Source organism: Crotalus tigris, unplaced genomic scaffold, assembly GCF_016545835.1.
Source record: "Crotalus tigris isolate CLP2741 ecotype Arizona unplaced genomic scaffold, ASM1654583v1 scf7180000019496.3020429, whole genome shotgun sequence".
NCBI classification, from domain to species: Eukaryota; Metazoa; Chordata; class Lepidosauria; order Squamata; family Viperidae; genus Crotalus; species Crotalus tigris.
Window position 1 is genome coordinate 194692 of NW_024097566.1, and position 246256 is coordinate 440947.

At 39.9% G+C, this 246256-nt stretch overlaps 1 protein-coding gene and 1 long non-coding RNA gene across 4 annotated transcripts; one reads left to right on the plus strand and one right to left on the minus strand.

The window, feature by feature from the left end:
• Window positions 1-4161: 4161 nt before the first annotated feature.
• Window positions 4162-182947, minus strand: PPP1R12A (protein phosphatase 1 regulatory subunit 12A). 3 transcript variants are annotated; one of them, XM_039362940.1, is made up of 25 exons: window positions 182555-182947; window positions 115897-116027; window positions 80552-80670; window positions 70738-70897; window positions 69268-69412; window positions 65931-66005; window positions 64843-64931; window positions 64526-64683; window positions 61110-61228; window positions 56065-56277; window positions 55252-55469; window positions 53882-54049; window positions 52014-52184; window positions 36923-37013; window positions 34543-34740; window positions 34267-34417; window positions 33153-33271; window positions 31885-31950; window positions 25782-25798; window positions 20462-20588; window positions 19986-20090; window positions 15229-15276; window positions 13150-13180; window positions 12446-12496; window positions 4162-6264 (listed from the first exon to the last, which is right to left on the minus strand). In XM_039362940.1, exons 1-24 carry the CDS (start codon window positions 182789-182791, stop codon window positions 12465-12467), a joined length of 2988 nt encoding a protein of 995 aa, XP_039218874.1. In that variant the 5' UTR covers window positions 182792-182947; the 3' UTR covers window positions 4162-6264; window positions 12446-12464. The 3 variants fall into 3 exon arrangements, with proteins under 3 accessions (XP_039218874.1, XP_039218873.1, XP_039218872.1); XM_039362939.1 differs by lacking the exon at window positions 13150-13180 and having other exon boundaries at window positions 53882-54046; XM_039362938.1 differs by lacking the exon at window positions 13150-13180 and having other exon boundaries at window positions 182555-182946.
• A 65-nt stretch (window positions 182948-183012) lies between these two features.
• LOC120316847 lies at window positions 183013-192605 on the plus strand. Its single transcript, XR_005559072.1, has 3 exons — window positions 183013-183230; window positions 191314-191455; window positions 192154-192605. It is a non-coding gene; the product is annotated as an uncharacterized LOC120316847 (long non-coding RNA).
• The last annotated feature ends 53651 nt before the right edge of the window (window positions 192606-246256 follow it).

Below are 246256 nucleotides of genomic sequence, written 5' to 3' on the forward strand. Positions count from 1 at the left end.
CAAGAAAATGCCAATTAACTTGCCCAATATTGGTAGAAGGCAGGTATCAATTTCATAGGTGGAATTACTTTGGATAAATAGTGTCCACTGACCTTACTTTTGCCAGAATCAGTAAAGCAACATTGTGACATTGTGCTGCATGCATCACCCCCCTTTAGTTGTTCATGGATTGCAGGGCACATAGAAAAGGAGCAAAGTTAGTGTCACAGCACTGCTTCCATCAGTTTGTCCCCCCACCCCTTTGGTCCCATGCAGATGCCACTGCTTTGTAAATATTCACTACCAGTCAGGTAGTTATGGGGGGGGGGGAGGAACAAAATCACATAAACATCTTCACTGTTGTTGAAAACAGTAACACAAACACCCGCATCCAAATACTGTTGCTATAACAGTGGTTTGAATTGAAGCACGAAGTGAAATCATGGCCAAGACCAAGATTGTGCAGCACTAGGATTTTTGCTCTGTGCAGGCACGTGTGCAATGCAGCAAGATTATAAACTTAAACTTGCATGAATATTTGTTAAAATTAATAAACAATAATTAAATGCATAGCTGAATGAAAGGTGAAGGAGGTGAATGCAGAGTTGAAAGGAATATATTCTTTACTTTGCCAGTTTCTCTAAATTCTTGTTTCTTTATTCTAACTTTATCCAGTATTTCAAGCATTTGAAAGGAAATAGTTTGCAGATAATTTGGAATGGAGAAAGGAGGGCAGGGAAGGGCGTAGGTAGCTTCTTGTCTAACAGTTCCAACAATGATTTCTCCCCCCCAAAAAGCACAACCTCTGGCTTCCAGAAGACATATTTTCACATAATATAGAATTAGGCATAGGCTGAGGGTAAGAAAAGCGGTGTTATTCTGGAAAAAAACAAAAATGTTCTGATACTTCAAAATGGGGAGTTTACAGAGACCTAAACTCTCTAGCCAACAGGCCTGCGTCATTAAACGCAAAATGGACTGAATAGGAGAGTATAACATACACAAGCTAAATACTACCGGAGACAGCAAATAACTTTTTAGTGAAACACAAGCCATGCCAACTGGCAATTCTGAAAAATGTAGTCCTAACACCAAAGGAGAAGGGTTTTATTATGCATTACTAATTATTGCATCTACTCCGAGTCCAAACACATACTAAATTTCAGAACACCTTATTTTTACTTAAATGCTGTGAAAATGAAAGAAAATGAAAGCATTTAAGTAAAAATAAGGGAAAAAACTATTTTGATAACAGCGTACATTTTACTTAAACAGCATTTAAGTAAAAATAAGGAAAAAACTATTTTGATAACAGCATACATAAATATATTTGCTTTATGGTTACTTGGAAACATCCTTCTCTAGTGATTTGTAACTATTTTTTAAAAAAGAAAGTTCATGCATGCCATCTGCTGTCCCAATTTAGAATACCGTTCTCTGCTACGATTTAAAGTTACTGAAGGGAGTGTTTGTTAGGAACAGAAGTGCATTAAAGGCTAAAGTACTGTATGGAATGTTCAAACTGTTCCAGAAATATCCAGCTTTGATTCATTCATATACTTTTAATGATAAATAGTTCTGTCCTTTAAGAACCAATCATTTATTTAAATAAAGACAGATTGTTTCCCTATGTGATTTAGCATCTAAAGCAGAGGAAGAACTGTTTTGGCAAAATATGATCCATATTTTAGAATCATATGCTCATAAGAGATGGAGGGAAGGGTTTGTCACTCAAGGCCAGATTCATTTTAAAGAAATGCATATAATCATAGCAAATTGTTAAAAGACAGCCAGGATTACTCCATTTAGTCCATCAAGGTCTGACTATAGTTTTCTTCTTTGCTTGGTTAGAGGGCTTATAACACAACCATTTAGTTAAAGTAAGTAAAACTGCTTTTGATGTTATACCAATGACTCAGTGTAGATGGGACATTTATTTAAGAAGATTTAAAAAGTCTGGGTAGCTGAAGATGAAATTTATCTCTCATGAGTGTTGCATAAACCTTCAACATAGGGAAAATTCCAGTAAGATACCCATAATTTGTAAATGTCAACCATGCAGTGGAGAAGAAACATTATTCCACCAATCTCTTTCTTTGCTATGAGAAGAGTTGCAGTGCCAGGAGGATTGAAATTATATTCAATATATTATCATATAGTTGTTGTTCTATACAGTATTAATTCCTGATGGTCACAATATTAGCAAAACTGATCATGTTTTAACTAATGGCATTCATTCTTATCCTGTCAAGCTGATAATTTTGTAGTAAGACTGAGGCAAAAGGAATGTAGGAAAGCACTTGTTTTGTAGATTTTAAGTAGGCAGTATAGCATTTATAGTATTATTTTACCTAAACTTAGAGTCAGGAAATAAGGCTACAGATGGGAACTGCAGCCAAGAAATTAAAAGACGCTTGCTCCTGGGAAGGAAAGCTATGGCAAATCTAGACAGCATACTAAAAAGCAGAGACATCACCCTGCCAACAAAAGTATGTATAGTTAAGGCCATGGTTTTCCCAGTTGCAATGTGTGGCTGTAAAAGTTGGACCATAAGAAAGGCTGAGCGCAAAAGAATTGAGGCCTTTGAACTATGGTGCTGGAGAAGACTCCTGTGAGTCCCCTGGACTGCAAGGCGATCAAACCGGTCAGTCCTGGAGGAGATCAACCCTGATTGCTTTTTAGAAGGCCAGATCCTGAAGTTGAAACTCAAGTACTTTGGCCACCTAATGAGAAGGAAAGACTCACTGGAGAAGAGCCTAATGCTGGGAAAGATTGAGGGCAATAGAAGAAGAGGACGACAGAGAATGAGGTGGCTGGATGGAGTCACTGAAGCAGTAGGCATGAGCTTAAATGGACTCCAGAAGATGATAGAGGACAGGAAAGCCTGGAGGAACGTTGTCCATGGGGTCGCAATGGGTTGGACACGACTTCGCAACTAACAACAATTCAAAAATTTAGTGCTAGCTAGATAGTTCTTTACATACTTACAGCAGAAGCATGGATACATCAAGTAGGGTTCCAAATCATGATAAACTTAAATCTCTAAAACTATATCTGAACAGCAGGCATGCTAACATTTTCCTTGTATTAACTTACTTTGATGCTTTTCTATTCTCTCCAAGTTTGGTAATATACTAATGCACACAATTCACAGAAAAACAATTTAGTAGTAATAATAAAAAAAGAAGTTTGCTTATTATTGCTGATTTAACTTTTTGTTGCTAAAAAAAGATTTTTCTTGTTTTGCTTTTTCAAAACAAGAATGCTTCTTTTACTTAATTAAAAAAGGCCCTCTGTAGCTTTAGTGTTTTTAGAAGAACAATTTGTTTACTGCATACCACACATGTGCTGCCAGACTGGTTTTAAATTATACAGTACACACAACTATGTCTTTTCCCCCTACATAAGGGCAATTTTCCTCCAAAGCAAAGTTTCTGACCTTGTGTTCTGAGTATGGCATTTATCAGCAGGCGTATTGCCCAGCATAACATTCCCACAGCACAGGATTTCTTATCCACTACTGCTTCTTTGCAATACTCCTCTCCTTTTAGCTGATATATTAAGAAAATCGTTTTCCCCACTGAAATGATTATGAAATTCAATTCAACACACAAGCATTTTTTTCTATGCCATACAAGCTTTTTAATATTAATTGCATGAAAAAATTACTATTCATTATGGTTTGGGGAAAAATGCTATATAAATTTTGTTTTTTATTATTTAAGAAGTAGAGATAATAAAATATTATTTTCACTGAGAAATCCAATGCAATTATAGATTCAGCCTTTATTGATCTGTTGGAATAAAAAAGGTGCTTAGTGTAGATAATAATCTATATAAATAAAAGAATCTATATAAAACCTCTAATATATTCAACTACAGAAGAATTCAGTTACTTAACCAAGTAGGTCTGCACATTTTTACCATTATAAAACAAAGAAATTTGCTTGCATGTAGTTTCTGCCTGCAGGCAGAATTATATAAAATTCTGTACTGTAAACCTTTTCTCCAGTTGTAACAGATTGCATAAAAATGGCTCTACCTACATGTTTATGGATGTGCAAATACAATCTCAGAAAAGTGAAACAATGAAATAAATGGCTGCCAATAACTAATATTATAATAGTAAATATTAAATCACATCTTTCAAATGTATTTTCATTCAAATTCACACATTTGAAATTATTTTATTCATTTTATTTGTATATGTCAAAATACATTTTTTTTTTGCAAAATAGTGGGTTTTGCAAATAGTTTCATGCAGATGCAAGGTCTGCTCAATACTACCAATAAAATCAATGCAACACAGTAGCCAGTTTTGAAAGAATAAATAACCTATATATAAAAACACCAAAATATTAGAGACATATTTAATCATTCACAGGCATCCAAAACATTACCAAATATAATCCACAGTATGCTCAACCAATCCACAACAATTCTCAGTGGGTTGCAGTTGCTCAGGTAGAACAATTCTCTGCTTGGTTTGTATTAGCTTAAGAGCATGAAAGACCATGTCCATCTTTAAAGTTATAAAGACCTAACCTGTAACAAGATACCCCAGAACTATCCTCGTACTGTACCTTAGAATCAAGAATCCTGAGCTTGGTAGTAAGAGCAAAATGTTACAACATCTTCAAAAAAATCTTCCCATTCTCACCTCTGCCCAGCCCACAAAGGGGATTTGGGTCAACCTGATCCTTCTTCTTTCCACCCCAAAATGAAGTAGTTCCCCAAGAAGTAGGCAGTAGAACACAATGACCTTTTAAAATGAAGGGGTACAAATTCACATTTAATATAGTATATAATCAATAATACAATAGCTACTACAAGCTTTACAATGTACAATTTATTTTAACGGTAGAACTGTTCCGTGATTTTTAGGCATTGGTCTGTAGGCCAATAAGACAACTGTATTTAATAGGTTTAGAGAACATATAAAAGCTGTTTCTTTTCTAACAAAAGCTATCTTCGTTAGAGAACTTTTTAGAAGGCCACTGAAATGTATAAAATGATCTAACTTGATGATGGTATAAACCGAGGTCCTCTTCATATGGCAACAGCAGTGCATGTCTAAATGAAAGGCTGGGCTTTCAAATGCCTTTGAAGTTTACTTTGACTAGCATAGCAGGTTTGGATGTACTCAAATACAGATATGTGAAATGTAATGAATATGTTCTATTTATGTTTATTAAAGTGAACACTATTCAAATGAAAATTGGGAAGGAAAAAGCTTTTATAATTAGACATATTTTTGAAGAGTGGCTCCATAACTCATTTTCTAAACTTTAAAATATAAAAATGAATATATATTCACTTAATTTTGGGCAGTCTAATTTGCTGTATTTCCAAATAAGGATTTCTTTATTCAAGCATATCATGTGGGTCTTAAAAATCCAAACAATATACATTAATATATACAGCATCACTCAGTACCTACTAAAATTAATGTGAAGGTTATAGAATCTAATATTTTGCACTACAATCCGTTTTCTTTTCTTTTAAAAAAGTGACCAATTGAGGCTAGAGACAAAAAATTTCAAATAATCTATTTTCAGTTGACTTTTTAAAGCATCTTTCATAGAAATAAATGCATATTGCACAACTGTGAAAGCAAAGGTTCCTTGAAACTGCTCTGGTTTTGGGGTGGATGAATGAAAAATATAGGCTGTAGAATTTATAAAGGATGTGTGTCTCTGTAGATATAAAGCTGTGAGAATACTGTACAAAGAAAAAATCTGGTACATGAATAATTAGAAGGGAACACACAAATCCAAACTTAGATATTTTTTTTTTTAAAAAATCAAAATAAGGGGGGAGGGGAACCAGAAACTGTGACAACACAATAAAATAAAGTAACTGTGATAGCAGAAAGCTTTTTTTAAAACATGTTTATGTACAACTAAGGCTTACTGGTTAAATATCTGAGGCTTGTCAGGCCTTGAACACTTTCCTTAAATGCAGTAGCTGTAAACAAGATTTTTCAGTCATTTTGTCTTCTCAGCAGCTGCTTTAACACATGAAAATATGATCCTGGTTTAAAAAACACACACCCAGGTAAAAGGGCTTTTGGCAGAATATCTGAAAACAACAGTTTCCAAGAAATCTTCCCAGGCATCCAGTGACTTCCATGCTATGGTGCACTGGAGTTACTAATTATGTGCAATCCCATGATTTGCTGATGTGAGTAAACAAATTCTATTTGGAAAGCTTGCTGATCACTCTGATCAAGGCCCCATTTTCATCCTTTAACCTCTGGTTATCAGCCTTCAGATCTGGTAGCATCTATAAAAGAAAAAAAAATAGAACTATGATTTTTTTTAAAAGCATTTTTTCAGAAACAAGTATCTTTATAGATAAATATTACATCATATGATCATCTAATAAAAGTTCAGAGGAGTCCTTAGTGATCTCTGAGCTTGGCTGTTTTCTTACAGCCGTTTCATGAGCCAAACTAGGTAACATCATCAGTGTTAGTAAAATGTGGGGTTTGCTCTAAGTTTATATTCTAGTGCAGGACTTTTCAACTGGTAGTACACATACCACTTGTGGTACTTTGCCACATGACAGGTGGTACGCGATTGCTAACCAAGTGTAGCAGGGGAGGGGAATGAGCTGAAGCGAGCCAAGCCTGAGGGAGAGGCAGCTACAGGACTGTCTGGGCTCGGCAGAAGCCCCAGGAGCCGGCAGGGCTCCAGCTGATTGGCGCTTCCAGAAGCAGCTCAGAGCTGGAGGTGAACTGAAGAAAAAAAAAAGGGGGGGGAGGAAAGGAGAGGCTATAAAAGAATGTGGTTTGGGTGGGGGAAGGGAAAAAAACAACAGGAAATGTTTAATCCCTTTAAACAAATGTAATTAGTTTTACCCCCTTTAATTGAGTCTGTCTGCGGCTTTTAGAAAATTTTCTTTGAAGGTAAACAGGCTTAATTTAAAGCTAAAGCTTTTTGCAATTGACAGAGCCTTTCAGTCTAGAATTGCAACATTGCAACACGTGACACACCTGAGGCAGCTTAAAGAGAGAAAAAAAACAACGGAGTTTGTGTTTCTTTATTTTTGCTTTGCACTTGATTCCTGTGTCTTTAAGGGTACAGGGAAGGGATTGGGGGGTGCATTCTTACTACATTGTGGAAGAGCAAACCAGCTAGCTCCGGAGTCTACAAACTTAACCACTTTAAGACCTGTGGACTTCAACTCCCAGAATTCCTCAACCAGCCATGAGGGCAGAGGAATTCTGGGAGTTTAAGTCCACAAGTCTTAAAAGTGCCGAATTTGAAGACCCCTGAACTGGCTGGTAGTGGTGCCTATTAATAAACATGGATAAATTCATCATACATTTATCAGTGTAAAGGGAAAGTGATTCAGCAAAGGAACAGCCACCAAAGAAATTAAAACTGGCAATTTTTTTTCTACAGTTTGTAATATTTTATTAGATTATAGAATAAAATACAAAAATACAAAAGCAAATAATAGGACACAGTGGGAAGGAAAAAGGGGGAAAAAGAATAGACTTCCTCTGTTACAGTAGAAGGAAGCATTAACACTGAACCTCAACTTTTTACCTTTCCATAATATTATAAACTTGCTATTTCTATAAGAACAAATGAATCTAATCAATAAAACCCAAAATCCCCCCACTTTTTTTAGTCAAGTTTTTGACACCTTGCTAAGCACTGGTGGTACTCAAATACTATCATGTCCTAAAAGTGGTACAATCTGTGAAAAGGTTGAAAAGTCCTGTTCTAGTGGCTTGCCCTGCCAGTGTTGGTCTTCTTTGGTTGGACTGTTTACTAATAGCTTGTTTGGCAGTTCCTTGCCTGGGGTATTTGTTCACTTCTTGATTGTTGGTCTGATTATGGGCTCCAGGGACTGGTTCCATGGAGAAAGGTTTTTCCACAGACCAGAGGGGGTGTGGTTTTGCATGCTGCCTGCATACCGTGGATGGGATTTTGCTTGTTTGCGTGGTCCGGTTGCTGGCATGTCGCGGACAGGTGTCACTTCAAGGACTGGGGGTTGGGGACCCCTATGCTAAATAATCTATTTGGAACTTAAAAGGCCATTCATTTCTTAACAAATAGATTGTTGGCTGTACTGTGAAAAGATAAATTGTCCATTGGGAGAGTTAGTTTGCTCTTTTGTTGAGAAGGCAGGGCTAAGAAGACTCTGTTTTCCCAGAAATGAGTAGAGCAAGGAAGGGAGCAAGGAGGGAATTAAGTAGCCAACCTCCTTTATATACCGTATGCTGGATTTGCTGCGTAAATATGGAATGTTGTTTATTCTTAAATTCATTTAATACATTTCAAATTATTTTCTGATTTTTTCTTATTAATACTTACTTTCATCTATACTGAAAGCTCATTTGGAAGATTATGCCTCAAGAGGGCATTCAAATGCACAAGACAATAATTCAGATTCCGTGTGTGTGTGTGTGTTTGTTTGTGTGTGTTTTTCAGGATTTAAGGTTGTTTGAGATAAACTGAAAGGCAATACAATTACTGCTGAGTATTGAAAGATATGTATTCATACCTTGTTCTTTTAAATGAGCATTGCTATCTATAATTTTGAATTTAATGTTGGGGCAATTATAGGAAGGTAACTTTGCCAACTTTTCATATAGATTCTTTTCAATTTGTGGCCTTGGAGAATGTGAACAGGGAGAATGAAAAAATTAGAGTCCACCATGTGATTGTTTGATTCTTGCTCCTTCTGATTAAACTGCGAAAATGGATTGCCCTGTCGTTGAATGAAAGTGCTGAATGTATTCTATCTGTTTAAGAAGCCAATTATGACTTCTGGTTCAGGTATGCAGCAACACTGGTTGCGTCTGGGGACTTGTCTCCAGTCAGGCCGGGTTTTCTGCGTTAGTAGACCCCTTAGGGGGTCGAAAGTCGCCCTGGAGGGGCGACTACCGAGAAGGAGGCTTGCTGGTGACTGCAGGAGAGCGGCAGCTTCTCCCGTGGCTCCAGCTATTTCCTTAGGGCCGACGGAGCAACGATCGTCCTGCAAGATGGCCAATTATCCTGCTGCACCAGCCAAAGTCACAATTACAGCTAAGCGTAATTAGACCCACCGCGGAGGATCCTGGTGAGACCCCTTTTTCCCCTCTCTTTTCCCTATTTTGGCTTTTTTTACTGCCTGTAAAAACTTGGTTGGAATTATTTCCCTGTTTGGAAAAAGCAGGTTCTGTTTGTGTGGTAAGAAAGACGCTGAGAACAAAGAATCTTTAAAGACTACATTTTATTTTTATTCATTTTGGGATACAGCAAAAAACGCTTTTTTGAATTGTATTAGTAGTTAATATTGGAAGATTATTTCTTTCTCCACTCTTTCCTTTAAAAGATAGAAAAAAGGGGAAAAAATGAAAAAGTTTTTTTATTTACTGAGGACATCTAGTGGTGAAAAATTAATATTGCAACTCTGGATTAGTCTTTGGAGAGAAGGAGCTGACCTTCAAACTATTCCTGGAAAAGATAACTTGATGCAGCTGTGGGAACTGAGGGGGTGGACATTGTTTAATTACAGCTTTCATTAAATAAAAATAAAATAAAATAAAGAAAAGATTTTCTTTAACCACCTTTAAAATGGAAAAACTTTACTCTCACTTAAATTGCAAGTTTATACTGGAAAAGATTTACAAGGTTACTGAAGAAATATGTGCTATAAGGAAAGGGATTATTACAGAACAAAGAGTCAACTCTACCCCAAACTCTCAAACTGACTTTCAGATTACATCTGTTTATTCTACAAACCAAAACCTACCAGTAGAGGAATTAAGGGAGATTAAGGAGGAATTTGCTACAACAAAAGAGATTACTACAGAACTAAGAACCAGAAATTCCTCCTTAAATCCTAAAAGTGACTTTCTGACATCTGACTAACCAAAATACACTAAAAGATGACTTCATGGAGGATACAGAGGAACTTACTTCACCTTACAAGCATCTTATCTATATTTTTGAGGATCAGAAAAAGCAACCTTTGAACCTTTAAAGCACAAGGCTTCAAGAATAAGAGAAACAGAGGTCCAATGCAGAGGATAGGAGGCTTATTACTGCCTCTAATGGCATCATAAGCAACAAAGAGAGACCCATCGGTTGGAAGGGAAGCGTTGTTGTGGAAACCTGCTTGGCAGAAAAAGAAGCCTAGAATAAGACTGAAAATAGAAATTTAAAATTATATATACTGGATTTAAGGCATTTTAGAATTATGGATTGATCTAAGGATTAAGCTCTTGTGTTAAAAGTAAGAAAAATGGGTGATTATTAGAATATATATACTAAATGAAGTAAGAATGTATGTTTTGGAATAATAGGTTTATATGTATGAAAATTATTATATAATGGAATGAAGAAAACTGAAGAGGTGTTCTAGATCGGGATTGAACTAATAATGAATTGAATATTATTTTAATAAGATGATGTGTTTTATCTGATAATATGGATATTGTACTTAAATGATTTAAGGTTGATACTATTGTGTTAGCCTAAGAAACTGATTGATGGATGGATTAGATATGTATAGGATAGATTAATATTTTATTTTAACTGGGAGATAGTAGTGGAAGGAGGAATAAATAAGATTTATGATGAAATTAAAGAATTAGGATAGATTTGGAAGGGATACCTGAATTGATAATGTGCTTATTTAAAGTTAAATTTGATTATGATCTTGTAATTGCATTAAGCTGTAAAACAGATTTAGGATTAATAGAAATTTAAGTTAGAAATAGACTATTTTAAATATGTAAGCTATTTGAGGGAAATACAGAGGGAATATTTGATGTATTGATTAAGTTATTTACATATGTTTTGTTTTTGGATTTTTGATTACCCCAGCACCACGATGCATCTCGAGCACTTTGTCTAAAAATTAAAAAAATCAATATTTTTTAAAAAATAAAATAAATAATAAAATAAATAAATAAAAAAGAAGCCAATTACAAAATCTGTACTGAAAAAGCTTTGTATGGCTCACAGAATCTCTAACATTAAAGCTCAATCTTTATTTTAATCAGAACTTTTATCTGGAACATGGCACTGAGAATGCTATGACCACCTTGGCAGATGACTGCTGGTAACTAGATGGAAGGTGGGGATGGAATACAAATTCTCAGCAGCTTTCAATACCACTGACATGGTACCCTTCTTGCTGCTTAGTAGGACTGGGTATTAAGAGCACTGCTTTATAATGGTTCTTGTCCTTATCAGAGCGTGTCCAGAAAATAGAGCTGGAAGACTATTGCTTGATAGTGATCACTGATTTATGGTGTTTCGCAGATTTCTATCTTCTTAATGCTCTTTAATATTTATGTGAAACCACAGGGAAAGTGAAAAAACTGGGGAAAGTCACTGAGGACATCCAGCTTTACTGCTTCTTCCCTCTAACTTCGAGGAAACATTCAGCATCTTAAGCACTGCCTAAACTGCAGTAGTAGCTGGATGAGGGAGAATGAAATGCTCTCCCACAGGAGATGACTTTGTATTCACTCTCCCTAGTATTTAGGGAAATGATAAGAAAGCATCTCTTTGGTCAGGTTTTTAACTGTAATTGATAATAATGTTATTATAATTTCAACGTGTTATATTTTACATCCTGTTCTATTGTTCTAAATGAGCGCTCACATGAGTAGAAAAGTGGGGTATAAATTTAATAATAAATATAAAAATAACTGAAATATGGCTTTTTTGTCTCCATGGGGGCAAGAGTAAAAGAAAGAGCAATGCAGAATATTCTTTTGAGTTTTCTTGGGAATATCTTTTTCCCCACAAAATAAGAAATAAAAATGACTGATAACTGTCAACTAAACCTCCCTTTTTAGTAGCTTTGGCTTATATGGGCAATTTCAGTATAGTCTCAAGGCAATACTCTAAACCAGTGGTTCTCAACCTTTTTAATGCCGCGACCCCCAACCGGTCGTAAGTCGAGGACTAAACCAGTCGTAAGTCGAGGACTACCTAACTGGTCGTAACTCGAGGACTTTCCCTGCCTGGGAGCGCCACGCATGCGTGGTGCCGCCCCCTGCGCCAGCCGAGACGTAGCTGGCAAGTGGCAGAGACGGAACAGGCCGACCACCAGCTGGGCCACCAGCTGGCCCAGCCTAAGGGAGGTAAGGCACCCGCCGGAAAAGGGGAAAAAATGGCGGACTGCCTTGCTTGGCGACCCCCGTGAAATGGTCGATCGACCCCAAATGGGGTCGCGACCCACAGGTTGAGAACCGCTGCTCTAAACTTAATGGTCTGAATTTTTTATAATAGGAATAAAACAAATCATCAGTATTATTTTAAACTAAACTATAAGAATACTTTTAAGAATTGTAAGTCGCACTGCCATTAATTAATTGTGTGGTACAATATGACACTTTCTTTTACAAAAGCAGAATTATATTGGATCATAATATTAGTTATAATCATGGTATATGGCTAAATTTTAAAAAAAATATTAAAATTGGAGGAATTTAAGAATGTACATTTACCTTGAGTTCTTCTTCCATTTCAGATATTCGCCTTTCTAGAGCTCTTCGTTCCTATAGTGAAACATTTGAAATAATGAATGTATAATTTGGATAGATGGCTCTCATTTTATTGCACTACAGTCAAAGACATTCACATTTAACCAGAAGCATGGTGAGGGGAAATTTGCAAGGCCAGTGATGTGTAAAAAACTAATTCAACTTTAAAATTAAGAAAATGTAACAAAATGTTGATCATATTCTATGAATTCTATTCAATAAATTATTTGTATAAAGGTATACAGGCAATAATTTTATATTGTACATTTACTATTACTCCTTTAACTAGATTTTATTTTATAGTTTAAATACAATAGAGGTAAGAACTCAGTTAAAGGAAGCACACAGCATAAGCTATCACAGACAAGCGAGTGTTAGTTTACACACTTTAGTGTACCAGTAATATTGCACATGAATCCTTGACTTATTTTACTACAATTCATACCAAAAAGCAAAAGCTTTTATAGATCAAATTTTGGCTGACAGTCTGCCAGTGCTGTGAGCCCAGTTAAAAGCATATGCTAAATCCTGTGTTTATCATTCATATATTTTCAAATGTGAAAGAGAAAAGCAAGTTATTGCAAAGTGTACATTAATATCTGCATTCTACAGTGTTATGCAAAACAAGCAGCATCAGCTGAATGTGTAAAACTCTGGTTAGATCATACCGCCCCGTAGATACTGACTCTTGTCGGTCACCTTTCAGATACAAATCATTTGAATTTAGTTTAATCATAGTTAAGTGAATTTGCTGGCATATTTTCCCCAAGTTATTAAGAAAATAACTTAAATAATGTAATACAGTAATGATCTACTATTACTGGTTTCTAAACCAACTGGTTATGTAACCAGCTGGTAAAAAATTGAGTTACTAAAAATATGTTCATGTGTAGCAGTGATAAGTAACTGTGAGTTAATTGGCATAAGCCTGAAAAAAGGCTACATACTTATAAGGCTTATAATACCCACAGCTATCTTGGAAGGGAAATATAGGCAAACTCCATATGAAAACCAATACTGCTCCTGTGATATGGGTACCATAGAAATTACAGCTCATGTTCTTTTGTATTGAAATTATTTACATTTCTGGAACCCCCTGATAACTTTCATTTACACAAGTTAAACAATCAAGATAAATTTTTTTCTCTAAAAGTAGCAAAATTTTGCTGCATAGGATATAAGCTTTGCCCACAAATGGTTGCTAATAGTTCTTGTTGTTAGAGATAGTTTCTTGTTGTTTGTTTTATTGAATGTAGTTTTATTGGTCAATGACTGAAATAAAATTTCTGTCTGCTATTTTCTATATTAATACATATTTTGTATTGTATATTAATACATATCTTAGAAGTATAAATGGAGAACATTTTTCTAGGCTAAAAAGCTATCCTGTACTGTACTGTTACTGTACTGGAATTAATTTTTTAAAAGGTTCTATATTGCTATTATCTAATCTAGGATTTTCAAACTGGGTTCAAAGAGAACTCGGGTTTCACACAAGACTAAGGGAAAAATATGAAATATATGCATTTGTATAAATAAACCACCATAAGCATATGCTCTGCTTTATTGCCAGTTTCTTACCACTGGACTTTTGCCACTTGATCATGGGTTCAGTTTTATAACAACAGGTGCTATAGCCTGAAAAAGTTTTAAAATCCCTGGTCTAGCCCACTGTGCTTTTAAAAATCATGCTGGTGACTGTGACATCCCTATATGACCATAGCTGTGTTTCTATATCTGCTGATATTGCTTCATGAGACCTATTGGATGTATATGCTACTTTGGCAGCTTCTGAAGGGAGAGAGGAGATGATGCACCAGGATTCACCCTATCCAGATTTCATTTTGTCTGAAACCTCAAATAATCCCAAAAGTGCTTTTTCAAGAGGCAGTTGGATTTTCTTGGTTTGTTTTTTTTTTTTAAAAAAAAAAATTCGCATATACACAGGCCCACTAACTGCAGCCCTCTCTTCCTCTCAGATGTGGCTATTGATGTTCCAATGTAGCATACTTTACTAGCTTCTCTTATCATCTTCTTTTTGTCATCTTCTTTCCTTCCTTCCCTCCTCCATAAGCTTATGATGGTATGGCCCGTATCACAGAATGCACTCTATATTCATTTCAGCTAATAAGAAAAGTCAACAGACTTGGCCTGCACACATGTCCATAGTTGAGGCCATATGAATCTGGGAATTGATACCCAGGAACATTCTAGGTTGAGAAGTACTGTCATGGAAGAGCTTTTAGGAATGTAGTGCAATGGATAGGGATTGCCAGCAGGCTGGGGATGATGAAAAGAGCACTGGAACATCAGTGTTAGCTGAAGGGAGGAAAGGAAGGGGCAGGTAGACACTAGGAGAATATTTTATACTGGGGTATCAATGGTATTGACAGAAAAAGGGAAGCAAAAAGGAAATGAACTGAGAAGATGAGGGAATGGGAAGAAAAGAGAAAATGTGAGCAGCATGTAATTCGTCTTCTTTCCCCCTCAACCATTTCAGCACAGCTGCTTGGGTTTTTCCTCTCCTTTCATGAACTGCTTCTGCCTGGAACAGCCATGTTTTATTTCATGCATGGACCAAAACACCTAAAACTGCATGTTTCAGTTCGGTCACAGATCATTCAGTGTATAGTTCATGAATGGAGTATTTTGTACATCCTTATTCTTTTCCATTTCAAATTACTATTTTATAACATTTACACTATAGCAACAAAAAAAGATTAAAATGAAAATTTAAAAAAACTTACCCTTTTTTCCATTTCTAGCAGAGATCTATCAGCAAATCTTTCCTGTCTCTGAAATATATAAGCGATTGCATGCTTTCACAACAAACTGAAGTTGAAATCAGGAAAAATTAAATAGGTTGTTGCATTACTATTATTTTTAACATTTTTTTGTAACGGGTAGCATGGTCACCAGAATTTCAGGTGGACATTTCCTATTGATTATAAAAGTCCAGGAATGTAACCTTAATAGACAACATTATGCTTTTTTCAGGAAAAGTAAAAGATGAAAAACTTAAGTTGTAGGGGTCAAAAATTTGAATACAATAACTCAACAAAATGATCAAGACATATTTTCTAGGGTTACAATGGAAATTGAAAGAGATATTTTCTATGGCCAGCAGTAAAAGGTATAAGTTGAAGCTATCTAGATTTTGTTTAAATATAAGGAAAACTTCCTGACAGTAAGTTATAAGAGTGAAATATTTGACTTATGAAGCTTGTGGATTCTCCATCTTTGAAGGTTTTTAAGAAACTGGACAGTCACCTCTCATGAATAGTTTATTTGGTTTTCCTACACATCGAAAAGGTTGAACTAGACCAGTGCTTTTCAACCTGTGATACGCGTACCACTGGTGGTATTTCGGCACCTGGCAGGTGGTACATGTACGATGGGTTGAAAAGCACTGTAAAAGTGTAGCGGAGGGATGAGCTAAAGCGGTGGCAGCGCCAAACTGGTCTATGGGAGAGTTAGCTGGAGCTATGGTGTTGCTGAGGCTCTGTTGAGTGCCCAGGATTGGTGCGGGGCTCCAGCTAATTGGCACTTCCGGTAGCAGAGAGCAGCCTTGGGAAGGAGGAGTCAGCTGGAGCTGCACCGAAGACAAAAGAAGGAGGGGGGAAGAAAGGACAGGATATAAAAGGAGGAGGTTTTGGCAGGAGAGAAAAAAAAGACAACAGGGAAAGAGAAAGGGACAGAGAAAGAGAGACAGAGAAGAGAAGAGAGGTTTCTTTGAGACAAGCAGAGGGAGAGAAGGGGATAGAACAGTGCAAAGATTGTCAGAGAAATAAGCACAAATTTCCCATTGAAAGTGTGGTACATGGGTGTACAGATAGTCGTCAACCCATGACCACGATTGAGCCCAAAATGTATATTGCTAATTGAGAAATTTGTTAAATGAGTTTTGTCCCATTTTATGACTTTTCTTGCCACATTTGTTAAGTGAATCACTGCAGTTGTTAAATTAGTAACACGGTTCTTAAGTGAATCTGGTTTCCCATATTGACTTTGCTTTCAGAAGGTTGCAAATGGGGATCACATGACCCTGAGATTTTGCGACCATCATAAATATGAATCAGTTGCCAAGCATCCAAACGTAAATCACATGACTGCAACAGTCATAAGTATAAAAAATGTCATTTCTGAAGTGCCCTATTGGCAGTCATATGGAACTTCAAAACGCAGCAAATTCCTGCATTTTGAATTGCCCCATAGGCGCTGAAACAAAGCTGAACAGAGACCTGACAGAGATTGGAAGGTCCATATGTCTGCCAATGGGGCGTTTCAGAAATGGACTGTTCCTCTCTGTTTCTGAAGCACCCCACTGGCAGTCACACATGGAGCTTCAAATCTCTGTCTGATCTCCGTTCAGATAAAAAGTGTTTGAGTGGCAGCGGCTTAGCTTTCTAGGTTCTCAGTGGAAGAAAGCGGTGGCACATCAGTGGGGTTGCTCCCACTAAGGCCGGCGTACTGGAGCGAGCAGTGCACCCAGGTCTTACTGTTTGAGAGCAATCCTGCTCCTGCACCTCCACTTTCTTCCACTGCCAAGCCCCTGGCGGGGGCAGCTACCTGAGCAGCTATGATTCCCCCTCCCCAGTGTTCAGTTGAAGGCTTCCTTCCTGACCTCAATCTAAGGCTGATAGATGCAAGCGAGCAGTGCACCCAGGCTATGGATGGCATTGGTTCCTGCGCCTGGCCGACTCAGATTCCACGCTTTGTCCCGTAGGCATGCAAATGAAGCAAACACTTCCCCCCCTCCCAGAGAATGGAAGCTCCCAGGGGCCAGGATCTCTTTTGCAGAGAATGGGTGTTTGAACTTGCCCGATATTATGGCACCCAGGAACTTCCATTATCGGCAGGAAAAGCATTTCCAAGCCAACTCTCCTCTCCCTCAAAGAGAAAGAAATCACAGTAGAGAGGAGACAGATTTTTGCAAGGTGAGTCCCGCCAGGCAGGAAGGGAGAGGGAAGCAGTTGTGGAGAGTGGGGAGGGGAATAGGGTGAATGTTGCAGAGCCTCTACAGTCATTCGTAAGGGCGAACAACTGCCATGGTAGTGGTAATTTTGGGACTTGCTCATAAACCCCAGTAGGTGCTGATTGCATAACTTCGAACAAGCATTAAGTGAACATTCGTAATTCAGGATTACCTGTAGCATATCATGTGCTCTATGTAACCAATCAAATCAAAATTCTGGAATTGTACCTAAAATGTCAGGAAGTACCTTTACAGAGAGATAATGAAGATATATTCATGTTTAGATCCTCTTCACCTAAATTAGCAGTCAGTGCAAGTAGCAATGACAAAACTCTTGACACTAATCCTTTATAATCCTCTGAACTTGTTCTTTGGAATATGGTATCACTGACCATAGACCAGCATTAACCGCTGCTTTGGAACAAGCATAACTGCTTCTGCTAAACTGAATGAACAATGAACTTCTACCTCTCCTTCCAAGGGCCAATGTATGCTTATTTCTGAATGTAGAAACATTCTTATGTAGATGAGTATTGAGTACTATTCACTCCTATAAGTTTTACACTCTGAGATAAGAGTTATATGCACAGTTCTTATATTTTAACATCATACCACTTGGAATCCACAAAGATAAACTCTACATTTGCTTTGAGAATTACAAATGACTATTTTAATGTACCAGTACAACATATAAAATATATAAAACATTTTTTTTCATTCTCACATATAGAAAGAGGGTAATGCCACTCAAAACCCCTCCCCCATGGACTACTTAAAGAAAGATACTGAACAAACAAGGTGGACAAGCTCAACTTAGAGGAGACAGTTCTAGAAATACCTGGAAATTAAGCCACTTAGGCTTTTACATATAGAAGTTATACTTTTCTCTTTCTGAGCTGATGCACAGCCACTCTTTGTTTAGAGGTACTCATTTAGTGACTGTTTGCAAGTATGATAGTAATTATAATAATAAGCTGAAGAAACAGTGGACCATCTGGTTAGTTGCCATAAAAGACTGCACAGACCGACTACAAATAATGGTATTACAAAGTAGTAATAATGGTGCATTAGAAAATCTGCAAAAGATGCCATTTGCCTGCAAACAAGAAATGATGGGACCATAAAATAGAAAAAGTAATTGAAAATGAAGATGCTAAGTGCTTTGGGACTTTAGAATGCAAACAGATAGGCACCTGCCATATAACACTCCAGACTTAACAACTGTTCGATAAGATAGTAAAAAAAGTCTGGATAGTGGACGTGATAGTATCTGGAGACAGCAGATTAGTAGAGAAACAACTGGAGAAGATAACAAAATATGAAGATCTGCAAACGGAAACAGAATGACTGTGGCAAAAGAAAGCAAAGGTTGTATCAACAGTAATAGGTGTCTTGGTGCAATCTCAAAACAACTGGAGAACTCCATACACATTGATAAATTCACCCTCAGTCAATAGCAAAAGGCAGCTTTACTCAGAACAGCTTTCATCCTGCAACAATACCTATAACACTATCAAATATCCACATTAGGAAGGACTTGATAGGTAGATAAAAATGCCAAATCCAGGCTGAACATTTGACTAACTGTGCAACGAACTAAAATAATAATAGAAATCATTTCCCAAAAGACCAATGTGCGTATTAGGACCAAATTTTACACCTGACAAGAGCCTTCAGTGCAAAACTGAAGGTCTGGTCAGTTTCAGGCAGCAGTACAAGCCCACTGGAGGGTTCTAATCAATTAAGGTCACATAACTGAACTTATTAACTTGTAGTTAGTACCTTTTAGGGAAACACTGTGCTGTGGAAAAGAACTGCTCAGAAAGAAATAGTTTGTTTAAACAATCTCTCCACCCTGGGAAGGGTAAAAAATGGGTTAGGTACAGAATACCACATGAGAGAAGTTTATCTAAATGAAATGGCAACAACCAGTGATCTTGGCAGCATGTCTCTTTCTGAGTCATATATTCACTTAGCAACCAATATCTGATTTAAGGAACAAATTGCAGTCACTACATAAGGAGAGGATTATTTCTCATCTTGTCTTCCATTTCCCCCCCCCCAACTTCAGTTTCCCAACTGAGATTACCAAAAAATGGTCTGTCCCACGCATTCATCACCATGTATCCTTCATTAATTCCCTCAATCTTTAATCCGTAATAAACTCAATATGTTTTCAGATTTATATCCCTTCCTATGCCACCTGAACTTATAAACAGATTTATGATTAAATCACAAGTACAAAAATAAAGCCATTTATAAGATTGCCTAATCATAAAAGGTACTTGAAAATTTGTGTAATTTTTTCCAAACCAAATGTTAAAAAGTTACCGTGGATTCCAATTCCATGCAAATGGAGTAAAGCTCACTTTAGCTTTTCTGATATGTTATATGCAATATACTGAATTACCCCTCCCCACCAAGCAAGCTTAAAGCAATAAAAGATTTCATTAAAAATGCTATTCACTGTACTACTCTATACTTAATTCTCCCCAATATATTTACCAATGAAAGTTTAAATGTACAAACCTGAGTTGCCTTCTCCAATTGCAGCTTAAGGTCCGTTAATTCCATGTTTGTATCATGCAACTGTGCTTTCAGTTTTTCATTTTCAGCTATAATCTGTTCATAAAGCTAAACAGTATAGATTTTTTAAATAAAATATTATTTCAAACTTGCAAGCTAATTCTATATTACCTGAAAAGAAGACTAGAGTTTTTCCTGAAATAATTTATATTTATAATGGCAAGGACATTATGTTCCCAAAATGGGAACATATCATATTTTCTGCAATTCTCTTTATGGATAAACAGTATGTGCAGTTCTCTCTTGTATCAAGTCAAGTCAATGCCTCCCCCCAAATAACCAAATGTCCTTCCTTCAAATATTCTTATTTTGATACAGTAATTAATTTGGGGGCAGAATGTATGTATATATCAAACTATATAGAATTATTTCAGAACAATGGAAAAGATATAATATGCTACTCCATCATAATCATATACCTTTTTAAAGTCAGCTGTATCTTCTTTTTCTAGTTTACTGGTGTATAATTTACGATCTTCCAAGTAACTGTAACCTGTCCGTCCTAGTACTGAATCACAGCGATCTCCACATGACCCTGTGTCATATCTTTAAAATGAAAAGAGAAACAGTTTTAGTTTAATGGTTAAGGCACCAGGCTAGAACCAGAAAACTGGTTCTAGTCCAGATTTATGCATGAAAGACGGCTAGGTGACTTTGGATCAGTCATTCTTAATCCAACCTACCTCACAAGGTTATAGTTGTGAGGAAAACAGGAAGAGGAAGTACAGTGAGGAAAAAAATTATTTGATCCCCTGCTGATTTCGTACGTTTTCCCACTGACAAAGAAATGATCAGTCTATAATTGTAATTGTAGGTTTATTTTAACAGTGAGAGACAGAATAACAACAACAAAAATCCAGAAAAATGCATTTCAAAAAAGTTATAAATTGATATGCATTTTAATGAGTGAAATAAGTATTTGATCCCCTATCAATCAGCAAGATTTCTGGCTCCCAGGTATCTTTTATACAGGTAATGAGCTGAGAGTAGCAGTATTCTCTTAAAGGGAGTGCTCTTAATCTCAGCTTGTTACTTGTATAAAAGACACCTGTCCACAGAATCAATCAATCAATTAGATTCCAAAGTCTCCACCATGGTCAACACCAAAGAGCTGTTCAAGGATGTCAAGGTCAAGATTGTAGACCTACACAAGGCTGGAATAGGCTATAAGACCATCACCAAGCAGCTTGGTGAGAAGGTGACAACAGTTGGTGTAGTTATTCGCAAATGAAGAAAAACAAAATAACTGTCAATCTCCTTCAGTCTGGGGCTCCATGCAAGACCTCTCCTCGTGGAGTTTCAATGATCATGAGAATGGTGAATAATCACCCAGAACTACACAGGAGGGTCTTGTAAATGATCTCAAGGCAGCTGGGACTATAGTCACCAAGAAAACAATTGGTAACACGCTACACTGTGAAGGACTGAAATCCTGCAGTGCCCGCAAGGTCCCCCTGCTCAGGAAAGCACATGTACAGGCCTGTCTGAAGTTTACCAATGAACATCTGAATGATTCAGAGTGAACTGGCTGAAAGTTTTGTGGTCAGATGAGACCAAAATTGAGCTCTTTGGCATCAACTCAACTCACCGTGTTTGGAGGAGGAGGAGGAATGCTGCCTATGACCCCAAGAACACCATCCCCACTGTCAAACATGGAGGTGGAAACATTATGTTTTGGGGGTGTTTTTCTGCTAAGAGGACAGGACAACTTCACCGTATCAAAGGGATGATGGACGGGGCTCTGTACCGTCAAATCTTGGGTGAGAACCTCCTTCCCTCAGCCAGGGCATTGAAAATGAGTCGTGGATGGGTATTCCAGCATGACAATGACCCAAAACACACAGCCAAGGCAACAAAGGAGTGGCTCAAGAAGCACATTAAGGTCCTGGAGTGGCCTAGCCAGTCTCCAGATCTTAATCAGATAGAAAATCTGTAGAGGGAGCTGAAGGTTCAAGCTGCCAAATGTCAGCCTCGAAACCTTAATGACTTGGAGAGGATCTGCAAAGAGTGGGATGAAATCCCTCCTGAGATGTGTGCAAACCTGGTGGCCAACTACAAGAAACATCTGACCTCTGTGATTGCCAACAAGGGTTTTGCTACCAAGTATTAAGTCATGTTTTGCGAAGGGGTCAAATAGTTATTTCACTCATTACAATGCAAATGAATTAATAACTTTTTTGAAAATAGTTTTTCTGGATTTTTTTTATTCTGTCTCTCACTGTAAAATAAATCTACAATTATAGACTGGTCATTTCCTTGTCAGTGGGCAAATGTACAAAGTCAGCAGAGGATCAAATAATTTTTTCCCTCACTGTATGTTCTCTGCCTTGAGTTATTTATAAAATTAATAAGGGAGAGGTTAAAAAAAGTCTTTTAAAATATTGAAGTATTCACAGCTGAATTCAGGCATCACAAAGACCCATGGTTTACATTATATATGCAAAAGACAATGTGTTCAGTTTTTTGTGCTATCTAGCTACCTATTCCTACCTAGCATGCTGAAATGATAACCAGAAACAAGTTACCTTGTTTTATTGCAATTAATATAACAAAGTTGTGTTGCCTTTTGTTATCAGAAAAATAGCACAGATGCATTGCTACCTCTCTTTTTTGCCAGATGTAACTCTTTAGCATACAGGATTCACAACATACTTCTGCTGGTCCTGATGGGATGTGCAGATGTAATTGGGAAGAGATGGTCCCTCAAATAACCTGGCTCCTCATACCCTATGAAGGGCTTTAAAGGTTAAAACCAGCACCATGAACTGGACTTGACAACCAATGCAGCAGGCAGAGCAAAGGTGCAATGGGTACCACTCTAGTGGCAGATAACTGCCCATGCAGCTGAAGCTTCTGGATACTATTCAAGGACAGCCCCATTATAGTAGTCCACCTGGGAAGTGACCAGAGCATAAGTGATCATGTGCAGAACCTTGTGATCCTGGAACAGGTGCAACTGCTACACAACACAATGTTTTGCAATGGCTCATCTGCTCTAGAATGGCCATCTGCTCTAGAATGGCCATCTGCTCTTTGAGCAGGAGTTGTGAATCTAGAAGGACTATGACGTTATGCACAGGGTCCATTATGAGGTACTGCAACACCATGTAGTACTAAAGATGGCATAGTCCCAGAACTGGCAGACCCCAAATCCAGAGCCATTTAGGCTTGCCAGAGTTCAGTTAAAGCTGTTCCCCATTCAGCTCCTAGGCTCTGGGATAAGCATCAACAGCACTGATTAATTTATGAGGGACAGAGATGTATAAATAAATAGGGTATTATCAACATATTGATAATACCTTACCCATGACAATGGATGAGCTCATTCAGTAATCTTATGTAGATGTTAAATATGAAAGGAGAGAGCATCGACCCTTATGTGACACCTCATACAATAAAATGCAACATATAGTCAATTGGAAAACACAACTGAAACAGGAAAGTCTACAATTAGATTCTTTTACTTCATTCCACCCATTCTATTTATAATGAATTTCAAAAAAAACAAAGTTTGGGTTTGGACAATGTATTTTTTCAAAACCTCTAAGCTAAATGATGGCCAATATTTACTGAAAGCAAGAACAAAAAATGTGAGTGTCAAAGAAAAATAGTAAGAGAAAATCATACAATTGCTAATGTATGGAAGAAATTAAATCAAAGCAAGGCATAATGTGAAATCTTCAAACTTTTCTCAGTATAGGTAAAATTTCTGTTTTAGAAATAAGAAAAAAATAAAACTAGAAAAAAACAGAAATTGCTAATACTGTGCCTCAATTAAAAAAAAAGTTTACACAACAATTTTTTGAGACAAAGTATGTACTATCAACCTTGCTCTTTTGACAAAATGAAATGATGAAAATACAAAGTTCAAAACACATAAGTTTCCTTACAATGTTGATAGTTTTGTCTGTTTTCATTAATTTCTGCCTGCCTGCTTTCTCCTGAACAAGAACAATTAAGAGTTCATGTAGCTGCATTTGCGGAAAAATTAGAAATGTTTCTATAAAATAATGTTTATAACTATAATGTGACTAAAGTATATATTCAAGTCAAATTACCTGTCCTGCCTCCTCAACAACAACAGCAACAACTCCCCTGAAAAACAAGTTTTCCCCATTGCTTCTTTCTCTTTGCTTGGAAATTTTACAATGCAAAATACAATCTACTTATTTATCTAATTAATTCCTATATGAAAATAAGACTAATTGAAGATATACTTTCAGACTAAGCATGTGTTGTATCAGACAACTATTTGTTGTTGTTGTTAATTGCGAAGTCGTGTCCGACCCATCGCGACCCCATGGACAACGTTCCTCCAGGTCTTCCTGTCCTCTACCATCTTCTGGAGTCATTTAAGTTCACACCTACTGCTTCAATGCTCCATCCAGCCACCTCATTCTCTGCCGTCTCCTTCTTCTATTGCCCTCAATCTTTCCCAGCATTAAGCCCTTCTCCAGTAAATCCTTCCTTCTCATTAGGTGGCCAAAGTATTTGAGTTTCAACTTCAGGATCTGGCCTTCTAAAGAGCAGTCGGGGTTGATCTCTTCTAGGACTGACCGGTTTGAACGCCTTGCAGTCCAAGGGACTCGCAGGAGTCTTCTCCAGCACCATAGTTCAAAGGCCTCAATTCTTTGGCGCTCAGCCTTTCTTATGGTCCAACTTTCACAACCATACATTGCAACTGGGAAAACCATGGCCTGGACTATACGCACTTTTGTTGGCAGGGTGATGTCTCTGCTTTTTAGGATACTGTCTAGATTTGCCATAGCTTTCCTCCCCAGGAGCAAGCGTCTTTTAATTTCTTGGCTGCAGTCCCCATCTGAGGTGATCTTGGAGCCCAGAAAAATAAAATCTGTCACTACCTCCATTTCTTCCCCATCTATTTGCCAGGAATTGAGAGGGCCGGATGCCATGATTTTGGTTTTCTTAATGTTGAGTTTCAAGCCAACTTTTGCACTCTCCTTCTTCACCCGCATCAAGAGGCTCTTTAGTTCCTCTTCACTTTCTGCCATTAGAGTGGTATCATCTGCATATCTTAGGTTGTTGATATTTCTCCCGGCAATCTTAATTCCAACTTTTGATTCATCTAGCCCTGCCTTTCTCATGATGTGCTCTGCATATAAGTTAAATAGGCAGGGCGACAGTATACAGCCTTGCCGGACTCCTTTTCCAATTTTGAACCAATCAGTGGTTCCGTGTCCAGTTCTCACTGTTGCTTCTTGACCCGCATATAGGTTTCTCAAGAGACAAATGAGATGGTCTGGTACTCCCATCTCTTTAAGAACTTGCCACAATTTGTTGTGATCCACACAATCAAAGGCTTTTGCATAGTCAATGAAGCAGAAGTAGATGTTTTTCTGGAACTCCCTAGCTTTCTCCATGATCCAGCGTATGTTGGCAATTTGATCTCTAGTTCCTCCAGACAACTATAGGTCTGACAATATTCAATAACAATAATTAAAATCTTGATGATTTATGTATGATAAACTACTGTTATCAGATTTCACTAGACGTTTTGTTTGCCACTAATAGAACATTTTATAATCCCCTGAAGATTATGATCCTACAAGGCAAATGTCTGTATTAGAGCATAATAATATTGTCATGTTTAAATTATGTGGATTTATATATAATTTTTTTGATTGAGCATATTTGTTTCTTTAAAGCTTTTTATAGCATTACAATACATATATAATTTTATATTATGTAATAAAGAAATCCAAATATGAAAATACATACCTTGAATGACTATCACTCTGAAAAATGAAGAAATAAAGTAAGTTTAGTAAATTACATTTATATTTAATTAGAAAACATTCATAGAGTGAACATAACTCTAGAACCAGTTTGAAAAAAAATACTGAACATATACCATTTAAATAAGATTAATAGCAAGGACTGTCTGAGCAGTGGAAGAAAGTCTCCACGATGCCCAATGATATCTTTTTACTTAAAAAAATAATATAATGAAATACTTCTTGGCTCAAAGCAAAGCACTTTTTTCAGAGTTTTCCAATCCAAAGTTAGTTTGCCATATAGCTCTAAAAGTCATTATTTAAAGTACCTAGGCCCAAAGTATCCTTAAAATTTAGAACTCTAGTTAACTTGAATTTTTTTTCCATGATGGTGCATATTGTAGTACTGAATAGCAATAGACAGGTCACATGCCTGGCAGATCCCAGTGCAGACAGGGAAGATCTCTGACAGTTCACCTTTGATGTAAGTTACTGTTCTTTTTTTGAGCTACATGATTTTTTATGGCCAGTGCTTTCCAAAACTGGTTTGATACATACTGTCAAAGGAAGCCATAAAGTCAGTAAATACTATGATGAGTAATTTGCCACATCAATCATTCTTCCACAATTTGTAGTATCAAGTATCTGGTCATAGGAAGCCTGGTTTTGATAGAACTCCAGCCCATTTGTTGTTTTTTGTATTTGAAGATGAATTACTGGCATGAATAGCAATAGCACTTAAACTTATATACCGCTTCATAGCCCTCTCTAAGCGGTTTATAGAATCACCATATTGCCCCCAACAATCTGGGTCCTCATTTTACTGACCTCAGAAGGATGGAAGGCTGAGTCAACCCTGAGCTGGTGAAACTCGAACTGCCAAACTGCTGGCAGCTGTCAGTCAGCAGAAGTAACTTGCAGTACTGCATTCTAACCACTGCGCCATCAGGGCTCATTGCCATCAGGGCTCATATCTTACTATAGACTGAGGGTAGATTAATTCCATGGTAGGTTTTTCATTTATGGTGTCTCCTTTTTTTTAAAGTTGGGGAATATAATGGCTTGTTTCCATGTGTTGGCTCTAATGCCCAAATCAACTGAATTAGCAAGCACAGTTGCCATAGTCATCTCCTGAATTAGTATTATTATAATAAGATTTTTATCCTGCCTTTTAAAAATGCACATTTTGATCAATTCAAGACAACAAATATTTTTATTTATCAAATAAAAATTGATAAATTTTCCCTTATCACAAGAAATTATTCTGAGTAGCGTACATCATTAATTAAAAGAATAAATAGTAAATGTTCTATGTTACACACACATACAACAGATAGACAGACGGACAATATAAAAAAAGTAAAAACATAGAAGACAGGAATATTAAATGCAATAGTAGAGCCATACCCAAAACTCCTATCTTTTATTCAAGGTGGGCTGAGAGAGTATCTGGCCCAAAGTCACCAATCTCCTGGGTTCTAGGCCAGCATCTAAACCAAGCTGGCTCTCAATTCTGTATTTACACTTGTTTTTTATTTATATTCTTTGGCATCATACCTAATTACATAAGTTTGTGGTTTTAATTCAAATTTTATTTAAGATTTTTTGATGCTTCAGTATATTTCTTTCTAATATGTCCAGAAATACTGCATGCCATGATAACTATGAGAGTTATGATAATAAGCACTTCTACTATGATGATATAGATCCATTGACTGGAACGAAGAGACGTATGCAATAAGTTTTGAATTTGAACTATCCATATTTCAGGCCATCTCCATGTTAAAAGTGCTTTGAACATGAAATAATTACATTTTTAGTGCAACATAGTATGTTTTAAACTTAAAATATTCTTCCAAGGCTTAAATTATTATTTGGCATTCAAAATTGGGGAGTCTCAATTCTGAAATGGGACATTTTCAATTTCAAGTGATTCATTTCAGAACATTTTGTGCATCCCTAAAACCTCTTCACAATCTGTTCTAAGACACTATAATTCTGGTCCAGATGGTATGATAAGGATTGCCAACAAAAGGAAACAGGATAAAAGTATGTGATTTTTTTTTTTTTAAAGAACAGCACTCCTGGGCCTTATATGGGAAAAATGATATTTCCTGATTTAATTCTTATCCCAAGAAAGTTAATCAGATAAGCACATTTGACTATACTATTGACAAAATACTGTAGAGCTAGATATTTGGTTGTCTTATATATTTGTTTAATTATCTTTTCTAATTTATGGTATATAGAATAAAAATACTTGACTTAAGTTAACTCATTATCCATAATAAGGTTAGATTAAAAATTAATCCCCCTTTATGGATTACTGCCTTGTCGTGGCGAAGGGGCTTGCGTAACTCAATGAAGCTATAAGCTATGCCGTGCAGGGCCACCCAAGATGGACAGGTTATAGCAGAGAGTTCTGACAAAATGTGATCCACTGGAGAAGGAAATGGCAAACCACTCCAGTATCTTTGCCATGAAAACCCCATGGACAGTACTAAAAGGCAAAAAGATATGACGCTGGAAGATGAGCCCCTCAGGTCAGGAAGGTGTCCAATATGCTACTGGGGAAGAGCAGAGGGCTAGTACTAGTAGCGCCAGAAAGAATGAAGCGACTGGGCCAAAGCCGAAAGGACGCTCAGCTGTGGATATATCTGGTGGTGAAAGGAAAGTCCGATGCTGTAAAGATTTTTTCTCCATAGGAACCTGGAATGTAAGATCCATGAATCAAGGCAAGCTAGACGTAGTCAAAAAAGAGATGACAAGACTGAACATCGACATCTTAGGAATCAGCGAACTAAAATGGACAGGAATGGGTGAATTTAACTCAGATGACCATCAGGTATACTACTGTGGGCAAGAATCCCTCAGAAGAAATGGAGTAGCCTTCATAGTCAATAAAAGAATAGGAAAAGCAATACTGGGATACAATCCCCAAAATGACAGAATGATCTCAATTCGAATCCAAGGCAAACCATTCAATATCACAATAGTCCAAATCTATGCCCCAACCACTGGTGCTGAAGAGGATGAAATTGACCGGTTCTATGAAGCCCTACAGCACCTTATAGAATTAACACCAAAAAATGATGTCCTTATCATCATGGGGGATTGGAATGCTAAGGTAGGAAGCCAAAAGATAACCGGAATAACAGGCAAGTTTGGCCTTGGAGTACAAAATGAAGCAGGGCACAGGCTAATAGAATTTTGTCAAGAGAATACGATGGTCATAACAAACACTCTTTTCCAACAACCCAAGAGACGGCTCTACACATGGACATCACCAGACGGTCAACATAGAAATCAGATTGACTATGTGCTCTGCAGCCAAAGATGGAGAAGCTCTATACAGTCAGTAAAAACAAGACCAGGAGCTGACTGTGGCTCAGATCATGAGCTTCTCGTTGCAAAATTTAGGCTTAAATTGAAAAAAGTAGGGAAAAGCACTAGGCCACTCAGGTATGAACTAAATCATATTCCTGATGAATATACAGTAGAGGTGACAAATAGATTTAAGGAATTAGATCTGATAGACAGAGTGCCTGAAGAACTATGGATGGAAGTTCGCAACATTGTACAAGAGGTAGCAACTAAAACCATCCCAAAGAAAAAGAAATGCAAGAAAGCAAAATGGCTGTCTGAGGAAGCTTTGCAAATAGCTGAGGAAAGAAGGGAAGCGAAAGGCAAAGGAGAAAGAGAAAGATACACCCAATTGAATGCAGAATTCCAGAGAGTAGCTAGAAGAGATAAGAATGCCTTCTTAAATGAACAGTGCAAAGAAATAGAAGAAAACAACAGAATAGGGAGGACCAGAGATCTCTTCAAGAAAATTGGAGATATGAAGGGAACGTTTCATGCAAAGATGGGCATGATAAAGGACCAAAATGGCAGAGACCTAACAGAGGCAGAAGAGATTAAGAAGAGATGGCAAAACTACACAGAAGAACTATACAAGAATGAGCTTAACATCCCAGATAACCACAATGAGATGGTCATTGACCTCGAACCAGACATCCTAGAATGTGAAGTGAAATGGGCCTTAGAAAATCTGAGCAACAACAAAGCTAGTGGAGGTGACAGTATTCCAGCTGAGCTATTCAAAATCTTAAAAGACGATGCAGTAAAAGTGCTACACTCAATTTGCCAGCAAATTTGGAAAACTCAACAGTGGCCACAGGATTGGAAAAGGTCAGTTTACATTCCAATTCCAAAGAAAGGCAATGCCAAAGAATGTTCAAACTATCGCACCATTGCACTCATTTCACATGCTAGTAAAGTTATGCTTAAAATCCTACAAGCTAGACTCCAGCAGTATGTGGATCGAGAACTACCAGAAGTACAGGCAGGATTTCGAAGAGGCAGAGGAACTAGAGATCAAATTGCCAACATACGCTGGATCATGGAGAAAGCTAGGGAGTTCCAGAAAAACATCTACTTCTGCTTCATTGACTATGCAAAAGCCTTTGATTGTGTGGATCACAACAAATTGTGGCAAGTTCTTAAAGAGATGGGAATACCAGACCATCTTATTTGTCTCTTGAGAAACCTATATGCGGGTCAAGAAGCAACAGTGAGAACTGGACACGGAACCACTGATTGGTTCAAAATTGGAAAAGGAGTCTGGCAAGGCTGTATACTGTCGCCCTGCCTATTTAACTTGTATGCAGAGCACATCATGAGAGAGGCAGAGCTAGATGAATCAAAAGTTGGAATTAAGATTGCCGGGAGAAATATCAACAACCTAAGATATGCAGATGATACCACTCTAATGGCAGAAAGTGAAGAGGAACTAAAGAGCCTCTTGATGCGGGTGAAGAAGGAGAGTGCAAAAGTTGGCTTGAAACTCAACATTAAGAAAACCAAAATCATGGCATCCGGCCCTCTCAATTCCTGGCAAATAGATGGGGAAGAAATGGAGGTAGTGACAGATTTTATTTTTCTGGGCTCCAAGATCACCTCAGATGGGGACTGCAGCCAAGAAATTAAAAGACGCTTGCTCCTGGGGAGGAAAGCTATGGCAAATCTAGACAGCATACTAAAAAGCAGAGACATCACCCTGCCAACAAAAGTGCGTATAGTCCAGGCCATGGTTTTCCCAGTTGCAATGTATGGCTGTGAAAGTTGGACCATAAGAAAGGCTGAGCGCAAAAGAATTGAGGCCTTTGAACTATGGTGCTGGAGAAGACTCCTGCGAGTCCCTTGGACTGCAAGGCGTTCAAACCGGTCAGTCCTAGAAGAGATCAACCCCGACTGCTCTTTAGAAGGCCAGATCCTGAAGTTGAAACTCAAATACTTTGGCCACCTAATGAGAAGGAAGGACTCACTGGAAAAGGGCCTAATGCTGGGAAAGATTGAGGGCAATAGAAGAAGGGGACGACAGAGAATGAGATGGCTGGATGGAGTCACTGAAGCAGTAGGTGTGAACTTAAATGGTCTCCAGAAGATGGTAGAGGACAGGAAGACCTGGAGGAACGTTGTCCATGGGGTCGCGATGGGTCGGACACGACTTCGCAATTAACAACAACAAAAAATTAATCAATTAACCAATTATTCATAATAAAGTTAGAAATTTAAAAAAGAAACAGAATATACATAGTCCTCAACTTAAGATCACAATTGAGCTGAAAATTTCTTTTCCTAAGTGAGTTTTGCCCTATTTTACAACCTTTCTTGCCACAGTTATTAATAAATCATTGCAGTTTTTAAATTAGTAACATGGTTATTAAGTGAATCTGGATTGCACATTGACTTTGTCACAAGGTTGCAAAAGGTGATCACATGACCCCAGGACACTATAAATGTCATATACATGAGTCAGTTGCCAAGCGTGTGAATTTTGAACACATGACTGGGAATTGTGCAATGGCTGCAAATGTGAAAAACAGTCATAAGTCAGCTTTTTCAGTGTCTTTATAACTTTTAACGGTCACTAAGCAAACTGTTGTAAATCGAGGACCACCTTATTTGCAGCGCAACACAACACAGCTTTGTCTATTCTGTTCATATACTGGTTTGGTATGAATGCAGGAGGCACACTTTTATTTGATAAACACTTTAGGAAAAATACAGGATTTTATATTTTATGTAAGGAGAATAAAAATTACCTGTGCTTCTTTTTTATTTGTTCCTTCTTCTGAATCAGACAAGTGTTCTTGTTCATTTTCATCACTCTAACAGAGAAAATTCATTGAGATTAATTCACATTTTATCTGAAAAGTAGAGGATATTGAAGTGGCCTGTCCTAACCAATATTTGTAGCTTGAACACTTTTTCTAATACATTTTCTTTCTGCAAAAAGTTTAAAATTGGTCTCTTTTCTTGCTTGTAAGACAATTTACAGTACAATTTGCAACCTTTTTTAAAATCTACATTACATTTTATGTACAAATTGTGGTGTACTAGCAATATTCTATATTTGTCATCTCGCTTTCTTACAAGTTATATTAGTTAATTTAATTATTTATCCTCATTATTGTAACATTTGACATAATTTATTTTATCAGGCATATAATCCATAATTTAAACTCATTTTTAATAAAATATACAAATTCACTAGTCAGTGAATTATTATTCAGATTTCATTAACACTGGAATGTACTACGTTGATTGTTAGCAGAATGAACATTTCTGCATGAATAGATTTAATGTTCCATGCAGTTTTCAATGTGTCATTCAGATCTGGTTCAGACTGTTGGAAGACTCTCCAGAGCAGATATTTGAGGCATAAGGAAAACACAGCTGAGAAAATTATGTCATGTGAATGCAGGATTTAATAGAACTCATGATAAATGTATATAAATGTTAAGGTGATCCAAACTCATATTTAGAATGTTTGTTACTACATTAATATCTAAGCAGCTCAGTTTTGTCCAAAAAATCTTACTCAACTGAGCATTTTCTATTGCACATAAATTTACTATACTATATATAATTCATAATGAAAATAAATATATCTTCTGCCTCTCTAAGCTTCAGTCCTATAATTTGCAACAATTCACCCTTATCACATTACGTTACAACTAATACCACATCTTTTAGAATAACTTTTTTATATTGTTAAATAATGTTTTAAAGTCACACTTATATAAGGCAATGGCTACCAACCAAATTAAACATTACTTGAAAAATTGTATAATTTAAGGGTTGCTCATATAAGAACTATCACTTGCAAGTAGATGGATGATCAACAGTTAAACTACTTTACAGATGTGGAATTGATCACTGGATATAATCATATTACTCTGAATATGGACATCACAACATAATGCACATTACATACAATATCTCATGTTGTAACATTTACTAGAAAATATCCAAGTCTTCTAAATTGTTTCAAAATGCATATTTAGGGATAAGCTTAATGTAATCTCACATCTTGAGTCCAAAAAGAAACTCCTGTTGATCTTCGTTTTTCTCTTGGCCGCCGTCTTTCTCTTATCGATTTTGTTTGAGATTTATCTTCTTCCCTTTCTTCTTCCTTTTTGTCTGTTTCTACATAAGTAGTAATTGTTAATGATTTAAAGACGTACTGAAAGCATTCTAACACATAACTTCTATTGCAGTTCCTGAAACCAAGACAGCATCCTATTTTATGAAAGAATATTTAAATGTTTTTGATAAAAATATATAGTTTTTGACACCCCATTATTCTTATTATTTATAATTCTTCATTTTAGCTAATTCTATCTTCACCTCAGTGTAATAATGTATATTTTTAATCTTGGAAATCAAAGTCTAACGTATTTGCATACATCATAACATTTACAAACACAAATTCATTAAAGCATCCAGAGCACACTTATTTAGATAAGTATTTGTTTAGCCAGAAGCATCAAGATTTAGCGTGCAACAGACTCTTTGGAGAAAGATTTGCATTTAAGCTAGTTAGATCTGCTTTCTTTTCTATGCACTTTTCACAAAATAATAAAGATCCATTGGTAAAAATAAATTTAAGATAATAACAAAATCAAATCTTAACTTTCAAACTGATTGTTCAGCTTCAAAATGCTTTTATTAACTTGTACAGTAATTATTAAGCATGGCTGCACAAAGCACATTACATTCCTTTGCCATCATGCATTTTATAAGTGTCTTTACCCTTGAATTAATTTAAGAAATGATAAACATCCAGGTACTTGTTTATTTCAGTGTTCCAGTCTTCAGGGCTGAAAAATGAATCTATGTTAAGGTAACACAATACTTAGCTTCAGCCACAATCTAAAATGCTTTAAAAAAAAGTTCCCACTACTTGCCTGAATTAAAATTTGAAGTCTATGGCAACTGATGGAAACTAGGAATAAATTTATATTTGATCTATTGGATGCAATTAAAAATATTTTAATGAAAAAAGTATCCTAGCCCGTAACGCTGCAAGATTTCTATATGCTTTATTAGTTATTCATTAACCTCTCTGATAATATTTTGAAGGATAGTTGTTTTATTGATAATGAAAAGAAAGCAAGAAAAAGAAATTGGAGAAAATTTACCTCTTTCATTTTCTTTTGCTGCACTTCTTGAGTAAGCAGAAGTTATACCTATAATGCTATTTGGTCTATTCAATTGACTTGAAGAATTAGAAGTGGCTACTGAAGAAGCTGATGAAGCAACTGAAGATGTAGTTCTATAACGATGATATGGCTTGTCAATAAAAAAAATCAACATCAGTTTTGAAATATCAGAATAGGCACATTTATCAAAATCATTCTCATACTGTTTTAGAATCACCATAATATTTATTCACACATTTTAAAAATATAAAATACCTCTTCTAATGTTCGTGCATATCTTTGCCTGTAATCATCATCTTTAGTTTCAGATTCTTTCTTTTCTTCCTGTTTTTCTTTGTCTTGTTTTTCTTTTTCTTCTTTTTCTTTTTCTTCATTCTCTTGTTCTCTAGTTCGTGTAGTACGACTTCTACCAATTGTTTTTTCAGCTTCCTGGAGATCAGTTAATGTGACACCCTAGAAAAGAATCATCCCTAATGTTAACTTATTATCTTTATCCTATTTAATGTATTTTGATTTTCAAGCACTATTATGAAGGTTTTTTAAATTAATAATTAATGACATTCCAGGGATCTCTCTCTCTCTCTCTCTCTCTTTCTGATATAAATACTAGAAGCATCTATATTGTATAACAATTAAGGATACACATTTGTGAAAAATACTAGAATGCCATTAATGATTCAGGATATTCATATTTTAATACAATTCATAATTTTTTTCATTTATATTAATCCTGTATTTTGTGCACAGTATACGTAGCTAAATTCAAAGAAACACTGTAATGTGAATATGAATAATGTTATTTAATTAGAACATCATGATTGATTTTACATGGCTTTACATGGATTTGTGTTTTACTTCATAAATATCTATATTTTAATCCATTGTATTTACACAGCTCATAAAGTCCAGCAATCATAAAATACAAATCAGTTAAAAGAAAGATATATGTCCCTAACCTGATTTTATGAGGGAAAACCCAAGGGAAGACAAGAAAGTGGGTAGAAACTATACAAGGGATCCCAATGAAAGAAGGAAATAGGTTGTCCCCAGAAATTGGCTTATTAAAATTAATAATATTTAATGAAGAATAATGGAGAGCCAGTTTGGTCTAATAGCTATGGTATCGGGCTAAAACCCTGCTTTAGACATGAAAGCAAGTTGTGTGACTTTGGGCCAGCCACTTTCTCTCAGCCCTACTCACTTCACAGGGTTATTGTTGTGGGAAAAATAGAAGGAGGAGGGAGTATTAAATATGTTTGTCACCTTGAGTTATTTATAAAAAATAATGGATTAAAAACAAACAAATAAATAAATCTGAAATGAATGTAAGCCTTAAAAAGAAAAATATTCCTTGTCCCTATACTAAATCGTGTGTAACTTTTTTTCCTATTCCATAGCCAGCTTGCTGACTGGTAAGCAGAAAGAGCAGGTACATAAAACTTGGAGACTTGGGTCTTGGTAGTAAATAACTAATCTTTTTTATGTAGAACAGGAGGAAAGCTCCCATGCTCTGACAAGGGCTTCTAATGTGGCGACCAAACGGCAACTTTCCCTCCTCTGCCTCATCTTCTAACTGTGTCTTAAGGCTTTCAGTGGCTATGTAGCCAGGAAGCCAATTCAAAAGTCACCATACAAAGCAAGCAAGTTTAATGAAATTATGGAAAATAAGCACATTTTCCTGCTAGTTTTAAAGAAAAGGATAATCAAATGAAAATCAGAACCTCTTCTCAATGATACTCTTACGACAGGCTGCTGGAAAGAAAGGTAATTCTTTCTAAAAGAACATAATACAAAATATTGAAAAAAAGGAGCGCAGCTAGTATGCAAAATCAAGTGCTTTAAAATACAATTAGAACTATTTCTGCTAGCTATTCCCTCCTGCTCTAAATTTCATTATGGAGGGCTTTTTAAAAAAATCACAGCAGTACTAGCCAATTTCATCATCTTTCAACTCTTCTATTTTACAAAGGCATCCTTTTCTGTAATTGGGTAAAATCTCAGCAACTATTCCTTGAATGTGGCTACTGAAACTAAGGCAAAGTTTAGAAAAAAGATGATAAAATTTTGTCAAAATAAAAATATGATTAATATGGTAAGACCAATATACTAGGGGAGAATAAATGTAACTCAGACTTGAACTGTGGAGTCCTTGATGCTTTCTGAGCTTGTTTGTTTGCTTGCAGACTTTTTGTGATCAGTTTAGATCAGGGATCCCCAACCCCCGGTCCGTGGACCAGTACCGGGCCATGACATGCCAGCAACCCGTCTGCACAAATAAGCAAAGCCCCATTCGCGAGATGTAGGCAACACACAAAACCACGCATCCTCCGGTCTATGGAAAAACCTCTCTCCATGGAACCGGTCCCTGGTGTCCAAAAGGTTGGGGACCTCTGGTCTAGATAATATCTTCAGTGCTATGCAGTGCAATGAACATATCTATTCTGATAATGAAATGTCTGTGGGCAAACAACTAGCCCACAAAGCACCAAGGACTCGACAAACAGCACATTTCCAGTTCACTATAAAATGTCATCACTTCTTTATATACTGTATATTCTGGCAGAATCTAAAAAATACAAAACACCCAATACTACCATTTTGTGAGATGGTTATAAGATACCAAAGATTGATGTACCTGTGTGGATCTTCTGGATTGCCTCGCTTGTCTTGATCTAGCTTTTCTTTGGGATTCTGATTCTTCATCCCGAACTGGAGTGAGGTATGACCTGGAATGAAAGATCTGCTAAGTAATACTCAGTATAAAATAATTAAACTTTTGGATATCACTCTCTCTCACACACAGACAAAATTCCTTAAGTTTCTTGATTAAATAATCTAAGGCTGCAAATGCTTATGTTGCATTTCTAATTCTTGAACCTGAAAGGACATTTGCATGATAAGTAACCACACGTGCTTAGCTCAATACACTATTTTTATTCCTAAGTACTATAAAAATAATTTACAAGAAGTCCTCAACTTACAACCACAATTGAGACCAGCATTTCTGTTGTTAAGCAAGGCAATTGTTAAGTGAGTCACATCCAATTTTACAACCTTTTTTGCCATAGTTAAATGAATCACCTGCAGTTAATAATGGTTGTTAAGCAAATCTGATTCCCCATTGACTTTGCTTGCGGTAAACTGATTGGGAAGGTCACAAATGGTGATCATATGACCCTGAGATACTGCAACCATCATTAATACCTGCCAAATACTTGAATTTTGAACAAATGACCGGGGGGATGCTGCAAGGGTTGTAAGTATGTGTACTGGTTTTAAATCTCTTTTTCCAGTGCTGTTCTAACTTCAAACAGTTGTTAAATGAATGTTTGTAAATCAAGGCTACCCATTTATACCCAGACAACTTTAAACTGCTGCTATTTTGTATGAATGTGATATCGTATCCAGTCTTACAAGAAGATAAGACACCTGCAACACAACATAATTTATTAACAAATAAAAATACTTTGAAAATTAAAAACTTAGATTATTTGATTCTGTGAATTGTTCAAATACATTTTGACATGCTAGTGAGAGCGATGAACAAATCAAATGCCTAGATTTTGAACTTACTTGCTTTTTAAGTCTTTCTTTTACATTAAGTGACTTTTTACATATAAAAAGCTTGGAACAGAAAGTCATTATATGTATCATGCATTTAACCTTACGTATATATTACATAACAACTGAGTTTCCATTATCTTTTTTAAATGAAAGTTATTGCTTCGTAAGTTTTGTGTTGGGAAACCATGCTGGCTCAGGAATTCTGGAAGTTGAAGTCCACGAGTCATAAAAGAGCCAAGGTTGCCTACCCCTGAGCTAGAAGATGAGGCTACTATCTTCAAGATAGTTAACATAGAAAAAAGATTGCTTGTGGGCAGGTAACTTTTCAACCATCAGAAAATTTATGTAATAATTCTATCAGTTTCACACATGATTCTGGAAAGTTGTTTAAGTAACAACTATACAGTTTATTATGTTTTAAAATTAATGTTTATTAATTAACACTGCTTATTTAAAAATATACTATAAACTTAACTATTTTAAAAAAAATCTTCCTCAAACTTTACTAATTTTAATATTCTTATACAAACTACCAAGTTAACTCTATACAGCTACCATAACACTTTATGCCTTTTATTGGAAATCACACAGGATTTTCATTTTAAATGGATAGCAAACTAAGTAACCATCACTGTCAAAAATCATGTCATATTTTAAGAACCTGTGATACAATTTAATTCAACTTCTAAATAATAAAGGATTATGATAAAAATTATGCTTATAGTTTATTATGACTTATTCATAATTTACTGTCCACTAGAGTTAATTTTTGAACTTTGATTTGATATTAATAATAGTTTAAAAATCTCATTAATATTTAGGATTGATTTAATATTACCTTGAAATGTTCAATTTATTGAAGCTGGAGAATCTTTTATCTTCTTGTTGTTTTTCTATTTATTTATTTATTTATTTATTGCATTTCTATTTGATAGTGTTTTTAAACAGCTACTAAATAAATAAATCTTCTCTTATAAAGGATAAATAAATTCTTCTCAAAAATCTACAAATAATGAAGAGCCATGACAATGGAAACATTAAATGCCACTCATTATCTTAAATTCAAAATTTGCAATGAGTTATAGAAAGTACAAATAACCTGGACTTCCAGTTTTGCATGGTAGCAACCAATCGCGAGCTTGCGGTTTTCCACACACCCGTAGCGAATTTCGCCATGCCAGGGGACCCTAAATGTATCTAAGTTGCCCCGGGGAGGCGGCGAAGAAGAAGGGTGTCCCGGCAATTCTGGAATGGTGGTGGTCATTCTGTTCGACTTGGGAAAGCCTTCTAACCCGACAGGAGAAAGGCTGGCTATACTTCACTGACCAGCCCAAGCTACTTGCAACCGGAGTCCAAAAGTACTAATCAGCACAACAGTGAAACTGGGTGAGGACTTTGATCTTCTCTTCTCTTTTCTATTCTATATTTAATTTCCTGGAAAAGATCCCCAAGAAGCAAATACCTCTGAAAGGGAAGGAGGGGGATTTCCGCCACACCCTTATACTAACGGAAGCGGCGAATTAAACTTTTTATGGACGATCAAAATATATGGTAGTGAAATAAATATAAAACCTGAAATTTAAAACTTAAATTTGGATAAATCTAAAATTGTTGAATGGTTAAGACTCTCATTCTAAGACAATTGTTCATTTTGGAAACTGAAAAACAAATAGATGCTGACACCTAGTGGTGGATGAAGACTATGACAGCTATGACTTTCATTATAGGACTTGGCAAAACTGGGAAAAGCTAATCTGTGTTTGTGACCTTCAAAGCCTTAACAAAGAACAGCTGTGATAAAAAAAGATAATAATGTGGGCTGTAGACAAAGAGAGAATTATAAACTTCAGGAAAAAAAAATCTTTTTTGAACTCTTTGGATTACAAGTATCTATCTAACCGGGACTCTAAAGCTATTTGCAGAGAAAAGAAAAGAGAAAAACTTAAATTCTTGGCCATCATGGATCAGAGACATGTAGAAAGAACATATGAAGAAAACATAAATACTCCTCAGGAGGAGATATATAGTATACTGCAATTAATTCAAACAACAATGATTTTAAATCACAAAGAAATCCAAAGTAACTTTGAAAATATAAATCAATCTATTTCAAAGTTAACTCTACAACAAAAAAATTCTCAGAAAACAACAGAAAAGGAACAGATAAAAGAGATAAGTGGACACAAAATTGAGAAGAGAGACTTAAAGATGGAACTTAACAAAACAAGGAAACATGATTTAATCCTAGTGGAAAAAAATTCACAAGAATTGGAAAAAACAATTTATCCCTTAAGACTACAAAATTAATCCGAAGACAAGAAAACAGATTGGATACAATGGACTGTAGAGATGTCAGGAACATCGGAGAGAAAGGAAATGATAAGAAAAGTGGAGAGAAAGAAAAAGAAAAAGATTTTCAACAAACGTGGAAAGGCAAAAGCCCTGTAAAAAGACATTTCACCTGATTTACTTTTCATATCTACAGTAACATTTATGAACATATGGAAAGACCTTTCAACTCAGCAAAATACATTGATCAAGAAAGAAACTGGGCAAAGGAAAAAGACTAAAGTGGAAATCAAGAAAATAGATGATGGCACCTACCAGAGAGAATATTTAAAAAAGAAACATTTGTTGGAATATGGTTAAAGAAATAGAAAAGATTTGGGGTGTGTGTGTGTGTGTGTGTATGTATGTATGTATGTATATATATACACACACACACACACACATAAATAAGGTGAGCACCAGGGGGATAAAACTATAAAAGTTTAATTTAATTTAAAAACGTCAAGCTTTCGCCGTCACCTGCCGGCATCCTCAGGGCTTAAAACGCCAGGGAGTGAGAGAATCTCTTATAAGCAAGCCAAAGTCTGCGCCCGGCTCCTTGATCTCGTCATCGGACCTAATTGGTTGGATTGTGCTCCGGTGACTCGTTTCTTCCTGCACCCCTTTTTTTCGCGTGTGTCCTCGTTTGCCTTCTTTTCTTTGAGCCCTAAAGTAGGTGGAGCAACCTCCTTGTCTCTCTGATTGTCTCTGTTCTCTCCCTCGGGTTTATCTAGTGGTTTGCATTTCTCCTTCTCCTTCTCCCAATCCACATTTGCACGACTATTCTCTCTCTGAATGTTTTCCCTTTCATCCCTAGTACCTCCCCCTTGTGCCCAACTGCTGTCAAGATGGTCACATGTACCACTCTGGGTTAACTGAGGTGTGGTAGTAAGCTGGGATGATTCAATAAGTTGTTTGTCTATGCAGCCAGTCTCATAGATGCGGCCAAACCCAGTTAACATGCTCCCTCCCCTTTCTTTCGTCTCCTGCGCTCTTTTTCCCCGTGTTATAAACAAAGGTCTCGGTCTGGGGGGAGGTGGGGTTACGATCCTTCCGAACGTCACAGCATTCCTCTTCCATCCCCCTCCTCGCTCCGTTGCCTCTCATTCTTGCGTGCCTGTGACAAGGATCTTTGGAGTCGATGGGTGCTGTTGATGTGAGGCGCGGTAGGCTGATCCCGCAAGCTCCGCCCTCTCGCGCATTCCTCCATCCAGGTTCGCTCTTCTCTCCGCTCTCCAGAGTGTCCATCGACTCGCAGTCACTCCTAGAGCTATCCCACACCCCATACATCCCCAACTCGGTCGGCATTATAGAACGGAGGGGTCGTCCCATCTTCTTTGGATCGATCGTCCTATTCCTCTCGAGCCGTAGATGAGATGTTGGTTTTAACAATCCCCCCCCCATCTCCGTCTATATTGCCTTCTGCCGTATCAATTGGAAAGTCCCTGGTGTTCATAGTATGGGGATTCTGGGTTTTAGTTTTTATCGCCCTCCTGGTCTTTTGGGAGCGCGTCAACATTGTGGGGGTGGTGGGGGTTCTCAGACGTTGTTCTTCATCCTCTGGGTTGTCCACGACTAGTCGGGGGGTTGGCATGTTCTCCTTGGTTTTTCCACTAGGTCTGCCGTCGGGCCGTCGGTAACAGGATGGGTAACTGGCCGCACTCCATGATCTTAATGTCAAGTGTGCAGAGCAGAGGTCAATGTGTCGATTAATGGAGTTACTATTGGAAAGCCATGCCTCTTTAAGAAGGCGGCCTCCCTTTGTACTGTCACTTGCCAAGACGCATACCTCATTAAAATTAAAGTGGTGGCCCAATTCCGCCATGTGAACCCATATCTGGGAGTGCTGCTCGCCCCTTTTCACTGCTAGTCTGTGCTCATGGACCCTAGTCTTCACTCGTTTTGAAGTCTCCCCAACATAGTTACATGGGCAGTCCATACAATCGATCCTATATATGGCTGCCGATCTTTCCATGCTGGGGAGCGGGTCCTTGGGGCACATGATGGCGGCCCGTAGCGTTTGGTTGGGTCTATGTGCTACCTTTATGTTATACGGCGCCAAAATTCTCGCAGTAGCCTCTGAGACATTGCAGATATAGGGGAGGGTGACACGTGTTGTCTGTGGCACTAGTTCACGGGGTGGTGGGTTGCTCCGAGATTCCGATGGTATACTAAACCGATTAATGAATCTTACCGGGTACCCATTGCACCTACATACTTGGAAAAGGTGGTTTCTTTCTTCTTTCTTTGCTTTGGCAGTACTGCAATGTGACTCTACTCGTTTGAATAGAGTTCTGACGCAACTGACCTTATGGGCTGTCGGATGGTTACTCTCAAAATGGAGAATCCTGTCCGTACAAGTTGCTTTTCGGTATACCTTGGTGGTCAAAGATCCATCCAGTTGGTGTTGGACTAATACATCTAAGAATGCCAATACGCCCTGATTTTCCTCCTCCATGGTGAACTGGATGTCTGGGTATACCGAATTCAAAATACCCATAAAGTCAGTCTTGTGCTGCTTCTTGATGACTACAAACGTGTCGTCCACATAGCGGGCCCAAAATTTTGGTTGGTACTGGGCCATCGCTATGTGTTCCAAACGTTGGAGCACCACCTCTGCTATTACACTGGAGATCGGAGACCCCATTGGTGTTCCCTTAATTTGTTCAAATATAGTGCCCTGAAAGGTGAAGTAGGTCTTTAAGCAGACTCCCACCAGTTTAATAAGATCCTCCATCTGGAGGGAGTCCTGATGTTGTTCTTGGTCTCCTTGATTCAACCGGTCTTTAAGGACTGTAACCGCAAGGTCCTGCGGGATGGAAGTGAACAGGGAGACCACATCAAAAGAGACCATGAGTTCGTCTTCCTCCACCCTCAGGGCTCTAATTCTATTCAGAAATTCGTCTGCCGATCTCACAGTGGTGTTATTATTACTGGCCAAGTGGCAGATACGTACGCTCAGCCACTTGGCCAATTCCGAGGTAGGGGTGCCCCTGAATGCGACAATAGGGCGGAGGGGGACGCTGGGTTTGTGTATCTTGGGCAGCCCATAGAACCTGGCAAGAGCCGAGTCGCCAGGGCGTACCCTTCTCAGCACATCCTCCCCCATCCTCCTATTCCATTTTAAGTCATCAAGAAGCTTGTTGATACAGTTTCTAAGAGTAGTGGTGGGATCTTTATTCACTACTCTATATGCAGTACTGTCATTGAGCAATTCAAGTGCCTTGTTTATATATATCTCCTTGTCCATGACAACAGTTGCCCTCCCCTTATCCGCTGGAAGTATGACAATGGTGTCATCTTTTTTAAGTTGGCTCAGGGCTTCCCTTTCACTCCCAGATAGTGTTTGGTAGCGTCTGTGGTTCATTATAAGGCCTGTGACTTGTTCTCTAATAGAACTCCTGACCTCTTCCCCTGCTCCGATATGGTATAAGGCAGGCTCTAATGCTGCTATGAAGTCAAGGGTGTCCGCCTCTGCAAGATTATGGCCCACATCCCGTTGTAATAGGGAAAGTTGTGACTGGGTTAATGTTTTAGTAGACAAATTGCATACCACTCTTCTTGATGAGGTGCTGTTGTGGGAGTCACGTAGCAGGTACATTCTCCTTAGGAATGTCTATGTCATATAATGAGTTGTTTGTTCCGTAGCTTGTTGAATGTGCCGGTCCAGCATCCAAAAATGCTGGTTTGTCAACTCTAAACTGCAATAGTTCCGATCGTCTTGGATCCATGCTTTTAAGTTCCTTATACGTCTATGTTGGTCGTTGATCAAGGCGTGCAAAGTGCGCCGCTGGAATTGGCGGACTGCTTGTCGGCATTCCAAGGAATCAACTGTCGGTCTCCTCCTCAGCGATTTTGGGGCCAGGTTCTCCTTAATACAGCCGTGCAGAAATGCTAGCTTACAGTAGTTAGATGAAACGCGTTGTGCAAACTTCTCCCACTTCCTGGCTCTGAGCAGAACTGCTCTATCATATCCATGGTTAATAACACTAAAAATATGAACCCTGGGAATATTCACATTTAAAATAAGGTGAGCACCAGGGTGATAAAACTATAAAAGTTTAATTTAATTTAAAAACGCCAAGCTTTCGCTGAACGCGAAGCCAGAAAATAGCAAGGCAGCCCAAAATCTTAAACCCCTCTGCAACTCAGACTAACCTGAGCACAACCAAACAGAACACTCCCCCAGCGAATCAGAGCACAGCCAAGCCCCTAACCATTCAGAACACACCTCCACCCAATCAGAACACAGCCAAGCTCCCACCCAATCAGTTCATACCCCCACTGGCAGTTAAAAGGAAGAAACAGCTAAGACCACACATTGCTCCTCGAAGCACGAAGTATATATGTATGTCTTTGGTTGTTCGGGTTTTCTCCCGCGTAAAATTGGAAGTGTCTTGGCGACGTTTCGACGAAGTCCCATTCGTCATCTTCAGAATGGTGTTTTCAGCTTCGTGCTTCGAGCAGCAATGTGTGGTCTTAGCTGTTTCTTCCTTTTAACTGCCAGTGGGGGTATGAACTGATTGGGTGGGAACTTGGCTGTGTTCTGATTGGGTGGAGGTGTGTTCTGATTGGTTAGGGGCTTGGCTGTGCTCTGATTGGCTGGGGGGTTGGCTGTGCTCTGATTGGCTGGGGGAGTGTTCTGTTTGGTTGTGCTCAGGTTAGTCTGAGTTGCAGAGGGGTTTAAGATTTTGGGCTGCCTTGCTATTTTTTGGCTTCGCGTTCGTGGTCGTGCCTCCTCTTCATGGAGGGTGTCAGTTTGCTTCATGTATGGATTGGAGGGGTTTAAAGTGGCTAATGATGCAGCTGTGGTCTGGCTTCTGGTTTGTGGTCGTGCCTCATCATCGGTGTGGCTTTGGGTTTGTTTTTTGCGTGGATGTGTGGTGGTGACATCCTGTGTGGTTTTTGTGAGTGTGGGTCTGGTATCATTTTTTGTGTTAGGGAGTCGTTTGTCAATAAGGGCGGGTTTCCAAATGGCTGGTAGGCGGGAGGTATCATCTCGCTTGTTCATGCTGTGTGGGCGTTTTTCTATCTCGATGGCTTCTCTGATTATTCTGTTATTAAAATGTTCACTTTTGGCAATGGTTCTGGTATTTTTAAAGTCAATTTCATGTCCTGTGGCTTTAAGGTGTTGGACCAGGGAAGATGTTGGTTCCTCTTTTTTGACTGAGTTCTTATGTTCTTCAATGCGTGCACTTATTCTTCTGTTGGTTTGTCCGATGTATGTGGTGGGACAAGTGGTGCATGGGATTTCGTATACTCCTTGATTTTCTAATTCAATTTTATCTTTGGGGTTTCTAAGGATGGTGGATATTTTTCTGTTTGTGCAGAATGCTGTTTTGATGTTGTGTTTATGGAGGATCTTACTGATTCTGTCTGTGGTGCCTTTTATGTATGGGAGGAGGGCTTTGCCGTTTTCTTGTTCTTTGTCTTGGATTTTAGTGGGGGTTTCTTTTTGGATTAGGTTTGTAATCTTATTTCTATGGAATCCATTGGATGTTAGTACATTGGTGAGAGTGTGTAGTTCGGGTTTTAGGTGTTGTTCGTCAGCTAAGCGTTTTGTTCTGGAGATGAGTGTCTTGGCTACAGAGTTGATCTGTGCTGGGTGGTGGTGTGAGAGAGCGTGCAGATAGCGGTTTGTGTGTGTTTTCTTCTGGTAGATGGTGTGTCCTAGGGAGCCATTGGATTTCTTGTAGACTAAGACATCCAGGAAGGGAAGTTGGTTGTTAGCTTCTGTTTCCATGGTGAACTGTACTTTGGGATGTAGGCTGTTGAGGTGTGTGAGGAAGTTGTCCAGTTTTTCTTCCCATGTGGCCAGATTATGAAGGTGTCGTCTACGTATCTGAGCCAGAGTTTGGGTTTGTGGTCCGATTTTTCTAGAGCTTGGGTTTCAAAGTGTTCCATGTAGAGGTTGGCAATGACAGGTGAGAGGGGTGATCCCATGGGTGCTCCTTCTGTTTGTTTGTATTTTTGTCCATTATAGATGAAGTATGTGTTGGATAGGCAGTGGTTGGTCAGATCTAAGATGTGTTTGGGGGGGTTATATTTGTTTTGGATAGCTGTCAAGGCTTCTTTGATAGGCACTTGGGTGAAGAGGGATATGACATCGAAGCTCACGAGTAGGTCGCTGGGCTGTAAGTTTTGTTTCTTTATGATCTCTATAAACTGGAATGAGTTTTTTACGTGTGAGGTGATGGATTCTGCATAGGGCTGTAGTTGTTTGGCGAGAAATTTGGCTAGGTTTTGTAGAGGTGAGCCTATGGAGCTGACTATAGGTCTGAGTGGGGTTCCTTCTTTGTGTATCTTGGGGAGACCATAGAGTTTGGGGCATCTGGATGATTTCTCTCTGGGAATGATTCTTTGCTGGATCTCTTCGCTAATGGGGGAGGCTTTTATTTTGGATCTGGTGGTTTTTTCCAGGTAGGTGGTGGGATCTGTATTTAGGGGTTTGTATGTGGAGTCTTGGAGTAGGTTGGTTAATTTGGTTTGGTAGTCAGATGTGTTCATAACCACCGTGGCGTTGCCCTTGTCTGCTGGTAGGATTATTATGCTGGTGTCTTCTTTCAGGTTACGTAGTGCTGTCTGTTCCTCTTTGGGTAAGTTGCTTTTGGGTGGCTTGCTGGTGCAGAGGATGTTGGTGATTTCGAGTCTGATTCTGTTAGCGTCGTCGGGGTTGATTTTGGTCAGGCTGGTTTCAACTCCACATATAATGGTTTCAGTGGGGATGTGTTTGGGAGCGACTGCAAAGTTGAATCCTTTGGAAAGGACATTGGTTTCGGCTTTGGTGAGGATCCTATCTGAGATGTTATGCACTGTTTGTTTCATGTGTGGCTATGAGGGAGGAGGGGTTTGTTTCTGGCGTTCTTGTAGTCTTCGGAGTTTGTTGGTGTGTGTATCTGTCTTGAGGGTGGTCTGTGTTTCGGCTCTCCAGACGGCGAGTTGTTTGGATTTGTCCCAAAGTGCGGGGTGGATCTTGTTGCTGAGTTTGAGGTGGAGTGTGAGGAGATCTTTGTTAATTCGGTCTAGGAGGAATCTTTTTGTGTGAAGTTCATTTCTGATTAGGGCCAATTCTGTTCTTTTCAGGATCCGTTTGGTGGCTGCAGAGTTGGAGTGGAATTTCAGTTGGAAACATGTGGGGATTAGATTTTGATCTCGGCAGTTGCGTAGGAATGCGAGGTCGCATAAAATGGAAGCTCTTTGGACTTCAAGTTTTTCATAGGTCCTGGTCAGATGGTGGATTTCCTCCCCGTAGAGGTTCGATATTTGTTTTCTGAGGTTTTCGCGGGTGTTTGTATGTAGGTCTTTGGTTGTTCGGGTTTTCTCTAAAATTGGAAGTGTCTTGGCGACGTTTCGACGAAGTCCCATTCGTCATCTTCAGGCTGGTGTTTTCAGCTTCGTGCTTCGAGCAGCAATGTGTGGTCTTAGCTGTTTCTTCCTTTTAACTGCCAGTGGGGGTATGAACTGATTGGGTGGGAGCTTGGCTGTGTTCTGATTGGGTGGAGGTGTGTTCTGATTGGTTAGGGGCTTGGCTGTGCTCTGATTGGCTGGGGGGTTGGCTGTGCTCTGATTGGCTGGGGGAGTGTTCTGTTTGGTTGTGCTCAGGTTAGTCTGAGTTGCAGAGGGGTTTAAGATTTTGGGCTGCCTTGCTATTTTTGGGCTTCGCGTTCGTGGTCGTGCCTCCTCTTCATGGAGGGTGTCAGTTTGCTTCATGTATGGATTGGAGGGGTTTAAAGTGGCTAATGATGCAGCTGTGGTCTGGCTTCTGGTTTGTGGTCATGCCTCATCATCGGTGTGGCTTTGGGTTTGTTTTTTGCATGGATGTGTGGGATCTGTATTTAGGGGTTTGTATGTGGAGTCTTGGAGTAGGTTGGTTAATTTGGTTTGGTAGCCAGATGTGTTCATAACCACCGTGGCGTTGCCCTTGTCTGCTGGTCATCAAAAGGGAGCATAAAGCTAACTTTGTGGGCATACTCAACTCGGTATACCCTGACATTCAGTTCACAGAGGAGGAGGAGAACCAGGGGAGACTGGCGTTCTTGGACATAATGGTCCACCGCCAGCCAGATGGGACCCTGAGTACGAGGGTATACCGAAAACCTACACATACAGATAGAATTCTGCATTATGCTAGTAACCATCCTATGACCCACAAAGTTAGCTGCATAAGAACGCTATTTAGATGAATAGACTCCCATTGCAGCACAGCCAAAGCTAAAAGGGAAGAAAGAAACCATCTCTTCCAAATATGCAGACGCAATGGTTACCCTACCAGGTTCATCAGACGCTGTAGTATACCACCCAAACCCCGGATGAGCTCGGATATGGAGGAACTCCCATCACAGATAACCCGTGTCACCCTCCCTTACATCAGCAATGTTTCAGAAGCAACAGCCAGGTTGTTAGCCCCCCATAAAGTGAGGGTAGCTCACAGACCTGATCAAACCTTAAGATCCAAAGTGATGCGCCCAAAGGACCCGCTCCCCAACACTGAAAAATCGGCAATCATATATAAAATCAACTGCAAAGATTGCCCCGTTAATTATGTTGGAGAGACTTCAAAAAGAATGAAGACTAGGGTCCATGAGCATAAATTAGCGGTAAAAAGGGGGGAACAGCACTCCCAAGTATGGGCGCACATGGCGGATTCTGGACATTGCTTTGACTTTGATAATGTATGCATCCTGTCCGGTGACAATACGAAAGAGGGCCGGTTACTAAAAGAGGCATGGCTCTCTGACAGGGACTCTGTCAACCGGCACATTGATTTGTGCCCGGCACATCTAACTTTAAGAGCATGGAGCGGGCGAGATCGCCCACCCCTAAGGAGACACCCTGCGACAGTACCACGTAATCCCAGGGAAGAAGTTATGGAGGGGATGAATTTTCACCCCCCACAACAACAGCAACGGCTCATGGACATTCAGGAGAATAGTCAACGATTGAGGGACTTCTCCCCCCTTGCTCCAGGACCATGCACATGCTCCCAGACAGTGAGAGAACGCTTGCATGATGAGAAAGAGGCAATTAGCCAACGAACAATCATTCCCGACCCCCCGAAATCCAAAACAGCGATGATCCAGCAGCATCAAGAAAGAAGGAGGATGGGACCGGCTTGCCCTGTGACGACAGTCCATCAACGGAAACAACAGAGCACCAATCGGAACGCCCAAGAGAATATAGAGATCGAGAGCAGTGTGAATGGGGGAGAAATGCAAATAAGGGTAGAACGTGATAGAAACTGTAAAAAAGATCACTGTGTTGATGGAGGGAGGAATACAAAGGAACCAGGCATACGTATTCAAAAAAGGAGGGCACACAAGGGCTTGTATGAGGAGGAAGGAGATATTCAAGGGATTCAGTCTGACGTGGAGTCCGAGAACATTGATAATGGGGTGAAAGAGCAAGTAGATGTCAGACGGAATGGCAACGACAGAAACGGAGTTTATGCAGCCAAAGAGAGGGAAATGGAAAGCAAGGGATGGGGAGAAAGGCTGAGAGTGCGCCCCCATAGAATGAGGGATGACAATTGGGGAGCAAGTAAAGATCAGAAGAAGGAGGAAGGTAGGAGATACGGAGGTGTGAAGAGGGAACAACTTAGAGATACAAATGACCAAAAAAGGGGAGGAAAGAACCTCCCTTATTCAAGACAGTGGGAGGTAGAGGGGAATAACGACACACCCACAAGCAGTAAAAGCAAGAAAAGAGGAGTCATCGGTATGGAAGCCATAATTAAAAAGCAGTTAAATCAATTAGGACCTACGACAAGATCTAAGAGCCGTGTGCAAATGACAGCTCACCTATAAAGGCACTCTCCCACAGACCAGCATTAACCCTGACGATGTCAGAAGTATCTGACGAAAGCTTGGTGATCGGTGATGGTATTAAACTTTTATAGTTTATTATATTCCTGGTGTTCACGTTTTATTGGTAATTGACTATATATATATAGTAATATATGAGTAATAATATATATATGAGTAATAATATTAAAAATATGAACCCTGGGTATATTCATGTTTAAAATAAAATGAGCACCAAGGTAGTTAAAACTATAAAAGTTTAATTTAAAAATGCCAAGCTTTCGCCGTCACCTGCCGGCATCATCAGGACTGTGCATGACCATACTTACGAGGCTTATCACATGGATAAACAGCTTACCGAACTACCCCAATTTACTGCTGTAACCCAGGCAGCCCAGAATGTTACACATGACCATCTTAGTAACAACTGGGCACGAGGGGGAGGCGTTAGGGAAGAAAGGGAAAGCACTCGTAAAGAGAATAGCTGCATGGATGTGGATTGGAAAAAGAGGAAAGGGAAATGCAAACCACCACACAAACCTGAGGGAGAGAATAGATCAAAGGAGGGGGGCAACCAGGGAGATAGGGAGGTTGCCCCACCCACCCTAGAATCCAAGGAAAAGAAGGCAAATGAGGACATACATGTAGATAAGTGGTGCAGGAAGAAACGGATCACCGGAGTACAATCTATCCAATTAGGTCTGATAACGAGATCAATGAGCCGGGCGCAGACTCTGGCTTGCTTATAAGAGACTCTCCCACTCTCTGGCGTTTTAAGCCCTGATGATGCCGGCAGGTGACGGCGAAAGCTTGGCGTTTTTAAATTAAACTTTTATAGTTTTAACTACCTTGGTGCTCATTTTATTTTAAACATATATATATGTGTGTGTGTGTTTTCTGAGGTTTTCGCGGGTGTTGGTATGTAGGTCTTTGGTTATTCGGGTTTTCTCCCACGTAAAATTGGAAGTTTTACGTAGGAGAAAACCCGAATAACCAAAGACCTACATACATACATACATACATACATATACATACATACATACATACATACATATATATATATATAATATAGTATATAATATAGTATGCTTTCCCCCCCCCCTTTTTTTATTCTATTTCTTGATATGAGTAATATAAAAAAGTTGAAATGGCTTAGATAAAGGAAATATTTTAGATATTTAAATATGATTGAATTTAAGAAAATTATAATGGATAAAAAAAGAAAAAATGTTCTGAATAAGAGTTAAAAAACTAGATGACTAGATGTATTAAATGGAATATTTAAAGATTAAACATATTTTTAATTATGGTTAAAAAAATAAGAAATCTAGGAAACCAATATATATTAGCTTAGGAGGGACATATATTTTAAGTAGTATGTTACTTTTTGTTTCTTTACTCTTGCTCTCCTTTCTTTTTTACTGTTTTATCTATTCCTTAAGAAATGTAAAATTGCTGAGATGGTTCATATGGAAAAAATAGACTTAAATTTTTAAATGTAATTAATTTTTGAGAAAATCTTAACCAGTAAGAATACTTTGAATTTTGTGGGAGAAAGAAATTTAAATAAGAATTGTAACAGGATCTATAATGAGGCAACCAGAATGATTGGACAGAAAAGAAATATTGATGTGATTATTATTTTTAGGAATATTGGAAAAAAGATATATATTTAATTGATATCTATCAAAACAATAAGAATTGTATTAACTCAGTGTTTGCAAAAGAGGACATTTTGGGGAAAAGAGGAAATCAACTGAAATCATTATGTGGATTATGGATTATAGAAATCAATTATTAGTGATTGTTTTACAAATGTAAACCCAGACAACATACTGTTCACCAATTATTAAGTAATTTATGTTTAAAAAAATCAATAAAATATATTGCAAAAAAAGAAAGTACATACTGTATAACCTATACCTTATTTTAGAAAAGTATAGTATAACTTCACAGTGGTTTGAATGTACATTTAGCAAGAAGCATACTAATATCTATCTATACAATAAAAGTAATATTGTTATATTTACACACCTGCGTCTCTCCCTGACTTCTGAAGATGACACAGTACCAGTAGTAGTTGTAGTCAAGGTAGTAGTAACCCCAGTATTCAGAACTGAGGGTGCAACAGGAACAGTCAGTGCTGTGGAAACATTGTCTTTGTCTTTCTCAGAACTATCGTCAGCCCACAAACGATTCGAGGTACTACAGGATCCCAGCAAAAACAACAAAAGAAAAGGAAAAATGGCTGAGAAATAACAGCAGTTCACTAAAAGAGTGTGATACAAAGAATGCTTTTTAAAAAAATGCAAACATTCCAAGTGAATTTTATTGGACTATCTTTTCACTTTACTTCTCAAGTACTGTTTATTAGTATGCATAGCTATTCTTTTTATGTAAATGTTATTTGGATTTTGAGCCATGGCTCATATGTAAAATGACAAAATGATGCACTGAAATTTAAACATAATATGGCTAAAATAATACACTGAAAGAAATGTCAAATTATATTAACATACAGTAATATTTTGCCAGTTGGAGATGCCTTAGGCTGGAGGTGGTTGGTGTAATAACAGTACCCTTCACACTGCTTGAGTCTATAATTTTTAGTCTTAATCCTTGTAATCCTTGTAATTTTAATTGTTCTTAAATTTATAATTGTTTTATATTTTTATTGCACTGTAAGATGCCCAGAGTTGCTTTGGATAGCAAAATGGTATCATAAAAATTTAATAATTAAATAAATACTCCAGTTGAAGCTATGTTTATATTCTATCATCTTCAGTGCAAAGAACCCAGATAAACTACCTGGCATTTCCACTTCTTGATCAGTAAATAAATATTAGTTATTCTCAATCATATGTAAATATTATATCCTAATTGGATACACACACACACGTCCCAAATAACACTATGAAAGGGGCGTAACAGCAGTATATAACCCATGGTTTTGATTTCTCCCTAATCACATGCACATAGACACAAGGACCTCCTTCAAATTACATTTACTCATCCTATCACAGGCATGTCAAACTCACTTCACATCGTGCGACGTATCGCGACGTTTTCCCCATTGCTGGCAGTTTGACATGCCTGTCCTATCAGGTCCTGCAAGAAAGGCATGCTCTGAGTTCCACTGAACAAGGAATGCCATTTGAAAAAGCACCTTTTCTATCATGGCTCCTGCCCTTTGGAACACCATCACCCCTACCCCCACCCCAGAAATCAGAATGGCTATAACCCTGCTGACTTATCATAAAGCCCTGAAAAAGAGGTGAGGAGTTAGAAGTGGGGCAAAGCCTGTGCAGTAACCTTATTGACTGTTTTTGATGGGTATGAGAACACCCCTGCTATGGATTTTGTTGGATGGCCTTTTAAAAATATTTTATGGCTCTTAAATTATAGTTACTGTTGTTTTGGTGTGTGTGTGTGTGTGTTTTTTTTTAAATTGTAATCTACCCAGAGTCAGAGATATGAGATGGGAGGCAATATAAATGGATTAAATACATACACACAGTTTTTTAGGGAATGTTGCCCTCCCAAAAAACAGATACGGGAATTACAATGGGTCAATCTAAAAACTTTTTTCTGGTCTCTCTTGGATAGAGTAAGGTGGAAACTGTCAGAAATCATTCTGGAGATCAATATCTCCAGGAATGTTCAAAACCCACAGATATCAGTGTATTAAATCCATATCTTAAGGTACAAATATGTGAATTACAGCAAGAAAAAAGGAATTTATCTTAGAATCAGACCACTACTATAATTTGAGTTGAAAACTAATTTAAGTTCACATGTGGTATTACTCTGGTCTCAAATGCTTTTAATCCACCTGTAGGCACAAAATCAGCACAAAACTACAGGCCCAGTACCTTATGCACAAAAGCTCACATTAACCTCACCTGCTTTGCATGACTGATGTTGCTGAACCTGTTGTGGCCTTTGCAGCAGTGGTTGTACTAGAAAGCAGATTTTTCTGAAGACCAGTGAGAGAGGTAACAGTTGATATAGATGTAGTATTTGGAACACTAGTATTAATCAAGTCATCTTGTCTTCTACCAAAGGAACTGCTACCAAATAAAAGAAATTGAAATATTTTTATACTGATGATGTTTTAACCAAATTCCAATTAAATCCACTAAAAGATAAGGAAAAAAGGATAATTATAACACATGACTATTATTTCCCCCCTCTTCTAGATATGATTACATAGCCTTAACTCAGTAAAACAACATGCTTGCATATATCCATGTAATATTATGGCATATTTATCAAATGGCAATGTTGTAATTATTAATATTATTTTATATATTTAATAATAACTTTAATTACAACTCTGCTTGTAAAAGCAAGCAAATGAAAATACATATTTTACTAGTTATAAAATATAGTAAAATGCATATTTTACTAGTTATAAAATCATAAAAATTATAAAGCAAACTCACTAATGAGGAACTCATAGCTACCTAAAACATTCATATCAGTGAAAGGCAATCCTATTTCTATTGTTGCTTCCAGTAACAGGAAAGACAATATTTTTACACTTATTTAGTTCATTACATTATGGAAAATTATTTAAAAAAACCCAGTGAATTATATAAAGTGTGCCTTTTAGTTATTAATATCAAAAGAAAGAAAACTCTAAATTTAACATGATTACTGACAAAAGAAAAGCAGGTAGAAAAAAAATTACAAACCCAGAGAAACATCTTAGAGCAGAGATCCCCAACCTTTTGGGCACCAGGGACCGGTTCTGTGGAGAAAGATTTTTCCACGGACTGGAGAGTGTGTGGTTTTGTGTGCTGCCTGTATCCCACTGATGGGGCTTTGCTTGTTTGTGTGGCCTAGTTGCTGGCATGCCATGGCCCGGTATGGTCCACAGACCGGGGTTGGGGACCCATGTCTTAGAGAATAATATCCCCCCCTGCAACATCTCACATGTGAATATGCTCATACCAAAAGATGAGGGATGATCAAAATCAATTTTCCCATCAAACAAGTACAGAAATCACTGTAGTAATGAAGTAATTGTTATTTTTTGTTTATGGGAAACTATTTTTTATAAATTCAGTATATATTATATATACTAAATATATTATTCAACTGTGTACTGAAATATATTGAAACATTTAAATGATGCTGTCCTTTAAATTACTTTTTGAATAAATTATACTCAAAATCAAGCACTTAAAATGTTGATATTCTTTTACATGCTTGCTTTTTGCTAATAATTCTGGAAAATACCTCATATTGTAAAGTGTTATTTATTTACCTTTTCTGATAGCTTGAATTTAGTGATGTGGTTCCTTCATTTGAGATATTTTTCTTTGCATCTTCTTCCCATTTTCTTCTAGTATAAGAACCACTACCACGTATTATACTAGCTGAAGAATCCCTATTTTCTTTCTCTTCAATATCTGATGTACTGGCCAGCCGTCTTGGTATTGTAGGTGCTACATAAGCAAGCCTGGTTGTTTTTGTATCTTTCTCCTGAAATAATTATTTTAAAATAATATTTCAGTTTAGCACAATTTAAAGTTTCATTTTTTAAAGAACCAATTTCCTCAGAGCAATAAGTATATTCATTCATTCATGATATATTCCATATTAAATTTACAATTTCCTCCAATCAAATTTACAGAAGAGTAAGCTAAGGGCTTCATGAAATTAATCTAAGCACTATGTATCTCATGTTCTTCCCCTAAAGTATCATCATCAGCAAACCATGTTTCTAAACTGGATAATCAAGTCAGACTTTGCACAACAGAATTAATGTACCAAAATTTGACATCAGGTCCCAGAATAAGAACAAAATGATATCAAAGTATTTCAGCCTTCCAGGACACTTCATTACAGATCTTCAAAGAAGCTATTTTGGAAGAAAGAAACTTAATCAGCACAAGTGAGCGCGAAACTGCTAAACTCACATACTTCAAAAACTTCCAGACTGTGTGCGCGTGTGTGTCTGTCTTGTCTATCAAGTTTATATGACTAACTCAGACGATCTCAATAAACGCAATGAATTTTAAACAAATTACAACAATTGATAAGATACTTGTAATCTGGCACATTTTGGAGGAGTTACCTTGTCTTTGTTATCTAATGAAGATGATAATCTAGGGCTTGAAGCTGAACGCATAACACCTGTTGAATCTTTTTCTTTCTGAGTTTCTTTGCTAGCTGTAATTTCTGCCAGAGCCCCATAACTGCCAGTCTTTCGAAGACCCAATCTCCATGAAGCAGGTGACTCATCTTTTCGTTCTTCTTCTTTGGGAGAAATCTTAGCTGAAGCTGGAAACTGCAAAACATAGAGTTGCTTTGTTATAATCTTGCTTTCAAGCATCCACCATGCAAACATTTAAGAAAGGACCTGAATAGACCAGAATACAAGGAATTCTAGAATCTCAACAACAATAACAAGTTTTCTGCTATGTTCACTGACAAGTGTACATAAATCAGGGAAATAGCATCATTCTGCTGAATTACATTGCAACCATCTTCAATACCAAAACAAAGAATATTGGCTACAACATAAGTTTCTGTGTTACAGGATGAAGGTATCACACAATCACACAATGAACACTTAGAGAACAGAAGTTCAGGCAAGCAACTCTGCTTTTAGTTTTGTGGGGTTTGTGAAGGTTAGAACTCTTACCTTATTCAAAATGCATTTACACAACATACATGCTATATTTAAGGAATGTGGCAATTAATCTTTGCATTCTTCCACTTATCTTTATAAAATCTCAAAGGTGCAAAAATAAACATTACAGATGACTTCATCAGAGGGTTATATAGAGCAACTATGTGAAGCCTGGTTCAAAATTACATAAAATTTGTTTCCATATATATTATTTGGAAACTAATTCTAGCAAGCCTCCTTTAAAAAATCTCTTAAAAACATGCTGCTACCCAGGATGCTGACTCCCACCCAAGGAATACCTTCCAAAATAATGCAATAGTGAAAAATATATTATCTTCAAAAGTATTACTTTGTTAATAGACTTGTCCTCCCTCCAAAATGAAAGGCAGGATTCCTTCCTAGCCAATCAGCAGCAATGAAAAAGTTTAAAATATAACTATGAAGATGCTGGGTTTCTTATGCGCAATAATATTACAATATTGGCTGGATTCATACATTGCACTAAACTTTGATTATGTGGTATCATGGTTCGTCAGTAAGATACATTGGTCTGGATTGCAACAGTGCTAAACACTAAACCATGAATGTGGCTCTGTATAATGAGTGAATGCAATATTTCTGGTAGTCCATATTTGTTTTGTGCTTTATTTTATAACAGTAATATTTATTTAACATGAGAAAATAAGGTCAAATAATAAGAATGACTGCAGAAACACTAACTGTTTCTGTCAAACCTCAAGAATTTGAGCTTTTCTTTGGGTCTATAAACAGGTCACATAAGACATTCTAATTTTCAATCATTTTAATTCTAGAATTCTATGCTTTATGAGCTTTTTTCAATGGTAGCTTCTCTACATATGTCATATTTCTGGAGAAGAAAGAAAAGCTTATCGTTTCCTGAGCAAGTTAAAATTTTAAACTAATTATTTTTTCAAAGGTTAGCTTTCAATGTTGCACTATGAATACACACTTGCAATGATGCTAAAATAACACTGTTTAAAATCATGCAATTACAATGCCAACATTTAAATTAGCAATTGTTATTTGGTAATCTGGAAAAAGAAGCTAAACATACAATGCCCTCACCAGAGACTTTTCACCTTTACTTGGCACAAGAACAATGCCAGTTCTATGTAAGCCCTGCCTCCATGATGCAGGATCTACAGAGTCCATCATAGGCATGAGAGGAGAGGGAGAGTCATACTAAAGCCAATTGGGACAAGACACACACAAGAGATATAAAGATTGAAGAAAAAAATGGTCTTTGCTTTAAAAAGCTACGTGCATTTCTACCCTATTTATTTTTCACAAAAATGCACTAGATACTTTGCTTAAATTTATTTCATCAAAAATCCTTAATGATAATAGATTTTTTGAATTACAGAATTAAAATATATTAAAATGTTGATGTAAGGATTCACAAAAGTTTCTCCACATCTCTTGACTCCAGACATATTTTTGAATGAGGAATTCACTTTAGTACTTCCAGTGCTGGAAGACCCCCAACCATATAGGAAAAAAGAAGAGGAATAGGAATGGGAAGAGAAGAGAAGAGAGGGAAGGGTGAGAAAATCATTTAGAAATAAAGGAAAGCCAGAAGGAACAGAATTGTAGAAGAAAATTGATTCAGAGGTACTCTTTTTCTATTTTCTTCTTCACTAAGGATCACCATTACTTGTTCAAGTTTATCCAAGTACGGTTAAAGGTTTCCTTAGTATTGCAACTAGATGTGGAAATAGTTGAAACCTAATGCTATTTTATAAATTAGCTGACATAATTGATGCTTCTCCATATTCACATAAAATATAGGAAAGTACAGATATACAATGTTCTGAATCTAAACCTAAAAGATGCGTGTATCAGCACCTCATTAAGGAATACACAATAGCTGTGCTTCCCAAGAAAATTAAGTGTTTGATGTAAGAAAGTGACAAACAGCGTTAAGTAGTTTCAGAAAAGGTGTGAGCATGCTATTGGCCCTTCCTTAGCTTAAAAATATTTTTTCCTTGGACTGCAAAGTTATCATGCAAGTGCAGATAGACACATCTTCTTTATAGATGCATCAAGAGATGCGGTAAGCACACTAAGAAATGCTCTGATGCATATTTTCAGCTTCAAATCTGATGCACACCATATCCCTAGAAAGTTATTGAGATTTGCTGAGAGCATTGGTAAAGGCTACCAGGAATTCTTACTCTTTAGGGTTTTTCTTTTAGGGTGTTCTCAAACCTACTGGCAAATTGACAGATTAAACAAGTTGACAGATCTCTAAATTGAGCAGACTGAGAACTGACACAGCAATCTTTCACTCTTAGCATCTAACAAATCTTGAAAACTACCCAGTATTTGGATGAAAGACCATCAAGGAAACCAAGGATTGTATGTTGGACTGGGAAACTAAAAAAATATTCTAGAATATTTCTTTATTATTACCAAGGCAACTATACAGCACAGTAAACACCAGTTTCCAGCTCAATTTGTAGCATTTAAGATTTCATAGAGGTTTTTTTTTTACAGTTGGCAAGTAATAAAAATGCTTGCTCTTCAACATACAAACAATACAAAAGCTATATATTTGTTCAAAGCAAAAGTATGTGAATCTCTAGGATTATAAGTTAGTTTATAGGGAAAATTAGAATCAAAGTAAGATCTTTACAACACAGCTATATGGAAATGTGTCATGCTTAAACAAAGGTGATTTCAGGACCTCCAAAATATAACTGTTAATGCTCTCAATGCTGGAAAAGTTTGAAATCCAACAGTCTACTGTCAGGCAGACTGTGTAAAAATTGAGAGAACTCATCAGCACTGTCACCCTCTCCTGGAATGGTTGATCAACCAAGATCACACCAAAAACAAGGCACGCAATATTTCATAAGGTCTTAAAGGTAATATCTAAGGAACTAATGGCCTCTCTTGTATTGGCAAAAATGAGACCACTATCAGCAGGATTCTGAACAACAATACTGGGCATGGTAGGACTACAAGGAGAAAGTTATTACTTTCCAAAAAGCATACGGCTGCCTATCTACAGTTTGTGAAAGACCACATGGATGCACCAAATGGCTATTGGAAGAATGAGACCGAAATAAAGCTTCTTAGCTTGAATGAAAAGTGTTAACGTTTGGCAAAAGACAAACCACTGCATTTCAGCATAAGAACTTATCCCATGTATCAAACACGGTAGTGGCAATATCAGAATTTGGAACAGATATTTTTGCTTCTGTGGCAGCACAATTTGCTCTCAATGATGGAACTGTGGGTTATGAAATGTTTCAGCAAATTCTACAGAAAAATGTCAGGATAATTGTCCATGAATTGAAGCTCAAGAGCAAGATAACAATCCAAAATATAAAAGTCGTATGACCAAAGAATGGTTAAAGCAGAAGAAAGTTAAATGTTTTGGAATGGCTAATCAAACTCCTGACCGTAATCCTATAGAAATGTTGTGGAAGGACCTTAAGCAGGCAGTTTATGTGAGGAAGCCCACCACCATCCCTGAGTTAAAGTTGTTCTGTAAGGAAAAATCAGCTACAATTCCTCCAAGCTGACTTTAGACTGATCAACAGTTTAGTTGCAATTATTGCTGCCCCAGGAGACACATCAGTTACTGAAAGAAATGGTTCACATACTTTTGCCATCCATAAATACGTAGCATTGTCATTTTCCTCAATATTATTTTCAGTATTATTACTTTTGACTCTTTTGTTTAACTGGGTTCTTTTTACCTGGCTGTAGGACTTACGTGAAGAACAAACCATTTTAGATCATTATTATACAAAAATATTGAAAATTCAAAAGGGTTCACAAGCTTTCAAGCACCACTGTATAGGCTAAGTACCAAAACTTCCCCTGAATTTATATGTGCACATTCTTTACATATAGCACACATTTATTTAAACGTTGTCACTCTATGGCTGCTAGACAGGGAACAGACATTGTCACTGTCCATCTAAGTGATTCTTCTGAAGATAATTGTTTCCTAGTTGCTAAAGAGATTGAAGAAGCACCAATACTAAGAATGGAGACTCTTCCATCCAACAATCTATTCCAGACTCCTGCTTTTCTACTACTTCGAAACAGAAAAGCAATAAATTTGCTTCCTGTCAGAAAGAAGCCAGGGCCTGCTCTATATGTGGCCTATGAGTTATGGATCTGTTTACTTGACAGTGATGATTAAACAATATTTGGTGTTTCTTTTCTCAATGAAAATTAAGGCCTTCCACAAGCCTTCCCAATGGGGAAGTGAGAAGTGTTGGCATTGAAACTCCCAGAATTCATAACCAGAGGAGCTATGTTACCTGCAAATTCTGACAGCTGTACTACCAACACACTTGCAAGGTGGCAGATTGGCAAAGTGTCTTATATCATTAGATTGAGACACTAGTGAAAAATGTTATAACGATTAAAATTTTGCTTTTTAAATAGATATGTAATGACATACAATTAAAGCTTAGCACTAGTAACTGAATAAAAGCCTCTTTTACCTTTTTAAGAGGGGATGTAGGTGTCACTTGACCAGTAGGAACAGAGGGTGTTGTTACAACAATCGAGGAAGCTTGCACATTGGTGGTACTTGAATTATTAGCTGTAGATTTGTTCTTTTCTATAAAAAAATCATTCACAATTTATATAATATGTACTATACTGTACGTAACTATTCCATTCACTTAAAGAGAAATATATGAATCAAAAAGCATTAGTTTAAACCCCAAAACTAAAAAGCTAAGTTTGTTAAGACATATTTCTAATTATTATAGCTACGCGCAAAATTATTACCACATATTACTTATGATGGATCCTCACAGTTCTAGCCATCCCTGCGGTCACATTATTGTAATCGGGTGCTTGGTGTCCATCTTATAATCATGAAGTTACAGTAAGTTATGGTCACAATTGTTATTTCTGATGATCCCTGCCAGCTTCCCACAAAGTCAAAAGGAAAGCCAGCAGAAATCTGGAAACTGGGGTCATGTGGGTTCTTATTTAACATGCATAAACCTTGTTTAATGATGGCAACTGAGACTATTGGAATTGCTGCCACTAAACAACATGGTCACACGAGATTGCACTTTACAACCACATCTGCTGGTGATAGTAATTCCACTCCCTTTGCTGTCATAAGCCACAGACTCTTGTAGCGGCCACACTTTACAAGTCATGCCCAACCTCTTTATGCCTCTCTTCTCTAGTGCATAGCTATTCTTTAAGTTAAATGAATGACTCAATTGCTAGGAATATTATTCTTTAGAAAAATATTAATTAGAAAATCTGTGGGATGGTCATTGTACAAGATAGGAGGCATCACAGTCAAATCTCATCTATTTTTAAAAAATAATAAATAGTACTGATCTTGTATGTTGCATAACCATAACCATAAGCAAAGCAGAATAATGAAGTGAGTTACTTTAACTTTAAAGCACCAAACAAGACTCCATCTTTCTTACATGCTGGGATAGGGGAGGGGAGGATTATGAGGAGTATTTCCCACAATACATTCTCACAGCAGTAAAATATATTTTGCTATTAAATGATCAAATTATTAGATCATTCATGGTGCTAATTAATGACAGGATGCAACAAGAAAAATAGTGTTGTTTAAGTAATATATTCATCAGCTAAGTTATCAATGTGTTCTAGGTAGCGGAGGGATGTTTAAAATAAACATTTAAGATAATAATACAAATGTGATAAAACACTACACAATAAAAACAAGATAAAACCAAATCTAAGAATAAATAGTGCAAAAGTCTAAAAACACAAGAATAGTTCCTAAACAGATCAGAGTAATGGTGATGAGTGGGATTGTTTTCTTCCAGTCAAAGATATAGCTTTAATAAACAAAATGATACAGAATTTCAGGAGCTTTTTAATTTTTGGAGCCTATTAGAATCATAATGTACCATTTTAATGCTTCTTTTAATAATCTCCAGATGCCATCAAATATTAGTAACAGAATTCAGTTTTCATGAGCTGCAAAAACATGACTGGGAAATAATTTATGCTCCACAGATCATGACTGTCAATCTTTGATGTAAGAGTCAGGCAAAATGGAATGTGGCTTTCAATCCCAAATTAAGAAGGCACTCTTTCATGTTTTACAACTCTTAGCAAAGGTCCCCAGAAAAATAATTGACTACATGGGCTATAATTATATACAATATGTCAATATATAACAGTAAATATATTTTAATAACTAAACAAATATTCAACAAATTGAAGTGCAATCTAGTCTCAGTGAATGGATACTGAATTACCGTATTTTCCGACGTATAAGACGACTTTTTAACCATGCAAATCTTCTCCGAAGTCAGGGGTGTCTTATATGCCCAGTTGTCTTATACGCCGGAAAATATGGTACATTGGAGGAGATTTAAAAATGGACAATTAGGGAATTATCTTTTTATGTTCTGCACATTTAAAAAAATTAATACTCCCAGTACTTTTCATTAAAAAACGAAATACTGATGTATGGAGTTGAATTTCCTTTCTGTCTCTAATCCTCTAGAAACTTTTTCCAAGTACTAGTACTTATGGTAGATCTCTGAATCTACCTTATAGTAAATAATGGGTAGAAAAATGAAAGTACAAGTTTGGAACATAGATATTCAGCTTCAGGAAAAATTAAGTTCTCTAGCATGCCAAATAAAGTATGATGAAAGTCCTGCTGATATTTTAAAATCTCCAAGTTTACATAAATTAATTCTTGTATCACAGTCATATTTTCCTGGCACAAGATTGCATAGTAGGAACAAAGAAAACACAGTAATGAAAGTCATGTAACTCAAGAAATGCTGAAGTGATGAGTCTGAACCTTTAAGTCATTATTGGAAGACATATATGTACAGTGCAGCAAGATTTTCAATATTACATTATTATAGTTAAGTGAACTAAAAGTATACTTTTTTCTTCATTATTTTAAAAATTAATCATATTATGCTATATAGCAAAACCATAAAGCCTATAACAAAGGAAAAGAAGGAAAGAAGGAAATAAGAATGAATTTTGTAGAAGTTTACAAGGCTGAAATTGTTCTGAAACAACAGAAGTTAATTTTCCAAAGTATAACCTTAGCAATCTCAAAGGCCAATTTATGCATTACTCTTTTATAATTTTCTAACTACAGATTAATTACTAGACTACTAGAAATAATTTTCTAAGCTCAGCTTCCAGTATATTCACTGCAAACTGCTTGTGTATTTTTTTAAAAATAGCATATCCAGTATTTTGTGTATAAATTGGAGATTCTTCGTTAAGATTACAAACAAATAATCAAGTTATTAGTTTACAAAATAAAGTGACCAATGTAATTTGCATAAATAGAGCACTTTGAAGCATGTATTTTCCCACATCCGTTTGTTCAGACTTTCAACAAAACAATCTCAACATGCATCACCATTGCTCACATACTTTTCAGACCACATTTGACCTTAAGTGATGGAGATAGCAATTTTAAACAAGCTAACTTTAGCAACCCTCCATGTTTTTGTGAAATCAATACAACCCACTACCTCAGAGGTCTCTTTATAATATGTGCATGTAATCCTTGATTTTTCAATTCTTGCTGCAAGGTTTCTTACTCATTTTGCTCTCATGCAATATAGCACCTTGTTTCTCATATATTTACCTAGTTCCTAATCAGCCATTTGTGAAGCTAATTGAACTATTCAAAAATTATGTACAGATGTTTTAAGAACATCTAAAACATGGTAAGAGATAAAAATTAATCCAATGCAGTATGAGCTTTCTTTAAAAATACTTAATGTCTTCCATCTGTCCCTTCCCATCAATTCATATTAATTTAAGGCAGGAGCAAACATAAAACAAGAAACAAAAGTTAAACAATAAATTAAAATGAAGTGAAAGTAAATACAAAAGTAAACAAAGTATTTTTACACATTACCTGTTTCTGCTTCCGATTCTGAATCTTCTTCCTCATCTTCTTCACTAGAGCAACTGGATTCATCTTTCTTTCCTTCTTCCTCCTCATCACCCTTTTCTTGTTCTAAAGACTCAATGTTTGATGGATTCTTGTCTTGCTCAATGATCAAAGTATCTTTACTGGAACATTGATATTATAAATATTTATTTATTACTTTTAGGGAAAAAATTGAATATCAAGGTGGACTATTTGTTCCACAGCATATTCTAATCCAAACTTTTGTAGTCTTAATCATTCTTTGCCCCTCTCCCAATGTTAGTTTCAGTTTAGCTACTTACTTTTTAAATGATTTTTGAGACTGATTATTATCCATGTTGGTTGTTGATTCAATTAAAGGTGATTTCTTCTCCTTTTTCTCACTATGAAGCTTTAAGATAAGTTAAAATAGTCAATTCGATTTTTAATTTATTATATATAAATTCTACTATTGCGGTATTATTAATTCAAAAAGTAAGATCCTTTAATCTTCCAAGACTAATTTTTCAGAATAAAAAACAACCCTGACCTGGAGCAAACAAACTGTTCTAAAACCATCCCCATCTCTCATATCTGAAGATCATATAAAGATTTCCATAAATACGAAGGCAAGACAAAAATAAATAAAATAGAAAAAAAGTAAAATAAAGCTAGCTCACAACCAAGGAATTATTTTATTAGGCACTGCTTTTAGAAAGGATCCAGAAGTATTGTAAGAGAAACTGCTATGGAAGTGAAGTTTCTGTATTTGGTAACAGCAGTAATATAAGGATCTCTGGAACTTCAAAATAGCTAAGAGTTGGCAATAATTAGAAAATGAGTCTTAAGAGTTAATACCAAACTCCCTGAACAGAAATGGATCCCCATCAGATCATATGTTGTTGTAGTTTAGCATGGAGAAGGCAAACTTTCCTACTTACAGTGATAAATCATGACAACTTATAATATGGGGCCACAAGCTCTAGATGGCAGTTAAATAAAGCCTTGGAAATAAGATGGACTAATTCTACTATATTTAAACTTCTTCCCAACATCTTATAAAGCTAAAGGATCAAGCAGTGCTTCTCATTTGGGAACAAAGAATAAATACAAATCATCCCATGCTGCTTGAAGCAGGAAATAAATGTGGCCTCAAAAAGAACAATACAGAAATCCATATTTTCTTTTGTTCCTTTAGATTAAATACTAGTATGCTAAAAAGTCCAAAATATTAGCAAGACCTAAGTTAGTATATGCAAAACATTCTGTGCACTGGCTATTAAAATATTCAATTTGAACAGCTCTTAATTTAAACTCAATATGAACGTGGATATCCTTTTTTGTTCTATATATTCTAATAGGAAGGTTCATATTGGTTCACATTTTGTTCTTGCACACTAAAAGAGCTTACCATGTTTTGTTTCTTTTGAAGCTCTTCTAAATAACCTAAAATGTCTTCATCTGCTACATCAAATGCTGTTTGACCCTACAGAAAAGTAAAAAAACAGATTATGGTGCAATTAAACTAATAACCACAAAGAACAAGAATTTGCCAGCAGGAAATCTAGATACCAAATCCTCAACTACTTCTTGAAATATCTGCCAAACTCCTTCCCACAGATTTGGAAAAAAAAGAGTGAAAATTATCAATCGTTTTAACTGTAGTTCTGATCACTAAATCTTATAAAAGCTCTGAATGCATTCTAAAGAAATTAAAATCAGAGGTACAGCTTAAAGCTTTGTTCTGAAATACTGTCAGTTTTCCCATCCTCCCCAAGGGAAAAATGTATTGGCATAATCTGGGGATTCTCCTGGACTCCTGATTCCTGCCTGAGGAGCAAGTGATAGTCATGACCAGGAGAATCTTTGCACAACTTCACGATGTCCACCAGTTACACTCATTCCTGCACCAACATGCCCTTTGCACCCATGCCTTGGTAACCTTCTATCTGGACTATTGTAATGTACTCTACATGGGGCTGCCTTGAAGAATATCCCTAAGCTTAAGTTGACTCACAATGCCATGGTCCAAACAGTTTTGCACAAGCCTAGACTTGAGCATGTGTCATGTATTTTGCGGAAGCTACACTGCTTGCCAATCTGCTTCCAAGTACAGTTCAAGATGCTGGTTATCACGTTTAAAACCCTACATGGCTTTGGGCAGGCTATTTGAAGGGCTGCCTCTCCCCTCAATTCAAAACTTCATTATGGTCATAGACTAGCATAGGAAGAGTAAAATACAAAGAGTTAGTAATTTTAAAAGCTAAAAATTCTAAAAAAAAAAACTGTAAAAAGATAAAAATCAATATATGGACAACTAAATCTACACATTCCTAATACAAAACTTAACTGCCTCTCCTCTATTATATACTCCCAGCCCACCAGGACGGGAAAGCAGGATATGTCTCATCTGGTAGGTCCATGAAAAAGGCCTTCTTGGTGAAAGCACCTTCTCTGTGGAACATCATTCACCCCGAGATACAGTTGGTCTCCATCCTCTTGCTTTTTGAATGGCCGTAAAAACATGGCTTTGTCAGCAGTCCCGGGGACTACAAATGAAAATGGAGCTGATCAAGTAGCCGATTTGCTTATGTTGTTGCTTCAATGGGGATAGAATAAAAATTTTTATGGGTTTTTATTATGTGATGTATTTTTAAATATTGCAAGCCTTCCAGACTCACCTATGTGTGAGTTGGGCAGCTATATAAATTTGTTAAAAAAACAAACAACCTCTGGTGTTCTCACAGTTATTTCCTGACTCTACCCATATATTGTGGGTGATCTATGTTAGGTGACATTAATGAACGAGTAGAAATAAGATGACAGAATACAGTAAAATTAAACTGCTATTTGACACAGTAATAAATGAGAATAGGAAGCATCCAGTGAGTAAAAAATGGTTGTTTCAAATACCTGCTTTAAATATAGATTTAGACATGAATACAGATGGCCAAGGAATGAATAAAAAATATGCAAGATTTTATTGTTTATGATGAAATAATATTAGTGAAGGATATAAGAATAAAAGACACTAAATTTAAGAAGACTATTATTTGGGAGCTTAACGAGTACATATTTGGAAGCAACACATACAAGAAAAGAATAGAAAGCAGTAATAGTGAGAGTATAAAATGACTGCAGGAAGAAAAACTACACCGGTATTTCTTCCACTAGAATGAATGAAATGTGGATGTAAGAAAAAAAAATGTCAAAACTACATGGACCAAGATGAAAAGAATATTATAGAATGCCATCGAAGCATAGAAAGTTTTCCTAAGAGGCAACATGAACAAGAATGCTTGTTGGAATGATGAAATGGAAGTTGAATAGTAAAATGATGAAGTGAAAGAAAGACGGCACTGATAAATTTAAAGAACAAAAGGTTTAGATGTGATGAAAAAGGATGGCTTGCAGGATAGAAAGGTGGAAGGAAGAAGAAAACTATTTTTTATTCCACAGACTACCTCCTTAAAAGAAAGAGCAACCCAATCTAAAGTAATTTCTAGGGCCAGTGTTCCTGGATGTTTACCAAAGAAAAACAACTTGATTTTGGAGGGATTTAGTCTTAATTTATTTTATTCCACCCAATAGCCTTGAGATACCAATTTAAGCCATCCATGGCATCATCAGTCCATTCTGGGGTGGCAATGTACAGCTGAGTGACATCAACATATTAATGCTACTTCACCTCAAATTAACATGTGATCTCTCTAAGTGACTTTATACAATATTAAATAACACAGAGGAGAGCAGAGTTAAGTAACTCTAGTTACCTACTGGATCAGACACAGCCTTGAACACTGCTCTCCCATGAATATACATTGGAACGTCTCACTCAGCAGGTGTAGACAATCTTTGCAGACACTCCAGCACGATACTACTGTTGATACGTAATTTTATCTTACTGTAAGATACTTATAATGTTCTGCAAGCACTCTTGTGTCTGTACTTTCATCACCTCTCCCAAATGCCACTATGTTCCAAAAGATGCTCCAATTCACTACAGTATATCTGAAGCATGAGTGGAGAATTTACCAATGGTAAATCAGTACATTCTGCTACAAGGGCTTCGTGTATGCTGAACACCGAGAATGTAAAAACACTGAGAAGTATCTTAACTTTTGAAATTGTATCTAGTGTTTAAAATACATTGCATACGAAAATGTCTAGTAGTCATTATAAGTCTGAAATGTACAGAATTTAAATTATATAGGGGAATTTGCAGTCATTATTAGAACAACATTTAAAAACAAAAAACCTATGCATATTCCTTTATATATACATTTTGAAGCTTACATTAAATATCAATACTATTCTAATGCTTTGAAATAACACAATGACAAAGAGGCTATTTGAACGACCAAGATTATCACAGTACTATTTAGTTGCAATGTCTCAGCATATTTACAAGTTTGTACTTGCCATTATAACAAATTTCTGTAAACCAATAGAATGGGGGAGCATACTTTATGCATTTAAAATATGTAAATATCGTAATTCTAATTCCTGAAAAAAATGTTTATATATAATTTTAGTTGGGACTGTGGTAAAGTCACAAGTGAAAGTGCAAAGTGTGGTAAAGCAAATAACATAAAATATTTGCAGAAGCTTTGAGTTGCTTTAAAACCTTTTTTAAAACATAGCACAGGTTCAGCTTACTGTAGCTCAGATATACAGCTCAAATGTTAACATTAAAGAATATCTTTGTTAGGTTAGAAACTGGGAATTAAGTCAAATGGAAACCTTACCACTTTATTGACAGTTTCCATGTCACACAAGTTTTCAACTAGTATTCGACATGCTTCTTCTTTTCCCCAATGAGCAGCTGCATGAAGTGGTGTCCATCCATCATAATCTTTAATATTTACATCATACCCAGCTTGTATTAATAGCCTATTAAATTAGAACAGATAATGTGACTGAATTAAAAGATTTTAAGAGTTTCAAGAAACCCTACAAGGAAGATAACATTTGCAGATCACTGTATATTCAGAATTGTGTCATTATTACCATTAATACTTTTACAATTATCATACCTACATTGTTATTATTATAAATACAGATAGGCTTCATTTACTGCCAGCAAATGGGACTGGCAGTTTTGTTGCTAAATGTAAGTAGTTGCTAAGTGGAAAACCACATGGCTGCAACTATGCTATCCTTTTCTCCATTCCTCCCCACAATCCCAGCAGTGCTAAAATAGCCAACTCAAAACTGACAAAGCTAATCAGTTGACACTTTGGCTTTTGTTTGCTTCCTAACCACTCCCTCGCTGTTTAGAATGCTAACTTGGACACTGGTATAATTAGCAAGAATGAATTATTGTTTATATTTACATTTAATGGAGAGGAAGAGATTAAAAGAGAGTGAACAGGCACATAATGGGAAATACACATTGAAAGCAATTCACTGGCAGTCACAAACAGCTGATATTCTCTCCCTTCCTTTCCAATCTCTCCACTCTGCAAGAAGGGGAGGGGGAAATGAGTTAGATATAAGAGAGACTGCCTACTGAAATCACTTGCATGCCCTCTCAAAGAGTGAAGAGATGGAGAGGGAGGAATAATAAGAGAGTACGTAGGCATTGTTTTCAATGTGTATTCCCCATTGTGAGCTTATTTACTCCCTCTTTTTTTTCATAGATGCCAAAAGCGGAAACTGGAAAGTAAAAATCTTATAAAGATTTGTGACAAAAAGCATAATTTGAGAGAGTTAATATGAACTTCTAAGATTTGTCACAAACAACGCAAGTGTAGGTTGTCACTTAAATTAACTGCATCACATACGTTGCGGATTCACTTAATTTAGAGTGACAGCAAAGTAGGAAACTCCATAAATGTCTAGGAAAATGGAAGAACAGATATGACCTGAATATTGTCTTGCCATTCCTGGCTCCATAATTTTAAGCTTTTGTGAAGCATTAGTAGTGTATCCGAACTCTACTGATACCTCATACCCAACTTTCAAAATATTGCACTAACAATTAAGAACATTGGATAGATAGATAGATAGATAGATAGATAGATAGATAGATAGATAGATAGATAGATAGATAGACAGACAGAGACAGATAGATAGATAGAGATAATTTTGACTTTATATGTAGTTAATATTTCATTATTGACTGATTATGATTAGAAAAGCATTTAATACTATATGTAAATCTAAGCATTCATAGCAAATTATAAACGTGAAACCTATTCAGAAGCTCAACTTACTTTAAGACTTCCGTATACCCTTTAGCAGCAGCTACATGAAGAGCTGTACCACCTGATTTTGCATGCCGAACATCATTTATATGACCACTATTAAGCCACTGTCTAGCATCCCTTAGCATTATACGCTCTTCTTCTTTCCGAGCTGCCTCAATATCAACCCCTAAAAGAACAGAAATATATTCATTTTAAAATCTTTATACATTTATTATTTAAACTGCATGAAATTCATCAACCTCTAAAAAAGACATTGGACAATTCCCCTCCAGTTCTATTTTGTAGAAGTGATTATCCTCAACATTTCGGTTGCAGTTTGAGGCAGAAGACAAAGCTTGCATGCCATGTACTGGCAGAAATATCATTCTCTTAAAAAGTCTAGTATTATATAGATAATTACATTTTTAAAATGCAATATAGAATCTTGTTCAACAAGCTGGACTGGGTCAAGATACTTAATTACAAGGTGAGGCAGAATTACAGACTGGAGATACAAGCTGAGGTCAATTTTCAGTCCAGACAAATATGCACTTAATGCAGGTAACAAGACTTGTACAGTCTAAGATCCAGAATAAGATTTGCAATGTCAGTAGTTTCCATGTTAGTTAATAGTTTCTTATAGATCTGTTTTCCAAGATCCTAATTTCTTTTAACATAAAAACTTGGAGACTTCACCTTTTCCCTTTCATGTACTCTAATTCAGTGACTATGGCAACTACCACGAGCTTATTATTTCTGAAGGTAAAAGTTTAAAAACTAGTAGCAGTAGCTTATACCTCCCATATCACCCACTTTTTCCAAACAGGTATTTTCTTTCTAAACCTCTTTTTATTAAACATTGGATCTATATAAAGCATTGAATTAGCTTTTTGATCTTGCATCAATATGTCCATCTAATTATCATGTTTACAAGTAAATACAAATATGTAATAAATATCACATTTAAAATTACCTAATTACCTCATAAAGATTAAAAAGCCAGAATAGAACAGCAGTCAATCTTAGGATATAAAGGAAGGGTAGCTAGAAAAATATACATAAATAGGTATTGCAGCTTCAAAATTAAATCAAACCATTGAATATTGCTAAGTTTCTTATTTATTAGGCTTCAGAACCAAATAAAAACAATTAACCACCATTTCAAGCACCATTATTCTATTTATATATAACAGGGGTGTCAAACTGTCAACCCATGGGCCGGATGCGTCATGGCGAAACCGCACCACCCCATTGGCAGCAATGGAAAAAAAGTCACGATACGCCACAACGCATCACGTGACGTTGTGAGTTTGACACCCCTGATATATAAGGTGTATTTAAACAAGCAAAAATAAGCAAAGCTCTAAAATCCCATCCAGTAGTAAAAACAGCACTGACTCTATAAATTATATTTGTGTGAAACTGTCATGTTTTAATATCTCAATCTAAAGTTCAAGATTTCTCAAACTGACATGTTTTATTAAATTACTTCAAATGAAACTATGCTTATATTTGTTGTATCTTCAAAATATAATTGTTTTGTTTTCCCACTTATATTTTGATGGACATTATGGAAATGTGATATTGGGAAGGCTCTACATCAAATACTGCTGGCAAATATGCTACGCTGCCTTCAGAGCTGAAATGGTTCTTTTGCTGTAATTTAGATTAGAAGTGCACAGCTAAAACCCCAGCATTACAGTTCTTCCCTCCAGAAAATCTTCAGTTTGGCCATAACAGAGTTCTGTAAGTTATTATCAAAGAATAAATTTTAATGTGATAGAAAGGAATATTTTAAAATATTACATTTTAATTAAATGATCAGATTTAGATTTGCAGGATCTAATCTGGGTCGGTCACCAGGTGACCAGAAGTTTTGTCTTCCAAGCTTTCGCACTCAGGCTGGAGCCCATCCTCGGGGATCTTTTCTTCTGCAGAGTGTATGCTGTTCTGTGTGTGGTATTTATAGTGCCTATTGTAAGTGGCTTTTTAGATGTTGATTGAGATGTGTTGATGGCTGGCTTTTAAGTCATTAGCTGTTGTTTGCTTGTGCTGTCCAGCCCTCGTCTTCTAAGTTCACTCTGTTCACCCATGACTATAGTGCTAGGTTTGCCACCAACTATATTGTGAAGTTCACAGATGATACAACAGTAGTGGGTCTTATTCATGACGACAATGAGAGTGCTTACCACAAGGAGGTTGAGGGTTTGGTGAACTGGTGTAAGGAAAACAGCCTAGTTTTAAATACTGGAAAAACCGAAGAGATCATTGTTGATTTCGGAAAAGGCAGGCACAGCCACACTTCTCTGTGCCTGCCTTTTCCGAAATCAATGATTCACCTGTGGAGATGGTTACCATCATCAAATTCCTGGGTGTGCAGTTAACAAGTAGGCTAGCTTGATCACTCAACAGTGACACACTGGTGAAGCGGACACAGCAGCGCCTGCATTTTCTGCGTTGCATGAGAACAGCGTATCTTCCTTTCCCGATCCTTACCACTTTCTATAGAGGGACGATTGAGAGCATCCTGTCATACAGCATCACAAGCATCAGTGCTTCACACAGGAAAGCAGTGCAGAGAATGGTGAGGATGGCTAAAAAGATCACTGGCAGTTCCCTCCCTTCCATCCAGGACATAGCACATAAATGTTGCTTGAGCAGGGTCTGTAAGATTGTCTGGGACATGACACATCCTCTTCATGACCTGTTTTTCTTGTTACCTTCTGGGAGGAGGCTCCGTGGTATCCGAAGCAGAACATCCAGATTCAGTCACAACTTTGTTCCATACAGTATTAACCTTGTGAACTCTAAAACTTCCTCCTTCCGTTATGTATTCAAGATGGACAGCGATTAATAGTAATAGTAGTAAAGTTGGAAGGGACCTTGGAGGTCATCTAGTCCAACCCCCTGCTCGGGCAGGAAACCCTACGCTATTTCGGACAAATGGCTGTCCAGTCTCTTCTTAAAAACTTCCAGTGTTGGAGCATTTACTGCTTCTGGAGGCAAGCTGTTCCACTGATTAATTGTTCTCACTGTCAGGAAGTTTCTCCTTAGTTCTAGGTTGCTTCTCTCCTTGATGAGTTTCCACCCGTTGCTTCTTGTCCTGCCTTAGGTGCTTTGGAAAATAGCTTAATTCCCTCTTCTTTATGGCAGCCCCTGAGATATTGGAATACTGCTATCATGTCCCCCCTTGTCCTTCTCTTCGTTAAACTAGACATACCCAATTCTAGCAACCGTTCCTTATATGTTTTAGCCTCCAGTCCCCTAATCATCTTTGTTGCTCTTCTCTGTACTCTTTCTAGAGTCTCAACATCTTTTTTACATCGTGGTGACCAAAACTGGATGCAGTATTCCAAGTGTGGCCTTACCAAGGCATTGAAGAGTGGTATTAATACTTCACGTGATCTTGATTCTATCCCTCTGTTAATGCAGCCTAGCACTGTGTTGGCCTTTTTGGCAGCTGCAGCACACTGCTGGCTCATATTTAAGTGATTGTCTACTAGGACTCCGAGGTCCCTCTCACAGTTACTACTATTGAGCATGGTGCCACCTATGCTGTACTTGTGCATTTGGTTTTTCTTGCCTAAATGTAGAACCTTGCTTTTTTCACCATTGAATTTCATTTTGTTAGTTAGTGCCCAGTGTTCAAGTCTGTCCAGATCCTTCTGTATCTGAAGCCTGTCTTCTGGAGTGTTGGCTATTCCTGCCAGCTTGGTGTCATCTGCAAATTTGATGAGTTCCCCATCTATCCCTTCATCCAAATCGTTGATGAAGATGTTGAAGAGTACTGGGCCCAGAACAGAGCCCTGGGGCACCCCACTACACACTTCCCTCCATATAGATGCAGTTCCATTGAGGACCACTCGCTGAGTACGGCCGGTCAGCCAGCTACGGATCCATCTGGTGGTGGTTCTGTCTACCCCACATTTTTCTATCTTGTCAAGTAGTAGGTTGTGATCTACTTTATCAAATGCCTTACTGAAGTCCAAGTAAATTATGTCCACAGCATTCCTCTGATCCACTAATTTTGTCACTTGGTCAAAGAATGCAATAAGATTTGTCTGGCATGATCTATTTTTGACAAACCCATGTTGGCTTTTAGTAATGACTTTGTTTGCCTCTAGGTGTTCGTTGATTCGTTGTTTGATTATCTTTTCCAGGATCTTCCCAGGTATTGAGGTCAGGCTGATAGGTCTGTAATTTCCTGGATCCATTTTTTTTCCTTTTTTGAGGATGGGAACTACATCAGCTCTTTTCCAGTCCTCTGGTAGTTCCCCTGTGTTCCAGGATCTTTGAAAAATATAGTTCAGTGGCTCCGATATCACATCTGCCAGTTCCTTGAGAACTCTGGGGTGTAATCCGTCTGGTCCTGGCGATTTGAACTCATCTAGGCTGGACAGGTGCTCACTAACGATTTTCTTGCCTATCTTAACTTGTGTTTCTGTTTTGTTTTTTGTGGCACTATTTTTGATAGGTTGGTCTGTTTTTTCCCTTTGTGTAAAGACAGATGCAAAAAATGAGTTAAATAGTTCTGCTTTCTCCCTGTTGCTTGTCACCTTCTTGCCACTTCCACCCACTAATGGACCAATCATTTCCTTCACTTTTTTCTTGTTTTTTACATGTTGAAAGAAGCTTTTTTTGTTATTTTTGACTTTGGTCGCAAGCCTCAGTTCATTTTGAGCCTTGGCTTTCTTCACTTCATCTTTGCAGGCTCGGGCTATTTGCTGATATTCTGACTTAGTTATGTTCCCCTCTTTCCACTTTCTATACTTGTCCTTTTTATCTTTCAATTTGTCAGAGAGTTCTTTATGCAGCCATGCTGGTTTCTTTTGAGAGCTGTTATTTTTCCTCTTTGTTGGTATTGTGCTAGACTGTGCTTTTATTATCTCATTTTTCAAAATTTCCCAAGCTTCTTGAGTTGTTTTCCCCTTGAGGATTCTCATCCATGGAATCCTTCCCAAGCCCTCTCTAAGTTTATTGAAATTAGCTCTCTTGAAGTCCAAGACTCTAGTTTGACTGTGTTCTATTGGTTGTGCTTCTATAATGTTGAATTCTAATATTGCATGATCACTTCCTCCCAGGGTTCCTATGGCTTCAACACCGTCTATCATTTCATCTCTGTTAGTGAGAATTAGATCCAAAATGGCTAATCCCCTAGTTCCATTCTCTACTTTTTGGGAGACAAAGTTGTCTGCTAGGTTTGCCAGGAACCTGTTTGATCTTCCACTTGGTGCGGAGTTTGTCTCCCAGTTGATGTCAGGGTAGTTAAAGTCCCCCATTACTATTGTGATGTGCTTCCTACATACCTTAGTTAGCTGACTAGCAAAAAGTTCATCTATTTCCTCTGTTTGGTTGGGTGGTCTGTAGTATACACCTATGGCAATGTCATTCCCCCCCCCTTTTATATTGACCCAAATGCATTCAAGACAGTTTTTATCATTGTTGTACTCTATTTCTGTGAAGATGTAGTTATTTCTTATATAGAGAGCAACTCCACCTCCTCTTTTATTTGGTCTGTTTCTTTTAAATAATTTAAATCCCTCTAGCTGTGTGTTCCATGTGTGAGTTTCATCCCACCATGTTTCCGTAATGGCAACAATATCGTATCTGCCCTCATTAACCTGAATTTCTAGTTCACCCTGTTTGCTGTTCATACTTTGTGCATTGGTGTATAAACATTTGAGTCCTTTGTGGGTGGCCCTGTGTTTCCTTTCTACATAACCTGTGTGGTGCCTGAGTTCCCCTATTGTCTTACCACCTATTTGGTTAGTGCACTTTATATGGCACTCGCTATTAGAGGCTTCATTTTGATTGGTAGCAAGGTTGGTATTCTTGTCCACACACACATCTGTGCTACATGCACTGATAGCCCTATAGTTTTTAAATTGCCGGGGACAGGGTTGTTCCGTATCAATTAACTCCCTGTCCCCGCTGTTTAGTTTAAATTTCCCTCCAGAAAATCTGTGAATTTATAGCCGAGTAACTCAGTCCCTTTTTTTGATGGATGCAAACCATCTCTTTTGTACATCTTTTGATTGGACCAGCTACTGACATCGTGACTAATATATCCAAAGCCTTCCCCTTTACACCATTCCTTTAGCCACATATTGAATTGTGCTATGCGCTGGCCTTTTCCGTTTTGCTCCTTATACACTGGTAAAACCTCTGAGAAAGTAAGCCTACAGCCTATTCTGCTAAGTTCCTTCCCCAAGCTCTGGAAATCATTCTGCACAGAGAGTACATCTTTTTGGGACAGATCATTAGTGCCAAGGTGTACAATAGCCTCCACATCACAGTCCTTGCTGCCATTCTTGATTATTTTAGAAATACGCTTCTTGTCCCTACTGGCAGTAGCACCTGGAAGACACCTGACCTCTTTCAAAGCCTCTGTGTCCTTTCCTAAATTTACATCCCTTATAATTGAATCACCTACCAGAAGGTAGCTTCTCTTTTTGGGAGCCTTTCTATTCTTGCATGACTGATGTGCAATACCTGATTCACACTTCTCCCTATCAAAATCTAGTTCTTCATCTCGGACCACAATCCCCTGCTTATTTGAGTTATCTTCACAAATACCTTTACCAGTCTCCTTAATGTCCCTATTAAGGTCAGCAAGAGCACTGTAGCTGTTGTGCAGGGACACAGCGAAAGCTTTGTGTTTATGGTTCACAGCTCTCACCCTGCCAGATCCCACGGTTGTCCACACTGCCCTTTTCCTGCAGGATCTTTGTGGTAAAGGGGGCTGATAGCAGGGAGGCTTACTAGAGTAGAGGGGCTGAACTGGACACCTAATTTCTGCCCGAAGAGCACGGATTACAGACCCTAGGTAAATGATCTGTCCTTGTAGGCTAGTGATTTGTTTACAGATAGGACAGTTTCCAAGTTTGAAAAGGGTACTGCGAAGGACGGCTGCAAAGCAGGTGTTGCACTGAACTAAGCCGGACATCTTAGATACAGGGGATGTCAGACACACTTGCCCTGAATGTACTGCTACTGTTTGTGATTTTTAGTTATATAGTTATATAATGGAGATCCAATCAGGGCCTTGCTACTTTCCTGGTGGATTCTCCCAAAACTTACAGTTTAAGCAGCAGCTGGTGGAATGTAGCACGTTCCAGCAACCCGATCAGAGTTGGAATGGGGTTTAAATAGAGTATAATACCCTATAAATATAATGGAGATCCAATCAGGGCCTTGCTACTTTCCTGGTGGATTCTCCCAAAACTTACAGTTTAAGCAGCAGCTGGTGGAATGTAGCACGTTCCAGCAACCCGATCAGAGTTGGAATGGGGTTTAAATAGAGTATAATACCCTATAAATATAATGGAGATCCAATCAGGGCCTTGCTACTTTCCTGGTGGATTCTCCCAAAACTTACAGTTTAAGCAGCAGCTGGTGGAATGTAGCACGTTCCAGCAACCCGATCAGAGTTGGAATGGGGTTTAAATAGAGTATAATACCCTATAAATATAATGGAGATCCAATCAGGGCCTTGCTACTTTCCTGGTGGATTCTCCCAAAACTTACAGTTTAAGCAGCAGCTGGTGGAATGTAGCACGTTCCAGCAACCCGATCAGAGTTGGAATATTTATATGTTACTTATATGTAAGGGTGTAGGTCTATACATATGTTGTATATAGTATGTTTTAAATGTGTGTTATATGTGTGTACACTTTGAGAGGAAGCAACTAAATTTCACATTTTTAATGTGTGCCATTATGCCCACAGGAAAAAAATGACAATAAAGGTTATCTGATCTAATCTAATTTACCTGATAGGCTGGGGGTAAATCAGCAGTCCTGTTGACTGACGAGGGACCTATTTCCCAGGCTTCAATCACTTCCCTGGCTGTTTTTGTGCCTGCTCGTCCAACAATCTTGGTAGCTGCAAAGTTGAATGTATGTCCTTGTGCGAAGTGCGAAGCTACCAATGAGTTTGGGTCTCCTCGTCTGACTGCTTGCTTGTGTTCTTGCAATTTGGCGGTTAGCTTCCTCGGTCTGTCCTACATAGTCACAGGGGCAATCCATGCAGGGGATTCGATAGATTACATTAGAAGTATCTCCCACCTTCAAGCGATCTTTGCAATGCATAATTTGTCCTCATATGGTAGCTTCTGGGCGGTGTGCAATGCCCACTTGCAAAATGTTTTTGATAAATGGCAGGGTGTGCCATGTGATTGGTTTTGTACCTTGTTTCTTCCTTTCTCTCCTCACTGTGTTGTGCAGACATCTTGTGATGAATGATTGTGGGTGCCCATTCTGTTTGTTCATGTAGGTACTTGCTCTCCACCTGTTTGGCTTGCTGGGTACTACAGTGGATGGTTGCTGTTGAAATTCAGAATGCATGGAGTGTTGGTGGCCTTGCGATAAACTGTGGTTTCTAGGCTTCCATCCTCTTGTCTGTTGATAAGTACATCTAAAAATGGTGATTGCCCACTGTTTCTTCCTCCATTGTGAATTGTATGTCAGGGAAGATGAAGGTCAGTATGGTATGAAAGTCTTTAAGTGCATTTCTGTTGATGATGACAAATGTGTCATCCATGTAGCGGCATCAGAATTTCAGCGTGTAGTTCTGAAATGCACGATGTTCTAGTTCACACAGGACAGTTTCTGCAATGACTCCAGGCACTATAAATACAACACAGAGAACAACACACACTTTGCTAGAGATAAATTCCCAGAGGATGGGCTCCAACAGGAGTCCGAAAGCTCGGAAGACAAAACCTCTGGTGCCAGTGACTGACACAGATTGGATCCTGCAACCTTATCCTGGGACACGTATATTCACCTTCATTCAATTTTAGTTTTTAAATCTGCTCCAAATACTAAACATAGCCTCAGAGTGGTATACAGCACCCCTATTTTAAACTCAGTACAAACATGTATTGTAATGCCAACAACCAATCTGAAATACTGTGTATTTTTCCTCAGTGTTTTTATCTTAAAAACAATACTGACTGAAATTCAATCACTTTTTTTAAATAAACGTCTTATCAGCCAAGCTGGGGGGGGGGGAGAAATCCTTTAATTTCCAAATTTTAAAATACATTGCTGTTCGGAACATAAATATAGTTTTTCAAAATATTTTTCTTACATACTGTTGTATCCCAAAGGGAAAAGAAGCCTACATTCAGCAACATCTTTCCCTTCTTCTCCTTCACCAAAATATATACAGATAAAAATTCTATGTAACTCACAGGTCCTCTACATTGTTAAAATCAGCTGAAAATAATTGTGGATTTCTTCGCCTCCAAAAAGGATGTCCAAGGGATACAGTTGCATATATATGTATATGTATACTACATGTATATGTGTTGTGTGTGTTTGTACATGTATGTATGTTATATGTATATGTGGTATATATATATGTGTATATGTATGTATATATATAAGAGCACGTTGGACATGGACAAGATTCCAATAAAGACCATCATTAGGGCAAAGAAAAAAACCGACAGTTTTCATAAAACTAATTTCTATGAAATGAACATCCCATTTGCAAAAATTAATTTATCCCATCTAGTTTATAACTACATGCCATTTTGTCTCCTATTCCTGCTCCCAGCAAAAACAGAGGAGAGGAAAGAGGCAGGATGGAAATGGGAAAAACCTACGCTGGGAAGAAAAGGAAAAGAAGTAAGGAGAAAGAGATGCACAGAGAAAGACAAAAAAAATTGTTTACAGAAAACCTACTAAGCATCAGTGCTGCTACAAATTGAATGAATGCTGCTGTATGGATTTTTTTAGTTCTACGCTTAATTTTCTTCTATCATTAATTTTTGTTACAATATGGAATTTTCTAATCATTACACATAGTTAATGCATTAAATCTTTTATGTTACCTTGTCGATTCACTTCATTTTGAAGCAATTCTTCCATTGCTTCTTCTTCAGCAATATCTAATGGAGTGTTTCCTTCACTGTTTACAGCTCCTACATATGCTCCTTGACTAATCAGGTATCTGTTAATTGAAAGAAGAAATAACGACAAATTAGTTTTAATATAAGTACAGATTTCTTTTAACAGCAAAGTATAATCTGTGCATTTGGGGAAAATTAGTAAAAATTGTAAAACTGCAATAAGATTATCTCTGTGTTAGTTGGATCCTTAATAAGACCCCTTAAATTAAATTCTCTGCTATGTATGCAAATCTTCTATATCCTACAGATTCTGGTCCTTAAAGTGGTGACGGTAAACAGCACACCCTGGTGTCTCCCATGCACTATGCTTTACCCGATCATTTTTAAAGTATTGTTATATTTAAAAATAAACACATGGAAAGCTAGCATCATGCAAACTGGAAAGCATGTAATATGGCTTTCTTTTTCAAAATGTTTCATAAACTCTAAAAGAATCCTTAGAAAGTAAAATGGTATAAGAATTTTGGTTTGTGCTTTCTTTGGAAGTGTGTATATTTCCCTAGAAAAGGTAAAAGATTTGCTGAAATATTAAAAGGCATTTTGGGAGATTACAGGGAATAACATCAATCATTTACTAACTTCATGTAAAGAGGTTTTGAGTAATGGTTTATTTGCCATGGCAGTCATTTGTGAGAATGACCATTATATGATGTTAGACGTCTATGGTTTCTGTTCAGATCATATAAACTTTTGCCTATATGAACTAAAAATTCTTAATGTGCTCATTAACCCAAAAAGCTTGAAAACCCCTGCAGTAATCATTCCATTAATATTAATTAGAAATAAAGCATAATCTTATTTTGATACAATTTGCAAATACAAAATCATAAAATGTATGAACTAAAAAACATCTTACAGGTCATTGTTTTATTCCTTCTTCTGAGTCAGAAATTTAAGGGACCACCTCATGCATGTGGCCATTTATCTTCATTAGAAAATGAAGGAAGAGGAGTAGTTTATCATTGTTTAAAAAAATATCCACTGCTTCAGTTCTTATGGTCGGATAATTCATTCTAACCTATAAATTAAAATTGTACCTGACAGTCTTTTAGAGATTTGTAGACCACAGTCTTAAGTCCCATTAGTCTCCTCCCATTAACTAAGCATGCCATATTTTTTTTTACTGCAAAGCGCTTTGTTTCCAGGCCTCTGTCATCCATCTATTCCCCCATACACATCTATCCATTTACCAAATTTATACAACCATCCAGCAAAACAATTAAAACAAGTCTTAAAAATAATTAAACATAAATATAAATAAGACCATGGAACAATGCATGAAAGTCTCACACATAATACAACCATTTTGCAGGCTCCCTGTTCCAATAGATTGCCAAACCTGCTGAAAAAAGATACATTTTAAGAGATTTCCAGAAGTTCCAAAGAATAGATGCTATAGCAGAAAAGGCTCATCTTCTAGAACCCATCAGAATGCACACCTGTTTGAATGTTCACACATGCATTTCTTTGCAATTTAGTGTAGTGTAGATTTTAAACTGTCCGGCATGTACTTTCCTGGGATTTCAATCCACCTTGTTCATGCTTGATATTATCCAACTGACCAGATACTTATAATTCATCCTGATGGCTCTTGATGGTTTGGCCATTTGGCATTTCAATTTCATTACATTTGGTGATTTTACCTGGATTTATTGCTACTACAGGTAGTCCCATTCATTTAATGACCATTCAAAGTTACAACAATACTGAAAAAAGTGACATCAGTTTTTCACATTTACAACCACTGTGGCATCCCATGTTCATGTGATCAAAATTCAGGCACTTGGCAACTGGCATGTATTTATAATGCTTGCATTGTCCCATGATCATGTGATCACCTTTTGTGACTTTCTGACAAGTGGAAGATAGATTCACTTAACAACCATATTAACTTAGTAACTGCAGTAATGGAAAATTTTGGGCTCAGTTTTGATCGTAAGTGAAGGACTACCTGTAAAGCACACATCTCCAAGTCCCATCTTAAATAGGCAATTAAGAATACCTCAGACATTGGAATTAAATGAGTTCAAATGCTTTAAGGTTATTTCTCTCTCACTGAATATCTATGTCCAGTCCTCAGACTAATTACCAAGAATTGGGAGTTAAGGGGCGTTGTCTTACCTGAACGCCTTTTCTCAGTACAGAGATGGAGAATCCACCAATGGGTTTTCTCTGTCTGCCTGCTCTTGAGACCAAGTAGCCAAACTTGACACGCCCCCTCTTGCTAGGAGATCCAGTCTTAATGAGGGCGAAAGTGGCTGAAGGTGGACGAAGGTGTTGGCTCTCAAACCCTTAAATGCGGCCTAACTGACCTAAAGGGTGGGTGTGGATTCTCCATCTCCATACTGAGAAAAGGCGTTCAGGTGAGACAACGCCCCTTCTCCAGTACAGGAGATGGAGAATCCACCAATGAGACATACCAAAGCCTCACTGTCCCGATGGGTGGGAAATAGATAAAGCCGGAATAGTGTCCCCAGAGACCACCTGCTGAAGGACCCTCCGACCAAAGGAGGCATCCGCTGAAGAGAAGCGGTCAATCCTGTAATGGTGTACAAACGGGGAGGGCGAGGACCATGTCGCAGCCCTGCAAATCTCCTCGATGGACGCCTGGGTGGCCCATGCTGCAGAGGTCACAGCGCTGCGAGTGGAATGGGCAGTAAGATGACATGGAGCCGGCAGGGAAGAGGACTGGTACGCCTCCGCGATATGGCTCTGATCCATCTGCCAATGGTGCCAGTGGCAACTTTCTGTCCCGGAGAAGCCAGATGGAAAAAACAAATAGGGGCACAGACCTACGAAAAAGCTCCGTGAGCTTCATGTAACACCGCAGTGCCCTGCGGACATCCAGTGTGTGCCACTGCCGCTCCAAGTCATGGGAAGGATTGGGGCAAAAATTTTTCAAGATGACTTCCTGTGCTCTATGGAAGACCGAGCTTACCTTGGGCAAAAGGGTGGGGTCCCGACGAAGGACCACCCGATCGCTGCGAAAGATACAACGGTCATTTCTGACCAAAAGAGTAGCCAGCTCAAAGATACGTCTGGCGGTCGTGATGGCAATCAAGAAGGCAACCTTGAGAGACAGGTTCCGCAATGGAACATTTGCTATGGGCTCAAAAGGTGTTTTTGTTAGAGTGCGAAGGACGCGAGACAATTCCCAAGAGAGGTACCTGTGTATCACAGGAGACCTGGTGTTGCACGCACCCTTGATGAAGGTTTGTATTCTGGGATGGTGAGCTAAGGGAACTGAATCAGCACAAGTAAGTAATGTCTAATTGTCGCCTTCTACACCAATGGCAAAAATCCTTCCAAGTAGAATCATAAATGCGATTGGACGTCGGGCAACGAGAGGCCTGAGTCATAGTGATTACCCGTGATGGGAATAACTCTGGTGTCCTGATGCTGCGCTCAAGCGCTAAATGTTCAATTGCTACCACTGAGGGTCCGGGTGTTGGAGGATCCCTTGGTGCAAGAACACCCAATGTGGAGGAAACTCCCTCAAGGGAGACCAGGAGAAATTCATCAGATTGGCAATCCAGGGCCTCTGTGATTCGTACGAGGCCACGAGGCTCACTTCCGCCTGTTCCTGGAGAAGTTTGCGGAAGGTCACCGGAATGAGCGGGAGGGCAGGGAAGACCTACAGGAAAACTTGCGGCCACGGAGTCCGCAGGGCAATTGTTCCCTCCACCCTTGGAAGATAATAACGAGAGAAGTACCTGGGGAGTTGGGCATTGTTTGATGATGCAAAAATGCCGAAGATCAGATGGCCGGACCTACTGGAGATCTCGGCAAGGAGATCCGGATGCAATCCCCTTCTCGAGATGTGTTTGGCCCTGAGATGAGCCAGATTGGGCTCTGTCCAGGGTCCCAGTAACCGTATCTTGGACATAAAGAACTTGGACCTGGTATCCCCCTGGCTGTTCATGTGGGCCTTGGATGCCACTTTTGTCCGTGATGACCCATACCTGACGGTCCCTGATCCAGAGCCAGAATTGGCAAAGATCCGAATTGATGGTCCTGAGCTCCAGCCAATTGCTGTTGTGTCCCAAGTCTGCACAGAACCAATGGCCCAGTGCAATCTGAGATGAAGCTCTGGCAGACAAGCCATTGGCGGGAGTGAGATTGGAACAAGTAACAAGACTGTTCCCCTGACCACCCGACCAGCAAAAAAATTCTCTCTGGGCTTTGGTCATGGCAATTGAGTCAGATGCTGAAGGCACGTTTGGGACCACTCTCTGGGCCCCACCCGGAGGCCTTAGGTGGCCAGGCAAGGTGCACCAGCAAAAAAAGGCCTCAATGAAGGATGCGGAGGGCCTGAGATGAGGCCTGGCAGAGGCAATGTGAATCCAAAATGGCGGTTCCAAAAGAAAAAAAGGTGGTGGCCTGAGAATTTGGGCCTAGTCAGTAATTTCTTGGTACAGATGATGAGGCCCAATAGCAGAAGCTGTACAAGGCTAAAATAATTCCTCAGAAAGGCTGAGAATTAGTCAGAATATGGGAAAGATCTTGTATGAAATTTTGGGGCCTGTAATCAGTGCAGGAGGTCTGGTTTGTAGGCCTGAGGGAGGCCCTTAAAATGGCGGCTGTCTGGAATTGATCTAACTACTGTGTCCAGAGGAACGCAGTGAAAAGGGAATGGAAAATCCTAAAGGGGAACTGGATTGGAATTCCTAAAAGAGACTATGTAAATTAAGCCACTGATGGGGCAGGGCGCTGAGCCCGCTGAAGAAAGGCCATTTACAGCTCTTCGGCTATGCCAGCAGCCCCAAAATGGCAGCCGCAACTCGTTCTCTACTGAGAACGGTCTCCGCGGCTTCAATTCAAGGATTTTTGTGGCTGGGGCAATCGCAATAGCAGCGGCAGAGGCTGCGTCGAAATTGCACCCCACAATCTTGCTTCCGAACGGCAGGCCAGAAAGAAGTTAAATTGGACTTCGTTGCCCTTGTCGGCAACCAAAATGGCACCTGTGATCGATTCCGGCTGCCGGAGGTGAGTCCGGAGGCCCTGAATCGAAGCTCCAATTTCAGACCAGCAGTCTGAAGAAGCAGCTGGTAGTTTGAGAGAAAGGAGAAATTAAAATAAATGGGGGGGGGAGAAAGAATGATGTTCCAAGCAGCCCCCCTTTTTAGAAAATTTTCCCCCAGAGCCCTGGGGAAAACTGAGAGGTAAAACTGCAGAAGCCTCCCCCCCACACACTCCTCAAATCTGTGATTTGAGGTAGCACTGATCCCAGTGTTGTAGGAAAATTTAGGGGAAGTTCCAATTTATCATTTAGGTAATTTTGGAGGGAAAAGGAGAATTCACCAATGGATTTCTAACCTGCTATCTGCTGAGAGCCAAACCTGATACGTCTTCAAGAGCTGAGACCAAGTTAAGACTGGATCTCCTAGCAAGAGGGGGCGTGTCAAGTTTGGCTACTTGGTCTCAAGAACAGGCAGACAGAGAAAACCCATTGGTGGATTCTCCATCTCCTGTACTGGAGAATTTCAAGTTCTCTCCCCCCCCCTCAATAATTTTATCTTTTCCAAATGAGTTGCCAAGTTTTATTTTTAAAACTTTCAAGAATAATGGAACATACATATTACAGCAAACTTCCCTCAGACTAATTACCAAAAATGGAGAAGCAGTCAATTTCAAGTTGTATTCCCCCCCCCAATAATTTTACCTATTTCCATATCAGTTGGCAAGTTTTATTTTTAAAACCTTCAAAAATAATGGAACATACATATTACAGCAAACTTTCCCTCATGAAATGTATGTATATGATTGGTAATATATTGTGCTGCCTCTTCCCAGAAAAAACAAAGACCTCTCTTCTGTTGCTTTTTCATAAAGAAAAGAATTTCCAAAAGTTGGGAAACAAATACTGGCTGGAAAAATTTGGGGAACAATAGAAAAGGCTGAAATTTGTTTTGAACTCTGGCTTAATTTCAAAGGTCAACACATTTTAGAACTCATTCAAGAATTCATATGAACTTGCACATGTGTTGAGAACATGTAGTACTGTATCAGGGGACTCAAAGTCACAGGTTGCATGGAACCTCCACAAGCTATTTATAACAGCTCATGACAATACTTGGGCAAAAATAAGTTATGGGGGACATCTGTCTCTTGGCCAGTAACTATTAGGCAAAGAAGTCAGGATTTCTCCCTCATCATTTCCATGAGTCCATGCTTCCCCAAAAATAAGACTCACCCAGAAAACAAGCCTTAGCCTGTTTTTTTGGCATGCGCCTAATATAAGCCCTACCCCCCAAAATAAGTCCTAGTTAAGAGCCCGCCCACTCCATCCCACAGTCTGGTTACTCGCTGCCACAGGGGCAGGGGAGCACACATCACACTGGTGCCGCTGCCACAAGGGAGTTGCCCCACATGCCCTGCACCTGCTTACCTAAGGGCCCCTGCAGCCAGGCCACTCCCCGTTTGACCCGGCTGCCCACCCGCCTCTTCCCTTTCACTCCCCTCCTGAGCTGGACTGCCATGCTACAGAGGATCAGCAGGGGAGGATCGGTTGCCTTATCCAGTCCCCCTCTGCCATTTCAGAGGTGGGGGGGAGTGTGCAACAGCTGTGTCCACTGCTAGAGGGGCCACCACTGCTTCACCCCACAGATCACCTGTCCAGTGACAGCCACCCCCCCTTCTCCTCCGCCAACTCTCCCATGGCTTATGCCCTGACCAGGCGGCGCAAGCCTCCCCTGCCACTTCCCTCCACCTGCCAGACACCTATCAGTTCCCTCCCGCCATCTGCTTGCCTGCAGCCACAACGGCTTACAGGGCTTCCCAGGGCAGATGCTTGGGAGGCGAGGGCAGTGCCGGCAGAATGTGCCTTCAGATGAGGAGAGCGGCGCGGAAAGGCAGGGGCAGCACAAGCCAGATGGCACAAGTCAGTTCTCTGCCCGAGCAAAAAGTGGGTGCCTATGGGGTGCTCTGACGGAGAAATGATGGGAGACTGAAAGCTTCATCTGCTTGCAAAAGGAAAGGGTGTGACAGAGGGAGGGAGGTGGCAGAGGAAGCTTGGGCCACCCGGTCTTTCGGCTTCCTCCGCCTGTCCATGCCACTCTCCTCCTCGCCTGAAGGTATGTTCTGCCAGCACTGCCCTCACCTCCCTTCTGTCCTGGGAAGCCCTGTAAGCCATTGTGGGCACGGGCAAGCAGACAATGGGAGGGAGCGGGCAATGGCCGCAAAGTCAGACATCCCCTGAAAATAAGCCCTAATGGGTCTTTTGGTCATACATACATACGTTTGTGCGTATACACACATATATATGTACAGAAAACAAACTGCCTCACATATACACTCATCAGAAAAGTAAATTTTGCAGTCAGCCAATTTCAGTTGGGCTCATCTTAGGCTAAGTAGAAATAGTTCCACACCAAGGTATAAAGATGGCTGTATCTCTAAATCCACAGCTAGGTATAAAGACAGATATATCTCACAATGTGAGGCTACGGTTACAGCTGCACCCTTCTTCTCTGTCCAGCCATGGTAATGCCATTCCTTCTCATGATGACAAGCTGACAATCATCCTGTATATTTGGTAATATAGAAAATAAGTGAAATTTTGTTGCTGATGAACTGTTGCAGATCTAAAATGGATCAGATCAAAAGCCCACTACACATGGCTAGCAAATACAGATTTTGAGTGAATTTTAGAAATTATTTATCTATACAAGAGAAATGTTGAGCCCTGCAATACAAAAATAGCAATTAAGCATTAATGTATTAACCTTACTAAGACAGCTGCAAGCAATTAAATTTCAGATTAGCAAATATCTTTAAGAAATATATCACATAAATTATATATTAGTTTCTACCTAATGGAGTTTCTGTGCATTAAAAGCATATAGAACTATTTTGATTTGCCAACTAATATAACACTGTTATAATCCTAAGGATGGAATATGAATTTTTCATCAACCCAGGAGTCTATGGGAAATAAATGTTTGCATTTTACATTAACAATTTGACTTTTAATTGTCAGCTATATTTCATTTAGCATCACGAGATCAGTATATATACATGTTGCAAGCATCTTTCACAAGATGATATATGCAAATTAATTTACATTTAATTTTTGATATGATAAAGGTGGGAGATGAGACATGTATTCCTAAAATACCTTCATCATAATAGTTCATCTGAACATGGTAAGATACAAAAGCAAATTTCAGGAAACCAGGCAATGTTAGATTTGACAAAAATTACATTTTCTGGATTTCTCCACCAGCAAATAACCTCTCGGGTATGATTTTTTCAGTTGCCCCTTTTGCATCAAAAATCTCTATGCAATTTTTATTATAATATCCTATACTCTAGGATGCCTCAGGGAAAAAGCACTGTTATTATATAGCAAGACAAGGTTATCAATGGAGAATGCATCTAACCATCAGAAGGCAAGATAAAATTTTGTGTCTACCCTGCTAATCATCAAAGAAGTCACTTCCTGAACTGGCAATCTCCGTATCTGTAAAACTACAAATAATGCCCTTTTACAGTATTGCATTTCTGGTCTAGATAAATTTCTGAAGTTTCTGCATGTACGAAACCTATAAAGAATCCCAAGCTTCTCATTTAGAGAAGGAAAACTGATTTTCCTGTTTTTCTTCTTCAAGCATTGCTGACATTAGCCTAAGATACACACTATATCTATACAGTTTCTCAGCTGCAAGGAAAGCAAGCAAGCACTGATCCAATACAAATGAATAATCACTCTGGCCAATAATATAAAGCCAAGAAAAATACCAAATATTTGTTATCAATAGATAATACGGTACAAAGATTAAAATAACTTTCACACAGCAGTGATGATTTTCTTGTTCATATTGATATTAACAAATGTAGTTACCATTAAGAATGTCCAAAGAATTTTATTAGCCAAAAATGTTTAACATTTATCTGACTTGAAAATGTAAAACTTCTATAAATTCTGAAAATAGGGAAGAAAAAAAATGTGTGTTTTTTTCCAGAAAATTGGGAAAGAATTCAATATACATTATAAACAATAAAATGCATTTTTATGTTAATTTAGACTGAAATAAATTCATTACAGTCAGTGATTAATTTCATTTTAAATCTACATTGTGGCATCATTTTGAGATCTTTGAGACATTTTACAATTGCACTGCTTAGCGATGAAGGTTCCGTCAACTGTAATCTAGTTAGTAGTACAGTCAGCCGTGAGTTCCTCAAATGTTGCTAAGCACTTTTTTCCCTCCCACAAATGGAAGTCAACCAATTACTCTGGCAACTCTTTTGAGGCAAAATTGTTAGCTTAAATCCTCTGCAGTACACAAGTGGGAATTTACACAAAGAATGTCCAGGAATCAGTCCAAACAAAAATTCTGGGATCAATTCGCACTGCATCCAATAGAACTGCAAATGTCCTGCTAAGTTTTGAAAAATAAATTATTGCAATCCTGATAAGGGCCTGGAAGATAATGATGAATTATAGGGCTGAAAATCCAGTGTTTTCTAGCTTTACCCCTTTAAGTTGCACAGATAGCCTGCATTGAAAAAGTTAGCACTATTCCTAATATTTCAAATTAAACAGCTACTCACCCAAAGAATAAAATATATGGAGTTTGAAGCTAAAGTTAACAATCAATGTCTACATCGCAAAAAATGGATAAACAAGAACATTTGAGAACCAGCAAAATATTTACAGAACCTTTCTCTCCTGAGGCCAAGGACAATCTTCTTCAAAACCAGACACAACAACTTAATATCTGCTTTGTTAAATGGCGGATATTCTAAAATCCATTAATCAAGCTCGCCTGCCTGCTTAGTGGCAATGAGATCAAAAACATTTCACATATATTATTACATTGTAAATTTTAGAGGAATATTCTGTTTATATTTTGCCCCCAATAAATAAATTCCCAGGAAGATAATTTCTACATGAATATTCTATCAGAAGACACAAAAAACACTATTAACTGAATGGCAACCAAATGTTGCATTATTGCAATGAAAATAAGATATAATCATCTTCAAGGCTAATTAGTTTTCATTTATTTATTATGAAATATATATGAAGATCTGCAATCCTTTATATAACTTGTTTTAGAGAGCATGTATTTTTACTTTACATAATGTAATACAAAGATTACATCTGCAGAGATTATTACTATATATAAAAACTCTCTTTATTTGACACTGTAATCCCTTAATTCAGGATAGAGTCAGGGCGACTGAATGGAGTTGAGCATTTACTCGCCAGATGCCCTTCTTGATGCCATGCAGAATTCGCAACAGATATTTTTTCTTTACGCCCTAGGAGAGAAATATCTGCTGCTATCTAAGATTGAACCTTCAACCTTCCGAGAGGGATACAAGTGTCCTCCCCACTAGGCCACCATGCCACTCATATTACTACTATACATCATTACAGTAATTTATGCAACATTTTATGTTGTTATTTTACCTTAATTCATTTTGATTTGATTTCTTGGATTGTATCTATTTTGTTCTTCTACTGATCATTGACTGAATAAATTACTGATTCAACAATCTGTTAGTTCTCCATCTGGGCAGAAAGTGTTTGGGCGCCTATGGGGCACTTGGAAATCTATCTATCACAGCACCTGAAAACAAATGATTCAGATATCACACAGCACAGGAGGCAAGAAATAATTCCCATAGAAACACCATTGGGCAAAGCAATAAATGTTAACATCAGCAAACAAATCATGACTGTAACTTCCCAACTAGGGCAACATAACTAAAACTATTGCATAATTAAAGCATCAAAGCCCATAGAGAGGTCCATGAAAATTAAAAGGTCTTTATTCTTCCTATGTTGTTTTAAGACATAATGCCAAAGGCACTTCTGGTACTCAAACCAATCCTTATACCTGATAGTGTGTCATCACCAGTGAATACCACAAAAAAGATCAGCAAAGTTCTGTGCCTTTCAAATTTCATTTAGTACTCATATAGACAAGACTATTCCTTAGGCTTTTCATGAAATTAAGGAACAGCAAGTGCATTTGAAACTGAAGCTCAATGTATCCTGAAAAGCAGCTAATACATGCAACTTGAAACAACTAAGAAAAAATAATTTTACTTTTCCAAACTAATACTTAATTTTATTAATACCAATGAACTTTGGTATTTAAGTTACATAAACAGAACAAATAACTTAAAGTACAGAATCAATATATTATAAAAATACAGTTTGCAAATATTGAAACCACGATTGTAAAATATTTTCTTGCCTTAACACATCAGAAGACTTTAATTGCCAATCAGTACCCGACCAAATAAGTAACTCTTTATACGAAATGTTGTCAAAATTCACCCCCTTGGAAACCTCCTGGATTGCTTGTCCAGGGATCCCCCAAATAGGTATTTTATAATTTAACTTATAATAATATTTTTTCCAAACTCAAAGTAAAGCATATCTTAAAATATGTGACTTAAAGACCAAATCTACTTTCTTATCAAAAATTAAATATGCATGCCAACCATATAATAAATCCCACCCTTCAAGAACAAGAATATCTCTATTTGTTAAATTAAGCCAGTCACTTACTAAAGTTAAAGTGGCCGCATCATAATATAATTTCAAATTTGGTGCTTTAAGTCCACCTCTTTCTCGAGCATCTTGTAAAATCTTAAACTTTACCCTTGATTTCTTCCCGCCCCAAATAAATTTATTAATACCCTTCTGCCACTCATTCAAATTAGCATCCTTCTTTAAAATGGGTATCATCTGAAACAAAAAAAGAAACTTTGGTAGAACATTCATCTTCACTACTGAAATTCTCCCCAATAACGATAGTTGTAGCTTTTGCCAATCATTTAAATCTTTTTGAACTTTAACCCATAAGCGTTCATAATTATTCTTATACAATTTTCCATTAGATGTTGTAATATAAACTCCTAAATACTTAACCTTATTAACTATTTCATAACCTGTTGTTTCAGCTATAAAATCTTTTCCCTTCCTTAAAGCACAGAATCAATGTATTATAAAAATACTTATACATAAGCAAATGCAGACTTGTATTTTAGTGATGAAAAACAGTCCAAGCAAAGTATTTATTAATAAACTAGTGGAGTCTAAATTTATTTATTTACAATCCAAGTCAGCTCAGCATTAATACATCTTAAGTAACAGTGCATAAATACATTAAGATTGTTTTATAAGCCAAGTCTATGAATAAAAAATTTGCTACTCCTTTGAAACTCTCTCAAAATGCCTCAATCTCTTCATCATGAGTAGAGTTTATCAAACTCAGGAGAGAGTGTATTAGCTCTGATTACCAGTGTATGTACAGTGGGCACTTTGAAAGAACGCGTGAAACAGACTCAACCTCATATGGAATGTTAGCACATTAGCTAACTATCACTCTAGTAGGGTATAATGGAATGTGTGGATGACTTTGGAGAATGAAGGGAAGAAATGCTGCCTAGGAAACGATCAGGCAAGAAAGGCAGGAATCCCTAATGGCTTAATGGTCAGAGATAAACTTAGGAAGGACCTGCCCTAATGAATCAAGCAGTTAAAAATGGAAGCAGGAAGTTTATACTTTCAGATTTGCCAGATTATGTTACAATAAAGTAGAATTAGTTCATCTTTATCATATTAGTTCATCTTGGGAGGGTTGATATACATATAGATTATCTATATGGGCTAGAGAAAAGTCTCTTCTTTGCAAGGGATATAGAATTTTATAGAAGTAGTTGTGGTCTGTCCAGGAGGAGAGAGCAATTCATCTGTACGGAAGATAGGAAAGTTTGGCTTTGCCTATAGATAAAATAACCTTTATTGTCATTTTTTTTACTGTGGGCACATTGGTACACATTAAAAATGAAATTTAGTTGCTTGCTCTCCAGGTGTACACATACGTAATACACTTTTAAACATGCTATATACAACATATATATAAACCTACACCCTAACATATAAATAACATACAATATTAATCACTGTCCATCTTGAATACATAATGGAAAGTGGAAGCTTTAGAGTTCATAAAGTTAATAATGTAAGGAACAAAACTATGACTGAATCTGGATGTTCTGCTTCAGATACCATGGAGCTTCCTCCCAGAAGATAACAAGGAAAACAGGTAGTGAAGAGGATGTGAGTGTCCCAAACAATCTTGCGGATCCTGCTCAAGCAACACTTATGTGCTATGTTCTGGATGAAACGAAGGGAACTGCCAATAATCTTTTCTGCCATCCTCGCCACTCTTTGCCCCGCCTTCCTGTCTGAAGCAGTGATGCTTCCAAACCAGACTGTAATGGTGTATGACAGGATGCTCTCGATCGTCCCTCTGTAGAAAGTGGTAAGGACAGGGGAAGGCAGATGTAATCTCAGAGACACTGAACTATATGTTTCAAACATCCTGGAGCACTGAGGAACTACCAGAGGACTGGAAAAGAGCTGATGTAGTTCCCATCTTCAAAAAAGGGGAAAAAATGGATCCAGGAAACTACAGACCTATCAGCCTGACCTCAATACCTGGGAAGATTCTGGAAAAGATAATCAAACAACGAATCAGCGAACACCTAGAGGCAAACAAAGTCATTACTAAAAGTCAACATGGGTTTGTCAAAAACAGATCATGCCAGACAAATCTTATTGCATTCTTTGACCAAGTGACAAAATAGGTGGACCAGAGGAATGTTGTGGATATAATTTACTTGGACTTCAGTAAGGCATTTGATAAAGTAGACCACAACTTACTACTTGATAAGATAGAAAAATGTGGGTTAGACAGCATCACCATCAGATGGTTTGGTAGCTAGCTGACCAGCTGTACTCAGCATATGATCCTCAATGGAACTGCATCTACATGGAGGGAAGTGTGTAATGGGGTGTCCCAGGGCTCTGTTCTGTGCCCAGTGCTCTTCAAAATTTTAGTCAATGATTTGGATGAGGGGATAGATGGGGAACTTATTAAATTTTTAGACGACACTAAGCTGGCAGGAATAGTCAACATTCCAGAAGATAGGCTTAAGATACAGAAGGATCTTGACAGACTTGAACATTGGGTGCTATCTAACAAAATTAAATTCAATGCTGAAAAAAGTAAGGTTCTACATTTAGGCAAGAAAAACCAAATACACAGGTATAGTATAGGTGGTATATTGCTCAATAGTACTAACTGTGAGAGGGATCTTGGAATCCTAATGGACAATCACTTAAATATGAGCCAGCAGTGTGCTACAGCTGCCAAAAAAGCCAACACAGTGCTAGGCTGCATTAACAGAGGGATAGAATCAAGATCACATGAAGTGTTAATACCATTTTACAATGCCCTGGTAAGGCCACACTTGGAATACTGCATCCAGTTTTGGTCACCACAATGTAAAAAAGATGTTAAGACTGTCAATGCTGCTAATATTGTATATTCTTGCTTTGACAAAATATGCAGAACTCTCTGGTATTTTTAGAGTTAATGCAGAGGAGAAGGAGGGAGGAGGGAAAAGCCCGCAAAAGGGAAAAGAAGGGAACCTTTGCCCTTCACACTAATTGGAGAACGTAAATTATGACAGCAAAACAGGGAGTGGAAATGCTAGCAAATATAACTGCTCGGTGGGTGGAGATTTCAGATCTTAGCAGTGCCTTTCTTCATGCCTGTGCTGACATTTTGTCACATAAATAAAGAAACTTTTTACGATAAAATGGCTGGAAGTTCTTTGAAGTGTTTCATTAGTCGGAACCATGACAGAGACTAAAGAGTGCAGAGAAGAGCAATAAAGATGATTAGGAGACTGGAGGCTAAAACATATAAGGAACGGTTGCTGGAATTGGGTATGTCTAGTTTAATGAAGAGAAGGACGAGGAGTGACATGATAGCAGTGTTCCAATATCTCAGGAGTTGCCACAAAGAAGAGGGAGTCAAGCTATTTTCCAAAGCACCTGAAGGCAAGACAAGAAGCAACAGATGGAAACTAACCAAAGAGAGAAACAATCTAGAACTAAGGAGAAATTTCCTGACAGTTAGAACAATTAATCAGTGGAACAACCTGCCTCTAGAAGCTGTGAATGCTCCAACACTGGAAGTTTTTAAGAAGAGACTGGACAGCCATTTATCTGAAATGGTATAGGGGATTGCCTGAACAGGGGGTTGGACTAGAAGACCTCCAAGGTCCCTTCCAACTTTTATTATTATGGATCATCACACAGTCAGCCAGATGTTCAGACTGGATTTGGCATTCTGTCTACCTATCGAGTCCTTACCCAGGACCTGGGATAGGCAGATGTGGATGTTTGATGGTATTACAGATATCGTCGCAGGATGGAAGCAGTTCCTAATAAGGCCGCCTTTTGCAATTGACTAATAGCGAATTTGTCAATGCCAATGGTGTTCAAGTGGTGCTCCAGTTGTTTTGGGATTGCACCTAAGGGGCCTATTACTATTGGTACTACCCTCGCTTGCTTTTGCCACAGTCTTTCTATTTCTATTTGTAGGTCTTTGTATTTTGTTATCTTCTCCAGTTCTTTCTCTTCTATTCTGCTATCTCCAGGCACTGCCACGTCCACTATCCAGACTTTTTTGTCTTTCTTATCGACAATTGTTAAGTCTGGGGTGTTATGTTGCAGGTGCTTGTCTGTTTGAATTCTGAAGTCCCAGAGCAGTTTAATTTTATCATTTTCTATGACTTTCTCTATTTTATGATCCCACCAGTTTTTGCTTACAGGCAAATGATATTTTTTGCAGATCTTCCAATGCACCATTGTTGCTACTTTGTCATGCCGCTGCTTGTAATCAGTCTGTGCAATCTTCTTGCAACAGCTTACCAAGTGGTCCACTGTTTCTTCAGCTTCTTTGCATAGGCGGCACTTACTGTCTGTTGCTGTCTTCTCAATTTTGACTTTGTATGCATTTGTCCTTAAGGCTTGGTCTTGTGCAGCCAGAATTAGTCCCTCGGTCTCTTTCTTCAATTTTCCTGCTCTTAGCCATTGCCAGGTTTTATTATTATCTGCTTTCCCAGCTATTTTTTTCATGTATTGGCCATGTAGTGCTTTGTCTTCCCATGCCTCTATTCTGTTCTTCATTTGGTCTTTCTTGTAGGCCAGTTTGGTCTCTCCAGTAGTCAGTAAGCCTTCCTGATATACTAATTTCAGTGCATCTTCATCATTGTTCTTCAGATATTCTTCCAAAGCCATTTTTTCTTCTTCAACCATCTGATGTACTTGTAGCATTCCACGCCCACCTATTTGCCTTGGTAGATAAAGTCTATCAATGTCACTGCGTGGATGAAGGGCATGATTCATTGTCATTATTTTTCTGGTCTGCCTATCCATTGCTTTTAGTTCTGCTTGAGTCCAGTCCACTATTCCAGCTGTGTACCTAATGACTGGGATTGCCCAGGTGTTGATTGCCTTTATGGTATTTCCTCCATTGAGTTTGGACTTTAAGATCTTCTTCACTCTCTTGATGTATTCACCTCTAATCTTTTTCTTGACTTCAGTGTGCTTGATATTGTCAGCTTGAAGGATACCCAAGTATTTGTAGTACTCTTTCTCATCCAGACTCTTAATGTTATTTTCGTGGGGCATCTTGATTCCTTCAGTTTTCATTATTTTTCCTTGTTTGATAGTAAGTGTGGCACATTTGTCCAAGCCAAACTCCATTACAATATCCTGGCTACATATACGGACAGTGTTGAGCAGCGATTCTATTTCAGATGATGTTTTTCCATACAGCTTCATTATTATTGTTGTTGTTGTTTTGTTGTTGTTATTGTTATTATTATTGTTATTGTTATTATTATTATATTACTACTATTAATACTACTATTCATTAGATGTGAACCTCAGTCAACTGAATATTCAAATTGACTAGCACTGATGGTTGACATGGGCTGTTGTCAGCATTCTAGGTTTCAACCAAGTACCTCCTTAAAATGTAAGATGTTCCGAGTAGCGCAGCTTTTTGTAGCATTGCTGGAGTTATTGCAGGAAGCTGCAATTTCTTGAAATATTTTGCAAAGTTTTTGGATATAGTTCCCAGTGCCCCGATGACAATAGGTCACATTTCATCCATAATCGTGCAGTTTCGATGGCCAGGCTGCAATATTTCGTAATTTTTTCCAGTTGTTTTTCTTCGACTCTGGCATCTCCTGGTACAGCAATATCAATCAGCTGTATGCTTCGGTTCTCTACAACTGCGATATCTGGCATGTTGTATTCCAAATGGCGATCTGTCTGTATTCGAAAGTCCCACAAGATCTTCACCCTGTCATTCTCTTCCACATCTGTGAAAACTTTATTACTACTAGTACTAGTACTACTACTACTACTTGCTGGTAACCATCTCCACAGGTGAATCATTAATGCACAGAGGAGTGTGGCTGTGCCTGCCTTTTCTGAAATCGACAATGATCTCTTTGGTTTTTCCAGTATTTAAAACTAGGCTGTTTTCCTTATACCAGTTCACCAAACCCTCAACCTCCTTGCAGTAAGCACCCTCATTGTTGTCATGAATAAGGCCTACTACTGTTGTATCGTTCACATACTTCACAATATGATTGGCGGCAAACCTAGCACAACAGTCATGGGTCAACAGGGTGAGGAGAACCTGTACTCAAGAAAATGGTGTTAGAAATACTTGTTCCAACTCGCACATACTGAGGCCTGTTTAAGGAGTGTTTAAGCCTAAGAGACCCAGTTTGTCTACTAGATACTGGGGAATGATTGTATTAAATGCTGAACTGAAGTTGACAAACAATAAACGCACATGAGTATTTCTTTCCTCTAAGTCAGGGGTGTCAAACTGCCAGCCCATGTGCCGGATGCGTCATGTGGAAGCCGCGCCCATCCCATTGCCGGCAATGGCAAAATTGGTCCGATACGTTGCACAATGCCATGTGACATTGCGAGTTTGACATGCCTGCTCTAAGTGCTTCAAGCTCAGATGGAGAATAGAAGAAATAGCATCCTCTGTGGAGCGATTTGGTCAGTAAGCAAACTGAAGCAGGTCAAATGCTGCTGGGACGGATAGATACAATAATGTCCTTTATCAGCCTCTCAAAGCATTTCATAATGATGGATGTCAGTGCAACAAGATAGTAATCATTGAGATCAGTAATTGTGGACTTTTTTGGCACTGGCAAAATGATGGCCGTCTTAAACAAATGGGACAACTGCCTGCTGCAATGAGAGATTGAAAATATCTGTAAGAACATAAACCAGGTCATCAGCACATTCCCTAAGAACCCGCCCAGGGATGTTATCTGGGCCTGCTGCCTTCCGAATGTTAATTTTCTGCGGTGTTTTCCAGACAGAGGTGACAACAAAGCTAAGCACTTACTTGTTCGGATGGGGCACAGCTACCTGAGCAGGGATGATATTTGATGCCTCGAATCTTCCAAAAAATGTATTCAGCCCGTTTAAGAAGTCTGTGTCGTCCTTGCATCTCGATGGAGTCTCTTATAATCTGTAATGGGCTGGATTCCTTGCCACATGCGCCTGGTGTTTGTTGGGTCCTGAAAAATGTTCTGAATTTTCTGACAATGGGCTTGCTTTGCATCTTTTATGGCACTTTTCAAATTAGCTCTGACTGTTCTAAGTGCCAGCATATGGCCGGATTTAAAAGCCACATACTGTGCTTTCAGCAACTTGGTTTCTCATTCACCCTCACAAAGCTTTTAATGACACAGACATCCTCTATGCACTTTTGTATATATGCAGACACCATGGTGGCTATCTGAATGTTTAATTGCCATGCACTCTTGCTTAAGTTCTACCAGTGTTTTTTCTAGGCCTAAAGTAAGTAGGGCTGTTAAAAGTCTAAACTTTGATCCTGGAAAAAAAAAGAATTTTTATGAGGGAAAATTGCTCTATAATAGTAAAAATTATGGAGTAAATATTTAAGAAGGTCTCTTTCCATCACTCTGTATGGTACTTTTTAGAGTTCTTCTAAATTTTAAATTTAAAACAAAACATAACATTGCAATCTGATGCAGAAAGTGACACATTTCCAACTTCTCTGGTCCTGCTCAGTTATCTTTTTTCCCCATTTGCTACTTTATTTATTAAATTTACATGCCACTCCTATCACTGATAAAGTGACTCTGGATGACTTACAAACATAAAAAAAAATATTCAAACAATTATAATTTTAAAAAGTATATTAAAAAACTAGACATAAGGAGATGAATGGCATGGGGATGAGATCTTCTTATCCCACCAACTACTGTGTTTCCCCAAAAATAAGATCTGATATTTTTTTTTTACTCCAAAAGAGGCATCAGGTCTTATTTTCAGAGGGGGGTCTTTTCCCACAGTCTCACCTTGCAGTGGCAATAGCACTGACAGGCCCGTCCAGCCAGCCCACTTCTTCTGTGGCCAAAGGAAATGGCTCAGCAGCTGAGAATGCAGCTCCGGCCTGCATTTTGTCACCAGAGGCTTTCCAGAGCTGCATTCTCAGCTGTAGAGGCATTTCCTTTGGCCACAGAAGAAGTATGCTGGTGAGGCTAGGCAGATGCCGATTCATGGAAAGTCTGGATGCAACGGTAAGTGGGTGCGGGGCATGTGGGGCATCTCCACCCCTACTCCAGCTTGATTTTTAGGTGTGTGTCTCGCCCCCAAACTAGAGCTTATTTTGGGGGTAGGGCTTATAATAGGCCCACCCCCCGAAATCAAGCTAGGGATTATTTTCGGGGTAGGTCTTACTTTCGGGAAAACATGATACTTCCAGCAATGAGTGCTCCCACTTCTTCCTCCTAGAAGACTAAACTAGCCTGAATTGAGCTAAACTGGGTTGTTTTCTCAACTACCAGATCAGTTTCAAAACCTAGATTTATGGGTAGTGTAATATTGACACTTTTAAACATTTTAAATTCTGACCAAAAACATATATTGTATTAATATTGTATGTGCAGACAAGTGAAGGCAATGTTTAATTTTTCCAAGAAACTTCTAAAGAGGCTAATTAAGATTATTTTTTTCTATATTTTTTTAAAGAAAATTGTATAACTGGCAGACAGTTGTTAGGTTAAAAATGGAATAACAATTTGCATCAGCTTACAGCACTAGTTTGTGTTTTATTAGATAACAAAAATATGTAAAAGCCTTATAATGTTAATACTCATATTAAAAATAAATACACAATTAAAAATTAATGCAAATATTAAAAAGTAAAATGTAATTCAACCAGCACTCATTAAAATAATTCACAGTTAAAGCAGCATACTGTGGATTGTACATTGTCCAGGAATTTGTTTCAGAATGTCACCAATGTTGTTTGTATAAGAATAGAAGTACTGAGTGCCATTTATTCCTCAGTGCTAATACATAATAAGGGGACATTAGTTCTAGTAGCTTGCTAAATGTATTTCATTATTTTCTGAAAGACTAAGCATAAATTCTAAATAAAATTCAAACACTAGAATTCCTCTCCCCAAAACAAATCAACAAATATTTATGTGTCACTTCTTCACTGACCTGGATCCCGCTTTTTCTGCTTCTTCTAGAATTTCCTTTCCATACAGTATCCATGCCTTATCACTATTATCTCATCAGAAATAATCACTACATGTTTGATGTAACAGGCTCACGGGCAACATGGTGAGGCTAAAGGGAGCGACATGTACCAGTTTTGCCCTACTTCAGTAAAAAACTCTCCAAGTTTGCTTTCTTTTGACCAAAGTCCAGAACTGAAACATTCGATATGCTGTCGTGGCTGAACTGCAGCTTATCCAAACCAGTTAAGCATAAATTCTAAAATGAGATGGTTTGTTTCAGTTTAGAAATAAAACACATTTTTTTATTTCCTGCACACCTAAAAAATAGCGTTATAACTTTGAAAAGGAAGATCATCACTCGTATAAGCTTAAGAATTTGAGACTGGTGCTGAACATAAAAAATTGGTGCCACACCACTCCTAGATAATAATAACTGTAATCTTTTTAATTACAAACTCTGCAAAAGAAAAACATTTATAAATATATGCAAAACTGTCTACCTCAACCACAGAAAATGTGACTATTCATTTTGTAAAAAATGGATAATATGGAAGAAATGGAATATTAATCCTAAATGATTGTTGTAATAGGCTCAAAAATTTTAAACTTTTCAAAAATCGCCAAGAAAGTCATAAAAATAATACACATTTGAACAGTTCAGTTACATTAGAGTATAAATGAGATGCCCTGTGTGTCAGAAAACGAGAGTGAAAATGGAAGAGGTAATGAATGAATGTAGATTGAATAGGTAAATGAGCAACTAATACATTACAATATTGATATGATTCAGTTAGAGCAACAGAATGAATGAAAATCTAATTATTAATCAAATTCATAAAGAGTAAATGTTGACAGGAAGGGAAAGACTAAGAAATTCATAGATAAATGGACCTTGTGATATTCTAAAGCAGAAGGGGCGTTGTCTTACCTGAACGCCTTTTCTCAGCATGGTGATGGAGAATCCACAAATGGGTTTACTCCGTCTTCCTGCCCAATTAGACTAAGTCTGTCAAACTTGCCATGCCTCCTCCTAGGCTAGAGTACCACCCAGTCATGATGAAGGCGAAGCTACTGACAACAGTCCGACGTGCTGGCTCTCCTACTCCTGACACAGGACCTGATGGACACTAAAGGGGTGAGTGTGGATTCTCCATCATCATGCTGAGAAAAGGTGTTCAGGTAAGACAATGCCCCTTCTCCAGCACGAAGATGGAGAATCCATGAATGGGACATACCAAAGCTGCCCTGTCTCTATGGGAGGGAATCAGTCTGGGCCTGTGTCCCACTTGATAACACTACTTGCTGGGGCACCCTCTGGACAAATGAGGCGTCTGCAGAGGCAAACCTATCCAGCTTGTAATGCCTCACGAACGGGGAAGTCGAGGACCAAGTCACCGCCCTACAGATATCCCCAATGGATGCTTGTGTTGCCCACGCCGCGGATGTTGTAGCGCCGCGGGTGGAGTGAGCAGTGATATGGCTTGGAACTGACAGGGAATGCGACTGGTATGCTCTTGCAATGCAAGGTTTGATCCACCTGCCTATAATTGATGAAGAAACCTTCTGCCCCATGGAAGAGGGTTGAAAGGAAATAAAGAGTGCTTCCGACTTGCGAAAGGCTGAAGTCTACTTGATGTAATGGCCTAATGCCCTGCGAACATCCAAGGTGTGCCATTGGCATTCTAAATCATGAGATGGACGAGGACAAAAATCTGGCAGGATCACCTCCTGCATCGTGTGGAACAAGGTATTCATTTTAGGAATAAATGATGGATCCAATCGAAGGACCACCCTGTCATTATGAAAAATGCATAGATCCTCTATGACAGAGAGAGCTGCCAGTTCTGACATGCGTCTAGCCGATATGACGGCTATCAGGAAGGCTATCTTCATGGTTAAGAGCCGCAGTGTACAGGTCTTGATGGGCTCAAATGGTGGTGAAGTAAAGGACTGTAAAACCCGCGGCAGTTCCCAAGAGGCATATCGATGAACCACAGGCAGTTTGGTGTTAGTCGCTCCCTTGATGAAAGCATGCATCATGGGGTGCTGAGCCAATGGCATTGAATTGTCACATGCAAGCACCGTGGATAGAGCCGCCACCTGCCTGCGGATAGTATTGGGCGCCACGCCCTTGTTGAGCCCTTCCAATAAGTATTCCAGGATTCTCAGGATGGTAATGGCCGAAAGATCAAGTTGGTTCTTGGCGCACTAGTGACAAAAGTTCCTCCACGTAGAGTCGTAAATCCTGTTTGTTGTGGGATGCCTGGATGCCTAAATCACGGTGATTACACTCGTCAAATAGGACTCCAGGGTCAGGAGCTGCCGTTCAAGTGCCAGGCAGTTAATTGGAGTCACTGGGGTTCTGGATGTTGCAGAGTCCCCTGACTGAGTGCAATGCGACCTGGAGGAATCCTCCACAGGGGAGATGGAAAGACCCACGAGGTCGGCAAACCACGGCCGTCTTGGCCAGTGTGGAGCAACCAATATCACCTCTGCCCATTCCTGCAGTATCTTCTGGATGACTGCCGGGATCAGAGGGAGAGTAGGAAAGGCATACAGCAGGTCCTCAGGCCATGGGCTGCGGAGGGCACCTACCTTCTCTGCTCCTGGAGATGGGAACCTGGAAAAGAACCTCGGAAGCTGGGAATTTGCTGGAGAGGTGAACAAGTCCAGTACCGGGTGGCTGAACCTCTCCGATGTCTCCGTGAAGAGATCGGGATGCAGTTGCCACTCGGAGTGATCCACTGTCGACCTGCTTAAGAAGTCCGCCTGCTGATTTGCCTCTCCCGAGATGTGCTCTGCCCTGAGGGAGGAGAGGTTGGTCTCTGCCCAAGAGCCCAACAACTGAGCCTCAGCCATGAGGGACCTGGATCGGGCACCCCCTTGCAAGTTCATATGGGCTTTCGCTACCACATTGTCCGTGAGGACTAGAACATGTTGTCCTGCCACTTTGTGGTTGAAGTGGCATAGGGCCAGATGTATGGCTCTGAGCTCCAACCAGTTTATGTTGTGCTTCAGGTCTGACCGGGACCACCGTCCCTGAGCCAACTGAGACTGTGTGTGCGCTCCCCAGCCAAACAGACCAGTGTCCGTAGTCAGGGTAAGCTGGACTGGCTCCTTGAACAATGAGCCTCTGGCTACCGCTGGGGAGGTCCACCATTGGAGGGATTTTAGGGTTTGAAAGGGGACCCTTACCCTCTGGTTGGAGGAGCTGGTACCCAGTCTCTGAAACGGGAGCAAAAACCATTGCAGGTTCCTGGAATGTAGTCTGGCCCATGGCACTATCGCCATGCAAGAAACCATCTTCCCTAACAATTAGGAAAGGGTGGCCAGTGTAACTACATGCTCCCTTTGGACCCAGAGGACCAGGGTTCGGATACTGTCATGGCAGTCCCGCGATAGAAAGACCTTGCATTGTCTTGTATCTATTATCGCACCCAGGTGAAGGAGGCGAGTTGAGGGATCTATCTGGCTCTTCTGGAAATTCACCGAGAACCCGTGGTCTTGGAGGGTCCTGATAGATAAGGGCAGGTCTGACTGAGCCGCCTGAATCAAGGGGGACTAGATGAGGATGTCGTCCAGGTAACATTGGATGCGTACTGGGACTAGCCTCAGGTGAACAGCCAGTGCTGCCAAGATCTTTGTAAATACTCTTGGAGCAGACAAGAGATCGAACAGTAGGGCTCTGTATTGATAATGGTGGTTTGTGTAACAGAACTTGAGGAACGTCTGATGGCTGGGAAGGATGGGGATATGCAGATATGTTTCCATGAGGTCAATAGACATCAGAAAGTTGTCCCTTCTGATGCTGGCCAGAACAGACTGGAACGTTAGCATCTTGAATTTTTTGTAGACAAGATGAGAATTCAGCCCCTTTTGATCGAGTATTGCCATCCATCCTCCCGAGGCCTTTGGGACCATGAAGAGGATGGAGTAGAAACCCCTTTCCAGTTGTCAAACCAGTACTGGTTCTATGGCCCTTATCTTCAAGAGGTGTCGAATGGCCTTGTTCATGAGGCTCATCTTGACCAGATTTTTTGGAGTTGAGTAAGTAAGGAAACATTCTGGAGGGTTGGATAAAAATTTCATGGACAGGCCGCACCTGATGTTGTTGAGCACACAGGCATCTGTGGTGGTGGTCTCCCATTTGTGAACAAAGAGAGTCAATCTGCCACCTATGGGGGAAGCCTCCCTGAAATCACTTGGTTCTTCTGAAGGGACGGCCTCCCATGCCCCGAAAGGGCCACTTGGCCTGGAATTGTTGTCTGGACTTAGGGGTGGAACGTTCCAATTGGTGATCGGGTCTGGGAGGAAAGGTGCAGGAAGGCTGAGCCTGCTCCAATCCTGACCCTGATCGAAAGGGCTGGCTGCGGGAGTACGGGTTAGACCTTCCGTCTGCCCGTCTAGTAAGGTGGGACATCACCTTACGTTTGTCCCTGTTCTCCATTAGGTAAGGTGTGAGGGCCTCTCCGAATAGTTGGCCACCCCGGTAAAGGGTGGCCGCTAAGCACCACTTTAATATTGCGTCCGCTCGCCATTGTTTTAGCCACAGGTGCCTGCGGCTATGGCTCGGGATGAGAATATGGCGGTGTGTAGTGACGCGTCCACCATGTATTCTGATGCCACCACCAACTTACCCAGGTTTTGATCCGGAGGAACCATGGCCTGAAGCTCTTGAAGCCAGATAAGAGAGGTTCTGGCGAAGAAGGAGGTGGATGTAGCTGTCTTTACCGACCATGCCGAGGCCTACAAAAAGAAAACTCAGATTTTCTGTCCTCTGCCTTCAATGTTTCAGCCATGTCCCCTGACACGGTGGAAGAGGAAAAGAATGGTGTTAGAGGTTCATCAATGACCAGGACCTCCAGCAGTTCTGACAAGGCAGGGGCGACATTGAATAGCCTCTTGTCTGTTCCCCTCCGGTGTAGGGAGGGTGTCAGGTGTTCCCCATTGCTTTTGAATAGTATTAAGAAAGAAGGGAGGACAGGGGATATGTCTTTGTGTAACAATAGGTTCGGAGAACAGCAGATTTGTGTCTTCGCTCGTGGATGGACCCAGTTGAGGCTCCTGATAAGGACCGATCTTGGCAGAGGTACTTGCCTTGAGGAGAAGCGATCTGAATAACGCTGGGTCAAATAGGCCTACAAAAGGGTAAGGGTCCGGAGATGATTCCTCATCCCCCGATAATGTGGTCCCTGGCTGAGGGGTAACATCTCCTCCTGTCCGGCGTCCCCTTCCACAGACCAGACCCGTTGGACAAGTGAACTGGAGGAGGCGAGTTGTGGGCCAAAAAGTGAACCCTCAGCTGGAATTGGGGGGCATGGCCTGTTTCACTTGTGTTCTGCTTCTGAGCTTTGGAAAACTGCTTTTCTAAAGCCTGGTGCCTCCTGCTGGCCTTCTTCTCAGCCGCTTTGGAAGGCCTCTTGCCTGAAATGGCCTTGGCCTTAAGCTTTCCCGCAGCCTTCAGTTTGGAAGACTTGCGCTTCTTTTGGACGGGAGTGCCGGGAGCATCGTGCGCAGTCTGAGGTGCCACATTGTCTGCCATCGCAATGGAGATATCTCAGTGGTGTTCTGAGAGGGACCTCAAGGTATAGGAACACAGCACTGATTTGTGACTGTATGTCAACATGCTGGAACCAACGAGTACTCTAGGAAATGGTGGCTGCAGGACAAACTTAATGAACTCTCGAACAACTACAATGCTCCTGATGGCTGTAATACCAGATAACGCACCTTCAGCGCACTGGTCAAGGCTTACTGTAGCGGCAAAATGAGGTGATGACAGCCAGCTCACATGTAACTCACTTAGTGGCGGCAAGATCACCTCAGTGATAACGGCCAGCGTACTAGGCCTAGGTGGTGGCGGCAAGGCCAAGAGGCACAGCCAGTACACTTTGATGTTGCGATAATTAGGAAGGCACCCTGTTGAGGCCTGGGCTGTTGTGACTATCCTCTGTGAAGGACTTTCTTTGTACAGAAATTGAGGATATTGAGTATCCTTGTATATATGGAGGCCTGATCTCAACAGTCTGTGAGTACTACGCAGGCTGAGGGCTGTTAACGCAGAAAAAGGCCTCAGGTCCCAATTTCCTATGCAGGGGCCGGGATGAGTTCTGCGGAAAGACAGTCGCAGGGGAAGAGAGAAATACCCCCCCCCCCGCTTACTGCACTCCTTCTCTTGAAGTCTGTGCCGTTGAGGCAACCCTGTTATGAACTTTGATCCTGGCCGTCTCTCTCTCGGCGGATTCAGATCGACTTTAGCAGCGCCTAAAATGGCAGCCGCTGTATAAAATCGCCTCGGGAGAACGAACGCCGATCCGGAGAACCAGGAGTTACAAGGGTCCCCTTTGGCCAGTTAGGTCCTGGGTAAGGGCAGCAAATCGCTCCACTGGGTGACTGAGGAGGAAATTAAGCCAATAAGGGATATTTGACGAAAAACGACTCCCCACTCGGCTTTTAAAATGGCGGCCGTGACGAGCATGCCAAGAATGGGACGGTTGCCAGGGGCTTTTCTGAGCCTGCAGCCCAGCTGGTCGGGCCAATAGCCCGTCTGCATGCTGCACTGATCCCAGTGATTGAATTAAAGGGAGATCCAATTTCAGCTAGAAAAAAGGAAAAACGGCTCTCTGCGAAAATCCCCTTCCCCAAGGAGCCTAAGGCAAGCTAAAGCTAAATGGAGAAGAGGCTCTTTTCCCAGACTGTAGAGGCTGTTACTGTGAGCCCTCCGCCAGGTTTTTTTGTTATGTGCTTCACTACCATTTTACATTTTAGAATTTGTATTTTATTGTTTTAACCCTTCAGTCATGTCCAGTTCTTGGTGACTTTATAGGCAAGTGCTCTCCATGTTGCAACTGAAAGAAGCTGTAATAGACAGGGTAGCATGGAGAGCACTTGCCTATAAAGTAGTCAAGAGTCAGCCACGACTGAATAGTTAAAGAAACAATCACTTATATACAGGTTTTTGGTGTTAATTTCCTTTTATTAATTTATTGTCTATATCTGATGTATGCCACATAGAATTACGCAGTCTTAAAATAAATACTGTAAAAATAAATAAACATATCATATAACAATTTAAACAAGAGTCTTCAAGTGATCATTCCTGAACTTTAGAAGACATATCAGCAAACCTAGTATGAAATTTGAATACCATCTACATAAAAAATAACTTTATACACACACCATCTTTACTGCACAAAAAAGTTTAGTTCAGTGTATGTAAACACTCAAGCAATATACAACATTGCAAAATAAGCATGCTGATCCCTTTTATTTCCAGTGCTGTTGAACATATACCACCTTTATAATCTTTCTCTAAAACAATTCCTTCCTTCTAATTGTTATGGTACATATTTAGACATAATCTAAGTATATGGTTGAATTGAGTGAATCTATTTCTGTCCCGGGCATCCTAAACTTCTCCTACATCACATATTTATAACAGATGATAAAGGGATAGCAAGACTAGACAGGACCCTTGAAAATACCAATTTGGAAATCTGGCTCATGAGCCAAGATTCCCCACTTCATTGAATAATTGATAATTACTGAATAATTGATAATAATCTAGCAGCATTAAAAAGCATGCTTATGGACATTTATTTCAAGCCTCAGTTGGAAGAAAGTGTATAAAAAGTAACAAGGTAATAAGGATAGCCAAAACTGAATAAAACTAGTAAGTAAAGCAGAAGTTATTATGTCTTTTTTTTATTGAAAGTTTTTAAATTTTACAAAACAAATCCCTTCCCCAAACCCCCCCCCCACCCTCCCATACCCTCCCCCACCTCCCCAAACCTCCCAAACCCTCCCCCAACCTTCCCAGAGCTGAGTACAGGCTTAATTAAAATTTCTCAAAAAGAAACTTAAAACACATATAAATCCTAAGCAAATCTAAATACATTAAATTAAATAGGTTATCTTCTCTAAAAAATAATAATTGCAATCATTAAACACGTTATAGTATACTCTAAACATTTTCTAATATCATACTTATATTATTATCCATCATTCTTTATAAACTCCCTCCAAAACATAAATTTAAACATTACTTTCTTTAAATATCTATACCTACAATATAAAATCTAATCTCTCCCTCTTTCTTTATCCTAAAACACAAAAATAAACATATAAACATTCATTATACCATTAAGACTAAATACTAAGTACTTAAACTTAAACTTCTTATCTAAAATTTTCATTCAATCTCCATAATCTTCTCTCCAATAACCAATTCCATCCACAGTAAACACATTTCTTATCAGTCTCTCTTATCCATAAACCTCGAAAGAAGTGCTTTGAAATCTGCCCTTAAAGGTAGCTCCAAAAAGTTTATAAATCCTGATTCTCCCACAGACTCAGGAACCAATACTTGTGAGGCTTCCTTAAACTCCTTCTTCTGTTGCTCTTTTTCTTTACGATTATATGTTGCACGAGTTGTCCTCTGCTCCTTCATCTCGACTTGTTGAGGCCCCTCGAACTGAGATTTCCCATTTTTCATTAATATAGGCTCTTCAGACTGCAATTCTACCCTTAAAGGTTGCTCCAAAGAATTTATAAATCCTACTTCTCCCGCAGATTCAGAAACCAATACTTGTGAGGCTTCCTTGACCTTCTTCTGTTGTTCCTTTTCTTTACAGTTATATGTTGCACAGGTTATCCTCTGCTCCTCCATCTCAACTTGTTGAGGCCCCTCAAACTGAGATTTCCCAATTTTCATAAGTATAGGCTCTTCAGACTGCAATTCTACCTTCCTTTTCTTCCAAAGCTTTAAACTTAATAGATGGCGATGAACATACCCCCAGGACCGAAGTATAAAAGTCTTTTGCTTTAGAAACAGTATTAAGTGTATAACGTATCCCCAGGTAACTCACCACCATTCCAGTCGGAACATCCCATCTGAACAAGATTCGTCTCTTTTTAAGTTCATCTGCTAAAAAAGCAAACTCCTTTCTTCTTCTTAAAATTTTTAGATGGGATCTCCTTTAGAATTATAACATCTTGTGAAGCAATTTGAAACCTCTTATAAAAAGCTTGTATAATTTTGTTGCGCAGGGATCTTTTCCCAAAGTAAATTACCACATCTCTTGGCAAATTCTTTTGCTCTGCCACCACAGAATTAACTCTAAATGATTTTTCAATTTCACTAAATATTTCCTCTTTTTCTTTATTCAAAATCACAGCAAAGTCCTTTGCAACCATCTTTCTCAGATCTCCTTGCACACTCTCTCAAACCTCTGATTCTTAAAGTATATTCCATTTGTCTATATTGAAACATTAGAATCTCAACTTGAAAATTTTCCATCTCTTTTTCCATGCTTTCAAATTTTCCCTCCATCAATTCCACTTTTTCTACTACCTCTTCTACGCAAGAGTTCAGCTTTTCAAGAACAGAGGCAACTCCTTTTAAAGCCAAAACTATCTCTTGCCTCAAAATCTTATTATTTTCCTCTAAAATTTCTTTCATTTCTCCCCTAATTTGGGATATAACATTTTCCATCATACCTTGCAAGTCCTTCACCATTATTGGCTGTACCAAGGAAGAGGGTGAAGCTATTGATTTAGGTTGTTGTGCTGATGATAACACCGAAGAAGAAACCACCTTAGGAACTGTAGGAATTGCTGGACGCTTTGGAGCCATCTTAAAAAAAAAATTATTCCTTCTTAAAAATTACAAAGATTAAGCAAAAGAAAAAGAGATTAACTCCAAAAAATCAAAAAATCCTTCAAAAGGAGATCATTATAATAAAAAGAAAGGAGTTTAAAAAAAGGAAAAAGGAAGAAGAAAAAAAAAGATTAAATAGAAAAAATCCATTCCATTTTTTAAAAGTACTTTTAAAAGTACAAAAAACAAAACAAAGAAGTTAAACAAAAATAATAATGCTTCTAAAATCCAAACCCAACATCAAAACATCATTATAAATAATCAAGTCTACATTCCGTTCTAGTCATTAAAAAAAAAGGAAGGGAAAAAAAACACTGAAAAGCCTGCCGATCGCCATTTTACTTTCCCTTTCAACAAAGGAAAAATAAATAAATAAATAAATAAATAAATAAAAGGGAATATAAAAGTAAAAGTAAGTCTTTAAACTTAAAATCCAAATAAAATCAAAGAAAGCAAAAGCTAAATCCTCTACTCAGCTCTGTCCGTCTCTAAGAAAAACTCACCAGTTCACTTTAATCGCGGAGGTGGTTGCAGCAGCTTGTTTTGTCCCTAGGGACAAAAGCAGCTGGGAAGCGGAGACAGTCTGAACTCCGTGGAAGCACTCTTTTCACACACACCCCCAAAAAGCCTTGGGGGTGCATAAGAGGCTCTACCACTATTCAGACAACCCTCTTCCCCCCCCTTTGCCCGGGAGGGGGATTTTGAACCGCTGAACAGCTGATGCTCGCTGTTCATAGCGATTCAAACACTTACCCAGGAGGACGGCTACAAAGTAGCCGCCATCGCGCGTGCAGATCCACCGGAAGTCTCAGAAGTTGTTATGTCTTATCAGATAAATCAGGCTCAGGAATTTAACATTTCAAGGCCTATGAAAAAACATTTCTATAGCACGACAGAAATACAACAGAAAGGGAACCTATTCCCCGTAGAGGAATAACTAGAGACACAAAGTTTCCAGAAATTTTAAACCATTATGAAATGCTTTGAATCTCTGATGATGTTATTGATGTAAGGAAATAACAAATTCAGATAATACCAAGGACCGTTTATTTCATCCCTGAGTTACAAATATTCTCTTCTATTGGTTTGAAATCTCTGGTTATGAAATGTGAAAACATCCCACTAAAAATAACTATCTTCTGCATTTCTAAAATACAAAACACTGATATGAAGGCTTTAAAGGAATTTTTTTCATTATTCTTTGTCCCTATTAAACGATAAAACAGTGGTTCTCAACCTTCCTAATGCCGCGACCCCTTAATACAGTTCCTCATGTTGTGGTGACCCCCAACCCCCCATCCAGCTGGCCGGGGGGTATCAAAAACTTGACCAAAAAAAAAAAAAAGGAAAAAATGGGAAAGTATAGGTAGTCTTTGACTTACAACAATTCGCTCAGTGACTGTTTGAAGTTACAACAGCACTGAAAAAGCGAATTATGATCATTTTTCACACTTATGATTGTTGCAGCATCCCCAGGGTCATGTGATTTACATTCGGATGCTTGACAACTGATTCATACTTATGACTTTCACAGTGTCCCAGGGTCATGTGATCAATGGCCAGGGGGTGTGGCCAGCTGATCACTCAGGTTGCAGAGTGCCTGTGGGAGGAGGGGAATCTGTGGGTCTCTAGGATGGGACTGGGGTGGGTGCCTGCCTTCCTTCCCTCCCTTCTCTCCCCTTGTCCCTCCCTTCCTTCTTTCCTTCCTTTTCTTCACCTCCTTCTTAGTCTCTTCCTCCTTCCCTCCCTCTTTCCCATTGTCCCTTCCTTCCTTCCTTTCCTTCACCTCCCTTAGTCTCTTCCTCCTTCCCTTCCTCTTTCCCATTGTCCCTTCCTTCTTTCCTTCCCTTCCTTCCCTCCCTCTTTGTCCCTTCCTTCCCTCCCTTCCATTGTTCCTTCCCTCTCTCATTGTCCCTTACTTCCCTCCCTCTTCGTCCCTTCCTTCCTCCCCCCTTCCGTGCCCAGGAAGGGACAAGGGGAGGGGGACAGGCTGCCAGAGGCAGGGAAGAGCTCCGCCCATCTCACTTGCTCAACTTCGCCCAAAAACAAGCCACTTGCTAAGTTAGCAGAAGCCCCAGGATCAGCGCCAGGCTACAGCTGATTCACGCTTCTGCTAAATCAGCAAGCTAGCAAAGCTCGAGCAAGTTTGCTCGGCAGAAGCCAAGGAGAACTGCTACAGCTGACCTGCTTCTTGGCTGCTCTGCAAAAGCGTGGATCAGCTGTTGAGGTTCGCCCTGATCCTGGACAAGAGGTAAGGAAGGAAGGACGGAAGGGACAAGGGGAAAGAGGGAGGGAAGGAGGGACAAAGAGGGAGGCAAAGGAAAGGAAGGAAGGGACAAGGGGAGAGAGGGAGGGAAGGAGGGACAAAAAGGGAGGCAAAGGAAAGGAAGGAAGGAAGGAAGGAAGGAAGGAAGGGACAAGGGGAGAGAGGGGGGGAAGGAGGGACAAAAAGGGAGGTGAAGGAAGGGAAGGAAGGAAGGAAGGGACAAGGGGAGAGAGGGAAGGAAGGAGGGAGGCGAAGGAAAGGAAGGAAGGAAGGAAGGGACAAGGGGAGAGAGGGAGGGAAGGAGGAAGAGACCAAGAGGGAGGGAAGGAAAGGAAGTTCCAGCCAGGAGAGGCTTGCCAGCCTGGCTGCTGAGGAACAGAAGAGCGCAAAGCCAAGGAGAAGAAGGTGGCGGTTTCCTCCCAAAGGGGGCTCCTTTTCTCCACTCCTTCCCTGGGTTTGTGGGGAATTTCTTGTCACCAATGCTGACAGGTCCTGCTTCGAGCCCGCCACGAGCTTTCTCGCCTCCTTTGCTTCTCCCCCCCTCCCCCACTTTCATGAGGATTGTGGCGCCCTTGGGAAGCTGATCGGCTTTGAAGCTTAGGAGAGGAGGAAGAGTCCCTTCCTCCTTCTCTCCCTCTTGCGTCAGCTGGCACAAGTTCGGGGGTCGCCAGCTGACGGGCGCAGGAGTTGGGTGCTGCGGCGGCCTCCCCTTCGCTGACCTGCGTGCACGAGAAGAAGTCAATCCGGTTGCTGCACAATGAGTCTCTAGGGAGGGCGGGGCCTTGCTCTGCACCTGCGCTCTTTATGCGCCCCCTGCAGGGCACATTGGTAGAGTTCGTGCAGACTGCCGCCAAGCAGCATATTTTCCACAAACAAGTGAGGTGGAGTGGAGTGGGGGAGGGAGAGAAGGCTGTTGACAAGCCCTGCCTAAGACTATCAGAAATATGTGTTTTCCGATGGTCTTAGGTGACCCCTGTGAATGGCTCGTGCGACCCCCAAAAGGGTCGTGTCTCACAGGTTCAGAACCGCTGCTAAAAAACATTGTAAGATTATAAAATTAATGTCAACTATGGTAACATAACCTCAGAGTGGTCCTATTATTTTGTATTTTTCCAAGCAGATGTGTTTTTAACTGTCACAAAAAAGAGATAAATCTAAATCTTTCTGGAAAAGTACCCAATTTGAATGAATACTCAATAATTAGTATCAAATGTTTTAGTTCATTAAAACTGGCATTTAAGTAACATATAACCATTTGAAATTAATCATGTTTGACTGATAAAAGAAAGGTTCTCATATTAGATCCCTACATCTTTCTCCAGATAAGCTCCTATCCATGTTTAAAATTGTTTGTCTCGACTATCCTTTAATAATATCGATAACATCCTTAAAAGAAATAACAATTTTTCAAACATGGTCTGTCCAATGTATCAGTATCATATTTTATTTCCCACCCAGGGTAAACGAAAATTATATACTTGCATAAAAATCCTAAATCGGGTTTTCCCCACAACTGTGCTCCAGATTTCCAATCGTAATAGAATTAGCTTATATTACTAGGGCCTCAGATTATCGTAGAGCATGTGACATATTTCCAGAAGGAATCTGCAAATGAACTGATCTATATATTCTACTCATATTCAAATTAAATGAAACTATAATATGGTATTCATTCACTCCATTGCAGCAATAGTTTAGAATACGTACATTAATTGAAACATGGCATTAAACCAGTTAAAGAGCTTTATTCTCTTTTATCAAACAGCATGAAATAAATACAGATGGTCGTCAATTTACAACCACAATTAGGACTGGAACTAAGCAAGGCAAGTGAGTCATACCCAATTCTATGGCCTTTCTGCCACAGTTGTTATGTGAACCATGGTCATTAAACAAATCTGCCTTCCCTCATTGACTTTGATTGTCATGAACCAGCTGGGAAGACTGCAAATGGCAATCATGTGATCCTAAGATGTTGTATCCAAATTTGGATTATGTGATTGCAGGAACACTGTGATAGACACAAGTGTGAAGACTGGTTGGAAGTCACTTTTTTCAGTACCATCTTAACTTCAAATAGTTGCTAAATTAATGGTCGTAAGTACAGGGCTATTTATATCACCAAAATCAAATCAAGAAATGAGAGCAGCCCCAAGTCCAACTGTTTTAATCAAAATAAAGATTATGGGCCTATTTCAAAATAATAATTGGAAAAAGAAATAATTTAGAATATCTTTATCTGTAAGTTTCAATATTTTCCATTGCAGCTGAACTTTACAGCTGCTAAAATGCCATCCTTATAAATATGCTTGCTCAAATAGTATTCTGAAACATGAAGTAGAGAATGAAAAAGAAAACTGCTAGGATCAATTCCTTTTAAGGACAAACAGGTTCTTAGTTTACTGTATGAAATGTAAGAGGTCAGGTGCTTAGAAACTTTGTCTTTCTCAACCCATTCTTCTTCATATGGATAGCCAACGCAAAAACAACACAGAAACTTAAACTTTGTGCAAAGCTATTTCAGACCTCACATTCCTTGTCTGTCCAATAGCTTCTTCCTTAAATCTAGTTATAATCAGATTCCATTAATATAAGAATTAACAGCAGTACCTTCTTAGTGTATAAGAAAACAAACAGCATAAAATTCATTTCTATAATACAAAATTCCTCAGGTATAAGAAACTATTGTTATCTGGTTATTCATTGCAAACATAGAAATATAAATTTTCAATTGTATTTTTTATCTCTATGCTCAGGGGAGGGGGGGAAATGCTTTGTTTTCTTGCTATAAAGACCCAAATTTTCATACATGACAGACTGCTGGGATATTTTTTGTGTTAACTCTTAACTGATATTCGCTGTGTTAAAAGCCCACCAGACATTTAGAAAGTTATATCAAATAAAGATGAACTTTCTTACTCTGCTATATCAAGATATCCACAAGAAGCAGCCGCATGTAGAGGTATCCAGCCTTCATTGTCAGGTTGATTAATGCTGGCTCCATTTTCCACAAGAAATTTCACCATATCTATGTTATCATCTATGCAAGCCTATAAACAGAGAAAAATGGTTAAAGTTGTACAAGAGATTTGCCAAATATCACTCTAAAAACAGAAAAATGAGTTTTGTCTATCACTAAAGAAGTGAAATAAGCAGTTGTTTACACATATAGCATATTGATGCATGATGCATGAATTCATCTATGCTTCCTTTTATTTGTTCTGATTTTTTAAAAAAAGACTTGCTAGTTCCAGTTCAGTTTGAAACCTGCCACTTATTTTTATATGTAATTGACTGGTAATTTCTGTTAACTCAATAGCAACTTTAGAACTTTAAAATATTCTGGAAAAAGTCTCCACTTTGTAATTCTCAGTCATCCAGGTCATGGTTGTCCCAAAGGTGCTTTTTCAAGAGGCAACTGGACTTTCTTCTTTTTCTCTGAAGACATTTTGCTTCTCATCCAAGAAACTTCTTCAACTGTGCCTGGTTGGTGGGGAATGGAAGTATTTATATTCCTTGCAGACAGCTGGTCATTTGCATTCTTTTAGAGAGTCGTTTAGGCCACTTGGAAGTTTATAGGTGCCCTCAAGGGTCAACTGAGTAGTGCAAATGGATGTGGAACCTTCTTGGAACTGCTGAAAGGACTGTGTTGTGGAGCTGTGTTTTCTGCAGGATATTTTCTGCAGGGTATTTCCTGCTCTGTGTCACTTCACTGTTGAACATAGACGCAGGCTGCTGAGGATGAGTCAGTGTTGTCTCCATCTCAAACAGAAGCGCAAATGATAGACTAAAGGAACACAGCAGAAAACGCAGCTCCACAAGCAGTTCTAAGAAGGCTCCACACCCATTTGCACTACTCAGATGATCCTGAGGACACAGACAAACATCCAAGTGGCCTCAACGACTCTCTAAAAGAATGCAAATGACCAGCTATCTGCAAGGGATATAAATCCAGTCAGAGCTGAAGAAGCTTCTTGGATGAGAAGCGAATCATCTTCAAAGAAAAACAAGAAAGTCTAGTTGCCTCTTGAAAAAGCACCTTTGGGATCTTCCACTTCGTAATATACGTGAGAGAGTAAGATTAAATTATCTAAATCTGGACATAAATAAGCTTTATTCAAATAATCTATCCATTATATCTTTTCTCCTAATATTCTTCACTTTTTGACAAGTCGACAAGAAACAAAAAAACAGATTCTATAACTAATTTTTATTTTTATTTATTTATTAAGTTCACAAAACCCCATCTCACTATCTAAGTGACTCTGGGCAATTTACAGATTTTAAAAGAAAGATGTTCAGATTTAAGCCATCACTCAGTAAGAGAAAGCAACACATACTAAAGGACACCATACCAAATTAGCGGCACCCAAGTAAAATAATAAATCTGTGTTCTTAGTCAAGTTTCCTTCAGGGAATTTAAATCAAATTTAAATTTTAAAGTTAATAAAATAACTTAACCAGCTTTTAAATAAGATGTCGTGTCTTGTCTTAAAATTTCATTTTTTCAAATCTTCTACATCTGCACCATTGTATTCAGCAAATTCTGAAATTCTATTTTACTTTTTTTCCCCCCTTATTACATAAAGATCAACAACGAGAGTATTTGGCAAGTCCTTCATCCTATTTTTTAAATTGCTCTAAATCTAAAAAGATTTCCAGCTTTCATTGTATTTGGCATTTTTTATTTTTTGTAAAACAAAACTAAGAATTTTGTAGATTTCAGTACAGATATTTAAATATTTTAATGTGAGGAGTCTGTGTCCAGATACTGGCCAACACAATTCTCCAACAACAGCTACATATTCCAACTTCTAGTGTTGGCATTTTCACTGTGTACTGTGAAAAGCACTGAGATAGACAGATAAACAGGCAGACACAAACTTCACAAAGGAATTCTTTAAAGTAAAAGACTTATGACTATCAAAATCAGTGCCTGCAAAATACGTAACTAGAAAACACACTAAATGAAATTATTTGTTCTTTAGCCCTTCAGTTAAAGTTAAAGCAGGTATCCAACAATGTTGTATGTTAAACTGTTATCTTCTCATCCTAATGTCTTCAGGACCCCCCAAATTGCCTAAACTAGTGGCACACAATGAATCTATTGCCTCTAGCAATCTCAATGCTTGATTTAGGGAATGAGCAATTCTTTTGAAATAATGACAAAAACTTTTTGTGAAGAAAATGACAAACTCTATACAATTAATTTACTCAGAGAGAAAAAAAGGCATCAATTTTTGCAATTGTGCACCCAGAGTTCATTTTGATAGATGGGCAGCTATTTAAATTTGCTTAATAAATATTTCATGTTTATTGCCAACCTTTATCAAAATAATTAAGCTACGTTTAAAAATTAAGTCAGAAATCACAAGTTTCTTTGCCTTTAAACCATCAATTCAAGATTCAAACTAAACTATAACTTTTAATAACCATAGTTAAGAATCCATGATTTGAATTTCACACAACTGACAAGTAATTCTTTAAAGCAGTTTCCCTAATTTTGTTTTCTATTTGTTTGCTTTAAATGTCTGTAAGCATACTTTTGTCATCCTAGCCCAGGAACTCAGCTTATGACAACACCTAGCCTTGCAAATCAAAATATTCAAATCTCATTTAAAACACAACTTTCTGGTTTATTTGGATAGTGAAAAACCATGAAGTAATTCTAATCATATCATATCACAAACATGATTATCCTCCACTTACAACCATTTATTTAGTGACTACTTGAAGCTACAAAGGCACTGAAAAAGTGTCGTGTGATCAAAATTCGGACACTTGGCACATGTATTTATGAGGGCTGCAGTGTTTCAGTGTCATATAATCACCTTTTGCAAATTCCTGATATGCAAAGTCAATGGGGAAGCCAGATTCATTTAACAATCATGTTACTAACTTAACTGCAGCGATTCATTTAACAACTGTGGCAAGAACGGCCGTAAAATTCACTTAACAACTATCTTGCTTAGCAACAAAAAATTTCAGTTCAATTGTGGTTGTAAGTTAAGGACCACCTGTATGTACAATTAAAATGCCCAGAGAAACAAAACCAGCAACATACTTTTAAAGTGGTTCAAAACAAAAATCAAGAGATTACATTTATTTAGAATAAAATACACTATGGCTTTTGCTGTAAAAGGCAACTGAGTAAATATAAAAAAAAATCCTATTAAAACACTTGAACTTTATTATGGACTTGATCAGTCACTTAAATTGAAGGCAGGTGTGTATAGACTACTATTTAACATCATTTTGAATGTGATTGGTTTATTCTGAGTACAACCACATCCCTACTTATAAGAGGTTGTGCGCACTTATACAGCCACATTATTATTTTGTTTTTATTTTTATTTTACCCTTAAAAGATTTCAGTTTGTTTTTCAATTGAACTATACACTTATATGTTATGTTAAAGGTGTGTGTGTGTGGGGGGGGAATCTGAAGTGATTTATTTTGGTTTGATTTTTTTATATCTCAAAAAACTAGCATTTTAATAGGGATGTGTAGACTTTTTATATCTGCTGTAAGCAGAGTATTAACTTTTTCAAGGAAGACAAATCTCATCTTACATTATATTGTATTTCAAACTAGAATCCTGATTTAAAGCAAATCTTACTCAAATTTTGAATACTGTACATCCCACATCGAGTAATGTGTTGAGAGTCTAACTCGTTTAATCAACATTGTTTATTTTAAATCCTGAAATACTCTGAAAATGAAACTAAAATTTCTGAAGAGGGGAATGGGAATGCAGGAGTATAATATTTTACTAGGCTCACATAACTCAACTTTCCACTAAGCAATGATTTAGTTCCATATAAATAAAAATGGTCATTCAGTTTGCTATTGGCAGGCCAAAATCACAAAATTGGAATTGAGATAATTGGATTAAAAATCTCCATGCAAAGTGATGTCATTTTTCCAAAACTTGGTACTGTGCAATAGTATTATGTATTTAATGATTATGTGCAATCATAAAATTCTTCTATGTACCTTTATGCCTACATTTTAAATTCTAGAATGCAGAAGATTAGAAAACAGATATTATATGGTTAAATGCAACTGGAATTTCTCGCACTTTGGATGGGTGCCTTCAGTTCACTGCAGTGCAAACTAAGTTGACCATATAAGGCTCTGGGATTCCCATGTAAAATGCTCAAATACGTTAACTATATATTTGTTAAAATGCAGTTAGTTTCAAGTGTCTATTATTAGCAGAAAAATCTGCAGTACAAAAATAGTAATATAAGTTAAAAATTTCCAATTTAAGGAATATTTGGAAGTGATCAAAGATGGATAGAGCATTAGATTTGAAAGTAAAGAAAGTAAAGAAAGACCTGTTTCTAATACTGTTAACAGCAGTAGCAGTTTTATCATATTTTGTGTTCCTTCACTGATGTAGAATTATGTTAATTTAAGGCTTTCTACAGTAAGGATAACTATGAAGGAGAGGTCCATAATCCATTTAATGCAAAGAAGAGGGGACCTGAGGCTCTAAGTAATAAAAATTTCCAAACCCTATTACAATCATTCAATTCAGACCTTGGATAAAAACTAGCTATCTCCCTTGACACCAAATGCTTAGTAGAGAGAAAGGAGGATTTTAGATAGAAAAACTCATGATCCTCCATACCACTTATTTCAACAAGTAAACAGGAACAGAAAAATAGAAAAATTGTCTATCACTGACTGACTGTTATTGAATCCTTATGTAAATTGTCTCAGAAGTTTCTTAAATTGAGGCAAGAAATTTTAAAGTTGCAATTACTGAGAAAGTATAAGCCATTATACAACGTTCAAAAATTCTGAAGTAAAGAGCACTGAGTAAATAAAAACTTTTTTTAAAAAAAAATTATTTGCCTTGAACTTTAGAATCCTATATTCTTACTAAACATAATCATAACAAAAATAAGTCTCATGTCAGATGGCACACATATTAGGCATGTACAGTGCAACATCACTTCTGTTTGTGGAACTTCTACAGTTGAATTGAAAGAGCACTTCAATTTAATTCCTTGACTCAGGAAAGTGAGACCCTCCACCTCCAACACCATCAATCAAAGTACTGATGCAGGCCACTTCTCTTCAGTGGCTTCTTAACTGGATGTGCTGTTGACTTCTGCAAACATAATTGTATGAGAAAAAATTATTAAAAACTTGAAAACAGCTGCTTGAATATGTTTGATTACATCAAACTACTGACAAGTATCAGACACTTTGACATTTTATGGAACAACCTCAAAAGACCCTGAGATCAAGGCTTCAGTCAAATATTCCTTCAAGACAGCATTCAATTTATATTTATGTCGTAAATGTACTACATTAGATTCAATGAAAATCCGTTGGGATTTTTCTCCCTACAAGCATCTCCCACTTCTTGCTATAGTTGATAGTATGCAAGTTTTAGATTCCATACCACCAGCGTTAACTGTAGTAGCTTTATGCAGATAGTTTTAGGTATAAAAGGGGCGTTGTCTTACCTGAACGCCTTTTCTCAGCAGGATGATATAGAATCCACCGGATGGGTTATTACAGCCTTCCCGCTCAGCAGACTAGGTCAGAACTTTGGCCACGCCCCTCCTTTGGGTGTGACTCCCAGTTTTGACGAGGCGAAGCAGCTCTGATGAATTCAACGTAGTGGCTCCATTTGTTAAACACCTGCCTAGACTATCTCCGTGGGAGGGTGTGGATTCTACATCATCCTGCTGAGAAAAAGCGTTCAGGTAAGGCAACGCCCCTCCTCCAGCAGGATGTCTGTAGAATCCACCGGATGGGACATACCAAAGCCCTCATGTCCCTTCGGGAGGGAAAGTCTAGGACCGTGAACCCTGAGAAGAAACAACCTGTTGGAGTACACGCCTGCCAAACGCAGCATCAGCCGCCGCAAAGGCATCTACACGGTAATGTCTGACAAATGCCGAAGGAGAAGACCATGTTGCAGCTCTGCAAATCTCCTCCACCGAAGCCTGCGTGGACCACGCAGCTGACGCAGCAGCGCTACGTGTTGAGTGAGCCGTAACGTGCGAAGGAACGGGGATTGATTGAGAAGAATAGGCTCGAGTTATACAAGCCCTAATCCACCTACCTGTGGTTGAAGAAGAAACCTTCTTCCCCATGGCCGAAGGTTGGAAAGATACAAATAGGGCCTCTGACTTATGGAAGGATGAAGTACACTTCACATAGTAACGCAGAGCCCTGCGTACGTCTAACTTATGCCACTGACGTTCCAACCTGTGCCTGGGATTGGGACAGAAATTGGGGAGGATTAGCTCCTGGGATCTGTGAAAGATAGTGTTAACCTTTGGAATGAATGAGGGGTTCAGTCTAAGGACCATCCTGTCCTCGAAGAAGGTGCATAAATCCTCCCTGACTGACAGCGCGGCTAATTCCAATATCCTTCTAGCTGAGGTAATAGCCACTAGAAAAGCTACCTTTAAAAACAAGAAGTGGAGAGAACATGAACTGAGAGGTTCAAACGGAGACGATGTCAAGGCCTGCAGCACCCTGGTTAAATCCCAAGAAGGATAGCGATGTACTACAGGAGGTCTGGTATTGACCGCTCCCTTTAGAAAGGCACTGATTGCTGGATGTTGCGACAGGGGGCTGGAATTGTTGCAGGAAAGGACCGTTGAGAGGGCCGCTAGTTGCCTGCGGATAGTACTGGATGACAAACCCTTATTCAAACCTTCCAACTAATAATAATCCTCTCCATGTGGCGTCATAGATCCTGTTCGTCGAAGGGCGTCTCGATGCTTGTATCATCGAGATCACCCCAGACGAATAAGACTACCTGGCTAAACCTTCCCGCTCAAGTGCCAAGCGGCTATTTGTAGCCATTGCGAGTCGGGATGTAGAAGGTTGCCCTGGCTGAGGACCACTTGGTCTGGAGGGATCCTCCACGGAGGTGATATCGAGAGATCCACAAGGTCAGCAAACCACGGACACCGTGGCCAATGTGGAGCAATCAAGACTACCTCTGCTCCTTCCAGGATCAGCTTGCGTATGGTCGCCGGTATCAGGAAGTGGTGGAAAGGCGTACAAAAGCTGCGCCGGCCACCGACATCGAAGGGCATCCGTTCCCTACGTTCCCCGTGTTGGAAATCTGGAGAAGAACCTGGGAAGCTGTGTGTTCGTCGGGGTGGCAAATAGGTCCAGGTGCGGCCGCCCAAACCTCCGTGAGATCTCCTCGAACAGAGCCGGATCCAGTCGCCATTCCGCATGGTCCACCTTGGCTCTGCTCAGAGAGTCTGCTTGACAATTTGCCTCCCCTGAAATATGTTCCGCCCTGATGGAACCCAAATTTGACTCTGCCCAAAGACCCAGAGCCGATGCTTCTCGCATCAGTTCCCAGGACCAGGTCCCTCCCTCTTTGTTGACGTGGCCTTTGCTGCCACGTTGTCGGTCAGGACGAGGACATTCTTCCCTTTTACTAGAGAGAATTGAAGGAGGGCTAGATGTATGGCCCAGAGTTTGAGCCAATTAATACTGTGGGCGAGATCCGAGCGGGTCCACTGTCCCTGAGCCAGATGGGTCCCCAGGTGAGCTCCCCAACTGAACAGACTTGTGTCTGTTGTGAGAGTGACCCGGGTCGGCTCTCTGAATATGGCTCCCTTGGTCATCGCAGATGATGTCCACCAAAGTAGAGACCGTAATGTGTGATGTGGAACTGTGACCTTCCTGGTGGAAGCACTGAGGTTCCGTCTTTGATAAGGAAGGAGGAACCCTGTAAGAGCCTGGAGTGGAGCCTGGCCCACAGAATGATGCCCATGCAAGATATCATCTTTCCCAGGAGTTTTGACAGCTGTGCCAGAGACACCCTCCTGTCCTTCTGAACCTGATGGACCAGTTTCCTGATGCTGATTCGACACTCCTGAGAAAGATATACCTTGCAAAGTGATGAGTCTATTATTGCCCCCAGGTGTTGGAGTCTCCTTGTGGGAGTGGTGTGGCTCTTCTTGAAGTTCACAAAGAATCCGTGATTCTGAAGGGTGAGTACTGTGGTCTGAATGTCTAACTGTGCTGTCTGGAGAGAACTGGACTGGACTAGGATATCGTCCAGGTAACATTGTACGCGCACTGGCATCAGCCTGAGCTAGGCCGCTATGACTGCTAATATCTTTGTGAAGACCCTTGGGGCTGAGGATAGATGGAAGGGTAAGGCCCTGTATTGGTAATGCCGGTGTGCATAGCAAAACCTGAGAAACTTATGATATTGCAGGTGAATGGGAATATGTAGATACGCCTCCGTCAGGTCTATTGAAGAGAGGAAGTCTCCCTTCCTGATGCTGGCTAATATGGACCTTAGGGACTGCATCTTGAACCTTCTGTAGGTTAAGAAATAATTCAGTCCCTTTAGATCCAGTATCGTCCTCCACCCTCCTGAGGCCTTTGGAACCACGAAGAGAATGGAGTAAAACCCCTTTCCTTCCTGGTCCCTTGGTACTGGTTTTATGGCTTGAATTGATATCAGATGCGAAATGGCCTAGGCTACCAAGTTTGCCTTGGTAGTGTTTCGGGAGGGCACCTGATGAAGCGGTCTGGTGGGGGAGAATAGAACTCTAGGGTAAGACTGTACTTGATGGTCTCTAATACCCAGGCGTCGGAGGTGGTCAGTTCCCAGATGTCGCTGAACCTTTCCAGCCGACCCCCAATGGGAGAGTCCTCCCTGGCATCACTTGGACCGCCTGTAAGGACGGCCTCCAGATCCCCTGAAGGGGCACTTAGACTGGAATTGGCCTCTGGCTCCAGTATTTTGGCGATCCTGGGAACGATCCTGTCTGGAGTAGAAGGATTGCGAGCCTCTTGACCAGTCCCTGGATTGCCCTGGCCGAAAGGGCTGTCTCCACTCCCAGGAGCCTTTGGGATGGAAACTTTGTTTGCGGAACTCCTGTGGAGGTCTCCTGTCCAGTTTTTTCGAAGGGTGGACCAAGATCTTGCATTTGTCCTTGTCCTCGCTAATGTGTGGATCCAAGATAGATCCAAACAAGAGTGTCCCGCTGTATTTAGACATGGACAGGCGCCATTTGGCCTTCAAGTCTGTTTTCCAATGTTTCAGCCATAGGAGCCTACGAGAGGCTACCGTGGCTGCTATAGATCTTGCAGAATATTTAGTTGAGTGTAAGGAAGTGTCTGCCATGTATTGTGAAGCAGCCACTATTTTGGCCAAGGTTTGATGTGTTCTAACCTGATCTGGAGGGACGCTGGCCTGTAGCTCGCGAAGCCACATGATACAAGCCCTGGCGAAGGAGGAGGAAGAAGTTGCTGCCTTGGCCGCCTAGGCCGAGGCCAGGTGTGCCCGACGGAGAGAGAGCTCAAATTTCTTGTCTTCTGCTTTCAGGGCCTCTGCCATGTCCCCTGGAATAGCAGATGTAGAAAACAGTGAGATCAGAGGACTATCAACAGTGGGTACCTCCAACAGTGAGGCAAATGAAGGAGAAATGTTAAACAGCCTCTTTTCTACACTGTTAGGGGCAGGTGGAGCTGCCAGCGAGGACCATTGATCTTCCACAGAGGTGCAAAAAACCTCTGGGCAAGGAATGTACTTGTCCTCCGCTACCTTCCTTGCGAACAGAGGATTGGCCTCCTGACTGGTAGAAGGTTTTTCCTCCTGTACAGAAGTTAGATTAACAGTGGTAATTGCTTTGATTAGGAGAGATTTAAGAAGAGAGGGGTCAAAGAGACCTGAAGTTGCGGTCTGCTCAGGAGCAGCCTCTTTATCTTCCGACAAGGGCATGTCAGCTATGTCTAGGACCACCGACTCCGCCTCTCCCAGCTGTGAGGAGGTCTCTGAAACATCTGTGGTGGAAACAGTGGCCCTCCCTTTTTGGGATGGAGATTGGAAGGTCAGTTGACCCTTGGAGGACATAAACCGAGTGAATGCATTTTGCATAAAGGCCTGAAATTGAGCAAACCATATATCCTCCTGAGACCTGGCACTAGGGCCCGCCACAGCCGGAATATGATCTGGTGATGAAGCAGATGATGAGGAGCGAGGGGAACTAACCTGCTCAGTTTCCCCCTGAGGAGACCAAGACCTTAGAATTTCCTGAGAAGGAACAAAGTTAGGCTTGGGCATAGGGGCCTCCAATGGGGCGGGGGAAACCATGTCAGCCTCATTGGATCTAAGTCTTTGGGCCCTAGAGAATTGTTTTTCCAATGCCAAATGTCTCCTTGAGGCCTCTCGCTCAGCTGTTTTAGAGGGCTCCTTCTGAGAAATATGTTTTGTTTTGGCTTTTTTTCTCCCCCCCCCTCCCCCGATTCAGATTCAGTGGATCTGCGCTTTTGTTGTTCTGGGGGAGGGCATTCTGGAGCCCTGTGGAGCTGAATGCGAGGCGCTGTCTGTCATTGCGAACCAGATATACCGAGTAGGAAATACCTGGAGGTGGGGGGGGGGAAATCCAAGCACGCAGACCAAGCGACAGAGATGGAAAGATGACAATCCTCGCTCTGTGCAACGCAATGGCCGGACAGTCAGGCACTTCACCGAAAAAAACGCCTGTCAGGCCGGTGACAAATGCCACCTTAGTAGAACAGTTGGGAATAAAGAGGTCTTTCCTCTCGCTCCTTCACCTGAGTGCTAGAATGGCAACCACACAGATATGCTGACAGAATTAGACAGCTCAGTAATTGCAGACTGACTGCGCCTGTATTCCCCCCCCCCAAATATGGGCTGATAAGTCAGACCCTACGGTGTCTGGAATATTCCACTTGTAAGTACTGTTGATATTCCCTTCGCTCAATAGAAGAACTTGGAATCTCCGTGCAGGTAGACCCACCCAAGATGGTGGATGTCTGTGACCACACCCAAATTGGCATCCGGGCTGAAACAACACGCCCTCAAATGGCTGCCGCCAGTGGAGCACGCGGTCAAAATGGTGGCCGCGCTCCCTAATAGCTTCTTCCCCAGGTGTAATTTAGGATAGAATGATGGCGAAAACTAGGGCAAGTAAGCTAAAACAGGCAGGGGCCAAAGAGCACCCTACAATGACTTGCGGCTTCGCGCCCCCTCGCGAGGCTGGAGAAAGTGATCCATGCCGTTCCTCCGATCCGCTCCGGCCGCCGAAAAAGGCTCTGAGCACCTCAGCTGAGCGACCGCCGGCCGCTGCTGCTGCCGAGGAGCGATCCGAGGCTCACCGATCGAGAAGGAAAAAAAAAACCGGTCCGTTTGACAGAGAGCCGAAGCTCTGAGCTCAAGACTGATCGATGCGATGACGAAATGTTCCTGGAGCGATCGGAAAACGACCGAAGGCCCGGAGCTCGAGGCCAGAGGCCGGGGGCTGTCTGCCTGCCTATTTCGATAAATTTGTCAATTTGTCAAGCGATTTAAGCGTTGCCAATTACAATCCAGCCAAATAAGATTGAATTGAAGCCTAATCCAAGAATTTCACTTTTTTTAACCTAATCTGTCTACGGAGCCTGAGAAACTATGTGCTGCCGAGCTCAATACTAAGTCAAAACTGGGACTCACATCCAAAGGAGGGGCGTGGCCAAAGTTCTGACCTAGTCTGCTGAGCGGGAAGGCTGTAATAACCCATCCGATGGATTCTACAGCCATCCTGCTGGAGAATAGCAAGTTGTAGTTGCAAATGCCCTATATAGTTTGGAATCTCAACCTGTTTATGTTGTCTTAGAATTTCAGTTAATATTTTGTCAAAATGATCCCATGTTTATCATGTTAGTGCAAAAGATAAAACACACTCAACAGTGTAAGACACTTAAAAAAATACAGTAAGAAGTCAGAAATTATATCCAAGACTCCACTAGTTTCACACAGATTACTGTATGAACCAGGAAATATAGGGATTTTATTTTTCAGTCCCAAAAGATAAATTCTTCAATGTTGGCAGAGACAATGATACATAATGTAGCACAGCAGGATTCAGCAATCTCAACACTGAATCCACCTGCTTGGATGCAGAACTATGGATTCTATAACATCTGTCTATCCAGTTCATTCCATATTCTATCTCTAGAGCTTCTAGATATTTTAATAACTTTTTATATTTTCTGGGTCATAAGCAGTATGAGAGAAAATACAAGTAGTATCACAAAATGGCAGCCATTTATAACAACTGCTATGATAGACATGATTGTCACAAACAAGTATAGAAACCAGAAATAAAAGGGTGGGGACCCACAAATCAAACTGATCCTTTGAACTCAATCAAGATTGAATTGCTATTATGCCTGCTAGCTTCTATCACTAATCACCTTGCCATAGGAAAAAAAGGGGGGCATAGAAAGCGGGGAGGAAATGGAATTCCAAAAAGCCGTTCATGGAATGTGAGAGCCTGCAAGAATGCCAAGGTCATTAACACAGGTGCTCAATGGAGAAATGGACTGTTCCTATAACATGAAATAATATTACTATTGGACAATGTGAACACCCAGTGGGTGGGGAGCAAGGGAATCTATTGTTTAACTAAGCAAGCTTTTGTGTGGGAGAACCAAAGTTGGTTTTACTTTTTCAGTTCCAAGATGGTGTATCCAATAAAGTTTTATCTTTTGGGACTTATTTGCCTTGCGGGATCCTTTTTTGTTGGGTTCGCTAGTTGGACTATTGACAATTTTCTCTTTTATTCAAAATAAATTTTACAAACACATCATTTCTTTTCCGATAATCAAAATCCTATTGTTTCACACTCTAAGCATATAAGTCCAGCTATTTTCTTAAACAAAACATTCATCTCATATCAAGAACATAGCAACAGCACGTAAACTTATATATCACTCCATAATGCTTTACAGCATTCTATGAATGGTTTACAGAGTCAGCATATTGTTCCCAACAATCTCGGTCCTCATTTTATTGACCTTGGAAGGATGGAAGGCTGAGTCAACCTTGAGCCATCAGGATTGAATTGGCTGTGGGCAGAGTCAGCCTGCAATACTGCATTCTAACCACTGAGCCACCACGGCGCAGTGGGACATGTAGACCTGTCTCTTTTTTCCTATTCTTAGACACAGGCAACATCATTTACCTCATATTTCTCCATTCCTGCAACTATAAATATTTCAAAAGAAAGGACCAAGTTTTTATCATACTTGCCTTATTTGTTAGGGGCACATAAGCTCGAAATATTCAAATATTCAAAGGAAGAAGGCAGCCTGCTGAAGGCACTACACTTTACAGTTTATAGGGATCAAAGAGCTGCCCTTTGGACTGCAGTCCTAGGAAAAGAACTATTAACTAACTGAGTTAAAGAACTATAGACACAGACTCATGCTTCGTTCACATACTTGCTCTGAAGCAATGCATAGACTTATTCTACTACCAAACTGTTTTTTATAATGAAATTAAAATGTTAAAAAAGAATGCTCTTAGCAAGATTTTTAAAGGCACAGATGTGCATCATCTTGTCTATTCACATTTTATGCTTTTAGAATCTGTCAGAAAGTAGCATGAGATCATACGTTCATTCATTCAATAATCAAATTTATACGGCCACTCATCTCACAGTGATTGAATTAAACAATAAACATATAAAACCAATCATTAAAAAAGTCAAAATTAAAAATACAATCAACAGATATAGAAGAGAATAAATAAAACACTATGATACAGCCATCATATATGTAATTAATTCTTAGTAACTCAAAGTTGAAAGGTAGTTGGCATAGATATAAAAGGGAATAATAAATTTTACTGAAGTAGAGTTGCTTTCAGCTCCATTAGTGAATTTATTTAGGTTGATTATTTATTTAGATAAATGATTTTTTATAAAAAGTTGCTATTTGTACTCTAGCAGAATTTTAAAACTAGAAAAGGGGCGTTGTCTTACCTGAACGCCTTTTCTCACACGGAGATGGAGAATCTATCAATGGGTTCAGACTGTGTTCCTGCCCAATCAGATCAAGTCAGCCAAAATTGCCACGCCTCTCCTGGGCTAGAAGGTCCCAGTCTTGACGAAGGCGAAGCCATGACTGACAGCAAGACGTGTTGGCTCATAAATGTAAAGTTAGGCCTAATAACCTACTAGGGTGGGAGTGGATTCTCCATCTCCGTGCTGAGAAAAGGCGTTCAGTAAGACAACGCCCCTTCTCCAGCACTGGAGATGGAGAATGCACCAATGGGACATACCAAAGCTAAATTGTCCCTAAGGGAGGGAATCAGACCTGCCCAGCGAGGCACTTTGGGGTAGTACCTGTTGCAGAACCCTCCTGCCAAAGGACGCCTCCGCTGAGGCGAACTGTCAATTTTGTAATGCCTAATGAAGGGTGACAGAGAGGACCATGTGGCCGCTCTGCAAACGTCTTCAATGGACGCTTGAGTAGCCCAGGCTGCAGAAGTAGCTCCACTATGGGTGGAATGGGCCATGATGCGCCCTGGAACCGGCACTGAATCCACCCTATATGCCCCCGCAATACAAGCCCTGATCCACCTGCCAATCGTGGAGGACGACACTTTTCTACCCCTGGAAGGAGGATGATATGAAATGTGATCTGCCTTGATGGAGGCTAGATTTGCCTCCGCCCAAGAACCCAGAAGGAGAGCCTCGATAAGGAGGGCATGGGATCGAGTGCCCCCTTGTTGATTCACATGGTCCTTGGCCGCAATGTTGTCTGTGAGGACCAATATGTGACGTTTTGCTACCAAGTTGTAAAAGTGTCAAAGGGCCAGATGTATGGCCCTGAGCTCCAACCAGTTTATATTGTGTCGAAGATCGGACCGGGACCAACGGCCTTGGGCCCACTGTGATTGTAGGTGCGCACCCCAACTGAATAGACTGGTGTCGGTTGTCAGAGTAATTTGGTCTGGTTCCTTGAATGAGGACCCTCTGAGTATGGCCGACGAGAGCCACCACCTGAGTGAGTGCGACACTGAGTGGCATTCACACTTTCCGAATTGACGAGCTGAGGTTCCGTCTCTGGAAAGGGAGCAGAAACCACTGAAGTGTCCTGGAATGGAGCCTGGCCCAAGGAACGATGGCAATGGCTGATATCAATTTCCCCAGTAATTGGGAGAGATTTGCTATTGTTGCCATGCTGCTCCCGCAAAGTTGTAGGACCAACTGACGTATGCTGTCCCAACGTTCTTGGGATAGAAAGACACAGCAGTCGACCATGTCTATGATGGCCCCTAGGTGTAATAGCCTTGTTGTAGGGGACAAGTGACTCTTTGAAAAATTCACTGAAAACCCATGGTTTTGGAGAAGGTTGATCATCCTTTCTAGATCCGTCAGAGCGGCTTGTCCTGATGATGACTGAATCAGAATGTCGTCCAGGTAACACTGGACCCTGACAGGCACCATCCAGAGGTGAGCTTCTAACACAGCGAGGACTTTGGTAAAAACCCTTGGGGCCAAGGATAGACCGAAAGGTAACGCCCTGTATTGGTAGTGTCTGCCCCTGTAAGCAAACTGTAGAAACTGGCGATGGCTGAGAGAGATGGGGATGTGAAGATAAGCTTCCATGAGGTCTACAGACTTCAGGAAGTCTCCTCTTCTTATGCTTCCGAGAATTGACTGGAGCGTTTGCATCTTGAATTTTCTGTAAACAAGATGTTGGTTCATTCTTTTTAGATCTAGGATTGCTCTCCATCCTCCCGAGGCCTTGGGAACGATGAAGAGGATGGAGTAGAATCCCCGACCTCTCTGATCCAATGGTACCGGTTCTATGGCTTTTATGTGTACAAGATGCTGAATGACCTGTTACATCAACCTTTTCTTTGTGAGATTCGATAAGGGACAAGAGAGGAAGCGATTTGGAGGGTAGGTGAGGAATTCTAGGGAGAGCCTGTGATGAACCGTGTTCAACACCCATGCGTCTGTGGTGGTGACCTCCCACTGGTTGGCAAAGAGAGAAAGTCTGCCGTCTATGGGAGGAACCATCGGAGAGTCATCTGGAACGACGAAGGGCCGACCGCTCCCATGAAAGGGTTGTTTGCCCTGAAATTGTTGTCTGGGCTTAGAGCCTGTTCTATCCGATTATCTGTCCTGTCTGTCCTGTCTTAACAGGAAAGGAGTGGGGTGGATAGGAATAAATGGACCTAGTCCCTAACGAAAGGACTGCCTCCGTGAGTATGTGTTGGATCTTTTGTCCAGACATTTAATAAGGTGATTGAGGACCTTATGCTTATCCTTATTCTCTGTAAGGTAAGGATTTAAAGCTTCCCCCCCCCCAGTAAGGGGCTGCTGACAGGTGCCATTTGGACCTGGCATCTGCATGCCAGTGTTTCAGCCAAAGCATACGACGACCAGTAATGTTGGAAGCCATAGCCCTGGCTGAAAATCTGGCCGCCTGCAGTGTTGCATCGAAAGCATATTCCGTTGCTGCCACCATCTTGCTCAAATCCTGGTGGGTTCGGATATCTTCCACCGGAATTCTGGCCTGGAGCTGTCTCAGCCCGCTGAGAGCAGACCTATTGAAGAAAGAGGCCAATGTAGCTGCCCTAATAGCCCAAGCTGTAGCTTGGTGTGTCTTGTAAAAGGTGAGCTCCTTTTTACGGTCTTCTGCCTTTAGGGCATCAGACACGTCCCCAGGAGTGGCAGTGGGAGATACCAGGGGTCCCAAGGGTTCATCCACCTTGGGGACCTCTAGGGCATCTGCCAAATCCTGGGCCATGTTATAGAGTCTTTTATCACTGCCACTCGGGATGGGAAGGATACCTGGGGATTCCCACTGTTTCCTGACTGCATTCAGAAACATAGAAGGACATGGTATGCGGTGTTGTGTGGTTACCGGTTCAATGAAGTTGGGATCCGCTTCCGAGTCCGGAGCCGCAGTCGAAGTTGATATAGAAAGCTCAGGACCAAGATGGGCCAGGAAATGGCCTTTCAGAGCAAGGGAACAAAATGAGACAGATTAAAGAGACCCATAAAGAATGGCATTTCAGGAGAGTCTTCCTCCTGGTCCGACATCGGAATCCCCACGTCCGCATCATACTCACGAAAGGATGAACCTTCAGAGTAAGAAGATTGTGAAGGTGAAGTAGGTGCACCATATGCCTCCGTCGTTGGCTGGTGAATCGGTAGGGGAGAAACCGAGGTAGCCCTAGGTACCTGAGATCTAGCCTGAAAGGTGTGTTCTACCGCCTGAGCAATCAACTCATTTAGACGGTCCTCTGTGGGCAGAGGAACTGGCTCTGGAAGTCTGTCCAGCCGCTGTGGGGGTAAAAGTGGCTTCTGGGGCGGACTGCAGAGCCCGCTGAGCTACAGGTTGCAAGATGTGTTCTCGATGAAATGAAACACCTGGTAGAGTGGTAGAAACTGTGTCTCCTGTGGACTAGATTCCCAGAGGGGAAGTGGAGGGTCCCAGTGGTAAATGAAATGAAGGAACTTCAACCTGAGTGGCTTCTGTTCTTGGGCTTTAGAGAATACCCTCTCTAATGCCCGGTGTCTCCTACTGGCCTGTTTTTCCTCCTTTTTAGATGTTTTTCCTGCAGATCTAGCCTTGGCTTTAGCCTTGGCCGAAATCTTACCTGCCGCCTCTTGGTTGGAAGATTTCTGTCGTTTTGAGGCTGATGAGAGAGGTGAAAGTCCCTTCTTGGAAGAGCCAGATTCTTCCATCCTCGTGGATTATCACAGAAGCACGATTGGGTACTCCTGGTATCCAAGGACAGTTAATTTGTGGATAGCACAGGTGCACAATAGGGTACACCTAGTATCCAAAGATTGCCAATTAGTGGATATCACAGGTGCACGATGGGGTACATCTAGTATCCAGGGACCACTAATTTATGGATAACACAGGTGCACAATAGGGTACACCTGGTATCCAAGGACTATTAATTTGTAGATAACACAGGTGCATGATGGGGTACACCTGGTATCCAAGGACTGCTGATTTATGGCTAACATAGGTGCACAATAGGGTACACCTGGTAACCAATGCCTATTAATTTGTAGATAACTCAGGTGCACGATGAGGTACACCTGGTATCCAGAAACTACCAATTAATGGATAACACAGGTGCACGATAAGGTACACCTGGAATCCAGAAACTGCTATTTTGTGAGTAAACCCAGATGCACAAAAAGGTACACCTGGAATTCAATGCTGCCATACAGGGAGAATCAAGGACCTACTGTGTGTGTAAATAATATTGAGTGTATATGAGGAGACACCAGTTCAAATCCTGATAGAAGGAGAGTGTTACTAAGAATAACTGTTTTGAAAAAGGATTCAGTGCAGGCTCCAAACAAAAAAAAAACCAGATAATCATGAAAAATTAAAAAAAAATAGTTATCAAAACGGCGGATTCAAGATCGCTGTGATGCAAAAATGAAACTCACTGAGACTGTTCAACAACAGAGAATGGTATTCAGATCCACAAAATGGTGGACGCAATTCTTAACAATTATTTGGCCACCACTATGTGTCTCTGAGTCTCCCTATAGGATCCAGAGAACTCCTCCAATGAGAAAATCACTAAAGAGCTTCAACGGAGCAGTCGAAGCCTCCAAAAAGCAAAAGGAGCTCGCCTGCCTCTGCTGCCCTGCTTAGCCGCCTAACTGAACCGCCAGCCAGCTGATTCGACGAAAAAAAAAACCGTTCGGAGCAGCATGTGCTCAGCCGGCAACAGAGGCTGCAATAGGGAAGCGACGATCCCTCAGCCCCCCAGAATAGCAAGAAAAGGCAAAAAAAAATAGCGTTTTAAACTGCTGATAAGCCTGCCTGCTGATTAGCACTTCCACCCCTCCTTGAATCGTAACTCTTGGAGCTGTGTTCCAGACCCCAATCAGGGAAGGAAACTAAAGCAAAATAGAAAGAACTATAGTTGTTCCTGGAGAATTATTAAATGGAACTGAACTTAATAGGAATCCAACAGAGAAGGTTAGGGGGGATAGAAGAAAACGAAAACGAAAAACAACAAAACGCAGAAAGAGAAGCTGATCCCAGCCTTACTTTAAGGTTAAGAGGGGAAGGAAGGGGGTTGAAATAAACAGCAATCTGACTCCAGTGCTGAGCCCAGCACTGATCAGAAAACTATTTAAAGTCAAGGAAAGTTGGAAAATCCACCAATGGAGACTATACCTGCCTAAGAGCCAAACTTGCACGTCTATTCATGGGCAAGATCAAGTCAAGACTGGGACCTTCTAGTCCAGGAGAGAAGTGGCAACTTTGGCTGACTTGATCTGATTGGGCAGGAACACAGTCTAAACCCACTGGTGGATTCTCCATCTCCAGTGCTGGAGAATATACAGTTATTTTGAATTTCTTAATCAAGAGTTCAGATAGTATTTTTATGTTATGAATTTGCTGAAATATATTCTATGCATAGTGATGCAAGAGTATCTATGGCTGAATCACGGAAATTACTTCCAACTCATAAAAGCAAGCTTTTTTGTTGGTTTGTTTCAGCTTACATAAATATGTTATTCATAATGAATTTATTTCACTAATGTTATTAATCAGTGCAGGATTAGTAATATTTTCATGATTAAGGATCACTTTGATTGGGAATCTGAAACTGCACCAAGCAAGGTAATAATGCAAAATATTTGTCTGCGGATTGTGACAAATACATGGCTAGAGCCAACTTGTCTATTTTTCCTTGGTATTTCTTTTATTTGTTAAACTATATTCAGTTTGGAGAATTCTGATGACTGCAAAAAAAAAAAAAAAAACCTCCACCCTTACCCATAATTTTGTATTCATCTTGTATTCTTCACTTTAGGTTATATACAACCACTATAATGTGGTTAGTTAAAAATAACTCACCAAATTTAAAGGTATGCTGGCCAAAATAGATTAAGAGCAAATTAAAGGTGTTTCTTCTTTTTACTATATTACAGTATTATTTGTAACACTACATAATTAAACAATTTCACTGATTCATATATTCTTTCTTTCTTTGTTCTTTTTTGGCCAAGTGTGGTTGGACACACAGGAATTTGTTTCTGGTGCATAAGCTCTCAGTGTACATACAAGTACTAGTGATAATCATGATCCTATACAACATGAAAATACATTCATCATAAATCATGAAATACAACACTTCATCATAAATCAAGCAACACTTAGTGATAGTCATAGAGTATTAGCTAAGCAAACAGTATAGATCATACTAGGATACTAAAAAAAATATAAGTTGTAAGATACAAGTAGCAAAGTTATAGTCACAAGAACATAAGGATAGGTAATAGGAAAGATGAGGGGTATCATAGTAATACAGCTTTACTATGTATTTTAACAGTATTGTAGGAATTAGTTGTTAAGCAGAGTGACGACATGGGGAAAAAAACTGTCCTTATGTCTAGTCGTTCTGCTGTGCAATGCCCTATAGCGTCGTCTTGAGGGAAGAAGTTGAAATAGTTTATGACCAGGATGTGAGGGGTCTGTAGATATTTTCACAGCCCTCTTTCTTGCTCATGCAGTACACAGGTCCTCAGTGGAAGGCAGGCTGGTAGCAATTGTTTTTTCTGTAGTTCTAACTATTCATGTCTGTCTTGTTTGGTTGCAGTTCTAAACCAGACAGTTATAGAAGTGCAAATGACAGACTCAATAATTCCTTTGTAGAACTGTATCGGCAGCTCCTTGGACAGTCTGATCTTTCTGAGTTGGCACAGGAAGAATATTCTTTGTTGTGCTTTTTTAATGACATTTTTGATGTTAGGTGTCCACTTTAAATCTTGAAATATTATACAACCTAGAAACTTGAATGTCTCTACTCAACGTTGATACTGTGCTGTTTAATATTGTAAGAGGTGCAGAATAGTAGGCTTTCTCCTAAAGTCTACTGTCAGTTCTACATTTTTGAGTGTGTTCAGTTCAAGATTGTTCCGGCTGCATCACAAGGCTAGTTGTTCAACCTCCCGTCTGTATGCCGATTTGCTGTTCTCTCGAATGAGGCCAATCACTGTTGTATAATCTGCAAACTTTGGTACTTTAGCAAAGGGATCTTTTGAGATGCGGTCATTGGTATATAGAGAGAAGTGAAAAGAGCACACAGCCATGGGAGACCCCTGTGCTAATTGTACAGGTATCTGATATGATTTTGCCTAGCTTCACTTGCTGCTTCCTGTCTGTGAGAAACTTTATGATCCACTTATAGACATGGTCTGGCACAGCTAGTTTAGTTTAGTGAGATTTAGTTTAGTGAGAAGAATATCTGGAAGGGGCGTTGTCTTACCTGAATGCCTTTTCTCAGCATGATGATGGAGAATCCACGAATGGCTTGTCTTATTCTTCCTGCTCAAATAGACTAAGTCTGGAAAAGTTGCCACGCCTCCTGCTGGGCTAGAGTACCCCAGTTTCCGATGAAGGCGAAGCAACAGATGATAGTCCAATGCATTGGCTCCTCCTACCAGACACAGGACCTGACGGACACTAAGGGGTGGGTGTGGATTCTCCATCATCATGCTGAGAAAAGGCGTTCAGGTAAGACAACGCCCCTTCTCCAGCATGAGGATGGAGAATCCACGAATGGAACATACCAAAGCTGCCCTGTCCCTATGGGGGGGAGGGGAACCAGTCTGGGCCTGTGTCCCACTAGAGGATACTACTTGTTGCAATACCCTCCGGCCAAATGAAGCATCTGTGGAGGCAAACCTGCCTATCTTGTAATGTTTGACAAACGAGGAAGGCAAGGACCAAGTCGCCGCCCTGCAGATCTCTCCAATGGATGCTTGTGTCGCCTAAACCGTGGATGTTGTAGCATTGCGGGTGGAATGGGCAGTGATACAGCCAGGAACGGGTAAGTAATGTGACTGATATGCTCACGCAATGCAAACTTTGATCCACCTGCCTATGGTCGAGGAGGAAACCTTCTGTCCCATGGAAAAGGGTTGAAAGGAAATGAAAAATGCCTCAGACCTGCGGAAGGCAGAAGTCCATTTAATATAGAGGCGCAGGGCCCTACGCATGTCCAGAGTATGCCACTGTCTTTCTAGGTCACGAGATGGGCGAGGACAAAAGTTAGGAAGTACAAACTCCTGCGACCTGTGGAACAAGGTATTAACCTTGGTGACAAATGATCTAAACGAAGGACCATCTTGTCCTCATGGAAAACACACAGATCCTCTCTGATGGAGAGAGCAGCCAGTTCTGATATGCGCCTGGCTGAAGTGACGGAGATTAGGAAGGCAAGCTTCATGAACAAGAGCTGCAGCATATAGGCCTTAAGGGGCTCAAACGGTGGTGAGGTAAGGGCTTGTAAGACCCATGACAGGTCCCAAGAGGAATACCGATGTATTGCGGGTGGTTTGGCGTTAGTCACCCCCTTGATGAAGGAACACACTATGGGGTGCTGGGCCAAGGGGGCTGAATTGTCACAAACAAGTACCATGGATAGGGCTGAAACCTATCTGCGGATGGTATTGGATGTTAACCCTTTCTCCAGCCCGTCCATCAGATATTCTAAAACTCTTGGAATAGAGATAGCCAAGATATGAAACTGGTGCCCGGAACACCAGACACAAAAGTTTCTCCATGTGGCATCGTAAATCCTATTCGTAGAGGGGCGCCTGGATTGCTGAATCATAGCGATCACCCTCGTCGAATAGGATTCTTGGGTCAGGAGTCGCTGCTCAAGTGCCAGGCGGTTAATTGGAGCCACTGAGGATCCGGATGTTGAAGAACCTCCTGGATGATGGCAATATGACCTGGAGGGATCTTCCACAGGGGAGAGATGGAAAGATCCACCAGGTCGGCAAACCATGGACGTCTCGGCCAGTGTGGAGCAATCAGTATGACCTCCGCCTGTTCGTGCAGCATCTTGCAGATGGTTGCCGGAATTAGGGGGAGAGGAGGAAAGGCATACACCAGTTCTCTGGGCCAAGGGCTGCGGAGGGCGTCTGCCCTCTCTGGTCCTGGGGACAGGAACCTGGAAAAAAATCTCGGAAGCTGGGAATTGGCTGGAGAGGCAAACAGGACTAATGCCGGAGGGCCAAACCTGTTCGTGATCTCCCTGAACAGGGAGGGGTCCAGGCGCCACTCGGAGTGATCCACTGTTGACCTGCTCAGGGAGTCCACTTGTTGATTTGCCTCTCCCAAGATGTGCTCTGCTCTGAGGGAGCAGAGGTTGACCTCCGCCCAAGAACTCAACAACTGGGCCTCGAGCATGAGAGATTTGGACCGGATCCCTCCTTGCCTGTTCACATGAGCCTTCACTGCCACATTGTCTGTGAGCACCAGGACATGTTGTCCCATTACTCTGCTGCTGAAGTGACGCAAGGCCAGATGTATGGCCCTGAGCTCTAACCAATTTATATTGTGTTTCAAGTCTGACTGGGACCACCAGCCCTGAGCTAACTCCGATTGAAGGTGTGCTCCCTAGCCGAACAAACTGGCCTCCGTAGTCAGGGTAAGCCTGATTGGCTCTTTGAACGGGGAGCCTTTGGCCATCGCTAAGGAGGTCCACCAATGAAGGGATTTCAAAATCTGATGTGGAACCCATACTCTCCGGTTGGAAGAGCTGGTGCCCAGTCTCTGGAATGGGAATAAAAACCATTGAAAATCTATGCAATGTAGTCTGGCCCACAGAACAATCGCCATACAGGACACCATCTTCCCTAGGAGCTGCGAGAGTATGGCTAGAGCGACCACCCGCTCCCCTCGGACCTGGTGAACCAGGGTCCGAATGCTGTCCCGACGGTCCTGCAACAGGTAGACCATACAAAGGTTCGTGTCTATGACTGCGCCCAAGTGAAGGAGACAGGTCGATGGGACAGTCTGACTTTTTTGAAAATTCACAGAGAACCCGTGAGCCTGAAGGGTCCTGATGATGAAGGCCAGGTCTGACTGAGCCGACTGAAAGGATGGGGACTAGATTAGATAGTTTCATGTCCTCATGAAACATGCAGAGATCCTTCCTCACCGACAAGGCGGCCAATTCAGAAATGCGCCTGGCCGAGGTAATAGCAATCAGGAAGGAAACCTTGAGCGACAAGTGTCACAATGAGCACGTTTTGAGTGGTTCAAAGGGAGCTGGGGTCAGTGCCTGAAGTACTTGAGGTAAGTCCCAAGAGGGATACCTATAAATTATGGGCAGTCTACTATTCGTGACCCCCTTAAGGAAGACCCGGATGGCGGGATGCTGTGATAAGGTCTTTGAGGAGTCCCAAGAGAGTACTGAGGAAAGTGCTGCTAACTGTCTACGTAAAGTGTTGGGCGGCAGGCCTTTGTTGATGCCCTCCAATAAATATTCCAGTACCCTGGGAATAGTCACCTGTGATAGACTTACATGCTTCTTGTCGCACCAGCGACAAAAATTCTTCCATGTATGGTCATAAATGCGGTTCGTTGCCGGACTCCTGGCCGCCTGGATCACATCAATAAGATTCCCCAGTTAGGTTGTGGTATTCAAGTGGGTCTGGATGCTGGAGATCCCCCTGCGTCAGCCGTATTAGGCTGTCAGGAATCCTCCACGGGCTGAGGATGAAAGACTTACCAGGTCCGCGAACCATGGTCTCCTGAGCTAGTAAGGAGCGACTAAGACTACTTCCGCCTGCTCCTCCAGGATCTTCCTGATTACTGCTGGAAGCAGAGGCAATGGGGGAAAGGCATAGAACAGACCCTGTGGCCACCTTCTGAGTAATGCATCCATCCCCTCTGCTCCCCGGGAGGGGAACCGAGAAAGGAATCTGGGCAGCTGAGCATTCTCCAGGGAGGCAAACAGGTCCACAATCGGACGACCAAACCTGACCGATATCTCCTGGAAGATATCTGGATGTAACATCCACTCCGAATGATCTACTGTCGACCTGCTGAAGAAGTCTGCCTGTCGATTTGCCTCTCCCGAGATGTGCTCGGCCCTGATGGAGAGCAGGCGTTTCTCTGCCCCGGAGCTCAAAGCAAAAGCCTCTGTCATGAGGGACTTGGACCAGGTGCCCCCTTGCCTGTTCACATGGGCTTTTGCGGCCAGGTTGTCTGTTCTGACCAGCACATGCTTTCCTCTGACAACAGTGTGGAACTTTAGAAGAGCGAGATGTATTGCTCTGAGCTCTAACCAGTTTATGCTGTGTTTGAGGTCTGTTTGTGACCACCGCCCTTGAGCTATCTGTGAGTTGAGATGGGCCCCCCAACCAAAGAGACTCACGTCCGTGGTCACCTGAACCCAAGTGGGCTCCTTGAACAGGGTCCCCTTGTGAATGGCTGATAAAATCCACCAGCCGAGTGATAAACGTACCTGACGGGGAACCCGGACCAGCCTGTTGGATGTACTGGTGTGTTGTCTCTGGTATGGGAGTAGGAACCACTGCAGGTCCCGGGCATGTAAGCGGGCCCACAGCACTATAGCTATGCAGGATATTAGCTTGCCTAGAAGTTGAGAAAGCGTGGCCAATGACACAGTCCTGTGTCTGCTCACCTTGCACGCCAGGTCCCTGATGCTCTTGCGCCTCTCCTCTGACAAGTACCCGTGGCAAGAGTCCGTGTCTATCACTGCTCCCAGATGAAGCAGGTGGGTAGAGGGAGTCATCTGGCTCTTGCTGAAATTTATCAGGAAGTCGTGGTTCTGCATGGTTCTTATGGTGAGGGCCAAATCCGACTGGGCCGCTGAGACTGACAGAGACTGGATCAGAATGTCATCCAGATAACACTGGACCCTTATGGGAACCAGCCTTAAGTGAGCTGCCACACTGCCAGGATTTTGGTAAGGACCCTGGGGGCCGAGGAGAGGCCAAACAGAAGGGCTCTGTATTGATAATGGTGGTTGAGGTAACAGAATCGCAGGTATCTGCAATGATCTGGGAGTATATGAATGTGTAGGTACGCTTCCTTTAGATCTGTTGAGGTCAATAGATCTCCCCGCCTGATACTGGTTAAAATGGAATGTAACGTTTGCATTTTGAACCTCTTGTATTGAAGGTGGACGTTCAGTCCCTTGAGATCGAGGATTGCCCTCCATTCCCCAGAAGACTTTGGAACTACGAACAAGATGGAATAGTACCCCAGTCCCGCCTGGTTTGGGGGGACTTCCACTATCGCCTTGATGGTGAGTAGGTGTTGGATGGCGTCCTCCATGAGTCCCCTTTTTACCTGGTTTCTCATGGCTGGGCAAGACACGAAGCGGTCTAATGGTGTGGACTTGAACTCCAGGGGCAATCCTTCTCTGATGGTGCGTAGGACCCAGGAGTCTGTGGTCATGTTTTCCCAATGGCATATAAAGAGAGCTAGTCTGCCGCCAATGGGAGGGCCTCCCTCTGAGTCATTTTCCTCAACGGAAGGGTCGACCCCCTCTGCCCCAAAAGGAATGTTTGGTTTGTGGTTGGTACCTGGTTCTGTCCCTATAACCTGTCCTGTCAAAGGAGCACTCAGCTCTGGGAGCTGGTGGTCGGTAAGGTTGCGCAGGTTCCGTCACAGCCCCAGTCCGAAGAACTGCCGGCGACTGTATAGAACAAATCGTCTGGTAGTTCTCCTCGCTACATGCGAAATCACTTTTTGTTTCTGTTTGTTCTCAATGAGATATGGCTTTAGGGCCTCCCCAAATAACTTGCCGCTCGTGAAAGGGCTGTGGCCACGTGCCACTTATGTTTACTTTCGGCCCTCCAATTTTTTAGCCACAACAGCCTCCTAGTGACTACGCTGGAGGCCATTGCCCGGGCTGTTTGGCCGAATACAGGGAGACATTTGCCATATACTCGGATGTGGCTAGTAATTTGGTCAGATCCTGATGGATCCTGGTTTCTTCCAACGGAATTCTATCCTGCAACTGACGAAGCCAGGTAATAGAAATCCTGGCAAAGAAGGAAGTGGCCGTAGCTGCCTTAGCCGCCCAGGCAGATGCCAAATGGGCCTTGTGCAAGGCCATTTCAGATTTCTTATCTTCTGCCTTAAGGGTGTCCGATACATCTGCCGGGAGGCTGGCGGTTGAAAATAACAGGGCCAGAGATTTATCCACCTTTGGAACTTCTAATACGTCCGCTCTTTGGCATGTCTATTATTTTGCACTCCGCCGTGCCCCGAGCAGCTGGTGACTCCCACTGTCCCTGAATATTTTTAAGGAATAACGGGGAACAGGGAATTTGGAAGTGTTTGTTTACTGGCTCGGCAAACAGGGGATTAGATACCCGATCAGAGGAAGGTTGAGGGGTTGAGACCGGATGTGAGGAAAGCTTACTGGCCTCGCAGGCTCTGCGCAGTAATTCAGGAAAAAGGGAAGAATTAAACAACTCTGACATAGATTGAGATTCGTAAGTGGGTTCCTCACAATCCGACCAACCATCCTTACCTTCCTCATAATCTGAAACCTCAGAGTCGTAAACATGAGAAAGGGATGGGGAAACCATACCTGACTGATCCAGGGAAGGACGTTTGGCGGTTGTTGGTGCAGAAGAAGGTCCCGGAATGGGAGACGCCTTCTGGTGTCCCGTTGACGCCCTGGCTTGGGACACGGCCTGCGTTATCCACACTTTAAGCTGGTCGGAGAAAGGCTGCTCTAGCGGAGGCCGTAACCCCGCAGCAGGTGGTGCAATATCAGCAGCAGGTGCTGTCGATGTACCTGGCAAATCAAGGTCCTCCCCAAACAGGGGTGGTCCTACCTGACCAAGGGTCTGAGTCAAGACCTGTTGATGCACGCTCTCCGACAGCCAAGCTCTGGATGTGGACGATTGAGGCGCTCCCGTTTAAGGTGGTGTTGAGGCCGACAATGTAATACCTCTCTCAGCAGCCAAGCATTGAGCTCATGAGAATTGCTTCTCCAGAGCTTTGTATGTACGGTTGGCCTGCCTGTCGCTTGCCCTGCCAACCCTCCTGCCATGTTTAGATTTGGATTTGGCCTTACCTGAAGGTGCCTCAGGTGCCAGCTCAGCTTGGACGGAAATGATGTCTGCTTCCAGAGGAGTTGGCTCAGTGGTTTCTGCCATTTCCATCGAGATGCAACCCAAAGATAACTTTGAGACTGACTCGGTCTGCAAGGGACGTCAGAGGCCCCCGTGAAAAGGGAACTGACATTCACGTGGATTGGTGTGAGTCGGCCCACTGGCTAACCTGAACCCACGCCTCGCGTAGAAGCACTTGTCACTCCGCAGTGGTTGAGGTGAATCACATGTGTCCCACAATAGTGGCGATGGTCAGTAACTTGGAACAGCCACTAGATGCAGAGGGGCAGACAGGCAGTGGGCGACCAGGCCTGAAGTACTGTTGCTGCTATTGATTCTACCTTTCTGTGTCCTCAATACTAAAATAAATTCTGAAACACCAAGGCTCAAGGCAAATTAGTAACAATGATAACAATGTGCGAACTTGGTAAATTCTGTTAAACTCTACTAGGTGACTGCCACCAATGGCGTCCTGGCCTGAATGAAAATGGATGTTTCCCTCAGGAAAAATGTCCCCAAAATGGCGGACGCTCTAAGTAGTGAGGAAAAGGGGGAGGGGGAAGGTTGGAGTCTGAAGGTAGAGGAGGTTAATGGAACCTCCTAAAACAGTCCAGACGTTTCCAAAAACCGATGTTTGAATTCGAGGCTTTACAGCAAATTCAAGGAACAGAGTTTGAAAACGCACCTAACAGCTGTTAAGCGCGAAGAAACGCTCGTTGTGGCACCACGAGGCAGCTCCGCTTCAGCGTTAGCCACAATCAAGCCAAACAGCAAGGAAACACCAAGAAAGGATTTCCCCCGTCGCTGTTCTAGCGAATCCGCAAAATCACTGTAGTGAAAGAATTTTGTCGTCAAAAGGGAGTGTTCCGCGAATCCAAAATGGTGGCCGCCATTAAGATCCCTGATCGAGCCTGGTCATAGAAGAAGCCACGAGGCTTCAAAATGGTGGCCGCTAGACAATCCCAAAAACGCGAGCTAGTGAGGGAGATAAGGAAGGGATCCCCCTAAAGCGCCCCAAAGGAAAACTCTTCCTAGCTGTATCAGGAGTCCCTGTGATAGCTTAGCAAAACACTAAAATAGGGAAGGGAAAGAGCCCCCCTCCCCCACTCCTGGAGAGGAATCCTACTCAAACCAGAAAGTAAGGAAATTGGAACCAGAATCCCCAGAAGGGAAAATAATCTGTACTAGTTCCCCAAATTTTAAGAATCCACCAATGAGTTTGTAAATCTAACCTGACCTGCTCCAAAGTACCGAGAGTCAAGATATCACATCCTCATGGGCGAAAGACCAAAATGAAACTGGAAGCCCCAGATAACGAGAAGGCGTGACAACTTGACAAATTGGTCTGATTGGGCAGGAGGACTGAAATAACCCACTGATGGATTCTTCAGTCATCATGCTGGAGAAAAAAGAGTTGCAATGGGTTCATCTGCTATCAGTATTTCTATTATCTCTGATAGCACCAGGTCTATGTTGAACTTTTTCTTGTCTGCCCCCCCCCATTGGGAGGAAGGAACCCCATGTTGTTCTAAACAGAATCAAAGAAGAGAGGCGGATAGGGAACTAAATGTTCAGTATAAGTGGGCTGTGAGAACACCTCGTTGTTTGTGACCTTACTGGTTGAGGGACCGATGGACGGTCCTTTCTGCAGGATCGGAGGCCTCTCGATCTTTGCGGTGCTGCTGGCCTTGTACAACAGTGTCTTGAATAAAGATGGGTTAAAGAGACCCACAAACGAAGGCGGATCTGGAGATATATCCTCTTCATCGGACAGCTTCTGATCTGTCAGCTCGTGGTCCTCCGCAGGAGTCCTCCTGCCTCTGGAGGACCTAGAGAAGGAAATAGAGTCTTGGTATACAGAGGCCTCTTCATGGGAAAGGCGAGAGCCGCCCCTTGAAGTCACAGACCCTGTTCTAGAACAATGGTGCCTTGAGGAGGCCATGGCCTGTGCGACAACCTGAGATATCAGGGATTGTAGGTGCTCTGAAGACATTGCTCCATGATTGTCTGAGCGACAGGTGTCTGATTCTGAACCCAGATTTCCAGGCCCCTCGCTTAGGGGAGATCCATTCCCCTGTTCTGTATCGGCCTCTGCTTCCAGAGGGTCCTGACTAGTCTTCCTTTGGCCAAATATTTCCTCCTCCCTGTAATTGGGTGGCTCTAATTCATCTCAGTGGAATTTTGCTTCCTTTCAGCTCAAGAAAATTGTTTCTCTAGAGCCTGGTGTCGTCGCTTAGCCTCTCTATCCGCAGCTTTGGAAGGCCTTTTTGCAGAGATTGCCTTGGCCTTGATCTTGCCAGCAACTTCCTGTTTGGAGGATCTCTTTCTCTTACGAGTAGGAAGGCTGCTGATGGAAGGTTCCTGCGCTGTTTGGGCTGTATTTGTATCTGCCATTTCTAAGACTAAAGGGAATTCTCTGTTCAGGCTAATTCAGGATTAATTGATAATTGATTTAACTTTTTATCAATTTCATTATTATTATTATTATTATTATTATTATTAGTAGTAGTAGTAGTAGTAGTAGTAGTAGTAGTAGTAGTAGGCATGGCTAGGAAGAAGAAGGAAGTCTGACTCCGATTCCCTGGCCTCAGACCACGTGGAGGTAGCTATTCTGCCTGTGCAGCTCAGCCGGGCTCCCTGGAGGCTGCTGAACTCCGTTTGCATTCGTGTCTGAGAACAGAGCCAAATTAGGTAACTTTTGAAGACTAGCTCTCTACCGGACAGAGACGCTTCAATTAAGCCACAGAGCTGCAGGGGGTCCACGGGAGGCTGTAACTCTCCACGGACCAGCTGATCTTCGGGAGAGAGTCGCGGAGTTTAAAGGCTCTCCACAGACCAGCTGATCCTTGGGGGATTTGGCTAGTTTCAGGAGAAAAGCCTGCGAGTGCTCTGTTAGCCCTCCGCGGCTCACAGGCTGCTGTAGGAGCCGCGGGAGGCTTAAATTTACCCACGGATCAGCTGGATAGTGAGAAGCTCTCCTCTTCTGGCTGGAAATCCCTGTGGGAGGGGTGAAATGGAAGGAGAAGGAGGAATGCTTCCCCCTTTTGCCCAGGGTCACACTTGGTGACTGGAAAATGGTGTCCACTCTTTGTCTGTCTGGCTACCGGCTGGACTCAAGCCAACCTCGTGCTGTGCTGCAATCGGCCAATCAGGTAGCAGAAAGGGAAACGGAAAGCGAACAGCCATTCATTTTCTAGCGATCCCCCCCTTCGAATTAGAATATCAAGAAATATCAAAAGATACAGCCTTATTTTCAGGAGTCAATGAAATTCAGTCTAATCAGGCTCAAGTAGTTGAGACTGGGGAGGGGAGGTCTCAAGTGGAGAGGTGGAACAAAATTGGCCGACTAGTCTACAACTGGGGAAACCATGGCCTTGACTAGTTTGCAACTGGGAAAACCATGGCCTTGACTATACGTACTTTTGTTGGCAGGGTGATGTCTCTGCTTTTTAGTATGCTGTCTAGATTTGCCATAGCTTTCCTCCCCAGGAGCAAGCGTCTTTTAATTTTTTGGCTGCAGTCCCCATGTGTGGTGATCTTGAAGCCCAGGAAGATAAAATGTGTCACTACCTCAATTTCTTCCCCATCTATTTTCCAGGAATTGAGAGGGCCGGATGCCATGATCTTGTTTTTCTTAATATTGTGTTTCAAGCCAAATTTTGCATTCTCCTTCTTCACCCGCATCGAGGTAAATAGATAAATAATAATAATAATAAATAATAGATAAAGGGTGTAAAATAAGAGACAGTTTGGTCTAGTGGTTAAGGTGGTGGCCTAGAAACCAGGAGACTATGAATTCTAGACCTTCCTTAGGTATGCAAGTTGGTTGTATGACTTTGGGCCAGTCACTCTTTCAGCCAAATCAAAGTCACAAGGTTGTTGTGGGGAGAATAGGATAAAGGCGTATATGTTTGTGACCTACACACACACACACACACACACACACACACACACACACACAGAGAGAGAGAGAGAGAGAGAGAGAGAGAGAGAGAGAGAAACACAAACACGATAAAATTCTTATTTAAAAATAATATGTACTATTAATATTTTATAATCCATTGTGTAATTTAATTTAAAAAAAAATTTTCATGTGGAAAAAGTACACACCTATATTTATCACTATCTCAAATACCTAAAATTAGACTTGGATATACCAAGTCAAATTTAAATAGTTACAGCATTGTTGGAATCTGAAAGGAACTTTTCTTATTTAAAGCTCCAGGAATTTAGTTTGGTTTGCTTTGAAATGTATAGTATCTAGACTGCAAGTGCTCTCTGAGGCCTTCAGAAAGATAGGTACAGATGTTGATGCCTATGAGTCTAGTAAGTTATTTTGAAAAATTGCCAAATAGACATCAATCATCAAGTGGAAAAGATTTCAACTTCTAACTTGCCCAGGCTAGGCCATCTCAGTTCAGCCTAAAAACTGAAATAAGTTTTTTAAAACCCCAGAATTTCATCATGTGACTTATAAGTAATTTTACCACTATTGCTGTCAAAGTACATTAGTCTACCACTAAACAAAATAAGCATAAGTTAGATCTAAATGGGAGGTGTGCCAGGTCAACCTTTGCTGACCAGAAGGAAAATCAGGGCAGGATTAAAGTTTGCTCATGAACACCTAGGCAAAAAACAGGCCTTCTGGATTTAATGATAGGTTTTAGAAGCTATTTCCAGTATGGTTGGAAAGAGAATCATTCTGCAATAGTTATTTTCTTTCAACACCCATTCCAGTCAGTGCAGAGGAGAGGTCACTTCTTGAATGTCAGCTATATCCATTCATAGATTAGACAGGTATCCAGATTGTCACTCATGCCTTTGTCACACTACAGCTCAATTTTACAATGTTCTCCACTTGAGGCTACTTGGAAACTACAATTGGTTCAGAATGCAGCAATACAAGCAATGGGCCTGCCTTTGCATGCTCACATGACACTCCTGCTTCATAAGCTGCTCTGGTTGCCAGTATTCTTTCAGATACAATTCAAGATGTTGATCATCATAAATAAAGTCCTAGATAGAAGGGAGTCTGTTTATTTGAAACTATATCTTACAATTTTCTGCCTGGCCAATAAGAGATGACAAGGTGGGTACATTTTGGACCGCCTTGCTCAGTTTGATGTTTTGGAACCCAGGAAGTATAACATCAAGGACTGGGGCAGCTATGTAGGAAACCAAAACAAAAGCACAAGATTAGAGGACCAACTTAGATACTGCCAGGAAATTACAGTAACAAAGCCAGTTTAGGAAACTACAATACTAAAGCTATTCACAATTTCAATGTTTATACATGAATGCACAAAATATGGGAGAGAAACAGAATGAAATTAAAATTCTAACAAAGATGAAGAAATATGATAATAATAATAATAATAATAATAATAATAATAATAATAATAATAATAATAATAATAATAATAATAATAATAATAGTAAAGTTGGAAGGGACCTTGGAGGTCATCTAGTCCAACCCCCTGCTCGGGCAGGAAACCCTACACCATTTCGGACAAATGGCTGTCCAGTCTCTTCTTAAAAACTTCCAGTGTTGGAGCATTTACTGCTTCTGGAGGCAAGCTGTTCCACTGATTAATTGTTCTCACTGTCAGGAAGTTTCTCCTTAGTTCTAGGTTGCTTCTCTCCTTGATTAGTTTCCACCCGTTGCTTCTTGTCCTGCCTTCAGGTGCTTTGGAAAATAGCTTAATTCCCTCTTCTTTATGGCAGCCCCTGAGATATTGGAATACTGCTATCATGTCCCCCCTTGTCCTTCTCTTCGTTAAACTAGACATACCCAATTCTAGCAATCGTTCCTTATATGTTTTAGCCTCCAGTCCCCTAATCATCTTTGTTGCTCTTCTCTGTACTCTTTCTAGAGTCTCAACATCTTTTTTACATCGTGGTGACCAAAACTGGATGCAGTATTCCAAGTGTGGCCTTACCAAGGCATTGAAAGTGAGTGGTTTGTTGCCTAGCACTGTGTTGGCCTTTTTGGCAGCTGCAGCACACTGCTGGCTCATATTTAAGTGATTGTCTACTAGGACTCCGAGGTCCCTCTCACAGTTACTACTATTGAGCATGGTGCCACCTATGCTGTACTTGTGCATTTGGTTTTTCTTGCCTAAATGTAGAACCTTGCTTTTTTCACCATTGAATTTCATTTTGTTAGTTAGTGCCCAGTGTTCAAGTCTGTCCAGATCCTTCTGTATCTGAAGCCTGTCTTCTGGAGTGTTGGCTATTCCTGCCAGCTTGGTGTCGTCTGCAAATTTGATGAGTTCCCCATCTATCCCTTCATCCAAGTCATTGATGAAGATGTTGAAGAGTACTGGGCCCAGAACAGAGCCCTGGGGCACCCCACTACACACTTCCCTCCATATAGATGCAGTTCCATTGAGGACCACTCGCTGAGTACGGCCGGTCAGCCAGCTACGGATCCATCTGGTGGTGGTTCTGTCTACCCCACATTTTTCTATCTTGTCAAGTAGTAGGTTGTGATCTACTTTATCAAATGCCTTACTGAAGTCCAAGTAAATTATGTCCACAGCATTCCTCTGATCCACTAATTTTGTCACTTGGTCAAAGAATGCAATAAGATTTGTCTGGCATGATCTATTTTTGACAAACCCATGTTGGCTTTTAGTAATGACTTTGTTTGCCTCTAGGTGTTCGTTGATTCGTTGTTTGATTATCTTTTCCAGGATCTTCCCAGGTATTGAGGTCAGGCTGATAGGTCTGTAATTTCCTGGATCCATTTTTTTTCCTTTTTTGAGGATGGGAACTACATCAGCTCTTTTCCAGTCCTCTGGTAGTTCCCCTGTGTTCCAGGATCTTTGAAAAATATAGTTCAGTGGCTCCGATATCACATCTGCCAGTTCCTTGAGAACTCTGGGGTGTAATCCATCTGGTCCTGGCGATTTGAACTCATCTAGGCTGGACAGGTGCTCCCTAACCATTTTCTTGCCTATCTTAACTTGTGTTTCTGTTTTGTTTTTTATGGCACTATTTTTGATAGGTTGGTCTGTTTTTTCCCTTTGTGTAAAGACAGATGCAAAAAACGAGTTAAATAGTTCTGCTTTCTCCCTGTTGCTTGTCACCTTCTTGCCACTTCCACCCACTAATGGACCAATCATTTCCTTCACTTTTTTCTTGTTTTTTACATGTTGAAAGAAGCTTTTTTTGTTATTTTTGACTTTGGTCGCAAGCCTTAGTTCATTTTGAACCTTGGCTTTCTTCACTTCATCTTTGCAGGCTCGGGCTATTTGCTGATATTCTGACTTAGTTATGTTCCCCTCTTTCCACTTTCTATACTTGTCCTTTTTATCTTTCAATTTGTCAGAGAGTTCTTTATGCAGCCATGCTGGTTTCTTTTGAGAGCTGTTGTTTTTCCTCTTTGTTGGTATTGTGCTAGACTGTGCTTTTATTATCTCATTTTTCAAAATTTCCCAAGCTTCTTGAGTTGTTTTCCCCTTGAGGATTCTCATCCATGGAATCCTTCCCAAGCCCTCTCTAAGTTTATTGAAATTAGCTCTCTTGAAGTCCAAGACTCTAGTTTGACTGTGTTCTATTGGTTGTGCTTCTATAATGTTGAATTCTAATATTGCATGATCACTTCCTCCCAGGGTTCCTATGGCTTCAACACCGTCTATCATTTCATCTCTGTTAGTGAGAATTAGATCCAAGATGGCTAATCCCCTAGTTCCCTTCTCTACTTTTTGGGAGACAAAGTTGTCTGCTAGGTTTGCCAGGAACCTGTTTGATCTTCCACTTGGTGCGGAGTTTGTCTCCCAGTTGATGTCAGGGTAGTTAAAGTCCCCCATTACTATTGTGATGTGCTTCCTACATACCTTAGTTAGCTGACTGGCAAAAAGTTCATCTATTTCCTCTGTTTGGTTGGGTGGTCTGTAGTATACACCTATGGCAATGTCATTTTCCCCCCCTTTTATATTGACCCAAATGCATTCAAGACAGTTTTTATCATTGTTGTACTCTATTTCTGTGGAGATGTAGTTATTTCTTATATAGAGAGCAACTCCACCTCCTCTTTTATTTGGTCTGTTTCTTTTAAATAATTTAAATCCCTCTAGCTGTGTGTTCCATGTGTGAGTTTCATCCCACCAGGTTTCCGTAATGGCAACAATATCGTATCTGCCCTCATTAACCTGAATTTCTAGTTCACCCTGTTTGCTGTTCATACTCTGTGCATTGGTGTATAAACATTTGAGTCCTTTGTGGGTGGCCCTGTGTTTCCTTTCTACATAACCTGTGTGGTGCCTGAGTTCCCCTATTGTCTTACCACCTATTTGGTTAGTGCACTTTATGTGGCACTCGCTATTAGAGGCTTCATTTTGATTGATAGCAAGGTTGGTATTCTTGTCCACACACACATCTATGCTACATGCACTGATAGCCCTATAGTTTTTAAATTGCCGGGGACAGGGTTGTTCCGTATCAATTAACTCCCTGTCCCCGCTGTTTAGTTTAAATTTCCCTCCAGAAAATCTGTGAATTTATAGCCGAGTAACTCAGTCCCTTTTTTTGATGGATGCAAACCATCTCTTTTGTACATCTTTTGATTGGACCAGCTACTGACATCGTGACTAATATATCCAAAGCCTTCCCCTTTACACCACTCCTTTAGCCACATATTGAATTGTGCTATGCGCTGGCCTTTTCCGTTTTGCTCCTTATACACTGGTAAAACCTCTGAGAAAGTAAGCCTACAGCCTATTCTGCTAAGTTCCTTCCCCAAGCTCTGGAAATCATTCTGCACAGAGAGTACATCTTTTTGGGACAGATCATTAGTGCCAAGATGTACAATAGCCTCCACATCACAGTCCTTGCTGCCATTCTTGATTATTTTAGAAATACGCTTCTTGTCCCTACTGGCAGTAGCACCTGGAAGACACCTGACCTCTTTCAAAGCCTCTGTGTCCTTTCCTAAATTTACATAGGCGTTATTGAAACTTACCATGATAACACATATTATTGGTAGCCCTGGAAGGCTACAGTTTATTTCAAAAGGAACTAAGCAGCAGGAGTTGTGGTGAATGTAATGAAACATATAGCAAAACAGAAATCCAGGAATCATAGCATGAATAACCTGAGTATGTTTATAAGAATTTAAAAAGTGATAAACAAAAGTGGTATTGTTATGAGAGTTTATTATAGATTAGCTGAACAGGCAAAAATATGAATGAAGATGTTTGATATCAGACAATCCAACTTTCAAGAGAATGTATTATAGTGACAATAGAAGATTTCAACTACCCTAACATGAAACTCAACAAGTAAAGAGTCAAAGATCCAATAAATTCCTCTATTCTTTTGCTGATAACTTTATTAGCAATAAAGGGGTGTTATATCATGGATCTAATCCTTACTAACAAGGAAGAATTGGTGGGAAAAGTAAAGATGACTGGAACCTTGGATAAAATGCCTTTGTTATTCCTGAGATCAGAACATCAAGGGTAGGAGGAAGAGAGAGAAATTAGGCTAGTGTACTGAATTACAGAACAGATTTTGAGGAATTCAGAGAGGAAGTGAGTGAAATTCAGCCGATTTAAATCCTGAAGGAGAAGGGGCGTTGTCTTACCTGAACGCCTTTTCTCAGCAGGATGATGTAGAGTCCAATGGATGGGTTCTATGACAGCCTTCCTGCCCAGCAGACTGGGTAAAAACTTTGGCCACACCCCTTCCTTTGGGCGTGACCCCAGTTTTGACTTAGGCAAGAAACTTTGTTGGAATTAATATTGTAGCTCTTTATCTTACACCTGCCTAGACCTAACCCCTGGGTGGGCTTGGACTCTACATCATCCTGCTGAGAAAAGGCGTTCAGGTAAGACAACGCCCCTTCTCCAGCAGGATGGCTGTAGAGTCCAATGGATGGGACATACCAAAGCCCTCATGTCCGCCTGGGAGGGAATGTCTAGGCTACCGAATTCTGAGCAGATACGACTTGCTGTAGCACTCTTCTACCAAAGGCAACATCTGCTGCGGCAAGGGAGTCTAAACGGTAATGCCGAATGAAGACAGAAGGTGAAGACCAAGTTGCGGCCTTGCAAATTTCTTCTACCGGCGCTTGTGTTAGCCACGCCGCAGATGTGGCTGCGCTCCGTGTTGAATGGGCAGTCACATGTGTGGGTACTGGCAGTTCCTGCGAGACGTAGGCTTGGGCTATGCAGGCTCTGATCCACCTACCTATGGTGGAAGAAGACACCTTCTTTCCCATAGTTGATGGTTGAAAGGAAACAAATAATGCTTCCGTCTTGCGGAAGGCCGAAGTGCGTTTCACGTAGAAACACAGCGCTCTATGCACGTCCAGCTTGTGCCATCTATGCTCTAGCCTATGTTTGGGTTTTGGGCAGAAATCAGGAAGAGTCAGTTCCTGAGATCTGTGAAAGATGCTGTTTACTTTCGGAATGAAGGCCGGATCTGGTCTAAGAACGACCTTGTCCTTGAAGAAGGTACACAGATCCTTCCTTACTGACAGTGCCGCTAGTTCTGAAATTCTCCTTGCTGAAGTAATTGCCACAAGAAAGGCTACCTTCAGCGATAGGTGATGAAGAGAACATGATTCAAGAGGTTCAAAGGGTGCTGATGTCAAGGCTAGAAGGACTTTAGGCAAGTTCCAAGACGGGTACCTGTGTATGATGGGGGGTTTTGTGTTGGTCGCCACTTTTAAAAAGGCGTTAATCGCTGGATGTTGCGCTAGGGAGGTTAAGTTGTCGCAGGAGAGTACAGTTGAGAGAGCCGATATCTGTCTGCGAATAGTGTTGACTGATAGGCCCTTATTAAGACCCTCCAAGAGATAATCTAGAATATTGGGGATAGATACTGCGGCTGGATCTAGGCGAAGAGGAACGCACCACCTACAAAAACCTTTCCATGTAGCATCGTAAATCCTGTTAGTGGACGCTCGTCGTGATGCTTGTATGATCGATATCATCCCTGCCGAGTAAGATTGCTTGGCTAAACTTTGCCGCTCAAATGCCAAGCGGCTAGTTGTAGCCACTGGGGATCTGGGTGCACAAACTTGCCCTGGCTGAGAATTACTCTGTCCGGGGGAATCCTCCACGGGGGTGATATCGAAAAGTCCATGAGGTCGGCAAACCACGGGCGCCGTGGCCAATGCGGGGCAATGCAGACTATCTCTGCGCCTTCCAGAATCAACTTGCGTATGGTTGCCGGTATTAAGGGCAGCGGTGGAAAGGCGTACAGGAGTTGCGCTGGCCAACGACACCTGAGAGCATCCGTTCCCTTCGACCCCGGAGACGGGAATCTGGAGAAGAACCTGGGGAGTTGTGTGTTCTTGGGATTGGCAAATAGGTCCAGATGCGGTTGTCCGAATCTCCGGGAGATCTCCTCGAACAGAGCCGGATCCAGACGCCATTCCGACTGATCCACCTTGGCTCTGCTCAGGGAGTCTGCCTGGGATTTATCTCCCCTGAGATGTGTTCCGCTCTGATGGAACTCACGTTGGTTTCTGCCCACCGAGCCAGAGCTAATGCCTCCTTCATTAGTTCCGCTGATCGCGTTCCCCCCTCGTTTACATGTGCCTTGGCTGCTACATTGTCTGTTAATACGAGGACGTGCCTCCTTGTTACTAGGTGTGAGAAATGACGTAGAGCCAGGTGGATAGCCCGGAGCTCTAGCCAATTGATGCTGTGTGAAAGGTCCTTCTGGTCCCACTGGCCCTGTGCTATCTGGGTTCCCAGGTGGGCTCCCCATCCGAACAGGCTCGCGTCTGTCGTGAGCGTGACCCTGTTCGGTTCCCTGAATATGCTCCCCTTGAGTACCATGGGGGATAGCCACCATTTCAGTGATCTCATCACCTGTACTGGTACCAAGACTTTCCTGTTGGAAGTACTGAGGTTCCTCCTCTGGTAGGGTAGGAGGAACCACTGCAACTCCCTCGAGTGGAGCCTTGCCCATGGGATAATGCCCATGCAAGATATCATCTTTCCCAGGAGTTTCAAGAGCTGTATCAAGGGCACTCTCCTGATTTTTTGAATTTGGTGAATTAGCTTGGATATGCTGATTTGTCGCTCCTGAGAAAGGTATACCCTGCACTGTGACGAGTCTATCACTGCGCCTAGGTGTTGCAGTCTCCTTGAGGGAGTGAGATGACTCTTGTCTATATTGACCGAGAATCCATGCCCCTGTAGGGTTCGGATTGTGGTCTTGAGATCTGCCTTTGCTTGTTCCTGAGATCTGGACTGAATCAAGATGTCGTCCAGATAAAACTGTACGCGAACCGGCATCAGCCTGAGATGGGCCGCTATTACAGCTAGGATCTTGGTAAATACCCTTGGCGCTGAGGATAGCCCGAAGGGTAGGGCCCTGTATTGGTAATGCCGGCCCGCGTAGGTAAATCTGAGCAATTTCCGGTAACTGGGATGAATGGGAATGTGTAGGTACACCTCTGTGAGATCTATTGAGGATAGTAGATCGTCTTCCCTGACGCTGGCTAGGATGGATTTCAAGGAGTGCATCTTGAACCTCCTGTAATTTATGTAATAATTCAGGCCCTTCAGGTCCAATATTGCTCTCCACCCTCCGGATGTCTTTGGGATAACGAAGAGGATGGAATAAAATCCTCTTCCTTCCTCTCCCTTTGGTACCCTCTCTATGGCTTGAATTGACAGGAGGTGAGCTATGGCCAAAGTTAGCAACCTTGTCTTGTGTACCTTTCTGGAGATGGGACATCTGATGAACCGGTTTGGTGGGGGAGAACAAAAGTCTAAGGTCAGACCATGTCTGATCGTCTCCAAGACCCAGGCGTCGGTAGTGGTCTGCTCCCAGACCTCGATGAAATTTCCTAACCGACCTCCGATGGGAGTGTCCTGTTTGGCATCACTTGGTGCGCTTAAAGGATCTGCCTCCCAATCCCCTATATGAACGTCTGGGCTGGAACTGGCCTCTGGCTCCCGTGTTTTGGCGATCCTGGGGTCGATCCTGTCTTGGGTAGAAGGATCGTGAGCCTCTGGGCCAGTCCCAGGATTGCCCTGACCGAAAGGGCTGTCTCCATTCCCAGGGGCTTCCTGGGCAGAAGCCCTGTCTCCGGAAATCTTGACTGCCTCTCCTATCTAACTTCTTTGATGGGTGTACTAGGATCTTTCTCTTATCTCTGCCTTCACTGACATGTGGGTCCAGTATGGATCCAAATAGGAATGCTCCACTGTATTTGGACGTCGAGAGACGCCACTTGGACCTCAGGTCTGTCTTCCAATTTTTGAGCCACAGTAGTCTACACGATGCCACTGTGGCCGCAATGGATCTTGCCGCGTACTTTGTTGCGTACAGTGAAGCGTCAGCCATGAATTGAGAGGCTGCGAGGAGCTTGGCCAATGTTTGGTGTACTCTGACCTGATCTGGAGGCACCGTGCTTTGCAGTTCCCTCAACCACATAATACAGGCCCTCGCGAAGAATGATGATGAAGTAGCTGCTTTGGCCGCCCAGGCTGCAGCCATGTGGGAACGACGGAGGGAGTGTTCAAATTTCTTTTCTTCAGGTTTCAAGGCCTCCGCCATGTCTCCTGGAATCGCGGAGGTAGAAAATAATGAGATCAAGGGGTTATCTACAGTAGGAACCTCTAACGTGTTCGAGAAGGAGGGAGAGAGATTGAAAAGCTTTCTTTCCACGCTATTGGGTGTCGGTGGGCTTGCAAGGGAGGACCATTGTTCCTCTACCGTGGTCAGGAAGACCTCCGGACATGGAATGTACTTATCCTGTGGGACCTTTTTGGCAAATAGAGGATTGGCCTCCTTGCTTGTAGAGGGCTTCTCTTCCTGTACTGATGTCAGGCTGACCGTGGAGACTGCCTTTATCAGAAGTGATTTGAGGAGCGCTGGGTCAAAGAGGCCAGAGCTCGTCGCCTGCTCAGGTGTGGGGTCCTCATCCTCCGAAAGGAGCATGTCTGACATATCAAGGTCTAATGAGTCACCCTCTCCTATTTGAGAGGAAGTCTCAGAAATGTTAGTAGAGGGCGGCCTACTTCGTCCCTTATGGGGAGTGTGAAAGGCCACTTGCCCCTTAGAAGCCATAAACTGGGAAAAGGCATCCTACATGAATGCCTGAAATTGTGCCGACCATATGTTCTCCTGCGCTTTGTCACTGGACGTGGCAGCAGTAGGAGTGTGGTCGGTTGAAGAAGCTGGTGAGGAGGGATTGGAGGAATCCAACAGTTCAGTTTCCCCAGGAGGAGACCAAGTTTTGAGAACTTCCTGGGCAGTAGGTTATGCGATGGGTGCCACCAATGGGACAGGGGAAACCGTACTTGTCCCATTGGAACTGGTTCTCTGTGCCCTGGTAATTTGTCGTTCTAAAGCCAAATGTCTCCTCAAAGCCTCTCGCTCAGCCGTTTTAGATTGTCCCTTTTGAGTAAGGCGCTTTGTTTTAGCCTTCTTCTTCCCCCCACCTCTGGTTCGGAGGATCTGCGTTTTTGTTGCTGTTGTGGGGGGGACAATTGAGGGACCTGTGTGACTGAATACGAGACATTGTCTGCCATTGTGCCAGGTACCCTGAGTAGGCAATACCTGGAGTGGGGAATTAGGTTACGCAGATCAGTCGCAGATAATTGGGACTGAAAGTCCTCCTCTGCACAGACAAACAATGGCCAGACTGACAGGATCCTTTGGACAAGAAGATCCTGTAAGGCGGTGACTAAAGGTCACAATAGGAACAGTTAGATAAAAAATATTCCTCCTCACCTCCTCACTTAGGTCCAGACTCAATGTAGTCAATATATTTCTCCCCAATCTGTGGCTGTGGCAACAGACCACGATCAGAACTAATGGCAGTTCTCTTCTTTTTTTCCTCTTCCTTCCTCTTGCCCCAATGTGTTAAGGTAACCTCCGTCAGGCAACTTGCACAAAGAATCCTTTCTTTATAGGCAGGGGAAACAGCTCCGGATGGTAGACCCACCCACAAAGGAAAAAACACCGGGTAAATCTGCTCGTTTAAAATGGCGAATGGGAGGAAGCCACGCCTCCCAATAGTAGCCGATGGAGCCACGAGGCTCAAACAATGGCGGATCCTTACTATCCAGCAATAAGGTAATTACCGGTTTAAGTAGCTCTTTTGGCCTTAAGGGGGCTGCGCCTCTCTGCTGAGGAGAAGAACGGCGCTATGGCTCTGCCGGCTGGTCAGGGCGTGCTTCTCGCGCCGCTCAGCTGATCAATGCCGAGCGGCGCCGCGGCTCTGTTGGCCGCTGGGCTGTTATTTCCCGCGCCGCTCAGCTGTTTAGCGCCGAGCAGCGCCTCGGCTCCGTCGGCCGAACGGAGTGGCGGTCCCCGTGCCACTCAGCTGTTTGGCGGGCCGGAGATCGGCGAGCGATCCGGTGTGGAAGGTCCCCGCGCCAAACAGCTGTTTGGCGGGCCGGAGATCGGCGAGCGATCCGGTGCCCGGCCCGAGCCCCCCTGGCTAGCCGCCCTGAAGACCCTCTCACCACTCCGACGATCCTGGCTGGATGTCCGTCAAGGGTCCTAGTCAGCTGCCAGAAATCCCTGCTTGCTAATACGGAATCTGGAAGAGGAGATTTTGTCTCTTTTTTTGGAGTGAAATTTCTTTCTTTTCTAAGAGCTGATTCTCGCACTTCTACCAGGCTTCGAGACTGAGTCAAAACTGGGGTCACGCCCAAAGGAAGGGGTGTGGCCAAAGTTTTTACTCAGTCTGCCGGGCAGGAAGGCTGTCATAGAACCCATCCATTGGACTCTACAGCCATCCTGCTGGAGAAAAGTCTGTTATAAAGATGGTAAATCCTGCAAAATAAGGTATTGAAAGTGCAACATAAACAATTCCTACTAGAATGAAAAATGGAAGATGTTTTTAAAAACTAGCATGGATACACACAGAGCTATCTAAAATAGTAAGAAAAATGAGTATGTATAGAATGTGGAAGCAGATGCATGTAACTAAAAAGAACAGCTGCCAGAAGGGGCGTTGGTCTTACCTGAACGCCTTTTCTCAGTACGGAGATGGATAATCCACGGATGGGTTTTCTCTGTCTGCCTGCTCTTGAGACCAAGTAGCCAAAGCTTGACACGCCCCCACTTCCTGTGGAGTCCATTCTTAACGAGGGCGAATTGGCTGATGATTGACGAGGTATTGGCTCTCAGCTCCCTACTAGCGGCCTGCTGGCCTTGGGGTGGGTGTGGATTATCCATCTCCGTACTGAGAAAAGGCGTTCAGGTAAGACCAACGCCCCTTCTCCAGTACAGGAGATGGATAATCCACGGATGGGACGTACCAAAGCCTCACTGTCCCAGGGGTGGGAAACAGATAAGGCCGGTAGATTGATTTCTGAGACAACTTGCTGGAGGACCCTCCTACCAAAGGAGGCGTCCGCCGATGCAAAGCGGTCTATCTTGTAGTGTCGTATAAACGGGGAAGGCGAGGACCATGTCGCGGCCCTGCAAACTTCCTCGATTGACGCCTGGGTAGCCCATGCCGCCGAAGTTGCAGCGCTTCGGGTGGAATGGGCTGTGAGATGACTTGGGGGCGGCAGGGATGATACATTGTAAGCTTCTGCGATACAGCTTCGGATCCACCTTCCAATGGTGCCCGCGGAAACTTTCCGCCCCAAGGTGCCCGCTTGGAAGGACACAAATAGGGCCTCCGATTTGCGGAAGGGTTCTGTACGCTTTATATAACGCCGCAAGGCTCTGCGGACGTCCAATGTATGCCACTGCCGCTCCCGGTCATGTGTTGGATTTGGACAGAAGTTTGGGAGAATTACTTCCTGTGTCCTGTGAAAGAGTGAATTCACCTTCGGTATGAAGGCAGGATCTAACCTAAGGACCACCCTGTCCTTGTGGAAAATGCATAGGTCGTTTCTGACTGACAGTGCGGCCAGTTCCGAAATTCGTCTGGCCGATGTGATGGCAATCAGGAACGCCACCTTTAGCGACAGGTGTCGCAAGGAAATGGTCGCCAATGGTTCAAATGGTGACCGAATGAGTGCGTGAAGGACTCAAGGTAGTTCCCAGGACGGGTACCTGTGAACTACTGGAGGTCTGGTGTTATAGGCGCCCTTGATAAAGGCGCGGATCCTGGGGTGGTGAGCTAAGGGAACCGAATCCGTGCAGGTGAGGAGGGTGGACAAGGCCGCCACTTGCCTGCGGATGGTCGCGGGGGCGAGGCCTCTGTCTAGTCCCTCCAAGAGGTAATCTACTATCTGAGGGATGTAGAGTTTGTGTAAGTCAAACTGCCGTTCCCTGCACCAAAGGCAAAAATTTTTCCAAGTGGAGTCATAAATGCGGTTTGTTGCCGGACGGCGTGAAGCTTGAATTATGGTAATGGCCCCGGGAGAGAATAGTTCCTGTGCCATTATCTGGCGCTCAAGTGCCAGGTGGTCAGTTGTAACCATTGAGGTTCCGGGTGACTGATGGTTCCCTGGTGTAGGGACACTTGATGAGGGGGAATGTTCCATGGGGGCGACTGAGACAGGTTCATCAGGTCGGTGAACCACGGTCTCTGTGGCCAATATGGTGCTACTAGGATCACTTCTGCCCGCTCCTGAATCAGCTTGCGGATGACCGCCGGTATGAGTGGTAGTGGGGGAAAGGCATAAAGCAGACCCTGAGGCCACTGAGTTCTCAGAGCGTCCGTCCCCTCTGCTCGCGGGTTGAAGTAACGAGAGTAAAATCTGGGGATCTGGGCATTGTCTGATGATGCGAACAGATCGAGGATTGGGTACCCGAACTTGCGGGAGATGTCTAGGAACAAATTCGGGTGTAGCCCCCACTCCGAAGGGTCCACTGTGGTGCGGCTTAGGAAGTCCGCTTGCTGGTTGTTGACCCCCGATATGTGTTCCGCTTTTAGTGACTTCAGATTGGGCTCTACCCAGCTGAATAGGAGTCGTGACTCTGTCATCAGGGTTTTTGATCTGGTCCCCCCCTGCCGATTGATGTGCGCCTTGGCTGCTACGTTGTCTGTTAGGACTAGAACGTGGTGGCCTCTGATTCTGTCTTTGAATTGTTGCAAGGCTAGGTGGATAGCCCTGAGTTCTAGCCAGTTGATGTTGTTTCTCAGATCCGTGGCGGACCAACGTCCCTGTACAAACTGGGAGTCCAGATGGGCTCCCCAACCATACAGACTGGCGTCTGTAGTGATGGTAACTCTGACTGGTTCCTTGAAGGGTGACCCCTTGGTCACGGCCCGAGAGCACCACCAGCGTAGCGCCCTGCGGATTTGTGCCGTGACCCTGATTAGGTGGTTGGATGCGCTGGTGTTCTGCCGTTGGTAAGGGAGCAGAAACCACTGTAGTTCCCGTAGGTGGAGCCTGGCCCAGGGTACAATGGCTATGGCCGATATCATCTTGCCCAATAATTGGGAAAGTGTTAGTATCGGAACTGAACGTTGCCTGTGAACCCAGGGAGCCAGTTCCCTGATGCCGGCCACCCGGTCTTGGGAGAGATAGACCATACAGTTGGTTGTGTCTATCGTGGCCCCCAGATGCAGCAGCCTGGAGGAGGGAACTGTCTGGCTCTTCTGAAAGTTTACTGAGAATCCGTGTAATTGGAGGACGCGAATGACGGTCCTTACGTCCGCCTGAGCTGTCTGTAGGGATGTTGCTTGGATTAGTATGTCGTCTAGGTAACATTGGACGCGTATTGGGATTTTTCTCAGTTTGGCGGCTACCGCTGCTAGTATCTTGGTAAATACCCTGGGTGCCGAAGATAGACCGAAGGGGAGAGCTCTGTATTGGAAGTGTTTTCCCCCGTAACAGAAACGTAGGAACCGGCGGTGGTTTGGGTGGATGGGGATGTGAAGGTAGGCTTCCGTGAGGTCTATCGATGCCAGGAAGTCTCCTTCTCTGATGCTTCCCAGGATGGACTGAAGGGATTGCATCTTGAATTTTTTGTATGTGATGTAGCGGTTGAGGTTTTTTAGGTCCAGGATTGCCCTCCATCCTCCTGAAGTCTTTGGAACCACGAAGAGGATGGAGTAAAATCCTCTGCCTCTGTATTCCGCTGGGACCGGTTCTATGGCTTGAATGTCCAACAGGTGTTGGATGGCCTCCTGCATGAGTTTGCGTTTGGTGGGGTTCCTGGAGACCGAGCAGTTGATGAGTCGGTCTGGGGGTGTGACCAGGAACTCCAGGGACAGCCCGGACTGGATGGTTTGTAGTACCCAGTTGTCCGTGGAGGTCTGCTCCCACTGGTGGAAGAAGTGAGCTAGTCTTCCTCCAATGGGTAGGTCTATGTAGGAGTCATTTTGTCTTCCGGTACGGATGACCCGTTCCACGAAAGGGTCGTCTCGACTGGTTTTGTTGTCTGGGCTGGAACCCCGGTCTGTCGTAGGGGCGGCCGTACGGTTTGTTCTGCCTGGGAGTGAATGGCTTGGGTGCCTGACTGATAGGCGTGGTTGTCGGTTGGCGAAAGGACTGCCTACGAAAGTAAGGTGTGGTACGTTTGTCTGACCTTTTGTTCAAGTGTGCCATGACCTTCCGCTTGTCTTTGTTCTCTACAAGATAGGGGTCCAAGGCCTCCCCAAACAGACCGTTGCTTGAGTAAGGGGCGGTCGCTAGCCGCCACTTAGCCTTGGTGTCAGCTTGCCAGTGTTTTAGCCATAGCATTCTCCTGGCAATTATGTTGGATGCTATGGATCTGGATGAAAAAATGGCCGATTGGAACGTTGCGTCTGCAGCGTATTCCGTGGCTGCTACCATCTTAGCCAGGTCCTGGTGTGTTCGTATGTCCTCCATAGGAACTATGGTTTGTAGTTGTTGCAACCAGATGAGGGTGGCCCGGACAAAAAAGGAGGCCGAGGTGGCTGCTTTGATGGCCCATGCCGCTGTCTGGTGGGTTTTGCGAAAGGCTTGTTCCCACTTTTTGTCATCTGCCTTAAGGGCCTCCACTAGGTCCCCAGCCATGGCTGTCTGGGAGACCAAGGGGGTCCAGGCTTCATCTACTTTAGGAATTTCTAAGGCCTCATTGAGGTCTGTGGCAGTGCTGTATAATTTTTTGTCCGTACCACTCACTGATGGGAAGGAAGCGGGAGAGTCCCATGGCTTCTTGATCCCTTTCAGGAAAATGGCGGGGCAAGGTATATGGTGTTGCGTTGTCACCTTTTCTACGAATACGGGTCTGGATGTGGTGGCCGGTGTCGCTTGCGGCTGAGAAAACTGATCCGTTCCCATGTCCGCAATGGCTGTGGCCTTGCGTAGTATCGTGAGGAAGCGGTTGGGATTAAATAATCCCCCTGAGGGGGGCTCAGGGGGAAGTTCCTCATCCTCTGACATAGAGATCCCAGGTTGATCCTCCTCTTGTGGTGAAGAATAACCACTCATGGAGGACTGGGCCGGGGAGACGGGTTCCTGAATGCCTGAGGACTCTGAGGGGAGTTCCGAGTGTGGCATGGCTGAGATGGAGGGCCCCTGGTCGTGGTGGGCGGAGCGCTGTGCTAGGGCTCGGTCCACCACTTTGGTTAATAGGGCCTCTAGCCGTCCATCTGCCCAGATGTCCCCTATGTCATTACCTTTGGGTGTGGTGACCGCAGGTGGAGAGTTGGACTCAGTGGTTGTGCCTGCCGCCGTGGTTGTTTGTTGGGCTGATGTAGATGGCGGATCCAGTGGTTGCGGTGTTCCTGGAATGGACCACGCGCTCTGGGTTGATGTGGATGGACCCAATGGTAATTCCATCTCGGTGGCCGCTATTTGAACCAATTCCAATTGGGCCTGCCTCTGCGCTCTGGAGAACTCCTTCTCCAGGGCCTGGTGCCTACGGCTGGCTTGCTTTTCCGCCAACTTGGAGGGCCTCTTGAGCGAGTGTTTTGTCTTCGCTTCGCACTTGCCTGCCGCCTTCTGGTCAGAAGGTGTGTTGCAGCCGTAATTGGGAGATGGAGGGGTCGTGCTCATGGATTGAGGCAACAAGGGTCCCTACATTCTGCTTGAGCAGTCCCAGAAAAACTGAGAAGACGCTCAGGCAGGCAAGTATTGGCGGGAGCGAAATTGGAACAAGTACCAGGACTGTTCCCCTGATCACCCGACCACAACAAAAATATTCTCTCTGGGCTAAGGTCACGGTAGCTGAGGGAGGTACCGAAGGCACGTTTGGAACCACTCTTTGGGTTCCGCCCGGAGGCCTTAGGTGACCAGGCAACGTGCACCAGTAGAAAAAGGAAAAGGGAGGCAAAAAATATCAGTGGCGACCTCAAAAGGGTCTGTAGGCCTGACTTAATACACAACAGGTATCAAATGGCGGTCACCTAGAGTGGAATTTATTCTTATTAATACTATTACTATTATACTAATAATAGGAACAACAACAATAATAAAATAATAATAATAATAATAACAACAATAATGGTGATGATGATAATATTGTGTGTTCTGCCTTTAGGCTGTTGGCCCTGCAGTCGCTTAATTTTTAGCTTTAAAAATTTTTTTTTAAAAAATTATTATTATTTTTAAAATTTATGTATTTATTTTTATTATTATTATATTTTGTCCTATTATTATATGTGTGTATCGGGGGTGGAGCGCTGGCTGTGCGCTCCTATTCCGCCTCTATCAGTGATTCCAGATATGATGTGGAGCTTCCTTAAGCTCAGTTTGCCTTTCTCTGGCAAGAGATGGCAGCCGCAGCTCGTTTCTCCCTGAAAACGGGCTTTGGATCCCAGGAGGGTTCTCTAGCCTCCGTTTCTTGGTTGGGACTTACTCCCTTCCTGTGCTTCGGCTTTTTAAAAAGGAGGGTGGCCGCGGCTTGTTTCCCTCTGAAAATAAGCTCCGCAGCCTCCCAGAAGCTGCTTGTGCCCGGGGATTTAAATTTGGCGCGCTGGTGACGTTTTAAGGGAATCCCAGTCAGGGATTGCCTTTGTTGCCTGAAAACGGCAACTAAAATGGCGCCCGCGGTTGCCCTGGGCTGCTAGGGAATCTCCGATGATCCGAATTCAAGTTTGAATCCGGACCTGGAGATTGTTATTTTTTCCCCCAATTTGAGGAAAAAATCCCTTGGAAGGTTGGGGAGAAAAGCTCAGCAAGTGGTCTCTGCTGATGCCTTTTTCCCCCCCCCCTTTTCCACCTCCAGAGCCCTGGGGCTGGCTGGGATCCGTGGGGAGTTTCCCCCCCCACACCCCCTTTTTCAATTTTAATATAGGATCAGGGATGATCCCAAGGAAAACTTAGTGGTTGGGGAAAAGGTTCAGCAAGTAGTCTCTGCTGATGCCTTCTTCCCCCCCTTTCCACCCCCCAGAGCCCTGGGGCTGGCTGATATCTGTGGGGAAATTTCCCTCCCCACCAATCCCCTTTTTAATTTTAGGTTTGAGATCAGGACTGATCCCCAGAAAATTTTGTGGTTAAATTTTTTTGGAAGGGGAAGCCAATTATCAAGGGATAATCAATCAATGGATTTCTTGTCTAACCTGATAAGCTGAGAGCCACGCCAAAACGAGTCTTCTCGAGCAGAGACCAAGTTAAGAATGGACTCCAAAGGAAGTGGGGGCGTGTCAAGCTTTGGCTACTTGGTCTCAAGAGCAGGCAGACAGAGAAAACCCATCTGTGGATTATCCATCTCCTGTACTGGAGAAACTATAGATTTTATATCAGGATAAACTGCAGATTGTGTTAAGGCCTGTCAATATGCTCAAAGAAATAACGTAATCCCCGTGCCACTCAGCTGTTTGGCGGGCCGGAGATCGGCGAGCGATCCGGTGTGGAAGGTCCCCGCGCCAAACAGCTGTTTGGCGGGCCGGAGATCGGCGAGCGATCCGGTGCCCGGCCCGAGCCCCCCTGGCTAGCCGCCCTGAAGACCCTCTCACCACTCCGACGATCCTGGCTGGATGTCCGTCAAGGGTCCTAGTCAGCTGCCAGAAATCCCTGCTTGCTAATACGGAATCTGGAAGAGGAGATTTTGTCTCTTTTTTTGGAGTGAAATTTCTTTCTTTTCTAAGAGCTGATTCTCGCACTTCTACCAGGCTTCGAGACTGAGTCAAAACTGGGGTCACGCCCAAAGGAAGGGGTGTGGCCAAAGTTTTTACCCAGTCTGCCGGGCAGGAAGGCTGTCATAGAACCCATCCATTGGACTCTACAGCCATCCTGCTGGAGAAAAGTCTGTTATAAGGATGGTAAATCCTGCAAAATAAGGTATTGAAAGTGCAACATAAACAATTCCTACTAGAATGAAAAATGGAAGATGTTTTTAAAAACTAGCATGGATACACACAGAGCTATCTAAAATAGTAAGAAAAATGAGTATGTATAGAATGTGGAAGCAGATGCATGTAACTAAAAAGAACAGCTGCCAGAAACTATAGATTTTATATCAGGATAAACTGCAGATTGTGTTAAGGCCTGTCAAATATGCTCAAAGAAATAACGTAATTTATGGGTCATTTATGGGTATAAGACAAGATAGACATCTGCACATATATACATACTGTGGAGTCATTGGTGTTCTCTGAATTTTGTTGCTTGCTTACAGACATTTCATTACTTGACCACATAATTTCATCAGCATTAGCACTGGTGAAGTTATGTGGTGGGGTAATGAAAATTCTGCAAGTGAACAACCAGACTCTGAGAGCACCAAGGACTCCAAAGTTCAAATTTCAGTTACATATATTCTCTTTTGTTTGTAGATATGTATTTTATACAAGGCAAAAAGGCTCTAGGTCTATTGAGAGAAAGAAAGAGTGAACAAATAGCAGGTGATGGTGAGAAAGAAGAATGTCTTAAGTTTTACTGCCGCTTCAAAGTGAAACAAAGTCTAACTGACTGTTATCTTGTTAGCAGTAGAATGAAAGAACTACATATTTGGAAAAACAAGAAGGGAAAAGAACAAGTAGGAGCTGTGGTGGCGCAATGGTTAGAAGGCAGTATTGCAGGCTAACTCTGCCTATTGCCAGGAGTCCAGTCCTGACAGGCTCAAGGTTGACTCAGCTTCCATCCTTCCAAGGCTGGTAAAATGAGGACCCAGACTGTTTGGGGGGCAATATGCTGACTGTAGACCAGGGCTTTTCAACCGGTGGTATGTGTACTTGTGATACATTAACGAGTGGCAGGTGGTACGCAGCCCTGCCTAGCCAAGTGTAGTGGGGGAGGGAAAGAGCCAGCGCAGGCAAGGACTTACTATGAGAGAGTCCTCTGGAGCTGCAGAGTGGCTGGGGCAAGGCAAAGGCCCCAGGCTCACTTCTGGCTCACCCTTTCCCATGAGAAAGAAGAAAGGGGGAGACAGGAGAGGCTATAAAAGGAGGCAGTTTGGGCAGGAGAGGGAGAGAAAAAAAAGCAGCAGCTTTGGGAGGAGGTGCAGTCAGTTCTAGCTGCACCGGAAGGGAAAGAAGGAGGAGGAGGAGGGTGGGGGGGAGGAGAGGAGATCAAGCAGGCTGGCCATGAGCTGATCTACAACTGCTGTGGCAGCCAACTGTGCTGGCAGCAGCAAACAGGCAAGAAATGCAGTGGGGGAGGGGTTGCCCTCCAAGAGGAATGAAAAAAGGCAGTAATGGCTGGAGGTGAGGCACGGAGGGAGGGAGGGAGAGAGGGAGGGAGGGAGGGAGATGGAGAGTGGAAGGATTCTTATGTGCTTTTGTGACTTTGACGTTCTGGGATTTGTGCAATGTGGGCTTTGTGTTCTTAAAGAATGTTTGGCAATTTCTATTTGGCTGATGGCTGATGTCTCCTGTTAGCTTCTATTGCTCTCTATTGTTAGCTGTAAGTTTTGCTGCAAGGGATTTTGAAGTATTTTTCTCCCGGATGGATTTTGCCTGTAGCATTCCTTTACTTATGAATGGAGCCATTTGGGGAGGCTGCCTTAGCCGGCAGACAGTACTTATTTACTTTTTTTTTCTTCCTTAAATGCCGGCTGTGCTCCTTAACTTTCCTTTCTAGCCAGTAGCTAATTCTTAAAGGGGAATGTGGCTTTTTAAGCTAGTTTGCTCAGCAGTTTGTCTTTTCTGTCTCTGGAGGCTTTTCCTACTTTGATGAATATATGGGAGAAAATATGGGGGGGGGGTTCAAATTCTTCCTTCAGAAGGAGGTGGGCATGAGAAAGGAGGAGGCAGGGAAGGAGAGAGGGAAGGAAGGAAGTCCCGCCTTAGCACTTGGCTACCAGCAGCCCTGCCATTGACTTTGCTTGTCAAAAGATTGCGAAAGGGGGTCACATGACCCTGAGATACTGTGACCATCATACATATGAATCAGTTGCCAAGCATCCAAATATAAATCACATGACCCTGGGCATGCTGCAATGGTCATAAGTGTGAAAAATGGTCATAAGTCATTTCAGTGCAACTGCAACTTTGAACAGGTTTTTTTTTTTTTTTTTGGTCATCAAGTTTTTGACACCTTGCTAGATGGTACTCAAATATTGCCATATCCTAAAAATGGTACAGTCAGTGAAAAGGTTGAAGAGCCCTGCTGTAAACTACTTTAAGACTGCCATAAAGCACTATGAAGTGATATATGTCTAAGTGCTATTGCTATCGCTAGTTGGTTTAAATCAGGGGTGTCAAACTGCCGGCCCACAGGCTGGACGCCTCACGACGAAACCATGCCCACCTCATTGCCGACAATGGGGAAAAAGTTCCGATATGTCGCGTGACATCATGTGATGTCGCAAGTTTGACATGTCTGGTTTAAATGAATTCAAGTTTCCAGAATCAAATGAAATATATCATGTACTGATCAGTACCGAAGGAACTGCAGAAATGGTAAGAAAATCACTACCAACCCTTCAGATCAGGAATCAGACATTTCAAAGACTACAGTGATTCCACTTTATTTTGCATAGTGGACAGAAACTTGACAGCTTATCAGCAATTCCCTGAAATCAAAGTGAAGAATCAAGGTAGGATCATCTTGCGTTTCTTTCTTACCCACTCTTCCTTCCCAAGTATAAGTTATTTACTTCATGATTCTTGCATTCCTTTTCGAGGTAATTTTCATACATCTCACAACCACTAACTATAATCGCATTCCTTTTCGAGGTAATTTTCATACATCTCACAACCACTAACTATAATCTTTGGAAATTCAAGGACAACTGGTGAAATTCCAATAAATGTTAAAATAAACGGAAAGAGAAGAATTCAGGAAACTACAGATTTGTCAAGTTGATAGCACTAGGCAAGATTCTTGAGCTGATTATTAAACAGAGTATGTGTGGGTATTTGAATAGGAATACAATTTACAAGTACTACATTAAATTTGTGATAAATAAATACCAGACTAACCTTATATCCTTTTTTGAGTGAATTGCTACCTGAACAGTTTGAGGAAATGCTGTTAACGTAACAAGCATCAATGAAGTATCTGAAAAAGTCTCTCATGATGTTCTTTTAATAAAGTGGTAAAGTATGGCTTAAATGACCCAACTGTGGATGAATTTATAATTGGCTAACTCACCATAGCCACAGGCTATTCTTTTATGATTCCACATGAGATTGGACAGTAGTATCAGGTAGACTGCTGGAGGGTTATGTCCAGGGCCACGTGCAGTTCAACATGATTATCACTGATCTGCACAAAGGGGTAGATAATACAAAGTTGTGAAGGGTGATTAACATTTTAGAAGATGCAAATATTCAAAAAAATATAGATATGCATGAACAGTGGAATGAAATATTAGTAGTCCTCGATCTACAACAATTCAAAGTTACCACAGTGTTGAAAAAAGTGACTTACAACCTTGCACTCATGGCTGTTGCACCATATCTATGTTCATGTTATCAAAATTTGGGCACATGGCAACTGGCATTTGTTTACAACAGTGACAGAATCCCAGGGGTCATGTGATCACCATTTGCAATGGGGAAGCCTGTTTCGCTTAAAAACCATGTGATTCATTTAACAACCACTGTGATTTGCTTAACAAGTGTGGCAAAAGGTCATAAAATTGAGAATGAGACACTTATCAACCATATCACTTAATAATGGAACTTCCAGTCCCAATTGTGGTCATAAGTCAAAGACTTTTTATAGGTTGAAATTTTGTCTGAGAAGAAAAAGCAAGCATGGGATGGCACAGACCTAGCCATTGTATTTGTAATTTGATGTTTATGGTTTAAAATGCAATGTGTGAATCTAGAAAATTATAACATATTTAATAAAATATGTTAAATAGTGTCTTAACCTAATATGTGAGCATATTTGTTTTATACTTGAAAACCTAATCCATGGCTTGTTTTGGAAGCAATTTGTTTTACATTCAATAAATAATATGCTTTCCAAAGTACAGTCTTTACTGATTTTAGAAAAAAGCTTCTAGAAATCTGATATTTAGTGAAAGAAGAAACAACATAATGCTTCTCTATATAAAACACCAACACAAGGGAAAAAAGAACATCAACATGAATAAGATTGATACAATACTGAACAATTAGGCAATTATTTCCGGTTACGTTTTAACTGCTAACTGAACCACTCTGTACTCATTGCTTAACTACCGAGAACAAAAACAGAAAGATCAAGGAAATCTTGTTTGGCTAGCTAATATCAACAATGTCAATGTTAAGGATTGAACCTAGTAATTCAAACTTAATGAATATGAAAAGCATCCAGCAAGTATGGGAATTTAGTCTGCAAATTATTCTCAAAAATCTAAACTATTTTGCTCCCGAGTATAAAAACAATATATTTAAAAATGAGTTCTGACTAGACAGTGTAAAAGAGAACTACATAGAAAAAGCAAGAGACAGAGCATCCTCTGTTCTTGTCTTCCTGCTTTTGTTACTTCATAAAATTTAAATTAATATAGTTTCTTATTCTTATAGTTTCCTAAATTTACTTAATGACCATAGTTCTGCGAGCAGATTACAAATTTCTTTTAAAAACACAGTTTTTAAACAATTGATGCAATTAGAAAAAAATTAAAACTATACTAAAGAGTTAATGGAAGATAAAATTTTACCATCTTTCAGTCTTAGGCATGATTAAATTACCTATTCAAAGAATGATTAAAAATCCTACTTATCTGTTCAGAAGCAATTTTTGGACTAATTTCAATTGGACTTTCAAGTTAAACATGTATACTATAAAATAGCACTATAGCAGAATATGAGAAATGCATTTTACTACTAAGACCTTGTAGATCAAAATAAAATAGTCTCATCTTCTCTTCTATTAATTTTTCCCAGTCTGATAGTTTCCATGTTTGCTATGAATTCCAAGAACTGCAATTCAACCAAATCTGAAGTATACTGAGCTAGAATTATTGTGTAATCAATCTTCTTTTATAGGTTAAACTTGTAATTTGGGTAAATTATATCCTCTCTGCTTCATATTATATGCATTCTAATACTGCTTCCCCCCCAAAAAAAAAATTTTTAAATTTCATGTACACATGAATGGAATCTGAGCAGGCAATAACATAAAGAAAGAGGATTTGGAGTCATAGTGGACTATCTGATGAAAATGTGCAGCTGTTATACAAAAGCCGAATTCCATGTTTGGAATCATTAAGAAGGGAATTAAAAATAGAACTGCTGATATAATAATGACCTTACATAAATCTACTGTCATATTACAATTGGGATACTTCATATAGTTCTGATTACCTGTTTAAAGTTATTACAGAGCTGATTAAAGTGACAAATATGAAACTAAAATTATTTGGAGGCTGGGACAGGTTTCTTGAACAATTAGAGAAGTTGAGGTTTTTAGTTTGACATGATAGGATTTTATAAAAGCATGCATGATAGACAGATAACATAAATTTGAAGGGAGAACAGTGTTTTTCTCCCATTCTCAATTTTAAGGTTATTCGTTGCAACATAAAACAGGCAGATTAAGAACTCAAAAGAGGAAATCTTTTTATATAGCACATACTTAAACCATGGAATTCACTACTAATGACATCCAATTTAAAAGGAACCGAACAGTAGCTGCTAATAATGATGGTTGGTTAGTATCTCCTAAATCAAAAGCAGTAAGTTTTAAAAACTGGCTGCTGGGAAGGTTACTGACAGCAGAAGGTTACTGCCCTCCAGTGCAAGTTTATGCATTTCCCAGCAATTACATATACAGAACTTTGGTTCAGGTTGAACTAGACTGGCCTATGGCCTGATGCATAAGAGCTCTTTTATATTCTTACAAATGTATTTAAAAATATGAGTCTACAGCAGATGAGCAATAATATTATTTTCATTTTGTGACATTGTTTTTTAGGGGAAAGCCTTATTAAAGCATGAAAATGTAAACACGCTTATCAACATTGTTTACCAATGTATTTTTACCAATATATGATCTATGTATTACAAAGCACTGAATTTGGTATTCTACTATCCAAAGCAATTGTACTTACTTCAGCTGAAAAAATAATTACAAGAGTTATTCATAACCACTTAAACATTAATACAAACGACATCATCTGCTTGGTCAAGTAGTTACATGGAATTGGAACCTTTCTATGCCCAAGGGAACTTTACAGTTTTTATTTGTCCAGAAATCATTTGGCCCTCTGTCTTCTTTGGTTTTAATTGTGGATGGGAAGAATTCCTTTTCAAGTTTTAAGTCTGTGTGCTCTAAATTTTTTTGGACTCAAAGCTATTGCTATATTCGCAAACAGATGTTATGGCCCTGGGTTCTTTTGTCTCAATTTGGCTGAAATGCCAGCGATCGCCTATCTGGGTGGAACGTCTAACATTAATTCAAGCCTTTACATGAGGCCGCTTTACAGCGTTCAAAACTATCTAAAAACTATATCTTGCAAAATACAGCAGCCCATGTGCTAGTAAATAAAAGCTGTGACAGATGCACTACAGATATACTGCAGGCACTGCACTGGCTTCCAGATTCAAAGGCCAACACTGCCTCCTCGCAGTGTAACTGGTCTATCCTATGTACTTATCCTGGATATGGATGTTCACTGTTCACCACATATGTGGGAACCCAGTAGAGACTGGGTACATGGTTGCCTCCTGTGGACAACTGTCTACCCAAATGTCCAGTTGGCATTGTACTGTGAGTTTTATTTGTATTGTAAATAGTGAATTTGTTCAATGTAATAGTATATACATATGATCAATAAATAAATTTTTACTCATAGTAGTTTGTTTAGTTGATTTAGGCCATATATTTTTCTAGGACTAAGCCTCACCGAATGCAAATAGAACTTACTACTCACACATAGAAGAGCCATTAGATTCCAGAATTGCAGTGTTAGAATACTTATTTTATGAGACATGTTACATGAAAAATCCCCAATGCAGTGAAACTTTCATGCACTTTGTTATGGAATCTGGTAGTGTAACAAGTTTGTGTTTTGTTCCCCTTCTATCACAAAGGCTGACTGAATCTTTTTCTAATTTTATACACAAGATTTCCCAATGGAGTTCTCAGAACATAAGAAACTACATTTGTTGGTGATGCTCAGAATTACTACATTATTTTCTTGCTATTCAAGGATAATATTTGGCCACAAATACAAATGAGACATATTTCCTTATTGTTCTAACAATATACTGACATGCTACTAAAGATGGTGACAGCTGAGGAAAACCTCTATTCTACGCCAGAGTTTCCACTCACTGTCATTTCAGGAATGTATCTAGCAATACATGACAACTTGGAATGTCTCCGCCTACAAGATAACATCAGAACATGCACTGCTTACTACAAGTCCTACTGCTTTGTAACTCTCTTAGAGTTGCCTTTTTATGGTTAATAAAATCAGCAAAGCAGTTATGGTAATAAAGATTTTGAATATTTGAATGCAATGGTATGGCATATATGAAAATAATGCAAAGAAAGTTGTAAACTTTTAAATTAGCAGTTTAGAATTTACATTTCTTGAAATAATTTGAAGATTCATTTATAGTGAACTAGTAAACTAAACTGCTTCCTAATAGAACATGAAGATAATTTAATTTGATCTCTAAACAAAAAAAGATAAAGTATGAGCTGTTCTGCCAGGAAATTTTTTCTGCAACAAAACAATATTACATTTCTATAGAAGAAAAATGTATATATATACTTGTTTGTCCACCATGATCATACACTATACACTTATTATAATCACAAGAAAACTTTATTGTGTCTCTTTTTATATAAAAATCAAGATACACATTTGTGCTCTTTTGATGTAACAGTTTACAGTTATCCCTGTTTTTATAGGTCTGCATGAATATCATATGCAAACTGTGGGGATTTTAATGACTGATTCAATTTGTTTGCTAGACTGTACTACTTTTCTCAATCATACTAAAATCTTCCATTATGAATATGAAATCAGATTTCTTGCTTTTCTTGAACAGCTATTTAATTTTTAAAATGAAATAATTTTGGAGTTAATGTAAATATTGAAGTGATTGTTGAAGTTGTGACAATGTAGAATTAGGGAGACTTATGATAACTTGTAGTTGCAGCCATTGCAGCGATGCATGTGCTTGGCAACTAGTTCACAGTTACAACATCACTGCATCAAGATTGCCATTTCAAACCTTTATTGCTAGCTTCTGACAAGCAAAGTCAATGGGAACCCAGAAAGAGGTTGTGAATGACAATCATATGACCACAGGATGCTGCAACTATGCAGGATTTGCCTAATGACAGCAACTGGGATCGCTGCAACTGCAGAATTGATGGTCCCAATTACCACCATTAAGCAAGGACTACCAGTATTCTTGCAGATCAACTTAGTCCTACTATATACATACTGAGATGCATTCTTATAGTCATTTGGCCCACCTCAAATATGCATAGACACAAATATTTATTTTTATATTATCTATAGCCATGTTTTTTATTGGTTTTAGCTTAGTATAACATATGAACACAGCCACTACACTAAGTAAAGCATGGTTTACAATATAGTCTTTTGAAAGCAGTCAATTCTGACTTCTTCAATGAATGATGGTTTAGGTTAATGTGGGCTTCCAGTTATTCTGTGGTTGTAGAAGCCATGACATTCATCTACTTTATGAAAAGTATCAAACATCTGGGATAGAATAAATTAAATCATGACTTTTAAGACAATAAATTGTTTTAATTAGCAAATTGGGGAGGTCCTTTAAATTATTCAACAGAAAGACCTTTCTGATGTCACAATCTTACAAAAGGCTGTTATTTTTCCCCTCAAATAACCTGCTTTTTTACCTTACAATTGTAGTATACTTAAGAGTTCCTGGAACATCCAAACTACCTTGCTGTCTCCATTCCAGTTCATGAAAAAGCAGCCCAGAATTGCTTGGTAAGAGATTGGCACATACAAATTTAATCAATCAATCAATAAAATATAAAAAGCAAAAGGTGCATAATTTGTGACTTCTCAAGTCTTAGTTATGGCATAATAAACATTCCAAAATATGTTTTTGAATTATTTGTATATTACCAAAGAAAAACAATCTTACTAAATACAGTAATAAGTTCATATTCTAAAAATGAGGTTGTACTTTTGCTCAAAAATATAGTTTTAGAACCTAAAATTTAGACATCATTTCTAAAATGCTGGAATGAATTGCAAAGCTTTAAAACCAAGGTGTCCATCCAACCTATACTTAAAAATAGTAAAAAAAATTGCTGAAATCCTGAGCTAAATGGAAATTAATTCAGTTTCCAATTTCCAATGAAGATTTTGATGGTACTCATTAAAGCAAGGCACACTTTGAGATGGACAGTTTCCAAATGTGATACATATATAAAGTAAAAATAAATAGGGCACTTTTGAAGGTAATTCAAAAGGTTGTATCTATCTCCAGCCTTTTCTGCTGCTACTACTACTATTATATTAAAAATGAAAAATAATCAAATGTCAATGGCAATGGTAAAAATCTACATTTGACGACATTTATTTTTCTCCTAACTACTTTACTTATATATGCCTAAGCCATAAGAATAAAGTTACTCTGGGAATAAACTGCACTATAACAGTCGAAACTAGATTATTCTTCCATAATTTATTTATAATAATGAATGTTAAAATTCTCTTTACAAATATTATATTAGCATTTGGATTTTTATATGATACTTAAGACTACACGATGAAAAACAAAATGTTTTGAAACTCTACTTTTTCACCTTTGGAAAAAAATCTATTATGAAAAAGATATGGCCAATATTTAAAATAATAGCAAACAGTTACATGTATGATTTTATGGATACACAAAGAGAGAGCACTCCCAACACTAACTCAGTATTCCTGCTATTTTCTAAACTGCTCAGTTATTCCTATTCTTTCTTATGTAAAACAGAAGTTATTGCAATAAAAGAACTAAGTAATTAATAGGGATTCTGTATAGGATTCTTGAAATAGTTAATAGCAGACTTATATACCACTTCACAGTGCTTTACAGCCCTCTCTAAACAGAGTCAGCTCCCAGAAGCTGGGTACTCATTTTGCCGGCCTAAGAAAGATGTAAGGCTGAGTCAACCTTGAGCCCTGATGCTGTAGTTATCAGACTAAATTGAACTACATATAAGTTCATATTTAACACAATTTGATATGAAGGCTGTTGATTAGTGATAAGCTTTATTGAGTCTTCTTAGGAGATATTTTATACTAGATATCCTGTAGGGTTAAGAAAATAATTTAACTTTACAGGATATAAAGTTATAACTCTAACTTGTATCAGTATAACAGACCAAACATAAAATGATGCTTACTATTTCAAATCAATATAACTTACAAGCAAAATCATTTAGTTTTAATATTTTTCAAATAGATGCAATTCATCAGTATGCTACCACCATAAAAACAGCCAGCATCTTACTATCTCCTTATATGCATAGGAAACAAATATATCAACTATGCAAATTGTTTATTCATTAACATATTCAAAATCTATAAATTTCATGTGAGATGGGCAGCTATATAAATGTAATAAATAAAAACAGAGCTTGATCTTTTAATTCTAGAGCAAGTTATATAAACTATGAATTATTATTTTACTGTTTCATGCCCACTTAAATGTTTCAGACCATTTTTTGAGGTATCACTCTAATTTCTTCCATTTCTATTGACTCGCTATTGCTGTGTGAACAGTGTACAGTGGGGCAAAAAAGTATTTAGTCAGCCACCAATTGTGCAAGTTCTCCCACTTAAAAAAATGAGAGAAGCCTGTAATTGTCATTATAGGTAGACCTCAACTATGAGAGACAAAATGAGAAAGCAAATCCAGACAATCACATTGTCTGATTTGGAAAGAATTTATTTGCAAATTATGGTGGAAAATAAGTATGTGGTCAATATCAAAAGTTCATCTCAATACTTTGTTATACTTTGTTGGCAATGACAGAGATCAAACGTTTTCTGTAAGTCTTCACAAGGTTGGCACACACTGTTGCTGCTATGTTGGCCCACTCCTCCATGCAGATCTCCTCTAGAGCAGTGATGTTTTGCTGTCGCTGGGCAACACGGACTTTCAACTCCCTCCAAAGTTTTTCTATGGGGTTGAGATCTGGAGGCTGGCTAGGCCACTCCAGGACCTTGAAATGCTTCTTACGAAGCCACTCCTTCGTTGCCTGGGCGGTGTGTTTGGGATCATTGTCATGCTGAAAGACCCAGCCATGTTTCATCTTCAATGCCCTTGCTGATGGAAGGAGGTTTGCACTCAAAATCTCACGATACATGGCCCCATTCATTCTTTCCTGTACACGGATCAGTCGTCCTGGTCCCTTTGCAGAGAAACAGCCCCAAAGCATGATGTTGCCACCCCCATGCTTCACAGTAGGTATGGTGTTCTTTGGATGCAACTCAGCATTCTGTCTCCTCCAAACACGATGAGTTGTGTTTCTACCAAACAGTTCTACTTTGGTTTCATCTGACCATATGACATTCTCCCAGTCCTCTTCTGGATCATCCAAATGCTCTCTAGCAAACTTCAGACGGGCCCAGACATGTACTGGCTTAAGCAGGGGGACACGTCTGGCACTGCAGGATCTGAGTCCCTGGCGGTGTAGTATGTTACTGATGGTTGCCTTTGTTACGTTGGTCCCAGCTCTCTGCAGGTCATTCACTAGGTCCCCCCATGTGGTTCTCGGATTTTTGCTCACTGTTCTTGTGATCATGTTGACCCCACAGGGTAAGATCTTGCGTGGAGCCCCAGATCGAGGGATATTATCAGTAGTCTTGTATGTCTTCCATTTTTTAATTATTGCTCCCACAGTTGACTTCCTCACACCAAGCTGCTTGCCTATTGCAGATTCAGTCTTCCCAGCCTGGTGCAGGTCTACAATTTTGTTCCTGGTGTCCTTCGACAGCTCTTTGGTCTTCACCATAGTGGAGTTTGTAGTGTGACTGTTTGAGGTTGTGGACAGGTGTCTTTTATACTGATAACAAGTTCAAACAGGTGCCATTAATACAGGTAATGAGTGGAGGACAGAGGAGCCTCTTAAAGAAGAAGTTACAGGTCTATGAGAGCCAGAAATCTTGCTTGTTTGTAGGTGACCTTATACTTATTTTCCACCATAATTTGCAAATAAAGTCTTTCCAAATCAAACAATGTGATTGTCTGGATTTGTTTTCTCATTTTGTCTCTCATAGGTGAGGTCTACCTATGATGACAATTACAGGCCTCTCTCATCTTTTTAAGTGCGAGAACTTGCACAATTGGTGGCTGACTAAATACTTTTTTGCCCCACTGTAAGTCATAAATTGGAATGACTATAAATAAAACTATTATCTATCTTGCCATTGAACATAGTTCATAAATAATGTTAAGCTCCAATGAAGTTTATTTGCTTTTTGTTTAGTAGATGAGCAAACATTTGAAATAGATAACCATGGATAAGAACAGTGACTTAGAAATGTATGTGAGCAAAGTCTCATGTGGCCTTATGCATAGGGGGCACAGAGAAACTCAAAAGTGAAAATAATTCATTTACTGTAAATGCCGGCGTACAAGGCGACCCGGCGTATAAGACGACCCCCGTCTTTATAGCCGGGCCGCATTCCTAGAACGTCGTCTTATACGCCGGAAACTACCAGTATTTCCGGCTTATAAGACGACTCGGCGTATAAGGCGACCCCCGTCTTTGGCGCCGATTTCAGCGCTCGTGGAAGTCGCCTTATACGCCGGCATTTATGGTACATTTTTCTCAGAATGTAATCTATTGGATATTCATGTCCATCTCTAATCAGAATCTTAGCTTACTTTCAAACCCAAAACTCTTTTTCAAGAAATAGGTTACAATCATTGCACAGTACACTCCCAAAACATTCTTTCTTCTGTAGCTTCCAACCTAGGACTAGTATAACACAATGCTCTTAAAGAGAACTTCAGTTGGAACAAATGTAATAGTTGTTTTCTAAGCAAGCATTGTAATACATGCCTTTATACCATCAACACTTTGCTTCAAGGCACAATTCATGACATTTTTTACCCTTGAATGTGCTAAATAGCTTAAACATATATGCATAAATGGCTATCTCAATTGCAGTCAGGTATCATTTTCTTACTCATCATATCTTCTATATGCCAGATTATAATTGAGTTTGAAAATAGTAAATCACTTATACTTGAATCCCTTACAGTCTGAAATCCTTTGTCTGAAAAAGTAGTGCTTAACGAAAGTTCATGTGATTTAAAAATAAATAAATAAACAAGGCTAGATCAAGTTAAAATTAGGATGGAGATTGGCAACTATTCTAGGAAGTCAAAAAACAACCCACAAGGCAACAGCAAACCAGTTCTATACTGTTGTGAAGAAACTAAATGTACACATGTGTTTAGTCATGTAGCCAACTGAATGAGTCTGCCTTTTGAATGAGGTCTTCTTTATCCCTTTTGCAAGATAGCAGAAATTCTCTGTTATTATAGGCCAATTTCTATAATGTAGGTCACCATTGCTTTAATTTAATAATGTATATCATTCATGAAATTCCAAATGTACTGAATTATGCTACCAAAGAATAGCATACAATGCAAAGAGAGAAAAGCTATCAAAAGGCCTGCCAAGCTCATGCCATCATGTCACAAAAGAAAAAAGATTTTTCCACTTTTATTTCCTCTTATGGGTTTTAACATAACACAAATTATGTCCATCAGCCTTAAGGTTTGCATACATTTGCCTAATTCTGGAGAATGCTTGAGGAATAAGAAAGATATGGGTCCTAAGGATTGTAGGGTTTTTTTAGCCTTCTTCATATTCATGAAACTTTTTTTTCTTCTATCACATAACTAGAGAGTATTTGCAATACTGCCTTCCCCCAACAAGCCCCATGAGTTCCTGTCTTTGGAGGAACTCAAAGAGCTTTGGTAGAAACCAATGAGTACCTGTTTTGGAGGGAAGACATCTGTAACATTTTTATAGCCTGGCATGCCATTTCAGGGATCACAGGTTACAGGTTAAAAAGCTATTTTAAACATATCTAGTATCTCAAAAGGGTATGTACCAATACTATTTTAGACCTTATTCAACCCTAAAGTTCTCTGAGTTTGAAGTGCAAAACATAATTTTCTCAATAAAATCCTAACTAGCAAGAAAGGCCAAATATTAAATTCTATTGCAACTACACAAAAATAAACTCTACAGTGGGCTTTCTCTGATTACTGCGTAAGCGAATAAAGTCTTACTATATGGACAATGAAAACTTCATTACTTAGCTTTAAAACAGAAGTAGCAATCTATAATACTGTTCAATTCATATAATTCATATAATTAAATTATATCAGAACAATAGTAGATTTAATTCAAAAGACAAAATCCATTATATATTTTGCACAATACTAAGGGCAAACACATATGTGTTCAACTACCTTAAACCAATTTATCCATGAAAGCTTTCTTCATCCAGGTGTCATCATCAGGAATTTTAAGTATATACTAAATTGAAATCTGTTTCAAAACTTAATAAAGCATTACTTGTTAATATACTGCAAAAAGCACTTCTAGTCCCTAAAGATATCCTAATTACTACATCTTTAAGGAACTACCAAGATTACCACCATGCAAAACAAAAATCAAGCTGTCAAAGCAATTAGACTTGTTTTTTAAAATATAAACACATATATACACAAAGTGAGTTTATAATGTTGATATTGCTCCTTGTCTGTTAATAGTATCTACATCAACTCAAGTATCCAACATTATCTAGGGATTGCCACAGTCTTTCCTTATTTGGCTAACATTTGAGATTCCAATCAGACTCTATAAAACTTAAACGTCCACAAAGCATCCATTTTGAGAACATTTCAGACTCAGTTGATTTCTCATCCTTCCTCAACTGTCATTTTTGGAATCTTGCAAGCAAAATCAATTTAATTTGTACTAATGATTTCATAACTTTCCATAAATAATAGAAAGGGCTGCAATAATGGGTCGGAGTTCATATTCCATAATGTAGAGCCACCACCAGGAGAACAAAAACAAGAAGCAACTTTAACAAATTAAGAACAGCATTTAGTACGGATGTGTTTAGGCGTTCTACTCATCTGCAAAACAGCCAGCCATTAAGGACAACCCCTAAATTTTCCCACTCTGGCAATGATAATCACCCCATCACTTCACGAAGTTACCTCCTTCGTGAAAGGACTTGCCTCGTCCTCCTTGCCCTATAAAAAAAGCTCGGGGGAGTTATCCGTTCTTCATCAGTCCCCCTCCCCAGAAGAACTAGGTCTCTCTGAAGCCCCAGGGCAGTGAAGGAAAGAAAAGACGACCACCAAACGCTCCTGTTTCTCGGGGTAAAGGCAAGGCCTAGCCTTATCAGCAGGCACAGTTTAGTCAGCAGAACCCAACATCCCTGGGACACAAACAAGGATGGTCACAGCCGGCCTAGCTCCGCACTAAAAGTCGGGAGATGGGGGAAGGAAGGAAGGTTCCGAGGCCGAAGAGCCACAGCCCTCCTCAAGGCGCCCAAAGGCAAGAGGTTCCGGAAGCGCCCTAGCCAGACTATCCTAAGTGGAAGAAAAAAGCAGGCCTCGAATTTCATCTCGGGCGGCAGAGCCTCCTTCCCAGCAGAAGCTCGTGAAGCCCTGCCCGGAGAAATGGGACAAGGGAGACACAAACCTGGTGCAGTGCCGCGAAGCCGTCTACATTCGCGTAGTTGATGTCGGCGCCGCGCTCCAGCAGGCGCAACACTTCCTCGGTGTCGCCGCTCGAACAGGCAGCCAGGAAGACGGCGCTGTCGTCGAACTTCACCTTGGTCTTCTTGCGCTTGACCACCGGCGGCTCCTGATCCGTCTCGGAGCCGATCCAGCGCTTCAGCTGCTCATTCCGCTTCTGCTTGGCGTCCGCCATCTTCATGCCCTAGTCGGGTCTCGTCCCTTTTCTCCCTGCCTTTCGCTTGCTCGTTTGCTTCAGCGGAGGCGCTCCGCACCCAGCAGGAGGCGGAGAAGCTGAGCACCGCCTGTATCCCACAGAACCTCGCGCGGCCGAATGCTCGCTCGTTTGCTCCCCCGCCCCCCCGCCCCACTCCCAGCGCACCAAAACGCCGCCTTGCGCTGCCCGCGCGCCTATCTCGCGCTCGGCCGGCTAGCGGAGGTAAGAGGAAAGAGAGGGAAAAGTGAAGCACCCGGCTTCCTTAACATAATCTCGCGATACTTTAGAAGATACGCGGCGGCCGTGGATGAAGTTTACTTTTAACGGACCATTGGCGATGAGGTCTCGAGTGCAGCTCGCGGAATCTTTTACAGAGTGGGAAAACTCGTTGCTCTCGGATAGCAAAGCAGTGGATAGTCTCGAGGTATCTTAAAGATCACGATAAGGCAGACACTTTCGGCTTACTGAACTATGCGACGTTATCTGAGGAAAAAGCTTAGGAACTTTAACCCCGAAAGCATCTCGTTGAATTTAAAGGCTCAACAATCCGTGGGATAAGGATATGCTATGAATATAATCAGCCGCTTTGTAGTTTCTTTTTTTCTATAGAGCTATGTAAAAAGAGACATAAAGCAGGAAGTTTCCTTTGTGGAAAGCTGATGGGACCTTTTTATTTCGCGGGTTTCCTTTTAAAGCAGTGTTTGTGTCTTTTTTCCTCTGACAGCCTGGGGTAAAATGAAGCTTTCTTTTCTATAAAGTTGCCACAATAAATTATCTTATGTATCCTGCGTTTTATTTTAAAAGAAAGTGGCACTCATCATCCCAAAATAAAGGGGGCAATGAACAAATTAACATCACATTTGGAAACAAAGAACAGCCCTGCAGACGATGGAGATGCAATTCTATTTACTACAGGAGGAAATAACATGTGATTGGGGTGCCCACAGTTATCATCACTGTAGTGTTAAAGTTTGCTGCCTGAAACTGCATATTTTTCAAAAGTCATGTAAGATTAGGTTTTCTTCCTTGTTAGTGTACAAGACCTTGTTGCTTTAGAAAGTGTTCTTCTCTAAGACATATTAACAAGTATGATTATTACCTTGTGTTGTGAAATTAAATTTAAACTTTTAAGATTAAGTCTCCAATCTTTCAGTATGTTGTTTTTGAGAATGTAGCTTTTATGAGAAAACAATTTGAAGAGATTAGTCCATAAAAATATGCTGATCAAACTAAAACGGGGTTTTGATTTAATGCAGATCGTATGATTAAATAATTAAGATATTTGAGAGTCATACTAAAAGTAAACAGCACATTGCTTGGAATAAATATACACAGGATTGTTAGTCCTAAATATACAAATACATTTTCTGTTATTTTAATATTTTTAAAACAAAATCTGCAAAAGTTATCTCAACAAGTCATCCCAAATTTTCCATAGAGTAAAAAAGTTCTAGCCATTTCTTCAAAACATTTGTTTGAAGAAGATATTTCATTGTATCTGGGTTGTAGAAAATGGGTAAGAAATAAACACACATTAAAAAAATAGAACTGTTCACACCCCAGCTGCTTCAGGCAATTGCAAAACCCAAAATAAGTTTCTTGGTACTGGTAGGTGCTGTGTAAATGTAGATGCCTGTCCCAGTACTTCCTGGCAGCTTTCTTGAACTCTTACAGGCTTCTGGATTTTGAAGCTCCTGGGAGACACTTAAGGTCTATTAAGCTGGCAATTAAAAAACAAAAGCCCAGTTTACTATCATTCATTTTCTGGACACTGTAATGTGGAAAAACGAAGCTGTTACATTTAAAGTTCAGAACATAGTTAGAGAGACAAGAATGAAACAGCCTCTCACCCCTATAAAATAGCACAACTTTGCTATCTTTCGTTTGTTGAAAATGAGAAGTTGGCATTATAATTAGGAAAGGTGTGAAAAGAACTGAGGAAGGCAAAGTGCTTAATGGTGAGGGCAAATGGCTTCATGGAAGTTCACTAGTAACCAGAAGGAAGGGGATATGCCTGAATCAGCCTGAAACATATATATTTAGGCACAATTATTAATGGTCACATAATTTCATCCCCAAGATAAAGGATAAAACAATTTTGTGCAACTTGAGGCTATGGATAGAAAAAATACTTTATATTAGTATAACTACTCACTCAGAGAGAGGGGACGAGGGTAATTCCATTCCATGAACAGTAGATGAAAATTAATATCCATGTGTCTGGTTCCATACAATAGTATATAAATTTGGAGCATCTTAAGAGAAAGCTATACAATGAATAAAATGCCTCATAGAGATAAATCATTTATTTGTTGTTAGCTAAATTGCAATCTTCATGGCATAAAGCAAATCAAATTTTGATTTGCAGAATTATACCTGTTAAATTTTTTGAATCCAATTTATGTATCTACCTCTCTAAGTATACAATTAAGCAAAATTGTGTTTGGGCACTTTGCTATTTTATACTAACATGTACAACTCAAAGTTCGCAGTAGACGCAGTGGTTAGAATGCAGTACTGCAGGCTAATTCTGCTGACTGCCGACCGCAGCAGTTCAGCAGTTCGATTCTCACTGGCTCAAGGTTGACTCAGCCTTCCATCTTTCTGAGGTCAGTAAAATGAGGACCCAGATTGTTGGAGGCAATATGCTGACTCTGTAAACTAATTACAGAGGGCTGTGAAGCGGTATATAAGTCAGTGCTATTGCTATTCTGTTATAAATATTTAAGAGAGGTCCATGCACTTCAATAATAGTTAAAGAGAAGAAGACTGGGCTTCAACAATCCTTTGATAACATTTTTTCTGGTTTCAAACATTTTGAGACAAAAATGTAACATTCAGTATATATGTATACTCAGATTTCTGCAATAGTTTCTAATTGGAATGTGCAGATCTTTCAAAGAGGTCTTTGCTTTGATAAAGATTTCAAGGAATGCCTTCCCCCAAACAGCTCTTTGCCTCATAAAACTGAAACAAAGCAGTCATGTTTCTTTGCTTTACAGTACATTGAGGTTTCTCATACAGTTTCCTCTATGCTGTTCCTAAGTGCTGCTTGTATGTGTGTGCTACACATATGCAGGAGTTTCTCCTAACTGTTACAAGTGGCAGACAAGATTTACAGGCAGCATGAAGGGCCTCATCAAAGCAAATTGTGTTGCTTCTTTATCTTGATGAGATGCATTGTATTGCCTCTTGGAGAGGTACATTGCATTTTCTTTGCACCATAAAGTGCTGCATTGAGGCATATCAAAGTCACCCCACACAACCTATTTTCAAAGTAATGTTGACCATCTTTGTAATATTAAAACAGTCCACAGGAATGTTTTATGTATAACATCTATAATCAGTTATAACACATATAGGAGAAATGTCTTAGAACTCTTTCCTTACTTCAGAATAAGGCAGCCGTACTGTTGACAATTCAACCAATAAGACTACAATGCATTTGTACTGTCTATTCAAGAATGGTACATAATCCTAGTTCTTTCTGTCAAAATCCTAAGAGCCATAACATAAAATCAGCCAACATCAATTTTGAAGGTTTTTCTCTAATCCTCTTTCTGCAAATACCAGATTATTTGTTTCTTTTGTTGTGCCTCAAATCGAGGGTGTATTGGGGGTTGTCCAAAAAGTTCAGATGTTGCAACTACGCAACTGAAGCCCAACTCCTTTTACATGCATCAAGGATAGGGTTTCAATCATATAGTTGCAGTTGCCATTTTGATTTTCTCCTTTCCCCAAATAGACAACTCACTTCCAAGATATATTGACTTAGCTTGGCTTCAGTTTGAAATCCATTTGGCACTTTATACTGAGGGATGGATATTTTCATTTGGTGTGGATTCATTCTCTCGTTCACTCTGTGTTTGCCCTAAGATTTAATACTGTAGCTGCTACAAGGGCTTCCATTTACTCAATAACTTTAGCATGCCAGTTGCAATTCTTAATGTCAGAGAGATTTGGCAACTCTTTTTCACACTTAGTTTACATCACACTTAGACAAGTGTGACATATTTTTGAAAAGCAAATGCAGTGGGAAAAGTACCACCCTACTAACACATTGTATCAAACTTATATTGCTCCAGTATTGAAAGAACTGCGGTGCTTGCCAAGTATTTGCTGGTTAAATTCAAAATAGTTAATATCAACTTTAATATCAAATCAAATACATAAGCTATATAAAGAAACACCAGGCTTGTTATGAAATTATCTAGTTAATAAAACTTACTGAAGTTCATCTTCTCATCTTAAGAACAGAAAGGCCTGTTGGTCTTTCTGTTCATAAAAGGGCTTTCTCCTATATACTTTTCTGAAGTACAATTAACTTCTCACCCTCAAATTTTGAGAAGGGTTTTTAAAGCTATATTTTAACTGATCTTTAAAATCGTTTTTTATGGAATTATTTTATTAAATATTTTGTTTCATTATAAGCTTTTATGGCTACATTATTATTTGCTGTTAAGTCTTACAGATCTGAGAAAAGTGGTATATAAAAAGTAAATTATTGAGTAATTGTATAGAGGAATAATTTGTATTTTTTAATGTTGGCTTGAATGGTTTTAATTCCTTTCTGTCCTCTTTTGAAGACAAAAGTTTTAAATCAATAACAATGTTATGATGGGTATTCAGAGTTGTCTTTATATAAAAGCAAAATGTACGTAATTAGTAACACATGTTTTCCAAATAATGAACTCACTGGATTTATTAAAAAAAATGGTTTTATTAAGCACTTTTACCTAGGGTTGATGAAATTTGTCAAATCTGTAAAAGTGAATTTTCCTCAAGCTGAATTATTCCTTTATGCTACTCAAGCCAATAACTATTTATTTGTGAAGCACTAATCATATTATTGATGTTTAACTTATAATAAAACATGCTTTAGTGCATGAATGTATATTTTTCCATTTTGTAATAACAAAAGTAATAGAAATAATAAATAAACATAGAAATAAGTGTCTAATATTTCTGTTTTGGAATGCAGTTTTGCCATTTTAAAGTAATACATACTTTAAATAAATACATAAATAAAATAATAAATACTGTAATAAAGTGATACAATTGCTGCATATTACAAGATACTATTTTTATAATAACATCACTGTTCTGTCCTAAAATAAATCATGTTTAAAAACATCAAGAATAGTACAGTTCTCTTCCGGTGGATCTGCGCAGGCGATGGCGGCTACTTTGTAGCCGTCCTCCTGCGTAAGTGTAATGAATCGCTATGAACAGCGGACATCAGCTGTTCAGCGGTTCAAAATCCCCCTCCCGGGCAAAGGGGGGGAAGAGGGTTGTCTGAATAGTGGTAGAGCCTCTTATGCACCCCCAATTTTTTTGGGGGGGGTGAGAGAGTGCTCCCACGGAGTTCAGACTGTCTCCGCTTCCCAGCTGCTTTTGTCCCTAGGGACAAAACAAGCCGTTGCAACCACCTCCGCGTTTAAAGGGATCTGGTGAGTTTTTTAGAAGCGGACAGAGTTGACTAGAGGATTTAGCTTTTGCTTTCTTTGACTTTATATGGATTTTAAGTTTAAAGACTTATTTTTACGTTTATATTCCCTCTTTTTACTTTTTACTTTTTGCTGAAAGGGAAAGTAAAATGGCGATCGGCAGACTTTCCGGCGTTTTTTTTTTTTTTCCTTTTGGGAAGCTAGAATGGCGATCGGTAGGTTTTCTGGTGTTTTTCTTTCCCTTTCTCTTTTCTTTTCTTTTTAATGATTGGAATGGATGTTTTATTCTTTTTTTTTGTTGAAAGGGAAAATAAAATGGCGATCGGCTTTTTTGGATTTTAGAAGCATTATTATTTTTGTTTAACTTTTTCGTTTTGTCTTTTGTATTTTTAAAAGGCAGGCTTTCTGGTGTTTAAGCATTATTGTTTTTGTTTGACTTTCTCGCTTTGTCTTTTGTACTTTTAAAAGGCAGGCTTTTTGGTGTTTTTCCTTCCCTTTCTCTTTCTTTTTCTTTTTAATGATTGGAATGGATGTTTTATTTTTCTTTTTTTGCTGAAAGGGAAAATAAGATGGCGATCGGTTTTTTTGGATTCTAGAGGCACTATTATTTTTGTTTAACTTTTTTGTTTTGTTTTTTGTATTCTTAAAAAATGGAATGGATTTCTTTTTATTTAATTCCTTTTTTCTTCTTTCCTTTTTTTTAACTCCCTTTTTTATTATAATGATTTAATCTTTTTTTTTTGTCTAATTTTTGTAATTCTCAAGAAGGAGTAAAGATTTTTTTTTTTAAGATGGCTCCAAAGCGTCCAGGGATTCCTACAGTTCCTAAATCAATAGCCTTACCCTCTTCTTTGGTCCAGCCAATAATTGTGAAGGATCTGCAAGATATGATGGGAAATGTTATATCTCAAATTAGGGCAGAAATGAAAGAGATTTTAGAGGAAAATAATAAGATTTTGAGGCAAGATATAGTTTTGGCTTTAAAAGGAGTTGCCTCTGTTCTTGAAAAGCTGAATTCCCGTGTGGAAGAGGTAGCAGGAAAAAGTGGAATTGATGGAGGGAAAATTTGAAAGCATGGAAAAAGAAATGGAAAATGAGATTCTTATGCTTCAATATGGACAAATGGAATACGCCTTAAGAATTAGAGGCTTGGGAGAGTCTTTGCAAGGAGATCTGAAAGAGATGGTTGCAAAGGACTTTGCTGTGATTTTGAATAAAGAAAAAGAGGAAATACTTAGTGAAATTGAAAAATTATTTAGAGTTAATTCTGTGGTGGCAGTGCAAAAGAATTTGCCAAGAGATGTGGTAATTTACTTTGGGAAAAGATCCCTGCGCAATGAAATTATACAAGCTTTTTATAAGAAGAGATTTCAAATTGCTTTACAAGACGTTATAATCCTAAAGGAGATCCCATCTAAAATTTTAAGAAGAAGAAAGGAGTTTGCTTTTTTAGCAGATGAACTTAAAAAGAGACGAATCTCGTTCAGATGGGATGTTCCGATTGGAATGGTGGTGAATTACCTGGGGATATGTTATAGACTTAATACTGTTTCTCAAGCAAAAGATTTTTATACTTCGGTCCTGGGGGTATGTTCATCGCCATCTATTAAGTTTAAAGCCTTGGAAGAAAAGAAGGTAGAATTACAGTCTGAAGAGCCTACACTTATGAAAATTGGGGAACCTCAGCTTGAGGGGCCTCAACAAATTCAGATCGAGGAGCAGAAGATAAATTGTGCAACATATAACTGTAAAGAAAAGCAGCAACAGAAGAAGGTTAAGGAAGCCTCACATCTGTTGGTTTCTGAACCTGCAGGAGAAGTAAGACTTATAAAGTTTTTGGAGCAACCTTCAAGGGTAGAATTGCTGTCTGAAGAAATGGAAAATGGGAAATCTCAGTTTGAGGGGCTTCAACAAGCTGAGAGGAAGGGGCAGAGGACAACTCATGCAACATATAACTGTAAAGAAAAAGACCAACAGAAGAAGGAGTTTAAGGAATCCTCACATGTATTGGCTTCTGAGTCGGTGGGAGAGTCAGGATTTATAATTTCGGAGCAACCTTTAAGGGCAGATCTCAAAGCATTTCTCTCGAGCTTGATGGATAAGAGAGACTGATAAGGATGGAGATCGAATGAAAATTTCATATGGACAATTGAGACTGATAAGGACTGTGTTTCTTGTGGTTGTGTTCATTGTGGATGGAATTTGTTATTGGTAAAGATTTAAATGTGTATAAGGGAATTTTAATGTTTTAAGTTTTAAGTAATGTTTAAATTTGTGTTTTGGAGGGAGTTTATAAAGAATGATGGATAATAATATAAGTATGATATGAAAAGGTTCGGAGTATACTATAATGTGTTTAGTGTTTGGGTTTATTTAATTATTATTATTATTATTATTAAGATGGAATTTGTTATTGGTAAAGATTTAAATGCGTACAAGGGGATTCTAATGTTTTAAGTTTTAAGTAATGTTTAAATTTGTGTTTTGGAGGGAGTATAACTTGTTTAATTAAATATATTCAGATTTGGTTTATGATTCATATTAGATTTTATATTGTAGGTATAGATGTTCAAAGAAAGTAATGTTTAAATTTGTGTTCTGGAGGGAGTTTATATAGAATGATGGATAATATAAGTATGATTAGAAAATGTTTAGAGTATATTATAATGTGTTTAATGATTGCAATTATTATTTTTTAGAGAAGATAATCTATTTAATTTAAGGTATTTAGATTTGTTTAGGATTTATATGTGTTTTAAGTTTCTCTTTTCTTTTTTTTGAAAAATTTTAATTAAGCCTGTACTCAACTCTGGGAAGGTTGGGGGAGGGTTTGGGAGGTTTGGGGAGCTGGAGGAGGGTACGGGAGGGTGGGGGGGTTGGGGAGGGGATTTGTTTTGTAGAATTTAAAAAACTTTCAATAAAAAAAAAGAATAGTACAGTTCTGTTGGTTAAGGAAAAAACAGACTAAATTGTTGTAAATAATATTAACTAATAAGGATTTCTAAATTTAGTGTACAGCAAAATGCATCTTGTTTGACTATGTCAGTCTTCTGCCCTCAGCCCTTTTTTAGACCCACCTTCAGCTGAAATATCTACTCCACTTTGGCCAAGTGTCAAAAGTAGGATATGCTGACTGTGTTCAGCAGGTCAGCAGTTCAAATCTCACCGGCTCAAGGTTGACTCAGCCTTCCATCCTTCCGAGGTAAGTAAAATGAGGACCCAGATTGTTGGGGGCCATGTAAATATATATATACATTGCTTACTGGTGTACACCGCTTAGAGAGTGCTTGCACTTAAAGCGGTATATAAGTCTCATAAATAAATAAATAAATATGTGAAGAGGAAAAAAATTCTAACCTTTTTTCCAGTTGTCCTTCATTTCAAGGAGACATTGCCTTTGAGGATATAAAGTTATATCAATACAAAAGCTGTCAATATGAACACGAAAGAAAAGGAAAACTATTTACCCTCGTATAATTTAAAAAGAAGGATTATCTTAGCTATGGAGTAGATGGGGAGATCTTTTATGTCTAATCTTCATTTTTTGAGGGGGATCCTCTTAAATTTGGATATTTTTCCTTTGGAGTAAATACAGTTAAATTCTATCTCACTGATGTCAATGACAGAAAAATAAATTCTAAAAATTAGCATAAATTATATAACATTACTTAGCATCCAATCAGAATAATTAGTGTATAACCCTACCCCATGGATAAGATGATATGATACACAGGATGAAGCTATTTCTCTTTGGCTGCATGGTGCTCACTTCTATAGCTTAAAAGATGGATCTTTGGTGACAGGATCATAAAGAACAGATCACTTTACAAGTATATTAAAAGACTGCCAAATCACTCTGCTTCATCTTATACTAAACAAAAATTTTATTTTCTTTTTCAGGTCTGCACTGAGTAATCTTTCCTGAAACTTCCTCATTGATTCTTTGCTAATTCCTTCTCCATTACTAAGCCGGATCTATATTCCTTCATAGAAACAATCCACAGTCATGCTTTATAAATGATAAAAAAGATATGGGTCTGCCTATAATAATACTTTATTTCCTTTTATTTACCTTTACCTTACATCTCTCTCTCTCCTCCCTCTCTCTCTAGTTTTGATGGTAATAAAAATATATTTGATTTAATATTTTGTTTTTGGTTTTTTTTATAAATGTTTTATTGATTTTCTAATTTTACATTTAAGTATTCAAAAAGCAAAGTGGCGGCTGAGCCAATCAATAATACAATAACATACAAATATCTTCAGTACAAATCTCAAGCTACTACATCAAATTTTTCCTCTCTTTTCCCCTTAGTATTCACTGTCTCCTGTCTAAACTAATACAATTCTTATTAAATCAATTAGATAAAAATGACATTCTTACATTTATCAATAATTTTTGGCTTATACACATCCTTATTATTTTAACATTCAGTCTTTATAGACAATCAATGTCCTAATTAGTTTTCCCCAATTTTTAATTTCCCGTTAATGTTTAACTTTAACAGTTAGTATTTATAATTCCCAATTTTTAAGTAACCAAAGTTCCCATTATCACAATTCATCATAAAATCTGATATTCAGAATACACATCTATTTGGATATATTCTATTTCTCACCATCTTACATCAACTAATTGATAATACAGTATAACATTCTTATTTTCTATTAATTTCCAAACATCTTAAATTTAGTAACCAAATTTTCTCTTATTTCAACAGCAAATACTTCCTCTCTTTTTCTCTTAATGTCTATTCATCTCATATTTGAGCTAGTACAGTTTATATTATATCAGCTAAGTGAAAACATGTTTATTACATTTATCAATATATTTTAGCTTATATATATATATCTTAATTAGCTTTTACATTCAATCTTTATAAACAAATCAATATTTAAATTTAACTTTTAATATTTATATTTCCAAATTTTCTTCAGCCTTATTCTAGCTTTCTTTCTTTGCCAATTTGCCTTCCACATCTGTGCTTTTAAATCATCATGTAGATCTCCCTCTATTATTATGTATATTGTTTGAAATAGGAAAGGCCATCCAATCACCATTTTTTTGAAGGGGCTAACAAATTGTCTATTTTTCTCTCTCGGTGTAGTTGTCCTGAAATGTTTATCTTCCCTTTGGTCTGTTCTTCTTCTTGATCCTCAGGCTTCTTCTGGTTTATATAGAAAGTCTTTTCCATTTTCAAAGTTGTCAATCTCGTTTCTGAGTTTTCCATTAACTGTGTTTGTTGATCAGTTGAATCTTCTATCATAGTATTTAATTGCTCCACTTCTATTATAGTCTGCGTAGTTAATTCTTCAGTTGTAATCAAAGTTTGGGTTCATATATCTAGGCTGATATCTTGTTCTTTTCTGTAGCCTCTTATTTCATCAATGCTTTAAGAATAGTTTCATGAATTGCTTTCAGCATAAATAACATCTGTTCCTGATCTTCATCCATATTCTCTTAATGGTGTGAATTAAAAGTTTTACAATCAGAGAGTAGAAATGATTTTATCATTCAGTATAGAACACAGCTGGGCTTCTCACAGCTGATTGCCAAGGTTACAAAAGTCTTATCTATAGTCTGGGCTTCAAGCCAAGTCTTTGCTAATCTAGACAATAACAGATTGCAATATCAGGTTTAGCCACAAGATGTCGCCCATACCATTTAGGATTTTTTTTAAGTCCAAGATTTTTATAGTCCTTTTTCCAATTTTACTTCTTTTTTGTAAATAAAAACCTACATCTTCAATAAGGATAGAAAATCTTTTAGTCCTCAAATTTTGGAAAGATAAAAGTCCAGTTAAAATCAGGTTATTGTTTCAATGTTTTAAACTCCCCTGGATAATCAGTCACCGCTGTTTTTAGAAGGTGGGATAAAGTTTCCCTTCCCTCTCTCCACAGGAGGAAAATACCTTGGGCAGGTGAAAAACTATTTCAAATTAAAGAGAGGTTCAGATCTCATCCAGTCTCATCCATGCTGCTTTATAGATGCCTGGTAGGAAGTTTGACTTCAGTTATCTGCAACCTAGTGACGAGCCATATTGCTATGGCCAGTCTTTTGTCCGCTGGTTTGGAAGGCTGCGCCAGATCGAACGGCAGGGCTACCGCCCTCCCGTGATCAAGCAGGAATCCCCTCCTTGCTGATTGCCCCTACAGGGCGACTTTTGACTCTTTCCAGGGTCCCCCAGTGATGCGAAATCGGACGTGGAAGACGGAGCTCATCTTCCAAACGTCCTCGGCAGCTGCAGCGGCAAACCAGAAGTCATTGATTTAATATTTTGGCTCACTAGGTATGAAGGTATTACTAATCATAATGTCATACACATATTTAAATATACTCTATATAATGATAGCATTTTCAGACTTGTGTATGAATAAACTGACTAATCTTCTTAGTTAAAAATTGTCTATTTATATACTTGTCATGCTTTATTCCTGATATGTTACATTGTCGGATGCCAATGCAAACCCACAAAGAAAATATCCATCCTGATTAAATGGGTTATTTTAAGGAAAAACCACAATGTGTCATTATTTCATCTAACATGCTATATTATAGTTTGGTGAGATTTATCCTATGTTTTCAGTTACATCTGTGTTATCCACCTCATTTCTATCTACCACCTAGAAATTATGGTTCTATTTGAATATAATTTATAAGAGTTCTAATTTCAAAAATCAAATAAGCTCTCAACAGAACTTGTACTTGATCTACTCTCACCAGGTTTAAACCATATTAGTAAAGGTCTATTTCTCAGTACTAAAGCATATACTTTGCATTCAGATCATCCCATTTAAAAATCTAGAGCATCCAGTTATAAAGATAATAAATATTGGAAATATTTCCTTCTGAGATCTTGAAGTTGTTGAGCTGGATTAAGTAGTTTTAAAAATATTAAAAATGAAAAAACTGAAATATCACATTGGCAGAAATATTCAGACCCTTCACTCAGTATTTTGTTGAATCATCTTTGGCAGCAATTACATCTCAAGTCTTTTTAGGTCTGACATGACAAGCTTTGCACACCTGGATTGGGGGATTTTCTGCCATTCTTCCTTGCAAAACCTCTCAAGTTCAGTCAGGTTGGATGGTGACCATTAGGAGACAGCCATTTTCAGGTCTCTCCAGAGATGTTCAATAGGGTTCAAGTCAGGGCTCTTGCTGGGCCACTCTAGGACATTCACAGAATTGTCCTTAAGCCACTCCTGTGTTGTCTTGTCTGTGTGCTTAAGATCATTGTCATGTTGGAAAGTGAACCTTTAGCCCAGTCTGAGTTCCTGAGCACTATGGAACAGGTTTTCATTCAGGACATCCCTGTACTTAGCTCCATTCAGCTTTCCCTCAACTCTGACCTGTCTCCCAGTCCCTGCTGCTGAAAAACACCCCCACAGAATGATGGTGCCACCACTATGCTTCACTGTTGGGATGTTGGGGCAGGTGATGAGCAGTGCCTGGTTTCCTCCAGACATAACATTTAGAATTGAGGCCAAACAGTTTGATCTTGGTTTCATCAGACCAGAGAATCTTGTGCCTCACAGTCTGAGAATTTTTCAGGTGTTTATTTGCAAACTCCAAGCAGGCTTCCATTAGTTTTGCACTGAGGAGAGGCTTCTGTCTAGCCACTCTGCCATAAAATGCAGATTGTTGGAGGGCTGCAGTAATGGTTGTGCTTCTGAAACTCTGTCACATCTCCACACAGGATCTCTGAAGCTTAGTCAGAGTGACCATGAGGTAGGTTCTTGGTCACCTCTCTTACTAAGGCCCTTCTCCCCGGATTGGGGCAACCAACTCTTAGAAAAGTCCTCGTTGTGCCAAACATCTTCCATTTGAGAATTGTGAAGGCCACTGGGCTCTTAGGAACCTTCAGTGCAGCAGAAAGTTTATTGTAGCCTTTCCCAGATCTGCACTTTGCAATAATCCTGTCTCTGAGCTCTGCAGGCAGTTCTTTTGACATTATGGCTTTTGCTCTGCTACAGAATGCATTGTCAGCGTGAGGCCTTCTATAGAGAAGTGTATGCCTTTCCAAACCACCTCCAATCAATTTAATTTACCATAGGTCAACTCCAATCAAGGGGTAGAAACATGTTAGCAACAATCAAGAGAAATTGGAGGCACCTGAGGTAAATTTCAAGTGTTTTTGCAAAGGATCTGAATACTTATGCCAAGCTGATATTTCAGTTTTTTTTATTTTTTAATAAATTTATAGACATTTCTAAAATTCTGTTTTCACTTTGTTGTTATGGGGTTCTGAGTGTAGATTAATAAGGAAAATAATGAATTCAACTGTAGAATCAGGCTACAGCATAACAAAATTGATAAAAGTGAAGGGGGTCTGAATATTTTCTGAATGCAGTGTGTGTGTGTATGTATATATCACATAAATACATACATATCAATTATATATTCACAGGGATTATAGACACAGATGATTTATCTAAAAGATAGCATGAAATATATATAGCATCATATGTTGAAATGTATTTGTCTACAGCAGCAAAGTGTTCAATGCATTCAAATGTAAATCAAAATACCATTGCCCAAATGAAAAATTGGAGCATGGTGTTCTCACTGATTTCGACAAGAATTATGCAGCTACACTTTGAATTACAGTGTAGACTTATTGAGATATTTCTAATGCAACTACATGCTGCCTAAGGTGGGTGTATACTTGTAGATGCTGCATAAAAATGAGTCATCATTAGAACTGTAACTTGTATCATAGCAACAGTTTTATAAATTATAAGGCTTTGAACTAGACTAGCAGCAAACAATATTCAGATTTATCAAGCATGCTGACATTTAAGTAGCCCTCTTGAAGGAACTTCTGTTATTTAAAAACTGCCGCAGCAAAAATCTTGCACAAGGTTTGAAACAAAACTACTTATACAGTTCTTACCTTAAAGTCAAGGCAATTTTATGCTAAAGATTATTAGAAAAATATTCAGTTATACATCTCTTCTAATGTTTAGCACTCAAAACAATACTTCCAGCTTTTCCAGTGCCAGGGTTATAATAATCTTTAGTTCTGAATGAAGATACACTTATTCAAGCAGGTCCAAGGCACAATTTGGGGGGGGGGTGTCTTCCTGGACAGGCATCTTCTGCTCAAAGAGCAAGTGACCACTGTGGCTAGGATTCATCTGGTATGCCAGTTGTGCTTTTTCTTGATTAAGGACTCCCTTCTCACAATCGCTCAATCACCTTGTGTCTGGACTACTGCTTTGTGCAATTATTATCATACAGTAAATTTACAATTGTAATAATTTTTCTCATACCTGGCTAGTCCATAAACGATTTAGTCTACTGCAGTAGTTGGGTTTATACAGCATAGCAAGGCAATTTATGACTTACGTACTATAAATTGTGCGTACCCAGTCATAGAATATTTTCAAAATCCACTCCTTTCATTTTTTCCAATCTGTTGTGCTTCCTGACACTTATTGGAAAACATGTGCTTTTATTAACATTTCCTTGGACCACTTTAAATCATTTTTATTGCAATAGGGCCAGTCTATTTCTAGAGCTGCTGCTCATTAGTAACATCCTACTCTTCACTGTGTAACTTGGACATTATATACTGTAGATTTTCTGCTATAACAAATTTGTTCGTTCTTTTCTCAGTTTTCTCTATAAAAATCAACTTTTACAAATGATACGATTTTTTTTCTTTTCTCCTTTTAAAGGCACTTAAATGTTTAAACTGTTTATATTCATTGTTTAACTGTTGCATAGTTTTTTCCAACTGTGTAGCTATTGGGGAAAAAAACCCAGACTGAACTGTATTTATATACTGCTGCTTTTATGACAGGCTAAAATATAAATTGTTCCTGTTATGCTACTGAAGATGTGTGTTAAAATGCATAGTACAATGACAAGCACTCCTTTTATGGAACCCCCAAGGACTCAGAAAAGACGGGAAAATATTCTAGAATATTTAATTTTATTTCGTAATTATTTCACTTCCTATAGATTACTTGAATTTTATTTTCACTTGGGTGTTTAAAATTTCAAGCTTGCTGCATATCTGTTCTTCCTGATAACAGTAGTTAAGAAGAGTCAGCAGCAGTTTCTCAATATTCTTTCTAAATGTTGAGCATTCTCTGAGCATTTGAATGACATAACTACTGGTCTTTAAGTGGAACAGAATGTATAGTGGAATGATGGATAGCTGTGGATTATGGCCTAGAGACACCATTTTTGTCTCTAGAATACCTAAAAATAATGGCATCCAAATATAGTGTCAAATCATGATTTTAAAATCATGATTTTAGGAACATAAGGTTTACCATTTTGGAGTATGGTAAGGTAAAGTGTATAAGTTTCTGTTAATACATGTTGTTGTTTTTAAAAATCCCCAAATAAGACAAAACAAATGCTTGGTCTTTTGTGATATCATTGTTATCGCCTAAGCTTCGCATAGCCTTGGAGGATTAAATGAATGAATGAATGAAAACATGGAAAAGTGGAAAAGACAATGCTTCTTATTCTTGTTTATTGTGTGATGTTTTCTAGATATATAAGATGGTGGCAGAATTTATAATGTAAAATTCAACTCGGTAAAGAAATAAGAGGAAGTGAAGAGGGAAATCATATATAATTCTTTCAGCGAAACTGCTTCCATTTATTTTCAAATTGAATTAATAACATGTTGTATATACTATATGCTTTTTCTTTTTTCTCAGCAAATGGTATGGAAGATAAAGAGAAAGGTACTAATAAACATAACCTGTTAGTGATTCTTTTTTTTTCTTAACTTCCATACCATCTTCACTGAAGTGGTTCTAAATATCAAAAACGTAAAATAATTTTTTTGTAGATGCTATCCCACCTTTATTATTTTTATCAATGTGAACTCTTCCCCCCCCCCAATAACACCCCTGTGAAATAGAGAGAGAGCTGGTAGGCTGAGAGAGAATGACTGGCCCCAATTTACTCAGCCAGCTTTCATACCTAAGGTGGCACTAGATTTAACAATCTCCTGATCTAGTGTCTTAACTACTAGACCAGACTGACTCTCAGTCATCATAAAAGTTATGATCTTTAAGGTTATATTATTTGCCTACACTATGTCTATAACATACTAATACAGTAACCCTTATGGAAAGCTTGCATTAAGTTCAACATTGCTCTAAATTCTGGTTTATTATAACCAAAGTTAGTTGACCATAGGGAGCTACTTATTTAATAGCACAAAGGTTTATGCTGCGTACCACTGTGATACAAAATACAGCATTGCCTTTTGGCTGCTAGCCAGAATACAAGTGCATATCAGTTTGGCAATACTTCTACCTTCATACACAAGAATGAAAGCTGTCTTAATTCTAGAACTCAGCTTCAGCAATGGGAGAACATTTGCAAATCATTCTATTAAAGGTTATGTTCAGAAAGAGACGTAAATAGAGACTGGAATGTCATTACTGAGGTTCTCATGGTTAATGTCAGCAGAAGAGCCCCTATATGGAACGACTGCCTTCTTATGTACAGTTTATATGAGGACAACTGGCAATCTCCATTCCCTAAGGAAGGCCTAATTACTAAATCTATTACAGAATTTCTAAAGGGTTTGATAGAAACAAATGCAAGGTTTGAATTTTGGTTTAGGCAGAACAAAACATGGCTATGCATATAAAAAACAAAGGAGCAACAAATTCTTTAAAGCTCTAACCCGGAGTTTAATTATTTCCTAAATTGTGTCCATATAGTACACTGTATATATCAATCTAGTCACCAGGAGATAAACTTATCCTGAAAGATACTTTACTGTTTTTATCTCAAGTGACACAGACTACTTCCACAATTTAAGAGATTTAATTCAGTTTGCAAAACCAGTTCTTTACTGCATCATTTGAATGTGATATATAGAGAATTGGACTGGTGTGTCAGACTGGTGAGAAATGTCATGTACTATACAAAGAAAAAAAAACCCTGTATTGTGAAGAAAAAACAAGGTAAATCAGCAATATGCTATGTACGCATACCATAAATACAACAATAATTCTACAGACTGAAGTTCAGGCCTTGCATCATGTCACAATGAATATTCATCATTATAATTAGCAGCAGAGATCTGTTTTGGGGATAATATACATTCTATTTATGCAAGACAGCTAAGCATCTCCTCAATGCCATGGTTATGATGAAGCGCTCCCCATCACAATGATGAAGCAAATGTGATGAGATCTCACTCATCAGTTCTACCAACAAGGAGAGCTGAATTTATGGTGTGCATGTGGAGAAGTCTCCTCTAGATACTTGAAAAACTGTCTGAAAAGCTAGAAAAGACATGGCGCAAAGTGACCTCATATCACTGAACCTTTAGAAATTTTTATTTATTTATTTTTCACCTTTATTATTTTTATAAATCACTCAAGGTGGCAAATATACCCAATGTTCCTTTCTGCTATTGCCTCAGCCATTTAGAAATCTCCATAAAAGTTCTTCTTGGAAGCTTGAACAGCCCTATTATATGTATTTTGAAAATGATGCGAAATATTGATTTAAAAAAATGAAAACAAAAATCCGCAGCCTTACAATACTTGCCATTCAAAATCCGCCAAGTAGTTTCATGTATCTCTCTTTCCTGGACATGAATTAAAATAGAATGCAAAAGAAACTAATGACACTTTTAGAGGGGCAACATAATGATTAGATTCAAAGCATGTATTTTGGTTTTCGATTGCTGTTTCATTTGATCTCATGTTTTAATGGTTATGGTTCATGATTTAGTATATCGTGTGAACATTGTCAAATGTAATAAACCATAGTTAAATAAACAATAGCTTAATGTGATGTGTGAACATTAGAGCTAGATATCTGGGCTGCAAAATTCTGAAGAGTAACTAGATAGCAGCAAAGCACTTGAATTCTGTCTAATTTTTTGCTGCCATTTAATGGTTATATGGATTTTCATAGAAACAATAATTGGGGCAAATATATCCTAGAATTATGATTTAGAAATATTTTTTTCATTTTTGCACAATGCCTACAGTACTTACAGGGCTTTACCAAAAATTGTTTTAAAGAGCTTTCACTCTTCTAGACAAATAGCTTTTCAAAGCTTCATTTTGTCTGTTACAAGAAAGATAATGTCTTGTTTTCTTTAATACTGTATGTCCTGGTAGTACTTTAAAATGATTGGAAACAAAATTAAAGGTAATATGTTGCCTAGCAACATCGAGAAACAAACATTTTATTGTTTTCTTATAGTTCATCAAGTTGCATACTGTATGCAAGTAAACCAACCCTACTGCAAAGATAAATTAATTGTCCCATTGAGAACATGTTTTAAGTTTGACTATTGGAATCAAGCCAGTCCTTTTCAAAGCCATCTGAGAGCCATTAATTCCTTATGGAGCAGTAGACTCAGCCAGTTCCCTCAGTTTACCCTCCACATATAAAACTAATCTGCTTGCTGAGAAAGATTTCATGGCTTTCTTCTTTTGAGTCATCTTTATTAACTATTACCATATGTGGGCTACTTTATTACTGAAGCTACTGGGATCCAGAGTACATTAGCAGATCAGAAGCCCTGCCTAAAGTGATGCAAGTATACGAGAGGGCTTGAAGGAAATGGAATAGATTATTATCTGGTACTTGAATCTAAGATCATTCTGTATTTAACAAGGGACATATTAATATTAATAAATCCTGTGTATATATTTTGCCAAATGGAGGTTTGCTTGCAGGCTCAATAATTTGCCATAATTCCCATTAAAAAGAGTATCTTATTTCTGTTTTGTTTTGTGAAAAATATTTAACTGATACGTGTACAAGGATCAGGAAATTTCATTCTTTTTTTTTTAATTTTTATTTTAAACCAACAAGACAAAACAGAAAAAAGCAACACATAACACACACAATATATACCTCCTTTTTTTTACAGCAATTACGTAACGGTAATCTAATATTTACATTTCCCCCTTATTCTTCTTTAAATATTTGTCCTTACAGCCCCATTATTTCTTATTTACATTTTTCTTCCTTCATGTGTACACATATTTTCACTTTTGACCTTTCCATATTTATTCTCTATTATTTCTAGTCTCCGACCAGACATACACCTTGTTCCATACTATATAATACTCTGCGTCTTCCTTTTCTTTTATCTCTTTTGTTAATTTGTCCATCTCAGCACAGTCCAGGATTTTTCTTATTACTTCTTCCTCTGATGGTATATTCTCATTTTTCCAGCACTGTGCATATGCTATTCTTGCCGCCGTTATTATATGTAAAATTAAGTACCATATTTCTTTACTATATTTTCTATTTAAAATACCCAACAAAAAGATCTCTGGTTTCCAGTCTACAGGTTGGTCTATTATTTCTTGGATCCATTTTCTTATTGTAGACCAGTATTTTTTTGCAACTGGGCATGTCCACCATAGATGATAATATGTTCCATGTACTTTTTTACATTTCCAACATGTTGGCGAGTTATTCTGGAACATCTTGGCAAGCTTTGCAGGTGGAAGATGCCATCTATAAGACATTTTCAACTGGTTTTCCTTGAATGCCGCCGACATAGTCAATTTTATATTTATTTCCCATATTTTTTCCCATTTCTCCAATTCTATATTATATCCGAAATTTTTTGCCCATCTAATCATTGTGTCTTTGACAACCTCATCTTCCATTTTATATCTCAATAGGTATTTGTATAAATTGCTAATTAATTTTATTTCTGTTCCATGTATAATTTTATCCAATTCTTGCGGCTCTTTTTGGATTTCATATAATTTTTTGTCCTCTGTATATTTAGATTGAATTTGTGTAAATGTCCACCAATCAATCTCTCTGCCAATGTCTTGTTCCAATTCTTGTTTTGTTTTCAAATTTCCCTGTTCATTTACTAATTCCTTGTATCTAATTATCTTATTTATATCCAATAGATTTGGGTATTTCAAAGCTTCTGTTGGGGATAACCACATTGGAATTCTTGTATAATGGTTTTTTTTCCCCAAGTCTGTATGCATTCCTAACTATGTGTCTTTGAAAATATCTGTGTATTTTATGTTTTTCGTCCCATAGGAATGCATGTCACCCTGCTTGCAAATCATGTCCTTCTATTGTTAAGACTCTAGTATTTTTCAAATCCATCCAATCTTTTAGCCAAGTTAAGCTTGATGCTTGGTAGTATATTTCCCATTCTGGTAATGCCAATCCCCCTTTATCTTTCGTGTCTTGCAAGAGTTTTAATTTAATCCTGGGTTTTTTCCTTTGCCATATAAATTTAGTGATCAATTTATTTAATTCTTGAAAGAATGTTTTCCCTAATTTTATTGGAATAACCTGGAACAGAAATAATATTTTTGGCAATACATTCATTTTGACCGTAGCGATCCTCCCTAAAAATGAAATTTGCAAATTTTCCCAATTTTCTAAATCTTTTTTTATCTGGTGTAGTATTTTATCATAATTGTCCTCCTTAATCGAGGAGCATTTCGCTGTAAGCCAGATCCCTAAGTATTTTATTTTCTTGGTTATACTTATCTTTGTTTTATCTTCCAATTCCCTTTCTTGTACCTTTGTAAGATTTTTTGTTATTAATTTGGATTTATTCCTATTAATCTTAAGTCCGGCTACCTCGCCAAATTCTTCTATTTTTTGAATCAATTTAAAGCCGGTTTCTAATGGATCTTCCAAAATAAATACCAAGTCATCAGTAAAGGCCTGGACCTTATATTCTTCCTTTTTAATTTTTAAACCCTTTATTTCTTGGTCCTCTCTGATTTTTGTAAGAAGTATTTCTAATGATAAAATAAATAGAAGAGGAGAAAATGGGCATCCTTGTCTTACTCCTTTGGTTATATCAATTTTTTCTGTCATTTCCTCATTTATAATTACCCTAGCTGTTTGTTTAGTATATATTTTTTCAACCATCTTTCCAAATTTTGTCCCAAAATCCATATAGTATAATTGTGTTATAATAAAATTCCAATTCAAATTATCAAATGCCTTCTGGGCATCAAGAAAAACCAACGTAGCTTGTCTTTCAGGATGAACTTCGTAAAATTCTAAAGTATTCAGTATTATCCTCATGTTATTTTTTATTTGTCGTCCTGGTAAAAATCCATTTTTGATCTGGGTGAATATAATTATTCAAAATTTTCTTTATCCTTTCTGCTATTATTGTTGTAAATGTCTTATAATCTGTATTCAGTAAAGAAATCGGTCTATAATTTTGAATTTGTTGTAGGTCTGAGTCTTCCTTAGGAATGAGGGTAATAATTGCTTCAGTCCAAGTTGTTGGTATCTTCGCCTCTTCCAACACCTCATTGTACATCTCCAACATTATCCATTGTAGTGACTCTTGTGTATTTTTATAAAATCGGACCGGAATTCCATCTGGGCCTGGTGATTTGTTGTTTTTTTGTTTTTTCAATGCTATTTCTAATTCTTTTGCAGTTATTGGTCTAGTCAACATTTCCTTTTGTTCTTCAGTAATTTTACCTATTTTTGCTGCCTCAATATATTGTTTGGCTTTATCATCTGGTGTATCTTCCTGATGGTATAGCTTTGAAAAGAAATTTTGTATTATTTTCTTTTTTTCTTCCCGTCTATATTGTACTGTTCCACTTTCATCTTGTAGTTGGTATATTGTTCTTTTGCCTTTTTCTTTTTTTAATTTATAAGCCAACCATCGACCAGTTTTATTCGCATTTTCAAAGTAATTTTGTTTTGCCATCCTGATTTTCTGTACCATTTCTTTTTGTGTTGTCAGGTTAATCTTGTGTTTTATAATATTCCATTTTTCTTTTATCTTTTTGTTTTGTGGGTCCTTCTGTAGATCACCTTCTATTTTTTTTAATTCTTCTTGTAATTTCCCTTGTTGAAGTCTCCTATCTTTATTTTTCTTTGAGTTGTATGCAATTGTCAATCCCTGTATGTAAGCTTTTGTAGTATCCCACAAATTTTGTGTTGATGTCTCTTCCTTTTTATTTACCTGAAAAAATAATGTCAACTCCTTTTCTAGCATCTGTATATATTGTTTATCTTTACATAGTCTTTGATTCATTGACCATCTTTTTCTCTGTTTCTGGTCTTTCCATTTTATTATTGGGTTATGATCCGCCCAATCATTAAGCCCTATTTCAATTTCCTCTATCCCTTTTTGTACGTCTGTTGTTGCCCAGGCCATATCGATCCTAGACCAAGACTGATGTGGATACGAGTAGAATGTATATTGTTTGTCTGATCTGTGTGTCTCTCTCCATATATCCTGAAGATTGAGTTCTGTTACCATATCAAAGAATGATTTTGGTAATATATTTTTCTTCTTTTTATTCTTTTTACTGCTCTTATAATCTTTCTTAACATCAACTATTGCATTTAGATCCCCAATCATACAAATATTTTCGTAATCCAGATCCACTAGTTTCTTATGTACCTTTAAAAAAAAATCTTGTTATTATTATTTCGTGCATATACTGCCGTTAATAAAATTTGTTTTTGCTCTAATTCTATTTCCAACATTAAAATTCTCCCCTCTTCATCCGAATATATTGATTTTGATTTTATTTTTTCTTTGACATATATAGCAATTCCTCCTTTCTTGTTTTGTGCTAAGGTTATGTATAGTGTTCCTAATTTTACATTCTCTAGTAATTTTCTATAATCCTTTTTTATATGAACTTCCTGAAGACATATCACATCTGCATCCAATTTCCTTAATTTGTTAATTTTCATTCTTTATAGCCCAAATAACCTATATCTGCCTATCCCAGGACCTTGGAAAGGACTTGGTAGTCGAATAAAAATGCCAAATCTAGTCTAAGCATCTGGCTCACTGTGTGATGAACTACAATTTATTAAATTTATATATCATCCAACTCTTAGCATTGGTTACAGCAGCCTCAGTCTAGACTGAGTGTCCAAACCCCGCCCCCGCTCCGTCTCCCACCCTGCCTGCTTCGTCCCTGCCTGCCCCCTGCTCCACCCACCCACAGGGCCATGCACTGCCTCAATGGCCCGCCATAGCAGATCACCTAGGCAGCCCTGCAGTGCCATGGCAGCCATGCCCTCCACCCACACCCCACAGCATCATCTGCACGCTATGAAGCACGAGGGGGGAGTCTTGTCCCTGCTGCCCAGCTATGTCCTTGGCTGCACTGCTCCGTGCAGGCCGCACCTGGGGGTGACTCTCCTCCAGGGGGGCTCCTGAAGAGAAGGGGGCCACAGTGGGAGGCGGGGCTGGGGGGATGGCGCACATGCCCAGAGAGAGGGCTTCAAGTGCCACCTCTGGCACATGTGCCATAGGTTCGCTACTATTGGTCTAGACCAGTGGTTCTTAACCTTTTTGAATGAATCACCCCCTTGAGACAATGAGGAAGTTGTCATCGCCCCCTTCCCCCAACATAACCTCTCAATCACAACATAGGAAATAATTCTTCAATTTATGCAAACATTTTTTTTGTTTTCTTTAAAATTGTCATCAGGACATATGATGCAAATAATTTATTTCCAGTCTTTTTCCCATATCTCAACTGTGTGAAAAATTTTGGTGCCACCCGTCACTTTATTCCCAAACTTCGTGATATATGTATTTCATTATTATCTTATTTATTCAAGACACTTAAATGTAATGACTATTGAAAACAAAATTCAACTGCAAGAAAGTGAAATGCCCAAAAAGAAAAACAGTAACATTTAATGATTGAATTACAAGTGAAATTTAAGATGCAGAAAGAAATATAAAAAGGGCATAAGAACAAACCACAATGCAGGAACTAAGAATTTCAAGACGAAAACTCTGAAACTAAATTAAGATTCAAGGAAAGTATATATAGTCACGCACACTGTAAAAAGGATTAAAAAGTCACAAAGAAAATGTAATATCGAACTGGAGTGCATGCTAAAAAAGTACAATACAAAGAGACACACAAAACAGCATGCGATGTTTTGAAAGAAGCACTCCCCCCTCCATCACTGCCCATTCTGGCCAATGGTGAGCCACTGTATGGGTAGAGCAGGGGTAAGCAACCCAAAACACTTAAAGAGCCACTTGGACCCGTTTCCCACCGAAAACAAAACACTGGGAGCCGCAAAACCCTTTTGACATCTAAAATGAAGATAACACTGCATATATCCTTATTTACCTTTATTATATATATATATCTTCAGTGTTATCTTCATTTTAGATGTCAAAAGGGTCTCTCTCTCTCTCCCTCCCTCCCTCCCTCCCTCTTTCTCCCCTTGGTCTGCCAGTCCTCTTCCCTCACTCAGTGTGTGTGTGTGTGAGAGGGGGGGGAGAGACAGGCACTTGCGCTTCCCCTCTCTTTCTCTCTCTTTCCCCTCTCCCTCTCTCTTTCCTCTCCCTCCCTCCCCCTTCTTTCTCCAGGTGAGGAGAGGGGGGAGAGAGAGGCACTTGCGCTTTCCCTCTTTCCTCTCCTTCTCTCTCTTTTTCTCTTTCCCCTCTCCCTCTCTCTTTCTCTCTTTCCTCTCCCTCCCTCCCCCTTCTTTCTCCAGGTGAGGAGAGAGAGGGGGGGGGAGAGAGAGGCACTTGCGCTTCCTCTTTCTTTCCTCTCTTTCTCTTTTTCTCTTTCCCCTCTCCCTCTCTCTTTCTCTCTTTCCTCTCCCTCCCTCCCCCTTCTTTCTCCAGGTGAGGAGGGGGGGGGGGAGAGAGAGGCACTTACGCTTCCTCTCTCTTTCCTCTCTTTCTCTTTCTCTTTCCCCTCTCCTTCTCCCTTTCCTCTCCCTCCCTCCCCCCTTCTTTCTTCAGGTGAGGAGAGGGGGGAGAGAGAGGCACTTGCGCTTCCTCTCTTTCTCTTTCCTCTCCCTCCCCCTTTTTTCTCCAGGTGAGGAGAAAAAAAGAGAGAGAGAGAGAATGAAAGGCAGAGGGCACAAAAGGGGCGGGGAGGGGGGCAGGAGGCAGCAGAAGAGCCCGTCGCTGCTGGAGGCACCCAGCTTCGCTGCCCGCCGGGCCTGCAGGGACGCCCCGGCTCACGGTCACGTTGGCAGGCAGTCCCACGTGCCGCTGGCGTCCCTGAGCTCAAGTCGGAGCCATGGGGCATCTGAAGAATGCCCCGCCCATCGGCTGCATCGCCAAGCCTCCCCTCGCGCCGCCAGCGTCTCCAGGCTTAACTTGCAGGGCATCTGCAGAACACCCATCAGCTGCTGGAGGAGCTGGGGCCGCTCCGCAACGCACGACGCTCCCGGCCATCCGCGACCCACCAGCATCGCCCAGGGAGCGATGCCCCCACTGGCCACCACCCCAGCCAGGACTGCCACCCAGGGGGCAACAGGAGGAAGAAGGGGAGGAGGAGGGCAAGGAAGCCAGCGCCGGACCCCAGGAGGAGGCGCACCCACGGGTCTGGTTGGAAAATGCCTCCCCCTCCCTTTCTCTCCCCCCCATCTTCTACTCACCTCTCAAAGCAGCCAGGACTCTGGCGCACCTTCCCGGCCAGCTGGGCCAAAAGTCCCATGGCCGGGGATCGCAGGGGCAGCTCTCCCTCAGGGCCGCAGCTTGCAGGAAAGCTGGCCCGCTAGGCTGAGGCTCTGGTGGGCTGCTCCCAGCGGGGATCCTAGGGATCCCCTGTGCGGTTCCCCGGCCACATGCACTTGGTACGGGGCCAGCCAGGGAAATGGACTTCCTGGCTGCGCTTGTCCCAGGAGGTGGGGCACCCGGGCTCAGAGCCAACCAAGAGCCCTGTGAGGGGGCAAATCCGCATCAGAGAGAGAGAGAGAGTGCGAGAGAGAAGCACAAGTGCCTCTCTCTATCTCTCTCTCCACATGGTGGAGGAGGCTTGGAGCCGCAGGGGCAGGCTCAAAAATGTCCCCAAAACTTCTTGCTCCATCGCCCCCATATCACCCCCTTTTCGTTCCTTCGCCCACACATTGCCCCTTTTCATTCCATCGCCCCCCTGAAAAATGAAATCACCCCCTGGGGGGCGATATCGCCCAGGTTAAGAACCACTGGTCTAGACCTTTTCAGTTCTTAACTACCTATATATATCAACTCAATTTCTCCTAAAATAATAATATACTCATCAAACTTACTGTCTTACCATGAGTGATTGTGAGTACAGGTATGGCTACATCTGTTTCCAAGATTATCTACCACTGTGTCAAGAGTATAATAGAATATGCATTGCACATTTTATTAAACTGCCTATTGTACCAAACTATACTAATATCTCTCCTTGTTAATCACTTAGGCTACTTTATGGGAGAGAATATGTTATCTTTATTAGAGAACAATTTCACATAAATCTTTAAAAAGATCCGAGACTTTTATTTAGTCATATAAATATGAGTTGGGTAGATTCTGTAAAATACTTGGAAATCATATTTCTTTTCTATCATGCAAAGCATCTCATTAACCAACATTACACTGTACAACAGCAAACCATGACTTTTTTCAATTATGTTTGTTGAATAAAACAATGCCTGCAATGACAAAACCACTAAATCATGATTTTTGTCAATTATGATGTATTAACAAACTACAACCATCAGTTTCATATATAATCCACAAATAAACAGAATGTAACTGAAATAATAAAATATAATAGTGTCCACTACTATGATTTTTTTTTTAATTGTGTCTGATTCTGGGCGATTACCTAGACAAGTCCCTGCAGTTTTCTTGACAAGGTTTTCATAAGTGGCTTGCCATTTCCTTCTTCCTATGGTTGAGAGAAAGTCACTGGTTCAAGGTCTCCCAGCTGGCTTTGTGCCTAAGTGGGATTAGAACTCATATTCTAGCCTGATACTTTAACCATTTCAGCATTAGGCCAGACTACAGTAAAATATTTTATAAACAGACATTTGATTCAATAGTGCAAAGATGAGGACAAGTTGCAGTTTTTTGTTCTCATTTGTACTCATGAGGGCAATTTGTTCCAATTAGTGCCTCAGCAAGCAATCATTGTGATACAGAACTCTGCTTGTATTCCTTCCTGAGCCAGCTGACTCAAAATAATACAATCCCATGAGTAGTGGATCATGTATAGCAGTCTGTATCCTTCCAACAAAGATCTATTGTTAAGGCTTATTTTCTGTTGGTTTTAAATAAAGCTTTGTTTTCAGATTCAGAAACCTTTGACTTTTCCCAACAATGCTGGTGATATTTTAAAGGCAGCCTTTCTCATGATGAAATAAGAATCTGTATGGCAGAGTCAATTCTATTCACTTCAGTTGAAATAACCACCAAGTGTGTTTTATGACATATTCTCCCCAAGAAGAAAATAATTCCCAATGTATTTGTTGTCATCAGTTTATTATGTAAAATACTCCACTGTGCAATTGTTTTGCCCATATTATACTTATTCTCAACTTTAGCAAGCATCACTTCTTTACTTTTACTTGCACCATCCAGATGGATATTTATTCATTTGCTTGCTAGAGGTATATTCTATTCAGAAGCCAAAAGCAGACTGGCTTCACTTTTAAACCCATAACAAGAGACAAATAATGTTAAGGAAAACAATCAGTTCAAAATCATCAGTAGGCTTCCATAACTGAAATATGAATGGAAAACTAGATTTAAAGTTGCTGGGAACTGCAGGCCTTGTCTATATTTTATGCTGTATCTATTAACAAATGTTTTGTGTAATGTTAGCTTAGTATATCAGGTTAACCAAGGCACTGTAGTTTGGAAACCATGTTTTATGGCTTAACATGAGATGTGAAGTTAGCCAACTGTGATTTATTCAATAATCCATGGTCAAGTAAACCATTGTTTAGCATGATGTATGAATTAGGCCATAATCAACTCATATCTAGAGTGTAAAAATTTTAGGAAAGCTGCTTTATATCCAGAATGACAGCAACTATGATTTCTTCAAGGCCACCCGTGGTGTACTTGGCTAAGGTCCAACAGGTCTTCAGTCTTAATTTGCCAATATGCAATGAAAAAGTTAGTACAGGAATATTCATAGAGAACGTGTTCTCTATTATATTTTTAATAAAGCTGTAACATTGAGCAGAAGCTGGTTATTTGGGGAAGGGGAAGAGTAGCTTCTGAATATAAAACTTTAATATGATAAAGTTTAAAGGGAAAAATAATCCTGCTTTTTTTAAGCATTTCATTTTGCTGACAGCATACAACCATTTAAGTCAGTTCCAGTGAGATTTATTGCATTAGTAACTGCTATTATGACTTACATACATCTTTCCCCCATGCAAATAGTCAAAGAAACAGAACCACAGAAACATTAACTTTCTCTCTTTTAACATATGAAATGAAATGTAGCAATAGGATTTACTTTCATAATGTGTCATTTATCATTTTTCCTGTTCTTTCCGTCACTCTCCAAAGTTTTCACTCCAATTATATAATAATACAAAAGTCCAGGCCAGGAATAATATACTGTACAGAACAGTGTTGTAAATTTGTAATATTATATTGTAAGTAGAAAGCCAGTTTGGTGTAAAGGTTAAGGCACGAGGCTAGAAACTAAGAGACCATTAGTTCTGCCTTTGGAAGACTGTGAATTAGCATCATTGCCAATTTGTATTACATGTTAATATTTAAATACTTTGTTTTAAGATGCTGGAGATCCTAAGAAAAATAATAAGCTCATATTCTAGCTTCCATGCTCCAGCTTCTTGGGATTTAGGCAAATTTTGTCTCTATGTAAAAGCCACTGCAAATTGAACATATGACAAATATAGATCAATACTTTCATGTATGGCAACAAGAAGAGATCTGCAGCAGACATTTTTCTCATCTGGGCCTCTTCTAACTTGGTGCTAGGCCTGACAGTAATCACATAGTTTTCACTTATTTACATTCCAACCATTCTCAGTGCCTGGCAGTATTGCTGCTGACCAAAAGTAACTCATGAAGCTTCTATATACACTGGCTACTAATGATGCTGGGCTATGTGAACAGCTTGGAGCTCAAAAGAGCTCACCTTCACATAAAGAAGAATAGGATTACATATATAGATGAGATCTTGCTATATTGCATTTACTGGAGTTTATTGAGAAATATTCTCAACTTTTTATCTCTTTAAAATATGTGATATTTATCAAATTTATACACTGCCCATCTCATTGTCTAAGTAAGTGGCTTACATACTGAAATTAAAATTCTACAGAAAATGATTTAAAATAACATCAGCTATTAATTCAATTGTTTTGATTATAATTTTTTGCTTCATTGTGGGACTAATTTTGCTTACAGACTATGCTGCTTCTGCTTGGAGTTATATGGGGATAATAATTAAAAATAAACTATGAATTAATATGCTGTTTCTGGAATTACTTTTTCTGCTTATATAGTCAAGAATAAAGAAATCCAATGTTTTAGCCTATATCCAAAACTTTATTCCATAACTTATATGACTTTTAAAAATTGTACTTTATTGGCTTTTTCCAGATGAAATTTTTAGAAGATTTGTCTCATACCTGTATATGTATTTGTCATCTAAAGTATAAATAAGATTGTTTACTTTCAACTTTTGTAGCAAGGGTATTTTTATTCTCTGGAATCAGTAGTCTTGGTCAAGGTATCCCATGGAATATGGCTGGGTAGAATAGAAGAGTGGATTTTGTTTTCTCAATAGAACAATGAATGAGGCCTGACATAATACCTAAAATTCTTTCTTTTTATATACAATGAAATGTAATGGCTTTCTATCAGTCCTTTGAGATAGGCCCAATTAGGAAACTACTCTACAACTTTGATTGGAAATGTATTTATTGATACAGGCTATAGCAGTGGTGGCGAACCTATGGCACGCGTGCCAGAGGCGGCACTCAGAGCCCTCTCTGTGGGCACACGCAGCATGCCCCAGAGATGGCAACCGTCCCTCTTCAACCAGCCGCCCGCTAACTCACCGAGATCCCATGTGGCCAGATGCATCCCGGCATGGCTGGTTTTCCTCCCCCCCCGTCCCATTCCTCCTGGCCTCACATGCTCTCCTTTTTCCCAGGCACGACCCACTGCATCGCCTCCTCAGCTGTTGCCTGGGCGTCCAGCTCAGAGGCAGCTTTCCTGAACTGCTAGCAGCAGGCTGCGGACCCCCAGAGTGTGCCAGTCGAGGAGCCGGCAGGCTGTGGCTGCTGACGGACACTGTCAGCCCCCATGCACTCGCTGGCCTTTGTGTGCGGGGGCTGATGGTGTCAGGTAGCAGCTGCCCCGGCCCCTGCTTTGCCTTGCCCTGTGACAATGGCACCCCCACTCTGCCTCGCCTTGCCTCGCCTCACTCCACAAGACGAGCCTCCTGCCCACTGTCCCACCTGCCAGAGACCCTCAGGATCTCCCCCAACCCTGCTCGGCCCCCATAGGCATTCCTCCCCACGAGCAACATTGAGGTGACCATGCCCACCTTGGCCACACCCACCCAGTCTGCCGTGACCACCACAGCCACGCCGACCCAGTGGGCCATGCCCACCTGGCACCCAGTGATAAATAAATGGGTTTTGGGTTGCAGTTCGGGCACTCGGTTTCTAAAAGGTTTGCCATCACTGGGCTATAGCAATAGAATATTGAAAGCTTAATTGCATTTCCCCCTCTTTCCTGCTTATATCCCAGGAAGTTAATAAACGGTCAGTCTGAATTTCTTCCTAATGTTTTCTTTGTTTCTGGGACTTCAAGTTTGTTTTTGTAACCATCTCTGCATAGTTTCGCTAAAGAAATCTGAAAACAAGACTTTTTTAATGTCCAAGTTTTTTCCCTACATTTCAAGGAATAATTCAATCATGAAGAGTAAATTTAGTATCAAACTGCTTTGATCCAGCAGACTCAGTACTGAATATTTTGCCCTTTAAAGCTTGAATTACTTTGCAAATCAGATTAATCAAAATTTGTAGTTTGGAAATCAGGAGTTTACTTTTAGTCAGAAAATGAAGATTACATTTTATTGTATAATTGTGGTACGTCCTTCATCAAATGCTACAATGCATCCAAACAATGCCCTTTTCCAGTAGTAATCCTTTGTCTTTTTTTTTTTTTTTTTTTTTACAATTTTCTTTTGAAACTTTTATCCCCAAAGGAAAAAAATGGCAGTGTAGATGCTCACTAGGGTGACTAAACATATTTTTCTGTCTGAAGCACAGAACAGAATGGTATTCCTTCTCATTCCACACATGTTAACCAAGTAGACCAAAATCCAATGTTTTTTTTTTCAACTGTCTGATTTAGGGAGTGCAGGGAAAGTTGCATAGCATAGCTCTCTAGTGCTGCTGATTTCTACCATCCAACATTTTTTTAATGAGGCTCCCACTCAATTTGTAATGTAAAGCCAACTGTATTTTCAATGTGTTTTGATTATTAATCTGTTTTATGAACTGCATAACTGCAAAGCAATTCAGGATGACATACAAAAAATTAAAAGCACATCATAAAACCAAGCCAAAAAAAAAAAAAATCCCCTGTAATGTCAATGTTTTTTTTTTTTAAATCCCAAGACACCACTTTGGGGAAATATAGAAACAATTAACATTTTTGATAAGAGTTGATAAATTGCCTTACCACAGAGATTGCTAAAAAGCTAGGTTTTTAAAGCTCTCCCCAAAAATTGGAATGCTATTCTAGAAAACAGAAGTGATAGAAGAGAAGGTCTCTAAGATCTCATTCTTCTTCTTCTTGTGCCATATCCGTTATCGGACGTTGGCGTTCATGTTGGCGATCCTGTTTTTATCAGCAGCTGCACAAAAAAGTGCTGCTGAATTTTGTCCAAACCAGTCCCTTAAATTTTGAAGCCATGATGTTCTTCTTCTGCCTGGACCTCGTTTGCCTTCAATCTTTCCCAGGAGGATTAAATGGAGTATGCCGTATTTTTCTGGGTGTCACATCACATGTCCGAAATATTCTAATTTTTGTTTTTTAATTGTTTTGATGATTTCCCTTGGCTTTCCCAGGCGGCTTATCACCTCCTCATTTCTGATCTTGTCAACCCAGCTTATATATAACAGCCGCCTGTAAATCCACATTTCAAATGCTTCTAGTCTGTTCAGGTGGCCTTCTGTCAGAGACTAACTTCTACTCCATAGAGCAGGATAGAAAAAATATAGCATCTGGCAAGCCTGATTTTCAGTCTTAGGCTTATGTTGTGACTGCAGAAGACCTTTTTCAATTTGAAGAATCAATTATTTTATTGATGGGAACTGGAACATACCAACTCTGCACATCCTATAGGAGAGGCAGAAACAATTGGACAAAGGTCACCCCATAAATATTCATGCCCTGAACCAAGATGACAACCAACCCTTTGAATTGGATCTCGAAGTCAACTGGTAGCCAGTATAGCTCACAAAGTATCACATGGGTTACTAAGTTATGCTCATAATTACTCGTACCACCTATGATCCATCAGTGTGCTGTGGTGGTCCAAACAAAAGGTGATCAATGCACAATAGATCCTAACAAGCATTTCCTACTCCCATAATTGGTTTATAAAATGGATCTATGCAAAGGTCCTGCCCATAGCTGCCACTTGCTCACTGAACAACAGTTAAAAGTTCAGAAGAACTTCCAATACCATCTGGAAAACTGAAGTTTGAAGCTCACCAGAAATAGAGAGTCCTTGAATCCATAACCTCTTCAATCCATAATTCTAACAACTTCCAAGCATTAAAACAGACCCTCAATTCCATAGCTTTGTTGGCTAGAAATCAAGATATATGGCTGGATATTATCCCTGTATCAGTGGTGGGATTCAGCCAGTTCACACCAGTTCAGCAGAACTGGTAGCTAATTTTTTGTTGCCCAGGCCCAGAATGGACACCGGAAGCAGCATCCACACAGAGAACCGGTTGTTCACATATTTGAATCCCACCCCTGCCCTATATCGATATCCCCTCCCATTGCATATAACCTGGCCCAGCACAATTATGTGGAGGTGTTGAACCCTTAGAAACCCTGCAAAGCAAAAGCCTCAGATTGAGTCACTGATTATGGAGAAAAAACTGCAATCCAATGCCTTCAACTTCCAACCTTCAAGGAGAGTCAAGGATATAATTCTATATCAAAATCCACAAGAAATCAAGAAGGTGCAATGAGTTTTCCATTGGAAAGAATGTGTCTCTGTCATTATTAGCTTGTTGTAGAGTTGCCCTATTGGGGAGATGTATAGCATATAAATTTGATAAATAAATAAATCTGTTTATTTTGCTTTTGTTTGCATTTCATAGGAGAAATAGGGCTGCTGTAGGATGCAGGTTTCAGTTAAGGGTGGAATTCTTAAAAAATGTACTTTTATAATACTTTATGCAGATCAATAGAACTATGCTGCTGGGAAGAGAGCAGACATAATATTCTATAGAGCTGGTAAAATCAGAGTCAAAAATAAAATCAGGAACATCTGATAACTAATTAGGTTCATTGGTTTGTAGAGCTTTATTTTCTACTAAATCTTTTGCAAAGCAGAAAGCAGCTAAATTTTCAAAATGCAATAGCTGTCTGGCTGACAGCTAGGAAGAATTCCAGATCCATGGTTGTGGAGCGAGCTCCTATAAACATACTCACTTCAAGGACAGGAACAAATGGAAAGGTACATTTAGCAAATTTCCAGTTTCATTCCAGAAATGTTGTGTTTTCCTTCTTTAGATGTATTCAAAAATCTTGATTTTTAATGGGAAAAGGTACTAGTATACCGTAGTTAAAAAGTCTGCATTTTACAAGCAAATATATATACTGTTTTTAAATTACAAACAAGAATAAAAATGTTTACTTTCATGATCTTGAAAGAATACGTAATCTTTCTGGTTCCCTAGCTAGGCCTCCCATTAATATCTATGCCACTTAACAGGATGTTTGTTACAAAGCTGCCAGGTGGGAATGAACAGTATAAAAAAAAGGAGAGCAAATAAAGGTTGTTTCTTAGAATATCCCACTAGTCTGATTTTAAAATACATGGCTAAAATAGATAATGGCATAATGGCAGGAAATTATTCACTGAAAATGCTAGCCTGATGGGCAAGAGTGCACTGAAGGCTTATCTGTGGAATGCCATCAGGGATTAGGTTCTGGAGGCAAATACCAAGAGGGAGAGAAAAAAGACTTATTGTTAAATATGAATGTAAAACAGCTGCTTCTATAATGAATCTTTTGGAATATCATGAGCATATTTCTGTGCAAGCAGGTTGCCTAGAAGACAGAAACAAAATATTTGGGATCATAGGTTACCCAAGATTATCAAATCTCAAAGAATGCCAAGAATATAAAAACTTTCTTATCCATACTGAATTAAATCCACCTGCCTTTGAACAATTAATGATCTTAACTGGATCTCTTGTACTGCAATTTTTTACAACAGGATGAATTATATTGAAGATTCCCATCTTAAGACCTCCCAAAAAATAAAATCCTAATTTAGCTTGAGTGGCATTTTAAGGCTTTGCATTAGAACAGAATCACAATGTTTAGAACTTTATAGCTTGTTTCTATACATAAAAAGGCTGAAAGAATACATCCATGTACAATAGAATTATGTCATGAGTTTATGACATGTATCTTGTAAATCAGAAATTCTTCAGGCAGTGCATTGGGATCCACTGAAACAGACTTCCTATAGGCTCTGCTGGCTGGAAAGAATAGAAATATTAGTCTACACTGGAACAGCACCAAGTAGGTTGGTTTGATAAATTATTACACATACTCTACTTGACTTTCCTGTCCTTGAAAATTCATTACCAGGAAAGTACTTTTGTCTTTAGAATATACCATAACTAAAACCCTAAACTCAATTAAGAAATATGCTTCAGCCTCATTGATTAAAGTCCACTCTCAAGATCCATCCACTCCCTCCCCCCCCCCGTTGAGTTAATATGCAGTATATGTAAGTAAAATGCTTAAATTTTGCAGATCCAGAAACATACATATAACAAAGTAGTGATCTTTCACAAAGGTGAGATAGTTTTACTAGATTATCATTACAATTTTTTTAGGCTACTGTTTTAATTTTTTTTGTGACCAGATTTTTTGTTCTTCTCAAGCTTCTCTGTTTTTGCTGCTGTTGTTGTTAGCACTGACTCCACAGTCTCTTTTTAAGAACTGCTGAAAATGGCACTTTGGTGAAAACAGATGGATTGACTGTGGCTGTGAGACATTTTGTGAGACCCAAAATGTATTTCCATGACAACTAGAGAAATGCCAACTAGATAACTGATTTGTCCTCATCCTGTAGGGAAGATGATGCCTCATAAAACTGGTAGGCGTGAAAAGGCTTGCTTACATCCATCCCTTCCTAACTCCCCATCTGTATTTTTAATTATCTGTAAACAACATCCATATTCATCCATATGCCCAAAGGTAACTTGGCTATTGTGTCTCTATTTCTTATGAATTATTAGGCTCTGCATCTTATTACTGGGCACTTACTTGGTATACTTATGGGACTTGTGCATCTTTGCTGTGAGCTGGGCAGCCATATAAAAAGTATAAATAAGCAAAATCAGAGGTTCACAATAGAAAATCATAGAATAATTCTTCATTCTTTGTCTTCCTAATTTTATTCACCTTGTAAATTCATAAATAAAAAATGAAGAATGCAAATTGCTACAATACATGAAATGGTAGTTCAAACTTCATCAGTTAACAGTGGTGAATTGGCTACCTTTTCTAGTCCAGCATACAGCTTGGGACAGAAGGTCTTTGTTCCACAATGCATGTGTAATCCTTAGAGCTGTTTGGGGAAATGCTATCTATTAATAAATGCAAGCATTTTAGTATATACACTGAGGTGGAAAAGAAGAGACAGTAGAACTGTAAACATTTATGTTCTTTAAATGCCATAAATAATTCAGCAGTCTAAAATCTGAAGCAAATTTAAGCTTCTCCCTGGTGAACAGAACATCTCTTTCCTTGTTTACCTAGGAAGGTTATTGTTGCGTCCCTCGCGAAATGGCAAGACACGAGAAGCAGTTGTAGTTCTCAGATTTGCTTTATTCTTCATTCAGCTTACAGATTGAATGCTCCGGCAACGCCCAAAACTCCCGGCCTCTTATATAGGCCTTCCCCGGGTCAATGTGTTACTTTTCGCGCGCCAGCACCCGCACATGCACACAGGCGCTGGCGACAGCCTGTCTGGTCCCGGGCAGCTTGCACCTGCCCGGGACCGCCTGCAAACACCCCGAGCCCGTTTGCAAGGCTCAGGACATAACACCCCTTTTCCCCGGGCGAAAACTACTACCAACATATAACCCTTTTTCTTGATGCAGTGCTCTACTCCCCGGTGCTCCTACCCTTCTACTGGCTCTGTTTAGCCAGCAATGTTATGTAATCCTCTAAGTACTTAGGAGATTTCCTTGCTCTCTGTGACCTCCTAAGCTCTGGGTGTCTGGCAGGTGCCCCCTGACCGAGGGGTGACGTGTGCCTGTTCCCCTTATCATGCCTTGGTGCCTTCCAAGGACTGTGCCCCAATGCCTGGCCTGCTTGCTTGCCCACTGGGCTCGTCAGGCCAGGGCTTCTGTCACTTTGTGACCTGGTTGACCCGCCTAGCTGTAGGCTCTCTGGCCCTTCTAAGTGATGGCCACTGTTGGGCGTCTCTGTAGAACTTCCTAGGTCCGTCCAAGACCTGTCAGGAGGCTGTCCATCCCCTAAATCCCGTTCTGTGCCCGGGCTTGTGTGGGTTTCTGTGTTTTCCCAAAACTCAGTTACTCCCTGATTTGGGATAGAGGTGTTGTAGTCGGGACTTGGTTCCTCGACCACCTCCCTGTATGTTTGCCCCCTTGTAGGACTAGGGGTAAGGTCAGGCCAACTCTGGGGATTATGTGCCAGCTCTCTTGTGGGGTATGATTTATTGGGATGCTCCCGGGTATCCTCCCTGACTGGAGTACTGAGTGGTGCAGGTGAATAGTGATTTTGCCCCTGGGGTGACTCCCTGGCTGGAGTAGGCGTGAATGCCTGATGACTGGATAAGCTCCTTGAATTCCTGTTTGGAGCACTCGCGGAATCTTGGAATGTGGCTCCATCATTGTTGATGGGCAGCAGCCCGTGTCCTTCCCTTTTCCCAAAGGGGTCCCCCTCCCCCCCTGGAAAAGACCCAGGAGTCTCAGCTGGAAGGTCCCGCCTAGGGCGGAGTTGGTCAATGTGTCGACACAGGACACGACCGTTGTCCAGGGAGACCTCGTAAGACAGAGGACCTGTGACCCTGGATATAGAAGCGGGGACCCATGTATGACCAGGCCCGTAATTATGAGTCCAAACCGGGGCACCCACAAGTAGTTGTCTAGGTGCCCTGGGGTGTGAGGTAGATAAAGGCAGTCTGTCCGGATGCAACCGGTCAAGCTTAGTAGTCAGTTTGCGCCCCCAGCGAAGTTCAGCTGGGCTTCTTCCTGTAGAAGTGGACAGTGTGGTGCGATAAGAAAGGAGGAAGTCAGCCAACCTGTGATGCCAGTCCCCGTAGGTGAGTTTCTTCAAAGCGTCCTTGGTGATGTGAACCATGCGTTCAGCCATACCGTTGGTGGATGGGTGGAAGGGTGCAGAAGTGGCATGACGAATCATGTTAGCCTGCAAGAAAGCTTGGAATTCGGAGGAAGTAAATTGAAGGACACGCGAAAGTGTGTGATCTGTGCCCGATTCAGCAGCTACATCCCTAGCGTTCAGAGGGGACTCGGGCAAGGCTTGGATAGATAGAATGTTGACAGCTGGCGCAGGGTCAGCTTCTATTACTGGCAGGAGCAATCTACTGAGGCCATCAGCATGGCCCATTTCTTTCCCAGGCTTGTGAAGTAAGGAAAAATCATATGCGGACAAAAAAATAGACCACCTAAGCATTCTGGGGGAGATGATTTGGGGAGTTTGCTTACGTGTGGTAAACAGTCCCAGCAGAGGCTTATGGTCAGTGAAGACCGTGAAATGCCTGCCATATAAAAAAATCATGGAATTTTTTAATTCCAGCAACAACAGCCAAGGCCTCCCTGTCTATCTGAGCGTAGTTGTGCTCGGCAGAAGACAATGTTCTGGAGTAATATGCAACAGGAACCTGAGTTCCATCAGACCTGAGGTGGCTCAGGACAGCTCCTACCCTGTAAGGGGAAGCATCACAAGCGATGCACACAGGAAGGGACTCATTGAAGTGTGCAAGTACACTGTTAGAAGTGAGCAAGGCCTTGACCTCATTGAAACTAGCCTCATGTTTTTGTGACCACTGCCACACTGCTTGTTTATCTAATAACCTGTGAAGAGGCTCAGCTACACTAGCTTTATGTGGAAGAAAAGAATTGTAAAAGTTCAGGAGGCCCAGAAAGGCCTGAAGTTCGGCCTTAGACTTTGGCCTAGGTGCTTCTAAAATGGCAGTTAGTTTGGATTCAGCAGGGTGAATCCCAGCAGCATCAATTTTGAACCCCAAAAATTCAGTAGAAGGCACTCCTATTTTGCATTTGTCCTTCTTAAGCTTGAGGCCTGTTTTCCTGAACCTTAACAGGACAGCCCTTAGCCTTTCAGCTAAAATGTGTGTGGAGTCTCCTGCAATTAAGACATCATCAAAGTAGGGGCAAACCCCTGGTATACCCCGTAGTGTGTTTTCCATTACACTTTGGAAAATCCCAGGAGTGACATTCACTCCAAACTGTAGCCTCTTTACCTTAAAGGCCCCTCTGTGGGTCACAATAGTCTGAGCTATAGCAGCATCATCATCAACAGGCAGCTGTTGATACGCTTGAGCTAGGTCAAGCTTTGCAAAAACACGCCCCCCTTGAGGGAGGCCAGAATATGACTGACCACAGGAACAGGATAGGCATGTTGCTGCAATGCCTTATTCAAAGTGCATTTGTAGTCAGCACAAATGTGAATGTCCCCATTTGCCTTTAGAGGCATGACAATGGGGGTCTCCCAGGAACTGGAATCAACAGGCTCCAGAATTCCCTGTTGGATCAGTTTGTCCAACTCAGTGTCAATTTTACTCTTTAAAGCAAAAGGGACCCTTCTTGCTTTAATTCTAATGGGAGTGACAGTGGGGTCTAGTTTTAAGGACAGAGGGGGTGCTTTGAATGTGCCCAGCTGGGGGCTGAAAACATCTGCAAATTCTTTGCAGACTTCCTGTAGGTCGAGTGTTTGTAGGCTGTTGAGCCCCGTGACGTGTATCCCCAAGGCCTCAAACCAATCGAGTCCTATGAGACTCGTTTGTTCACCCCCTACTACTAATAGGTCTAGTGGACCTTCAAAATTCTTATACTGTACGTTAAGGGTGGCCTCCCCCTTAACACACACTCTCGAATTTTGAAAGTCTGTTAGCAAAATGTCAGAAGGCCTTAACTTGGCCTGAGTTCCACTGCCGGAACAAATCTTCCTAAATGTATGCAAAGAGATGATTGAAAGTGCAGACCCCGTGTCCAGTTCCATAGTTAATGGAACCCCTTGTAGCTTCACCTTAAGTGACAGCTTTTTCTTAATGGGCTTGTGTGTGCCTGTCCTAAAGATGCTTCTTCGCGAAGTGCAAAACCCCACCCTATTCTGGCTGGGGACCCTGGTACCTTTCAGGTGCAATTCTTCCTGGGGTTGTACCTTTCGTCGGCCCAGGCACACAGCTGCAATGTGTCCTTGTTTTCCGCACGCCCTGCAGATAGCAGAGCGGAACTTGCAGTCGGCTCTCCTGTGGCGACCTCCACAGCCGATGCACTTGGGGAGAGCTGAAGAGCTTCCTTTCTGGTTCCCTTCCTTTGTGGGGTGGAGACGGTCGACTTCCTCGTCCGGATCCTCCTCGGAGTTCCCTTGGACTTCTTCTTGGTGCACAGATGCAACATCTGGACTGTTCCTGATCAGCCGCATGTTCTTGATGGTGCCGCCTGCTGCTTCTTCTGCGGTGACCTCTCTCAAGGCATCTTGGAAAGACAAGTCCTCTTTGGCAAAAAGCCTCTGTTGTAGCTCTCGATGCCTTAGCCCGCACACGAATCGGTCCCTCAGTCGTTCTTCGAGGTCCTTGAATTCGCAGTGCTTGGCGGCCTTCCTCAATGCGGCGATGTACTCTTTGGCTGATTCTCCAGATCGTTGATCCCTCTGCTCGAAGGTGTGGCGCCATGGGATGACGGACATCTTGGGCTGGAAGTGCTCCTTCAGTAGCTTTTTTAGATCTGCGTAGCTGACAGACTCTAGTGGGACAGGTGCTGCAAGGTTCTCCGCGATTTCGAAGGCGTCTTGACCGCAGACACACAGCAGGGTGGCAGCCTTCAAGCTATCTTCCCTCACTTGGTTCACCTTGAGGTAGTTCTCCACCCTGGCTACGTAGGACTCCCACCTCTCTGGATGTGAGACGTCGAACTCCGAAAGCCTTCCAATTTTTGCCATTTTAGGAGACGGGTCTATCAGACAGCCTACCCCCGAATGTGCACTGGATTGGCGGGTAGCTGCCGAGTTGTTCATAATGTTTGTAATGTTATCTGCAAACTCTGTGGGTTCATTGCCAATTCTATTTTTCCTTTTTCTTTCCCCAACATGATTCTTTGGCCTGAAGGAGAGGCCATTGTATTTGTGGGATTTGTAACTGTTTTTTTGCTAACTTTAGTTGTAGTTACAATACTTGTCATTTTTATAACTTGAATAATATTTCTCCACTTTTGCATAAAGAATATATATAATACTTCTGACTATAAATCAATATATATGACTATAATATCATTGTATAACATTAACCTTAACAACTAAAATTACAAATAAAGTTGTACCTTTCCTTATCCCACTATTTATCTTGTACACTTTATAATATTCTTAACATCTGTTATGTGTGTGTATGTATGTATGTATGTATGTGTGTGTGTGTGTGTGTGTGTGTGTATATATATATATGTGTGTAAGTCTTTGGTTGTTCAGGTTTTCTCCCGCGTAAAATTGGAAGTGTCTTGACGAAACGTCGCCAAGACACTTCCAATTTTACGCGGGAGAAAACCCGAACAACCAAAGACTTACATACAAATATCCGCGAAAACCTCAGAAAACATATATATATGTGTGTGTGTGTGTGTGTGTGTGTGTGTATGTATTATATATATATATATATATATATATATATATATGTATTACCTTGAATGTGCACCGTCAGCCCAAATATGGGAAAAAGAAATCTTCTTTCTTTTCTTTTCTTTTGCCTGTATCAGCTCAATCTAGAGCCATCCACAAGCAGCAGTCACCAACAACTGCCTAACATGCAGATAGCCCAGGTTCGAATCTCAGAAGAGTAAGTCTGGCTGAAGAGAGTTAAAGGAACTAGAAATAGCTATACCAGTTCTTTCTTTATTCTTTGTTAGCAACCTATATATATATATATATATATATATATATATATATATATATATATATATATATATATATGTCTTTGGTTGTTCGGGTTTTCTCCCGTGTAAAATTGGAAGTGTCTTGGCGACGTTTCGACGAAGTCCCATTCGTCATCTTCAGGCTGGTGTTTTCAGCTTCGTGCTTTGAGCAGCAATGTGTGGTCTTAGCTGTTTCTTCCTTTTAACTGCCAGTGGGGGTATGAACTGATTGGGTGGGAGCTTGGCTGTGTTCTGATTGGGTGGAGGTGTGTTCTGAATGGTTAGGGGCTTGGCTGTGCTCTGATTGGCTGGGGGAGTGTTCTGTTTGGTTGTGCTCAGGTTAGTCTGAGTTGCAGAGGGGTTTGAGATTTTGGGCTGCCTTGCTATTTTTTGGCTTCGCGTTCGTGGTCGTGCTTCCTCTTCATGGAGGGTGTCAGTTTGCTTCATGTATGGATTGGAGGGGTTTAAAGTGGCTAATGATGAAGCTGTGGTCTGGCTTCTGGTTTGTGGTCGTGCCTCATCATCGGTGTGGCTTTGGGTTTGTTTTTTGCGTGGATGTGTGGTGGTGACATCCTGTGTGGTTTTTGTGAGTGTGGGTCTGGTATCATTTTTTGTGTTAGGGAGTCGTTTGTCAATAAGGGCGGGTTTCCAAATGGCTGGTAGGCGGGAGGTATCATCTCGCTTGTTCATGCTGTGTGGGCGTTTTTCTATCTCGATGGCTTCTCTGATTATTCTGTTATTAAAATGTTCACTTTTGGCAATGGTTCTGGTATTTTTAAAGTCAATTTCATGTCCTGTGGCTTTAAGGTGTTGGACCAGGGAAGATGTTGGTTCCTCTTTTTTGACTGAGTTCTTATGTTCTTCAATGCGTGCACTTATTCTTCTGTTGGTTTGTCCGATGTATGTGGTGGGACAAGTGGTGCATGGGATTTCGTATACTCCTTGATTTTCTAATTCAATTTTATCTTTGGGGTTTCTAAGGATGGTGGATATTTTTCTGTTTGTGCAGAATGCTGTTTTGCTGTTGTGCTTATGGGGAGGATCTTACTGATTCTGTCTGTGGTGCCTTTTATGTATGGGAGGAGGGCTTTGCCGTTTTCTTGTTCTTTGTCTTGGATTTAGTGGGGGTTTCTTTTTGGATTAGGTTTGTAATCTTATTTCTATGGAATCCATTGGATGTTAGTACATTGGTGAGAGTGTGTAGTTCGGGTTTTAGGTGTTGTTCGTCAGCTAAGCGTTTTGTTCTGGAGATGAGTGTCTTGGCTACAGAGTTGATCTGTGCTGGGTGGTGGTGTGAGAGAGCGTGCAGAAAGCGGTTTGTGTGTGTTTTCTTCTGGTAGATGGTGTGTCCTAGGGAGCCATTGGATTTCTTGTAGACTAAGACATCCAGGAAGGGAAGTTGGTTGTTATCTTCTGTTTCCATGGTGAACTGTATTTTGGGGTGTAGGCTGTTGAGGTGTGTGAGGAAGTTGTCCAGTTTTTCTTTCCCATGTGGCCCGATTATGAAGGTGTCGTCTACGTATCTGAGCCAGAGTTTGGGTTTCTGATCCGCTTTTTCTAGAGCTTGGGTTTCAAAGTGTTCCATGTAGAGGTTGGCAATGACAGGTGAGAGGGGTGATCCCATGGGTGCTCCTTCTGTTTGTTTGTATTTTTGTCCATTATAGATGAAGTATGTGTTGGATAGGCAGTGGTTGGTCAGATCTAAGATGTGTTTGGGGTGGTTATATTTGTTTTGAATAGCTGTCAAGGCTTCTTTGATAGGCACTTGGGTGAAGAGGGATATGACATCGAAGCTCACTAGTAGGTCGCTGGGCTGTAAGTTTTGTTTCTTTATGATCTCTATAAACTGGAATGAGGTGATGGATTCTGCATAGGGCTGTAATTGTTTGGCGAGAAATTTGGCTAGGTTTTGTAGAGGTGAGCCTATAACACTATACACGATACATATATGTATACTATTCTCTAAGTGTTGTCACCACTCTTAATTTCATTCGCTATCACTCTTACTTGAATAGTCACCTGTTTATATTTCTCTACTATGCTGATTACTTTTCCACTTCTATTTAGTTCAATTACTCAATTACTTATTTCTAGTTCATTAATACAATTCATTAATACAATTCATTTACTTCAATACTTTTAGTACATTTGCCTGAGTCCGCTTTTCTACTTGTAGCTTAAACACTGCTTGTATGTGAGTGAATATTGCATCAGCCTTTTTTTTCTCAGTCTCAATTTAATATGTCCACCAATCCACCAAATATCTCCTCTTATTTCTTCTTCTATGTATCCAATATTTCCAAAACATCCACTCATCACTTTGTCCAGATATATGTCAATTAAAGTCCAAGTTTCAAAATTATTTATTCTTCAAAAATAAGCTAAATTTCTCCGTTGTCTCCTTTCACCTTTTATTCATGTTAATTTTTCAAAGTCCTTCTTAATCACCTTTAATTGTCTCCAACCGTCCTTTCTCCAATCCTTTCTTTGATTTCATTCACACCTTCTTGCCGTTCTTAAATTCCAGTCTCTCACACTTTGTAAAACTTTACAGTGGACTCTCAGCAGTTTTCACACTGTTCTCATTCTGCTCTATTTGCTCCCTTCTCTGCTCTGTTTCAATTTGGTTGCCGCTGTCTTCCTCTCCTTATAGCTTTACTTTTCCTGAGCCTTCTGTCAGCCAAATGATTCTCACCTCCTTCAGGGGTTTTCTTGTCTCCTGTTACAAAGCTGTCGGTTCAATTTTCACTCCCTCTTGGGCTGCCGCCATCGCTCCAGGCCGGTCTGAAAGACCGGTTTCATCTCCGCCAATTTTAAGAGTGCTACTTCATTCTGCTTGGGTGTTTGCTTTCCACCCGGCTTCTCTGAAGCTTCCTCTTTAATTTACCGATCTCTCCGGGATCGACAAAGCCCTTGCTGGGCTCTTGGCGAAGATTTCCCGGGATGTAGGAACAGAGATCTGTTCCTTCACCTGTTCCATGATGACGTCACAGCCGGAAGTCCCCGAGGTATATATAATTTTTAAAGGGCACACGTTTGCTGCTATGGTAGTAGTTTCCAAGGTTGCCGTTCTCTTTTCCCCTTTTGACTAGGTCAAAAAGCCGAATGCAGAATCGACCAGTGATATAAGAGAACTATATATGTATATAAGAGTTAAAAACAAAGAAATGCAATCCTTTTAAAAACCCTTGTAGTGTTTATTAAAATGTGCTCAAAATTATGCAGCCCTTGGGGCAGTGGACTAAAGTCCTATCATTCTCATATTGCTATATACTTTTATTAACTGTCTGAAGTCAATACTGTACTTAGCTTTGTCCACTGAACCGTGTGGTGTGATCATCTGCTAAATTCATCATAATGCTATACTTTGTTGTAATTCAGGAGGAAATAAGTGTCTATAGTTCTCCATTTTTGTTAGTGAAAATGTTATCATTTATGTCAACTGAGATGACATAATGGATTGTTGAAATAGCTTTGGATTTGATACTGCTTCCCTGTTATCCACTACCTCTGATTAGTTTCTGTGATGATGATATTTTGCAGACAATACCAGAGGAATGGTATAACCCTGGCATTTTGCTAATACAGCTCTAGCATATTCAGTTCCCTTTCTTTTCTGAACTTAACTTGGGTTTGAAGTTTGTTTTACTGTTCTTGCTTATGTTATGTGGAACATGTTTGCTCCATATTCTATACATTCTTCTTTTACTGCAATGATGTTCTTTGATGATGTACAGTTTCTACAATAGTCTCTTTGATTCCAGTTCACATTTTCCCTTCTCTTGTTCTTTTTCCCCCTGTTGTTCCAACCTCACATGGGTTTATTTTACCCCTACATATTGCTAAAAACAAAATGGATTATATTGCCTGCATTATATCCTGAAATAAAGTTATAGCACTTTGTGAGTAAAGAAAGTAACCCGATACAAAACAGAGAATGGGAATATTATATCAGAAACAGGGAATAAAGGAACAGAAAAAGAATAATATTAATGGGAATTAAATTAAATTTGAATGGAACCATTGAAGGCTCAGATGCAACCATAGAAAGAAAAGCAACAATGGCAACTAAAATATAGAGCAGTTATATGCAGACATTAAAAATAATAAAAATATTTTTGACAAAATTACATGGCCTAACTTTGATTATAAATTCTAGGCTTCTTCCCTGTTTTGCTGATTCATGTTAATAAGCTTTCATATTATATGAAAGGATGACTTCAGAATTCACAAAATAATTATTATATACAAAGATGAATTAATATTTTATGTACAACTAATAAGTAGATTTAGTAGTAGTAGATATCATTCCTGGGAATGTGAATAAATACTCCTCAGAATGTGACTTGTATATCAGTTATGTACGCATTTTTCTATCAAAAATACAGGAAGATTTGTACATAGGTTGTGCTGCTATTTACTTCATGTAGGATTAGTTTGGGGATTGTGAATATGGATAACTACTGCATAGCAAAGGATCCATGTGTACTATGCTGAAATAGGTGGACAAATATTCCTTGTGGTCATAATTTTTTCCCAGGATTCACAGTTCACCCCAGTTCCTACACTGAATGCTTCATGATTTTGGCTGGTAATCCTTTAACTCTGCACCTATTTATTGACTTTACAATAACAAATATTAATTTTAATTTCAATATTTATAGGATCTGGGATTTTCTAATGAATAATGTTCATTCATTGACTCCATTTTATCTTGCTACTGTCCAATGAAATCTTGTGAGCTTGTATGACATAAAAACATTAAAATATCCATAGTAAGTCTTAAGATATTGTAAACAATTTAAAACAAGATAAAATATAAAGTCCAGGTAAATCAAGATAAAAATAACAAAAAAGAATGACAATAATTAAAAAAATAGATAAAAGATTGCTAACTCTCTTTAGTTAATTAGAATTTTCTTTAGAATAGTCTCCGTAAAAGTCACCAAGCAGGGAGCCAATTTGATCTCCACTGGAAAGATGGCCACTGCCACTGAAAAACAGTGATAATTGTGTTATTGTTATTATTGGTCCAAATAGCAATAGCAATTGCACTTAGGATGGAAGGCTGAATCAACGTTGAGCCGGTGAGATTTGAACTGCCGAACTGCTGGCAATGAGCAGTCACAGAATTAGCCTGCAATACTGCATTCTAATCATTGTTCCATAATGGCTCTAGTTAGAAATAGTTGGAAATGTTGCCTATTAATATAAATATCAATAGAAAATTATTGAATTTCTGCATAATTGATTTGGTTTATTAGATTACTAAGTGAATTGGTCTCAATTCCCATACAAATTTTGGTATCTTTTAGAAGAAAATTAATATTAGCATCATATCTTATCTCCACCATATAATCAAGCTTCAAATGATATAGGAGGACATGCAATTTGAGCACTCAATAAACCCTATATGAAATAGTAATTGAGCACTGGAAATAGACAAAATTGAGAAAATAATCAAAGGAATACTCAATACATGGTAACTGCAAGTACTGTGAGAAAACTGCTACTAAAAAGGCAATTCCACAGGCAGCTGGATTTAAATCTTGCTTGGCCCATATTGTAGACAAGCAACAAAAGGGGATACATTATCAACCTATACAAATACTCAAGAACATTTAACTCAGGTAAGAATGGTTAAATATGAGAATTCTGCTAATCTTTGCACCACTTCCCAGGGACTCTCAGAGAAGATATTCTATAATACATGATATAAATATTGATGATCATCTTGTTCTGTTATCATCTGCTTCTGGATAGATTTTACCTTCTCACTACTTTCAGGTACTGTAAATCATTACCACACATAACTTTCATTAGAATGTAATATTGGGCCACTTAATTTTTTTTGTATACCAAAATGTTTATGAATTCTGTGTGTGAAAGTTCAATATACCACTTAGTCAAAGATATCTCCTGTATGTTTACAAGACCTAAAAAATAGGCCTTATAGTTGTTTTGCATGATTTTTTAAAAAAGATGTTATATGCGTAACGGCTTGCTAAAAAAGGAAGGAATGTTGTAAAATGTGGTTTGAGCAGCTATTATTGTAAAGGGCAGCACCCCCTGCTCTACTAGGACTCAAGTGTTGTAGAGCCAAGAAATGACTTAGCACTGTATCTGCCTGCAGACTTCACTGCTGTTTGGAATAAATTTCTATCTAACAAAATGTCTTACTGCCAGTCTGGAAACACTATACAAATATATGTATAAAGTTCTAACTTTCTGGAAACATTAACAGGATTTTTAAAAGTTACAAGTTATTTTAAAAAGTTATTAAGTACACAAGTTGTTACAACACTTTTCAAAATAGAATGTCTTAACTCAGTTACTCAAATTTTCAGCAATCATAACTACTGAATAAACATGTACAAAATGCAGGGCCCTCCTATTAAATAAATGTCCCCTTCCAACATTTTCATTTTTAAGAATACGGGAATTCACATTTTTAGTGACTAATATGATTACTTCAATTTTGTCCATTTGTAAGGGTACTTTAAAATAGGTTTTGTATCAAAAATTGAATCCAAAAATTATTTACCTCTTGAATTATTGTATGTACCCAATGCCATATTAACAACTACCTGCGGGTCAAGAATATTCTTCAAGACTAAGGAGTTACTACTATAACTGATCCATACCCCAATGAAATCCCATGTGTAAATATGGTTATATTTCCTATTTGCTCATTTCTTCTTGGGCTGCTTGTCAGAGATCACATTTAGTTGAGCACAGGCAGACCGAAATGGTGACTGGGCTTTCTCCAAGGATGGCTATTGGCACAAGTGAGAACATAATGCTATGGCAGTGACTGGGCTCCTGCGAGGTGATTGTTAGCACACATTAAGTTTCTTCATAACCAATCTGTGCTAGCAATGATTAATTACAAAAGCCAATCTCTTTTAACTTCTGGTTAGTAAAATTTACTAAAAAGAATGTTAAAGTACAACAGAAGAATTCCAGAAAATACTCCACTTTCAGATAAGAAAACTATATGTGGGGAAATTAGTACAGGAAAGGTTCTGGATCTTTTTCAAAGGAAGTTTGTCCTTTTTATGAAGGAGGGGCAGGCAGTATTTGTTGATTAGAAAGGTTATTAAGAGGTTTCATCACAGTGAGAATCAGTTCTTATAGCAAACAGGTTGGCAGGTTGATTCTTGGTACATGGTGGGGAAACAATCTGAGACAGAAAGTAGACTATGTATGTAGTAGTTGCAAAGTAGCCTATGAATGTAGTGGCTGCAGCAAACTGCCTAATGGATCACCAAAGCCCTCACTTTGAGAATTACTGAAGATTATTTTAAGTTAATATTTAAATGAAAACTTACAAGAGCAGCCAGTGTGTTAAAACCTCTTCAGCTTTTAGGATCTTTTTGAGAAAGGACATCCATGTCTATTCTGCCCATTTTGGCAGAATGATAGCTTTCTCCTTTTGTGATTTCAAATGGGCACATTACTGTCAAGTTGAAGTAATGAATTGTTGATCTGGATTTACCCCAATAATACTCCTTCTATAAATATTACATAATGAATTGTATATCTCAGGATATACAATTATGTTCTACATTGCTTCAAATACTAATATATCAAAGCACCCTTTCTAAATTTAACAATGTGAGCCAACACTCAGAAATAGATAAATATTTCATGTTTGCCCATTATATTTTCTTTTACTCTTTATGTAAGCTTTTATTTTTCTATTTCTGCTTTCTTATGTCAGTATACTACTAGACAGATTCACAAACAATTTTGAGATCCCCTCTAATGAGTGTTAGTTCCTCCTTCACTAAGTTTGCAAATCTTTCTTCAGGTTTTTAATGCCAATCAATCCTTTCTTTTAAAAGGCTTCTCTGCCTACGCAACTGCATCTGTCATAGAAATACAGTAATATATTCTTCGATGTATTGTGTGAATTTTTCCTAGTAAAAGACAAAAATGAAAGCTATTCAAAGGTTTGTATCAGTCTAATAAGCAAGGCAGAGAAGCAGCAGAGTCATCACCTCATCTGACACCTTAGTTCATTCATCTGAGAAGGTAGATATACTGAATCTGTAAATTTGTAGTTTAGGATGTTGGGAGACAGTGAGTATTTTTCTAGGTAAAACAGACCAAAGCACATAAGCAACGTATATAGTTTTGCAACACTAACTAAGCTTCGTGATTGTTATTTATCTAAAATCTCAAGACCATTTCATAAAATACAGTTTGAGGATCAGAATGCTACTTCCACCTCATTTATTATTCCTTCTCATGGCAGAGGAAAAAAATTCTTTGTATAAGTAACATTTCCTTAAGATCTCTCCTCTAAAGTTGCATGGTTTTAAAATCTCAAGAAAAGTCTTCACAGAGAACAAGCAACTTTGTAAGTTCTCTTCTTCTACATATAAAGATTCTTAAGAATGGTATATGAGGTAATAGAGTATCTAATACTATCTAACACATAATAGAAAACCAGATAATTAAGAGGTTCTAAAAGCTTTTTTGCCATATCTGAAACTGTAATGGTATATGGGAATGGCTTTGAGAAATGGAGAAGAAATGCAAACTACACAACCATAATGTCCACAGAAAGAAAATGGGTATTGGAAGTGTCTCAGAAAGGACCATCTATGGTTTTTGGACAATAAAAGTAAAGGCGGAGAGAGGTGCTTACAATTTTGCAAGAGTTTGTTGTGACTTATATTAAAGGTAGTGTTAATACTCATGGCTTGAGCTTCTTGTCTGGACTATCTCAAAGGGTTAACAGAAATGTTCTAACAACAGTTGGGAATTGAATCATAATTAACCAGGGGACACCCAAGACTTCAGCAGTTCACAAATTCCATAATTTGAGTCATGACCATCTGTGAACAGGAGAGAAGCAGATTCAGAACTATAAGGCTTGTAACAGTTCACCGAGTACCATGAACAGGTCCAAATGCAGTAAGAGTGCCAGAAATGTCAATCTAGAGTCAGAGTTGTTTCCAAGAGAGCAGCAAAAGCCTAGATTGCTGTCCTCTCAAAGAGGCATGCTGAGGGCCTTTGCTGAGCCTTCCATAGGTGCAGGCATAAATTTAGGCTGTGCCCTGCTAATAAGTTGCCTTTTAATATCTGAATCTACTCTCATCTGCAGAGGCTCATTGCCTCCTGGAGTGTCTGTATATATCTGCTGGTCCTTCGGGCTGCTGGCCTGTGAGGTCTGTCTTTTTAATTTCTGACGCAGGAAATTCACATCAGCCTACTATCCATAGGCCTTCGCTGTAGCTTCACATCCTGTAGAACAGCTTTCCCCTGAGATTGTTATTTTGAGCTCTTATTGTTTTGAAAATTTGGCAACAGACCTCCTAAATGCAGTGGAGTGATGTGTTCACTGGTAGTCTATTTTCTTTGTTATAAATGTATAACTGATTATTCCCCTTGAAGTGTGGTACGTATTATGAGCTATTTTTGTCTTTTGTCCTTCTATTACTCCTAAACTTGTTTTAATTCTAATATTAAGTTACCTCAGTGAATGATGCAGGAGAGAGATAGAGGTTACCTAGACAAAAATATGACTCAGTAGATCTTCTGAGTACAGTTCTATTGCACTGGGTTGCACACATTTCATAAGATTTATCAGATTTAATCTGGAAAGGAGGAACATAAATTACTACTTTCTGTCTTGCTTTGAATTAAAGAAATGGACACACATTAAATGATCTGAAAATAAAGGAATTATGATTAATATATTATACTAAACCATAATGTTTTGGTTTTAATATCTCAGTCTGTGGGGTTTTTAGATTATTGCCTGTAGTTATGTAAAATCATCAATTGTACTTTGTTCAATAAACTGTGTTTATGATAACCATATTAGCACTCAAAATCTCTCCTTCCCTCTCTGATTTAATGTTTCCAAGTATATATTAAATGATAGAGTACTGAAGAAGGTCCTTGAATTGTTTAGGAAACAACTACCTGCACATTTTTCAGTTGCTGAGAAAAAAGCAGCTACTTTACCAGTTCAAAGAACTTGTTTAAAAAAAAAAAAACTGGAAAAATATCTGCCCTAATGAATTGAAATACAAATTGGAGATAAACTAATTCAACTGTTAAAATTTCTCTATACGTTATTATTTCAATAAGTTTTCACAGTTACCTGACATTTGCTTTTGGTTGATCCTACTACCAGGTCCCTGACAACTAGATTCTTTATAGTTATGGCCTGATGTCAGTGGTGGGATTCAGTCGGTTCCCACCACTTCAGCAGAACCGGTAGTTAATTTTTTATTGCCCAGGCCCAGAATGGACTTCCGGAAGTGGCATCCACACAGAGAACCGGTTGTTCACAAATTTGAATCCCACCACTGCCTGATGTGCATCTTCACTGGAAACCAGGATCCAGTTTGCTTCTCCCTGTTGGATCATAATATCCATAATTCTCAGCCAGTCTATAGATAAAAATGTCCAGAACTGGATTCTAAGTATATTGATATACAGTTCAGAATTATATTTCCATTGCATGTAACACTTACACAATAGCTCCTTTATAATTTTGAAAAAGTGGTAATATAAAAAATAGATTTAGAGTCATATCTAGCTGTAGTCATTAAATGTCTAATTGTGCTCCATAACAGGCAAAGAATTGGAGAAACTATGTAAGAGAAATCACTTTCTTAGCAGATTAAATGTATATGTTGTTAGTTGCGAAGTCCTGTCCGACTCCATGGACAACGTTCCTCCAGGACAACGTTATTAATCCTTAAAACCTAAACAGCCTTAATTATGATAATTAATTAAACCCCTTCCTTAGAAAAAATATATAAAGCTGTATTTAACATAGAATTTACTTTATTAGAAAGTACAAAACAAGAGAAAGTCACGTAAAAAAGTACACCCCAATAAAACCTTTGACATTTTCAGCATATTTAAACATACAGATATTTGATCTGTATTCATTTCAACAATATTGATAGATTTTGTTGTTAGCTGCAAAGTCGTGTCCAACCCATCGCGACCCCATAGACAACGTTCCTCCAGGTCTTCCTGTCCTCTACCATCTTCTGGAGTCCATTTAAGTTCACACTTACTACTTCAGTGACTCCATTCAGACACTTCATTCCCTGTCATTCCCTTCTTCTATTGCCCTCAATCTTTCCCAGCATTAGGCTCTTCTCCAGTGAGTCCTTCCTTCTCTTTAGGTGGCCAAAGTACTTGAGTTTCAACTTCAGGATCTGGCCTTCTAAAGAGCAGTCAGGGTTCATCTCCTGTAGGACTGACCGGTTTGATCACCTTGCAGTCCAGGGGACTCGCAGGAGTCTTCTCCAGCACCATAGTTCAAAGGCCTCAATTCTTTTGCGCTCAGCCTTTCTTATGGTCCAACTTTCACAGCCATACATTGCAACTGGGAAAACCATGGCCTTGACTTTACATACTTTTGTTGGCAGGGTGATGTCTTTGCTTTTTAGTATGCTGTCTAGGTTTGCCATAGCTTTCCTCCCCAGGAGCAAGCATCTTTTAATTTCTTGGCTGCAGTCCCGCTTCCTGGAGCCCAGGAAGGTAAAATATGTCACTACCTCCATTTCTTCCCTATCTATTTGCCAGGAATTGAGAGGGTCGGATGCCATGATCTTGGTTTTCTTAATGTTGAGTTTCAAGCCAACTTTTGCACTCTCCTTCTTTACCCGCATCAAGAGGCTCTTTAGTTCCTCTTCACTTTCTGTCATTAGAGTGGTATCATCTGCATACCTTCCGGGGTAGGTAAAATGAGGACCCAGATTGTTGGGGGCAATGTAAATATATATATACATTGCTTACTGGTGTACACCGCTTAGAGAGTGCTTACACTTAAAGCGGTATATAAGTCTCATAAATAAATAAATAAATAAATATCTTAGGTTGTTGATATTTCTCCCAGCAACCTTAATTCCAACTTTGGATTCATCTAGCTCTGTCTTTCTCATGATGTGCTCTGCATATAGGTTAAATAGACAGGGCGACAGAATACAGCCTTGCTGGACTCCTTTCCCAATTTTGAACCAATCAGTGGCTCCATGTTCAGTTCTCACTGTTGCTTCTTGACCCTCATATAGGTTTCTCAAGAGACAAATAAGATGGTCTGGTACTCCCATCTCTTTAAGAACTTGCCACAATTTGTTGTGATCCACACAATCAAAGGCTTTAGCATAGTCAATGAAGCAGATGTCTTTCTGGAACTCCCTAGCTTTCATCCATGATCCAGTGTATGTTGGCAATTTGATCTCTAGTTCCTCTGCCTCTTCGAAATCCTGCCTGTACTTCTGGAAGTTCTCGATCCACATACTGCTGGAGTCTAACTTGTAGGATTTTAAGCATAACTTTACTTGCATGTGAAATGAGTGCAATGGTGCGATAGTTTGAACATTCTTTGGCATTGCCTTTCTTTAGAATTGGAATGTAAACTGACCTTTTCCAATCCTGTGGCCAATGTTGAGTTTTCCAAATTTGCTGGCAAATTGAGTGAAGCACTTTTACTGCATCGTCTTTTAAGATTTTGAATAGCTCAGCTGGAATACTGTCACCTCCACTAGCTTTGTTGCTGCTCAGCTTTCCTTAGGCCCATTTCACTTCACATTCTAGGATGTCTGGCTTGAGGTCAGTGATCACCCCATCGTGGTTATCAGGGACGCTAAGCTCATTCTTGTATCGTTCTTCTGTGTAATTTTGCCACCTCTTCTTAATCTCTTCTGCCTCTGTTAGGTCCCTGCCATTTTGGTCCTTTATCATGCCTATCTTTGCATGAAACGTTCCCTTTTCTTGAAGAGATCTCTGGTTCTCCCTATTCTATTGTTTTCTTCTATTTCTTTGCACTGTTCATTTAAGAGGGCATTCTTATCTCTTCTAGCTATTTTCTGGAAATCTGCATTCAGTTGGGTGTATCTTTCTCTTTCTCCCTTGCCTTTCACTTCCCTTCTTTCCTCAGCTATTTGCAAAGCTTCCTCAGACAGCCATTTTGCTTTCTTGCATTTCTTTTTCTTTGGGATGATTTTAGTTGCTACCTCTTGTACAATGTTGTGAACCTCCATCCATAGTTCTTCAGGCACTCTATCTATCAGATCTAATTCCTTAAATCTATTTGTCACCTCTATTGTATATTCATCAGGGATATGATTTAGTTCATACCTGCCTAGTGTTTTTCCCTACTTTCTTCAATTTGAGCCTAAATTTTGCAATGAGAAGCTCATGATCTAAGTCACAGTCAGCTCCTGGTCTTGTTTTTACTGACTGTACTATAGAGCTTCTCCATCTTTGGCTGCAGAGCACATAGTCAATCTGATTTCTGGTGATGTCCATGTGTAGAGCCGTCTCTTGGGTTGTTGGAAAAGAGTGTTTGCTATGACCATCGTATTCTCTTGACAAAATTCTATCATCCTTTGCCCTGCTTCATTTTGTACTCCAAGGCCAAACTTGCCTGTTATTCCGGTTATCTTTTGGCTTCCTACTTTAGCATTCCAATCCCCCATGATGATAAGGACATCATTTTTTGGTGTTGATTCTATAAAGTGCTGTAGAGTTTCATAGAACCGGTCAATTTCATCCTCTTCAGCACTAGTGGTTGGGGCATAGACCTGGACTAATGAGATAATGAATAGTTTGCCTTGGATTCACACTGAGATCATTCTGTCATTTTGAGGATTTATCCCAGTATTGCTTTTCCTACTCTTTTATTGACTATGAAGGCTACTCCATTTCTTCTGAGGGAGTAGTATACCTGATAGTCATCTGAGTTAAATTCACCCATTCCTGTTCATTTTAGTTCTCTGATTCCTAAGACGTCGATGTTCAGTCTTGTTATCTCTTGTTTGACCACATCCAGTTTGCCTTGATTCATGGATCTTACATTCCAGGTTCCTATGGAGAAAAGATCTTTACAGCATTGGACTTTCCTTTCACCACCAGATGCATCCACAGCTGAGCGTCCTTTCGGCTTTGGCCCAGTCGCTTCACTCTTTCTGGCACTACTAGTACTAGCCCTGTGCTCTTCCCCAGTAGCATATTGGACAACTTCCGACCTGAGGGGCTCATCTTCCAGCGTCATATCTTTTTGCCTTTTGGTACTGTCCATGGGGTTTTCATGGCAAAGATACTGGAGTGGGTTGCCATTTCCTTCTCCAGTGGATCACATTTTGTCAGAACTCTCTGCTATGACCTGTCCATCTTGCGTGGCCCTGCACGGCATAGCTCACAGCTTCATTGAGTTATGCAAGCCCTTTCGCCACAACAAGGCAGTAATCCATGAAGGAGAAATGTATATACATATTTCAAATTTAACAACTTTGCAACATGACATTTGCCATTTTGTGTGCCTGTGGATGCACCCATAACACAGATATAAATTGAGAATCAACTTGATGTAATGATTAAGGCATCAGGCTAGAAACCGAGAAACCATGAGTTCTAGTCTTGTCTTGGGTATAAAACCAGCTAGGTGGCCATGAGCCAATCATTTATCTCTGACCTAGGAAGAAGGCAACAGCAAACTGCTTAGGAAAATCTTACCAAGAAAACTGCAGGGCCTTGTCCAGGCAGTCTTCGAGAATCAGACACAACTGAATGGAAGAAAAAAAACCCAACATACATGAATTGAGGTTACATTCATAAAGCAGTTATAAAGGAGTGGAATGATTTATCAAAAGGTAGGGCTTCACCACATCTGTTCCTTAGAAGTTTATCAAGCTGCTGGTCAAACAACCTTGAACGATAAGTTCACTATGTTTATAGAGTAACTCCTGCAGCTCAGAATTGTAGGACAATGGGCAAACCAAGGAGGCTTGAGTCATACCCAGGCTTTTTGTAATTGGCTCATCCATACTGTACAAGCTTAGTTTATCCACAAGCAGTTCCTAGACACTAGGAAAAACATTATTCTGGGAAAGGGACACTGTTTCAAATTAAAAGTTTATCATTTATCAACTAGTATTTAAATCTCTGCACAAGCTAATCTGTGAGGTAAAATGTGTTGCCTGGGATGAATAAAATGCCTAGGCTCCAGAAATAATGGATCTACTATATTTTATTCATCCATACATTTATACACTATAGGGTAATAACAATATAACTATAAAAGGTAAAATATGTTGGTAAAATACTATATCAGATTGTTTAATAGGATATATAACTACTGAACTAAGCTGCTGTCTATACATCTAATCATTTTGCCATCAACTTGGCATGCAAATTGGGAACTACTCCTTCCAGGATAAATACATTTATGTAAGTTGTAAGGCCTAATAGGTACAGGAAAAGAATGAGAGAAGATCTCATAGAGTTATAATCAATAGCAAGTAGCAAAGTCATGCCTTTCTCAAATACCTTATACGGCTATAGCCAGCCTTAGTCACTTCTTGCCAATTTATTTTCCCTTTGTGTTGGTGCCATGGTAACTCCTCTCAGTTTATTGTTGGCATACTTGACAGAGAAGTTCTCAGAGGATGAATTCCTTGACCTTCCCAGATGCTGCTTATTTGGAGTTCAGAAGCTTGTTTCTTTTTATAGGCAGCAAGTTATATTGGGATTTTCTTACATATGCATATAAATCAGCTTGTCAATGATCAAGCAAGAGGCAATCTGCTCTTTAGCATCTGTTGCCACTTTATGCAGCTTCTTTTTAAATATTTCCTAAAATATTTTAACTCTATGACTTAAAGCAGAAGTAATGTTAAAGTTTCAATTGCGCTTCAACGACAAATAAAATAGGCAAACTGAGCTAATTACAGTGTTGAATGTAGCAATGTTGAGGCAAATGTTACAGTTAGAAAAATAGAATACAAGGATTTTGAAAAAAAGAGTTTGGAGAGTATGTAACCCAGGGTTTCTCGACCAGAGTTCGATGGAACCCTAGGATTCCCTCAGGTATCACTAAGAATTCCTTGGAAGATTATGATTTAATTTTTAAAAAGCAGAAACCAAATAAAACCCTCCAAAACTGGACTGGACAGCCAGAACATGCACAGGCTTTGGGCAGGGTTGGGATTACACATTTGGATACAAGCGGGGAGGAGAGCAAAGCACAAACCGAAGAGGAGTAAATGACAAGGAGAGGAAGGAGGAGCAGCAGGTAGTGAAAGTGCACATGTGCAAGAGATGGTGCCAGGGCCTGTAAACTGGGGTTCTCCTTGCCAGCACGTGCCTGCTTTTTTCCAAGTGCAGTGGCCTGGGGGGGAGCTACATTTTAAAATGAGTGCAGAAGATCCGGGGCTGGGCTAGGCATCACCAGCAGCAAGAACTACTCAGAAAGGGGGTGGGGGGGGGAAAGAAACACTTTATTTTTAGTTTAAGAACACTGTTAATTCATACATACAGGCCTACACATGAAACACATGTAAGTTTGTAATTTCTGGTTTATATTTGAGCCAGATTGTGCAGAAGTTCTCTGAGATCTGAAAAACATTTCAAGGGTCCCGTCTAGACCAGTGATCCCCAACCCCCGGGCCGTGGTCCAGTGCCAGGCCATGGCCCATTGGGAACCGAGCCACCCAAGCAGCGAACGAGTGAGCAAGTGCACAAAGCTGCACTAGTGCAAACGGTGTGTGCGAATGCAAAACTATCCCCTCTCCCCTCTGTTGCCACCATTGCCAGTCCACAAACCCCGAAAGGTTGGGGACTGCTGCTCTAGGCGCAAAAAAGTTGAGAAAGACTGATCAAATCCAACCTCCTCCTAATTTTAAGAATGTGCTAAGAATGCAGAGAAAGAAATATTTTGGGGAATATTAAAAAGAAGAATATTATATTTCCCAAAGGAATACAGTAATGGAGAAAGAAAATCTTAAAAGACAGAAGCCAGCCCCCAGAAATCAGCCCCAGCCTCTCTCCTCCAGGCAGAGGCCAGCTCTGTAGAAATGCAGATTTGATAATCCGATTCAGAAAGATTGGAGCCAGGAAGCTTGGCGCTGATGAGATTAGAAGGACAAAATCCCCAAAATCTATATATCCCACCCAAACTCTAAAGACATGACCTTTAGGGCATAATAGGATTAACCCACCACCATCAGAATACCAAGAGGACATGTTCAAAAACTCAGGTCAAAGCTCATGCCACAGGAATAGGAAACAACTTCAAACACAAAAGCCCAAGAAGATATAAAAACCCACCACTCCCAGCTACATGTTTCTGTCTGGTTCTGTTCTTCAATAAACTACAACCTTCTTTCTAAAGCAGTCTCCATTTTGTTTATTCCTGGCTTGGACTGGACTCTGATGAAGATTTTTCTTTCTACATATGGTATCTTTGAGAGATGGATATTCAGTTTTTATTTAAATCGTCCCAGCAGAGGAGGTAGTTTGTTCCACTGCTGATACAATAGTAAATCAGATGGCTAAATTAAAAAAACCTGGATAAAGCAGCTTTTAAAAGGAACATTCAGCAATAAAGCTTTTTTGCTGGGAGACAGCAATAGTTCTAGAATCTAAAGTTTATTCTACTGGTATGAGATCATCAAATTCTCAAGCTTATCATGTTAAATATCCCAACCTACCTGAACTTTTCTCTCTTAGCCAGTAATGACATAGACATTTTATATAATTTGGATTTATGCATCATGCTGCATCATTACAAAATAAAAATAAAAGTACAAGATGAGCCAAGAATCAATGAAGTCCAACGTTCTTTGTTATTTGTTGGCTAAGCATTTGTGTGAATGCTATCAGTTGTGACTTGTTCAGGAAATCATAGTTAAGTAAACATAGGTTTGTATTTGTCTGAGCCCAAGGAATATCAGACATACAAGTAGTAATGGGCTTATTCAATACTCTAAGCCCAAACCAAACCAAATATCTTAAAACTTAGCATGAAATGTGTCTTCTGCTAGTCAACACAACTAATGACTGTCTTACTACAACATGCTTAACTTGATGAATAGTGAACCTATTTTCTACACTGAATAATAAACACTCAAATAGCTGGAATTCACATGATAAACTAAAAAAACCCTAACAAAATGATGGAAATATCAAGAATAAAACTAAGCAATTTAACATATAGTAGAAACTCTAAGTGGGTTTAAAATGTTAAATGGTTTGGGGAAAGGCTATGTGAAGGAATAGTATCTCAGAGTTGTAAAAATTGGTTTTGACAAAATTTCTGGCCCCAAGATCTCCTCAGGAAAAGGTCCATGAGATGCCATGGTATTTATTTCTAGGAAAACAGATAGGCTAAATGTAGCTGTTTTTCTATTGTTTGGGTAGGATGCTACTCTCTTCTCCTATTAGGTGTCTTGTCACTCAGATATTCCTTCCCCTTTTTCTTCTTCACAACCACAGAAAGCTGCAACTGCCCCTCCTCCCTGCAGTTCTGATCAGCTTCTTACCCTGGAAACTCAATGCAAGACAAGTTACAATGTGCATGTACTCAATGGAGGAGCACAAAGGCAGAAAAGAACAGAGGGAAACCTAAACTTGGTTCCCATTAAGCCCCATGCCTGAATAGGAAGAAAATCCACTCTCCTTGTATCAAGTGATTGTCAAGTTCTTGTAGTTGATTAGGAATTGACAATATTCTTCTCCCTTCCCAAGTCAGAGCACCCTCAGCTTGTTTTTCCCACCTCACCTGCCCATCCTGGCAATTAAATGTTATTAACTTACTTTTCTAAACAACTAGTGCATATGAGACAGATGTAGCTATGTATTACACACAAGCAAGCAAGTGCATTGTGATGTCATGATAGAGATCTAATTCTCATATTTGCATAGTGACAGTGAGGACAAGTGTATAAGTCACAATGCTTATTTATAAGCAAGCTCTCTGCTTATAAAATGAAACCCAGCAATACCTACCAGGTGCCTACATTATCATGCTTTCAGCATTAATTGAGCATATTATGTTTTATTTTGCTTTTTTAAAAAATACTTGTTTTTCCAAAATGCTTTTGAGAGCTGTTAGAACTGTCAATCTGTTACTAATAATAGTAATATATTATTTTGTTAATAATTTTACTTTTAATGTTTTTAGTAAAATGCAATTTTATTTGCTGATAATTTGACTATACTGTTTTCTATATTAGCTTTTACATTATTGTACAATATATTTTCAATGTAGCTTTATGCTAACTATAAAATTGTGGTTTTGGCACAATTTAGAAATATAATACATAAATAGTATTACAAGACTGGGGTAGCCCACTAAGTCTGCCATGAAATCACTACAAAGAGGGAGGGGAATGAGGCAGGAATGGCGATCTGGACAATTTCATTTTGACAGCACTAATTCCAGTCTGCATTTTGCATCCCCCCAAAAAGACTTGCCATTTTTTTGAGTAAATCCTGGAAGGCCTTGAATTTTAACCTCAACTGGAAAGATTACCTGTCTAAATGTCTCTGATAGTTCTAAGAACATTGACAAATCATAGCTCCTTTTAAAAGCTTTAAGAATAATTTTGCAGTTTGAAATTGAAGAAGAGAAATAAGAATCTTGGTTTCTAAAAATTGTTCTATTGGTTTTCCTTGGTTTTTCTAAGATACATGCACCAATAAACTTTTCTAGTTTATTGTTGTTTTATAAAGGATTTGTATAATGTGTGTGTCTATGTGTGTCTGTGTGTTTTATAAACAACAATCTGCTGTACGGACTAAAGCATTGAATCATTTGAAAATTTAGCACATTTCTTCAGCATTCAAGGCCCTCTAGTGCCAGCACCAGAAGTTGCAATTTATTTGTATAAACTGGAGCCCAACTATTCCTATGCATATTCCTATGCAGAAGCTTCGTTTAGATAGTTATAGGTACCACCCTGTTATTTCCTTTTTTGGCTTTTAATGCTCTTTCTTTAATCTCTGACAGCATAATGCAATCTTTTACTTCCTTGCATTTTTTTCATTTATACTTATCATAGAACAACGGTTACCTTGTAGTTCAATCCTATTGTATTCACATTGATATATATTCCAAATGGAATGAGGCTTATTCCCAAATAAGTATGAAATGTATTTCAGTATTATCTTTTCACTGCTCAATTGTCTGACCACAACAGAACATGTCATCAGTTATATTCTGCATTCCTAGTCAGAATTTAAACAGCAATCCGCTTCCTTTCTCAGTTCCATATTTCCTTACAATGAAGTATCAGTACTGCCTTCTTAGCTTTTTCCATTCATCCTTATCTGCGTCCAATTTGTACATATGACTTCACACTATACCTATTATGTTACAGTTCACCACTCACCCTTCTAACTCTTACATGTTTCCTAGACTAGATGAGACAACTAGGTGAGACAACAATTAGTCTTTCAAGAACACAATATATGTTGCTTCTCGTAGACACAGTAGTTCAAAGAAAAGAAGCAACATTTCTCTTTTAGTTTTTACACTAACAAATAAAAACAGAAAAGTCCACTCCAAATGCTATTTTGTATTCATTTTTTAATGGCTAAATTCTTCTTAACAAATAGAAGATACAGAAGCTATTCATAAATAATGTATATAAGCAATTAGATTTGCAAAGCATTTAATTGCATGTGATATAGCCAACTCTTTTTTTTTGTCCTGCTTTCAAAGTCTTCAGTGGGGTGTTCTAAAGAGACCACCACTTTCCATCATTACTTTACAAACAGCTCATCCTTTAATGATTTCTTTTTCATGCTGACTAAAGATATGGCAGGAAGCCACTGTTACTAAATATATTCACCTCTTTATCTGACAGTCCTGACAGTACAAAGCAACTTGTATGACAAGGAGTCGTGGTAAATGCGAAAACCTAATATAAGCAAAAAGATATTCCTAATCATTAGTCTGATGGCAAACAAATGATTTTAAAAACTCTGTATAATTCTAAAATAGGAACTTACACTGAGCTTCTGAGTATAACATGAAAATTTGACTTTTTGATGATCATGATTAAATGGAATATAAAAAAATAGCATGAATGGGGAAGGCTTAGGTTTTAGGAATGCCTCTGTCCAGATGAAAGCTTGTATTTTTTAAAGTGTTGATCTAGAACAGGTGTGTCCAACCTGCAAGCTGCAGGGCCCTGGACAGCTAGTAATGCAGTCCCATAAGATTGTAAACTTTTAACATTATTATGTGATTTGTATACGTTAACTATATTACTTATTTTATATGTGGCCCAAGATAACTCTTCACTCAATGTGGCCCAGAGAAGTCAAAAGATTGGACACCCCTGCTCTAGAGACAAAATGAGTCATTCAGATTTCTATAGACATTTATTTCTGTGCATTTCAAGTTTGTTGTCTACACCCCTGAAATACACAGTGCCTAGTCTCATGGCTATTTTGAGGTTTTGATCATTTAAAAAGAAGTAATGTGCTGGTTGCTTTTCTTCATCTGAACACTCACATTGTACAATTAGTTATTGCCTTTGTTGAATATATTGACTGAAAAACAAATTGTGTTATTGTAGAATGAAAAGCCCAACTTACTTAACGATTCCCCAAAACAAAGAGAAAAAAAGAGTTTGTATATGAACACTATGGCTAATATAGCAATATATCATTCTAGACTAAATTTAGGATCCTCTGAGTACAGGATACATCATAGGATACAACATATGTAGGAAATGGACATGTGATGCAGAAATTTTACTAGTGTTAATGTCCAAAATGTCATGTGAAAGAACATGCTATGATATAAAAGTATGATTTTTAAGATCCTTTTTTGACACCACTTTCTGTATCTTAGTTGTTGTTTGGCACACATACAGAATACAGGTTATTATTTTTGTATCATTCGATTATTATTTCAATAAGGTTTAACAAGAATAAAGGAAAAGATTTTATTTCATTTATATCTCATTTTTCTTCTAAGACCTCAAGATAATTTATGTGGGGATTTCCTTCTACAGTGCCTTATGATTACTTTGTGCTGAGTGTATGACTGGCTCAACATTACCCAGTCAGTTTCCACAAATGGAAATGGAC

Coding starts and splice junctions, on each gene's coding strand:
- PPP1R12A (XM_039362938.1), bottom strand. CDS start 182,791: ATGAAGATGGCGGACGCCAAGCAGAAGCGGAATGAGCAGCTGAAGCGC. Junction 116,028..182,554: donor GCTTCGCGGCACTGCACCAG/GTTTGTGTCTCC, acceptor CTCTGTTTATAG/GCTTGCATAGATGATAACAT. Junction 64,684..64,842: donor TCTCAAAAATCATTTAAAAA/GTAAGTAGCTAA, acceptor TCAATGTTCCAG/TAAAGATACTTTGATCATTG.